This window comes from Pantherophis guttatus, chromosome 7 (genome assembly GCF_059756535.1).
Source record: "Pantherophis guttatus breed Tessera chromosome 7, ASM5975653v1, whole genome shotgun sequence".
Taxonomy (NCBI): domain Eukaryota; kingdom Metazoa; phylum Chordata; class Lepidosauria; order Squamata; family Colubridae; genus Pantherophis; species Pantherophis guttatus.
This window is the reverse complement of record NC_142069.1, coordinates 81641861-81930218: the sequence shown is the minus strand read 5'-3', so window position 1 is coordinate 81930218 and position 288358 is coordinate 81641861. Positions and strand designations below refer to the sequence as shown.

The window sequence follows — 288358 nt, the reverse complement described above, 5'->3', positions numbered from 1 at the left end:
GGCCAAGCAAGACAGTTGTTAAGTGAGTTTTGCCCGGTTTCACAACCTTTTCTTGCCACTGGTTGTTAAGTGAATCACTGCGATTGTTAAATAAATAAGTAACCCCATTGTTATGTGAATCTAGTTTCCCCGTTGACTTTGCTTGTCAAAGGGTCGCAAAAGCTGATCACACGACCTCAGGACAAATGAAGCAGTTGCCAAGCATCTGGATTTTGATCACGTGACCATGGGGATGCTGCAACGGTCATAAGTGTGAAAATGGTCATAAATCACTTTTTTCAGTGCTGTTGTAATTTTGAGTGGTCACTAAATGAATGGTTATAAGTTGAGGACTACCTATAGTTCCAGAGACCCACAAATACATGTATAGGGTTGTCTTCTCCATTCAACAGATTGGCTCACTTTCTCTAGCAGTGAAATTCTGAAGTACTTGCACCGCCATGACGGAGAGCTACCCAAAAAAGTATCTTCATCTTATCCTGTATTTCTTTGTTCCTCCTTGTGTGGCTTTTATCAATCAGATCTAAGTTCATCTAACATCAGAAAAACCTGCCTGAAGTTAACTTTCATTCCCCAAAAGATGGACATTCCTTAGTTCTGCCCCATCCTGAGCTCAAACTAAACTAAATTATATGGATTCATATAATACACTAACCTCTGCTAAGGAAACAGAATGGATGGGGCCATTGAAGAAGCTATTCCCAAGTAGTTATAAAATTGTCTTGTTCACACGATCTCATAAGTAGTGCCTGAATCCTTCTGCTCAGAAGAGGGCCATGTGCTCTTCTACACCAGGGGTCCTCAAACTACACCCCATGGGCCGGATACGGCCTTCCCAAGCCATTAATCCGGCCCACGCAGGACCACACTGCTGCCCCGCTCACATTGCCCCGCCTACCCGCCATCCACCTTCTGGAGGCCAAAAACGGGCTCATTTTTGGCCTCCCCATCCTCCAGAGACAGAGAGAGAAAGGGGGATACACACACACACACACACACACACAGAGAGAGAGAGAGAGAGAGAGAAGTCCCTCATACACACCCAAGGCAGCCACCACATCCCTTCACTAACCTGCTTTCCACCCCCAGGAGCATAACAAATTAAAGTTTAATTTGTGTGTATTGTTTGGACTGCTAAATTGGTCATGCCCGCCCAGTCACATGACCACCTAGCCATGCCCACCCAGCTGGTCCAGCCCAGGGGTGGATTGTACTTACCTTTACTACTGGTTCGCGATGGGATCACAGGCGCGAGTGTTGCTCGCGCGCGTGCCTTGCTTCTGCGCATGCGCAGATCGCCGATGATGACATCCGGGGCGGTGGGCGAGGCCTCCCGCCCGTTTTACTATCGGTCCTTGCGAACCGGTCCAAACCGGGGGCAACCCACTGCTGGTCCAGCCCCCCCAACAGTCTGAGGGACTGTGAATTGGCCCCCTGTTTAAAAAGTTTGAGGACCCCTGTTCTAGACTCATGATATGGCCTTGAGCTTCAAGAAGGCAGATTCTGAGTTGAGTGTGGTGTGGAAAACCCCAGCAGTAAGAAGCAGAAAAAGTCCATTGAAGGGGGTGTGAACCTCTTGTCATCTCTTTTGAAAAAGCTGGGCTTATTTTCCTGGTCTCACACACAGAAGCTGTACAGTCCCAGAAAATCATGGATTACAGGATGCAACATAATCAGTCACCGCCTTAACACTTGAGTTTGTTTCTTTTTATTTTTTTCCCCCACAGCTTCTATAATGAAAGGTTTCTCTCTCTTCAGCCCTTGTGTGCTGATGGGGACGGATGAGAGGATCTTGGGAATAGATGAAAGGGAACAATAGACCAGAGAAAAAAAGAGAGAGGAAAAAAGTCCTGTTTTGCAAGCCGTACCACAAGCTGTGTAGATTTTGTACTCTGCATTTAATGGCAGTGAAAATGAAATCAACTTTTAATTCCTAAAAAGGGAACTGCAGGGGCATTCTTTTTTTTTCATGTGGGTGATAGGCTATTGCCTAAAAGTTAGGGATGGTCAACATTTTCAGTTGAAAGCTGATGCGATGGGAAGGTCTGGGGGCCACATCTGTGAATTCCCCGTGTTGCTGTTCACACAGATTTATTGCCTGCCTCGATTAGGGCCACTGCAGAGCGGAGCACAAACTCTGGTGATGTATCTGGGAGGAAGTAGAGGGAAAGCTCCCCCCACCTCCCAAGCGACTTGCGGTTGCAAGTTGCTGATATTCCACCACAGAAAAGCATTTGTTCCAAGCAGGACTGCAGGATGGGAGAGGGAGAAATTGCTCGCAGCTTCCTTCCTCCTAGAGAATGTTTGCTTCCGATTGCTGGCACCTCAGTACCCTAAGCATTGAGACACCAGGCATCTGCTTCTGAAGGCCAGTCGATCAGTTGGAGAAACGGTTCAGCTGGAGCATCTGCCAGACATCTCTTTCCATTTCTAAGCTGATCAAAGTGATGAGTTCAGAAGGCTGTTCTTAAGCTGTTAATGGCAAGGGGAGTCCAGAGTCTTGAGATGGCCGGAAGGAGGAAATAGTGAGGAACCAAACTAGGTCGGTCACTGGGACCAGAGGTTTAGTTTTCCCAGCTTTTGGACTCGTGCTGGAGCCCATCCTCAGGGAACATCTCTATACTGGAATGTATGTTATGGGCTATTCTATGTGTTGTATTTATGTGGTTGGGTATGGCTTCCTATTGATTGATTGCTGTGCTGCTGGCTTTTGGCTATTGTTTCTTGGGCTTCCAGTCCTGGATTCCTAAGTACCTGATAAGCTGGTGATAAATCAGCACTCCTGTTGACTAACAAGAGGGCTTCAATCACTTCCCTGGCTACCTTTGTACCTACTCGGCCTATAATTCAATTTGCCTTCATTCCTAGGAAATGTTGAGCTCTTTCTCCCACCAGACCCACCTTGCAAAGGTTAAATGGCATCATTCCTTCCTTTACTAACATTTCCCTGCTGCTAGACTCATTGACTGATGGTGGGTGGGTCATTGGCTACCCATGATGTCACTGGGATCTAAATAACCATGACATTCCTGTATGTTTTCAACAAAGAGGCAGGTGACCACAGAAATGATTTTAATTTTAATTTGGGTTTCATCTATGCAGGAGCGATGGAGTTGCTACTGCTGGCCCGAAGGACGGATTTGAGGCGGATCTCTTTGGACACTCCGGATTTCACAGATATTGTGCTGCAGTTGGAAGACATTCGTCACGCCATTGCCATTGACTATGACCCCGTGGAAGGGTACATTTATTGGACAGATGATGAAGTGAGAGCCATCAGGCGTTCGTTCCTCGATGGCTCAGATAGCCAGTTTGTTGTACAGGCACAAATTGCACACCCTGATGGCATTGCTGTAGATTGGGTGGCCCGAAATCTTTACTGGACGGATACGGGGACAGACCGCATTGAAATCACGAGGCTTAATGGGACTATGAGGAAGATCTTGATCTCAGAAGACCTGGAAGAGCCAAGAGCTATAGTTTTGAATCCTATGATGGGGTAAGGCACATATTCTTATTGTGAAGGTTTTTTAAAAATTAAGAAATACCATATTCTCCAAGTCAAATCTATTGTTCATTTCAAGATGCTTTCCCTGATTCAGAAATATGAATCTCCCTTATTTACTGACCATGAATAATTTCTGGTGGTGGCTCTCAGTTTTAGAGTACTTAAATTAGGATTATTTGGGACCAAGAGGAACTTTCTAGCTTGTTTTAGAATAACAGAATAACAGAGTTGGAAAGGACCTTGGAGGTCTTCTAGTCTAACCCCCTGCTTTAGCAGGAAACCCTATGCCAAGATTAGCCTGGAATGTAAGGCCCCTTTAAAAGTGGCTGAATTTTTTACAAGGCTACTGACCAGGCTGCAAGAGATTCGTTGAAACCATAACAAAGTCGAGGGACTTCCGGTTGGTGATTTGCAGCGACAGGGTGTTGAGTGAGAGCTCGCTGCTCCTCAACACCTTTTAACATCGCGTTTTGGGGATCCCCTCGGGGGACGCAGGACCCGGAGAGCCCTGCGGGCAAAAGAGGAAGCCAGGCAAGCGGGAGGTGGGTGCGATCACCTCTCGCTGGACCAGGCGGCTCTGCCTAACCAACGCGGTGAGCCGGCCATTGATGGCGGGCGCGAAGCAGCAATAGCCAACAAAGACGGGAAGCTAAGAAGAAGATCGGAGGTGCGGTGACAGATTCAAGCCTATTCCCCTATACCTACGATCGTGCGGCAGAGAGGGGATCGGTGGTGTCGGGAGAGGAGTGCTCGGAGCGGCGAGAGGCAGAGACGGAGAGGGTGGAGCAGCTTGTACTCCCGGCGATCCGACAAGCCGAAGAGCAGACGAGAAAACGGGGAGAGTGGATTGCGTCTGCAAGGAGCTTTGGAGAGTGTGGTGTGGTGAGAGAGTAAAAGAAAAAGGAAAGACTATTGGTGTGGCTGGCTTTTGGTACTGGGATTGAGTGGAAGAAAGCAGAAGAAATACAGTGATTAGCTGTTTGAGGCTTTTAGCAAACAGGAAGTGCTTCCATTGAATCGGAAGAGTGGAACAGCAGCGGTTGAACAAGAAGACGCTCTGGCAGAGGCTATTACCATCGAGTTTGGTTGGAGCCCAGCAAAATGGGAAATTGAAGATTTCCTATTTGTACTCTAAAATTCCGTAAATACTATAAACACTATAAAACAATATATTTATACCCATATATTTATATGTTTATATCTTTCCTATCTTTCTCTTGAGTATATGTGATATTAATAAGTGAACTCTGTTTTCCTCTCTAACTTTATAATTTTATAATTAATATTAATTAGATCTCTTAAGCTATTTTATAGATATATACAAAAAAAAAAAAAAAAAGGTTGATTATATATGAGAATTTAGATTTCTATAATTATTACTAGTTAAGAGAAAAAAGGGTTGGATTTGCATCTTACTTATTAAATTATTATACAGGATTTTATATCTACTTATATTTATTGTAATTTATTTATACCTATTTATACTTATTTATATCTATTATATCTATTTATATCCAACCTTTATTAAGATCTGAACTTAGAATTTATTAGTTCATTAACTTATTGTGGTCAACTTATATAATTTAGAATATCTATCTGTATTTATTTATATCAATACTACCTATCAGGAACTGAAAATAGAATTTATTAACTTAAAATAATTACTTGTATTGCTAGCCTTTAACAATTTATATATATTATTTACTCTTTTCTAAGATTGAATTTAGATTTTACTAAGTGATTAATTGATTTGTATCGATATTTTGTTTATCTATTTGGAAGAGAACTATATAATTGTATAATTAGTGATTGTTAATTGCTGGAAACTTTATAGTAGCCCACTACAGTACTTTGGAAATTTAGAACCTAGTATTAATTGGAACTTACTGAGAGTGCAGAGAGGACCAATAAAGGAGCGAAATAAAGGTCTAAGAAAGCTCCTCAGAGAAAACGTGGCAAGTGCCACTGGATGAGAATTTGGAGAAAGATAGAGGAGATAATAAGAGATCAAAAATTGGTTCTGAAAGAAATGGCAAGTCTGACCTCCACAATTGCAAAAACTGCTAAAAAAGCGACATCTATACCTACCCTAGCGATGTCTTCCCCAGCCACCCAGAAATCAGTAGAAGGTCTCCAGAAACTAGACAAACCCCCTATAACTCCTACACTGCAAACGGTACAAACATCCCTCCAGTCAATCCAAGAAACAATGCTTGCGATGCAAGAAAAACTTTTGAATAGTCACTCCGAATTAAAATCAGACATCCATGCTCTTGATTTTAAAATGAATGAGATTCAAACTGCTATTGCTAGTAACGAAAATAGAATTTTAAAAGCAGAACAAAGAATTGAAAAAAACGAGAAAAAACTGGACACAGTAGACCAAACTTTGTCGGCACAAAACAAAGAAACGGAAGACGCGCTGATCCAACTTGAGATGGACAAGGCCTCGTTTTTCTTGCGTTTCCAGAACATCCTGGAAGATAAAGATGAGGATTTAGGTGACAAGATAGCGGAGTTGATTGCAGAAACTCTGCAGCGAGACAAGCAGGAAATAATCCGTGAGATTGATGAGGTGTACAGGGTCCAGACAAATTACGTAAGAAGAAACAGACTCCCCAGAGAGGTCCATGTGCGCTTTGCTAGAAAAAAAGTTAGGGATATCCTGTATAACATAGCTCGGGAGGAAAAAATTACCTATGGGGGAAAAGAAATTAATATTCTGAAACAAATTCCGAGAAGAGTGAGGGAAAGGAGGAGAAATTATAGGTTTTTGACAAATCATCTAAACAGGAGAAATATAATTTTTAGGTGGCTTTTGCCAGAAGGACTGCAAATTTCCTGGCAAGGGAGGAAAATAAGAATTGACTGTCTAAGTGATGCCCAAGACTTTTTAGAACAACTAAGGGGAGGAGAGGAGGAACAAACCAGTAAGGAGGATAACGAGATAGTAAATACGGAAGAAGAGATATCCCAAGAGCAAATTACTAGGGAAGACATAGAAGAGGAGAAGAAAAAGGAGGATACTGAGGAAAGAGGGAAAAAATCAAGACCAGTGAGAGCAGTAACTTTAAAAGGTAAATAAGAACAAGAGACTAGAAACTAATTTCAGGAATGAACGATACCAAGATCATATCGGTAAATGTGAATGGATTAAACGATTATAAAAAAAGAAGGATAATATTGTCGAAATTGGTGAAACAAAATCCCGATATTATCTGCATCCAAGAGGTCCATATAAAAAAAGATGAAGCTGAATATTTAAATTACTGTAAATTTGGTAAAGTATTTTCCTCACTAGCTGAGAAAAGGAAAAGGGGGGTTGCTATCTATGTTAAGAAAGGAATAATGGCAGAATGTAAATATAAAGATGAAAAAGGGAGAATACTCATAGTTGAAATAATGAGAGGTAACTCTAGACTGCTATTAGTAGGGGTTTATGCACCGAATAAAAAACAAGGGAAATTCTATAGGAAACTGCAGGAACAGTTGGCAAATTGGGCACATCTTGAAATATGTATGCTGGGGGACTTTAATGGAATTGTAGATCCAAAGCTTGACTATAAGTGCGATATAACCAAAAAGAATAAAAGATCTCCCTTACCAAAGTTTTTTTTTGATTTGGTGGATGAGATAAATTTAATTGACATGTGGCGTACCTTACACCCCCAGGACAGACAATATACATTTTACTCCATCCCACAGAACTCCTGGTCCAGAATCGATATGGTTTGGGTTACTAGAAAATTGGCATTAGAAATTAAGAAAGTTAACATGGACATCAATACTTGGGCAGATCATAAGCTCCTCGAAATTAGATGGTCTCATGATACGAAGAAAATACAACAGAGATGGAGCTTAAGGACAAATCTCCTAAATGAAAAAGAGTTCACACTCAAATTGAATGAAGAAATCAAACGCTTCTTCTTAGAAAATGGAAATCGAGGGACAGCCAAAGAAATTGTGTGGGACACTATGAAGGCCTATGTCAGAGGAGTAGCCATCTCATATACTGCCTTTAAAAATAAGGAAAAAAGAAAGAGTAGAGAAGAACTTACTCAAAAATTATTACAAACTGAGGCTGAATTACAGCAACGACCGGGAGATGAGGCGACGAAACAACAGTGGTTGATGATGAGACATAGACTGAATCTATTGGACCAGGAGGAGATAGCTCAAAAAATAAGAAGATCTAAGCATTATTGTTTCGAGAACGCTAACAAGTCGGGGAGATGGCTCGCATATAAATTAAAAAAAGAGAAGGAAAAAAACCAAATACTAGCTTTAGAAGACCCACAGGGCATCCTGTTGACGAAGGAAGAAGACAAATTAGAAAGCATAAGAAAATTTTATGAATGTCTTTACAAAAATGAAGGAATTGAGTTAAACAAGGTAGAACAGTATTTGTTGGAAGCCAACCTTCCTCAAATTCCGGAAGAAGAAAAGGAAATGTTAAATGAAAAGATCACCATAGGGGAGTTAAGAACCGCCTTATCCAAAATAAAGAAGAACAAAACCCCAGGCCCTGATGGTCTCCCCGGAGAATTATATCAAAAATTTGATGATGCTCTGAAATTGGAATTGTTAGAAATTTTAAATGATGTTATTGCTGGTATAACAATCCCAGACTCCTGGAGGGAAGCGTACCTGACGATCATTCTGAAAGAAGGTGCCGACCCGAAGCAGATCTCCAACTATAGACCTATCTCACTGCTTAACGCAGATTACAAATTATTTATGACTATAATAGCGGAGAGATTCAAGAAAATTTTAAACCGATGGATACATAAGGATCAAAATGGTTTTCTCCCAGGGAGACAGATTAGAGACAATCTGAGAACAGTCCTAAATACTTTTGAATATTATGAACAACACCCTGGAAAACAGATGGCTTTAATGTTTGTCGATGCCCAAAAGGCATTCGACAACCTGAATTGGACCTTCATGATAAACCAAATAGATCTAATGGGATTCGGGACTAACTTTCGGAGGATGATAGAGAATATTTACCAAAACCAGAGGGCAAATATATTAGTTAACGGAGGCAGAACCCAGACATTTCAGATCCAAAGAGGAGTTAGGCAGGGATGTCCCCTATCCCCCTTACTTTACATTCTAGCATTAGAGGTCTTACTTAGAAGGATTAGAACTAATGAAAATATCAAAGGCTTGAAGATTAGGAAGGAAATATTTAAAACACAGGCTTTTGCGGACGACGTTGCCTTCATAATAGAAGACCCATTAGATACCAGCTTAAAATTAATGCAGGAAGTTCAGAATTATGGAGAAGTCGCGGGCTTTAAACTTAATAAGAACAAAACCAAAATAATTGTGAAAAATATGACAAACCTACAAACGAAAGAATTAGAAGATTTATTAGGCCTCCAGGTAGTTAAGAAGATAAAATATCTGGGAATATGGATTACGGCGAGACTCTCTTCATTAAAAGATGATAACTATATCCCGTTATTGCAGAAAACTAATCAAGATCTTGATAGGTGGAGGAGGCTTAAATTGTCCCTGACTGGTAAAATTGCGGCGATCAAAATGAATATTTTACCGAAATTTCTATTTCTATTTCAAAATATACCGATATCACTAGATAAAAAATTTTTTTTGGATCTGAATAAACATATCAGGAATTTTCTGTGGGAGGGTAAGAAATCGAGGATTTCTCTCAAGACACTTCAAGGGAAAAGAAATCTGGGAGGGTTCGGGCTCCCTGACTGGGAATTATATCAAAAGGCGGCAAAAATAATTTGGATAAAGGAGTGGATCAAATTACAAGAAGGTAGAATCTTAACACTAGAAGGACACGATCTCCTTGAAGGATGGCACGCTTACCTCTGGGATATAAAGGATAGGAAGAAAACTCATTTCCATAAACATAAAATTAGAGAGACATTGATTCGTACGTGGCTGGAAATTAGACAGAAGATATATACTAAGGTTCCTAGCTGGTTGTCGATTATGGATGCTCTAGTGGCCCCAAATAGAAGAGAGAACTATAAAATGGGCACATATAAGGATATCTTGGATGAAGAAGGGAAGCTCAAATCCTTGGAAGTACTGAGGGACCAGGGGTTTATTCTGGATTGGTGGAAATATCTTCAGATTAAGTCTAGATTTCAAGAAGATAGAGATAAATGTGGTATTGAAATGAAATATGGATATTTTGACAAAATTATTTGGGGACCAGATAAGAAAATGCTATCGAAAATCTATAACTTTATATTAGATGAGGATAGAGCCGAGAAGATAGCTAAAAATCAGCTAAGCACTTGGGAGAAAAATTTAGGATATGGCCTTAATTTCAATGATTGGGAGATAGCTTGGAACAGAAATCTCAAAATAACGAAATCGGTAACACTCAGGGAAAATCACTACAAAATGCTGCATAGGTGGTACCTAGCCCCGGACAGGCTGGCCAAAATATTTCCAAATTCCTCTGCTTTATGTTGGAAATGTGGAAAGACGGTCGGCACCTTTTACCATCTGTGGTGGACTTGCCCTGAGACCAAAAAGTTTTGGTTAAAGATTCGACTCTGGCTCTCGGAAATAATGGGACAAGAGATAGCCCTGGCCCCGGAATCCTTCCTCTTAGGTATGATTGAAGATGGCCTCGACAACAATAAAACCCAACTGGCAATTCAAATTATTACTGCGGCTAGATTAGCCTTTGCGAAACTCTGGAAATCCAACTCTACCCCCTCTGAAGAAACATTAATAAATAAAATTCTAGAGTGCGCAGAGATGGCCAAATTGACGAGCGAGCTAAAAAATGAAGAGAATTTTAAGTACTACGAAGTATGGGGAATTTGGTATAACTGGTTAAAGAATAGGATAAAAATATGATAATAGGCTACGATTTGTTAGACACCCGAAATGGACTTAATTGTATAGAAATGTAGAGAATTGTATAGAACTGCATATTGTATAGCTATGGATAGAATTCATTTAATGTTTGATCTATGAAATGTGTAAACATTGCACCTCGGATCAAGATTGTGATTGTACATTGTCTTTTTAAAAAATTGGAAAATTCAATAAAGTATTTAAAAAAAAAAAAAAAAAAAAGAAACCATAACAAAGTCGAAAAAAAGTGCAGCCCATCTGCTTGATCCTCCGCATTGTCACCCTAGGGATCCCCACAGTGCATCATTACACATTTACTGAGTTGCCTGTTGTGAGCTATTGTGAGCCTGTTTGAACACTGATCTTTTCCCCCTTTCTTAAAATAGTGAACTGAGGCAGTTTTAAATTGCTTTCCATTTGCGTTAGTCTTTTTTTTTTTTAGCCCATGAGTAATAGGGTGTAAAACATTTTAGCTGTTACAGATCTGCAACTTGAACTTATTGTGGATTCACCTCTTTAAAACATTAACTTTTATGATGTCTTTCTAATCATCCTTACACTTTTAAGAAAAGGGGGGAAAGAATGATGGCCCTTGGGAATTTTTTTCCAGCAAATAGAGGCTGATCTAATGTTGGAGAAGATCCAACTTGGTATAGTGGTGAAGGGACCTGGCTAGGAACCAGGAGACCGTACGTTCTAGTCCCACCTTGGACACGAAACTAGCTGGCTGACCTTGGGCCAGTCAGTCTCTCTCAGTCCTTGGAAGGAGGCAATGGCAAACCACTTCTGAACAACCTTGCCAAGAAAACTGCAGAGGCTCATCCAAGCGGTTTCTGAGAATCGTTCAGGATTTGAACGAAAGAAGAAAAAAAAAAATATGTTCCATGTCCACGAAGTACTTATTTATGAAAATTATACAGCAGATTGTCACGGGAGTTCAACCAGACAATTTTGCAGATATGTTTTAAGTCAAAATAATTTCAGCTGCAGAAAGTACAGGCCATGTGCCAAAGTTAGGACAGTTTAGTCTCTAGTCAATACTACTACACGGTTTTTGCAGCCCCTGTTTTATTCCATCTTATCCTTTTCCTTTTAGCTACATGTACTGGACCGACTGGGGAGAGATTCCAAAGATTGAGCGGGCTGCTTTAGATGGTTCTGACCGAGTTGTACTGGTAAATACCTCACTTGGTTGGCCCAATGGATTGGCACTGGATTACGTTGAAAACCTGATATACTGGGGAGATGCCAAAACAGACAAAATTGAGGTTTGTTATTTCCATTTCTCTTCCTTAGTCCAAAATCCAAAGTACTTCCTTGAGATGTGCTATTTGTGTCAGTGGCTCAGCTTATGTTCCTGGTGAGAAGCGAATGGGTAGGAATCGGTTACGAGTAAACAGATTTTAGAATCAGAATCAATGATCGTTGGATTGACATATTCATATGATCTGCTGATGTTCTCCAGTCATGATCTAACTTTCCTGTTGCTGCCTGTTGAATCATCTGTGAAGGATGAGGAGTCTGAATGGTTTATGAACAATACTGAGGAAACTGCTGTATGATGCCACCAATGTTGGAAGTCCCTAGTTTTCAGCTGCTGCCACAGCTGCGCAGTTTTTTAATAGGTTAGATCAGTGATGGCTAACCTTTTCCGGACCGAGTGCCCAAAGCGCGTGTGCGAATGCACGCATGCGCCCAAACCTCCAAAATGCAATTTGTGTGTGGCCCCTGCGTACGTGCCCTGCCCCTGTACATGAGCGTGCCCCCCTGTGCATGGCCCTCTGCGTGCACCCCCGTGCATACCCACACGCCCCCTGTGTGCACCTCCCTGCGCATGCGCACACATCCCCCCACACTAGCCCCCCCATGTGCGCACAGGCCCCCCCGCGCATGCACGGCAGAGACCCGAATACCAGCTGGCCAGCAGGAGGTGTAAAGGGAGGGCGACGGCTCTTGTGCCATCAGAGAGTGGGCCTGCATGCCACCTTTGGCAGACATGCCATAGATTTGCCATCACGGGGTTAGACTTCAAGTTCCCAGCTTAGCAGCTTCGTATTTACTATTCTAATCTTCCAAAACTAGCAACCGAATCCCATTATTGACTTGCAGATCTTTTCAGCAGATTTCAGCAAGCTGCTCTGAAATACCGGTAAATTGTATTATACACACAAACACAAAAGGGGGGGGGGGTAAAAACCATTGCTCCTTTTACCATATCGATGGATAGCTCTGTTAATTCTTCTAGGGTAGGGGTCTCGAACCCATGGCTGGCTGAGGAATTTTGGGAGTTGAAGTCCACAAGTCTTAATGTTGCCAAGGTTGGAGATTCCTGCTATAGGGCAAAGGAAGAATGATGGTCTTCAAAACTGGAGTAGATCTTTCAGAATCCCTGGAGCTTTGATCTAAGTCAGCCTCTGAAGCAGAGGAATTCTGGATTTTGAGGTCCACATTACTTAAAGTTGCCAAGGTTGACTGACACTGTTCAGGAAACTTCCTCAAGATCCGGTTCTTTCTTTCAGTAATTTGGAGAGTAGCTTCATAGAGATAATCCTCAAATTGCAACCAGAATTGGGAACCAGAATTTCAGTTGTTAAGCAAGGGAATTGTTAAACGAGTTGTGTCCCAATTTTAAACCTTCTTTTCCATGGTTGTTAAGTGAATCATGTGGTCACTAACCACATCCGGCTCGCCCCATTGACTTTGCTTGTCAGCAACTGGCCGGAAAGATCTCAAATGGTGATTAGATCACCCTGGGATGTAATGTCATATTGTAGAGTAGACCATGGGGATGTAAAGTGTTTTCACACTTCATGGTTGTAAAGTGTGAAAACTGGTCACAAGTCACTTTTTTTCAGTGCTGTTGTAACTTTGGATGCCCACGAAACGAACTGTTGTAAGTCAAGGACTACTTGTGTTAAAAAAGACACAACCGTTTTGCAATGCGTAAAATGACACCAGCTCTTAAAGACTTCCAATTTAAAATGTGTGTGTGCGTATAATTTTTTGTTTTTCTTAAGCAGCATTTTTCAGGTGACAATTTTGTAGAATAAAGGAAAAGAATCAGGGCTCTTGCAAAACCTAATGTTGCATCTTAGATTCCACTCCCCCCACCCCACCCCTTGTGTCTTCCACATGCTTGTGTGGGTTTGTTTTTTTTCCAAGGTTGCTGATTCATGTTGCACTGTGGCTTTTCTCCCCAGATAATAAAGCCTCCACAGGGACTAATGGATATTGGCAGGGGTCTCAGCAGGAACCTTTGTTCCCTATTTATCTGGCAGCCTGCAGCCTGCAGCTGAGGGGGGCGGAGAAGAAGGGGGAAGTCTGCAGTTTGGGGCTTCCTTCTTTATCTCAATCAATTTTCTCCACCTATAAAACGTCTGTTGAATCGGTTGGCTGTTTATGAACAGAGACAATTCCTCACTGGCTTCCTTTCTTTGCCTGTCATGCCATGAGGTTAAAAATGCATGATCTGCTTTGCTCGGTTGGGATTACATGTTTATTTTCTGCCTGGAGATGAAATTGGAAGGGGTGGGGGGGCGGGGCGGGCATGAAATCACCAAGGCAGCCAGTCTTAAAATGAGGATTCCATTCAAAATATCCAGCACTGATGGACTCATTGGATCTGTCTAAACAGTCTGGATCCTTGCAGCTGGGTTTTAATTTTGATCTTTGTGTTTTTTATTCAATGAAGGTTTAAAAAAAACACCCCAACACCCCACTGTGTTGAGCTTTGGAGCAGCCTTATCCCTCCTCCAAAACATTATTTATTGTCTCATCAATTTTCACGGTATGGAATATAATCATCTCCTCCTACGCTAAGAGTCCAAAGCAGGAGAAGGTTCCAGATGTACTTTTTGGAAAGCGTGCTTCATTCCTTTCCTGCACAGGAATTTTGAGGGAAAAAAACAACCAACCCCATTATCCTAACCTTGGTGATTTGTTTCTTCTTTCCAAGGCAGCTTTATCGCAGCTTTATCCTGCTTTAGACTTGCTGCTCGGTTCCTCCTTCCCTTTGCACCACTTTTCTAAGAGAGAAATGAGGCTGGAGAAATTGACCAAGTGCCAGGGATTGTGCAATGAGGGAAGAATGCAGACGAAACAGATCTCACCAACTTGCTGCTTACTGTAATTCTATGCTGGTCAAGCCATTCCAACACATCCTAATGAATTTTGATACGGCGTGTGTGCCTGAGGCCCTAATTTCACAGCCCTTTCAAAAAAAACATTTTAAAGTCTGTTTCCAGGCAGAATATAATGCTAATACCCTAAATGTACATTTGCTTTACAGTCAGTCTACCAAGATTTACTAAAAGTAGTAATGCCTACGACAGTTGCTAAATATTAAAATTGTATAGGTCTTTAAAATATCTTCTTGGAACAGGGAAAGCAGATGCAAAAATAATTCCATCTGTTAAGGAGAAAAGGCAAACTTAACCTTCGCAATACAGATAGTCCTCAATTTATGACCAAATTTCTGGGGAGCTCTCCTTGAAGCTTTAAAAAAAAATGCCACAGAATGTCTAACTTAAAACAATTTCTGCTATCCATTCATGCGAAGATTTCTGAAAAAAGGATCACTTGGAGATTGTTCTGCAAATCTTCAGTAGCTTCTATCACCCCATTGACTAGCTGAAGTAGAACTGAGCAGAGTGGTAATCATAATATTGTTCGAAGTGTTCTCCTTCTCTTTGGAACAGCTATACATGCAATATGAATTTTTGCGGAACCACTTTTGTGTGGCAAATCTCAGGCATCTTGCAGAGATTCCATGTTTTTAATCCCTTCATTTTTTGAGAACTTTCTATTAAATTGGACCTCTCTGTAGTGGTGGGATTCAAATTTTTTTACTACCGGTTCTGTGGGTGTGGCTTGGTGGGCGTGGCAGGGGAAGGATACTGTAAAATCTCCATTCCCACCCCACTCCAGGGGAAGGTTACTGCACCCCATTTCTTCCCGATTAGCTGGGACTCAGGAGGCAGAGAATAGATGGGGGTAGGGCCAGTCAGAGGTGGTATTTACCGGTTCTCCGAACTACTCAAAATTTCTGCTACCAATTCTCCAGAACTGGTCAGAACCTGCTGAATACCACCTCTGCCTCTCTGGCACTTTTCCCTTTGCATACGAATAAGTGCAATGGCCCTCTGGCACTTTTGTGTGCTGAGTTCAAAAACACTGATAGAATACGGTCCCAAATACCTGTGTGTAGTTCTGATTTACACTATGGGTATCCAGAAGACACACAATTCCTGCAACTCTGCAAAAGTAGGTTACTTTGAAGCTCAGATATCAATTCCAGAGTCAAAAAATCTCTATTCTACTTTCTTTGAGTTGGTTTGCGTTGGTTTGCAACGGGATCGCGTTGCGAAGAAGTTTCTGCGCATGCGCAGATCGCCGATGATGACATCTGGGGCGGTGGGCAAGGCCTCCCGCCGGTTTTTCTACCAGTTCTTGTGAACCGGTCTGAACCGAGGGCAACCCACCACTGGGAAGTATCGATTGTTCTGCAGGGGCATCTGTAGAGGTCGAGGTGGGTTTAAAAAAATCACGATGGCCACCACACATAAAAAGTGCAGGGTTTTGGTCTTGGCTGCCATAGTGACTTCTTTGACCCCATTCTGGGTCAGGTTTGATGGTCTTTAGGATTTTTCATCAGTCCCTGTTAATCAGTGGTGGAATTCAATTTTTTTTACTACTGGTTCTGTGGGCGTGGCTTGGTGGGCGTGGCAGGGGAAGGATACTGCAAAATCCCCATTCCCACCCCACTCTGGGGCCAGCCAGAGGTGGTATTTGCCAGTTCTCCGAACTACTCAAAATTTCTGCTACCGGTTCTTCAGAACCTGTCAGAACCTGCTGAATAGCACCCCTGCTGTTAATGATGAGCAGGTTATTTTTTTTAAGAGAGATGTATCACTTCAAAAGCAATTCAACGTTTTTGTACATCCGTTGCCCTGCAAATCTGAATTGGCATATTTGCTTGCCAGTGTCTTCTGAAGCAGGACATCTGTGCGCCTGGAGCTTGGTCACTAGCGTGTGATGTGGGAAGCCACATGTGTTTTCTGTTGTTGTTTTTATCCTTGTAGTTAAGAGCCATCTAGATTGTGAAATCCATCCACGCTGTGGTTAAAATCAGCTCCAAAGGTTAAAGAGACTGGCTGAAATTTAGATGTGCTTCTTACCTACAGGCGTTCTTATTTCTCTTCTTTGAGAAGAAGCCTTGCCGTATAAAGCTATGGACAATGTAGGGTTTTTTGGCACAGATGTACTGAATTGCATTGAAATGTTCTCCTCTGCCTTGCTTTCTCTTCTTCTCAAATACTCTTGTGAGGAGCCAGGAATTTTGCTAGACAGGACCTCTATTTAAGGAATATGAAATACAGTCTCAAGAGTCAGGAAAAGAACAAGCAGCTGTTACTTGTAGCCTGCTCTCGCTTTCTGTTCGTAAATCAATATTCCCTACTTGGGAATTTATTTTGTTTAAACTGTGTTTCCCCTAAAAAGGGTGGGCTTTGTACCTGAAGGACTTATTGTGATAGGTACTTGAATGGGTGGGACGGCTTGATCATCACTTCTGGTCTTCTCCAGAATTACTTAGCTGAAGTAGCCTGCAACATATTACTTTCTTGGCAGCCATCTTGAAATTCTGGTATTTCCTTCTCATCTTTCCTTGGGACTGATGCTTGCTAGGTGAGAGACAAATCCTTTTACAGTAACTAAAGATGAAAGCTGGCCAACATAGAAGAGCTGGTTGGCCTCCAAAGAACGGGTCTGCTTGTGGTGTCGTTTCTACGGGCCATCTTCCCCTCTGCATAGTAGGATAGTAAAACTCTTTTATCTCCCGCAGGTACCCTTGTATATTTAAATAAGGAATATGGCTATAAATCCAATATATGTCAATTTTAAAAAGTGTAGTAAGTTCTTCATAGGGTGAGAGAATCCAATAGAAGAGAGTATCCTCCTGAGTCCTATGGAGATAGGCAGCATACAAATCAAAATAAATAAATAAATAAATAAATAAATCTATAGCTCAGAGTTGAACTGTGGAGTCCTTGGTGCTCTCTGAGTCTGGCTGATTGCTTACAGATGCTTCATTACCCAACTAGGTTACATCATTAGTGCGAGGAAGTTGGGGTTTGCTCCCTGTTATATACAGTTTGTAGCTTATATATAATAAATAACATATGCGTGGCTTATATGCAGTAGTTACTAGATATAAATGATATAGAAGCTACATATACATGTAATCCTCAATTTACAAACATTTGTTTAACAACGGTTTGAAATTACGACATCCTTAGAAAAAGTGGCTTCTCACCCATCCTTGAAGTTATGACTATCCCACCATTCCCGAAGTCACATGCTTGCGATTCAGCTGCTTGGCAATTGGCTTCCATTTATGATGGTTGCAGCATCTTGTGATCAGATGATTGTGACTTGAGGCAGTGTTTATTTTATTAGAGAAAATGTCCCTTGTCTTTCTGTTTACGCCAACACTCAAGCAAGTGAAAGAGTGTTTTAGCACAGGGTCCTCTGCCTGGGGGCTGTGGCCTATTTGTGAGTGGTAGGCTGGTGCTTGTGCACAATCATACAGCTCAACTTGCCTGCCCCTTGCACAAAACCATCCCCTCTTCCCTGCCGCGCCCCCCCTCCCTTCCTGGGCTGGGCCGCCAACCCGGAAAGTTTGGGGAACGCTGTTTTATCAGACAACAATAGAGAAAAGGATTTCCTGCTCCCTTTTCAGCCAGTGTCTATAAAACATACCAAGTCTGCACTTTCCTCCAAGAGGAAATCATAGATAATAAATGACTGAACAAGCCACTGAACTGGAGCAGGAACATCTGGTTGGAAGGTGCGCCATCTCTGTCACCTCGACTTCCTTGGTTAGATGGCTCCCTGAAAGGAAGGAAGCCCAGCCATGACCTTGCTCCTTTTCTCTGCAGCAGCAGCATCCCATCATATCTCCCAGGTATTAATATAATGTTTGGTTCCAATCACTGTCTCTCTCCCTGGCCCATCCCAGAAGTTCAAAAGGACGCAGCAGTTAAAAACACAAAAAGAAACCATTCTACCACTGCGTGAGTTCAAGCCTGACTTTGGGGTCACCTCCCCAGCAGCTGGAAGGGATGTGGTGGCTCAGTGGCTAAGACGCTGAGCTTGTCAATCGAAAGGTCGGCAGTTCAGCGGTTTGAATCCCTAGTGCCGCATAACCGGGTGAGCTCCCGTTCCTTGTCCCAGCTTCTGCCAACCTAGCAGTTCGAAAGCACGTTAAAAAATGCAAGTAGAAAAATAAGGACCATCTTTGGTGGGAAGGTAACTGCGTTCCGTACACCTTTGGCGTTGAGTCATGCCGGTCACATGACCACGGAGACGTCTTCGGACAGCGCTGGCTCTTAGGTTTTGAAATGGAGATGAGCACCACCCCTAGAGTCGGGAACGACTAGCCCATATATATCGGGGGAACCTTTACCTTACCTCCAGCAGCTGCTCTCCACACTTGAAGGGCAGTGGGTCTGTTACCTTGTGGAACAGGAAGATGGACTTGGATCTGCTACGTGGTTTTGAGGAATTACTCATCCCATAACAAAGAAAAAAGCTTGCTAGGTGGAGAGAATTTCATTCTTTTCCTTATAAAAATAAGTGAGTAAAATTGAGCAGGAGAGACTAAACTCCGCCTGGTTGCCATCTGGAATAAGTTGTAGGAATTCTAATGCAGGCTGAAAAAGAGCTGACCTCCATTTTGAAGTTCTGTAACTAGGACCCTTTCTCCAGTGATCCTTTTGGCCTGAGTGTTTTACAAAAAGAAGCAGTTGCTTAAGGGACAAGCCATAATAAAAGTGGCAATTCATCATTTTTATGAGTCCAGGAAAGTTTTAAATCCAGGTTAGTGATTGGTGTCATTTTAGAAAAATAAAATTGAAGTAATAGAATTTATTGTCAACAAGTTTTTCTCAATTTGTGATTGGAATATTTTTCTCTAGATATATTGGAGTCATATTTTTCCATTTATCCTCATTCTTTTCTTTTACTATACCTGTAGTTTTTAAGTAAGAATTTTTACTATTACAACAATAAAACCTAGTACAAACTAAATTTAGAGAAAGGGAATAGAAAAAGAGAGAATAAAAAGTGCAAGCAAAAAAAAGGATGAAAAAATTGCAGTATAAAGAAGTGACTTCCAACCTTTCTCACAAGTATAAACAAATTTAATCATTCTTTATGCTCTAAATATGGTTACACACAGATCCCATCCCTTATTTGTAAGCAAATTCCTAAGACGTGAACTTTTCGATCCTTGTATCGGCAAATAATCCATAAAGGGTTGCAGAACTTTTTTTTAAAAAGTCTTCTTTTAACCTCAATCAAATAAAACAACTTTATAATCCTTCTTTTTACTTCTAACAAGCTTCTAAAGATTGAATCTTTAATTCAATCAAATATTGTCATAGTATTTGGTTTTCCCCCCAGTTCTTTATTCCATTGTTCCAAGGTTTTTTTTAACCCCCCTCTTTTGTAGATCCAATAAGAAAACATTTCCAGGTCATTCTCTTGGATTGTATTTGTATTTCCCTTTTAATTTTTAAAACTTCAGACAGGTTCTTTTGTATATCCAGTAAAATGGCCTTTTCCAAATCATTCTCTTAGCCTGTAATTTATAGTTCCACTTTCAGTACTGGTTTTTTAGACATAATCTACCAAATAGAAGCAGACATCATTACTAACACTGTTGATGCTATAGCTGCTAATTTCTGGTCCCATTCTTCAAAGTTCTCTCTTAATAACAATAATAGCAGTCCCATAGTGCTTTATAGCACTGGCCGGGCAGTTTACAATGTCAGCATATTGCTGCCAACAATCTGGGTCCTCATTTTACTGACCTCAGAAGAATGGAAGGTTGAATCAACCTTGAGTCCTGTCAGGATCAAACTCTAGGCTATGGGCAGAGTTAGCCTGCGATACTATATTCTAACCACTGTGCTACCAATGGTTAACCAGTGGCTAATGTTTCTTTTGTCGTTACATTTTGTGTCATTTTATAAGTCCCAGTATTAATCAGTATTAAAAATAGGCTTGCTTTTTTCCTCTTTCTGCTTTTCCTTCACTTTAGTCCCCTCTAGTATCCAGGTACTGAAATCAGTAAAAGTAATTTATCTTTGTTATGTCTTGCAATAGCCAGCATAGCCAAAATAAATCTATTTCCCATGAGAAGCTATTTATTTTTTTGCAGTTATCTTATGCTAAAGGAAGGTCAATTTTCCAAATTTATCTAAACCCTTAATATGCTTATTTAAATAAAAATCTTTAGTTTTTTCTTTTTTGTTTCAAATTCTTTCAGTTGTTAAACTTTTCTTCTGAAGGTCTCTAATTGCTTGAAGAAGGTTAATAGGCAATTTCCAAAAGTGATTAGAAAGTGAGGTTTGTGAACTTAGTGTCCTTTAAAAGGTTCCTCTGTGATTGTGATTAAAATGACTGTCTTTGTCTCCCAGCACTTAAAACAAGTAGAAAATTGCTGGCTTACAGCTTCCTTGCGAAGAGCAGTCATCCAAAGCACATATGGGCAATTTCCTTTCCTTTCCTTTCCTTATCCAGAGAGGTTTCAAGGAATCGGTCTACTCATCAGTTCATTGTTAATTCGTTTTTGTCACGGTCATCAGCTTCACTTTCAGAGAGACACCTTTAGTTCTTCAAACCACCTCTGGAACTATGTCTCAATTCATTTTTAAGCGGGCAGATATGATATGGAAAAAAGCTTTGAATTAATTACAGGTTTTGGCTCAATTCCCAATGATGGGAAATGTGAAACCCAGATTCACACAGACAAATAACCCTGAACTTATTTTATTAGGTAATTCTGCTTCATTTCTGAAGCAACAAGGAAGATGTAGCTGTAGTGGGAAAGACAGTAAGCACCACTGCTCAGTGCAGAAAGGACTTGTGAATATATAAGTATATAAATAGGGCTTCGGTATTCCCTGGTATGAATATTTCTTGTCTTCAGTAGTGCACTTTTCTTGCCGAGTCTGTGAAGTTTCTGCTGTTAGCTAGAAATGCAACTAGTTAGCTAAACGCAGAGCTAAGATTTAATGACATATCTGATGTGAAATATAATAATTTCCAGTTAGGTGTAATGGAATTTGTAGCAGGAAATGTTATCAAAGAAGATTGTTTGGCAGATAAAGTTCATGCTGAAATGCACATGTTAATTTTTGTGAGTTACAGTTTGAGATTGATTGAACTGCATTGTCTGACAAGAATTACATTGTGCAAGAAGGCGAGTTTAAGCTTCCGAACCCATCTTGTGTGTGTGTGTGTGTTTGTACTTGTGAAGGTCATGAAAATAGATGGAACCAGCAGAAGAGTCCTTGTGGAAGACAAGCTGCCCCACATCTTTGGTTTCACTCTGCTGGGGGACTATATTTATTGGACAGACTGGCAAAGAAGGAGTATTGAGCGGGTTCATAAGCGGACAGCAGAAAGGGAGATCATAATTGACCAGTTGCCTGATCTCATGGGCCTCAAGGCTACCAACGTCCACAAGATCTTGGGTGAGTGTCTTAAAAATCTAACTCCTCTCCTGTAAACCAAAGAGATTATTTTGTAAATGAGAACATTTACATACTTTTAAGCACCTAAAAGTGACGCGGTGGCTCAGCGGCTAAGACGCTGAGCTTGTCGATCGAAAGGTCGGTAGTTCAGCGGTTCAGATCCCTAGTGCCACTTAACGGGGTGAGCTCACGTTCATTGTCCCAACTTCTGCCAACCTAGCAGTTCGAATGCACATAAAAGCAAGTAGAAAAATAGGGACCACCTTTGGTGGGAAGGTAACAGCGTTCCGTGCACCTTTGGCGTTGAGTCATGCTGGCCACATGACCACAGAGACATCTTTGGACAGCGCTGACTTTTCGGCTTTGAAATGGAGATGAGCACCGCCCCCTAGAGTCGGGAACGACTAACACATATGTGCAAGGGGAACCTTTACCTTTAAGTATCCTAACCATAAGAATAAGGAATTTCTGAGGATTTGAAAATTCTCAATACAGACCCTTTCAATACCATCTAAAATGGGGTGGAGGAGGAGAAAGACCCTCTAATGATTGCAAAAGATGATCACATGACCCTGGGACACTGCAATGGTCACAAGTATGAACTAGTTGCCAAGCATCTGAATTTTGATCACATGACCATAGGGATGCTGCAAAGGTTGTAACTGTGAGAAATTCTCATTTTTTTCAACGCCATTGTAAGTTTGAACGGTCGCTAAATGAACTGTTGTAAGTCGAGGACTACCTATATTTGTATTGGAGCAAGTGGAAAATCAGTGTTGTCACATTTTCTAACAGGCTGTATCAGCTATTATGGGGGAATGTAGTCTGAAGTTGCAGGAGCAAGTGTCTCTTTCCCAGGAAGCTACCGTATTTCCTCGAAAATAAGACATCCCCTGATAATAAGCTCTCCCCGAAAATATTTAAATGCATGCACAGCTGGTCTCCACCATTTCCTTTGGTTAGGGTTAGGGAGACAGAGCTGGAAATCCAGGTAAGATGGCAAGAGGAGCGCCATCTTGTTCCATGCGCCCCAAAATAATAACAAAATAAGGCCAAGCGTTTATTTCGGGGTTCAAAAACATATACCGTATTTTCCGGCGTATAAGACGACTTTTAAACACATGAAAATCTTCTCAAAAGTCGGGGGTCGTCTTATATGCCGGGGGTCATTCTCCTGTAACCAGGCAGACCACCCCGAAAGGCTCTGACGAGCCTTAAATGGCTCTGTTGATCCAAGCTCTGACGATCCCAGCTTTGCCTGCTAATCAGGCAACTCAGCTGGGATCGCCAGAGCCCTGTAAAAGGAAAAAAGTTTTCCCCCTCCAGCTTGCTTACCTTAGCTGCTAGTCGCAGCGCTTGCCTTGCTTCGCTTGCCTGAATCCATTCCATCAGCAAGCCACTCCCTGCCTGCAATCAAGCAGGCAGGGAGTTGTGAACTTCAACTCCCAGAATTCCTCAGCCTGCTGAGGAATTCTGGGAGTTGAAGTCTACAAGTCTTAAAGTTGCCAAGGTTGGAGACCCCTGTTCTATTGGGTAAGTTTTTCCCCCCTTTGGGAGCTTTAAAAAAAAATAGTTAATTGGGGTTTTTTTTAGTTGTTCTTTTTTAGACCTAGCCATTTAAAGTTTAGGAAGTTTTAAATTTAGTTTTCATATAAAAATAAATTAAAATAAAATAATATTTGTGCAGCTTTCTGAGATTTAGTGTGTTTTTGTAGTGTTTCACTCTAACTACACAAACACACAAAATCTCACAAAGCTGTATTTAGAATTTTGTGTGTATAAAGTGTGAAAGTTGTTTTTTTGGGCTTTTTGTGGCTGTCTGAGGTTCCTGCTTGATGCAGGGGCCATTTTGTGTCTAGCACAGCTGCTTTTACATTGTGGGTGAGCCAGTTGATGTTTTTTAATTTTTATTTGGTGTGCGTTGGAAGAGAGGTAGTCTTATACGGCGAGTATAGCCCAAATCCTATATTTTAACAGGAAAATTCGGGGGTCGTCTTATACGCCCAGTCGTCTTACACGCCGGAAAATACGGTAAGAGTCTTATTTTCGGGGAAACACGGTAAGAGACAGCAGAGCTTGGAATTTCTGGTGGGCAGGAAGAGAACAGGCATAGATCCTTCCACAGAGTGTATCTCATAGTTATTGCAGATAATTGCTTTGGTCGGGCAAGATTCTGTCTGTGGGCGAACAGCAATAAACAGTTCAGAAGTAACTCCATTCTTTGGACCTGACAGCTATGGAGAAATGATAAAGATTTCGCAACGCTAAAGGCTTCGTTTTTGCTTTCTTTAGGTACAAATCCTTGCGCAGAATCCAATGGGGGATGCAGCCACCTCTGCTTGTATAGGCCTCAAGGATTGCGCTGCGCCTGCCCCATCGGCCTGGAACTCCTGAATGACATGAAGACCTGCATTGTCCCAGAAGCCTTCCTGCTGTTTTCCCGTAGAGCGGATATCAGGCGAATCTCTCTCGAGACAAACAACAATAATGTTGCTATTCCATTAACAGGAGTCAAGGAAGCCTCTGCCCTGGATTTTGATGTGACTGACAATCGTATATATTGGACAGACATCTCGTTGAAGGTAATGTGGTCATATCTGTCAGAGTTTGTTGCAGAAATCACGTCCAGAAAGCACACACAGATAACCGATTCAGCAGGATTCATTAACTTCTTTATATACATATAACACATGAAGATAAATATACAATGCCAGTGGCAGATTCTCCAGTGCAGTGGTAGTTACAAGCAAAACACAGGCAGAGGAGAGAACAGTTTAGGTTTGATTCGGCAGACTAGTTTCAGTTCAGAAGCTGAGCACAGAGCTTAATACAAAGAGAACCTCCTCTATACAAGGCAGTTAAGCCAGGGGGTCTGAAACCTTAAAACACTCAAAGAGCCATTTGGACCCATTTCCCACAGAAAAGAAAACATCAGGAGCCACAAAACCTGGGTGGGCGTGGCCAACTCGATGTCACTCACTTTATGATGCTACAAAGTTCGTAAGTGGGAAAAGGTCATACATCACTTTTTCCAGTGCCACTGTAACTTTGAACGGTCGCTAAATGAACCGTTGTAAGTCGAGGGCTATCTATAGCTTCTCCTTTCCTTTGCTAAATGCTTGTTAGTGGTATTATTCCAAAGAAGAGAGAGAAAAATGCATCTGGCTTCCCTGCTACAATATATAATCCTGTTTCCCCAAAAATAAGACCTCCCCAGATAATAAGCCCAATCGGGCTTTTGAGTGCATGTGCTAAAATAAGCCCCCCCCCAAAAAATAAACCCTCCCCCAAATAAACCCTCTCCAAAAATATTTAATCGCATGCAGCAGTCCCCACCATTTCCTCTGGTTAAGGTTAGTTCTATTTGACAAGGAGCTTTGTTTGGATCCCTTCTCAAAGATACTGAGAGGTAGCAGGGGCACCTAAATTTTCATGCTTCCCCCTTTCTCTTCTTTGCAGACCATCAGTAGAGCTTTCATGAACGGAAGTGCCTTGGAACACGTGGTTGAGTTTGGATTGGATTATCCAGAAGGCATGGCTGTGGATTGGTTAGGGAAGAATCTCTACTGGGCAGATACGGGAACAAATCGTATCGAAGTGTCAAAATTGGATGGGCAACATCGCCAAGTTCTGGTCTGGAAGGATCTTGACAGCCCTCGGGCACTGGCTCTGGATCCTGCTGAAGGGTGAGCTGCTTGTTTAATTTTTGATACGAAGCAATTAATCTGAATTTTTAATCTGTTTGGTGTAATCTGAGAAATCAGCCCTAAAAAAATCCATATGATATTGTACAGATACCAACCAGTTTAAGAAATTGGGCAGAAATACATCTATAAATCAAAACAAGGATAAAAAACTGAGGATACAGCAATGCACTGGATTTTATAATTGGGTAATTCCATTTACTCAATTATAAAGAAGGGTACGGTGGCTCAGTGGCTAAGATGCTGAGCTTGTAGATTGAAAGGTTGGCAGTTCAGCGGTTCGAATCCCTAGTGCCGCATAACAGGCTGAACTCCAGTTACTTGTCCCAGCTTCTGCCAACCTAGCAGTTCGAAAATGCACGTAAAAAATGCATGTAGAAAAATAGGGACCACCTTTGGTGGGAAGGTAACAGCATTCCGTGGTGCTTTTGGCGTTTAGTCATGCTGGCCACATGACCACAGAGACTTCTTCAGACAGTGCTGGCTCTTCGGCTTAGAAACGGAAATGAGCACTGCCCCCTAGAGTCGGGAACAACTAACACATATGACCAAGGGGAACCTTTACCTTTACCTAATTCCATTTACGTGTGCTATTTTTCTTAGCTATTTTATTATTTACATTTGCATAAAGCTCCCCTGAATTGGCCAGCCAGTGCAATTGCGCCAAATTAGTTTAAAATTCAATTCAAATTTTACACAAATGAACAGATACAGTGATAATCTTGTACAAAAATTCCCTTCTGTAAACAAAAATTAAGTCCCTCCCATAGTAAAAAGATACAACACTACCAATTTCATAACAATGTAAATTGCTATTTAGAATTATATTAGTCTGGAATGTATTAAAACATTTATAAAATATCAATATATTTGTTTTAGACAAAATGATGGAAAAGTTTAGTTTAGTTTTAGCTTTATTGAATTTGTATACCGCCCTACTCCCAAAGGACTCAGGGCGGTGAACAGCCATAAAATAAAACAATATAAAAAACCCCTCAACCCCATCTTCGCAGCATGCCACCTCTCTGGGTTCCACGACCCATCATTGAGCTAGGCCCTCGATAACGCGGAGGGCCAGGCTTGCGAGAGGGGGGAGTCTCGCAGGGCAATAAGCTGTGACCTTAAATACATCTAAAGCTCTGAGGTAGTGATAAAGTTTGGCCAAGGGCCCCGCTATGATAGTCCAAAATGTCCTAGATGGTCAAAACGACCCCCGGAGGCCCTCACCAGCCAAAACACCCCATCTCTACCGCAGCGAGCCTAGAGCCGGGTCGCCATCTTGGAGCGTGCGCAATTTTTGAACAAGATTTTAAAACTTGTTTAGAAATCTTGCTCAGAATAATAAGTTTAAATTTTATCATTAGGATTTTTTTCTATTCCTGATTTGCTTGTGCATCTTTATGAAGTAAATATGGAATATTTGATATGTCTTCAGGTTTATGTACTGGACCGAATGGGGTGGGAAACCCAAGATTGACCGAGCAGCCATGGATGGTAGTGAACGTTGTACTTTAGTGCCAAATGTGGGGCGAGCAAATGGTCTGACAATCGATTACGTCAAAAGAAGATTGTATTGGACTGACTTGGATACCAATTTGATCGAATCTTCAAATATGCTGGGTGAGTTTTGCTTGGTCATAGATCTCAACACTATCTGACACTTGGGAAGGGGCTTCCTCCTGTATCTCCCTCTCAGTCTTCTCAAAGCCTTTTCAGGGCCTTCCATTGTTCTTTAACAATTTAATGACTTCTTGTAGTTCACATTTTATTTAGTATTAGCCACCTCAAAATCAGTAGAAAGGTGAAAAGGTGAAAAAAAATGAAATTTAGAAGTTTTAGACATTGATTTATGACAGTCAATTTATCAAGAACTTATCTTCTACAAATTCATTGATGCTTTAGTACTGTTCAGACATGGAGCAAAATGTACACATTAACACCCAAAAATAAAAGCAGATTCAAATGAACCCTTGCAAGCTCTCTTCTAGAAATGGGAAATAGGACTATATCATCAGAAAAAATGTCACATTTTGCAATTACGATTCCTGAAAGATAATGGAAATGTGGCTTAAGCTAATCTTTTTCGGACTCTGAACAGTGACAGGGTCAGGACAAAAATTACATTAAATTAAATTTAAAAACAGTTTGGGGCCACGATATCCCCAAGGAGACACTTCCCATACTCCAATGTCTGAACTCTTCAGAATGAGCGAGGCTTTACGGGCCCCCATTTAAGAAATTCCTCCTCCCGGCAGGTACACCGGTTGTCAGCTTAATCTCTTTTTGGCCCTAGCTAAATAAGACATTTTGCAGATGATGGCCCAAAGATAAGCAAGATTAGGCCTGGATAGGACTTGGATGGGAGCCCATGAGGAACTCTTTAGGGCTTGGAAGTTAGAAAAGTATCTCAGAGGAAGGCAATGCCAAACCATTTCAGTACTATTGCCAAGATGTGTCCTTCACCCCTGAATGGGTTTCCTAATGACCTCCTGATGAAAGGGAATCAGTGTTTTTCAGACACCTCCAAGACTGACAAGATGCTGCTACCTGAGCCAGACAGCCTAAATTTTAGACTTCTTTTATGAAGAAGAGAAGCAGGCTTTTATATTTATTTTTTTTATAATATTTTTTATTAACATACATAAATCATAATATATAATATATAACAATATACACAATACAAACAATCAACAAGTGCTCCCCCATCCCTCGGGATCATTCCTGCTTTTATATTTATGATTCAAAAAAATAACATTTTTCCTACATCTATATTCCAGCAATAGAATGTTATACAAATAGCAGTAGCGCTTAGACTTCCATATTGCTTCACAGTGCTTTACTCTTTAAGCAGTTTATAGAGTCAGCCTATTGCTCCCAACAATCTGGGTCCTCGTTTTACTGACCTTGGAAAGATGGAAGGCTGATCCTTGAACCAGTCAGGATTGAACTCTTGAAGTGATCAGTGACTTAGCCTGCAGTACTGCATTCTAACCACTGAGCCACCATGGCTCTTAATATTGTACACGTTGTTTGTTCCCTTTGATAAGTACAATAGTTTGGGCCATTTTGTATTTTATTGACAAGTTTCATAATGTTCCAAGCGATACAGATTCTGCTTTGTACATGAGGGATAAGCAGTGTGCGTAAGGCAGGGCATTCATGGCAATGCACAGGTAGTCCTTGACTTATGAATGTAATAGAGCCTGCCCACTTCAGTTATAAATTGTGATGCTCATAAAGCAGGTCACCCACATAACCAACCCAATTTTAAAATTGTATCAGTCAAGCAAATTTATTGTTAATTATGAGCCGTTTTCAGCAAAAAGTTATAAATTGAGTCATGTGATCATAGAACGCTGCAAACTGTCATAAACTGTGGCCAATTGCAAGTGCCCAACGTTTGATCACATGACCACGGGGAAAGGGGACAACCATTGGAATTTCAGAACCAAGTTGTAAATAATATTCCGGGGAGGGGGTTTATTGTAACTTCAAACAGTTGCTAAACAACCAGTCGTAAGTCAAAGACAAGTAGTCCTCAACTTATGATCACAATTGAGCCCCAAATTTTGTTGTTAAGTGAGGCATTTGTTAAGTGAGTTTTGCCCCATTTTGTGATCTTTCTTGCCACAGTTGTTAAGTGAATCACTGCAGTTGATAGTTAGTAACCCAGTTGTTAAGTGAATCTGGATTCCCCATTGACTTTGCTTATCAAAAGAGGATCACATGACCTTGGCACTCAGCAATGGTCATAAGTGTGAACCAGTTGCCAAGCGTCTAAATTTTGTTCACAGGATCATGGAGATACTACAAAGGTCGTAACTGTGAAAAATGGTCATACTTTTTTCATTGCCGTTGTAACTTTGAACGGTCACTAAACGAACTTGTAAGTCGAGGACTACCTGTAGATAATTTCTTAGGGTGTTAGTGATTATCTGTAGAGGTGATACATCTAGTGATCTTCTACCTTTCTTTCATTTCATTCCCTTCCCCAAATCCAGGCCTTGACCGCGAAGTTATAGCCGATGATTTACCGCATCCCTTTGGCCTGACTCAATACCAGGATTACATCTACTGGACAGACTGGAGCCGACGTAGCATCGAACGTGCCAACAAGACCAGCGGACAGAATCGGACCATCATCCAAAACCACCTGGATTACGTGATGGACATCCTAGTCTTTCATTCATCCCGGCAAGCTGGCTGGAATGAGTGCGCTTCCAGCAATGGGCACTGCTCCCACCTCTGTCTGGCAGTGCCCGTAGGTGGCTTTGTCTGTGGATGTCCTGCTCATTATTCCTTGAACCCCGACAACAGAACATGTAGTGGTAAGCCAGAAACATGGATGGCGGTGTTAACCTGCATTCCTAAAGGTTCACTTGCCATAAACTGAGGCCATAAACTTTTTATGCTCGTACTCAGATAAAGATTGTTGAATTGAACCAAGGCTATTTTTTATTCTTAATCATAAAGTTTGCATCTTTTTCTCAAATCCGGATAGGCTACAGAAGATGGAAAGTTTTTGAGAGGCATGCCTGTAGGATTATAGTTTTTTTCCCCTCATTTCTTGGATGTGCATTATTTACCCATTAATTGCTATTTTTAACAATATTGCCTGGGAACAGTTATGAAGTAGATTTGCAAACCAGATTTGGACATTTTAACCTAAAAAGTATTTTTAGTGTCTTAAAAATTATTTTCTATTTTTAAAAATGGCGTTATAATTTCTCTACCCACCCCCTAAAGAATTTCCCTTTGAATAAGGTAAAGGTAAAGGTTCCCCTTGCACATATGTGCTAGTCGTTCCTGACTCTAGGGGGCAGTGCTCATCTCTGTTTCAAAGCCAAAGAGCCAGCACTGTCCGAAGAAGTCTGTGGTTATGTGGCCGGCATGACTAAACACCAAAGGTGCACGGAATGCTGTTCCCTTCCCACGAAAGGTGGTCCCTATTTTTCTACCTGCATTTTTTACGTGCTGCTAGGTTGGCAAAAGCTGGGACAAGTAACGGGAGCCCACCCCATTACGCGGCACTAGGGATTCGAACCGCTGAATTGCCGATCTTTCGATCAACAAGCTCAGCGTCTTATCCACTGTGCCACCACGTCCCTTCCCTTTGAATAGCACCTTCCTTTTTCCAATCTATCTCTTTAGGCTCAATTCTTTCCACAAAGGAAGGCCTCTCCTTTAATTGCTGCTATCTTTTCATTCTGTGGGCACTTTGGAATATTTTCAGAGTTGTGATCTTAACATCTTCAGCCTAACTCACACTTTCCCTTCTGTGTTTGTATTTCTCCCTAAGCCCCTACAAGTTTCTTGCTCTTCAGTCAGAAGAATGCAATCAATCGTATGGTGATCGATGGGTTGAAGAGCCCAGAGATCATCCTTCCGATACACAGCCTCAGAAATGTTCGGGCAATCGACTATGATCCCCTGGAGAAGCAGCTTTACTGGATCGACTCTCGCCAAAACATTATCAGACGGTCACAAGAAGATGGCAGTCAGGTATCTAAACAAGGGCTGTTCAGTTTTCAAAGAGAGACAAGAGCAAAATAATTCTTGTCTTACCGGATTTAATGTTTGAAACACATTATAAACGCTGCTGCTTGTGCAGTAGAATTTGCTGGTTATTAAACTGACAGATGGAAATCAGCTGAAAACAGGAACATCTTAATTTTGGATAGAGGAAGCAAATTCAGTGTTGAGTTTAGGTAGAGCTTAATTTTACTGTATAAATGTTTTAAAGGTATATGAATAAAGCTCATCAAAATAAGTTTTCAAAAGATCTTTGTTTAAATATGTCCTATTTAATTCTTTAGCTTCTTGAAAAGTAGATACAGGATCAGTCCAGTTTCTGAATTTTTAAGCCATGAGCTCTGAACGGACACATTCAATTTCAATTTTTTCATGTGGCAAACCCCCCCCCAAAAAAATCAGGAAAAAACTTTGAAAAAGTAGTAAATTGATATATCACCAAAATATATCCCTTATTCATTTAATAACTGCATCAAATCACATGTATTGAATGTTAATTAGTACTGAATATTGATTATTCCTGTGCCCGATATAATCAAAATTCCCCTAAAACTCTCAGATTTAATGATTTTGGAATATAATTCAAAGCAACACTGACTTCTTTAAGTTCAAAACATTTATCCATACATTTCCTTATGTTGTAATCATGGAAAAAACACCTCAAGAGCCCAAGTTTTTGATGTTATGGTAGAAACATAAAATGAGTGCAACCCTTTAAATATCCATTGTGGCACTGGCTATAACTGAAGGAACCTTGGATCTTGTAAGTAATATAAATGGACTTTTGGGTAAATTGTCTTGGTAGCTGATTAGGCCTATATTAGTGTACCTACAGTATTAGAGGTAGTCCTTGACAATAATTTATTTAGTGACCATTTGAAATTACAGCAGCACTGAAAAAAGTGAGTTACCATGTTTCACACTTAAAACCATAGCAGCATCCCCATGGTCACATGATCAAAATCCACACAATTGGCAACTGGCATGGATTTGTGATGGTTGCAATGTCCTGGGGTCATGTGATCCCCTGTTGTGATAAGCAAAGTCAATGGGGAAGCCAGATTCACTTAACAACAGTGTTACTAATTTAATGACTCTGGCAAGAAAGGTTATGAAATGTGGCAAAACTCACTTAACAACTGTCCTGCTTAGCAGCAGAAATTTGGGGATTAGTCATGTCTACCGTAAGAATATGTGTATTGTCCTAGTAACTGCCTGAAGGGGATTTAAAAAATCCCCTCTTGGTTTGGGAAATTCAGATTGGGAGTGAAAGATTAACTCACGTAGCTTAGTTTTCTTCTCAGTATTGTCTCATATTTTGGTCTGAAATTTAAACAGGACTTTTAAAATTTACGTTCTTTTGAGTGTGTCTCTCTTTTGAGTATTTGGTGTTTTGTCAAAGTTTCAAGTTTCACAAATCCTCCCATTTGTGGAAGGTAGCCAAAAAAAACCCAACACAAACCTAAAAGAGAATCTACAGGTGGGATTAACACATCTACTGTTTCTCAACACTTGAATTGGTATTTTTATTCTTTTGCAGCCAAAAGAATTGCTCAACTTTTTTTGAGATTTATTTACGTATCATTTATAAGATTTATACATATGGCCATCAATCTTACGTTCCATAACCTTAGGTGGCTTATAAAATAGTGATAAAAACATCAAAGCAGTCTAGTGTTGTGTTCGCATTTCTAGCAATATTTTTTTCTTTTTTAATATAAAAAAGTATGTATCACATACAGTATTTTTATACTGTCAATTGTAGAGTTTATCAATATTTGCTTAACAGGGAAAGTTGGATTCCTTTTTCACCATTTATTCTGCTGTTGCTCTTACTGTTTCTTGTTCAGTGAAGAAGAACGAAGAATAACAAACTTCATTGTCCTTCACCACCACTGATCATTGTGTATCCTAGCTGGTGGGACTGTCTAAAATATTTTGGGGAGGGTAGCAGGTTGACAGAATGACAGAGTTATATAATTTGTCCCACACTAAGTTAGCTCTGTGCCAAGTTCCGGTTTGTTTCTGATGGAGTCCTTGAAGCATCTTGTACCTTCCTTCCAGAGTTCTACCATTGTGATGAGTCCCGTCCCCAACCAAAATCTAGATATCCAGCCATATGATCTGAGTATTGATATTTACAGCCGTTACATTTACTGGACTTGTGAAGCCACAAACGTCATCAATGTCACGCGGCTGGATGGACGGTTGATGGGCGTGGTGTTGAAAAACGAACAGGATCGGCCCAGAGCTATCGTTGTGAATCCAGAGAAGGGGTAAGTAGGTTGCAGGATGGGAAATGTTTAGACATTCCAGTTCCAGATCCTTTTATCACTTGACTTATCTCCTGCTCTTATTTTCTGCTGTGCCACGTCAACCATTTTATGTTTGAATGCTTTAAAGAAAATCAATATCACAATATAAATCCTGAGGCGCTAACACTCACGTTCTAAAATGTGCATTATCTAAACAAATGACATATTGTTTTATGCCTTTAATGGTTATGCACATTTTAGTTCAGGTGTGTAAAACATGCGGAAAAACAAGGAACCACTCAAGGAATTGATACCATTTTTTTGTTGCTTCCACTTTTGATTTCTAGAAACTTCAAGAAGCACCAGCATTTAGGAAGCCATGAGAGAAAGAAGGGGAAATGATGAACAAAATGTTTTTTATATCCCTTTTCAAATTTGTCAAACTTAAAATAGTGGGAGTTATTTTTTATTACCTTTCTAAGTTGCTTAAGAGTTCCATTCTTAAGTGTCGGAAAACACTTGATTTAAACTATATTACACAAAATAAAAGCCGGTCCAAGGAAACATGGAATAAAGAAGTTAAAATCAGTGGCGCTATATTTATAATAAAGAATGCATATAATTGTAATAATAAATCAGTACAGAAATGTGAAATTGTTTTTATAACATCTAAGAATTTTAAAGATGTCTTCATCTATGAAACTAAAGGATTTATGTAGCACAATTTTGTAAATAGTGTGTGTAATACAGATAAAATAAATGAGTAGGAGAATCCTCCATAAATTAAGCAGCTTCCTAATCTTTATAGAAGCAGAAGGATTAAATAAAATGTTTAGGAACTATTTAGTCTCACGTTTTTTGTAAACCACAGAATTTTTTAAAAATTAAAATATTCTTCCTGCTACAAAGCAAAGGGAGAGAAAATCCAGAACAGTTGGTGGATTTTTAAGCTCTAGTTAATGAACTGTACTTCGTTAATGAGAGCTTAAAATTATGTATGCAGTCATAATTAACAGATTAAGATATTAGCTGCTTTTTAACATGCAGCTTTTCTGTTTATTTTTTAAATACAATACAGTTCTTATTTTTTTTTTAAAAAAATGACATCAAAGATTATCTGCATTTCAAACTTTGAACCCTAAGTAACTGATACCATCAAAACATGTAGCTTTAGAAAATTGGAAGGAAACTTTCTTGTGTTTTTTAAATTAATTTTAAATAAAATAAAACGTTGAATTCCATGTAACTCCAAGTAGCTTCTTTGGCAATGGTGTGGAATTGTCTTTTTCCAGAACCTTCATTCAACCTTGAGCTTCAGATTTTCTTATAGCCTCCCACCAGAGGTGGTATTCACTTACTTTCCCTACCGGTTCGCAAATGTGCGCACATGTGCCCCGTCCACGTATGCGCCTGGCCTTCTGCACATGTGCTTTGCTGGTGTGCGTGCCTTCCACACATGCACCCAGCCTCAAAAACGTACCTAAATAGGATGGCGGGGGGCAGGCTCACCCGTGATTTCCGCTACCAGTTTGGGCGAACCAGTCCGAACCGGCTGAATACTACCTCTGCCTCCCACCCAATGTGCATCACATTTAATTATTTCAAAATCAGCTGTTTGCCAGCACCTCTTGTGTTTTGTTTTGTTTTGTTTTGTTTTGTTTTAGTTAGTGTTCTCTTCCCTGCATCCACAAGCAGTTCAACGATATCCAGCCTGCTGATTTAGTAGGGGACAGGATAGAAAGACCACGCGTGAAATAACTTGATCGTCTTTCATTTCGCAGGTACATGTATTTCACCAACTTCCAAGAAAGATCTCCCCCTAAAATTGAAAGGGCGGCATTAGACGGAACTGAACGGGAGGTCCTCTTTTCCAGCGGGCTCAGTAAACCCGTTGCCTTGGCCGTCGATAACAATTTGGGGAAGTTATTCTGGGCAGACTCCGACCTGCGGAGAATCGAGAGCAGCGATCTGTCTGGTAGGATAAAGTGTTTTGGTTTGGTTTTTTTGCTTTCAATTAATCCCCCTAATTAATACCCTTCCTTTTGAGAATCAAACCGTGTTGCAAACTGCTTGTTACAGAAGTTGTGTTCTAACAACATTCCTTTTATACTTAGGCTTGCAATGCAACGCTTTCCAGATTGAGCCATGGTTTAACTGTGCTAATCTAAGAACCCAAATGTACGATGCTAAATCTAATCATGCATACAGCCCAGCATTGTTCTCTTCCCTATTACGGTGTAATTGCAGCTTTTCCATGGATGATTCCTAGTTACCTTTGTAACGATTTGTGTATTCCTCTTGGGTTACCTTGACTCAAATTAGCGCACTGCCTATTACAGAGAAAATAGGGAAATTTGCTAATCTCCTGTACAATAACCATAAACAGACATTAAAACAGTAACCAGAATAGTTAAACTGACCAGAATAGTTAGTTGGGCTTTCTGATCAAGACGTTGCAGCCTTCCTTTTGCAACTTGGGCAAGCAATTAAAAAAAAAAAAATACTCTGTGGCTTGCAAAAGTCCTTTTCTACCTTCTTTTCATTATTACTTATTTCAGGTTTTGATTTTCCTGTACAGGTAGTTCTCAACTTATCACAATTGAGCCCAAAATTTATGTTGTTAAATAAGACATTTGTTAAGTGAATTTTGCCTCATCTTACAACCTTCCTTGCCACAGTTGCTAAGTGAATCACTGCAGTGGATAAATTGGTAACAAGGTTGTTAAGTGAATCAGGCTTCTCCATGGATTTTGCTCATCAAAAGGTTACAAAAGGTGATGACATGACCTTGGGAAACAGCAACGGTCATAAGTATGGATCAGTTGCCAAGCATCTGAATTACAATCACAGGGATTCTGCCAAGGTTGTAAGTGTGAAAAATGATCATAAGTCACTGTTTTCAGTGCCGTTGTAACTTTGAACAGCCACTAAATGAACTGTTATAAGTCAAGCACTACCTGTATTCCCACCTCTGCTTTCTTTACAAATAGTGATTTACATTAAACCACAAGAGCATTTTTACGAAGCCTCTTACTCGCTTTCTCTCTCTTTTTTTCCCCCTGTACGATAGAACACATTTACAAGTCATAATTGGGGTTTCTGGAAGACCTATTCTGTGGTTAGAAAATTACATCTTGCGGTTTGGTTGGATGAGATTTAGAGAACCTTATAGCTCTATTGGTGGGAGAGCTGGAACCATTGATTTTCCTTTTAAAAAATAAAAAAACCCCCACATTTCTCAATCCCTGTCAAGAAAGTTGGGATCTCCTTTTCAATGGGATGAGTCAGAATTACAAACCAGTACAAACGTGATCCCGGTGATTCTTCAAATGCCCCCAATTCTATTCAGAATAGAAGATACTATAGAATAAAATAATCCCTGGAGTTTGGAGGGAGAGTCTTTTGAACAGTGGAAGAACAGGTGGTGGCATTCAGCCAGTTCAGATCGGTTTGGGCGAACCAGTAGTAGCGACCTGTGGGTGGCCCACCCCCACCCTGGGGTTATGCCGTCCTATTTAGCCACGTTTTCTAAGCCGTGTGCATCGGGTGGGTTCTACTTACCTTTACTACCGGTTCGGAACGGGATCGTGCGTGCACCTTGCTTCTGCGCATGTGCAGATCGCCAATGATGACATCCGGGGCAATGGGCGGGGCCTCCTGCCAGATTTACTACCAGTTCTTGTGAACCAGTCCAAACCAGGGACAACCCACCAGTGGCATGCAAGCTGCAGCACGAGCAAAGCACATGTGCAGAAGGGGCGCAAGTGAAGCAAGCGTGTGCGTGAGTTCACATTTTTGGTGCACAGTGAACCGGTGGTAAAATTATGTGAAACCCACCTCTGGATAGTAGCAAGAATGTCTTCCTCAGATTAGCAGGTGAGATACCTGGAGAAAGCAGACTTTTCTTCCCACATATTCTCATACTGGAGTGGCTAGGACAGTCTAGCGTTTCTGCTTTTTCGCAGCATAGAGACTTCACCTGTTTCAGTTTCCTAGATTGTAATGTTCAGCTCAGTTGATAACATTGTGATTTGTAATGTTCTAAAACCATATTTCCTGGAAGTCGGGTTTGTCTCTTCCCATATGAAATTTGGCATCAGCCTTGCAACATCTGCTTTTGGCTCCATCAGAATGATAGGCATTGCTAGAAAGATTTTTTTCCCCCCAGGGATGCTATCATATCTCAAAACAGGTGTGGTTCCATTTAGATCAATTTTAGATACATGTTAAATATACTTACCTTTCACTTTCTGTTGAAATGCATGCTAATCAACTTAAATCAGGAACTTTTATTGGTTGCTGATATTGATATTGTTGTTGGACTGGATCTGGGTAGTCCACTTTTAAAGTCGTGGAAGGTCTGCATTGCGTCTTGTGACTGGATATCCCATCAATTTAATATCTTTTATGCAAACTATATTGTCTTTATGCCGAAACTTCTGGCAATCAGCTCCAGAGATGTTGCATTATTAAGGAGAAGACAAATCTTTTGTAACATTTTGTTTCCAAACATAAACTTGGAATGTTTGAAATTTGTTTACAGCTGTTGTGCATTTTATTGAGCTCATTCGGCATTATGGTTTAGGCATCTCACATTAAGACGCAGTCACAGCATATGTGAAGTCAAAAATATTTTGTTTTGGTTCAGTTTCCCCTTTCTTCCCCCCATTTCAAAGGTGCAAATCGGATAGTATTAGAAGATTCCAACATACTGCAGCCTATAGGCCTGACCGTATTTGAAAAATGGCTTTACTGGATTGATCGTCATCAACAGATGATTGAGAAAATTGACGTGACTCGCCAAGAGGGACGTACAAAGGTTCAGGCTCGAATTGCTCAGCTGAGTGACATCCATGCCGTTAAAGAACTCAACATGCAGGAATACCGTAAGTCAAGGGTGTCAAACTCAATTTCATTGAGGGCCGCATCAGGGTTTGTGTTTGACCTCAGAGGGCCAGGGGAGGGCGGTATGGCCAGCTCTATGTCACTCAGTCGGGGGCACCTGTGGTGGCCAAGTGCTAAGGCAGGACTGTCAGGGCATTTATTAATCCCATGTTTGGCTCTGGGACTAATTACCCTGGTTTAGAGGAGGAGATGAATCGAGGCTTATTCCAAGTTGCAATATTCTGAAAAGAAACGCGAGAAAAGTTTCTAATAAAACTCATTTATTTGTTATAAAGAAAATAAAACACTTCACTAACTAAGAAAAGTTAATTGTTACATTTTTAAAAATAAATCGGGCCAGTTGCTTTCCAGCAACCGGCACTCCTGGCAAGAGAACAAAGGAAAGAGTGTGTGAAGTAAGTGAAGGAATGTGGGTGGATGGACATGCGTAGTAGCTTTTGATAACAATTCTTGGCAAGGTACGGAAAGTCAGATAGTCCAGAAATAATGAGCTCAGCTGGTAAATAAAATAACGCAGTGACAAGGACTTCCCTGAGACCATCCCTCACATTATATCCTTCCTTCCTTCCTTCCTTCCTTCCTTCCTTCCTTCCTTCCTTCCTTCCTTCCTTTTCTTCTTTTTCCTTCCTTCTTCCTTCCCCTCTTTCCTTATTTTTCCTTCCTTGCTCTCTTCCTATCTTTCCTTCTTTTTCTTTGTCTTTCCTTTTTTCCTTTCCTGTCCCTTCTTGCATGCTGAAATGCAAAAGGGTAAACATTTCTCCTTTTGTTTTGTTTTCAGTTTGTTTTGATAGCCCTCTGCCAGCTAAAACGGGGCTTGGGGGGGCTGCATGCGGTCCCCCGCACCCCGTTTTTGGCTGCGACGGCCTCCTGCAGCCCTCTGCTGGTCCTGTTTTTGTTTGCGTGCGGCCCCCTGAGCTCCATTTTCACTGGCAGAGGTATCACGGGCTGGTCCTTTGCTGTTTCCAGGCTGGCCCTGCAGGCCAGATCTAAGCACCCAGCGGGCCATATGCGGCCCACGGGCCTTGAGTTTGACAACCCTGCCATAAGTATTTCACCACACCGAAGGAAGAACTTAAATGTTATCTCTCATAAAACAGCTTCCCTATAATTTATTAGTTGGAGAATTCTGAGAGTGACGTTTATTCATCTCATACTTGCCAAGTTTGAGAAATACTGGTCTGAAAGCTCTTATGCTTAGTTAGAAGATTCCCATTTATAGTAGATCCCATGCAAAATAATATTTTCATGAGATTAGCAGGTGAGATACTTTGAGAAAGCAGACCTTTCTTTACTCATGTTCTCATAATGGCCTGGCTGGGACACTACAACGTTTCTTGTTTTTTCACAGCATAGAGACTTCACATGTTTCAGTTTTTTAGATTGTAATTTTAAGCTCAGTTGATAACATTATGATTTTTAACGTTCTAAAATCATATTTCTTGGAGGTGGGATTTGTCCCTTCCCATATGAAACTTTGGCATCAGCCTTGCAACATCTGTTTTTGGCTTTATCAGAATGATAGGCATTGCTAGAAAGAAACCCCCTGGCCCCCCCAAGGAAAATGTTAGATTTGCAGCTCATTTCTTATTGTTTAACTTTCTTTGGAAGGAAAGTGCATCAGTCAGTTTAACAATATGACCATCTTAAGTCTGTTGGGATACTATGCTGACCTTAGAATCTTCCCAGAAATGTCATCATGCAGAGATAGCTTCGCATTTACATTCCAAGACATTGAAAAGATGTTTTGGTGCTAAAGTTTGCGCTTACATTTGCCCTTCTTGCTGAAATCATTTGTACTTTTTCAAAGAATTATTGATAATGGAGAGGTAGCTGATCTTCATGGAGATTTTGAGCCACTTCTAGGAGGCAGTCTGAAATCTATAGTTCTCTGATTTAAAAAAAAAGCAGGCAAACAGGTGTTTGAGATATAAAATACCATCTGTAAATGCTCTTCATCTTTCAGGACAGCACCCCTGCTCCCAAGATAACGGTGGCTGTTCTCACATCTGCATTATAAAAAACGATGGAACTACACGTTGCTCCTGTCCCATGCATCTAGTCCTTCTTGAAGATGAACTTTCCTGCGGAGGTAAGACTTTTTTTCCTTAAGGTATTCTTGATTTAGGTAGAAGGAGGTGCGGTGGCTCCGTGGCTTAATGATGCTGGAGATGGTCTCAGCATCAGTGGTTCGAGCCCAAGCACTGTATGGCAGAATGAGCTCCCGTCACTCGCCTCAGTTTCAGTCCACCTAACAGTTCAAAAACATCTTCTGTGCAAGTTGATAGATGGGTACCACTTCGGTGGGGAGATGAGCTGGTGCTCTGTGCAGGCAGGCAAATTCATGATGACTCTGAACCTTCCCGGTTGTGGTGCTCGCTTGCAAGGCAGTTCTGCGAAGGGTTGGAAGCCTTGGGTGATGCTGCAGGAAGAGCCACTTGTCTCGCCCTCCTGTGGCACACTTTGGGAAGTGTGCAAGCGTGTCATATAAAAGGGCTGGTCCCCTTGGCAAGCCCAACTACTACTCTGCAATAGCTTTGTGGTCTCCTGGCTACTGTAACAATGCTGTATTTTAATAGCAATAGCACTTAGACTTATATACCACTTCACAGTGCCTTACAGCCTTCTCTAAGTGGTTTACAGAGTCAGCATATTGCTTTGACTCCGCCTTCCATCCTTCCGACGTGATAAAACGAGGACCCAGATTGTTAGGAGGGGGCAATATGCTGACTCTTTAAACTGCTTAGAGAGGGCTGTAAAGCACTGTGAAGCGGTATATAAGTCTAAGCACTATTGTTATTGTATATTGAGGTACAACTATGGTTCCTAGAGTCATTGTGTTCTGCCCTAGCTACGGACCCAAAGAACGCAGCACACACAAAGTCTGTACAAACCTTAGTTTACTAAATAAACCAGTTTTTTACAACAACGGCTGTTAATTAACTGCATTAACAGCCGCCAAGAATTCAAAGAATAATACTGAAAGCTTACTGTGGTTGGCAGAATGCCCAGAAGCAATTTGCAGGAAGCTGATAAGATAAGCAAGACAAAGACACGAAGGTATGTGAACGAAGTTGTTCCCTGCAAATTGCTTCAGTCGGCATTCCTCCTTAAATAGGCTCAGGGAGTGGCCAATTAGCCCCAAGCCTTACTCTCGAGGAGACCTCCCCCTGAGGAGCCACTCCTGCCTTTTGGCAGCTCTGCGCGCCCGTGCATCGAGAAAAGGCTCCTCCTCTTTTTCCTCTTCACTTATGGGAACTTCTGGAGGTTCTGAAGGCCCTGGCTGAATCCCCGCCTCTGGCACCACATCTTCTCCAGCCTCCTCATTGTCCGACTCGAGTGCCAGCTGCACAGGCTGCTGGCGCAGCACCCCACCAGCCTCCTCGCTGTCTGAATCAGCTACTAGCTGCACAGGCCGCGTATGGGCCGCAACACATTGGTCCCGGGCAGAGAGAGTTCAAGCAATGCATGTTTCAATCAAATCCCCAATTTCCAGATACGTAACTCCAGCTTGTGCTGAGATACACAGTATTTAGACAGCTACTTCACTTATTGTTTTTGTTGCATCTGAAAATAGAGAGTTCCCTCTCCCCAACAGAGCCTCCAACTTGCTCCCCGCAACAGTTCACGTGTTACACAGGAGAGATTGACTGCATCCCTGTGTCCTGGCGTTGTGATGGGTTCACGGAGTGTGAAGATGCCAGTGATGAGAAGAACTGCCCCTTGTGCTCCGATTCCCAGTTCCAGTGTGAGAGCGGGCAGTGCATTGATGCCGCCCTGCAGTGCAACGGAGAACCAAATTGTCAGGATAACTCAGACGAAAAGAAATGCAAAGGTATTCCATGTTCCTGAGCAGTTCAGCGGTTCGAATCCCTAGTACAGGTCTCCTGTGTGAGCAGAGGGTTGGACTAAATGACCTCCAAGGTCCCTTCCAACTCTGTTACTGTTAAAGTAGAGATTGCTAAAGGTAGTCCTCGACTTACGACCACAATTGAGCCCCAAATTCCCACGGCTAAGCAAGACAGCCGATAAGTCAGTTTTGCCCCCGTTTTACGACTTTTCTTGCCACAGTTGTAAAGTGGATCACAGGTGTGTGTTAAATGAGTAACACAGTTGTCCGGTGAATCTGGCTTCCCCGTTGACTTTGCTTGTCAGAAGGTCGCAAAAGGGAACCGCATGACCCCGGGACGCTGCAACCGTCATAAATGTGAATCAGTTGTCAAGCATCCGAATATAAATCACAGGACCGCGAGGATGCTGGAACGGTCATAAACGTGAAAAAATGGTCATAAGTCATTTTTTTTCAGTGCTGTTGTAACTTGGAATGTGAACTGTTGTATGCTGAGGACTACCTTTTTCAATTATGGTTAAATCAAGGATTAGTTGTAGTAGGCTGTGTTGTCCACTGGGGGGAGATGTTGTGCATTTGTGGCCAGCAACTCGCATTGTTTTTGTTGTTGTTGTTGTTCCTTGGCAATGCAATTCTGGCATTGTTTGTAATGCTGGCATTAGCCTAAGCAGTGTAAGTTACTGTGAGGTCCACTTTCACCCTGAATAAGCCATCCACCCCTTTGAAATTCCTTATTAATCTAGTTTACATGTTTAGTTTTGCCAGATCATGGCTTTGAAAGTGTACCTTTCATTGTACGCTTCCCTGGGGAAATTTTACCTTTAAACAGCAAGCTGCAAAATTTGAAATCAGGTGTATACAATAATAAAGGCGATCCAAGATAAGGAAGTTATTTTTGTTCAGTCTAAAACGTTTACCGATGCGGTTACTTGTCTTATGTCTTTATCTGTTGAACGTCTAACTTGCAATTTTAAATATTTTTCTCGTCCCTTAATGATGGATTTGCTTTCCGCCCTCCAGTGCTTTGTTTAACTGACCAGTTCCGGTGTGCGAGTGGTCAGTGCATTGGGAAAAACAAGAAATGTGATCACAGCCTAGATTGTAATGACAATTCAGACGAACAGGGCTGCTGTAAGTATACCCATATGTATATGGTTATATGTTTTTAATGTTTTACTTCTTTGTTTCGCTTCATTGTCTTTTGTTTTGTTGTAAGCTGCAGGGAGTCAGAATTATTCAGCAGCATGCAAAAATAAAATTTGCTTTGCTGAATGGCAGGCTTAGCCCTTCACATGCTGACAGTGTTCTGCTCTGTGCAACGAAACATGGCATGTTAGGTTTGATTTGTACTGTTGATGTTACCTAATTTGGGTAATGACACACCTGCAAGAAAATAACCAAGGGAGAGTGAGAGCACCAAGGACCCCTCAGTTTGATTCGTTCTGTGTAATTTTGCTTTAATTTGTATCTCACGGAAGGCTACTCATGTGTGAAGATACTCAGCTTTACTAAAATTCAGTTTTTGTGTCAAGTATCAATATAGTGAAACAGGTCAGTTATTTCATGGTATGTCCCTCTTTCCGTTGATATAATTGGGCAGATTTCAGAACACATTAGAATAGAAATAGAAATAATAGGGATGGGATGGGATGGAAATAGCAATAGCACTTAGACTTATATACCGCTTCACAGTGCTTTACAGCCTTCTCCAAGTGGTTTACAGAATCAGCCTATTGCCCTCAACAATCTGGGTCCTCATTTGACTGACTTCGGAAGGATGGAAGGCTGAGTCAACCTGGAGCTGGTCAGAATCGAACTCCCGACAGTGAGCAATGAGTTAGCCTGCAATACTGCATTCTAACCACTGCACCACCACGATTAGAATAGAACAGAACAGAACAGAGAATAGGAGTAGAGTAGAGTAAAGAATAGAAATAGAATAAAGGAGAGGGATAAGCTAGAATAGAATAGAATAGAATAGAATAGAATAGAATAGAATAGAATAGAATAGAATAGAATAGGAATATAGAATAGGAATATAGAATAGGAATATAGAATAGGAATATAGCAATAGCAATATCAAATAGACTTATATACCACTTCACAGTGCTTTACAGCCCACTCTAAGCGGTTTACAGAGTCAGCCTATTGCCCCCAACAATCTGGGTCCTCATTTTACCCACCTCGGAAGGCTGGAAGGCTGAGTCAACCTTGAGCCGGTGAGATTCAATCTGCTGAACTGCAGCTAGCACTCAGCTGAAGTAGCCTGCAGTGCTGCACTCTAACCGCTGTGCCACCTCGGCTCTATAGAATAGAATACAATAGAATAAAATAGAACGTACTAATACTATCTGAATACAAAACTATACTAAACTAATACTATGTTAATGCTATACTATGCTGTGCTATTCTATACTATATTTTTTCTCTGGTGCATAAGCTCTCATACTAACGATATAATACTGATATTCTATAATGATATCTATTAGAGAAGATAGTAGAAAAGATGAGAAGGATAATAGTAAAACAGCTATACAAATGGGTAAATATGGACATAAGACATTAAGGAATAGAGAAGTTCTACCGAGCTGTAGTCTTTTTTTTAAGTTTGATTTTTCTCCTTCCTTTTAAGACACAACCGAAGAACCAGCCCCACCTGCCACCAACACAATTGGCTCCATCATCGGTGTGATCCTTACAGTTTTTGTCGTTGGTGCGATGTACTTCGTTTGTCAGAGAGTGCTGTGCCCACGCATGAAAGGAGATGGAGAAACAATGACCAATGACTACGTTGTCCATGGACCGTCTTCTGTGCCTCTGGGTTATGTGCCTCACCCAAGCTCCCTTTCTGGATCTCTTCCAGGTCAGATTTATACAGGTAGTCCTCGATTTACAACAGTTCCTTTAGTGACCGTTCAAAATTACAATGGCACTGAAAAAAAGTGACTTACGTCCATTTTTCACACTTACGACCTTTGGAGCATTGAGGGAATCCAGCAAAGCATTTTGCTAGTTTAGGACATTAAGAAAATGTCCAGCGTGGCTGGAAATCTTATAAAAAAGGCTACAGATTTGTGACTTGCATTTGGGAAGGCAAAAGTGTCACATCAATTGTATCTCTTCCTTAGTGTGTAAAATTAGAGGGGAGGGCAAACAGATTCTTCAGACACATCTTTTTGTGGTCTTAAGTTCTCTCGTTCCCCAGAATGCCTCCATCGCAGTGGTGGAATTCAATTTTTTTTACCACCAGTTCTGTGGGCGTGGCTTGGTGGGTGTGGAAGGGGAAGGATACTGCAAAATCCCCATTCCCTCCCCACTCCAGGGGAAGGATACTGCAAAATTCCCATTTCCTCCCCACTCCTGGGGGAAGGATATTGCAAAATCTCCATTCACACCCCACTCTGGGGCCAGCCATAGGTGGTATTTGCCGTTTCTCCAAACTATTCAAAGTTTCTGCTACCGGTTCTCCAGAACTGGTCAGAACCTGCTGAATTTCACCCCTGCTCCATCGGTCCTGGGAAATCCATCTTCAGAATGACCTCTGCGTCATTATGATCATAAAGTAAACAGGACTCCTCTTAAATTAGGTTGGACAAATGATCCTTAAATAAATCTCCTTAGTCTTTAACTGAATTCCCTTGGGTTTTCTTTAGGAATGTCCCGCGGTAAATCTGTGATCAGTTCACTTAGCATCATGGCAGGAAGCAGCGGCCCACCTTATGACAGAGCTCATGTCACCGGGGCGTCCTCCAGCAGCTCCTCCAGCATCAAAGGAACCTACTTCCCTCCAGTAAGAGACACCCCCCCCCCCTTTTCTTTTCTTTTTTTGGAATCTTAAATCTGAAAGATTAATTCTCAACACAAAACTGAAGCAATTCAGTAAAGTTGATGGAACCATATGGATAACATGGGAGAAAATGTGAGTTTAGGTTTGCGTGAAAATTAAGATTAATCATGTTGCCCTATCCTACTTCCCTTTATTGGCAGCATTTTATGATGAAGGGCATATTCTCATTACTTATATTCTTTCACAAACACTTTCTACTGGTATTTTAATCTCAGCTTCCTTCCTCCCTCCCTCCCTCCCTCTTTCCTTCTTCCTTCCTTCTTTCCTCCCTTCCTCCCTCTCTATTTCCTCCCTCCTATTTCGTTGCTTCCCCCTTCACTAAGTCCTCCCTCCCTCCCTATTTCTTCCCGCTTTCCTTCCCTATTTCTTTCCTCCCTCCCCCCTCCTTTCCTCCCTATTTCCTTACTCGCTCGCTCGCTTGCTAGCTCTTCCCAAACCAATAAAATACATGGACAAATTTTAAATTACAGAATTCCAAATCTGAACCAATTAACAATGGGCAAAGGGCACTAATCAAAGATCTTAGTGGAAACTTAACTACTGTTTTCCTGGCTTCCCAATTAGGACTTGCAGAAGGAAGACCTTGACCTCTTGGTCAGAAAAACCACTAAAAAGCCTTTTGGTACTTTGCATTTTGGTTTGGGTGGTTGTGCCAAGAAAGTTACCATAGATGCGAATCCTAAAGTATATCTTGTTTATGTACTCTTTCAAAAAGTGCAGATCAGAGCATTTGCTTAAAATACTGCGGGAAGGGGGGTGGAATTCTTAAGTATCCTTGTGGGAGGGAAGGATAGTGTGATAATTTAAATTTAACAGATTAATACTGATCGTTGGGGCATCTATTGATCATTGTGGAAACTCCAACGTGATTGTGGAGATCTAGTGGAGTAATTGAACGGGATCCTGGCTAATCTAAAATGTTTAATTTGTATATTGGTGGAGGATTCTTGGCTGTGTTGAAATTATCTGAACAAAATACTCTTATTGGCCAGTTTAAATTTTATTTATGAAGAATTGGTGCTTCAAGAAGAAAGGGTAGAAAATAAATATAATGAATAGAATAAAAGTAAAGATCATTTTTGGGATTTGTTTTAACGTCATTTGAGGAAAACGTACTATAAGAAAGATTTATCGTGAGACTTGAGAAGAAACGGATATAACTCTTGATTTTTTAAAAAATTATTTTCTGTGTCACTGTTTCCAACTTTAAGACATGTGGACTTTGTCAATGTGCTGGCGGGGGGATTCTGGGAGTTGAAGTCCCCAACATCTTAAAGGTTGCTAAGGTTGAGAAACACTGCACTAAGCACTGCTTTGGCTCTTAAGCAGAAAAGTGATTTATCAAGTTATTAAGTAAATACGTCCTTAAAGGATCCAATTCCAGCTGAAAGTAACAGGGACACAGAATACAAATTATTCTGAAGACTGTCAGAATCCAAATGGGAAAGATGGCTTATAGTTACACCAGGGGAGAGAAATTAGGTTTAAATGTAATAAACAAAAAGAAAATACCTCTACAAAAGCAGTGCTATAGTATATGTAATAAACTTCAGTTTGATGTTCAGTATGGCCTTCCTGGTGTGGAGAAAAACATTTCCTTTGAGCAAATACGGTAAAACTGACACTCCCTCTATTCTCCCTTTAAAGATTTTGAACCCTCCTCCATCACCAGCAACAGAGGACTCCCGCTACACAATGGAATTTGGTTATTCGTCCAACAGCCCTTCTACACACAGGTCGTACAGGTAAGTCCTCATGTCCCCAGTCTGAGTTTTGTGATACTTGTCCGATAGGTTCAGGATATTTTCTGGCAGCGATTTGCGCTGCATCTGGAGAAAAGATGGACCACGGGGCCAGGCTTTCTGTAGAAGGCATGAAATTCTTCTGGCTTGATTGCTGCTACAGCAATTCCTGGAAATAGGAAACTGTTTTTGAAAGCCTGCTTGATGGAGGACACCCACGGAGCCAGGTTGACCTTCCATCTCATTTAAGAGCCACCCACTCTGTAAGAGGAAGTCAATCCAAAAATCATGTCCTCCTTGAATGTCTACGGAGATTCTTAGTCATCCAGATCACTGTTGTCCCAAAGGTGCTTTTTCAAGAGGCAACTGGACTTTCTGGGGGGGAGTTTTGAAGACGTTTCGCTTCTCATCCAAGACGCTTCAGAGCTGAAGAAGCATCTTGGATGAGAAGCGAAATGTCTTCAAAGAAAAACCAGAAAGTCCAGTTGTCTCTTGAAAAAAAAAAAAAGCACCTTTTGGGACATGTCCTTCCTTGGTGGCAACAGATAACAACGCCACATGGCTCGAGAAGACCTTCGGCTGTTTTCTGATGTTGATGCTCACACGCCTCTTAATGTTTTCTGCACAGCTACAGGCCGTACAGCTACCGCCATTTTGCACCTCCCACAACCCCGTGCAGCACCGACGTTTGTGACAGTGACTACGCACCCAGCCGTCGGGTGATGACCGTGGGGGGCAAAGGTTATGCCAGCGACCTCAACTACGATTCTGAGCCCACGCCACCGCCACCGACCCCACGCAGCCAGTACTTGTCCGCAGAGGAGAACTATGAAAGCTGCCCGCCCTCCCCGTACACAGAGCGGAGCTACACACACCACCTCTACCCGCCGCCCCCTTCTCCTTGCACCGATTCCTCATGAGGGAAGCCCCCCACCTCAACTGCGTCCAGCTCAGCTGTGTAAATAGTGTTGCTTGGGAGCAGACTCTCCTGTGTACAGTTAGAAAGTTTGACCTGGGGGAAGTTGCCTTTTGTAGAATGGGGGAGAGGAGGGAGGGAGCAAAGAGGTTATTTATATATTTTTCCTAAAACAGAAATTGCTGCTTTGTGACATAAGAAAATTTTTTTAAAAAAAGTTTGTATACAAAGTTTTTTTTTAATTATTATTTTTCCAAATGGAACACAAGAAGATGCCTTAAATCCGTGAAGGGACTGAGCATGTAAGGAAACGGAAGGACCCGGAGATGTTACTGTTCAATGAGCCAAATATCAAAAAAAAGAAGACAAAAAAAGGAGGAAGTGGCTTTTTAAAAAAAAAAAAAAAAAAAGAGGAAGGCAAAAACAAGGAAAAGAGTAAAAGGACAGAAACCACAAAGCAGCATTTAAAAAATATCTGCAAAGAGCTGAGTAATTTAATGTTTTTTTTTACTCTGATGGGAGCAATTGAATTAAACTTGAAGAAAACTGTTGAGGCAGATCGGTACACCAAGAACTTTGTTTCCTACAAAAAATGGAGCTGTCGGCGCACTCAAAACAGTCATGCTCACCCACACTTCTGAACATGTCCTGGAATTCCCGCCACTGAAATTGTCCCAGGTGTTCTACTACATTACCAGCTCTTTGTCGCTATTTTGAAGTTCCATCATAGTGTTGCAGGTGGTTTTGTCCAAAGCTGTAGAAATGTCTTGTAGTTGAATCCAAAGTGGACAAAGATACTTGAGACCTGGAGTGGGAGGCACCTCCGCTACCTGCTAGCAATTTCTTCAAGAAGCAGCGCCTTTTCCTGGACTGAGGGAGCAGCCACTGAGTCCCAAGAAAACACAGATTTGAATTAAGGAGCCTTGGCAACAATTGACTCAGCCATGTGTTTCCCTGAGCCTGTGGGGACCCCTTACAAGCCAGTGGTGAAATCCAATTTTTTTTTTACTACCGGTTCTGTGGGCGTGACTTGGTGGACATGGTAGGGGAAGGATACTGCAAAATCTCAATTCCCACCCCACTCCAGAGGAAGGATACTGCAAAATCTCCATTCCCACCCCACTCCAGGAGAAGGATCCTGCAAAATCTCCATTCCCACTCCAGAGGAAGGATGCTGCAAAATCTCCATTCCCACCCCACTCCAGAGGAAGGATACTGCAAAATCTCAATTCCCACCCCACTCCAGAGGAAGGATGTTGCAAAATCTCCATTCCCACCCCACTCCAGGAGAAGGATCCTGCAAAATCTCCATTCCCACTCCAGAGGAAGGATGCTGCAAAATCTCCATTCCCACCCCACTCCAGAGGAAGGATGTTGCAAAATCTCCATTCCCACTCCAGAGGAAGGATGTCGCAAAATCTCCATTCCCACCCCACTCCAGAGGAAGGATGTTGCAAAATCTCCATTCCCACCCCACTCCAGGGGAAGGATCCTGCAAAATCTCCATTCCCACTCCAGAGGAAGGATGTTGCAAAATCTCCATTCCCACCCCACTCCAGGGGAAGGATCCTGCAAAATCTCCATTCCCACTCCAGAGGAAGGATGCTGCAAAATCTCCATTCCCACCCTACTCCAGGGGAAGGATACTGCAAAATCCCCATTCCCTCCAGCTGCGCTACGCCGTGCGCAACCCCGTTCCTGGCACAAGATACAACCTTTTGCAAGATTGGAAAAGTCATCCATTTCAATGAGGGGGGGAGTTAGCATCTTCCCTTCTTCCAAAAATTGAGGGATTTTGCTTCTGTTGCTAACAGGAGAGGGAACAGACATACCATTGGGGTCTCTCCTTCTTCCTTACTTGCGTAGAGTCCCAGGGTCTGAGTCCTTGGTGATCAGGCTCCTTGTGAGTGTGTGTGTGTCTCTGTGTGTGTGTGAGAGAGAGAGAGAGAGAGAGACAGAGAAATTATGGGTGTATGCAAGAAATGATTTTCATTTCTTCCTGCCAGTACAATCGGATTAGTTCTCCTACCATGTCAGTGATGTTTTCAGACCCAAGACAAGGGTTATTACCTCTGAAAAAACCTCCCAGCTTTTCAGTAGACTTCAGTGCCCCCAAAGAGGGGCCCTACTTTTTTTTTTAAAATCACACAAAGAATAAAACATAGGTGGCATATTTATGAAAGTGAACGTTGGATTCTTAGTTTAATGTAAAAGAAAAAAAAAGAACATACAGCCTTGCAATTCATTCAGTGATTCTATGTGCACTGAATCGCCACAGGCAGCTTGTATTTTAAACCATGCTAATTTTTTTTTTCTTTATCAAGAAAATTGCAAACACTTTTTTCCCCCAGTCTGGCTGCATCCTTGATTGGAAATGCTGCTTCTCACTGGGGCAACATCAATCCCGCTGTAGCCAGATTTTGCAGCATGTGACATCAACATACTGCTTCCTGCTCTCTGGCAAAACTTTCAATTCTTAAAGCCTGAAACACTGTGAATGCCCGTTTTTTAACCTTCCTCTTTGTCAAAATATTTTCTCAGCTCTTGACGTTGTTGATTTTTAAAAATCTTGGTGAGATATATATATATATATAAAACGAAGAGAGGTTGCTCAATTGTCTTCATTATATGTTACTGAAAAAAAATGTGAGAAACTCTCCAATGCTACCAGTTTTCAGCTTTTTTTTTTTTGATAAAGCAGACAGGGAGCAGCTAAAAAACTTTTATTAAGGATGCTCTGAATTGCAAACTTTGGGACTGAAGATCACGCAGAGATTTTAAAACGGTCCCTGGGAGATAAGATTGACCTCGCTTTGTGCTGATTGCTAACCGTTATCGGATTTTGGGACACAAGTTTTTAAACCCCTTCTGGATTCATAAATGCAAAGTACTCTAACTAGGTATGCTCTTTGTGAACCAGAAGTTGCCTCCGTTAGAGGCAAAGGATTCCCAAGGTTTATATCCTGTTTGGATGGCTCCATGCAAATGTCATGAAACAGTATCTTCTTTACAGGCTTGATTTGCCAGTAAATAGGCAAATAAATAGGTTTCCTCCTGTTCTCCATAATTTCATGTTTCTCACAATAACAGTTTCATCCCAGCAGGGAAATGTAAGCTGCAGAGCCATGGAACGGATCCATTCCAATACTAGAGATATTAATAGGCTCAGACCTGAATTGTTGGGTTCTTGAGGTTCTCATCAGGTGCTAGGATATATCTTCAGTGGGCAGCCAAGCTCAGAAAAATGGTAGATTCATCCTCAGACTTTTAAGAAAGGCAGGCATCGAGATGCACTGAAAAAGAGACCTACTAACCCTTTACAACAACCGTAATGAATTTGATTAGTCTGATCATGTCAAAGGCTATAAAAGTAGTATACTTTTGCAGCTACCTTTGCAGATAATGTGTTTTGATGTGGCTGAGCCTACGTCTCCTTCCATTTATTCCACCTTTCCTTGGAAATCTTCAATACGCCACAATTTTTGTTGCGCATCAGATGTGTGATAGCTGCAGGTCCATAGCAGAAGTGGTATTCACTTACTTTCCCTACCAGTTTGCAAATGTGAGCGCATGCGCGCTGTGCTTGCACATGGCTTCAAAATGTGCCTAAATAGGATGGCATAGCGCCAGGGAGGGTAGGCAGGCGCACCCACGATTTCCGTTACCGGTTTAGCTGAACTGGTCCAAACCGGCTGAATACCACTAGCCGAACCGATGCAAACCGGCTGAATACCACCTCTGGTCCATAGGCAAGGAAAGCTGTCTTATTTCAACATTTTCCACCTCCTCATATTCTCTCACATTCTAAAAAGTGATTAGTTTGCTTCGGCGAAGACATAAAGCTAGGACAACTAGTTTTAGGAAGCTTTGTGGCTGGTTTTAAAATGATCTTTCTTAAAATAAACCTCTCCCCCCAGGACACATTTTTTGCAAAAAAAAACAACAACCACCCAATATTTAATTTTTTTTAAAAAAAAAAAACCTTTTAAATAAAAGTGACCTGTAAAAATCCATGGAAGCATGCTAACAACATTGCTAGTTTTTACTTAAGGGGTTTAAATGTGTGAAATACTTTTAAAATAGGAAAGGAGTAATCAAAACAGCTTGACCACTAAAGAAATATATTCTTTATAAAGGAATTGATTTTTTTTTTTTTTTTGTAAGTGGAATGTTTCAGCACATGTTCCAAATATAGGCAGGTTAGGAAGTTCAATTCCCAGTCAAATCTATTAAGAAATACCTCATAGGGATTGTAAAGCGTGTTCTTATTCGTTCAGTTTTGCGCTGAATGAGGCTACAAAGGAGGGTTTGTATTTTACATTGATATATTCGTTAAAAGGTACTGGTTCATTTGATCCCAGGGGCCACTTTTATATTGAAAATATTTTTCAACCAAGGCTATCCACGGCAACCGCTGTAAAAAAAAAAAATCCTATTTTAACACCAAAGTTAAAACAAACTAGGAAAGGAAGATTGACAGTAGCAGAGAATGTCAAAGAAAAATAAAATAAAAGTGAAAGCTTATAATACCAGACTTCTCCCTGACCCCAACCCCAAATGAAAACGAAGTCTGGTGTTCCTGTTCAATTGTGCCATTTTTTTAAAAAAAGCCAATCTGGGGAAAACAGTGAAGAAACTCTGAGCAAAGAGACTCCTAGGAGCTGAAGCAAGACTTGTCTCTTAAATCAGGGTTGGGCAACTCTGGCCCCTAAACAACTTGTGGACTTCAACTCCCAGAATTCCAGAGCAGAGCCAGCCATGCTGGCTCAGGAATTCTGGGAGTTGAAGTCCGTCGGTCGTAAAGGGGCTGTAGTTGCCCACCCTTGTTCTATGTGAAGGATCCTGTGCTGCTTTTTAACCTTTGAATGTTCTTGCTTTGTTTTTGTAACTTTTAAACTTTGTCACTGTCTTGTTTTTTTGTTTTTTTTTAACCCAAATAATACGTTCATAAATGTCTGTATGACGGTGCTTTGCAAGGATATATAATGACGACCAACATTTGGTCAGCCCAGTTCACTCGAATTGCTAAATGTTTGTACTGTAAAATAAAGAATGTTTTACTTGCAAGCTGTACATAACTCTTGTACAAAGTTCCTCATCCTTTTTTTTTTTCATTTATTATTACTATAAATGGAGTTGTAATAAATACATAGGGTTTTTTAAAAAATAATAAATTTGGTCCAAAAATCTATTCAGTGCATTGATGGCTTAGATCCGAGCTAATAAATGGAAAAAGTAAGGTATGGCAGTTAAATTAGGTCGCTGTGTAATGCATTAAGGTAGTCCTCCAGTTATGACTGAAATTGAGTGGCAATTATGCTAATAAGTGGTGATAGCTGTAAAGCAGGTCACTATGTGACCAAACTTGATTTTACAGCTTTTACATGGTACCGTGTTTCCCTGAAAATAAGGCCCTGTCTTATATTTTTTTGAACCCCGAAATAAGCTCTTGGCCTTATTTTCGGGGAGGTCTTGTTATTTTGGGGCGCGTGGAGCAAGACGGGGCTCCTCTTGCCATCTTACCTGATTTCCAGTTCTGTCTCCCTAACCCTAACCAGAGGAAATGGCGGGGACTGGCTGCACATGCGGTTAAATATGTTCGGGGAAGGCTTATTTTCGGGGGAGGATTTATTTTCGTGAAGACACGGTAGTCATTAAGTGGACCCATTGTTAATGGGGTTGCCGATCACCCAAAACACCGTCATATGAGTGTGATGATACAGCGTTTGAACTTTGGATGTTAAGCTTTTTGTGAGTCCGCTGTAAATTTGAGGGCAGCCCTGACAGGCACAGCTCGACTGGCCCAGCCATGGCCAATGCTCCTTGCCCGCTGCTGAACTTGGCTGCAGGGGGCTGCCGGGCCTCTGCAGGCGGCGGCGGCAGCAGCAACACCTGCTGAACGTGTCCTATTTTCGGGGAAACACGGTACCTACTGCCCATAGTATAAATGGATTTTTCTTTTTGTACAAAAGGCATAATCTCTTTCACTGTTCACTTCCACAAAACAGCCCACTGCAATGTCACAATGCAAGTATAGGGGTCCCTCTTATTATTTGTCATAATAAACAGCCAAGTTATTCCAGATACCATGTAGAATTAACTGTAAGAAACATACTACACTTTAATTTTATTTTTATTTTATTTTATTTTTTGATTTATATGCCGCCCTCCTCCGGAGACTCCGGGCGGCTTATTGAAAGAAAATGGTATTAGTAGCCAAAAAGTGTACATTCAAAGATGTGGTAAGGGTGGGATTTTCAGCGGCCCACAGATCCACACCAGAAATACAGTACCTACATTTTAGCAGGCATAAATTTCCTCCATGCCAGCTGTTCATTGTGTCCATTTTTTCCTTTTGGACCCCAGAATTGAATAACCACTAGAATATAATTTCACTCGAGTGTAAAAAAATTCAAACAATCTTGAATTAAACTTTTTGGCTTCCAGGTCGGTGCAGAAGACCTTCCAGGCCCAAAACGGGGTACCGCGGGGCGTGTGGACGCAAACCCCCAAAATGCAATGTGAGCGCTACACGCACACGCGTCCCTCGCATGCGCCCCCCCCCACGCATGTATGGCAGAAACATGAAGATCAGCTGGCTGGCGGGAGGCATGCACGCACGCACAGTGGAACTGGGCTGGGGCGATGTCCGGCGTGCCAGGCAACATGGCTCTGTGTGCCACTTGGGCATTCATGCCATAGGTTTGCCATCACAGTTCTATTCATTATTTTTCTGTTCTATTGATGTTTGTAGTCTGGGTTATCTTTTAGGCTTGCAAACATTTTGCTAAGTAACCTCTGTCAGGGTGCTAATTAATCCCATTCTGCTTTTGGGTAATCGCACCTTGATTTAGAGACATGGATCGAGACTTTTCCCTTGAAGCATACTTTAAGAAAATAAACCCGAAGATATATTTTTCTAAGAAAAACTCATTTAATTTGTTATAAAGAAAATAAAACATCTCACTAATCTAAATAGTTACATTTTGGCAACGTTCCTGCCGGCCACCTCTCTGCGGCCGGACCTCTTGGCAGGAGAACAAAGAAAGTGAAGGAATGTAGGCATGCGCAGTTAGCTTAAAGATAAGAAACTTGGCAAGCTACGGAAAGTCTGAAAATCCAAAAATAAAAGCTCATCTGGTAAATACGAAAACGCAGTGACAATCTCAGTGCGGGAGACATAGAAAAATGAGGTTTGTGCGTGACAAATGCTAGACGGATCTTTCTATCATGTCAGTTATATATGATAAATGGGAAGGACCCTGGATTGCAGTTGGAAGTTGGACACGTATGACTGATCATGCGTGAATAATATCTATTATTACATTTTTATTGCATTTTGTAATATAAAATACAAATGAAAATAAAAATAAAAATAGGGAAGGGAGGAAGCGTGAGGTAAGGGGAAAAAGAAGAAAACAGGTTGGCTGGGGAATTCTGGGAGTTGAAGTCCACCCATCTTAAAGCAGCCAAGCTTGAAAAATCCTGACATAAAGGCTGGCTGATTTCTTGGAGCAGAAACTCACAAGTACTAATACCACTCTATAAAGCCTTAGTAAGACCGCACCTAGAATCCTGCATCCAGTTTTGGTCATCACACTGTAAAAAAAGATGTAGAGACTCTACAAAGAGTGCAGAGAAGAGCAACCAGGTTGATGAGGGGACTGGAGGCTAAAACATAAGATGAATGGTTGCAGGAACTGGGCATGACTAGTCTAGTGAAGAGAAGGACCAGGGGAGACATGGTAGCAGTCTTCCAATATTTGAGGGGCTGCCACAGAGAGGAGGGGGTCAAGCTATTTTCCAAAGCACCTGAAGGCCAGACAAGGAATAATGGATGGAAACTGAACAAGGAGAGATTCAACCTGGAAATAAGGAGAAATTTTCTGACAGTGAGAACAATCAATCAATGGAATAGAAGTTGCCTTCAGAAGTTGTGGGAGCTTCATCACTGGAGGCTTCCAAGAAGAGGCTGGACTGCCATCTGTCAGAAATGGTGTAGGGTCTCCTGTTTGGGCAGGGGGTTGGACTAGATGACCTACAAGGTCCCTTCCAACTCTGTTACATGTAAAAAAAACACTGACTTCCAACTTTTTTCAACACAATAGAATAAAAATAGCAAAGTACAATTTTTACAGTAGGTGGCAGCACCAAAGCCGACTTCAACCGATGGTGCGAATGTAAGCTTTGCATGCCCAGAGCCTGGGGAATCTGGAGAGGTTAGTCTGGAAAAAAAAGAAACGGAAAGCTATTTCCATCGTGATGCCAAGAACACTGCGCGGATGCGATCACCAGGGGCCGAACTCCGCTGAACAGCATTTGTCTCTTTATTCAGAAATGAATAAGCTGACTTTGGGGGTTATTTTAAGGAAGTAACCGCATGTATTAAAAGAGACAATTTGAGTCCCAAGGCTTAAAACAGGAAGCAGCACGTGCTCGGAGAATGCCAACTGTGCAGAAAAAAAGGACAGAGTCAGATATGCTGAAAGCCTTTGGCAGCCCATGGTGGGGATTTTTTTAAAAGAAAAAAGGGCAGGGTGGAAAAGGAGGAGGGGCTTCCACATTCTCTTCATCTTCAGGAGACAAGAAACACAAAAGAGGGGGGAGGGGTTTCAACCTATTTTCCAAAGCACGGGAAGACAAGACGAGAAACAATAGAGGGAAACGAATCAAGGAGAGAAGCCGATTCTGTAAACTGCTTAGAGAGGGCTGTAAAGCAGGGGTGAAATGCAGCCGGTTCTATCCGGTTCGCACAAGCCGGTAGTGACTGCGGTGGGTGGTTTGGTGAGCCGGTAGCGCTGGCGGCAGGAGGCTCCGCCCCCCCCCAAACTAGGACGTCATCACATCCCGGTTTTCACCCTCTGCGCATGTGCAGAAGCCTTCCCCCCAAACCGGGACATCATCACGATCCAGTTTTGACCCTCTGCGCATGCGCAGACAACATGGCGCATGTGATTGCAGCACGCGTGTGGCGCGCACACATTACCAAGCTGGTAGGAAAGGCAAGTGCATTTTATCCCTGTTGCAAAGCGCTATGAGCCAGCAATGTGCAGCCGCCACCAAAAAAGGCTAATACAATCCTGGGTTGTATAAAGAGGAATAGAATCAAGAGCATGTGAAGTATTAGTGCCGCTTTACAAAACCCTAGTAAGACAAATACCTGGAATACTGCAACCAATTTTGGTCACCACACTACAAAAAAAAGATGTTGAGACTTTGGAAAAAGTTCCGAGAAGAGCAACTAAGATGATCAAAGGCCTGGAGATTAAAACATATGAAGAACGGTGGCAGGAACTGGGTCTGTCTAGTCTAAAGAAAAGAAGAATTGGGGTCACATGATAGCATTATTTCAGTATTTGAGGTGCTGCCACAAAGAAGAGGGGGTCAAATTATTCTCCAAACCACCAGAGGGAAGGACAAGAAATAATGGTTGGAAAGTAATCAAAGAGAGAAGCAACCTGGAATTAAGGAGAAACTTCCTAACAGTGAGGACAATCAATCAGTGGAACGGTTTGCCTTCAGAAGTTGTGGGCGCCCCAAAAATTGTGGGATAGAAATTATAAATTGACAATGGCAACTACTTAGAAGGAAAATCTATACAAAATGTTTTATAGGTGGCATCTGCCTGCCAAATGTTGGAAATGCAATCAGGCACTGGGCACATATTATCACATGTGATGGCCATGTGCAAAGGCAAAACCTATGGAACGCATGCCAGAGGTGGCACACAGAGCCCTCTCTGTGGGCACGCGCACCATCACCAGCTGCTCCTCTGGTTTCCAGCAAGCAGATGCGCGCTGGCCAGCTAGTCTTTGGGGGGGCTGGAGCGCCAGAAAACAGCCTGAAAAATGGCTTGAAAAAAGCCCCAAAACGGCCTGAAACAGCCTGAAGAACAGCCTGAAAACAGCCCAAAAAATAGCCTGAAAATGGCCCAAAAAACAACCAAAAAGGGCAAAAAAACAGGCATGCGCGCCAGTGGTGGGTTTCAAAAATTTTTACTACCGGTTCTGTGGGTGTGGCTTGGTGGGCATGGCATGGCTTGGTGGGTATGGCTTGGTGGACATGGCAGGGGAAGGTTACTGCAAAATCCCCATTTCCTCCCGATCAGCTAGGATTTGGGAGGCAGAGAATAGATGGGGGCGGGGCCAATCAGAATTTTTACTACCGGTTCTCTGAACTACTCAAAATTTCCGCTACCGGTTCTCCAGAACTGGTCAGAACCTGCTGAAACCCACCTCTGATGTGCACGCCGGCCAGCTGGTCTTCAGGTTTCCGGTGCTCCATCACGCACACATGCATGCATGTGCACACGTGTTCCAGTTTGGGCACCAAAAAGGTTAGCCTTCACTGGTATAGGGTCTCCTGCTTGAGCAGGGGGTTGGGCTAGAAGACCTCCAAGGTCCCTTTCCACTCTGTTATTCTGTTAAGAAGTCCTTGCTGTATCCCTTCCTTCCTTCCCCAGGCGCACAAGGCATTCAGTCCCTCTAAGATGCTCTCCATAACAACAGACTCCCTCTCCATGTCTACTTTCATGTCATATAGGAATGAGCTGAAGCATGGACCATGTTCTGTCCCCCTTCCCCACACAGGCAAACACACAACCAGGCACGCCTACCAAGTTTTTATTAAGCAATCAGACTAGAAACCCTTGCAGATAAGAGTTTTGGCAGTAAACTGCGTAATGCCTGCCAAGTCAGTTTTCACTCACAGTAAGCAAGAGAGAGTTTATCCTCAGTCCGGTCCAGTAGCAAAAACTAATCCACGAAGCAAGAGTTAGCCAAGGTCCAATCCAAATATGTACAAGCCAGATTCCAGGTAACGCAATGTGACTCTCAGGTTTTTAACTTTGACCGTCACAAAGCCTGAAGAGCAATCACACCCACTTTTATTCCTTGTGGGGTGTGGCTCAGTGACTCAGCTCAATCTCTGGCCCTCCCACGCCTCTTTCGTTGCTGCGCACACTTCTCCCTCCAACGTTGCCTGGGATCAAGCCAGGATTCATCATCCTCACTTCCTATCTGTTGTTGTTCCAATATGCTTTCCTCCTGGCATATCCCAGGCTGTTCCCCTTGGCCTTCGGTTGGAATCTGAGGCATTGCCAGAGAGGAGGGTCCTGGAGAGGGAGACCTTGTCAGTTCCTCCCCATCACCTTCTGAGTCCTCTTCCTCTGTTAGGACAGGCTCAGGAGCCAGGGTCACAACAGACCAGATGTTTGAAGTGACAGTGCCGTCTCTAGAGAAAAGGCCATGTGTGTGTGTGGGGGGGAGGCAGAGAGATCAGAATGTGGATGGTTTTGGGGGGGGTTGGGGATTGAAGTTATGCCAGCCCTTGATTGTGAGTCGCACCAATCCGATGCAAGGTCAGCAAAAGGAACGCAGGGATGAGAAAAGCACAAATGCAGGATCTGTTTCCAAAACAACCTGAGAATTTTTAATTGGACGTTGAGTGAAAACAAGGCGGGAGGGAGGTGACCAGGGAAAAGGGGGATCTTAATTGCATCTTTTTCATGCCATGCCAACAGATTCTGCTTTGCTCTCATCTGTAACCGCTTTGTTCTCGGTAAAATATACTCTTGGACAGTGGTGAAATCCAATTTTTTTTTACTACCGGTTCTGTGGGCGTGGCTTGGTGGGCGTGGTGTGGTGGGCATGGCAGGGGAAGGATATTGCAAAATCCCCATTCCCTCCCCACTCCTGAGGGAAGGATATTGCAAAATCTCCATTCCAACCCCACTCTGATGCCAGCCACAGGTGGTATTTGCCAGTTCTCCGAACTACTCAAAATTTCCGCTACCGGTTCTCCAGAACCTGTCAGAACCTGCTGGATTTCACCCCGCTCTTGGAAAAAAGGAATGAACCAGCGGGGTCTGTCTTTGCTAATTAAACTAAGTTGGGGTCTCCAACCTTGGCAACTTTAAGACTCGTGAACTTCAACTCCCAGAATTCCTCAGCCTGGCTGAGGAATTCTGGGAGTTGAAGTCCACGAGTCTTAAAGTTGCCAAGGTTGGAGACCCATGAACTAAGTGGGATGGATGACATTAGGTGTTAATGAAATTACCTGGCTTTTGACTGACTCTTGCTCTTTAGCAATATTTTCCCTGAAGCTTTTTTTTTTTTTTAATGTGGTTATTGGCAAAAAATGCACGATCTCCTCTAGGATAGCCTGACTGACTAAGACACTGAGCTTGTCGATCAAAAAGGTCGGCAGTTCGGCGGGTCGAATCCCTAGTACAGGTTTCCTGCGTGAGCAGGAGGTTGGACTAGATCAGTGATGTCTAACCTTTTTGCTGTCACGTGCCAAAAGCGTGGGGTGTGTGTGGGGGGGTGTCACGTGCGCGTGTGCCCACACCCATAAATCAATGCACCCGCCCCCCCTACATGCGCGTGTGACCCAAACATGCTCCCCCTGCTTTTGGCATGCAATGGCACAGTGGGCCCAGTAGGCCCATTTTTCGCTCTCCCCAGGCTCCAGAGCCTTTCTAGGAGCCTGGGGAGGGCGAAAACGGCCTTCCCCACACCTCCGGAGGCTGGAAACGGTCCATTTCCCGACTTCCAGTGGCCCCAAAATTAGCTGGCTGGTGCGCGCATGCGTGCTGGAGCTGAGGTAGGGCAACGCTTGCATGCCCACTGATATGGCTCCGCGTGCCACCTGTGGCACGCATGCCATAGGTTCGCCATCACGGGACTAGATGATCTCCAAAGTCCCTTCCAACTCTGTTACTGTTATTGTTGTTGTTATTATTAGGATGATGATGATGATGATGAGAGCGACGGGGCGCTCCCATGTGATACCTCTCCTGCGCGAACTGCATTGGCTCCCAGTGGTCTTCCGGGTGCGCTTCAAGGTGTTGGTGACCACCTTTAAAGCGCTCCATGGCTTAGGGCCGGGGTATTTACGAGACCACCTTCTGCCACCAATAGCCTCCCACCGGCCAGTACACTCGCACAGAGAGGGCCTCCTCAGGGTACCGTCCACCAGACAGTGTCGCCTGGTGACCCCCAGGGGGAGACCCTTCTCTGTGGCGGCACCCGCCCTCTGGAACGACCTCCCCCCAGAGATACGTACAATACCAGACCTCCGGACTTTTCGTCGGGCCCTGAAAGCTTATTTATTTCACCTAGCCGGGCTGGCTTGATCCCACAGTTTTGGTTAAATTTAATTGATTTTAATTGGGTTGTTTCAAATTGCGGCCAAAAATATTTAATTATTTTTAAACTGTTTTTAAATTTTGTATGTTCTGTCTTATTCTGGCTGTTCACCGCCCTGAGTCCTGCTGGAGAAGGGCGGTATACAAATTAAAACAAATAAATAAAATAAAATAAATAAATAAATAAATGGTGATAAAGCTGAGCGAGCGATACCTAAAAGCATTATAATACTTTCGACTACCCTTCTCTTACTTTCTTAATACCACACTATGGAATTACTCTTTTTTTCCCTTGTTGACTGCACACTGAATCAGCCTTTGCAGGGCATTTCCATAATTTCATAACCGCCAGATTTACCACCTGATCTAAAAACCCCATTTTACGATCTTAAAAAAACAACAGCAATCACTTCTACCCATTCTGTGAAAATAGCTCAGTCCTCAGGCGAATTAAACTGGGACTAAGGATACGATCTCTCCAACGGCGTTGCATTTTCTGGCCTTTTATTTTATTTTATTTGGGTGGTTTGTGATAAAATGCCCGTTACGGCTGTGCGCTACCACAAGGGATTCCTTAAGTGTGTGGTTTTGTGTTTGGCATCTCTGAGTTATAAGGCTCCTTCTTCGGAGCCAACTCAGTGTAAGCTGGGCCAATTTCAACTGACTCGTCATTTTGAATGCTTGCATTTGTATTTTTTAAAAAAATCTTAAAAATCTGATTGGTTTCTCATATAAATGACACAATAATGAAGGTAACTGTGAAAGCCAGCATGATGTAGTGGTGGTGAACTAAAACTGAAGGAACCTGGGTTCTAGTTCTCCCTCAACCACAGAGTCTTGAGGGGATTGGGGCAGTGGTGGAATTCAATTTTTTTTTACTACCGGTTCTGTGGGCGTGGCTTGGTGGGCGTGGCAGGGGAAGGATACTGCAAAATCTCCATTCCCACCCCAGTCTGGGGCAGGGGTGAGTTCTACTTACCTTTACTACTAGTTCGCAACGGGATTGTGCATGCGCGCTATGCTTGCACATGTGTCTTGCTTCTGTGGATGCGCGGAAGCTTCTGCACATGCTCAGATCACCGATGACAACATCGGGGTGGTGGGCGGGGCCTCCCGCCGGTTTTACTACTGGTTCTTGCGAACCGGTCCGAACCGGGAGCAATCCACCACTGTTCTGGGCCAGCCAGAGGTCGTATATGCAGCCCACCCCTGCATTTGATTTGTGTTTATCCACGTGAATAAAAGACTGTTCCTACCAGTGATGGGTTCCTCCTGGTTTGGTCCGGTTCGGCCGAGCCGGTAGCGGTGATGATATGACGTCACCGAACTGGTTCTCTCCCCCCCCCCGCCCTCCCACGTTATTCTTACCTTTTATTTGGTCCCACCCCCAATCTATTGCTGCCTCCTGATTCCCTGCTGATGACTAGAGGGAAAAAAACTGTTTAAACTGTTGCCGCGGGGCTTCAAAGGGCCGCCCTACAGCTGATCAGTGTTAAAAGCAAACAAATGAGTTGGGTCATAAGTGCGAGGACTGGTCGTAAGTGTGAGGACCTTCCAGAAATGACTCTGACCAGGTAGCCACGCCCACCTAGTCACATGACCTCCAAGCCACACCCACAAAATAAGCCACGCCCACAGAACCGGTAGTAAAAAAATTTAGAACCCACCCCTGGTTCCTACCCTATTTGAAAAGGGGTTTGTTGGTACTCACAAGTAAGTGGCTTATCATTACTTGCTAAGGCTGGGTCAGAACCAGGGGTGGGTTCTAAATTTTTTTACTACCGGTTCTGTGGGTGTGGCTTATTTTGTGGGTGTGGCTTGATGGTCATGTGACAATTATTTAGGATTTAGCAGAGGTACTGGTCTACTAGGCTTTTAACTGCTTGCAGAGCTGTACCCATTTGTTTTTGGAGGCACCGATCTACTCATGTACTGTATTTTTGCAGGCACTGGTCTACTCATGTATTTTTGCAGGCACCGATCTACTCATGTACTGTATTTTTGCAGGCACTGGTCTACCCATGTATTCTTGCAGGCACTGATCTACTCATGTCCTGTATTTTTGCAGGCACTGGTCTACCCATTTATTTTTGCAGGCACCGATCTACTCATGTACTGTATTTTTGCAGGCACTGGGCTACTCATGTATTTTTGCAGGCACTGGTCTACCCATTTGTTTTCTTTTAACACTGATCAGCTGTAGGGCGGCCCTTTGAAGCCCCGCAGCAAGAGTTTAAACAGCTGGGACTCAGGAGGCAGCAATAGATTGGGGGTAGGGCCAAATAAAAGGTAAGAATAATGTGCGGGGTGGGGGGGGCGTGGGGGGGCAGAACCGGTTCAGTGACATCATATCGGCACCGCTACCGGCTCGGGAGAACCGGGCCGAACCAGGACGAACCCTCCAATGGTCAGAACCTCTTGTTCTGTTGGCTTTTGTTGATGGTACTAGACAAGGGGGCTAGGCGCTAAGAAAAGCCACAGTGACAATAATTAACATGTGCCTCTTCCAAAGCCTAATGACTAAGACAACGATCTTAATTCAAAACCCAAGAAAGCCACCTTTGTCTCTTAAGAAACTTTGAAGAGATGATCACCGTGATTCCAGACTCGTTCGCTAGATTTTAAGATGCCAAGGAAGGAAGGAAGAGGAAGAACAGAGCTCACTCCGCAGAGGAACTAAACAAGAAAATATAGAGAAGGAGGGAAATCACTTGTTTTATTGTTCTCTTAATTATGTACATCTAAATCAATTGTTGTGACTTAAGCTAATTTTGTGTTTTAGGATTTAATCACTTTCCGATCTAGATTCGGGTCTATCATCCCTAGTACACCTTTTCTTTGGTTAAACCCATTGTGTCATGTCCTATTTACACTTGTACCAAACCTCCCCAAGGAAAGGCCGGGGGGGTGGGTGGGTTGAGAGATCTGTTCAATTAAAAAAAGAAAGCATCCTCAAGACGGTGATACCAAAGAGCTACAGTGGTTTATGAGCAACACTGACGACGACCCCAGGGAAAAAGGGGAGGGAGCTCACAAAAAGTCAAGAAGTAGCAGCCATCTTGTCTTTTTTGGAACCCAACCCTTCAGACACCCCCAGGAAAAGGAGATGGCGGCAGCCCAATGTCCATCTTTACATTCCTGGCTCAAGGCAGACATCCTTCTTGCTTGCCCTAAAGCTCTCATCCAGACTGAAGGAGCAAGGATGGTTTGCGTCACGTGCTTAACAGGCCCAGAATCCAAATTTGCAAAATAAATAAGCTTCATTCCACCAAGAGACTTCGGGTCCCTCCGGTAATAAGGCCGCATGGCTCTTTCGTCTCTTGGTCAGGTTGAACGGAACTAAAACATAATTGCAGATCCTGTTCTTGTCCCGTGACATCTACTGGTCTTCTGAAAGATTCCATGAACCATCATCTCCCTGTATTGGAGGCAATCATGAGAGTGACTTAAGTTTTTCCTCTCACATCCCAATCACTTTTCTCCATATTGACCAACGCTCTTGAAGATGAGCTCTTTTCCTCATTCAACTTCTTCCTGGTCTGGTAATCCTAAGGCTTTCAGCTGGGGGGGAGAAAAAAAGAAAGGAGAAAGGGGGTCGATGGGATTTAGAAGTGTCTCCTGAGATTCTCAGTCATCCAGCTCATGGTTGTCCCACAGACAGGGAGACAACCCTGGGCTTCAGATCCTTTAGCAACGGGTTCTCTGCCCCGTTGCTGGGTGGGCGTGGCCTAGTTGGCTGCCTGCACCATGGCACGGGGAGGCATTTTTCGCCCTCTCCAGGCTCCGGAGGCTTTCCTCGAGCCTCCAGGAAGGCAAAAATGGCCTCCCTCTGGCTCTGGAGGCCCTCTGGAGGCCGAAAATTGGCCCGTTTTAGGACTTCCGGTACTTCCAGTAGGCCCTTTTTTCGCCCTCCCCAGACTCCAAGGCTTTCCGCGAGCCTCTGGGAGGGCAAAAACAGCCTCCCCCGGGCTCCGGAGGCTGGAAACGGAACTTCCGGTAGATCCGTTTTCACCCTCCAGAGCCTCCCTGTGGCCCCTGCACTTACCTGGCATCCAAAACAGGCTGCGTGGAGACTCCTGGGAGGGGCAAGGTGGGGTGGGCGTGGTCAGCCAGTCCTTGCAACAACCAGTTCAGTGAACCAAATTAAAATTAACATCTGGTTTGCCCAAACCAGCCTGAACCGGATGAATCCCACCCCTGGATTTTGAGGAATAGGAGGAAAGTAGGAACTGAGGACTACCAGAAGGATAGTCATTCTGAGCAGCATGGACCTCTTCTTCTAAGCTACAGAGATGAAGAGCTGCTTTGGGATTACTAGTGGTTGTCCTACTCATCATAACTAAATGCTCTTAAAATCTCCTCCTCCGTTGCTTCATGTTGCAGAGCTATCATTTATGGAATTATCTGAGAAGATTTAACTTTTCAGTTCAATGACTACATTCTTCTTGAAAGAGCTTATGAAAACATATGCAGTTACAGGAATAATGTTGATGAAAGCATTGGTTTCCTTTAAAGGTGATGCCCTTTTTACAGACTGCAGAGAACCCCAAGTATAATTATCTCTCCCAAAGTGGACAACAGATAGTAGCATCCAGCGGTGAAATCCTCTGAAGTCTGTTACCGGTTCTGTGAGTCTGTTACCGAGCTTTGCGCGCCTGTGCAGCGCTAAAAAAGGAACATTTTAAAGCCTTCCGAGTCTGCAAAGATAAGTAGAACAGCGAGGGGAGGGAATCCACTATGCCACGCAATTTAGATTAGCTAGAAAGCAGGAAATCCGACGATTCTAGCTAATATAAATAGCACATAACAGCTGATCATCGCCCAGCTGATTGTCGGAAATACCAGTTTGCCCGAACTGGTAGCATTCTTTTACTACCTGTTTGCCCGAACTGGTCCGAACTAATAGCATTTCACCTCTGGTAGCATCTAAGAACATGTGACTCAAGTTGATTAAACCATTGGTTTTTTTGACCCTGGCAACTTTAAGATGGGTGAACTTCAACTCCAAGAATTCCCCAGACAGCGTGTTGGCTGGGGAGTTCTGGGAGTTGAAGTCCATCCATCTTAAAGCTGTCATGGCTGAGAAAAACAGATTTAGACAATCTCTTACCCATCCCCCTTGGCTTTGAATCCAAGGGCTGAAGTTTTCCTGCAGGTATTTTGTTCCAAAGCCCAGCACAAGATTCATGGGATGATTGTCCACTGCAGTGAGTCTGGTCGTGGCTTCCATAATCAATGCAACTTTCATGCTCTTAACTTCATCCTCTGAATTCACTGTGGAGTCTATGGGCATCTCCTCAAGGAACTGGTCCGTCACTCTCCTGAAGAAGGCATAGGAGGTCATCATATCCCAGATACTCTGACAGAAGGTCTTATCCTTCTTCATCTGGAAGAGGAAAGAGAAGCTATTTTATTGTATTACTTTATTTTATATTTTATTATATATATATATATATATGATTCTGTGCAGTTCAGAGAACCCCCAAATCCCACTCCTGACTGGCCCCGCCCACCTCTCCCCTCCCAGGAGTTCCCATGCAGCCCATTTGGGATGCAGGTAAGAGCAGGGTGCACTTGGAGGCTCAGGGAGGGCAAAAAACGGGCCTACCAGAAGTACGGGAAGGCCAGAAATTTCTGGCCTCCAGAGGGCCTCCCGAGCCTGGGGAGGCCTTTTTCACCCTCCCGGAGGCTCGAGTAAAGCCTCTGAAGCCCGGGGAGGGCAAAAACGCCCACCATGGCCATGCCCACATAGCAACCAAGCAGAGAACCCCTTGCTAAAAATTTTTGAAGCCCACCCCTGGTGGAATGGCTTGCATCTAGAAGTTGTGGGTGATCCATCAACGGGAGTTTTTAAGAAGAGATTGGCAGCCATTTCTCCAGAATGGTATAGGATCTCCTTCCCGAGCAAGAGATTGACTCCAATGCCCCTTCCGAAGTCTGTTATTCTGTATTCTATTCTGTATTTTGATGAGCTTGTATGAGAAATTAAGGACCAAAAACAAAAAGAAGATGCCCAAGCACTCAAATGGTGCTTCTTGATAATGTTTTTGAGCCCTTGGTCTAGATGACTTTAGGCCTGAGAACAATTTGAACCTTATCATCTGTGATTCTATGATAGCATCAAATTTATATCCTATAGCAGTGATGGCTAACCTTTTTGCCGTCATGTGCCAAAAGCCAGGGGAGCGCGGGTGTGTGTGTGTGTGTCACACGCGTGCGTGCCCACACCCATAATTAATTGCGCTCCACCCCCTGTGCTCCCCACGCTTTTGGCACACGATGGCATGGTGGACCCACTAGGCCCGTTTTTCGCCTTCCCCAGGCTCCAGATGCTTTCTAGGAGCCTGGGGAGGGTGAAAACAGCCTTCCCCACCCCCAGGGAGGCTGTTTCCCAGCTTCTGGTGGGCCCAGAAGGCCTGAAAATCAGCTGGCCGGCGTATACTGGAATTGATCTAGGGCAACACTCATATGCCCACAGATATGGCTCCACGTGCCACCTGTGGCACGCGTGCCATAGGTTCGCCATCACGGTCCTATAGTATTTCTGTGGGAGCTCAAAATGGACTCTCTCCATATTTTATTTTATTTTTTGCTTTAATTTACATGCCGCTCTTCTCCGAAGACTTAGGGCGGCTTACAATGCGTTAAGCAATAGCCTTCATACTTTTGTATATTTATACAAAGTCAACTTATTGCCCCCACAATCTGGGTCCTCATTTCACCTACCTTTGAAAGGATGGAAGGCTCAGTCAACCTTGATGCCCCCCTTATAATAATGGTGGGCTTTTTTGACAGTTTATTCCAGTAAAAATCCATGGCTTTTCCAAGGACTTTAATGAATTTACTCCCAGGTAAGGGTATTTAGGATTACAGAGTCTGTGATTTTTTTGAAATCGCTTTTCTAATGTACGTCTGTGAGAATACTTCCAGGTGCTCTGATCATTGAAAATCACACAATTGATCTTTGGGGGGTGGGGGTGGGGGAAATTGTGCTCAACATAAACAGGGGAACTAATAAATAGTGACTTATTTCAGGGATGACCAAATTCTGCATTCTTGGGAGATTTTTCTCTTTGACAAACCAAGGTGGGGAATCTAATCATCTTCTTTTAACAACCCCAAAGTCCTGTCCGGGGTGCAGAGGTGGGTTTCAGCAGGTTCTGACCAGTTCTGGAGAACCATTAGCGGAAATTTTGAGTACTTCGGAGAACCGGTAAATACCACCCCTGACTGGTCCCACCCTTCCCCCCATCTATTCTCTGCCTCCCGAGTCCCAGCTGATTGGGAGGAAATGGGGATTTTGCAGTAACCTTCCCCTGGAGTGGGGTGGGAATGGAGGTTTTACAGTATCCTTCCCCTGGAGTGGGGTGGGAATGGAGATTTTACAGTATCCTTCCCCTGCCATGCCCACCAAGCCACACCCACCAAGCCATGCCACGCCCACCAAGCCACACCCACAGAACCGGTAGTAAAAAAATTTAAATCCCACCATTAGTGGGGTAGGTGGATTCTGGGTAACTGAATGGAGCTAGAAGAGGGTTTTAGTGGCCGGATGCCCTTCCTGTCACCAATGGGGAGTTTTGTTCAGCAGATCTATTCTCAGTGTGCCCAGAGAGAGAAATATCTGCCTCTACCTAGGATCGAACTCACAGCCTCCTGATTGTGAGGCGAGAGCTCCACCTCTAGGCCACCGCACCATTCCAAGGTGGGGAAATCTAATGAAGCTTCAAGTTGCTCCATGCTTTCTCTGAATTCAAGGGAAGATCTTCTTCCCAGAGAGTTTTTCAGAAGACAGCACTAAAATCCATGCGCTAAATTGTAAATGAAGAAAAATAAGGGAGTGACGTGAACGTTTCTTCAGTTAATTTGCAAATAGCTTCGGAGTCCATGCCACCTTAGGTTACCTTTTCCGCCAGCTCATCTCCGGACTTCCGTAACAAAGCAACTATTGCATCAATAACCTTTTCTTCATTGTCTGGTAAAAAGATAAAAATAACTGGCTGATTTTCTTTTCTTAAGACAGCAAGTAAAATAACAAAGCTCTTGGACTAATGGTTTTGTAAGATGCTACTAGAAATGATTGATTGCTTAGGTGCCATCAAGTTGTTTTCGAACTCCTTCTTTGACCACATAGAGATTTTCTCTATGAAAAAATGATTACTGGATAAACAGTAAATAAACAGTAAATAAACAGTAAATAACACTCAAATGCCTTAGCTTCCTATTGCTTTCAAAATCCTTACTGATATACTGTATTTTTCGGAGTATAAGACGCACCGGAGTATAAAACACACCTTAGTTTTTGGGGAGGAAAATAAGAAAAAAGCTGATTGGCAGGTGGATCGGCCTCCCGGAATACCCCCAATCAGCTGTTCCCAGAGGTGAATTTTAGCAACAGGTTTGTGGTTGTGAGCTCTGTGCCTTGCTTTTTTTTGCTTTGTTTTCTGCCTTTGAAACTTCTGAAACTCTGTTTCAGAAAAAACTTCCTTTTCTGCCTCTGAAAGCCTCCGAAACAGAGCTTCAGAAAAAAAGCCTCTGAAGCTCTGTTTGGGGGCTTCTTTTCTGAAGCTCTGTTTGGAGGCTTTTTTTTCTGAAGCTTCATTTCTGATGGTTTTTTCAGCCTCTGAAACCTCTGTTTGAGAAGCTGGGCGGGGCTACATTCAGAGTATAAGACACACCCAGATTTTCACCCTCTTTTTTGGGGGGAAAAGGTGCGTCTTATACTCCGAAAAATACGGTAGTTTAAAATGTCAAACTCAAATTTAACCAAATTGGGGTGGGTGGGGGGAAATCCCATAGGCACCATCATCTGCACCATCATCAGCAACGTCAAGCCCTATAAGCCAAAGGTCTATAGAAAGTTTGATTCAGCAGGAGGAGATAAATTCACTTCAGAAAGACATGCATTGTTTCAGTCACTACGAGAGGATATCGCCAAGAACCATAATGAAGTGAGGAACGATATGGGAGAGATGGAGATGGGAGAGATGAAGGAGAAAATGGAAAGCATGGATGAAAAAAATGGGAAATTTTCAGCAGATGTTAGCTAAAACTGAAGAAAAGATCGAAACGATTGAAGATAAATCAAAGCAAACAGAGAGTGAAGTTGTCCAGTTTGGTCTCCTTCTGCTACCAAATGAAAAATCTGAAATGAGGTCAGATCTCTCCTCCGGAGAAAGAGGAATCTGTCGGGATCATTTCATGAGCCACACTTGCTTCTCCAGGCTGGCTCAGGCAGTGATAGCTAACCTTTTTGCCATCACGTGCCAAAAGCGGGGGGAGTGCAGGGGGGTCACACACATGCCCACACCCATAATTCAATGTGCCCCGCCCCCATACATTGGCACACGCCCCCTGCGCTCCCCCTGCTTTTGGCACATGATGGCATGGTGGGCCCGGTAGGCCCATTTTTCACCCTTCCCAGGCTTCAGAACCTTTATAGGAGCCTGGGGAGGGCGAAAATGGCCTCCCCCTTCAGAGGCCCTCTAGAGGCCGGAAACGGCCCATTTCCCAACTTCCGGTGTGACCGGAAGGCCCATTTTTTGCCCTTCCTAGGCTCCAGAGCCTTTCTAGGAGCCTGGGGAGGGCGAAAACAGCCTTCCCCACTTCCCTGGAGGCCCTCCGGAGGCCGGAAACAGCCCATTTCCCAACTTCCGGTGGGCCTGAAAATCAGCTGGCCGGTGCATGCATGTGCGCTGGAACTGAGAGCTACGGCAACACTTGCGTGCCCACAGATATGGCTCCATGTGCTACCTGTGACACGCGTGCCATAGGTTCACCATCATGCCTCACACCTGCAGGGCCAACAGGAGGGATAGCTTGGGTTGGCTGCCCAGGGAACCAACTCCACTGACTGCAGCAGAAAGGCAAAATGGCTGGAAGAGGCTGTGATGTTCACAGCAGCTCTCCTTGGCCAGTATGAGGCATTGAACCAGTTAAGGTTCCTGTTTTGGGGGACAGTTCTGCCTCTTGTAACATCTGATGAACTAAGCAGTTCCAGGCTATGGTACCTCTAATCTTGTCACCATATACCAATTCTCGTCAACTTTGGCCACTTGAAGAGGTGTGGATTTCAACTCCCAGAATTCCCCAGCCAGCATTGTTGAAGTCCACACCTCTTCAAGTGATTTTCAAGTGAAAACCTGTTGGAATTCATTGTTGGGATGTATTTTTATGCAACAACTATAGTAGTATTCAACCAGTAGACGGCAGTGTTTACAAGTTTGGATCTATGGTATATACTCTATGCTCTTTTGTTCTAAGTAGAGTTTCCTGTTTCCTATAATGATTAAATAGATGAGCAGTAAAGCACATGGTGACTGTACTCTTTGTTTGCTCTGTGGTGCTATATATAAACAAAATTTCTAACAAAACCTCAGCCACTGCCTTCTTCTCTTCTTCCTCTTAAATACAGATTTCTCCTTTGTACTAGAGGAGTTGGGTGTATGTGTGTTCAGCTCCGCCCCGCTTAGCTCCCCCCAATGACAATGGGCGTACAGTCTTGCCAACCCCTCCTTTCCAAGTCCTTTATTTGAGCTGCTTTGACTAGCTAAGCAAGATGACCTCTCCGTAACAGAGCTGCTGAGTTTGGAAACAAGGATCTAGAAATCCCTCAGTGGAACTGCTACGAGGCATTCAGAAAGCAAGTTCGGGTCTCATCTAGAACTTACATTAAAATGGAAACCTTCTGCAAAGCCCATGAGGGCAAGGGACTGCGAATGTCCATGAACAGAAAATCAGTAGCAAGAAATGTCCCATGAAGAAAAAACACTTTACCTAGTCCATCAATCGCGGGAGGTGGGATTGGCTTGCTGGTCGAGCCACCATCTTCTTCTAGACTCAATGCACGTTCCATTACTGGGATGCTTTTCTTCCCACCGGGAAATCTGGAATGATCCACTATCTCAACAAGTCTCTCTGCCAAACGAGAAATGTCCGAGTCATCTAGGAAAGGAAAACAAAATAAGAGTGGAAGAATTCCATGCAACCATTTCCCTCCAGCTAATGCATTATTCAGGAACATACAATCTGCTGCATCATCCGAAGATGCATTTAGTTGTTAAGGCTGAAAAATGAATGGCAGCCATTTTGGAATCCAGTTTGGCTCCATGACCAGAGGGAAAGGAGAACAGCCCATGAACATTACAGGTAATCCTTGGCTTATGCCCACAATTGGGACCAAAGGTACCTTTCATAAGCGGTTAACCGAGTCATGCCCAATTGGATGGCCTTGTTGAGTACCAAAAACCATGAGTGCCAAACAAATTTTCCCCATAAGGAATAATGTAGCGAGTCACAAGGCAGCCGGCACTGACATATTCTAGCTTGAGTACCACGCACAATGAGGACCAGGACAAAATTTTCACATCAAAATGCGTTTGAGTACCAAATTCAATGAGTTTCAAAGCAGTTGAGTACCGAGGTACCACTGTACATAAAAAGACAGAGAAAACTTCAGGCACACATCCAGTTGCCATCTTGACTTCTTTCACCAGGACTTGTGGTCAACTGTTGTTAGAAATAAGTTGTGGGAAGGTCACCTTGAAGAAAGGCTGCTATGCTATCACAATTAATTCCCCTTACTGTATACAACCCAAGTTATAGGAAACCCATGACATGCCCACCTGGTAAACCGTCAGCTCCGGCGATCAGCTTCATGGCATGGCCATTGACGGAGTCCTGCTTAAGGGATGCTTGGTTCCTGGCATGTGTTGCTTGTGGCCTTAGGCAAGAAGGAATACAAAAGCATTTCCAGTTGGTTCTTGTCTTGGTCTTTGCTTTTTTCTTCTTCTTTGCCTTCTTCTGGTCCTTCTGCTTTGGTGGTTTATGATCTTCTGGACAAATTTCTGGGAGGGTCACTTCTTCTCCCTTGGCTAGAGTGTCAGCTTGCACAACCTCTTCCTGGACTCTGGGTTCTCTTTCTAATAATTGCCCATATTTGCTTGCAGACAGTCGACGCTGTGCGTAGACCATCAGGACTCTGAATTCTACGCTGGTTCTGTCTGTATCCTCCAAAGAGATTTCTTCCATGTTGGCCAAGCCGTTCTGGTATTCGTTGTTCATCCTGCAGGTTCTATCAGGTCCTTCCACTCTATAGGAAAAGAAGAAAAATCCACGTCACTTCTAAGTTTTTAACACTTTCCCTTCTTTTCTGCCATTTTAATTCTCAGCTGAGGAATCAGGGGTGAAATTCGACAGGTTCTGACAGGTTCTGGAGAACTGGTAGCGGAAATTTTGAGTAGTTCGGAGAACTGGCAAACACCACCTCTGGCTGGCACCAGAGTGGGGAGGGAATGGGGATTTTGCAGCATCCTTCCCCTGGAGTGGGGAGGGAATGGGGATTTTGCAGTATCCTTCCCTTGCCACGCCCACCAAGCTACCCCACACCCACCAAGCCACGCCCACAGAACCAGTAGTAAAAAAATTTGAATTCCACCACTGTGAGGAATGTAATGAACATTTTGAGATGTCAAGATGGTCACTGGATGAAACTGTTTTACACCCAACAACCAAGTCCAGGAGTAGCCAAAAACAGCTGAGATGGCATCTCCAAATGGTAGGAGATTTAAAAAAAAAAAATAGAGAGAAGGCTTTAATCACCCAATTAAAACCACCACAATCTTGATATTTTTTTACCTCTTCCCATGGATTCCGCAGAGCCAGACACATTCTCTGTAGAAGGAGAATCATCTCAGATATGGTGGCCAAGAATCAGGAGGAGTCGAGTAGTCCTTTTTCTGACTAACACATTTTATCAACGCTCACAAAAGCTTCTACTTTTAATAAAGTGTGTTAGTTTTTTTAAAAAAGGTGCTATTTGTCTTCTTCTGATTGTTAGCCAGATGTACGAGAATCTTTCTTATTAGGCATTTCCTGCATGCTCTATTTTAGTGTTTCTCCAACTTGGTGTTGTGACCCAGGCCCAAGTAATTAGTATTAAATGCAAACAGTTCGAAAACAAACAGACTTTATTAGAACAGCTGAGAATTAACTCATTCTCCGCGTCGTCCAAACTCAATTAAAGCAAATTCTTCAAAACACCATTCCTCAGTTTATCACCAACCTGGATATAATTAGGCAAACTGCCAAAGGCTTCTTTTGGCAAAAGTTCAGAAGCAGAGGACGCTTCTGACCAAGTTTATCAATGTTGTTTTCCGGCAAAGAGGCCAAGAGCCATTGCTGGTCTTTTAAGCCATATGGGAGGGGCCAATCATCTCCTGGCCCTACTCCCGAGTCATCCTCTCTGCTTTAGCTGCTCCTGCCTTCTGGCAGCTCTTCTCATACGTGCACTAGGAACAGGCTCCTCCTGTTCCTCTGCCTCTCTACTGTCAGCCTCTGGAGGCTCCGAAGTCCGCACATCACTCCCCGATGGCCCTGGCCCCATCTCTGCCTCCAACGCAGAGCCCTCATCTGGGCCTTCCCCAGCCTCCAGGACTAGCCAAAGCATCCAACCTCTCACCAGTGGTGGGATTCAACCAGTGTAAAAACCGGTTTGCTGAGTATGTGCTGAGCACGCTACGCTTGCATGTGTGCCAATCACATGCTCCGTGCACGTGCAGTGCATTTGAAAACAGCTTTAAAACTAACCTTCTACTGCAGTCGCAGTGAGTAAAACAGCTGAGGCGCAGCAATCCGATCTGCCGTGCCTATCAGCTGGGCTTCAAACAAAGGAAATATACGTCGGTATAGCACAGGGGCGGGGAGGTGGGACCAGCTGATCATCGGAGAGAACTGGTTCACTCTCAGCTGATCGTCAGAGCTACTGGTTCACCCAAACCGGCTGAATTCCACCCCTGCTTCTCACTGTTGGGAGCCACACATTTATTTCAAGAAGAAATTCAATGACTGTTTATATTTTCTTCTTTAGTCACCCGATTCTATTAGATTCAGGATGGGGAACTCTCATTTTTGTCTCTTTGAAAACAGCAACAATAAGAGCCGCCAGAAATCAAATGTGCAACTTCTCTAAAATTTAGCACAGGGTTTCCTCACTAGCAGGGATGACTAAATGCTACGGATTTCAACACTTTCTTTGCCCAGTCAATTCATGGCCGTTGAATAAAACCAAAAAGTTAACCCTTTTGTGTGTGCTTTTACACAGGAATAAGGGCAGTGGTGGGATTCAGCCAGTTCGCACCTATTCGGGAGAACCGGTTGTTGGAAGAAATCTTATTTTGTTTTTTTCCACTTTACAGGGCTAATCCTGTAAAGAAGGCAGGAAGGAAACATTCTGGTGTTGCTTCCTGCCTAATATTTATCACCCTGCTTACAGAAACTGCCTCTCCGGTTAACCCTTATTACATTGTAACAGCTAAGGCGAAGTGCCCATTGATGTGAGTGACGTTGAATTGACCACACCCACACAGTCACATGACCACCAAGCCACACCTACCCAGCTAGTCATTAGGGCAGAGAACCAGTTGTTAAATTATTTGAATCCCATCACTGAATAAGGGTCTGCTTTTCCAAATAACCCATCTTCTTTGGGCTCATCTGGCCCAATCTTATGATTCTCCAGATCCTGACAGCATTAACAAAATAACTCCATCTGGCAAATTAATTCACTGATGTAGCCAGGTCTAATATCCCCATACATTCCAAATGATGAGCTAGGCACCAAGTTTTTTTAAAAAATCTGCTTTGTTTAAGATGCTCATTGCATGGATCAAACATGTGGCACAGCTGAAAAACTTAGGAAATTCCAGGTTTCATACAAGTCCAAAGGTGCCCATTTTCTATCTCCTTGCTTCCTTCATTTTACAGAAGCTAAAAGGAAACTGCTAGCAAACTATTTCTAGAGCAGCTGATTTATTTGAGGCGTATCAGCCTTCGTAACCTTCGTAAACTCTGGTGTGATTTCTCTTCTAGAGACAGTTCAAAGTACAAAAATAAGTTTGTGCCAGTTTACAAAAGGGATGTGATTGCCCGGCTTCACTTCTTGTTTCTGAGAAATCAAAACATTTCTTCAGCATAGAATTGCCCACTACTTTTCTGGCAGGGCCCTGTTGGCTCTAAGAAGCTCTTTTCAACAAATAAGCTTATATCATTTCAATAACCATCAAGGAGGTATTTTGTGTGACTTACCCTTTCCACGCAAGCATAAATTTAGAATTATTAGAATTCTTTATTGGCCAAGTGTGATTGGACAGACAAGGAATTTGTCTTCGGTGCATAAGCAGCGGTGAAAGCCACCTGGATCTATCTGGCTCGTGCGAACCGTTAGAGCCGGAGGCGGGAGGCTCCGCCCACCCACCAGGATGTTATCACTTCCCGTTTTTGATCCTCTACGCATGCACAGAAGAGGCGCACATGCTCACATTTCAGATCCGGTAGAGAAGGTAAGTGCATTTTACCCCGTGCATAAGCTCTTAGTGTACATAGAAGATATAAGTGTACATAGATAAAATAGAATAGAATAACAGAGTTGGAAGGGACCTAGGAGGTCTTCTAATCCAACCCCCTGCCGAGGCAGGGGACCCTACATCATTTCAGGCAAATGGTTGTCCAATCTCTTCTTGAAAACCTCTGGTGATGAAGGATCCACAACTTCTGGAGGCAAGTCGTTCCACTGATTGACTGTTCTCACTGTTAGGAAGCAAGGGCCTTAATTCTAAGTTGCTTCTCTCCTTGATTAGTTTCCATCCATTGCTCCTTGTCCTGCCTTCACGTGCTTTGAAGAATAGATGCCCTCCCCTCTTTGTGGCAGCCCCTCAAATATTGGAAGACTGCTATCATGTCACCCCAGCCCCTCTCTTCATTAAACTAGAAATTGTATAGTTTCCCAAATTGTCTCCTGATTCCCAGGAGAAAGTATCTTGTTTTGGCTACAAATCCCAAATATCTCTATCCCCCCTTCCCTATCCCCCAATTCCAGTGTGGCAGTATCAAAATGGCCTCGGTCAGGTCAGCTTCAGGGTTGACAGGCGGCCCCCCTCATGAATCACAAGATACAACACTTAGAGATAGTCATAGGAAAGTAAATAAGCAACCAACAGAAATTCTACTAGGAAACTAAATAAAACAATATAAATCGTAAAGATACAAGCAGCAAGGTTAGTGTCATAGGTAGAAAAGGAGATAGGTAATAGGAAGGATGAGAAGAATAATAGTAATACAGTCTTAGTAAATAGTTTGACAGTAGTGTGGGAATTAGTTGTTTAGCAGAGTGCTGGCATGGGGGAAAAACTGTCCTTGTGTCTAGTTGTTCTGGATAAATAAATGGATAGATAAATGGAATCTGTGCTTGGTACACTGGTGAAGGCACCAGGCTAGGGACCAGGAAGCTATGAGTTCCGATCCCACCTTAGGCACAAAGCCAGCTGGGTGATCTTGGGCCAGCCACTTTCTCTCAACCCTAAGAAGGAAACAATGACATACCACTTCTGAAAAACCTTGCCAAGAAAACTGCAGGGATTTGTCGAAGGCAGCCGTTAAGAATCAGACACAATTGAATCAATTAAAAAAAAAAAAAGATTAGCGATTCAGATAGAATTCTGAACTACAGTATATTTCTTCTTCCTTGCCTGCATTCAGACTGGTTCATTATAAAGGCTTTTCCCACCAATGGGAGCGCTAAGAGTGATACGACAAAGAAATTCTTCCTAGGGGGAAAAAAAACAGCTGCTAGGAGAAGTGTATTTTTCATGAAAATAAAAATAGTTCATTGACTCGTATAGTGATACAGTGAGTACACTGTTTCTGGGGACAGCTGCAGACGAGCAGATCATTAAAAATATCCCCAAAGAAATTTGAACAGCCCATTAAATTGGGAGGGGGGCATGTAAATTAAGAAGGCAAAAAGTAGGGACATCATGCAGCATCTTATCGTCTTCTCCCAGATGTCTACAGGTAGGGTTTTCCTGAAAGGATGCTCACCTCCTTCTTAGAGATATTTTCCACCAGCCCAATAATCCAAATTCTCTGGAAAGATTCCAGGTAAAAAAATCCACCAAAAACATTAAAGGTAAAGGTTCCCTTGCACATATGTGCTAGTCATTCCCGACTCTAGGGGGCGGTGCTCATCTCCGTTTCAAAGCCGAAGAGCCAGCGCTATCCGAAGACATCTCCGTGGTCATGTGACCGGCATGACTCAATGCCAAAGGCGCACGGAACGCTGTTACCTTCCCACCAAAGGTGGTCCCTATTTTTCTACTTGCATTTTTTTTTTTTTACGTGCTTTCGAACTGCTAGGTTGGCAGAAGCTGGGACAAATAACAGGAGCTCACCCCGTTACGCGGCACTAGGGATTCGAACCGCTGAACTGCCGACCTTTCAATCGACAAGCTCAGCGTCTTAGCCACTGAGCCACCGTGTCCCACCAAAAACATTACAAGGATCCAAAGCGTGAGCAAAAATTGCCCCGGGAAAGCATATGCAACCAAAATGATAACTCGATGGAGAATCAACTCAGAAACGCAGCCTCCATTGAAGGCAAAAAGCTTCTTCAGAAACATTTTGAGAAGTCAAAGGGATGATGAAGAAGCTTGTAAGAGTGCCAGAACTTTACGAGGGACCTTGATGTCATCTCTTTCTTTGGGCTTCCCAGAGAAAACAGCAATGAGTAGATACGGTACTTCATCCCTTTCCACGGTACTTTCATCCCTTTCCACTGCCAGGAACATCAGTCCAACCCCCCAAGAAGGGGGTTGGACTAGATGACCTACAAGATCCCTTCCGTTAATCTGCTAAATCTGTTAAACCTTTCAGCCCCATTTTAACCCATTTGCCACCTCCTTTGCCCAAGGAAAAGTCAAGACAAGAACATTCAGCAAATGAATGTTTCCTGCAGTACATATTGCCAATATGTACTGCAGGAACACTCTGAATATGTACTGCAGGAACACTCTGAAACACCGTCAAGATTTTTTCCCCCCTTCCTCAGCAAAGCTAGAAGTTGCTTCGCTTGGTAACATCGATGTAACAAAACTCCCAAGAGGATATCTACCATCCAGGTTTAAACAAACCCAACATTTCAACGTAGCTCATTATTATGAATAATTTGAAGCAATACCTTTGAATTTTTAGTGTCCCAACGGTCCTGAAGAAGGAGAGTTTTCCTGATCTTCCTACAGGTTTATAGGTCTGCCTATAAAATTACTAAATGGTTGATACAATGGAATCTCCCCCCGTTTGAGCTGCGAGTCCAACAGCAAACGTGAGGAATTCAAATGAAAGAGTAAGAAGAGCTTTCACTTCCTCATTAGGCAGCCAAAGGTTAAAGGGTGGAGTTACCCAAACAAGCTCAAACAGAAATTAAACATCACCCAAGATGAAGTCACTCTGACTTAGTTTGAAATCAAAGGGCATCCTGCACGAGATGCAAAAACAACAAGATATGGGTGAGGAACATCATCTATGCAACGTCTTGAAACTGTGACAAGGAATATCTTGGAAACCTCTTGAGCAATCCTCTATCTCTCAGCACAGCTTCTATTGTTTTGGAGGCAAAGAAATTCGCTCGTGAGATATTCCTCAGGCGTAGACATCTAGACCAGGAGGACCTAAATCAAACAAACAACTGAACAAAACTAATTCCAGCAAAGCAGAACATGTTTGTTTGTTTTTTTGTTCCTCTCGCAATTCCAAAGTCTCGGTATTTTCTAGAGAAGTACTGTCCACGGTCTCTTCTCCTTTCAGCGTAGTTGCTTCTTGGTTGAACATCTGAAATCTATGCCTTCAACTGACGTTGTTAGAACATATTCCACTTCTTGATCTAGAAGAACCCATTGCCTCTCTAGTGGCTGACCACTAAGTTCTCTATCTCCACTTCCAAGGTCAACCGTCAAAAGAAGAGCTGAGTCTTTTTTTTACAACACGAGTCGTGAAAATCCCCTCGGTGGGAGGGGGAAAGGTTGCACTGAAAGACAGCTGAGACTGAATAAAATAAGCTACACTTGAAGGAGGAGTTAAGTTCTGTTCATTAAGGAGGAAAGAGCTGCTGTTTTCAGGATCAACACCATTTTCTTCAAATCGGCAGCTCCAATGGGAAACCACTGTGGTCAGAAGTAAGCAAGCTCTTTCTCAAAGGAGAGAGATTCAAATCTGCTCTTTGAGGATTTGCAGCCCAGTCTCCCTGTAGGCCGAGCGCCAAAGAATTGAGGCCTTTGAACTCTGGGCTGCTGGAGAAGACTCCTGCGAGTCCCTTGGTCTGCAAGGCGATCAAACCGGTCAGTCCTAGAGGAGATCAACCCTGACTGCTCTTTAGAAGGCCAGATCCTGAAGAGGGAACTCAAATACTTTGGCCACCTAATGAGAAGGAAGGACTCCCTGGAGAAGAGCCGAATGCTGGGAACGATGGAGGGCAAAAGAAGAAGAGGACGGCAGAGAACGAGGTGGCTGGATGGAGTCACTGAAGCAGTCGGCGGGAGCTTAAATGGACTCCGGGGGATGGTAGAGGACAGGAAGGCCTGGAGGAAGGTTGTCCATGGGGTTGCGATGGGTCAGACACAACTTCGCAACTAACAACAACAACTCCCTATATTCATTTTCAGAGTAGGGGAAATCTGTTCTTAATTGGTTCTCTGCCTTGATTATGACAGTACTTTAAGGGTGCACAGGTTTCTGAAATTAATCTGCCAAAAGAGAGAGAGAGAGAGAGAGACCTATAAACACTGTTCAGATTTCAGTTCCACTTCAGGAGGAAAATCACCCCATTGAGCTCCTGCTATTATAGCCAAAGCCCTTGTAAATGCAGACCTTAGTCAATAAACAGGCAATAAGCCAATATTTGACTTCTGTTGCTAAAATGTGTTGGTTCAGTGGCACTACCCTGACTTCTAGTGGACAAAAAAAATATTAAACATGGTTTTGCGGAAAGCACTCAGTCCAGTTTGGAAATAACCGATCAAATTTGGGCCTATCTAAGGGGACTCCAGTCTGATTAGATGCCCAGATCTGGATGAAGTTCAGAAAAACAGACTTTCTTAGCGTGAGAAATCAAAAATGCTTCTAACTTTGTTGTTCTTCATCTTCAGAATAGGTATGGTAAACCAAGAAACTAAGGGACGCGGTCGCTCAGTGGCTAAGACGCTGAGCTTGTCGATTGAAAGATTGGCAGTTCAGCGGTTCGAATCCCTAGTGCCTCATAATGGGGTGAGCTCCCATTACTTGTCCCAGCTTCTGCCAACCTAGCAGTTCGAAAGCACGTAAAAAACGCAAGTAAAAAAATAGGGACCACCTTTGGTGGGAAGGTAACAGCGTTCCGTGCGTCTTTGGCGTTGAGTCATGCCGGCCACATGACCACCGAGACGTCTTCGGACAGCGCTGGCTCTTCGGCTTTGAAACGGAGATGAGCACCGCCCCCTAGAGTCAGGAACGACTAGCACATATGTGTGAGGGGAACCTTTACCTTTTTTAAACCAAGAAATCTACCAAATGTTTACCATTCCTGTTGTACAGATTTTGAACAGCAGTGGGTTGCACATTATGTTGCTACCGGTTCACTGCGCATGCTCTCTTCGTGTGCGTCCTCGCCCGATTTGTGTGCATGCCTGCCTTCCGCACATGCGCATGGCCTCAAAAACATCCCTAAATTGAGCCGGGGCAGATGGGTGGGTGTGATTTCCACTACTGATTCAGGTGAACCTGTCCGAACCGGCTGAATACCACCTCTGATTTTGAAGCAACCTTTCTTCCCCATGTACCTCTTTTATGTCCTTTTCTCTTGCAATAGAATGTTGTGACTTTTGCAACATCAGGGCCTGGAATAAGAATACACAGAGGCTTTGATTTATGACCGGTAAGTTTAAAGCTACAGATCTCCCAAAAGCTACTTACAGCCCAGTTTTGAAGTTCTGACCGGTCAAGTGACCACATTTCGGGTTAGGCGGTTGGCTCACATTAATGCTATTTGCAACACCCCACGATCACATGATCACATTTTGCAATATTTTTGCTGGAAATCAGCGTTTACTTCTGGTTTCCAGCAAAAACCACACCATAGTGAACGATGGGTTCCCTTAATGACGACAGTGCTTGCTTAATGATTGTGGTATTCACCTAACTACCATCATGGAAAAGGTAGTAAAATTGGATCTGGTCATAGACCATCATGCCTATGTTTATTATTGCCAGGCTCAATTACATTCGTAACGTGAGGACTACCTGTAATCATATGTATTAAATTTCAGTCAATTCAATTCAAATCTTTATTGTCAGTGCACAACATATGTGCAATGTTGAGCTCCCTCACTGTACCCCACCCTCAACACAATACAACTCACAGTGAAGACAGAAAATCCCTAACCCAATAAATCATATTAACAAAACGCCTGGTCCTATTGCTCCAGTGTGAACATGTTACACATTGCGCCGGCCCTGCAGTCCATCATACTACGTAGTTATGATGTTATTTCTCATTCAGGAGTCTTGACAACCCACAGATAAAAACTGTTCTTCAGCCTGTTTGTACGGCTGGCTATACAGTCAGGCAAACCAAAGAGCTTATTATTGTCCTGTTGATGGCAGCATATACAGTAGTCTTCGACTTACGGCTATTTGTTTAGTGACCATTTGAAGTTACAATGGCACTGAAAAATGGGACTTACCACTCTTTTGTGCACGACTATTGCAGCAACCCCATGGTCATGTGATCAAAATTTGGACGCTTGGCAACTGACTCGTATTTATGACCCTTGCCGTCAGCAGTGGGTTTCATGTATTCTTACCAACGGTTTGCCGTGTGCGTTCTCGCTTTACGCACTCGCGCACCTTCCACACATCTACCCGGCCTTCCACGCATGTGCTTTGTTTGCACACGCGCCTTCCGCGCAGGCACCCAGCCTTGAAAACGTGGCTAAATAGGACGGCATTATGCTGGGTGCCGCTACCGATTTGCCCGAACCGGCTGAATACCACCTCTGCTTGCAGTGTCCCTGGGTCATGTGATCTCTTTTTGCAACCTTCTGACTAGCAAAGTCAATGGGGAAGCCGGATTCACTTAACAGCCGTGTTACTCACTTAACAACTGCTGTCATTCACTTAACAACTGTGGCAAGAACGGTTGTAAAATGGGTTGCAAAGCTCACTTAAGCGTCTTGCTTAGCAACAGAAATTTTGGGCTCAGTTGTGGTCATACGTCGACCAGTATTTAACCCCAAAGCTAAGTAGGATCATCCTTAAGTAGCCCTTGGAGGAGAAAGCACAACGAAAAGTTGAAAGTACATCCTGGCAAAAGTCAAGAGCAAACCCTTTCTACATTGTTCCCCAACCTGCATGGGATGATACACGGAGTCGTTAGGTTCAAATTTCACTGGAAGGCGTCCTTTCTGTGGACTTATAGCAAAGAGAGGACATGCTTTTAAGAAAAGATTGTCCCTTTTCTTGGCTGGCTGGAGTGAAGCTGAATGTGAAAAGTTGAGACAGAAAAGTAAGGAATGCAGTTATTATCTCTTAAGCTATTGTTAGGCCAGATGGGACAGCTGATGAGCCACGGTGGCGCAGTGCTTAGAGTGCAGTACTGCAGGCTACTTCTGCTGACCGCCAGCTGCCAGCAGTTCGATTCTCACCGGCTCAAGGTTGACTCAGCCTTCCATTCTTCTGAGGTTGGTAAAATGAGGACCCAGATTGTTGGGGGAAATATGCTGACTCTGTAAACCGCTTCAAGAGGGCTGTAAAGGACTGTGAAGCGGCATACAAATCTTAAGTGCTAGTGCTAATGGGATTCATAAAACACTGTTGCACAACCATCCAAGACAAAAAGCAAATGGTAGAATGAAAGACCTCTCCATCATCATCAGAAATGAGTGGCCGATGATAAGTTTGATCTGAGGGCAATTCTGTGGCTTGTCCCAGGGGTGAAATGCTACCGGTTCAGTCCGATTCGCCTGAACCAGTAGTAAAAAAGGCTACTGGTTTGCCGAACCGGTAATAAAAAAGGTAAAAACAAAAGTTCCGACGATCAGCTGGGCAATTTCTCCAGAACCGGTAGTTAAAAATGCTTTTCAAAGTTTTTTTAAAAGTTCTGAAGATTGTGTGTTGCTCAGCTGATCGTCGGCACTTTTATTTTTTACTTTTTAGGCATTTTTTACTACCGATTCTCCAGAACTGGTATTTAAAAATGCTTTAAAAAAGTAAAAAAAAAGAGAGGCTCCAACGATCACAGATGTGCCACGCGAGTCAGAGCCTTTTTTTTAACTTTTAAAAGCATTTTTAAACAACCTAATAGGTTGTAAAAAATGCTTTTAAAAGTAAAAAAAAAGGCTCTGAAGATCGCGCACCACAGCTGATTCCCCCCCCCCCTGTGCATTCCTTTCAACTTACCCCATGCCTCCTTTTGGTGTGCACTGCACACATGTGCGTGCACCTTGCATTTGGTGTGTTAGGAATATGGCTATTACCTAACTTATTGGGTTGGCAATATATAAACCATCAATGTAGCTTTAAGACTGCTGTATTGCATCATACTGTGTCCTGATTAGTTAGCTCTGTTGCCAATGTCCTTAAGAGGGAGCTAGAAACATGGCTTGTTCTCTTTGCTGTTCTTGCTCTCTGATATCTCTGTATGCTTCTGTTTGCAAATCCAGAAGAACTGTTTACTATGAATGACTAAGACAACTGGTAAGAAGACTGTTATTGGATTATCCCTGGAATGTCATTTTGGCTATCTCCTGCTTTATATGTGTATGACCTGGACTGTTTATTGGACTGTGCTTTTCCTTTTCCTGAAAGTAAACTATAACACAACTCAGTGTATCTGTGTGGTGACTGTGCTTATTCATAACTACTCTCAACCACTTTCATGTGCATACCCTTACTATTCAAGGGTTACTCCGCAAATTCCTTTACATGGTGCGTGGTGTGTACTGTGCATGCACAGCACACATTTGGCATGTGGTGCACATGTGCAGCCAGTGAACCAGTAGTAAACCAGTTCAGATTTCACCACTGGCTTGTCCCCATTTGCTATGTCCTACAATTTTACATAAACTGGAAGAGAGCTTCATTGGGGACTGGAAATATAACGCCGTGGGTGGAGACCTTTCTTATCCACCTGAGATCCATCGAATAAATCCCATTAGCCAATCACGTTCTGAATAGTTACGCTTTGTGGAATGTTAGTTTCCAACTCCCTGATTTTATCAGAGATGCCCTATCAAGATGTGGCCCTTTGCCTAGACTACAACGGTGGAGTCCTTAAAGTTTGGATAAGGTGTGAAAAGCAAATTATCATAATGCACACTAAGGAGAGGCCTGAATTGGAAACCAGGTGAGAAGCCTTGGATTAAAAACACGGCCATGCTTCTACTCCTAGAACTCCTGCAGGTATTCACAAGGTGCAACGCACATAAAAACAGGAAGAAGTTCACTTCCACTGTTGTGGCTGCCATCTCGGTCTTTTTTTAAACTATTCTTGAGTCCTCTGGAGGATGAAATATACCTGCTTCCTCTTGGTATTCCTTTGTAAACATAAACTAGACCAGATTATTCCTGCAGATCAAAAGAGGTAAATCTTTTCATACCGTAAGGTCCCAAAATGCACTTGAGTCACCAGAATGCCAAAGAGAGAGACCCAAGAAGAGGCTTGGAAAAAATATCAGCTTTTATTTGTACAAAGAAGAGCTGGGTAGATCATACCACTACATCAGGGGTGAAATGCTCCCGGTACGGATCGGATCACCTGATCCGGTAGCGATGGAAGCGGGTGGTTCGGAGAACCGGTAGCAAAAATCCCTGCCCCCCCTCCCATTGCCCAGCTGAGCCGCGCAATCATCAGAGGCTTTTTTTTAATTTTTAAAAGCATTTTTTCTACAACCACTTTGGCTGAAAAAATGCTTTTAAAAGTAAAAAAAAAGCCTCTGATGATCACGCGGCTCAGCTGGGATCATCAGAGGCTTTTAAAAGCATTTTTTCTACAACCGGTTCAGCCGAAGAAGTTATAGAAAAAATGTTTTTAAAAGGAAAAAAAGCCTCTGCCTATCAGGCAAGTCAGCTGGGATCGTCAGAGGCTTTAAAAAAAAAAAAGAAAGCCTCTGCCGATCAGGCAGTCAGATGGGATCATCAGAGGCTTTTAAAAGCATTTTTTTTACAACCTCTTCAGCCCAAGAGGTTGTAGAAAAAATGGTTTTAAAAGTAAAAAAAAAAAAGTTGGCCACTCCCACTCAGTCATATTACACCCCCCCATCAAGCCACGCCCACAGAACCGGTAGTAACAAATTTTACATTTCACCACTGCACTACATACAAACAAAGAGCATGCAGTGAAAGGCCATACCTTGGGGAAAGTATGGCGTCCTTTATATCTTCAGAGACATCAGCTTAGTACCCAATTCTGCCCCTCTGATCCATGCCTTCCTTTGGCAGTGCAGCAAGGAACAGGTGGGTTGAATGCTTAGCAACAGAAGGGCCGGGTGCTTAGCAACACAGTTATTTGCCCGATGTAACCTTGCCAATCCATGACATACCCCACTTCTTGAGATGTGCACCAGGCACCGAGTTATACAAAAAAAACAAGATAACAGAAGTTAGATCACTGGTAGAAGCAAATGGCAGAAGCAATTCCAATTCTTAGCAAAGCAATTCTTACAGAAGCAAAACAGCAAGTCAAACCAATTCTACTGACTCTATTATTATGTCCCACTAATTCTACCTATTCTATTATTATTGTGTCCCTTCAATACTAAAATGCAACCTTGTTCATTTAGTTACATTTTGGGTTCTGACATCCCACGGGGGAATGGAGAGGTGTCCAAAAAAATCAAGATGGCGGCCATGCAACTGTCCTCTTGGCATTTTGGATCCATTCCATGGAACCTCCCTTCCAAGTGTTAACCAGATCTGGACTCTACAGGTAGTCCTTGACTTATGACAAGAAGCATGGCTGGAACGTCTATTGCTAAATGAGGCGGTTGTTAAGTGAGTGGCACCACCACTTTTACAATCTCTGTTCTCTTTTCCCTGTGCAGAACAGGGAACCCCCACCCACAGGTCACAACTACCGGTTCTCCCGAACTGGTCCAAACCGGCTGCAGCCCACCACTGGACCTGTAGTGCAGAAACATCTGGACTCCTGTTCTTATCACCCAGAGAGATGGAAAAAATCTAAAGGAGGTTGATCCAAAGCCATCAGGGAGTTGAAGAGCTTCTTCATGAACAGTTGGAGCCTTGTCTGTAATTAATATGCTTCTAAAATTAGTCTCACTGGGCAAAGAGCTTCGGTACACACACAGAACACGGGTGCAAGATGTCGACAACTCACTGAGCAGTGATCTCCCTAAGACCTTGGTCTTTGGATGAAGAGGAAGCCAAGTCCTGATGTTCTGGGTGCCTGCTGAGAAGCTACAGTGGAGAGAGTAAACTTCTAGGAGTCATATCTCCTTCTTCCTCCATTTAGTCATTTTTTTAAAAAAATAATTTATACCCCGACTCTCAGCCCACAACTGAGATTTAAAGAAGCTTTGTACTTCTTTAAACTTTGGAGACACTTCCTGCCACCAGATGGCAATCATTTTCAACGTTTCATTTCTCTGATCCCAATTCAGGCTGTGCTTTATCAAACTTTTAAATAATAGAATAAGAGTTGGAAGGGACTTTAGAGATCTTCTTGTTCAATCCTCTCTGCTCAAGCAGCAGACCCTGTACTATTCCGAATCAATAGCTGCCCAATCTTTTCTTAAAAATCTCCAGGGATGGAGCATCCACAACCTTTGGAGGCAAGCCGTTTCGCTGATAGGACAGGACAGGACTGACAGGACATTTCTCCTTAGTTCTAGATTGCTTCTCTCTTTGAGAAGTTCACTGCTTCTTGTCCTGCCTTCAGGGGCTTTGGAGAAGAGGTTGACCCCCTTTTCTCTGTGGCAGCCCTCAGATATTGGAAGACTGCTAGGTCATATGGATATCTGCAGCACGTTTCGCTTCTCATCCAGAAGTGGGTTTCTGGAGAACTGGTAGTGGAAACTTTGAGTAGTTCGGAGAACCGGTAGTAAAAATTCTGACCGGCCCCACCCTGATCTGTTCTCTGCCTCCCAAATTCCAGCTGATCGGGAGGAAATGGAGATTTTGCAGTAACCTTCCCCTGGATTGGGGAGGGAATGGAAATTTTACAGTATCCTTTCCCTGCCCCGCCCACCAAGCCCCACCCTGCCCACCAAGCCACACCCACAGAACCGGTAGTAAAAATTTTTGAAACCCACCACTGTTCTCATCTAAGAAGCTTCTTCAGCTCTTCAGAAGCTTCTTGGATGAGAAGCGAAACGTCTTCAAAGAAAAACCAGAAAGTCCAGTTGCCTCTTGAAAAAGTACCTTTGGGACAACCATGACCTGGATGACTGAGAATCTCCATAGACATTTGGACTGTAAACTTCACGATCGCCTCCATGTTGAGAGCCCGTGGAAACCTGAGGGAACAGCAGCAGCTGTGAGTAAAAAAGCAAAATGGCGGTGTTCTTTTAGTTGCATAAGCTGCACCCTTATACATACAACTTACTCCTTTGGGGCCAAACGTACAATGCCTCAACATAGGTCAATAAACAGCATTCCAGTAGCGGAAGCAGATGGAGAAATGAGTCCACCTTGTAATTTTGTCAGCCAGCCCACAGGTCCTGCCTCAAACAGCAGCTGGGTGCTGTGTATGAAGAGGAATCGATGGGAATATAGTACCTTTTGAGTGGGAGTTGAAGTCCACATATCTTAAAAGTTGCCAGGGTTGAAAAACCACCATTCAATCCAGACCAGCTCTAGGTAGCAATATTAGGCCAGGAAGTAGGAGTTGCTTCTTTTTCATGTTTTATTTATTTTATTTATATAACATTCAATTTCCATCAAACAGTGTGTGATCTGGGTACGGTTATTTTTAAACAGTCATAATCCACGTATTTGTTATAGTATTCATCACAATAATATTGATAATATTATAATATAGTAACAATAATACTTAACATCAGAGGTGAGTTTCAGCAGGTTCTGACCAGTTCTGGAGAACCGGTAGCGGAAATTTTGAGTAGTTCAGAGAACCGGTAGTAAAAATTCTGACTGGCCCCACCCTCATCTATTCTCTGCCTCCTGAGCCCCAGCTGATTGGGAGGAAATGGAGATTTTGCAGTATCCTTCCCCTGGAGTAGGGTGAGAATGGAGATTTTACAGGATCCATCCCCTGCCATGCCCTCCAAGCCACGCCCACCAAGCCACACCCACAGAACCGGTAGTAAAAAAATTTGAAATCCACCACTGCTTACATCATTTCTTTAACAACTCTCCACATTCACATTTTCTTCTCCTCCTTTCTAACTCCTGTTTCTAAATTGTCTAGCCATCGATAAAATACATCCCATATAAAAAAAAAATATTCTTCTTTATCCTTAACAGTGAGCGTTAATCTATCCATTTCTGCGCATTCTAATATTTTCTAAATTACCTTCTCCTCTGACGGAATCTCATCATTGAGATTCATAGGAGTTGCTTCTATGGGGTGTTGAGACAACTCTTTTCCTCTACCAAGTTTTAGATGCAAAAACATGAGGCAGCTTCCAGACCTGTCCCAATCCTAGACTAATTCTGTCTTCACCTGGACTTGGATTCAAAGTGCATGAGTTGATGAAGGAGGATAAATACAATCTAGTAGGCTACCATATCCGGATTACAGACTCTCGGCTACCACTTGAGGGCAGCAAAGAGGTGCAGGATGAGCTCCTGGCTGCCACCTGGAGGCTATAAAGGATGTTTGCATTCCAGAGTGTTTTGGAGCGGAGTGGCTATAACAAATCTAATCATAAATAAATATGATAGCTCTAGTATGAAAGTGTGGGAGTTAGCAAGTGATCGTCAGATAAGTCAAAATGGCAGCCATGCAAAGATTGGCCCCTTCATTGCTGATCAGCAGTTTCTCTAGAACAGTGTTTCTCAGCTTTGGCAAGTTTAATTCCCAGGGAATTCTGGGAGTTGAAGTCCACGCATCTTAAACTTGCTGAGAAACACTGCTGTAGAGCAGGGGTGTCAAACTCGATTTCATTGAGGGCCACATCAAGATTGTGTTTGACCTTGGGGGGCGTGGCCAGGGGGCGTGACCAGTATAATGTCACTTGTGTCAGGGGTGCCTGTGGGGGCCCAAGTACTTTGCCAGTGAAAATGGGCTCCTGAGCTCCGTTTCGGCTGCAACGGCCTCCTGCAACCCTCTGCCAGTGAAAATGGAGCTCACGAGGGCCGCGCATGGCCCCCCTGAGCTTCATTTTCACTGGCAGAGGCATTGTGGGCTGGTCCTTCGCTATTTTCAGGGCAGCCCCATGGGTCAGATCTAAGCCCCCTGCGGGCTGGATCCGGCCCCTGGGCCTTGAGTTTGACACCCCTGCCTAGAGTAACATTTCTAAACTGTTATTTCCCCCAAATCTAAGTATGAACTAAGGCCTGTTACAGTGAATCATATGAGGGAATTTTTCAAATGTTGTCTGAACTTGTGGCTCCTTTCAAAGAAGCTGGATTGTTTCCTTCTCAACTATGTCCTCAGGTGTCAAAAAACTTAAGATGGCGTCCACATTCATAGAGTGAAATCCTACTCCTTTCCTACATGCCTCACGTGTTCTACACATGTAAAAAGGACCAAGGCTTTGTTCACACATCCCTGGCTACTCCTTTGACTCTTTTCACCATCCCCCTCGGCAAATATTCAATAAATATGCACCTGTCTTTGGTTAAACTTAGAAGAGAAGAAGGAGAGGAACAAAGAATTTAGCTCATTGACTTGCACATAACAACATGTTGGAAAGTCTTCCCTTAATTAGTCCTTTGAAAGACCCCTCCCACCTCTAATAATTCATTTTAGGATTTGATATATTTTGATGTTTGTCATTTTTCTATAATATTTAGTTTTTTAAAAACCCTAATTTAATTTTTAATTTCTACTGTTAATTTGTATATCTTACCATATAAAAAGTATATGTTATCTATGGTATGATAAAGTTAAAGTTAATGTTGATTTTTAATAATCACTTTGCTAGATTTAAACATATTCCCTTTCTAGCCATCGTCTCTTACCCGCTTCAAAGCTTTAATTGTTCGTTTCTTAGCTTGCCTCCTATATTCCTCTCTTGGATCTTTATTTCTATCTACTTCCACATTTTGACTACTCAAGATTTATAAAATGTTACTGATATTAAATTTGGAAGGTGAACATGGTATGATTCAGCGGGCAAGGAACTTAGGATATAATGTGACGTTTGAACAATTGGAAAATATGTGGACAAAAAGTTTAAAATTCACACCAAACTATAATTTAAAAGAAAATTTATAGAAGATGATGTATCGCTGGTATTTAGCACCGGATACGTTATCTAGAATGTATAAAGATATTTCAAATGAATGTTGAAATTGTAAAAAGCAAAGAAGGGACTTTTTAATCATTTATGGTGGTCATGTGATAAAGCAAATAAGTTTTGAAATAAGATTCATATTTTAATACGGAAAATTCTTAAAATGAAGATAAAGATGAAGCCAGAAACTTTTCTTTTGGGTTTAATGGAAAAAAACTTGGAGAAAAAAATTGGAACTTTGATCTTTTGAATTCCTCAGCCATGCTCATTCTCAACCTAGCTTCCTGTGTTGTCTGAGGAATTCTGGAAGTTGAAGTCCACAAGTCTTAAAAGTTGCCAAGTTTGGAGACCCCTGTTCTAAGGAAACGTAGTGTACCAACATGCTTCTTAGCAGCTTCTTGACTCTCAGTTCAACCAATTTCACAGTCAATGCTGTAGTTTATGATACTTAAATGATTTCTGTAAATGTTTATGGAGGAAAGCTGAATTTTTAACCAGTGGTGAAATCCAAATTTTTTTACTACTGGTTCTGTGGGTGTGGCTTGGTGGGTATGGTGTGGCTTAGTAAGCGTGGCTTGGTGGGCATGGCAGGGGAAGGATACTGCAAAATCTCCATTCCTATCCCACTCCAGGAGAAGGATACTGCAAAATCCCCATTCCCTCCAGGGGTGGGTTCTACTTACCTTTACTACCTGTTTGCATCGGGACTGCCTGCGTACTTTTGCATATGCGCAGAAGCTTCCTGATGACGTCAGCGTCAGTGGATGGAGCCTCCCCCGGTTTTACTACTGGTTCGCAAGAACCAGTCCGAACCGGGGGGTAACCCACCACAGATTCCCTCCCCACTCCTGGAGGAAGGAGATTGCAAAATCTCCATTCCCACCCCACTCCAGGGGAAGGATACTGCAAAATCTCCATTCCCACCCCACTCTGGGGCCAGCCAGAGGTGGTATTTGCCAGTTCTCCGAACTACTGAAAATTTCCGCTACCGGTTCTCTGAACTGCTCAAAATTTCCACTATTGGTCCTCTGAACTGCTCATAATTTCCGCTACGGGTTCTCCAGAACCTGTCAGAACCTGCTGGATTTCACCCCTGTTTTAAACCTGGTTTTATTCTTGGAAACTAAGTTTTCTCCACCAACATCCAGTTTTGAAAGAAGCTTGACAAACCAGTCCTGCATGGGACAGCTGCAGTTTAAAGACTCTGCCATTTGGTTTTGATATGGATTTTTACATTAATCACCAGGGAGATGAGATGCCCTCAAATAGCTGGCAAGAGGCAGATGGGGGTGGCAGCAGGAAGATTTTTTGGGGGGGGAGGTTGAGTACAGCTGCTGTGAATGTCATTTCACACCTCTGTCGTGTGGGTCGGTGAAAAGAAAGGAGGGAGGAACCCCAGAGCGGCTGTGTCCTTGGGGACAGAACATTAAGTAGCCCCCACCTCTCTTCCATCCACATTTGAAGCTCGTGGAATTGTCCACATCAACAATAATGTATTACAGGAAACTTTATTGTTCCAGCAGGTGGCAGAACATAACTAAAACTGACCTTAGCAGATCTCAAAAAAAAACCCTAAGTAAAGTTGGACCTGGTTAATGCTTGGATGGAATTCCATCATGGTTAGAAGATAGACTGTTGAAGAAATAGCTCATAAGGTTGCCCTGACAGGCCCTTTTCATAGGATGGTCATGAAATTGTGTGGATGTATCTACAGTGCCATGTAACAGGGTGAACTCCCATTACTTGTCCCAGCTTCTGCCAACCTAGCAGTTCGAAAGCAGGTAAAAAATGCAAGTAGAAAAATAGGGACCACCTTTGGTAGGAAGGTAACAGCATTCCGTGCTCCTTTGGCATTTAGCCATGCTGGTCACATGACCACGGAGACGTCTTCGGACAGCGCTGGCTCTTCGGCTTTGAAATGGAGATGAGCACCGCCCCCTGGAGTCAGGAACAACTAGCACGTATGTGCGAGGAGAACCTTTACTTTTATCTTTATCTACAGTGTAACAAGGAATTGAACTTGACTCGAGTGAAACGTTGCCTTTATTCAGATGTGGGCTTCACATAATTTAATAACCGATTCGCCCCAGCACCGAAAATGTGAGCGCGTGCAAGTGGACTCTTTGCTCACATGCACACTTGCACGCATGTGCATGGCTTTAAAAATGCCACTAAATAGGACGGCATAATGCCTGGGTGGGTGGACGGGCCCACCTGCAGGTCACAACTACCGGTTCTCCTGAACTGGTACGAACCGGCTGAATCCCATCCCTGCTTTTATTATATTTTTAAGAGAGTTCAGTGTTTACCCAGGTGGGACTTTAAAGAACCACTACCTGTACTCTTAAAACAGAACAAACGCCCACTACAACTATACATGGATTTGGTATAATTGTCTTCCTCACTTGCATTTGGAGGAAGGTGTGAGGATGTAGATGAATATGGATAGTGTGGATTGAACGCACACTTTGGAATGCATTTTTAGGGAAGGGAATAAGATTTCAGAGCTCTTCCATCCCATTAAAGCTACATTAGATGTCTTCCTGAAAGCCATTCTGTGTTTTTCTGAATGAGCCGAAATGGATTCTCAGCTCACAACGAATTACTTGCAAGCCACTTTCTGAGTGGACCAGAGGTGGGTTTCAGCAGGTTCTGACCAGTTCTGGAGAACTGGTAGCGGAAATTTTGAGTAGTTCGGAGAACCGGTAAATACCACCTCTGACTGCCCCACCCCCATCTATTCTCTGCCTCCTGAGTCCCAGCTGATTGGAAGAAAATGGGGATTTTGCAGTATCCTTCCCCTGCCACGCCCACCAAGCCATGCCCACCAAGCTATATGCTATAAGCTAGATATATGGATATACAAATTACCGATGTCGCTCCATTCACAAAGCTCAAGTTGCATGGCTTGATTTTAGTGTACAGTTTGTTTATGTATAGTTTGTTTTTATGTGTGTATGCTTGTATATGTATGTTTGTTTATTATTAATAAAAAAATTAAAAAAAAAATTCTGACTGGCCCTGCCCCCATCTGTTCTCTGCCTCCCAAGTCCCAGCTGACTCGGGAGGAAATGGGGATTTTGCAGTAACCTTCTCCTGGATTGGGGAGGGAATGAAAATTTTACAGTATCCTTTCCCTGCCCCACCTACCAAGCCCCGCCCCGCCCACCAAGCCACACCCACAGAACCGGTAGTAAAAAAATTTGAAACCCACTACTGGGTGGTTCCAAGACAAATGCCAACTTTGAAGTGCTTTGGGGCACATCAGATCAAGTGCAAGCAGGGGTGTGGAAACTTCTGTAATTACCTCCTTTTTTAGGGAGATACCAGGACAATAGGGGCCATGGCATCTTTGGGAATTCATGAAATTTTTAAATATTTTTTTTATTATGTTATTTATTTTGTCAAACATGTACAAGATAGCAGGTATAGGTATAAACATAAACGAAGGAAGGAAGTACAGATAAATGGGGACAGTAGGACAGGGACGGTAGGCACGCTGGTGCGCTTATGCACGTCCCCTTTACGGACCTCTTAGGAATGGGGTGAGGCCCACGGTAGAAAGTTTGAGGTTGAAGTTGTGAGGGTTTGAGGCTGTAACAATGGAGTTGGGTATGTTGTGGCTCCGTTACCTGAGCCTGTGTCATGGGCAGGAGAGGACTCCGAGAGTGAAGGAGAGGAGTTGGCAAGGCCTCCCTCTCCAGAACCCTCCTCTTTGGCAATGCCTTCGGTATCCACCGAAGGGCAAGAGATAGGGCCGGGGCCAAGCACGTTCACGCAGCCACAGGTGGACAGTGATGAGAGTAATGAGTCTTGGCTGGATCCATGCCAGCGTCGCAGAGATAAGCGCGCGCAACAGAAGAAAAGGCGTGCCCGAGATTAGGCTGAGTCACTGGACCACACCCCACAAGGTATAAAAGGGAGCGTGGTGGCCAGTCAAACCTTGTGACGAACAAAGCTGAAAGCTTCCACGCCATTCTGCATTGCCGGACTTTTGCTATAGACTTCGCTAGATTATCTCTGGACTTGACTGACTCTGTAATTATTGAGCTGTTTCTTTTGATGTACCAGAAGCGGGGAGAAGTTATCTCTCCTCTTCGTAAGTAATAAACTCTTGGCAGGCAGCCACTAGTTGTTGCCAAGTTCCGTTATTATAAGGAAAAGGATTTTGTCGGCTGGTTTAGTCTTTAACTCTTGAACGTCTGTTGGTGTGTGTGCGTGTGGGACGGGGACAGAACAGGGTAGGGCATTCCGGGCGTTGACCACTCTGTTGCTAAAGGTCGTATTTTCTGCAATCGAGTTTGGAGTGGTTTACCTTGAGTTTGTATCGATTGTTTGCCTGTGTATTATTGTGGTTGAAGCTGAAGAAGTCGTTGACAGGTAAGATGTAACAGACAATTTTGTGTACTACGCTTAGATTGGCCTGCAGGTGGCACAGCTCAAGATTGTCCAAGCCCAGAATTTCAAGTCTGGTGGCATAAGGGATTCTATTGTGAGTAGAGGAGTGGAGTACTTTTCTCGTGAAATACCTCTGGACCTGCTCAATAGTGTTAATGTTCGATATAAAATGTGGATTCCAGGAGGATGAGCTGTATTCAAGAATTGGTCTGGCAAAGGTTTTGAATGCCCTAGTTAGCAATACAACGTTACCAAAGAAGAAGCTTCGCAAGATTAGGTTAACAATTATTAGGTTAACAATGGAGGTGTTCATTACTTAAATGAATGTTAAATTTAATGCCAGTTTAATGCAGAAATATAACCAGATGAAAGGTTAAGGCCAGGGGTGAAATCTAAAATTTGTTACTACCGGTTCTATGGGCGTGGCTTGGTGGTGGTGGTGGGGTAATGTGACTGGGTGGGCGTGGCCAACTTTTTTTTTTTTTTACTTTTAAAAGCATTTTTTCTACAACCTTAAGAGATTGCAGAAAAAAATGCTTTTAAAACCCTCTGACGATCAGGCAACTCAGCTGGGATCGCCAGAGGCTTTTAAAGGCATTTTTTTTCCTACAACCATTTCAGCTGAAGAGGTTGTAGAAAAAATGCTTTTAAAAGTAAAAAAAACAGCCTCTGATGATCGCGTGGCTCAGCTGGGCATGGGGGGGGGGTGTACAGGGATTTTTGCTACCGGTTCTCCGAACCACCCGCTGTCATCGCTACCAGATCAGGCGATCCGGTCTGAACCGGGAGCATTTCACCCCTGGTTAAGGCCCCGTGTTGCACAATCTTTATTGTGTGGTATGGCCATCTATTGTCCTTGACCCCCTACTTCAGTCCAAACTATTTCTCATTGCTTTCTCCTGTAGTTAACTTCTCAAAAATGGGTTCCAAGGGACAGTCACATCCTTATCACAGATCTGTTCCAAAGGTCACGTCTCTATGGCGTCTCCACCTTCCATCCAGGGTGTTCTCTGTATGTTCTGACATCAGATATCATTACACGAGATAATCACACTTCTTGTTTATACTTATTGCTCATCTAGCACTGGCATGTCACTTCTAAGACAATTATGCCAAGCCTTCTTAAGATCAGAAACAGCTGAGTTGCAATCTGCAAAAGATAAATCAAATAGAAGCATTTGAGGGACGTCTACTTCATTTTCCAACTAGTTTATCTACCAGTTGGCTGAAGAATTGCATGAATGTTGAGAATGCCAGCTTTCTACCACCATCACTGCCACCTTCATTTGATTTATTCGCTGCTTTGTTTTACTCTCTTTCTAGTACAAATGTCAACAAAACATAGGTGTATCGATTCATATTTCTTTGACAAATATACTTGGCTATCACTGTTTTATTTTGATTGCTCTTTCTCAGCTGATTCTATTCATTATGTTGCATTGTGACTATTTTCACCTTTAGAATTTGCCTCATTCATTCATTCATTCATTATATTATATTATATTGGAGGTGGAGACCCTTTGAGAGCTGTATGCAACGAAATTTCATTTTAATGTATGCCAATTAGTGTACATTCAAAGGAACAATAAAGTTATTCTAAGTTGTTGTGACCGAGGCCCAAGTAGGTAGTAATCCAAAACAAACAGACTTTATTAGAACAGCTGAGAATTAACTCATTCTCAGCGTAGTCCAAATTAAATTAAAACAAACTCTTCATAACACAAATTCCTCAGTCTAATCACCAACCTTGGTATAATTAGGCAAACTGCCAAAGGCTTCTCTTGGCAAAAGTTCAAAAGCAGAAGACTTCGACAAGAGATAAGTGCAGCAAGATTATCAACGTTGTTTTCCGGCAAAGAGGCCAAGAGCCGTTGCTGGTCTTTTAAGCCTTATGGGAGGGGCCAATCATCTCCTGGCCTTACTCCTGAGTCGTCCCTTTTGCTTTAGCTGCTCTTGCCTTCTGGCACCTCTTCTCATACGTGCACTAGGAAAAGGCTCCTCCTGTTCCTCTGGCTCTCTAATGTCAGCCTCTGGAGGCTCCTGAGTCTGCACATAACTCCCCGATGGCCCTGGCCCCATCTCAGCCTCCGACGCAGAGCCCTCATCCGGGCCTTTCCCAGCCTCCAGGACTGGCCCATGTTCTTCCTCAGCTTCATCGCTGTCTGACTCCGCTGCCAGCTCCGCAGGCTGCTGGTGAACCACAACACAAGTCTAAGTCCAAGTCATTCTATATTTTCTGGCTGTGTCCTTAAAACAACTCTATTGTATGGAGAAAAATAAGAGAAAACAACTAGCTTAAAGTCAACCAATAATCAAGAGGGTCATGGAAATCATTGTACCTTCAAGTGACTCCAAGTGGAGTCTGCATTTATTGTCAAAGCAGGTCAAGATGGTTGACTTGATTTTTTAAGTGTTGTTGGAAGAAATATCCTTCTGGGTTCTGCTCCAAGTGGAGAAAAAGACACTGGAAACATGGAGTCTGCTTGGAAAGATGGTTTAATGGTGGACAGGATCACATGGCTTGAGTTCCTGAACAGAAAAAAAGAGGCAGATACAGCAAGTCTCCGGGTTTTATGCTTTCTCTGGCTTTGAACTTCCTGGGGCCCAGAAAGAGTATCCTGATTGGTTGTCAGACTTCCAGGGGGTGGGGGGGTCTTAGATAGTCCTGCTGGCTGATGAAATCTTCCCAGGTGCCATGTGGTGAGTTTTTATCCTAGATGGGTCCCATTGTCTTACAGATGAGGTCCATTGACAAAGATTGAGTTTCTGCCTCTAGCCCATTAACAAAAGGGTGGGGGCAGGAAGGTGGGAGCTGCTTTGTCTTTAAAACATGCGTCTCCATTTCTCATCCAGGGAAACATAATATTCTGCCTTTTTAATATTTCCCAAAATATTTCATTCTTCTAGGAAAGGGGTGGGTGCTAACTTCCTACAGTGTGTTGGCAAGGATTGTTATAAGAGATCCTTGGTCAGGAATTACTCTCAAAGGGATCCAGTTGTGAACATCTGATCCCTTCCAGGAGACATAGATCAACTCTATTGTGCTGCCCTTGTAGTGTTTTCACATCTTCATACATGGTTGCTATGAGATATTTTATACATTTAGGTATAGTGTCAACAGCCTGATACTTTGGCATTTGTCAGTAGGAGGCAGAGGACTGGCATTCTAATTGCACCCTACCCCAAATTTAGAAGATAGAAATATTTGAGGAGGATATTTATACTTGCTATAGGGATGCTATTTAGAGTTCACTGGTCTCCCAGTTCCACCTCCTCTTCCACTTGCCTTTGTTTGACAGTTTCAGGGATTCTGGGCTAGATCAAGATGACTAGAAAAAATGGTTCAGCACACTCAAATGAGACCTTTAACTCATGCAGCTCGTGGTCAAGATGTCATTTAGCCCTCCAGTTCCGAAAAGGAACGTAATATAAAGAATGGATCAAACTTTCACTTTGTATTGGCCACTTTCTACCAGTTAGAGTGATTGGTGAAATGTTTCCATTATTGTAAAACAAGGGTCGGCAACCTTAAACACTCAAAAAGCCACAAACGTCCTAAGCGGAAGCTTCCCATTCAATTCTGGAGCTGACCGGAAATCCGGTTCCCCCACCATAGAGTCTGCTCCTAGCGTGGCATCCTTTTTCCTCACCTGACTGGAAGTCCGGTTCCCCCACCATAGAGTCTTCTCCTAGTGCGGTGTCCTTTTTCCTCTACCTGTCCTAACCGAAAGCCCTATCAACTGTGGAGCCGACTGGCAACAGGGAGCCACAGCAGAGGGATGAATGAGCCACATGCGGCTCCAGAGCTGCGGGTTGCTGACCCCTGCTCTAGAACTTGTGTATCTTCCCATTATGGACCATAAGCATTGAAGGAAGACCCATTTGCAGGACAAGGAATTCTTCGAAGAATTTCATATTTCATTTTCATGAAATAAAAGAGTCTTTTGGAGTCACTAAAATAACATAAATAGATTCTTATTGGTTGTAAACCTCCGAAGCTGAAGATGGACTCTGAATCTTTAGACAATTCTGTGCGATTCTGAGATACTTACATGGAAACCACCATTATTGTGAGTTTTTGGGTTCTTCTACTACTGCTACCGAATGAAATATAACCTTCATGTTTATCCCATCATGGTGGAAAAAAAGGAAGCGCTAGAAAAATATAATGAGGGTAGCAGATCACAGAAGAAGATGGCCGTGACATCTGGAATTCCAGTATCCTTTTGCGGGTGAGGCTAGAGATTTCTGAATATTAAAAATCTCCTGGGAAAACTCAACTGAACTGGGATTGTAGGTGTGAGGTGCTGGTTAATGGAGAAGAATTCTTCATCTATAAAGAAGCCTATTGAGGGGGGAATTTGAGCTGATTTCCTGTTTAAGAAATCGTGGATGAGATATAGGAGAGGACCCTGCATATTATCCATCTATTTCCCATTCATACACAAATCTGCTCCTAGTCTGGTGACTTCCCATAATAGCGATCATTCTCTTCAACCTCATAAATGATGGTCAGGAGCTGCAGGATAACATTTAAATTATGTTGGCAACTAAAAGAAGGAAGGGAAGAAGTGATCTACCAGACCGTATGTTCTTCGCTTCTTATTTTATGACCTTAGGAACCAGATGTTTGTTTGGATGGCTTCCATGGATCTATCAGCCCATAGCTGATAGATTGACTTGTCCCTAGTCTAATTTCTCTCCAAACTAACAAATTGGGGTTTTTTTCCCCTCCTTAACGTCACCTTCAAACACTGCTCCAGATGATAGCGGAAAGAGAACACTATGCCTGTTAATAACCTTATCAGTCATGAACGTGGATGATTTGCAGCTTCCTGGTTAGGTACATTTAACATTGGGCCATGTGAAAAAGTAATCAGGAAGCAGAACAGAATGGTTTCCCCAGGCCTTACGGTAAAAACGAATCCTGCCCTATTAACTGGGTGCCTGTTTTGGCCTCTGCTTTCAGGAGGGTCCAGAAGAGAAGTCAAAGAGGTCAAGATGGCAGCAGGGTTGGAGTTTTTGTGTTATGTGGTTGTGAAAGTCATGCTTCGTTTCTCCCACTTAAGAGAAGGGAGATCTTAAAGGAGTTTGGCTAAATAGTTCCCATTTTCATCTGGAACAGGGGTGTCAAACTCGATTTCATTGAGGGACGCAATGAAAGGTGTTTGACCTTGGGGGGCAGGGGTGGGGTGGCCGGGGTGTATGTGGCCAGCTTGACATCACACAAGATGGCCTCTGGGCAGCGCCTGTGGTGGCCCGAGCACCCTGCCAGCAAACACGGGCTCCCGAACTCCGTTTTCGGCTGCCACGGCCTCCTGCAACCCTCTGCCAGTGAAAACAGAGTTTGGAGTGCCACCTGCGGCCCTCGTGAGCTCTGTTTTTGGCTGTGACAGCCTCCTGCAACCCTCTGCCACTGAAAAGGGAGCTCGGGAGGGCTGCATGTGGCCCTCCTGAGCTCCATTTTTGCTGGCAGAGACACCACAGGCCGGTCCTTTGCTGTTTCCAGGGAGGAGCTAAGCATCCCGTGGGCCGGATCCCACCCCCGGCAGTGGTGGGATTCAAATTTTTTTTACTACCGGTTCTGTAGGCATGGCTTGGTGGGCGTGGCAGGGGAAGGATATTGTAAAATCTCCAATCCCACCCCACTCCAGGGGAAGGTTAATGCAAAATCCCCATTTTCTCCCGATCAGCTGGGACTCAGGAGGCAGAGAATAGGTGGGGGCGGGGCCAGTCAGAAGTGGTATTTACCAGTTCTCCGAACTACTCAAAATTTCCGCTACCGGTTCTCCAGAACTGGTCAGAACCTGCTGAAACCCACCTCTGGCCCCCGGGCCTTGAGTTTGATACCCCTGGTCTGGAAACTCTTTGCATACCAAAAGTGATTCTAGAAAAAAATCCTCTTTCCTAAAGGGTCCTGGGTTTTTACTCTGTCAAAGACCTCTGAAAATATTGGATGGAGCATCACAAGAGGATTTTGTTGGCATATTCAGTTGTAGAGTTATCCATTCAGAGATGCCATGCTTGGCTGAAACACACTGCCATTACGGCAATGTTTCCTTTCCCCGTCCCACCCCTTCCTGATTCAAAAACATGGGTGTTGTAGCCCACCAGCAGAGCTGGCAGCAGATTCGGACAGTGAGGAGGTTGGGGAGGAACATGGGCCAGTCCTGGAGTCTGGGGAAGGCTCTGATGAGGGCTCTGCATCGGAAGCAGAGAGGGGGCCAGGGCCGGATGCCAGTTATCAGCTGTCTTCAGAGTCAGACATCAGTGAGGCAGACAAATAGCTGGAGCCTGTTCCCAGTGTGCGCATACCCAGAGTTGTCGGATGAAGGGAACAGCTAAAGAACAAGGGTCGACTTGGGAGTAAGGCCACAGGTAGACGACGAATGGCCCCTCCCAGAGGGAGTAAAAGAGGAGTGAAAGGGGAGTGGAGTTTGCAGGAGACAATTAGTTCGCCTAATTGGTTTGTGACTCTCCGAGACTCTTTGCCAAGTTTTGAAGATATCGGCCTGGCAGCTCTCCAAGCCGGATAAGATCTGGGCCTGTAAATTCTCCCTTGGAAGACTTTGCTGAAGGTGAATGAGAGGAATTCACTGTTTGTTTAATAAAAAGGGTTTTGTCAGGACCAGGATTCTGCTTCGTGCTTTTTGGGGAAGCCTAGATCAGAACAATGGATATTTTGGAGCAGAGACTCATACAGGTGATCTCACATGGCATTCACAACCCAAACAAACGTCTTAGTTTAAAATATAACTTCTTATATTGTGGTTAACATTGGAAGATCACAAGGAATTTATGGTGGATCACAATTCTTTTCTAAAACGATCTGGCATCCAAAGTGAAAATACTATCAAAACTCATTCTCAGTTTTTTATCCTATTTTGTTTCTAGTTTGACCTTCTCAAGCCTGCAGTGGACTGTTGTGGTGGTGCAAATTTTGAGGACCTTGTGATATGTAGATTAAAATATAATTATGGGAAGCAAGTAGTATATTTAATTCACATCCAATCATTTCCTCAATGTTGCTCGGAGCAATCCTTTATTTTATTCAGGGGCGTAGATTGCACACATTTTTATATCACTTTAAGGGTGATAGAAGTGCAAAATTGGAAAATCCGTGTTTTAGGAAATTTATTGAACAGTCACACGAAGTTGATTGTGTACGGGTTAATTCTTCCACAACAATCTTTCCACATTAATTAATTTGGGACGTCAGTTAAATCAAAGTCAGTCATTCTCTCCAAGGTAAGCAGGAACTACCGAACTGCCTTTGACCTTGCCAACAGTTGTTGGCAACCTGCCTGGAGATACTTCTGTTGGCTTTGGCAAGAGGTTGGCAGAGAAGTATGACATAGGAGAACCTTTGCTCTGACAATTGAAGCAACAGGCAAGATGGATCAACAGGCTCAGTATCCCATTAGTACTTTTCACGCCCCACCCCTTCCCTGACTAAAGGCCTATGTTTTGAATTTGGAGATACTTAATATGACTATGAGATGGTTAAGAGTTTCATAAAACACCCTGTGATACAATGTTAGAAACGAACTATTTATTTATTTATTTTATTTTATTTACTTTATTTAATTTATATACCGCCCTTCTCCCGAAGGACTCAGGGCGGTGAACAGCCATAATAAAACAATGTACAAAATAGAATTTAAAAGCAGATTAAAAATAATTAAATCATAGGCCGAATTTAAAACTCTCATTTTAAAACCAATTTTAAAACCCCATTAAAACCAAATTAAAACCATTTATCCCATTAGAGCGGCTTGCTGGAATAACAGGGTCTTCACTGCACGACGGAAGGCGCGGAGGTCGGGGATCCTTCGTATGTCCGGGGGTAATTCATTCCAGAGGGCAGGGGCCCCCACAGAGAAGGCTCTCCCCTTGGGGGTCGCCAGTCTACATTGTTTGGCTGACGGCACCCTGAGGAGGCCCTCTCTGTGGGAGCGTACCGGTCGGTGGGAGGCAATCAGTGGCAGAATGCGGTCTTGTAGATAGCCAGGTCTTAAGCCATGGAGCGCTTTAAAGGTGGTAACCAACCCCTTGAAGCGCACCCGGAAGACCACCGGGAGCCAGTGCAGCTCGCGCAAGAGGGGTGTTACACGGGAGCGACCGGTCGCCCCCATTATTACTCGTATGGCCGCATTCTGCGCCAGTTGGAGCCTCCGGGTGCTCCTCAAGGGGAGCCCCATGTAGAGAGCGTTACAATAGTCCAGACGGGAAGTGACGAGGGCGTGAGTGACCGTGCGCAAGGCGTCCCGATCCAGAAAGGGGCGCAACTGGGAAATCAGGCGAACCTGATAAAAAGCCCCCCTGGCCACGGCCATCATATGATCATCCAAAGACAGCCGTGAGGATTCAGGGAGGCCAAAGAAGGACTAGGGGAGACATGATAACAGGGTTTCAATATCTCAGGGGCTGCCACAAAGAAGAGTCAAGCCAGGGGTGAAATCCAGCAGCTTCTGACAGGTTCTGGAGAACCCGTAGCGGAAATTTTGAGCAGTTCAGAGAACCGGCAAATACCATCTCTGGCTGGCCCCAGATTGGGGTGGGAATGGGGATTTTGCAGTATCCTTCCCCCAGAAGTAGGGAGGGAATGGGGATTTTGCAGTATCCGTCCCCTGAGTGGGGTGGGAATGGGGATTTTGCAGTATCCTTCCGCTGGAGTGGGGAGGGAATGGAGATTTTGCAGTATCCTTCCCCTGCCACGCCCACCAAGCCACCCCATGCCCACCAAGCTACACCCACAGAACCAGTAGTAAAAAAAAATGGATTTCACCACTGTAATAACACTACTTTTTTTTGTAGTAGTAGTAGTACCATAAAATTATATAGCAATGGAAAGATAATTTAATCAAGAGTGTAATGCAATAACTTTTATGAAGGATTTGCTATTAGAATAGCAGGTACAGTATAAAGAAGAAAAGTGAAACACATAGAAAAAACGAGATATATAAAAATTATCATATCAGTTAATAGTTGGGTAACCTTTAGCACGAATGACGGCCTTACAACGTCTTCCCATGGAATGAACCAAGTCTTTTAGTTCTGCAGCTGTTATCATGTGAAACCAAGATTGAATGATGGCTTCTATTCACTGGGTTTTATTGCTGGGTCGCTTCTGACTAACAAGTTTCTTTAGTCCAGCGGTCACCAACTGGTGGTCTGTGAACCACTGGTGGTCTGCGAGAAAATTTTGGTGGTCCACAGAAAAATTATTTGCATTTTTAATATTGCACTAAATCAGGGGTCCTCAAACTATGGCCCCTGGGCTGGATATGTGTAATGAATGTTTGTGTTGCTGCAGAGAATCTTCCCCTTCAAGGTCTTTTTGTGTGGGTTGGAGGGGGGCAGAAATTCTGACTTGGGATCTGCTTCAGTCTCCTGGTGTGCGGCTTTGGGTGAAAGCTGAAGGGAAGTGCCACTGGTGGCGAAGAGCCGGAGGACCTTGTTCCAGTGGGACTACATCATGGCCTGGAACTGGCTGACCATCTCAGCCCACTGAGCCTCCAGGCAATGGTACCTGGCCTTGCACTCCCAGGTCTTCCCTCTACTTGGAAAGCCTATGCTACTAGTCCTCATGAGGTGCTTCTGCTGAGCCTCCTTCTCGGTCAGATCCAATTTGAACTGAGCCAGCTGTTTTGCCAATTCTTTCTCATGATGGCTGCTTAGCTCCAACAACTGCTTTCTGTTAGGGCCCTAAGGAGCTCAGGCGGGGAAGCGAGGAGTTGGCCACACCCACCCAGTCACATGACCACCTAGCCACGCCCACCCAGCCAGTCATTAGGCAGATCATATTAGTGGTCCGCAGGATTTAAAATTATGAATTTAGTGGTCCCTGAGATACGAAAGGTTGGGGACCCCTGCTTTAGTCGGCTCAGTAGATTTTCAATTGGTCTGGGCTATTCCCAGGCCATTCCAGCAGTGGAATAGGATTATCTTGAAACTCAAAAAAAAAAACCAAAGTGGTGTTATTAGCCATCAAACCTCAAAAATACACTTTTCCCAAAAGGTTTCCACAATTTTGGCCACTACTGTATTTAGGACTTGCCAGCAACATTCTGGTGCCTGTCAGTGATTGCAGACCTTTGAAAGAAGTGGAAAAATCCAAGAACATGGAAATGCATCAAGTAGTTTACAGTCATATCCAGAACAGCAAACTTTGTCACTGTACACCACGATGAAGTCTCTGAGATAGGAAAGATCACTGACTCTTCAGAGAAAACAATAGAACCAGGTTTTGTATGAGATAGACCAACTTTATCCTCCCAAATACTCAACCTGAAATTGGATTGGATTGGATTTTGTTCCAATCCTAAATGCTCCTACTCAGAAAATAAGAGAAAACTCTGAAGGAATCCCAATTGGGAAGCTGTTGAGTGTTGACCCATTTGAGAACTTGCAAGGATTTGATGGGCCACAATAGTACATTTTACTCTTCAATGAAGTTATACTTCTTTTGCACATGGGGGGGAAATGAAGGTAGTTCTGTTTACGTCAGCTGTTGGAAATCTTGGGTTTCAGCCAATTGAGCCGATGGATCAGTTTGTTGAAAAAGCAATGTCTTTCTAAAGCCTTGAACATAAGGAGAATTAATGTGGCCCTGTTCCAATCTTAATCACATTTACACTGGCCAAAACTCTGGTGTTACATGATCTCAAAAAAGGGCCCTTAGAGAAAATGAATAGATATTTATCTGTCTCCGTTTGTAGCATCTGCTATGGGCTTACTAAGGGTTTGTGGATTCATTCTACATTTGGGGATAGCTTTGCCAGCTTGTTTGATTAAGAGCTGAGCAACTGCCTCAAGATGAAATCCTCCATGATTTAATGTCATCAGAATGTAACAAAGCAATGTCTATAATAAATGTTTGTCAAAAAGAATGGAAGTTCTTTCTCCATGCTAGCAATTTTATCCAAGAAACTGGTCACTATTAGAGAATTTGTTTTTATGTCTTCCTGATGTTTAGGAAGTCCTGTTTATACTTTGAGGAAGTAGGAATTGGATGCAATTAAATGCACAGTTGATTCAAGATTATATCTCAATTCTTGAAATCATCATCACTATTATTATTATTTATATAATTGTATTAGTTTTAAAAGTAAAACAATGGACATTGCTCAACGTCTCTGGTTTCTAACATTTACGTCAAAATCAAGTTCATAAGTAATCTATTCCTTGCTCTATATACAAATTTACATCTCTCCTACTTCATTATATATCAAGTATACAGTATTTTACTTCCTAACCAACTATGCATGTATTTAATAAACATTCACATTACATTAATGGTGGCAAACAGAAAAAGAGGGACACAGTTGGATGGATGAATAGGTGGATGGATAGACAGATGACTTTAGCATCTAAAGGAAAGTTGTGTTGTGCCCATTACCTGGGTATTCCTCAAGACATCAGGCAGGACTGGATTTAGATGTGGTGTGGTCTTAAGTACAGGTAGTCCTCAACTTACAACGGTTCATTTAGTGACTATTCAAAATTACAATGTCACTGAAAAAAGTGGCTTATGACCATTTTTCACAGTTACGACCTTTGCAGCATCCCTATAGTCACCAGTTATAAGTGCGAAGACTGGTCAAAAGTGCGAGGATCTGTCAGAAATCACTTTTTTCAGCCCTCTGGGTAGTCCTTTTATGCATATGGACTACTCAGAGGGCTGAAAAAGTTATTTTTGACTGGTCCTCACATTTTTGACCAGTCCTCGAACTTATGACTGTCCTCACATTTTACGTTTTTTGCCCTATCTTGTCACCATGGTGAAGAGAAGCAGTTGTGAAATGAATGACATGGTTGTTAAGAATGCTGCATGGGCATAAATGTGAGGATGGTATTAAGTGTGAGGACCAGTCAAAAGCGTGAGGACCTGTCAGAAATGACTTTTTTCAGCTCTCTGAGCAGTGTTGCCCTATCAACCAGTCAACCGCTCCGTCAATTCCACCGAGTCATTCTTTTTTTTTACTTTTTAACAGGCGGAGTAGTTTCTAAAATGAAAATCGAGAACATCACGAGCAACAGGAGAAAACAGGCTGTGGGGCTGCCACCCCTCCTTTTCCTGCCGCTTGGTTCATTCTGCTCAGATCCGTATCTTTTCCCAAGCTGTTTTCCCAGCCCCGAGAGAAAAATACCAGGTCTGAGCATCCTTCCACTCACAGGAAGGAAGTGAGTGGCTTTGAATTTACCCTAACAACCGGAAGGAAAAGAAAGGGGCAAGGAAGTCCCCTCCCATCACTCTGTTTAGATGGATATTCAAAAACACTTTGGATAGAAAATGATGGTCCCACTGGCTGAAGCTTCAGTCTTTGATTCCATCAACATAAAAGCATATTTAAGTAAATTAACGCACGAGATAAATAATGATGAAAATTCAGATTATGATACTGTGTGGGGAAGATGGTACGAATGGATAAATGATAGAATCAAGGAAGGAGTAAAAGGTGTAGAAATTAAATAGAAATGTATAGTATAAATGACACCAGATATTTTTCATATATTTATGTACAAACACTGCGAAACCGATGTCAAACAGAATTGTTATTATATTTTATGTATGTAAAAAAAATCAATAAAGTGTAAATTAAAAAAAAAAAGCATATTTTCCTCTGTTTAAAGCAACATTTGGTAGCTTTAAGACGGGTGGACTTCAACGCTCCTTGAATCTGGCTTCCCCGTTGTCTTTGCTTGTTAGAAGCTCACAAAAGGTGATCATATGATCTCGGGGACCCTACAACCGTCATAAGTACATGCCAGTTACCAAGCCTCTGAATTTTGATGGAAATGCTGCGACGGTCGTACGTGTGAAAGAAAGCTATAAGTCACTTTTTTTTCAGCGTCGTCGTAACTTTGGTCACTAAACGAGTGGTTGTAAGTCAAGGACTACCTGTACCTTTACTTATTGCGGTGAAGGTGTTGGACTAAAAGAGGGAGGACAGGTTTTTGTGGTGGTGCTGGGAAGAAAAGGGCATCAGTTGTTTGTGTACCTGTGCAACCCATGTTACAAAAAAGTGGCTGGGCTTTAAATGTATGGATGTAGCTACCATACCGAGAGACGCAATGGCTCAGTGGCTAAGACTCTGAGCTTGTCGATCGAAAGGTCAGCAGTTCAGCGGTTTGAATCCCTAGTGCCGCGTAATGGGGTGAGTTCCCGTGACTTGTCCCAGCTTCTGCCAACCTAGCAGTTCGAAAGCACGTAAAAAATGCAAGTAGAAAAAATAGAGACCGCCTCTGGTGGGGAGGTAACAGCGTTCCGTGCGCCTTTGGCATTTAGTCATGTCAGCCACATGACCACGGAGACGTCTTCGGACAGCAATGGCTCTTCGGCTTTGAAACGGAGCACTGCCCTCTAGAGTTTGAAATGAGCACTGCCCTCTAGAGTCAGGAACAACTAGCACATATGTGAGAGGGGAATCTTTACCTTTACCTTTTTAGCCACCATACTGATTTTTTTTAAATACCCCCCACCCACCCGCATGGGTGCCCCTGGATTCAATCCTGCCCTCAGTCACAGAAAACAGGGTCATCCTAGTCCCTCTGAATCGCCCCATCCTACTTCACAGGATTGTTACTGTAGAGCTAAGAGGAAAGAAGAAGCGAAGACACGTTGTCTTAAGTTCTTGGATGAAGAGTGGGATATTCATAAAATAAACGAATTAATAACCGCCGCCGATAGCCTCCCACCAACCAGTACGCGCTCACAGAGAGGGACTCCTCAGGGTGCCGTCAGCCAGGCAATGTCGGCTGGCGACCCCCAGGGGGAGGGCCTTCTCTGTGGCAGCTCCTGCCCTCTGGAACGATTTGCCCCCCGGAGGTACGAAGGATATTCGGATCTCCGGGTCTTTCGCTGTGCCCTGAAAACTTTTCTTTTCCATCAAGCAGGGCTGGCGTGAACCCCCTTCCCCCCTTTTTAGTCTTTTTTAGTTTTTTAGCTTTTAAATTGTCATTGGGTTTTAATTGAATTGTTTAAATTGGGCCAGTTATGTAATTCTTTTAATAATTTTAAATTTTGTATTGGCATGTGTTTTAGTTCTGGCTGTTCACCGCCCTGAGTGCACTAGGAGAAGGGCGGTATACAAATTTAAATAAACAAACAAACAAACAAACAAACAAACAAACAAACAAATAAATAAATAAATAAATAAATAAATAAATATATATGAAAAGATTCTGCTCCAGATTGCAAAAAGCCTGTCTTTGATACAACTAGGCAAGATATGTTTTGGACATACTTCCAATCCAGAAGTAACTGTGAACTAAAGAGAAAATTCCAACCAGTTAGAGCAATCAACCAGTGGAACAGCTTGCCACCAGAAGTTGTGGGTGCTCCATAACTGGAGGCTTTCAAAAAAGAAACTGGACAGCCATTTGTCTGAAATGGTATTGGGTCTCCTGCTTGAGCAGTGGGTTGGACTAGAAGACCTCCAAGGTCCCCTTCCAACTCTATTAGTCTATGTTGTATATACAGTAGAACTTCTGGTCACGACCATAATTCGTTCTATAACTTTGGTCGCAATCCGATTTGGTCGTGATCTGAACCTAATTTTGGAAATTTGGCGCTTACAAAAAAAAAATGGCGTGGAAGGGGAAATCCTTCCCCATGAAAAAAAAAAAGTGAATTTTTTGGTCGGAACCTAATGAACAGGTTGAACCGTGGTCAGAACAGTGGTGGGTTCAGAGGTGTGTTTCAGCAGGTTCTGACCAGTTCTGGAGAACCGGTAGCGGATATTTTGAGTAGTTCGGAGAACCGGTAGTAAAAATTCTGACTGGCCCCGCCCCCATCTATTCTCTGCCTCTCGAATCCCAGCTGATCAGGAGGAAATGGGGATTTTGCAGTAACCTTCCCCTGGAGTGAGGAGGGAATGGAGATTTTACGGGATCCTTCCCCTGCCACGCCCTGCTCCCTGTTGTGGCCAGTCAGCGGCCTGTGCAGCTAATAGCTGATTCCAATAGCGAGGAGGCTGGTGTGGTGCTGTGCCAGCAGCCTGTGCAGCTGGCACTCAAGTCAGACAATGAGGAGGCTGGAGAAAATATGGTGCCAGAGGCAGGGATTCAGCCAGGGCCTTCAGAACCTCCAGAAGCTCCTTTAAGTGAAGAGGACGAAGAGGAGGAGCCTCTTCTCGATGCACGGGTGTGCAGAGCTGCCAAAAGGCAGGAGTGGCTCCTCAGGAGGAGGTCTCCTTGAGAGTAAGGCTTGGGGCTAATTGGCCATTCCCTTACCCTATTTAAGGAAGGACAACAACTGAGGCAATTTGCAGGGAACAACTTCATTCACTCTCCTTCGCATCCTGATCTTAGTTCTCTTATCAGCTTCCTGCAAATTGCTTCTGGGCTTTCTGCCAACCCTAGTAAGATTACGATTATTTATTCTTTGGATTCTTGTAGGCTGTTAAGAAAGTTAATTAACAGCCTTGGTTTGAAAAAGACTGATTTAATTTAGTAAACTAAGGTTTGTACAGACTTTGTGTGTGCTGCGTTCTTTGGGGTCTGTAGCTGGGGAAGAACACCCCCACCAAGCCATGCCACGCCCACCAAGCCACACCCACAGAACCAATAGTAAAAATTTTTGAAACCCATCACTGGGTGGGTTGCCCCCGGTTCAGACCGGTTCGCAAGAACCGGTAGTAAAACTGGCAGGAGGCTCCATCCACTGACCCGGACATCATCATAGGTGATCTGTGCCCACACATACTTGGGCGTGATGCAAACTGGTAGTAAAGTTAAGTAGAACCCACCCCTGGGTTAGAAGCGTTCGTGACCAGAGGTTCTACTGTACTTCCTGTAGGTATGGAGGCTACAGGTTTTGATAAGCTGCAGGTCACCTCTAGGAATCTGACCACACATTTTGAGGACAATAAATTTTATTATCAAAGAAAAGCTTTGATGAGATTCGGTTCTTTTCATCAGGGAGTTAGATCAATATAGGGTAGATACATAAGGATGAAGCAATGAAAGAAAAGGAAGGCGGTGACACTGAGGTTGTGTGGATGAAGCTTTCTGCGGAAGCAATTACAAGTCCCTTATCAGCTAATGTGTTAAAAAAACAGTTGGGTTTGTTTTGGGGAAGCCTATTTATTTGTTCATCATATTTATAGAGCTACCCACCCCACAGATTCTAGGTGGTGCATGATACAATCATAACATTAAAATATTAAAGCCAGTATAAATTAAAAACAATATTATTAATGGCAAGATACTAGAGAAGATTGATGTTAAAAGCAATGCAGCCATCTCATTAGATCATTATTTCCGTGAGATTCCCAAACTTGCTGACACAACTATGTTTTGAGGGCTTCTGAAGGACATCAAGGATAGGACAAATCTCACCTTTGGGGGATGGTCTTCTACAGGGTGGGTGCCCTCAGCAGAAAAGCTCTGCCTCGTTGGTCCCACCAGACCTCAGCATACCTCTCCTGCCAGATCTAATAAGTTGGGTGAACTCTAATATGATCGTGTGAAGGAGATCCCTCAAATAACCCAGTGCCATATCGTGAAGGACTTTAAAGATCAAAACCAGCACCATGATTCGAACTGGCAAGCAATTCAGCGCACGGAGCAGAGTGTAACATGTCCCATTCTAGGAACAAACACAACTACCCATACTCCGGCATTTTGCCCCAACTAAATTTCTGGATACTCTTCAAGGTCAGCCCCACGTAAGAGCACATTACAGTAGTCCAGCTGGAAGGTAACCAGGGCATGAGTGACCATGAGCAGAGCCAGTAGTGGGTTTCAAATAATTCCACCACTGGTTCACCTAAAATGGGAGCGCACATTCCCTGACCCAGCCAAGGTGAACGGCGAGCGGGCGGAAGCTCCGGCGCAAGGCCGGAGCTGGGGAATGGCGATGTCAGCATTTCATGCTGCACTTACTCCAATGCTGACATAAGAAGAAGAAATGGAGGCATTTGGAAAGAGACATTTGACCCTTCACCTACTTATTTTCACTGGAGAGAATATCACCTAGGAGATGGGATGGGAGGGGGGAAATTCCTTTGAGGGGAGCAGTAGATTAGGGGCAGAGTGACGGAGAAGATGGCCAATGAGTATAGAGGAGTGGGGAAAGGAAAAGGAGGGTTTGCCTGAGGAAGCCAGACTTGGCTGCAATGAGTCGGAGATAGAATGTACGTGCTTAATAAATTAGAGCTTCTTTTCAAAGACTTTGTTTGAAATGCAATTTATTCAAGACGACTTCGAAACCTGACAGGCACATCCCTAGGCTCCGACCCGAGACGAAGGGTGAGCAGGTGGCATGCTTACCTTTGATGAGCAGATCGGGCGAGTGAGGTGTGGAAATTAGCTGGGCCACGTGATGAAGGCAAGATATATAGGGCAAGGTGGGGTGGGGCGAGGCAGGGCGGGTGGGGTGGGGTGGGGCGAGTGGGCGGGCGGGCAGGTGTGGGGCCAGCCAGAGGTGCTATTTGCCAGTTCTCCAAACTACTCAAAATTTCTGCTATCGATTCACCTGAACCGGCTGAATACCACCTCCGAGCAGAGCCCCCCGGTTTGTACTAGCTGTGCATACAGCTGCATAGTGGAGAAACTCATCAAGGAGGAGAACTTTATCCTGAATAAGATCTGGACTAGAGTCTTTCAGGTTGGGATGAATATCATTGCATGGGTGTAAATGGACACTTAACGAAAAACCTGCTTTTTAAAAATTTTTAATTTTTTTTTTAAATTAGATTTATATGCCACCCTTTTCCGGAGACTCAGGGTGGCTTACAATGCGTTAAGCAATAGCCTTCATACTTTTGTATATTTATACAAACTCAACTTATTGCCCCCACAAACTGGGTCCTCATTTTACCTACCTTAGAAAGGATGGAAGGCTGAGTCATCCTTGAGCCTTGGCGAGATTCGAACTTGCAATAATTGCAGACGGCTGAATGTTAATAACAGGCTTTTTTAGTCTGTTGAGCTATCCAGGCTGCTTAAATTTCAAAACAACACTGAAGCTCTAAAACATTGCTTCTCAAACCCATTCCTTCCTTCCTTCATTCCTTCATTACCCCAAAACCACTTATCAGAAAGTCCTCATGTAGATGTCCATGTTGTGATTGGATAATGGGCTTGTGTCAGGGGTGGGCTTCTGGAGGTTCGCAGGGGTTCGGGAGAACCTCTAGCTAAGATTCTGTGCAGTTTGGAGAACCCCCAAATCCCACTCCTGGCTGGCCCCACCCACCCGACCTTGCCCCTCCCAGGACTCCCCACACGGCCCTTTTTGGATGCAGGTAAGTGCAGGGCGCGCACGGAGGCTCGGGAGGACGAAAAATGGGACTACCAGAAGTCCAGGAAGGCAGGAAAAAGGCCCCTTTCTGGCCTCCAGAGGGCCTCTGAAACCTGGGGAGGCTGTTTTCGCCCTCCTGGAGGCTCGAGAAAAGCCTCCGGAGCTCGGGGAGGGCAAAAACACGCCCCCACCATGGTGCAGGAGACCAACTAGGCCACGCCCACCCAGCAACCGGGCAGGGAACCCCTTGCTAAAATTTTTGAAGCCCACCCCTGGTTTGTGTCCCTTTGGGTAAAGGAAAAAGCAACCCAACTTTTTCCCAGTTTTGGATCATTTACCCAGGTTTGGGAAGTGCTATTCTAAAGGGCAGACCTGGGACATCCTATCCCTAAGGGAAAGTCAGGATTTCGCACAGTTCTTTCTTTGTTAGAAGGACCTGTCTGTCAACTTCTTCTTCCACCCTCCCAAGATGGAACAAGAACAATTAGGAAACTTTATGCTGTGAGCAGATTTGGCTACCGATCAATGACTTCAGGCTAACCACCGAGCCTTTTGGGCAGTCACCTTAGCACCTGTCTTCCTGTTCTTCATGGAAAGTACCTTCTTTCCAGCATTGTGAAACATAGAGACTTTCGTAAGCACTGATACTTAGATTTTTTTTCCCCCCCTGCATCATTTCCAAGTGATGGTATGGTCAGGAATAAAAGGGTTTCATTGTGCTTTATTTTACTTTGTGAAAGAAAGAATGAAGAATTGTTTCAGTCTTCTTTGTAGTGAGGAGGACAGGTATAGCTTCAGTCATTTAGCAATTGTCTGTATGCTGTGCCTAAGTTCTCCTGGACCATTTTTACAGTGATTCCAAGAGTCTGAAGAGTTTATTCTTTTCTGCAGGTATTTTGCACAAGTGATTGTAGAACAGCATTTAAGAGCAGAAGAGACCCATAAAAATGTGCAAATGGGGCTTCACCAGGAGTGAACTCCAGCAGGTTCTGACAGGTTCTGGCGAACCGGTAGCGGAAATTTTGAGTCGTTCAGGGAATCTGCAAACACCACTTCTGGCTGGCTCCAGAGTGGGATGGGAATGGAGATTTTGCAATAACCTTCCCCCAGGAGTGGGGAGAGAATGGGGATTTTGCAGTATCCTTCCCCTAGAGTGGGGTGGGAATGGAGATTTTGCAGTATCCTTCCCCTGCCACGCCCACCAAGCCACCCTACGCCCACCAAGCCACGGCCACAGAACCAAATCCAAAAATTGGATTTCACCACTGAGCTTCACTCTTCTCAAAGTTGGTCTGAGGATCCATACTACTACTCAGTGTTGTTCCTTGGCTTCTGCCATCACCAGCTGGGACTCGGGAGGCAGAGGATAGATGGGGGCGGGGCCAGTCAGAGGTGATATTTATACCGGTTCGTCAGAACCTGATGAATACCACCTCTGGTAAGGCCACACTTGGAATACTGAATCTAGTTTTGGTTGCCACGATGTAAAAAAGATGTGGAGACTCTAGAAAGAGTGCAGAGAAGAGCAACAAAGATGATTAGGGGACTGGAGGCTAAAACATATGAAGGACGGTTGCAGGAATTATGTCTAGTTTAATGAAAAGAAGGACTAGGGGAGACATGATAGCAGTGTTCCAATATCTCAGGGGCTGCCACAAAGAAGAGGGAGTCCAGCTATTCTCCAAAGCACCTGAGGGCAGGACAAGAAGCAATGGGTGGAAACTAATCAAGGAGAGAAGCAACCTAGAACTTAAGGAGAAATTTCCTGACAGTTAGAACAATTAATCAATGGAACGACTTGCCTGCAGAAGTTATAAATGCTCCAACACTGGAAGTTTTTAAGAAGATGTTGGATAACCATTTGTCTGAAGTGGTGTGGGGTTTCCTGCCTAAGCAGGGGGTTGGACTAGAAGTCCTCTAAGGTCCCTTCCAACTCTGTTATTCTATTCTATTCTAAATCTGTAAAAGAATGCAGAGCAGTGTTCCTATCCAGGAACCATCACTACAGGTAACCCTCAATAGACAACCATTCAAGTGACTTGTGACCATTTTTCACACTTACAACCATTGCATCATCCCATGGTCACGTGATCCAAATTTGGACAACTGGTAAACAGGCATGTACTGTATTTATGACGGTTGCAGCGTTCTGGGGTTATGCGATCCCCTTTTGGGAACCTTCTGACAAGCAAAGTCAATGAGAAAGCCAAATTCACTTAAAACAACCGTGTTACAAACTTGGCAAGTGCAACGCTTCACGTAACAACGGTGGCAAGAAAGGTCGTAAAATGGGGCAAAACTCATTTAACAACTACTTTGCTTAGTGGAAGTGGAAATGTTGATGTCAGCATTCTGATGCTGCCATAAAAAGAAGGAGAGGAGGCTTGACTTTTCACCTAATTATTTTCTCTGTAGATAATATCCCCTAGGAGATGGGATGGGAGGGGGGACATTCCTGTGGGTTGAGGTCAGAAGCTGGGGAGACTGACTTGGAAGATGGCCAATGAGAAGATGAGAATTGGGGAACGGAAAAGGAAAGGGTTCAGGGGTCAGAGGGTTAGTATCGGCTACGATGAAGTCGGGGCCAGATCTGTTGTACTCAATAAATGAAATATTTCAGCAAAGATTAATTGTTTGGGAGTGCAATTTATTTGAAATGACATCGAAACCTGACAGTTGGGCTCAATTGTAGTCATAAGTCAAGGACTACCCAGGGGTGGGCTTCAAATATTTTAGCAAGGGGTTCTCTGCCCGATTGCTGGCTGGGCGTGGCCATGGTGGGCGTGGCCTAGCAACATGGTGGTGGGTGGGTTTCCCTCCCCAGGCTCTGGAGGTTTTCCTTGAGCCTCCGGGAGGGCAAAAGCGACCTCCCCAGGCTCCGGAGGCCCTCTGGAGGCTGGAAACGGGTCTGTTTCTTGCCTTCCCGAACTTCTGGTAGGCCCGTTTTTCGCCTGTCCCGAGCCTCCACGCACGCCCTGCATTTACCTGCATCCAAAACGGGCCACGTGGAGACTCCTGGGAGGGGCAGGGCGAGAGGGACCAGCCAGGAGTGGGATTTAGGGGTTCTCCGAACTGCACAGAATCTTAGCTAGAAGTTCTCCCGAAACCCTCCGCACCCTACTAATACTTATAATCCAGAAACTCCTTTCGATGGTGAAATCAGATCAATGCCTGACTTTATATACAAGATGGAACCCCAAAAAGAAATGTGGCTGATTATATACCACATATATGTCTGGGAGAATTTAATTTGGTTTACTGCAATGAGCCATAAGTGGGCCCCAAGTCTCCTCCCTGCTGAAGGATGCTCATTTTGCCTTACGTATTTTAGCACTTCCAGTCATCTGAACCTGCTTCTCTTCCTCTTTGAAACGGTCGTGTTTCTGAACCCTGAGATGGCACCGGGCATTGCGATGATCTCTCAATGTTTTATTCTCCGAAAGAATTCCCAGGAGATTGGTTTTGTGAGGCTGGTGCACACTTGGGAGTTCCACAAGGTGTGTTGAAATCCACATATCTAAGTTGCCAAGGTTGAGAAACATTGCTTTACATACAAACTCCTTGCCACACCTGGTCATTTGCATCCTTTTAGGTTAAAAGGCCGCCTGGAGGTTTATCTGTGTCCTCAGGATCACCTGAGTGGTGCAAATGGGTGTGGAGCCTTCTTGGAATTGCTGAAAGGACTGTGTTGTAGATTGGAGATAGATGATGTTGTATCCTTTCCCTTGTTCAATTTTGACATATATTTATTAATTTAATTTAATTTAATTTAATTTAATTTAATTTAATTTAATTTAATTTAATTTAATTTAATTTAATTTAATTTAATTATTTTATTTTATTTTATTTTATTTTATTTTATTTTATTTTATTTTATTTTATTTTATTTTATTTTATTTTATTTATTTATTATTGCGATTTATATGCCGCCTTTCTCCCTGGGGACTCAAGGTGGCTTACAAAATGACAAATTCCAATACAAATCACAATGAAATAAAATTAAAATCAGCAACCCTATTAAAAACAGTTTAAAATTATGACAGTGTACCCCCAGACGGATCAGTTGAGTTGACGAAAAGAGCCACGTCTTCAGCTCGCGACGGAAAGAAAGAAGAGTGGGGGCTGTTCTGAGCTCGGTGGGCAATCCATTCCCGAGGGTCGGGGCTCCCACCGAGAACGCTCTCCTCCTGGGGGCTGTCAGCCGACATTGTTTGGCCGACGGCACCCTGAGGAGGCCGACTCTGTAAGAGCGCACAGGACGGTGGGAGAGCGGCTGGAGATGGTCCTACAAGTACCCTGGACCTAAGCCATGAAGGGCTTTATAGGTGAGCACCAGCACCTTGAAATGTATCCGGAGTGCCACCGGCAGCCAGTGCAGCTCACGCAGGAGAGGTGTTACACGGGAGTATCTAGACGCCCCCGTAACTACCCGCGCGGCTGTGTTCTGGACTAGCTGGAGCCTCCGGACACATCCCAAGGGCAGCCTCATGTAGAGGGTGTTACAGTAGTCCAACCTAGAGGTAACGAGGGCATGAGTGACCGTGGCGAGGGCATCCCGGTCTAGAAAAGGGCACCTGTGCGAAGGCCCCCCTGGTTACGGCCGTCAGATGGTCCTCTAAGGACATATATGGCCTCTTTGACCCCTCTTTCAATCTAGCAGTCCTCTCCGTCCAAAATGTGGACTTTGCTGTCTTCAAAAGAGTGGCCTTTGTCTCTTAAATGTAAATGGACTGCTGAATATTGGATTTTGTTCTGTGTTATGCTGTAGGAAGTTAGCACCCACCCCTCTCCTAGGTAAATGAGATATTTTAGGAAATATTAAAAGGGTAGAATATTTCCCCTAAAAGGGAGGCAGAAACACAGCTGCCCCCCACCTTTGTCAATGGGCCATTAAGGCCTGGGCCAGTCTATTCTACATAACAAAGATCTATTTATTATTTATTTATTTATTTATTTAATTTTTATTTTATTTATTTAATTTTTATTTTATTTATTTAATTTTTATTTTATTTATTTATTTATTTGTTTGTTTGTTTGTTTTGTTTTATTCAATTTGTATACCGCCCTTCTCCTAGTGGACTCAGGGCGGTGCACAGCCAAAACTAAAACACATACCAATACAAAATTTAAAATTTTTTAAAAGAATTTCATGACTTTGGCCCCAAAATTTAAAACATTCAAACTAAAACCCATTGACAATTTAAAAAACTAAAAAAGGTAAAAAAAAGGGGGGGGTTTCACGCCACCCCTGCTTGATGGAAAAGTTTTCAGGGCACGGCGAAAGACCCGGAGATCCGATATCCTTCGTATCTCCGGAGGCAAATCGTTCCAGAGGGCAGGAGGTGCCACAGAGAAGGCCCTCCCCCTGGGGGTCGCCAGCCGACATTGTCTGGCTGACGGCACCCTGAGGAGTCCCTCTCTGTGGGAGCGTACTGGCCGGTGGGTATACCGCCCTTCTCCCAGAAGGACTCAGGGCGGTGTACAGCCAGAATAAAACACACAGATATAAAATTTAAAAAACAATTTAAGAAATATTAAATAATTTGGCCCATATCTAATTAAAATAAAACTTCCCCGTTTTGGACATTTAAAAATTAAGAGTTAACGATTAAAAAATTTAAAAATTAGGCCAGCGCCGGCTTGTTGGAATAAAAGCATCTTGAGGGCCCGGCGGAAGGTGCGTAAGTCGGGAATCCTCCGCATCTCGGGGGGGCAATTCGTTCCAGAGGGCAGGAGCCCCCACAGAGAAGGCTCTCCTCCTGGGGGTCGCCAGCCGACATTGCTTGGCTGACGGCACCCGGAGGAGCTCCTCTCTGTGGCAGCGAATTGGCCGGTGGGAGGCTATTGGTAGCAGAAGGCGGTCTTGTAAATACCCAGGTCCTAAGCCATGGAGTGCTCTACCTCCTTCAGGCAGAGCCATAGTAGGAATTGCCCAAAGCCCTTTCATTACATCATCACCCAGCAAGAGTCAACCAAGCCCGGGACTCAAAAGACAACCTACAAAGTTATCCCTGCATGGCCCCATGGGACTCTGACAACCAATCAGAACACAAGCTCAAATTCAAAGAACAACAGAGGGTATAAATCTCTCTCTCTCTCTCTCACCCATGTGCCTTTTTGCCCAGGACATCAAAGCCAATGGTCCTGTCCACCATTAAACCATCTTTTCAAGCAGTCTCCATGTTTCCAGTGTCTTTCTCCCCACTTGGAACTGAACCCAGATGGACATTTCTTCCAGCAACTGCTATCAATATTTATACTACCATGTGAAGAAAAACAGAAGCTGTAATAGAAGCCATGCTATTCAATGATTTAAGGAACCTCTTTTTTGCATAGGATGGGGAGAATGATGTCTTTTCAGGGCTCCTTGACATCTGATTCAGGTCAGTGTTAATATTAAAAAATGTTAAATACCAAAATACTAAACGTTTCAGTGAGTAACCTGGCCTGGGGATTCCTAGGAAAAGTGGACTGGTTGACTTTGAGTTCCAGTAGCATCTTGCAACAGAAGACAACATAAATGCAGGTAGTCCTTGACTTACAACCATTCATTTAGTAGCCATTCAAAGTTACAACTGCACTGAAAAAGTGATGTACAACTGGTGCTGACGCTTGGATTCTTGCAACGTTCCCAAGGTCATGTGATCAAAATTTGGATGTTTGGCAACTGGCCTGTATTTAACAAGTGTAGTTGCACAATTCCAGTGTCCTGTAAATATCATTTGTAACCAGGAGTGGTATTTACTTACTTTCCCTACCGGTTCGCAAATGTGAGCACACGCGCCCCGTCCCTGCATGCACCTGGCCTTCTGCGCATGTGCTTTGCTGGCGCGCGCGCCTTTTGCGCATGCGCCCTGTCTCAAAAATGTGCCTAAATAGGATGGCATTAGAGCCGGGATGGGTGGGCGAGTGCACCTGTGATTTCTGCTACCGGTTCAGATGAACCGGTCTGAACCGGCTAAATACCACCTGTTTGTAACCTTCCCACCCAGTTTCTGGCAAAACAAAGACGAGAGTAGCTGGATCCACTTAATGAGTGCATGACTCACTTAACAACGGGGGTGATTCACTTAGCTGTTGCAGCAAAGGTGGTAAAATTGGGTGTGGCTCCATTAAGAACTGCCTTGCTTAGCAGTGGAAATTCTAGTCCCAGTTGTGATCTTAAGCCAAGGATTACCTGTACTGCAGAGTTGGAGTGTTAAGTGTTGATTTCTCTAAGCTTGGGTTGTAACGCTGGATGTTTATTTAGGCAAGATGATAGAATAACAAGAGTTGAAAGGGACTTGAGAGCAGTGGTGAAATCTAAAATTTGTTACTACCAGTTCTGTGGGCGTGGCTTGGAGGGGTTAATGTGACTGGGTGGGCGTGGCCAAGATTTTATTTTTTTTACTCTTAAAACCATTTTTTACATGTAAAACCATGTTAAAAATGCTTTCAAAAGGCTCTGACGATCCCAGCTGAGTTGCCTGATCGTCAGAGGGCTTTTAAAAACAACCCTCCGCTGATCAGGCAACTCAACTGGGATCGTCAGAGCTTGGATCATCAGAGCCATTTAAAAGAAAAAACGTTTTTTTCTTTTAAATGGCTCTGAAGATCCAAGCTGAGTTGCCTGATCAGCAGGCAACTCAGCTGGGATCGTCAGGCTTGGATTGTCAGAGCTTGGTTCGTCAGAGGCATTTAAAAGAAAAAAAGCTCTGATGATCGCGCGGTTCAGCTGGGCATGGGGGGGGCGGGGCGGGGGCAGGGATTTTTGCTACCGGTTCTCCAAACTGCCCGCCGCCATTGCTACCTACTTGCCCGAGCCGGTCCAAACCGGGAGCATTTCACCCCTGCCTTAGAGGTCTTCTAGTCCAGCCCGTCAGGTGCATGCAACCAGATTAGAATAGAATAGCATAACAGAGTTGGAAGGGACCTTGGAGGTCTTCTAGTCCAACCCCCTGCTCAGGCAGGAGACCCTATACCATTCCAGACAAATGGCTGTCTTTTCTTAAAAGCCTCCAGTGATGGAGCATTCACAACTTCTGGAGGCAAGTCATTCCACTGATTGTTCTAACTACCAGGAAATTTCTCCTTAGTTCTAAGTTGCTTCTCTCCTTGATTAGGTTCCACCCATTGCTTCTTGTCCTGCCCTCAGGGGCTTTGGAGAATAGCTTGACTCCTTCTTCTTTGTGGCAGCCCCTGAGACATCGGAAGACTGCTATCATGTCTCCCCTAGTCCTTCTTTTCATTAGGTTAGACATACCCAGTTCCTGCAACCGTTCTTCATATGTTTTAGCCTCCAGTCCTCCCCTAATCATCTTTGTTGCTCTTCTCTGCACTCTTTCTAGAGTCTCCACATCTTGTTTTGGATCACGGTGACCAAAACTGGATGCAATATTCCAGGTGTGGTCTTACCAAGGCTTTGTAGAGCAGTACTAGGACTTCATGTGATCTTGATTTGATCTCTCTGTTACTAGCAGCCTTTGGCAGTTATGAAGATCGGCAAATGGGAGGAGGTGTTCAGAGCGACCCCACCCCCTCAACCTTTTAACGCTGCTCACGCCGGTAGTTCTCCCGGGATTGTGACAGTACAAATGACAATGAACAGATGAGTCCACATTCACTACTTCTTGTTCCTTGATAGCGAATGTTGCAATTCAAAGTTTCAAATCTATCCAGAAAAGTTTAAAAAACAGAACAAAAATATTTTGTGTTTCCCAAGGTAACATGCCTAGACTGTTTCTTCTTTTGCCAAGATTATTTTAGATTAGTAAGGTAAAGGTAAAGGTTCCTCTCGAACATATGTGCTAGTCGTTCCCGATTCTAGGGGGCGGTGCTCATCTCCGTTTCAAAGCCGAAGAGCCGGCGCTGTCCGAAGACGTCTCCGTGGTCATGTGGCCGGCATGACTAAACGCCAAAGGCGCACGGAACGCTGTTACCTTCCCACCAAAGGTGGTCCCTATTTTTCTACTTGCATTTTTTACGTGCTTTCGAACTGCTAGGTTGGCAGAAGCTGGGACAAGTAACGGGAGCTCACCCCATTACGCAGCACTAGGGATTCGAACCGCTGAACTGCCGACCTTTCGATTGACAAAGTCAGTGTCTTAAAACCACCGCGTCCCTGGTTTAACCCAAACGGTGGCTTGGGTTAAAGAGGTCTGTTAGAAAGAAGACAGAGGAGGAAAATGAAGAAAAAAAAGAAAAAAAAAGAACAAAACCCAAATAAATGCTGAATTTCCACCCGAGGCGTTTCGAAAGACAAAATGCCATCTCTGCTTTTTTTTTTTATATTAAAAAAATTTATTGAGATGATGTAATTACAAGCATTTAAAAATTATTTGCAACTCACTGGCCCTGAGTAAAGGCATTCTTATTTTGCTTTGTTTACATTCATTCAGTTCACTCCCTTAAACCCCACACCTCGAAGAAAATAGGAAGCGCCATCTTCAACAGATTATAATTTACTTAAGAAAATAATAAAAAAAAGGAGTTTTCCTTTAAAAAGAAAAGAAAGCAATGTGACAAGCACGATTTCCTTTCGAGTTTGCATATGGCTGCAGCTAATAGGTTTCATTCTTAGTTCTACTCTGAGCTGCCAGCAATTCTCGGTATACATGGGGAATTTCCGAGTGAATTCTTACAAGGGGCTCTTTTCCAAAATCTTTTTTACATCGATTTAACAGATTTTCTGTTCCTTTTACCACTGGCTAAGAGAGTAGAGAAATGCCAAATGTTACAACAGGAAGATTTTTTTTTTCTCTTTTTCTTACCAAATAGTCCCACCGTTGCCCTTTCGAAGGGCAATCATGCATTAATTGTAATGTGTACTTTGGCTTCAAAGGAACAAACATTGTGATTCAGTTCCCGAATATGGAAAACACACTGTTCCAGTTTCAATTTCTCTCACTCTTTTAATATCTATCGTAAGCCAGACTCTTTTATTTTTTTCTTCCCCCACTCTCCCCAGATGCCATATTTTCATAAATTGCTTTTGGCCAGACGCCTGTAAGTTTGGATGATGGGCTGTGTGGATGAAGGACAAACGACAACACAGACACGCATTCCCACCCCCCCTCATCGTCATCATCTAACCCCAAAATACCGGACACGATCCTGTTCTCGGGATTTCTTGCCTTCTCAAAATTGTAGCTTTTCGTTCGGCAGCAATGATGGTTTCCCCCGTTGGGATTGGGTTAGACTCGACTGCTTCATATTCTTTTTGGCTAATATATACGGTGGGTTACTTAGCTGGTAAGACGGGTGGAGCTGAAGTTGCTTTGAAGCTTTGGTGGGAAAGGAGAAGAAGTAACTGTAGGAAAGGGGCAGCACCCTTTTCTCTCTTTTTTGTATGTGTTTGTGTTACGATTTTCATTTGCTGCCATTTTTAATGGAAGGTACACATTTCTGTCAGGGGCGAATTTCATTTCGCTTTGGAAAGAAATGAAAAGCAAAGGGTTTTTGCTCATCAAGGTGCCTCCATGAGCCAAGATGACACCTGTGGATGTGAGTTGAAGCCCCATCCTCTTTTTACATACAGGCTTTGACCACGCAATTAGTCCACAATTTGACCGCATTAAAAACACCCCTTCCTGGAAGTTTCTATGGTTTTTTTTTTTCTTAGAAAGGAAGTTTCTAGTTCTTTTTAAGGAACACTCCTGCAAAAACGTGGCTAAGAAGTCACCTAGCTTGCATCTTGGATTGTGCGTACTCACCACCTTCAGAACCTCCAACGTAACACTCCCTTTTCGAAAAGTAAGCTTCTAGCCCTTAACAATTCGGAAAATAGGCTTCAAAAAGCTGCGATGAAATTTCCAAAACAAGAAAACAAGGTTTCCGGTGATGGGAAGTGAAAATGAAATTCAAGACAAGTCTTTGTGCTTCTCAGCTCGGGAGAAGCAGGCAATTATTACACAAAGTAAAGAAAAAAAAAAAAACAGATGCAAATATACTTCATTTGCCCCAAAGAAACGAGGGATATAGTCCGTTACTTTTTCTGACGCTGTTTAAATTACTGTGGAATTTTTTTTAATTTTTTTTTTTTTTTTACTTCTTTCGTGTATGATTTACATGATCTTGTCCATGGCTGTTAGGAAAAAAACAACAATACCCTTATATAGCCAGCATTTTGTCATGATAAAAGAACCTCTGAACTTAATGAGGAATAACTTCATTTGTGGTATAGAAAGAGGGATGACTTCAACCTCGAAGGAGTTTAACAGAACAGTCTTCCTACCAACCAAAGGCACATACAAATCTCCTCTTAAGGCTACGAAGCTCATCGGTCGTCGCGAGAATCCAGAACACTGAAACGTAATAAAAATAGTAGTCTTCAGTATTCACATCCACCTAAGAAATGAGGAAGATGACTAGAAAACTTCGAGGGAAGGAGGGTGTGTGCGTGGATAGAGCAGAAGCGAAGGGAACGGAGACGAAGCTCAGCCCCAGAGATTCAATTTCACCTCTCTGAGCTGTGAAGGCCACTTCCTGGGAAAATTATAGCCACCATTTTGAAAATTCTACACCCTTCCTTCTCTTTGGAGGACCAACTATTTACCTCACGGACCAGAGGCGGCTGGCTTTGGGCCCCAACCCAAAGAGGGGGAGGGACACCGAAAAAACCCATCTCGCTGGCCCACACACGTTCTTCAGCCTTGCAGATGAAATACCTTTTAGTAACCATCCGGCAAAAGAAAATATCCACCTTCATCAGGTGTGGTTTCTGCATAACCCTTTCTCGAAGCTGGGCCATCCTGCATGAATCTCCTGCCTTTTATACTGATTTCTGGGATCGTTTCTCTGACACATTTCGACAGTGCTCAGGCGCCCGGATTCGGTCCGTGTGCTTTGAGGAGCCAACGCTGACCAACAACACTCCCCAAACGACGGCATCCACTTTCTATCCTCGGCCACCAGGAAGGCGTTTTTTTGGTATTTCTCATGCTCCAAAACCATGGATTGCAGTCCAACGTTCTTTGATCTATCTTTGTGCCGACGGATGCCGACTGCAAGCAGTTTTGGCCTCTGTAGTTTCTCTCCGATGCCTCTTTTGCCCGCCGACCCTCGATTTTTTTATTTTTTGTTTTTTTTCCTACAGAGGCTCTCGTGAGAATCTGCGCCGACCCACAGTTGTGCTAATTTCCATAGGAAAGCATTCAGAATACGCAGCCCCCTGACGTTCTGCTCTACAAAAAGGAATTTAAAAAAAAGCCCAAATATTACTTGGACGGGTTAATTAGAAATTAATTAGAAATATATATATATTTCTAATTAATTTCTAATTAACCCGTCCAAGTAATATTTGGGCTTTTTTTAAAATTCCTTTTTATATAGATATATATATAAAACTGACCAATCGAAAACAAAACAAAAAAATACCAAGCCCAAGGCGAGACAGGTCCTAAAAGCCACCAGGCGAAAGGGCTATGCTCTCTTCTTTCAACCACCCTTGCCAATCTGTTTCTTCGCTAAGGTGCTTGGAGGTCCTGCCAGTCCGAGATAAATGCCAAGTCCTGGAGCCCTGTTTTCCCAGCCCAATGGATCTCCAGAGACGGTTTCTCCATCAATTCACGGTGAAGGAAGTGGATCAAATCCTCAGCACTCGTCTTCCTGGTAGATCTGCTCATCCAGTTCCTGAGATTCCAGATGTTCTAAGCGGTCAGTGCGGCCGCTCATAATTTCATCTGGCGTCTTCATGAACCTGCAGAAACAAAGAGCGCGTAGTAAGGTGGGGTGGAGGGCAGCAGTGTTTAATTCTTATTCTTCTTATTATTTTACTGGCGCTGGTGTTTCTGCACTGCTTCTGAGAACTTTGGACAGCAGGATTTGTGAGCTGCAGCCAATTTTTCCGGCGACCACTACGTTGCAAATTGTTAATTATTTTAACCAATCGAAATGGAGAAACTCAGTTTTCAAACTATCAGTAGCGACCAGGCCTATAATGGTGGGAAGAATTTTGAGTTGGCTATTGGCATTGCTAATGACAAGAACATTAAGGTAAAGGTTTCCCTCGCACAGATGTGCTGGTCGTTCCTGACTCTAGGGGGCGGTGCTCATCTCTGTTTCAAAGCCGAAGAGCCAGCGCTGTCCGAAGACATCTCCGTGGTCATGTGGCCGGCATGACTAAACGCCAAAGGCTCACGGAACGCTGTTACCTTCCCACCAAAGGTGGTCCCTATTTTTCTACTTGCATTTTTACCTGCTTTCGAACTCCTAGGTTGGCAGAAGCTAGGACAAGTAACGGGAGCTCACCCCGTTACGCGGCACTAGGGATTCGAACCGCTGAACTGCCGACCTTTCGATCGACAAGCTCAGCATCTTAGTCACTGAGCCACCGCATCCCTATAGACAAGGACATTAGAATGCATATAAAAGATTTAGTAGCCAGCCATGATTTATCTTATTGAGGGAACTCTAAAAGATGTGTATCTTCTCAGTACACGGGGAGCCCTTAACTTATGACTGCTCACTTAGTGACAAGTTATGACACCCTTCCCCAAAAATGAATGACCTGATTTCAAAGTTACAACAGCCAGAAACACACACAGACCCTTGATGATCACATGACTGCATTTTGGATTGTTGGCTACTGGCTCATCTTTACAGCTATTTGCAGCATCCTGCGATCACCACGTGGCCATGTTTTCTCACGGTTTTTTTTTTTGGTTTTTTTTTTGCTGGTTTCAACATTTACTTCCAACAAAAAATGCCCACTAGGTAAAATGGATTCACTTAATGGCTGCAGCACTTGCTTAATGACTGTTAGGAAATTATTATTACCTACTGTAACTTGTTGGGTTGGCAATATATAAACCCTCAATATAGCTTTAAGATTGCTGTATTGCACCATACTGTGTCCTGATTGGTTAGCTCTGTAGCCAATCTCCTTAAGAGGGAGCTAGAAACATGGTATGTTTCCCTTTGCTGTTCTTGCTCTCTGATATCTCTGTATGCTACTGTTTGCAAATCCAGAAGAACTGTTTATTGTGAATGACTACGACGACTGGTAAGAAGACTTTGTTATTGGATTATCCCTGGACTGTCGTTTTGCTATCTCCTGCTTTATATGTGTATGACCTGGACTGTTTATTGGACTGTGCCTTATTATTTCCTGAAAGTAAACACAACTCAGTGTATCTGTGTGTTGGCTGTGTTTATTCGTAACTACTCTCAATCGCTTTCATGTGCACACCCTTGCTACTCAAGGGTTACTCTGCGAATTCCTTAACAATGACCATCAGAAAAAATGTCATAAAATAGGGTGGGATTATGTGGTGACCCGGTTAAGAAATTTAATGACTCATGACTGCAATTCCGGGATCAATTATAGTCATAAATTGAGGCTGACCTGTATATGGGTTGTCCTCAATTCACAACTACAATTGAGCTCACAATTTCTGTTTGCTAAGCAAGAATTCTGCCCCATTTTACAACTTTTCTTGCCACGTTGTTAAGTGAATCGCTGCAGTTGTTAAATTAGTAACATGGTTGTTAAGTGAATCTGTCTTCCCCATTGACTTTGCTTGACAAGAAGGTCTCAAAAGGTGATCTTGAGACACAGCAACTGTCATAAACATGAACCAATTGCCAACCACCTAAAGTTTGAGCAGGTGCCCACAGGATGCAGCAATGGTCGTAACTGTGAAAAACGGTCATGTGTCACTTTTTTTCAGTGCCGTTGTAACTTTGAACGGTCACTAAACAAACTGTTGTAAGTCAAGGACTACCTGTACAGCTGAAAAATCAGGAGTTTAAATAAAATTCGGTATTTCCAGAACTAATGTTCCCTTTGAGTCAGTGATGAAATGTAAAATTTGTTACTACCGGTTCTGTGGGCGTCGCTTGGGGCGGGGGGTAATGTGACTGGGTGGGCATGGCCAACTTTTTTGTTTTTTTTTTTTACTTTTAAAAGCATTTTTTCTACAACCTCTTCAGCCAAAGAGGTTGTAAAAAAATGCTTTTAAAAGCTTCTGACGATCAGGCAACTCAGCTGGGATCGTCAGAGGCTTTTAAAAGCATTTTTTTTCTACAACCTCTTCGGCCGAAGACAAAAAAGTGCATCTTACTGTCCGAAAAATACGATCACACAAAAATTCTGTGATCAAGAGAACCAAGATGCTTTCACAAAATTTGGAACGCACCAAAAAAAAAAAAAAAAAAAAAAAATCACCATTACCTGAACAAAAGTCTTTGTCCTGGCTCCTTTCTGATAATATTTAGCTTGTAGTAGTGGCGCAGGGCACGAGACATTTTCTCGTAGGTCATATTTGTTCGGTTCTGTTTCATTTAAGACAAAGAAAAGCAAGAATTAAAACAAGTTACCAAAACGATAAAGGAAAGAAGGGCTCGCTAAACCCCGGTTCACATTCCCTGTCCCTTGTTTTTGCTTGCCTTCTCTTATGTCCGTGATGGCGAACCTGTGGCACGCGGAGCCATATTGGTGGGCACGCAAGCGTTGCTCTAGGTCAGCTCCAGTGCGCATGCGTACACCGGCCAGCTGATTTTCAGGCCTTCTGGTCCCACCAGAAGTTGGCAAATGGGCCGTTTCTGGCCTCCGGAGGGCCTCTGAGGGGTTGGGGAAGGCCATTTTTGCCCTCCCCAGGTTCCTAGAAAGCCCCTGGAGCCTGGGGAGGACGAAAAAACAGGCCTACCGGGCTCACCGGGCCATCATGTGCCAAAAGTGGTGAACGTGGGCGGGTCGTGCACACATGCATGGGGTGGGGCATATTGAATTATGGGTATGGGCACGCGTGTGCACGACCCCCTCCACGCTCCCCGCTTTTGGCACGCGACGGCAAAAAGGTTAGACATCACTGTCTTATGTCATGCTAGATAACACTGAGCCCATGAAATTCTATAGTCTACAACTTGGGAGGAAATTAATAAATCAACATATGAGATTGAATAGGCTTGATTCTTAAGGGCTCCCACCTCTTTCATTTATCTTAAATATGTAAGCAGTTGGGACTATTGTAATGCACTCTAGATGGGGCTGCCTTTGAAGGTGATTTGGAAGCTATTGGTCCAGAATTTGGTGGCACAGGACAGAACTGGACAGCCCTTGGTATGCCCATGATGCACCACTGATCTATGCACTCACTAGATGCCAGTAAGCTTCTGGGTGCAATTCAGGATGTTGATTATCATCTACAAAGCTCTTGATGGCTTAGAACCAGGAGTCAGCTTTTCCAGGTCAATCGGGCAAGAAACACAAACCAGATAACTAATTTTACTTTATTGCAAGGCTACATTAACAGAATCTTGCAAGTCTAAAAGTACGAACTTCCCACCAACGTTTTTTAACAGTTTGGCCTATTAGACTGAGTCAGTGAGGAGATTCAGCCGGTTTGGGCTGGTTCAGGCGAACCGGTAGTTAAATTGCTGGCTGGCTCCGCCCCTCCCTGCCTCTTCCAGGAGTCGTCCCCCCCGCTGCGCTTCATTTTGGTTCCTAGGTAAGTGCAGGGAGGCCTCCTAGGCCCAAAACGGGGCACAAGGGGGTGGGGTGTGCCCTCCCACAGCCCGTTTTTGGTCCCAGACTTCAGGGAGGCCTACTAGGCCCAAAACGGGGTGTAGGGGGCAGCGCATCCCCCCTCTGGCCCGTTTTTGCTCTGGGGGGGCAGGAGGTCCCTTCTCCTCCATCCACATATTCCATTACACCAAGTTTCTGCCCATCCGGTACGCACAAGCAGAGTTGGGGTGCTTTGAGACCTTCAGACGTACAAGACATCAATTGAGACTCCAGAAGTATGCCATTTTCTTTGTCGCCCTCTGGAATGGCATCTCCCCACAGATCTGTCTAGCTCCCTTCTTCCCCCCCCCCCAACCCCGACAATGTTCTGGAACGCTTTAAAGACTGAAGAAGCTACTTGGACAAGCGGTGAAATGTTTCAAGCAAAAAAAGAAGAGAAGAGAAGCCTAACCGCCATGACTCAACTTCCAGACTTTAAGAACTTGGCTGTCCAACCAGGCCTTGGAGTGGTTGTGTGTTTGTTGAGCTTTGTTGGTTGTGTTTTCTATCTGAGGGAGTGTGTTTGTCCGGATGTACGGGATTTCATTTCTAGTGTTGTTGTTGTTTTTAATTGTTTGCTATTTTTAGTGTAAGCTGCCCAGAGACACTTTGGAGTCAGGCAACCTCTAAATTTCGTAAACAAATGAACAAACAAACAAATAAAGAAGCTGCTCTTGCGCAGAAGTTCAAAGGGCTCAGCCGGATAGGGCTGGAGGCCTGTCTAGACATGGCCATCTACCAGCGAGAGGAGGAAGGCTAAAAAAAGTCAAGATGGAGGTGGTACCTGCATGATTGAAACTCCCACCCTTTTAAACATGCATTACACATGCGATGGGAGTTGGGAGAGCAAAATCTGTCTCCAAAATTGCCTCACTTCTGGGCATCCTTCATACTACCATGTTTCCCCGAAAATAAGACCCTGTCTTATATTTTTTTGAACCCTGAAATAAGCGCTTGGCCTTATTGCCATGCGCTCAAAAGCCCGATTGGGCTTATTATCAGGGGATGTCTTATTTTGGGGGAAACAGGGTACTACCCTGCTACTACTAAGCCAATCCTTCCAACAAAAAAGCAACATAATAAAGCAACCCAATTCTCACCTGCAAACAGCATAAAATCCATAGAATTTTTTTTTAAAAAAATCAATAAATAGCAATGACAACACACGGCAAAAAAAGAAAAAGAAAGAGGGAGGGAGGGAGGAAGGAAGGAAGAAAAAAAGAAAGAGGGAGGGAGGGAGGAAGGATGGATGGAGGAAAGAAAGAAAGAAAGAAAGAAAGAAAGAAAGAAAGAAAGAAAGAAAGAAAGAAAGAAAGAGGGAGGGAGGGAGGAAGGATGGATGGAAGGAAGGAAGAAAAAGAAAGAGAAGGAAGAAAGGGAGGGAGGGAGGGAGGAAGAAAGAAAGAGGGAGGGAAGAAGGATGGAAGAAAGAAAGAAAGAAAGAAAGAAAGAAAGAAAGAAAGAAAGAAAGAAGAAAGAAAGGGAGGGAGGGAGGGAGGGAGGAAGGAAGGAAGGAAGAAAGAGGGAGGGAGGGAGGAAGGATGGAAGAAAGAAAGAAAGAAGAAAGAAAGAGGGAGGGAGGAAGGAAGGATGGAAGGAAGGAAGAAAGGAAGAAAGAGGGAGGGAGGATGGAAGAAAGAAAGAAAGAAAGAAAGAAAGAAAGAAAGAAAGAAAGAAAGAAAGAAAGAAAGAAAGAAGGAAAGAAAGAATTTGATCACATATGATCCTTCCATTGGTTTCCACCAATTTCCAGACAGCGGTGATCTCCAGGAGAGTGGGGGAAGAGACAGACTGGGAAGCTTTTCCTGTGAATTGACACAATGAAGGAGGAATTGCGCTATTAAGTCAATTGCCTACGATCAAAATTAGGAGCAGGTGCAATCTGCCCATGTCTTTTTAGCCCTCCCCATCAACATAAAGAGTGGGGAGCCGAGAAAGAACTTTGCTGTTGGAAGAGACTACATAAGCAGACGTCACTTGAAAGGAATGAAAGCATGTACTAGAATTCCTAAGTACCTACTCATCAGAGCCTTGAGCCTTGCTCCTTGCACTACACTGGGCCCCATCCTTGCTAGTGTAGACTTTCCTGCCAGAAATTTGAGAAGGAAAGTCCTCACACCAGCCATGGTCCGAAGTAGCCAATGAACCCTGCCGTCTTCCTCGGATATTTGCAATAAGCACACCCCAAATAAGGGCATGTCAGATCGTCCCCCTCCCACAAGATTCCCAGAATGCACTAGTGATGGGAAAACCATGCCCAAAATGGTTCACGTTTTTGGGAAACGAATCTTCAAGAATGAAAAATGGCTCCCAGAGTTCCTGGTGTGAATGGGATTCACAGGGAACTCTGGGACGGTGGGTTTGGCATAGCCCTAGAGAGCCACTCTGAATATTTTTTACTCGTCTTAAGTGTGGGAAATTCCCACATGTTCAGTTAGTAATGCAGAAGAAATTAAATAGGGGAGAAATACATCTTCTTCTCTAAAGCGGTATTTTTATCTTATTTTATTTTACTATCTATCTATCTATCTATCTATCTATCTATCTATCTATCTATCTATCCATCCATCCATCCATCCATCCATCCATCCATCCATCCATCATCTATCTGAACATATTTATCATATCATATTGTATCATATCATATGTCTGTCTGTCAGTCAGCAGTCAGTCATCTATTATCTGATTGTATCTCTCTCTCTCTCTCCCCCTACCTACCTACCTACCTACCTACCTACCTACCTATCTATCTGGAACATCTGGCCCCCCTTCACATTAACAGTGGGCAGATTAACAACAGATCCCACTTCCCCCCCATCCTGCTACCGCCCTCTCCATCTTTTAATCAGGCCACAGAATTTGGATCTTCCTATCCAACATAGAGTGAGGGAATGCTCTAACACAGTGTTTCTCAACCTTGGAAGCTTGAAGATGGATGGACTTCAACTCCCAGAATCCCCCAGCCAGCAGCGCTGGCTGGGGGATTCTGGGAGTTGAGGTCCACCCATCTTCAAGCTTCCAAGGTTGAGAAACACTGCTCTAACAGAAGGTATCCAGGAGATTTTAGGGACTTCCTCTGCGTAACAACGACAGCTACTGACTGGATCTCCAAACTCGACATTAAACTCTGAAATGTTATTTCTGTTTTCCTCTTACGTTTTCTTACTGCTCTTTTTCTAATTGTTTTAACCTGTAAAAATGAAGTGTTTTAATATTGTGTGTGAACAGCTATACGCTAAATAAAATAAATGTGGATCTTCATAGTATTTTATTTATGTCTTTCAGTTTATGTATTCTTTTTCTCTTTTTAAGATTGTAAGCAAGCCAGAATTACCCTTTGGTAAGATGGGCAGCCAATACATTTTTACAAACAAACAAATACCACCATGGTTTATAGAAGATTATAGAATTTCTCTCTCTTTTTTTTTTAGCAGAATCGTTTTTATTCTTTTTCCAACTCCTCCCCAATCATTTAATTCACAATCTCTGCAAGATAACCAACCCCATCGTGGGTCCTTTGTACCTTATGGTTTCCCCATAGCCGGGCCAGCCCATTGGGGTCCACTATCCGAAATATTTTGGATTCTCTGTCCTCCCATCGGATGAAATTTTCGTACCGGCTGTCGGAGAGCAACTGATAGACGTAATCCCAAAGGAGTCTGCAGTCTGGAAAGAGAACGACAGAAAAGTCATCAAAAGATTCCTGCTGGAAACGAATTGGCTAATTGGCCACCAATGACTCACCTCCAGGAAAGATGCCAGAAATTGTCATATGTTACTTTATTTCTCTGCATAAAGTATTGAGATACTATTGCTCCTTGCAAAGAATCCCAAACCCATTGACACCAATTATAAAGCGGTATTTTAGAATAAAACCGATCCGTTATAAAGACAGGTGCCAGGAGGTGTTAATAGGCAAGATGTGCCAAGAGAAAAAGAAGCTGTGGTGGCACAGTGCTTAGAATGCAGTATTGCAGGCTAACTCTGCCGACTGCCAGCAGTTCGATCCTGATTGGCTCAAGGTTGACTCAGCCTTCCATCCTTCCGAAGGTCGGTAAAACGAGAACCCACATCATGGAGGACAATATGCTGACTCTGTAAACCGCTTAGAGAGGGCTGTAAAGTGGTATATACCGTATTTTTCGGGGTATAAGACACACCTTAGTTTTTGGGGAGGAAAATAAGAAAAAAAGTGGGTGATTGGCAGGTAGATCGGCCTCCTGGAATACCCCCCAATCAGCTGTTCCCAGAGGTGAATTTTAGCAACAGGTTTGTTGGTTGTGAGCTCTCTGCCTTGCTTTTTTTTCTGCCTCTGAAACCTGTTTCAGAGCCTTTTTTTTTCCTGCTTCTGAAAGCCTCCGAAACAGAATATAAATCACCTAACTGTGCGGATGCTGCCATGGTCATAAGTGTGAAAAAATGTTCGTAAGCCACTTTTTTCAGTGCCGTTGTAACTTTGAACGGTCACTAAACGAAACGTCAGTCGAGGACTACCTGTATAGATTAGCAGAATCATGCACCATAAACCTAATACGACTTCAGCAATATTTCACTTGCCTGTATCTAACACTCAGCTTTTCCATAAAAACATTAAAAGCAGAGCAATTATTCTGGAGGTATTACAGTTACATCCCTTGACTGATGCAGTGGTGGGTTGCCCCCGGTTCACACCGGTTCTATAGAACCGGTAGTAAAACCGGCGGGAGGCCCCGCCCACCGATGTCATCAAAACGCTTCTGCGCATGCGCAGAACAGCGTGTGCAAGTGAAGCAAGCAAGTGAGCGCGCTGTTTTGTCCCCAACCCCATGCACACACACCAATAGACGTTCAGGAGTTAAAGACCAAACCAGCCGGCAAAATCCTTTTCCTTATGATAACAGAACTTGGCAACAACCTAGTGGCTGCCTGCCAAGAGTTTATTATTTACAAAGAGGAGAGATAACTTCTCCCCACTTCTGATACATCAAAGGAAAGCAGCTCAATAATTACAATCAAATCCAGAGATAATCCCATCAACTCTTAAAGCAAAAGTCCGGCAATGCAGAATGGCGTGGAAGCTTTCAGCTTTGTTCGTCACAAGGTTTGACTGGCCACCACGCTCCCTTTTATATCCTGTGGGGTGTGGTCCAGTGACTCAGCCTAATCTCGGGCACACCCTTTCTTCTGTTGCGCGCGCTTATCTCTGCGACACTGGTGTGGGTCCAGCCAAGACTCATTACCCTCATCACTGTCCATCTGTGGCTGCGTGGACGTGCTTGGCCCTGGCCCTATCTCTTGCCCTTCGGCGGACACCGAAGGCATTGCCAGAGAGGAGGGTCCTGGAGAGGGAGGCCTTGCCAACTCCTCCCCTTCACTCTCGGAGTCCTCTCCTGACGATGACACAGGCTCCAGTAACGGAGCCACAATACGCGCAGCCCCGGTGCGAACCGGTAGTAAAGGTAAGTAGAACCCACCCCTGGACTGACGGACTCAATTTTTCTTCTAATATATATTCCAAAAAGGCCAATGAATTATCGCCGGCTGCTTGCAATTTGGCAGTTCAAATCTCCCCAGGCTCAAGGTTGACTCAGCCTTCCATCCTTCCGAGATCAGTAAAATGAGAACCCAGATTGTTGGGGGCAAGATGCTGACTCTGTAAAACGCTTAGGGAGGGTTGTAAAGCACTGTGAAAGGGGATATAAATCTAAGTCAGTGGTGATATTCAGCCGGTTTTATCCGGTTCGGGCAAACCGGTAGCGGTGGCTGTGGGAAGCTCCGCCCACCCGCCCATCACCATGTCCCATTTTTGGCACTCTGCGCATGCACTTACATTTGCCAACCGGTAGTGAAAGTAAGTGAATACTACCCCTGATCTAAGTGCTATTGCTATCTAGACCAGATTAGTAGGCTGGCTGGGGAATTCTGAGAACTGAAGGCCACACAGCTGAAAAGTCGCCAAATTTGATTAACGCTGCCTTAAAATCCTATTTAGCTGCAGAAATACAGGGATTCTTCGAAGAATAACTTTCTTTTTTCTTTCCCGCTCTTTTCCTAAATCTTCTTTCCCAAGCTATTTTTATACTTTCCTTCCTTAAGAGAAATGGCAGTTTGCATGTGTGGTTAAAAAAAAATAATAATCCCAGAACAAAAAGCAGATGGAGAGGCAAGAATCGTATTTCCTTCCCTTTCCTTGTTGCCAATTCCGGTTTAGTTCCGCCCTATCCTGCTTATGGTTAGGATCAACGGAAAACAGAACTTCTCACAAATCTCTCAAGGGTGTGTGTGGTTTTTTTTTTATACAAAGGGTTGTATTACAAAGAGAATAAATGATGAGAAATAATTTGAGTTCTGTTCTCCTGATGTTCTATTAGGGCAAAAAAAAAATAAAAAAAAATCCCCTTCTCCTGTGACAATCTTCTAGTTTCCTTCTTAGCTGATAAAAGAAATCGCCTCACTTTCAAATTGGAAAAAAAAGAGTCAGAAGAAAAATGGTGAACACACAAAAAAAATGTGTGTTTTATTGGCCAGCCATTTAACAAGACGAAGAAAACAAGCAGAAAATCAGACGGTGGCTCTCGGAGGAGATTAGAGGTAGTCCTCGATTTATGACCACAACTGAGCCCAAAATTTCTGTTGCTAAGTGAGGCAGTTGTGAAATTAACAGAACCATGCGATTCAATTCAGTAAATCAGTGAAACAAGTTGCCTCCAGAACACTGGAAGTTTTTAAGAAGAGGCAGGACAACCATTTGTCTAAAATCGTATATAGGGCTTCCTGCCTAAGCAAGGGGTTGGACTAGAAGACCTCCAAGGTCCCTTCCAACTCTGGTTGGAATAAATACTATATGTCAGTTGTCAAGTGCCTGAATTCTGATCACGTGACCAAGGGTCTGCTGCAATGGTCTTAAGTGTGAAAAATGGTCATAAATCACTTTTTAAGATTGCTGTATTGCATCATACTGTGTCCTGATTGGTTAGCTCTGTAGCCAATCTCTTTAAGAGGGAGCTAGAAACATGGTTTGTCTCTCTTTGCTGTTCTTGCTCTCTGATATCTCTGTATGCTACTGTTTGCAAATCCAGAAGAACTGTTTGTTGTGAATGACTACGACGACTGGTAAGAAGACTTTGTTATTGGATTATCCCTGGACTGTCGTTTTGCTATCTTCTGCTTTATATGTGTATGACCTGGACTGTTTATTGGACTGTGCCTTACTATTTCCTGAAAGTAAACACACTTTAAATTTATGTACAGGTAGTCCTCCACGCATGACTGCAATGGAGTCCAAAATTATTTCGCTAAGCGAGACAGTTGTTAAATGAATTTTTGCCCCATTTTTACGACCTTTCTTGCCAAAGTTGTTAAGTGAATCACTGCAGTTTTTAACTTAGTCACACGGTTGTTGAGTGAATCCGGCTTTCCCATTGACTTTGCTGGTCGCAAAATGGGATCACTTGACCCCGGGACGTCAAAAATATGAGTCAGTTGCCAAGCTTCTGAATTTTGATCACGTGACCATGGGGATGCTGCAACGGTCGTTAAGTGTGAAAAACGGTCGTAAGTCCCTTTTTTCAGTGCCGTTGTAACTTTGAATGGTCACTAAATGAATTGTTGTAAGTCAAGGACTACCTGTAAAGACTTTTCCCCATCTTCGACTATCCCCTCTGTGGAACTAAAGAGCCCCTTGTTAACGAACGGTTTGCATACCGCTGTTCCAGCCAAGGACCTTAGACTTTAGGAAATTAAACAAAATGAAATTTGGGGTGACTATTCCATCCTTGAGTGTCCCCTGGCATCTCTCACACGGAACTAGCTGACTTCCCGATTTCAATTTCTGAACTCAACACACACACACACACACACAGAGCTTTATTAGCAGGAAAAGGAGAAGAGCTATTTTGAATATTAGAGAACTTTGCCAACAGTTAATTCTGCCACCTGCTTTTGCACTTACCAGCTCTAAATAAGAGAGACAATTTGTCATTCTGAACGCAAAGGTCACTCGGGATAATACAAGTCCCCCCCCTCAAGTGACCGGACTTTTGTGATTGCGTGACTGCTTCACTGTGCATGCCACAAATGCTGGAGGCTCAAGAATGCCCTAATCGTTTCGGCTAAATGAAGCTTGGAAACAACAGTTAATAGTTTGATTTTTTTTTGGGCGGGGAGCGGGGAATCAAAATGTATTCAAATGGTGCTTTTAGATTTGGTAGTTTCTGCAGTCTTTTGAGGGCGCAGCGCCACGCTGGTGGTAGAAACATGTATTTGAAGGCTCCTAGATAAGGAGTCGGCAACCTTAAACTCTCAAAGAGCCACAAAGGTCCTAACCGGAAGCCCCCCCCCCAAATTCAATTCTAGAGCCGACTGGAAGTCCGGTTCCCCCACCATAGTGTGTCCTCCTAGTGTGGCGTCCTTTTTCCTCTATCTGTCCTAACCGAAAGTCCTATCAATTGTGGAGCCGACCAGCAATAGGGAGCCGCAGCAGAGGGATGAAAGAGCCACATGCGGCTCCAGAGCCCTGCCCTAGATCATAAAAGGACCAAATAAGAAATCCTAGATGTCAGTATCCAAATCACTTTTCCCAGCCGTTCGGCTTAATTGCTGGTGATTCTCTACTGGTTTGCTATGAAAATAGAGCTGCCATATCTGGGCTGCACAAATTTGGGCGGCCGCCAGATGGCAGCAAAGAGTAGTGGCTTTCTCTATCTCCATCTAGTGGTTGCTTATTTTTTTGCAGCCTGATGCAAAAAAAACCGCCAAGGAATCTATCAACAGGTTGCCGAGAGACATTACTTCCATGCAAACGACAACAGGTGCTTCTATGAGTCGCTCCATTTTGCTCACCTGGCTCCTTTGCACCTGTGAAACCACATCTTTGAAACCATCCAACAGTTGTCAACGGTGCTACCAGCCATGGTGAGCGTGCCTGAAACTTTATTCAGTATTGGGCCTAAATCCAAAAACAATGGATAGCCAGTTTGGTCAAGGTCTGAACGCAGGAGACCACGAGTTCAAGTCCCATCTTAGGGAGGAAAGCCAGCTGGATGACTTTCAGTTAGTCCCTCTCTCTCAGCCTGACACACCTCATAGGGCTGTTGTTGTGTGAAATATAGGAAGAGGAAGGTATGTTGGATATGGTTTCTGCCTTGAGTTATTTGTAAAATTAATACAGCCACTGTATTTTTCGGAGTATAAGATGCTCCGGACTATAAGACGCACCTATCTTTTTTGGTGAGGAAAACAAGAAAAAGAAATCTGCCTCTGCCTCCCAGCAATTTTGCTTCATTGCAGCAAACAGCAAATAGCCTGCTTTACTTTTGTTTTCGTTTTCAGCATAGTTTGATTAGCACAAGAAAAAAAAAGTCTTGCCTCCCAGCAATTTACCTCCTTACAGCAAGCAGCAGAGGCCTACACAGCTGAGAGCAAAACAGCTGAGAGTCAACTTGTGCTAATTAGACCGTGCTGAAGCTGAAATGAGGTGTTTCTTCTTGCTGCTTGCTGCAAGGAGGTAAACTGCTGGGAGGTAGAGCCCAAAAGGTGGGGGCCAGTGGGTGGGCGGGGCTACATTCAATGTACAAGACGCATCTAAATTTGCACCCCCTTTTAGGGGGAAAAAAGGTGTCTCTTATACTCTGAAAAATACAGTAGTTTTCAACTTACCACAGTTCATTTAAGGATTGTTCAAAAGTTACAAATGGCACTGAAAAAAGTGACTTAAGACCGTTTTTCACACTTATGACCGTTGCAGCCTCCTCATGGTCACATAATTCAGACTCCTGGCAACTGACTTATATTTATGACAGTTGTAATGTCCTGCAGTTGTGTGTGCAACAACTGTTGTGACCTTCTGACAAGCAAAGTCAACGGGGAAGCCAGATTCACTTAACAACCGTTTTCCTGACTCAGGAACTGCAATGATTCACTTAACAACGGTGGCAAGAAAGGTTGTAAAATGGAGCAAAATTCAACTTAACAAATGTTTCGCTAAGTAACAGAAATGTTGTGGTCATAAGTTGAGGACTACCTGTATACAAATAAATCCATAAAATGTGATGAATGGAAAGCAATTCCCACATTTGCCCAGCTTCTCTCTCTCTCTCTCTCTCTCTCTCTCTCTCTCTCGTGGGTGTGGCTTGGAGGTCATGTGACTAGGTAGGTGTGGCTAGCTGGTCAGAGTCATTTCTGCAAGGTCCTCGCACTTACGACCAGTCCTTGCACTTACGACCCGACTCATTTGTTTGCTTTTAACACTGATCAGCTGTAGGACGGCCCTTTGAAGCCCCGCGGCAAGAGTTTAAACAGTTTTTTTCTCTCTAGTCATCAGCTGGGACTCAGGAGGCAGCAATAGATTGGGGGTGGGACCAAATAAAAGGTAAGAATAACGTGGGAGGGCGGGGGGAGAGAACCGGTTCGGTGACGTCATATCGTCACCGCTACCGGCTCGGCCGAACATGACCGAACCGGGAGGAACTCACCACTGAAATAAACACACATCCATAGCCTCATCTGTGTCAGATCTGTGTCTTCTGATCTTCAGCAGTGCCTTATGGATCCTGTGCAGTGGTGGGTTTCAAAATTTTTTACTACTGGTTCTGTGGGTTGGTGGCTCTGGCATGGCTTGGTGGGTGTGTCAGGGGAAGGATACTGTAAAATCTCCATTCCCACCCCACTGCAGGGGAAGGATGCTGTCAAATCTCCATTCCCTCCCCACTCCAGGGGAAGGTTACTGCAAAATCCCCATTTCCTTCCAATCAGCTGGGATTTGGGAGGCAGAGAATAGATGGGGGCGGGGCCAGTCAGAATTTTTACTTCCGGTTCTCTGAACTACTCAAAATTTCCGCTACCGGTTCTCCAGAACTGGTCAAAACCTGCTGAAACCCACCTCTGATTCTGTGTAAGGTTAAAGGGCCAATGCAGATGTGTAACTCCTGATGTGAGTTTGCAATCAAATCAAAACTTGCCTATCCTGGTACCTCCAATATATACAGTGAATTCCTGCCTATCAGGTTCGTTGGAACAGGTCTGAGTTTCCTGGTGCCCTCTGATTAATGGTGCAGGAAGTTCTCAATTGCAAGGTCTAATTTTAATCAAAGGTGATGAAAGTTTAAAGACTTGGCTTGTTTATTTTTCTAAGGCTGGTTTAATTTCATTCGTTAGGCAAACTGGGAGGTAAAAATTACATTAAAAAGGCTTCTCCTTGCAAGGAGTAGCAAGCTTTATTAAACTGAAAAATATGCCACTGATTCAGGATTTTCCAACCGTGGCAATTTTAAGACCCGTGGACTTCAACTCCCAGAATTCCCCGGTCAACATGGCTGGCTGTGGAATGGGATACCTTGGTTTAATTCAGGGGTGTCAGACTCGCGTCGTCACGGCGTCGTCACATGACGTATTGGGACTTTCCCCCCTTTACCTAAACCGGGCAGGGGCGGGGCCAGCACATGACGCATCTGGCCCGCGAGTTTAACACCCCTACTCTAATTCATTGAGATACAGAGCTTCCATCTTCCCTTGCTCTTTTTTGAACTGGCCTCATCATGTTGCTGGAACAAGATTAATTAAAAAAAAATAATAATAATTGGGAAAGATGGTGGCCACATTTCCAGGGGTGCTTCTGAAGGGGAACGGCGTCTCAAAAAAGACAAGATGGCAGCCATGCTTAAGTGACAGTTCCCCTTTCTTTAATGTGTTACTCGTGCAATATGGTTTGGACGACTGTGCAGGTGTGTCCCCGTTGCTTGACTTTTTTGACTCTCTGTGAGCCACCCCTGATCTCCGTCATCACAGATCTGAAAATGGCGTCTACAAAGGCATAAAGGGGAACGTTCAACTGTGGAAGAAGCCTTAGGTAAAGGTAAAGGTTCCCCTCGCACGTATGCGTGGGTGGGCAGGGCTACATTCGGTGTATAAGACGCACCTAAATTTTCACCCCCTTTTCGGGGGGAAAAAGGTGCATCTTATACTCCGAAAAATACGGTATGTTACTCCTACTTTGTATACAGAACTTTAAAAACTGTGCTTGTTTTTAGAAAAAAAGGAATCACCAAAGTGCTAATTGAAATGCTGCAGATAAATTAAAGGCCTTCTCTGCTTTAGCAGAACAGTGCAATTTAGAAGCTAAGTGAAACAGAATCTACATGAAATTGGATGGGAGACCTTGAATTCCCATCTTAAAACTCTTGTATACACTGAGAATGACAACTCTTAATTTTTCTAGGTTGGTCTATTTCTCCTTCTCCTTTTCCTAGCCACAATAGGAGATTTATTCCTCTTAAACCGCAGCATTTTTATCAGTCACAAAATAAATGTTTTTTCTGAGAAACGTTATGAGTGGGGAAAAAATCAAGGCGTGAAGGCGAAGGCTATTTATTCTGTCAGAAAAATCGGTTCCCAGTTTTATTAACATAAGTTTCCTAAAACTACAGCTGGCCAAAATAAATAAATGATGTTTCCTTCTTAAAAGAAGCGTAAATATATTTTTATTCTGAGAGCGATCAGAACTGGAAAAGATCTCGGGAAGACCGCGAGCTGGAGGGAGGAGTCAGCACGGGATTAACTTAAAAACTGCAGTGATATGCTAAACCAGAGTTCCCCAAACTTTTCCAGCTTTGCAGATCAGTGAAATAAAATTAAAAATGCTTTTAAAAGCCTCTGACGATCCCAGCTGAGTTGCCTGATTGTCAGAGGCTTTTAAAAGCATTTTTTAAACAACCTCTTCGGCCGAAGAGGTTGTAGAAAAAATGGTTTTAAAAGTTTTTTTTTAAAAAAAGCCCACGCCCACTCAGTCACATTACCCCACCACCACCAAGCCACGCCCACAGAACTGGTAGTAACAAATTTTACATTTCACCACTGGAGAGATTCGCTTAGCAACCACTTTGCGTAGCAATGGAAATTTGAGTCCTGATTGTGTCTGTTAGTTGAGGAGTGTGTAGTGCGTCCCTGCCTTCCCTGTTCCCTTGCATAATTCTGGTTCATTTCAGTTTGTGGCTCATTTTGCATTTTTAGGAGAAATCTGGGACACAGAAGTATCTAGCTAAGGCACAGAAGCAGAGGTGGGATTGACATAATTTACCTACTGCTTCGCCCAGCCCTGAAAATTTGAGCATGCCCACCTTCCGCATATGCGCCCAGCCTCAAAACTGTGCCTAAATAAGACTGCATAGATCTGGGGCAGGTGGGTGGCCCCATGCGTGATTTCTGCTACCGGTTCGGCCCACCCGCGATTTCCGCTACCAGTTCGCCTGAACCGATCCGAACCGGCTGAATACCACCTCTGCACAGAAGTGTGCAAATGCATGCCTGCTAGTGAAAGCTGTGGGTTTTATTCTAAAGCAGAGGTCGGGAAGTATGGCCTCTTTATGGCTTGTGGACTTCAACTCCCAGAATTCCTGGCTGGCTCAGGAATTCTGGGAGTTGAAGTCCACAAGTCATAAAAGGGCAATAGTTCCCAACTCCTGTTCTAAAGAGGCAACCATGATTGGCATGGTTATACCTGGTGGGACCCAGAAGAAGGGCCTACTCCGTGGTAGCCCCCTCTCTCTGGAACATCATCCCCCCCCCAAACAGATTAGAATGACCCCCACTCTAGCACTTTTCTGGAAGGCGTTGAAGACCTGGTTCTGCCAGCAGGCCTGGGTAACCCAGATTGGGATGGAGTCCATTAAATGGCTTGTGTGAAGTGTTACCGCAAGGGCAGAGGGTGATTTTAACATATTAATTTATTATATGATTCTTCTTTTATTAGTTTTATTGTTTTTGTATGAGGTTTTATAGTCTGTCAGCCACCTTGAGTCACCATGTGCGAATAGGCAGCTGTTGTGGCCCGCCAGCAGCTAGCAGAGCTGGCAGCATAGTCGGACAATGAGGAGTTTAGGGAGGAATGTGGACCAGTCCTGGAGTCTGGGGAAGGCTCGGACGATGGCTCTGAGTTGGAGGCAGAGAGAGGGCCAAGGCCATCTGGTAGTTCTTTGCTGCCTCCGGAGTCTCACATCAGTGAGGCAGAAAAACAGCGTCAGCCTGTTCCCAGTGTGCACATGCGCAGAGCTGCCAGGAGACAGGAACAATTAAGAAAACAGGGTCGACTTGGGAGTAAGGCTTGGAGATGATTGGCCCCTCCCATAAGACATAAAAGAGAAGCGAATGGGACGTGAGCTTTTGCAGGAAGCAATTAGATCATCTGGTCAGTAGAAGCTCTGGAAAAAAATCTGTTCGACTCTGTGCTAAGTTTGGCCTTGCCCTGCGTTTGGCAATTAGTTCTCTGGCAGCATTCCAAGGGAGATAAGGTGAGTGTTTGTAAACACTCCCCTGATAGACTGTTTGAGAAGCCTTTCGGATGGGGAATGACAATGACTCACAGCTGTATGAATAAAAGAGGTTTGCCAGGACTAAGATTATGCTGTATACTTTCTAAGGAAGCCTAGGTGAGAACAGCAACAATATAAATTCCCTAAATGAATAAAAATAAATAAATATATTGCACTGACCTGCGATTCTCCCTATTGGCATTGCGTGCTCTTCAGGGGGCGAGACGGACACCATGATGTGGTTCATGAACGCTAACTCTTCACGGTGGGACAAGTTGATGGGCTTCACCTCTCTGTGCAGCCCATCTTCAGACAACCTCGAAGCTTTGAAGTCAACGGAGTGTCGGGGATTCAGTATCAAAGGGTGCATTATCGGACTGGGCATCAACTGGATGACCCTAGTATTTTCCTGGCGAGGACTGGAAGGCTTCTGAGCCACTTCGGAAGGTGTTGGGCAATGGTTGCTCTCAGCCGGAGACACCGAGAGAGGGTAAGACTCCTGATGATTGTTCTCCTGGTGTCGCGTGCCCAAGAGCCGGTCAGCTGGCGAGAGGCGACGGATAGTGTTCTCCAGGGGGGACTTCAAGGACCGCTGCTCAGACTCTGGCGAAGGCCTGTGATTAGCGCTGAGGGGTGATCTGGAGCGGTGTAAGAGTTCAATGGTAGGTGGATTGTGATGCATTGAGTCTGTCGACTGCCTTGAAGCTCTTGAGATAAAGTTGTCTGTGAAACAAAGAGAAAAAAAAAGATAATAAAAAAAATCAGGCGCCATCAAATGGGTCAATAAAACTATATCCATCCTTACAACCAGGCAGGGTGGATAAAAATCAATGATTTTTTTTAAAAAATCAAAAAAATCAGATTTTTTTGATTTTTATCGAATTTATTTTAATAAAAAACTTTTGGGGTAAAAATCTATCGTAAGATAGTTTTCTATTTAAGATACATAAATAATTTAATTTATTCAGCATGAAATGGAGCTTAGTTATGTAGCATGAGGCTGTATATTCTGCAACATTGGGACTATCAGTGAGTCAACAGTGGGTCAAAGGAGTAGCAGAGATGACAGTTGCTCTTTAAAAATTATGATTTAAATCGAGTTGATTTAAATCAAGCCTTTTTACTAGTGACTTAAATCATGATTTAAATTGTGATTTAAATCAAGTCGATTTAAATCAAATCCACCCTGCAACCAGGATGCTATTCAGCAGGTTCTGGAGAACCGGTAGCGGAAATTTTGAATAGCTTGGAGAACCGGCCAATACCACCTCTGGCTGGCCCCAGAGTGGGGTGGGAATGGAGATTTTGCAATATCCTTCTCCCAGGAGTGGGGAGGGAATGGGGATTTTGCAGTATCCTTCCCCTGCCATGCCCACCAAGCCACGCCATGCCCACCAAGCCACGCCCACAGAACCGGTACTAAAAAAAATTGAATTCCACCACTGCTTACAACCAAGCGTGCAGCCTGTAGGTCCAAGATGAAATAACTAAATAAAATAAATTGTAACTTAAGTAATAGCTACCCTGCATTTGGTCTCTGGCGTGGGAAAACATTTGGAAAAGTCTGGGACAGAATCAAGCTTGCTGCCAAACTGCACATTAAAGTCTGAATGAAGCCTATTTAACACACACACACACACACACACAAATACCAAGAAACATTGTCAAAATTAGGCAAAAATACTTGCCTAACATATTGTGTAAAAATGATTAGGGTATAGGGTTCGTGCATCCACAAATGCCAACCAGCTCTCAGAAGATACGAATAGAATAGAATAGAATTTTTTATATTGGCCAAGTGTGATTGGACACACAAGGAATTTGTCTTGGTGCATATGCTCTCAGTGTACATAAAAGAAAAGAATATGGTGAGCACTCCTTCATCTCGCAACATATGGACAGACTTAAGCCCCAGTTTCATCTGGGAAACTATTAGCATCTTGCATCAAGCCAAATCCAAAAATGTTAGGCAATTCCCAGAAGCTGGTCTTTCAGACAAATCAGCCATCAACAAACCCCTAGAGATAAACTATATTTACATACCAGTCAAAAGAGGCAACAAAAAAACCTAGGGAGGAAATAAAAAGACTAGAACATATCCGTCTAAGCAGCCCACGCTCAGATAAGCAGGGATTAATACCAGACAAAAAAACAGGCAGAAAGTAACACTCTAAATCAAGGAACCACCAAGGAAGTCAATACACCCTCAACAAATCTGGCATGGCAAGCTACTGCATATAAGCAGGCAGGAAACCCCCAGACTCACTCAGGATGATGCTATTACCAAGTTGGGTAATGAAACATCTGCAAAGAACCAAGTTAACACCACGTTCACAATTCTACCCCGAGCTATAGATACACTCTCTTCAACTTGGAAAGTCCTGACTATAAGTCAACAAGACTCATGGGAAGTCTTGAGAACTGTTGTCTAAATACAGGTAGGGAAACAGGTTGAAGAAGGTGTAAACTATATTAGCATGAGAACTAATCACATTTTCATCCACTGCCTTCCAGAAAACCCTTTCCTAAATGCTTGTGGTCCCTACCATTCCAATGAAATAATGAGAATAAAATGCACAAAAATTGAAAGACTCTGAAATACCCACAATGGAGGAACGGTTGGTGAAGATGATAGAATTTGCAAAATTGACTTGCTTAATTAGAGAAAAGACAATAACGACATTTATTAGTGACTGGAAATCCTTTGTGGACTTTCTTTTTTTTTCTTTTTGCTGATAGTAATAAAAATATGCTCGTGATTTATGGGTTTTTGCTGATTACCAAGGGTAGATGGAAAGGAGAGAAGTCATAATGTAATCTTAGAGAGAGAGAGAGAGAGAATAAAATTGAAATGCATTTGTTGCTGCAAAGAAGATTGGAAGTAATTTCTTTATATTTTGTCTTTCTTTTCTCCTTTTCCCTTTCACTTCTTCTCACCACTTTCCTTTTCCTTTATTTCCTTTTTCCTTTAGATGATTTTACTCTGTAACGATGTCTTCAGTAAGAATCAATTGAAAAGAAATATATTCAAGTTTCTAGGTTCTATCATATCTCAAGAGTTAAAATGGATACCTAACATCAAAAATATCATCAAAAAAGCTCAACAAAAAAAATGTTCTTTCTGCGCCAACTCAGAAAGCTCAAACTGCCTAAAGAGCTGCTGATCCAGTTCTACAGAGGAATTATGGAGTCTGTCATCTGCACCTCTATAACTGTCTGGTTTGGCTCTGCAACCCAACAAGACGGACACACTTCAGAGGATAATTAGAACTGCAGAAAAAACAATTGCTACCAACCTGCCTTCCATTGAGGACCTGTATACTGCACGAGTCAAAAAGAGGGCTGTGAAAATATCTACAGATCCCTCACATCCTGGACATAAATTGTTTCAACTTCTACCCTCAAAAAGAAGCTATAGAGCACTGCACACCAGAACAACTAGACACAAAAACAGTTTTTTCCACAAATGCCATCACTCTGCTTAATAACTAATTCCCACAACACTGTCATATAATTTACTAAGACTGCATTACTATTATTATTATTCTCTTCCTTACTAGTATCTATCTCTTCCCACTTATTACTATAACCATGTTGCTTGTATCTTTCAATTACACAGTTTTTATTTGTTTCCTTGTACGTTTTGATAGCTTATTAGTAACCTTGTCTATCACTAAGTGTTGTATCTTTTTATTCTCGATGAATGTATGTTATTCTCCTTATGTACACTGAGAGCATATACACCAAAGACAAATTCCTTGTGTGTCCACTTGGCCAATAAAGAATTCTATTCTATTCTATTCTATTCTATTCTATTCTATTCTATTCTATTCTATTCTATTCTATTCTATTCTACTCTACTCTACTCTACTCTACTCTACTCTACTCTACTCTACTCTACACCATGCCATTCTATATCATCGCACTGTGTTTTATTATTATGTCAAATACCAGGCTTTGTGGATCACGTTGGCATTCTGCCTTTTCAGATTCAAGACGACCTACTCCAGCATGCCACAACATCCCCTGGTGTAAGATGTGGAAAAATGGGGAAAACTCACAATGTGTTGCTATTGTGGGGGAGAGGGAGAGAATTGCATTTTTTTAATTTTTTTTGGCAAAGCCAAAACAGGGCTTTTATACACCCATGTAAATCTTCTAATTCAGTGGAACCGTAATTAGTTCCAGCCCATTTGTGTGACTCCCTAACCCTGCCCCCTTCCGCAGGGAGCATTTCTGCTTTTCCATTTTCTCCACTGGTTGTTGCACTGGGACTGAAAGATTTACAAAGCCCCCCAAGTAACATATCAGATCCCCCCCCCACCCCTTGCTGCAAAATCCCAAGAGGTCCTTTGCTGAAGACCCCAGGGGTCACATCCGGCTCGGATTCTTCCAGTGCCTCGCATTGACCTCCGTCTGACTCCAGCCCCCTCAGACGCTCCTCATGTCCATAGACAGCACCCACCCGTTTCCTGGCTGAAGCTGGAGAGGAAACGGCCCTGGTGTGGATTTTATGATTCACACAGCCGAAGTCATAAACAAGAAAAGGTCTTTCTTTGTTTCGCTATTTAGGTCAATCTTATCCAAACGGGCACAAGGAAGTGAAAACTCGGGTGCCAAGCCATGCCCCTGTCTGCGGTGACTGAAGAATGTTTGGAAAGCGGGGGGGGGGGAGAGAGAGAGCCAATGAGAAAGGCGACATTTTAGGCCCCGTGTGTGTCTGTGTGTGTGTGTGTGTGTGTGTGTGTGTGTGATCGGGTTGAAACTGTTTGTGGGGAGCAGAGCAAAATCAAGGCTGCTGATGGCAAACCTGTGGCAAGCGTGCCAGAAGTGGCACGCTGTGCCCTCTTTGTGGGCACACGAGCTGTCGCCCCAGCTCAGCTCTGCTGCCCATGTGCGTGTGCCTCCTACCAGCCAGCGGGTCTTCGGGTCTCTGCCCCGCATGCACCCGGTGTGTGCGTATCTGGGGGGGGGACATGCGGGGGGCCCACATGTGCATGTGCGGGGGATGCATGCACCGGGGGGAGGGCACATGCACGGGGCTCTGTGCACATTGCATTTTGGGGGTTTGGGCATGCACGTGCGTATTGGTGCGCACACTTTGGGCACTCGGTCCGGAAAAGAGCCTTGGTAGTACAGTGGTCTAAGGCACCCTGTTATTAAGCTGGTTATTAAGACCAGATGCCTGCAATTACTGCAGGGTTCGAATCTCGCCAAGGCTCAAGGTTGACTCAGCCTTCCATCCTTTCTAAGGTAGGTAAATTGAGGACCCAGTTTGTGGGGGCAATAAGCTGACTTTGTATAAAATATACAAAAGTATGAAGGCTATTGCTTAACGCACTGTAAGCCGCCCTGAGTCTCCGGAGAAGGGCGGCATATAAATCAAATTAAAAAAAAAAAAATGTTAGCCATCACTGCCTTGTGCCATTTCAGACAGGTGGCTGCCCAGTCTCTTCTTAAACATCTCCATGGATGAAGCACCCACAACTTTTGAAGGCAAGCTCTTCCACTGGTTAATTGTTCTCACTGTCAGGAAGTTTCTCCTTAGTTCCAAGGTTGTTTCTTGTCTTGCCTTCTGGTGCTTTGGAAAATAACTGACTGGAAACAGAGGAGTCCAGATCAGAAATCACCCAGATGTGCAACCAGCAGCCTCTTCCGTGGCTGGGTGAGCCGCATTCTTAAATTTCACATTCCAGGGCCCTGTTTTTGGAGGACATTCGCCTTCCAGCACGGACTGTAAACCAGCAGGCAGTTTAGAAGGGCTGTTCAACTTAAAGCTGGTGGCAAGCAAGTATCGCATTTCAGAGCAATTGGTGCAGATGACCTTAAGACTTAAGGCCAAACTCTTGCATGTGCCGAGACCCCTTCTCTTGCCTGCCTGTCCATTGTGAGCTGGATGGAGCAAGCTTGGGTTAAAGGTAAAGGTTCCCCTCGCACATATGTACTAGTCGTTCCCGACTCTAGGGGGCGGTGCTCATCTCTGTTTCAAAGCCGAAGAGCCAGCATTGTCCGAAGACATCTCCGTGGTCATGTGGCCAGCATGACTAAACGCCAAAGGTAAACACTGTTACCTTCCCACCAAAGGTGGTCCCTATTTTTCTACTTGCATTTTTTACTTGCTTTCGAACTGCTAGGTTGGCAGAAGTTGGGACAAGTAACGGGAGCTCACCCCGTTACGCGGCGCTAGGGATTCGAACTGCTGAACTGCCGACCTTTCGATCGACAAGCTCAGCGTCTTAGCCACTGAGCCACCGCATCCCTAAACTTGGGTTACAAAATCCCGAATAAAAGCAAGTCCAAAGGAAAAAATTTCCCCGAAGGGGAATCACGACTATATTTAACTGCTCCAGTTCGTCCACTAAACACCAGAGATGCAAATCATAAGGATTTGGGAGAGATGGGATTATCCACCTGTGAACATTTGGTAGAAAGTATTTCTCTTTCAGTCCAATATTCGAACAAGCTTGGTCACATTTGCTCCAACTCATATTAAAGGGCATAAGCTTTTGTGAGAGGCAGCTGCCTTCATCAGAGACCCAATGCTAAAATGATGCAGGATGAAGGAAACTGCAACTGACATAATCTTTTGCCTTTTAGTAATGTGTGAGTTGGGGGGGAAAAATGCTACCAGCCACCTCCCAAATTTGGGCTACCATAGACTGACCCAGCTTTCCTTCTTACAATTCTTCTCACTGGCTAGATTAGAAGAATCTGCGGCTGCAAGGAAATCCGTAATCCCAATGAAACACCCTTCCTCAGCTTTTCATTTCTACCAGAGGCGGACCACAAAAAATGCAAACATACAGCTTTAAATTGTAGGAGCCGGAAATGAAAGAAAAAAGATCAAAGAGATTTTGGAGCGTTGGAGAAGGCGGGCGCTGATGAAGTCTGGCCAAGTATAGGGTATGATGTCTTCAGATGATACGGTGAGGGGAGGTGAAAAACAGCTCTGGTTTACAACAAAACAGTGTTTTTGGGCCACATACTTAATCAGAGTCTGCTAATCTTTCAGAGACAGTTGGCCCACAGAGCAGGGGTGAAATCCAGCAGGTTCTGACAGATTCTGGAGAACCGGTAGCAGAAATTTTGAGCAGTTTGGAGAACCGGCAAATACCACCTCTGGCTGGCTCCAGAGTGGGGTGGAAATGGAGATTTTGCAATATCCTTCCCCGAAGAGTGGGGTGGGAATGGGGATTTTGCAGTATCCTTCCCCTGCCACGCCCACCAAGCCATGCCCACAGAACTGGTAGTAAAAAAATTTGGATTTCACCACTGCCACAGAGACATCCATGGTAGGAGGCAATTAAGTCAAGATCTCGGCTACAATTGTGTTCCTGAAGTCCTCACTCCTTTCTAGCTACCTGTCCACTGCAAGGATAAACCCAGGATTAATTGGGATTAAACTCCCCATCAGCAATGTTGTCTGAAAGAGGACGACAGCGTTCAGAGCTATCTGACTCGCTGCCAATTGAGTCAAAGCCTCCATTCTGTCAGGTGCATGCAACCAGATTAGAATGGAATAGCATAACAGAGTTGGAAGGGACCTTGGAGGTCTTCTAGTCCAACCCCCTGCTTAGGCAGGAGACCCTACACCATTTCAGACAAATGGTTGTCCAGTCTCTTCTTAAAAACATCCAGTATTGGAGCATTCACAACTTCTGGAGGCAAGTTGTTCCACTGATTAATTGTTCTAACTGTCAGGAAATTTCTCCTTAGTTCTAAGTTGCTTCTCTCCTTGATTAGTTTCCACCCATTGCTTCTTGTCCTGCCCTCAGGTGCTTTGAAGAATAGCTTGACTCCCTCTTCTTTGTGGCAGCCCCTGAGATATTGGAACACTGCTATTATATCACTCCTACTCCTTCTTTCCGTCAGACTAGATATGCCCAGTTCCTGCAACCGTTCTTCATATGTTTTAGCCTCCAGTCTCCTAATCATCTTTCTTGCTCTTCTCTGCACTCTTTCTAGAGTCTCCATATCTTTTTTACATCGTGGCAACCAAAACTGAATGCAGGATTCCAAGTGTGGCCTTACCAAGGCCTTATAAAGTGGTATTAACACTTTACGTGATCTTGATTCTATTTAGATCAATTTGTGAAGAATCCAAGTCAGTGACTTTAGTATGTTCTACCTATAATGTAAGAGTCTCCCCAGGCTGTTTTCCTTCCCCTGGGAACAGACAGATAAGTATTCAAGGAATTTAGGCAGTGGCCAGTCCTATGCAGTCTCTTGTGGCTATAAAAGGACTCAAGGCTAGTTCCTCATTTGACCCCTCCTTTCTGTCTGGCTGGGAATTTCCCAACATTACCAAACTATGATTCTCTAAAAACTTCATGGGTACTTGTATTTGTGATCAAACATTACCCTAGCGGGAGGGTGACGATGCATGCTGCCTGGGGAATTCTGGGACTTGAAGTCTGCCCATCTTAAAGTTGCAAGATTTGAAAAATACGGTTTAACTTTAGGATTTATAAATCACAGTTATAGGAGCAGGGGTGGGCTGCTGGGGGCTCGCAGGGGTTCGGGAGAACCTCTAGCTAAGATTCTGTGCTGTTCGGAGAACCCCCAAAATCCACTCCTAGCTGGCCCTGCCCACCCCTCCCTGCCCCTCCCAGGAGTCCCCACGCGGCCCGTTTTGGATGCAGATAAGTGCAGGGCACGTGCGGAGACTCGGGGAGGGTGAAAAACAGGCCTACTGGCTTCCAGAGGGCCTCCGGAGCCTGGGGAGGCCATTTTTGCCCTCCTGGAGGCTTGAGGAAAGCCTTTGGAGCCTGGTGAGGGCAAAAACACCCCACTACTGTGGTACAGGAGGCCGACTAGGCCACGCCCACCCAGCAACCGGGCAGAGAATCCCTTGTTAAAATTTTTGAAGCCCACCCCTGTATAGGAGTGATCTAAATAGGATGCCACACACATTCCATGCTTCACACTGATGATGTTACCTAGCTGGGTAATGAAACCTCTGCAAGAAAACAACCCCAAACCCAGAGAGCACCAAGGATCCTTCATTTCAAGGGTGAAATCTACTTATCTTCCCTACTGGTTCGGAAGTGCACATGCCGTGCACATGCGTGGACCCTCTGCACATGCACAAACCCTTCTGTGCATGCGCAGAGGGTAAATAACAGGCTACTTTCTGGTTAAAACTAGGAAGTAACGACGACCGGGTAGGTGGGCGGAGCTACCGGTTCTCCGAACCACCTGTCGCCATCGCTACCGGTTCAGCTGAACCGGTCTGAACCGGTAGCATTTCACTCCTGTTTCATTTCAAACATAAACATTCTCCTTTATCGGTATGCTTTCCCAACCCCAAACCCATCCCTTTCTTGTCCTCTTTCTTTCCACAGCATCACCTAACCCGTTTTTGTAATTTTGGTCCTCATAAAATAAAGAAGTCCTTGCGGTTACCTTCATCGTGGTTCTGATGCAGCATGACATCTGGCGGAGCATGAACAGAATTCCCAGGGTGGAAGAAGGGAGAAAACAACATATGAGAATTTCTTTGCTTCAAGATGTGCTGAAGAAGCTCGTATAACACATCACCTGGAAGAAGACGAAGAAGAAGAAGAAAAGTGCCAACTCAGGAAAATGAATTTTTAAAGACTTCGAGGTCCCTAAAGCTAGAAAGGCAGGTTATATTTATTCACATATTTATCTGCATTCGTTCTGATAACTGCCCAGCTCCCAGGATAATAAAACACAGAAGTTCCATGGCTCTTTCCTTTCAAGGTACAAAACTCTGCTTCAGCGGCAGAAAAGTATTTACAGGTGGTCCTTGACTTATGACCACAATGGAGCCCAAAATTTATGTTGCTAAGCGAGACAGTTTTTAAGTGCGTTTTGCCCATTTTATAACCTTTTTTTTGCCATAGTCGTTAACTGAATCACTGCTGTTGTTAAGTGAGTAATACTGTTGTTAAGTGAATCTGGTTTCCCTGTTTACTTTGGTTCGTCAGAAGGTCACAAAAGGTGATTTCGGGACACTGCAGCCGTCATAAATATGAGTCAGTTGCCAAGTATCCAAATTTTGATCACATGAGCATGGGGATGCTGCACTGGTCATAAGTGTGAAAAACAGTCATAAGTCACTTTTTCCAGTTTTGTTGTAACTTTGAACGGTCGCTAAATGAGAGCTTGTAAGTCAAGGACTACCTCACATTTGAGGGAAGGTGAGATCCATCAAATCAGTTCTTTTAAGGAAAGATGGCGGGAATGGGGCCTTGAGGAAAACCAACTGATTTTTTGAAAGCCCTCATGGGCCACCAAAAGGCTATCCACACAAGAGAAGGTCATTTCAGAATAAGAAACTGAGGTCACATGAAGGTAGTGTTGTGGCCCGCCACCGGCCAGCAGAGCTGGCAGCAGATTCGGACATTGACGAGGTTGGGGAGGAACATAGGCCAGTCCTGGAGTCTGGGGAAGGCTCCGATGAGGGCTCTGCATCGGAGGCAGAGAGGGGGCCAGGGCCGAATGCCAGATATCAGCTGCCTTCAGAGTCAGATATCAGTGAGGCAGACGAACAGCTGAAGCCAGGCTCAGAGTTGCCAGATGAAGGGAACAGCTAAAGAACAAGGGTCGACTTGGGAGTAAGGCCACAGGTGGATGATGAATAGCCCCTCCCAGAGGGAATAAAAGAGGAGCGAAAGGGGAGTGGAGTTTGCAGGAGACAATTAGTTCGCCTAATTGGTTTGTGACTCTCCGAGACTCTTTGCCAAGTTTTGAAGATATCGGCCTGGCAGCTCTCCAAGCCAGATAAGGTCTGTGACTGTAAATTCTCCCTTGAAAGACTTTGCTGAAGGTGAATGAGAGGAATTCACTGTTCGTTTAATAAAAGGGGTTTTGTCGGGACCAGGATTCTGCTTCGTGCTTTTTTTGGGGAAGCCTAGGTCAGAACAGGTAGATTCTGATTTAATTTTGGAAATGTAGCAAACTAGGATCCGGATCACTTCTCTCACGTGATCCTGTTGATCTACTCTGAATTTGCTCACTATCACAGCATTTAGAAAACAGCCCTTCTCTGCTACACTGACAGACTGACTTTCAGATAACAAGCCAAAACAAGCTGGCTGGAGTTATAGTTGGGTCAGCTTTGCAATGCTGTGTTGCAGTTATTTTTAATGCTACAACTTGTCTACTATTAAATACTATACTATTTAATAGTATTAAAGATACTATTACTATCTTTAAAACATTCTTCATGTTTGCTGTATACTCTTTCCAATAACATTATTTGCTGCTCTGAGTATCTTGCATGAGGTAAGTTATGAATATTTCCAAGACATGCATTTTTCATACCATACCAGCAATTAACCTTGTAGCAATATGAAAATTGCCAGAAGTCCAAAGAAATTAGTTAAGAATTAATCCTTGAGACTAGCCTTATCTTGTTTTTTTAAAAAAAAATTGGCTAATTTTCTAATAAGATGTACAAATGCTCTAATCATAATATATCCTACCACTGACAGAATATTCTGTGACATTCCAATTTGCAATAAAGATGGACACATGGTCGGCTGCAAAATTGTACGCAAAAACTAATCTCCAGTGACTCCTTTTCAAATCTGTGGCATGCTACAATATTCATTTTTGTACCCTCTCTCTCCCACAATATTTTTTTTATTGGTGACTTGGATGAGGTAAATGTTTATCAGGTTTGCAGATGACAAAAATGAATGAGATAGCTAATACTCTGGAAAATGGAAATAAAATTTGTATGATGAGAATGTATTAAATTTCCATTTTCCCCATCCCACTTACACCCCCCCTCCCCCAAAAAAGAGTTTGGAATTGTTTTATTTTTCCCTTCACTAGGTCTTTATTTAAAATAATGATCAAAATGGGGTTAATATTAAATGGAATTTGTTTGCTGTTAGGGTTCCCCCATCTCCAATCTAAACTAAATCAGGAGGCGTAACCCATTCCTGCAGCAAGTAAAAATGTGTAACAATAATATGAATACAATAAAGTTTAATTAAAAATATTGCGGATGTTGATTCTCCTACACATCTAATCTCTGACAGATTTTACTGTATTTTTCGGAGTATAAGACGCCCTTTTTTCCCTCCTAAAAGAAGCTGAAAATTTGGGTGCGTCTTATACTCAGAATGTAACCCCGCCCACCTGCTGGCCCCCATCCTTCGGCCTCCACGCGTCCTCTTCCTGGCTGCAGAGATTGCCACCCACAATGGCTTGTGTTTTTGGGCTCCGCGCATCGCGTTTACAGCCTCCAAACACTCTGTTTGAGAGCCCTTCAAGTCTGAGGCGAGCGCCAAAGCACATCGCCGCCGATCGTCGCAACACATTTGGAGGCTGAAAATGTGACACGCGGTGCCCAAAATGGCTACCCAGAACAGCTGCTGCCTTCTCTTACCCCTTCCATGCTTTGCCTGCTTTAGTCACTGGAGCTCCCTCAGACGATCAGCTGTGCTTTTGAAGCTGTTTTTCAGCCCCAACGCAGCGCTTGCGAGCGAAGCAATCTTCCGTGCTTTGCCTGCTTTTCTAATTGCTGCTCCCTCTGACGATCAGCTGTGCTCTAGAAGCTGGTTTTTAGCCCCAACCAGCCCTAACCTCAAAACTAGCAAGAGAACTAATGTGTTAAGGACGCTAGCCAGATGAATACCTGGTAGGCAGAAATTTCACCCCCCTAATTTCCTTCCAAAAAATTAAGGTGCGTCTTATACTCTGAAAAATACGATACTTCTTAAAATTACTTACCAGAATGTGGAGATCTGTATCGGAAGTCCTCTTTGGTTAGTAGCAAGAGAGCTTTGCCATTCATCTCAAAGGTATTGCTGTCAATGGTTCTAAGGGAGAACTCCTTCTCCGCCCACTTTAGCCATTGACCCACATCGTCTCTGCTCCAGTAGATGGGTTGCAAACCTGTAGAGAAATCAACAGAAGGATGTCAACAACAAGATACTTAACAATCCCTTGGTGGAGGCCAGCAGGATGCATGATTATGGAGAAATGTGGATAATGAAATTAGCATTTCAAAAGCACAAAAATGCAGGTATGTGCATTAAGTTAGAGAAGCTAGAACTCATGGATTGGAGATATCCTGGTCTTCTGATACTGACCGCAACACAGATACTGTAGATTTAATTTAATTTAATTTAATTTAATTTAATTTAATTTAATTTAATTAATTCAATTTATATGCCGCCCCTCTCCGAAGACTCAGGGCGGCTCACAATACATTCCAAAAAATCATTATAAAAAACATTTAAAAATTAAAAACATTAAAACATTAAAAACTCATTCACGCCATTCATGGCCGGATTTCACCAGAGCACAAGAGCGAGATCAATGGCCCCAGGCCTGCCGGAAAAGCCAGGTCTTCACCGCTTTTCAGAAGGCCAATAGGATGGGGATGGTCCGGACCTCAGGAGATAACTGGTTCCAGAGAGCTGGGACTGCTACAGAGAAGGGCCTCCCCCACGGGCCCACCAGCCGGCATTGTTTAGCTGACGGGACCCGGAGGAGACCAACTCTGTGGGATCTTACCGGTCGCTGGGAGCTATGCGGCAGAAGGCGGTCTCGAAGATAACCTGGCCCTGAGCCATGTAGGGCTTTAAAGGTAATAACCAACACCTTGAATTGTGACCGGAGACCAATAGGGAGCCAGTGCAGCTCGTGGAGAATTGGTGTAATGTGGGTGTATCTAGGTGCACTCACGACAGCTCATGCTCGAGACCAACTGTAGTCTCTGAACACTTTTCAAGGGTAGCCCCATGTAGGTTGCAATAATCTAACCCTGAGGTGACAAGGGCATGAGTGACTGTGAGGAGAGCCTCCTGATCCAAGTAGGGTCGCAATTGGTGCACCAGGCGAACCTGTGCAAAAGTCCCCCTAGCCACAGCTGTCAGATGTTGCTCTAATCTTAACTGTGAGTCTAGGAGGACACCCAAATTGCGAGCCCGTTCTGAGGGGGTTCCCAGGGGTCCCCAACCCCTGGTCCGCGGTATGACAGCAACGGGGCCTTGCAAAAAAGCGAAGCCCCATCAACGGAATGCAGGCAGCACACAAAACCACGCCCCCTCCGGTCCATGGAAAAACCTTTCTCTGGGGAGTTGGTCCCTAGTGCCCAAAAGGTTGGGGGGCCCTGCTGTAGATATTCAGCTCCTCCATTTGACTATTTAACCTCAATCTCTCTTTTTTATTTTAGAGCACAACTCCGTATTTCTGCAAATACGGAGTTGTGCTGTAATCCACCTGATTAGACAAAGAGCAAGATCAGGGGTGTCAAACTCGATTTCATTGAGGGCCGCATCAGGGTTGTGTTTGACCTGGGAGGATGCTGGGGGAACATGGCCAGGGTGGGCGTGGCCAGCTCGACATCACACGTGTGATCAAATGCCACTTTTGCTAGTAGCTTGTTTTGCTAGCACTCTGCCAGCAAAAAGGGAGCTTGTGAGGGCCACATGTGGCCTTACGAGGGTCCGTTTTCGCCAGCAAAGGGCTACAGGAGGCTGTCACAGCCAAAAATGGAGCCCGGGAGGGAGGGCTACATGTGGCCCTCACGAGCTCCGTTTTCACTGATAGAGGTACCACGGGCCGGTCCTTCACTGTTTCCAGGGCGGCCCCGCCAGTCAGATCTAAGCACCCCACGGGCCGGATCCAGCCTACGGACCTTGAGTTTAACACTCCTGAGCAAGATCAAGGAAGACATCCCATACCCTCATAATCTGTCAGGAGAAAATGAACTCTGCCTATAGATCTAATCTATGCACTCTGCCCTTAGATTTAAGACTTAGTCTTGGAACCACAGGAAACCCTCAGAGGATCAAGGGGAGGAGTCCCTTGCTTTCGCCTGTGGGAAAGGAGACTGTTCTAACTTAGGCTTCCCCAGCAACATGAAGCCGAGTCCTCTTCCCAATAAACCCCTTTTATTAATTTACAGTGAATTCCTCTCCAACAAAGTCTTTCCTCTCCCACAGTCTTTCAAGATAGTTCACAATTACCGACCTTTATCAGGCTTGGAGAGTGGCCAGGCCGATATCTTTCAGACGGGGCAATACTTGGTAAGAATACAGTAATGAACTAATTGTCTCCTGCAAACTCCACTCCCCTTTTGCTCCTCTTTTATTCTGTATGGGAGGGGCCCTTCATTGTCCACCTGTGGCCTTACTCCCAAGTCGACCCTTGTTCTTTAGCTGTTCTCTTCGTCTGGCAACTCTGCGCATGCGCACACTGGGAACAGGCTCCAGCTGTTTGTCTGCCTCACTGATGTCTTACTCCAAAGACAGCTGATTCCTGTCATACGGCCCTGGCTCCCTCTCTGCCTCTGATGCAGATCCCTCGTCAGAGCCTTCCCCAGATTCCAGGACTGGCCCATGTTCCTCCACAACCTCCTCACTGTCCGAATCTGCTGCCAGCTTTGCTGGCGGGCTACAACAGAGACACAATCTGCCATTGGGAGAAAGGAGAATCTCCACCTGCCATCTTCCAGATAATAGCACTGCTATACAGAGCAACATGCCACCATGAAGTCCTTTCTAGTAAAGGAGAAGTTCAAAACATAAACTTACTGTACATAACAACAAAAAATATTACAATGTACAATGGTAAGAGCAAAGCCACTGTCTTCCTACACTTTCTGTTTCTTTCTTCAAAAGTCCCATATCTGCAAGGCTACAAAACTGAACTTTGCCATGTATGGTATGATTTTAGTGTCTTCACCTGCAAGCCAACAGATGAGTCTTCAGCTCCCTGATTCTATCATTTAAAGTGATGCAAACCTAATTGCATTTGTGTTCACAAAATATATTACATTTTGGGGATCAGGTAGAAAGAATAAATATAAACGCACAAAAAATAGAACGTGCACAGACTGCTGCATTTGGAGAACTTCTACGAATTGCTATATTCAACATGGGAGATGGGCAAAAGAAGACTATCTAATGAATCTGTAGGTAGGTTGAATTAGAATGATGGATATGTGTTTTCATAAAGTTAATTTTCTATGTACTCAATCACCTGTACACAAAATCAAAAAACAGGAGTCCACAAATACAGCCAACAGGGACATCCATAAATTTAAGTTGGATATATTGAGAAATTCTCTAATATCACTGAAAATTTATTTTTTAAAAAATCGCCAAAAGACACAAGGGCAACATTTGGCCCCCCGAAATGACATCACACACTGGAAGACGGATTGCTAAAAATACCGAAGATTGTACTTTGCTCTTTCTTGGCAAAACCTTTCTGTTACGAGACAGGTACAAAATTGCATTTCCTTTTTCCTCTTTGAGGTGAAATAAATCAAAACGTTGAACTTTGCCCGTTACAAATTGGTTTAAAATTAGTGTATGTTTCAAGATGGAGTGATGCAACCTACTGAAGAATTGCTGAGGTCCTTCAAATTAGTGCATGGCTACAACCGGATCAACATTGACTCAAATCAACCGTGCCTGTTCTTTGGAAGGTCAGATACTGAGGCTGAAGTTCAAATACTTTGGCCACCAAATGAGAAGAGAGGACTCACTGGAGAAGACCCTGATGTTGGGAAAGATGGAAGGCAGAAAAAAAGAAGGGGACAGCAAATGAGGAGATGGCTAGATAGTGTCATTGATGCAATGAAGATGAATTTAGGCAAACTCTGAGAGACAATGGAGGACGGAGGGGTCACAAAGAGTCAGACACAACTTAGCATCTGAACAAGGACAACCACATCATGAGAAGAAAACTATTTTTTTTTCCTGGCTTTCTAAGTACAAGTAAAATAATTAGATCAGGGGTGAAATTCAGCAGGTTCTGGCGAACCGGTAGCAGAAATTTTGAGTAGTTCGGAGAACCAGCAAATACCACCTCTGGCTAGCCCCAGAGTGGGTGGGAATGGAGATTTTACAATAGCCTTCCCCCAGGAGTGGGGAGGGAATGGGGATTTTGCAGTATCTTTCCCCTGCCATGCCCACCAAGCCACGCCCACAGAACCGGTAGTAGAAAAAATTGAATTTCACCACTGATCTAGATGTTACTTCTGTTAGCGTAATAGCTTGGTGCTTTCTAACCAACTGGGATCCTACGTTGGCATCTTAAGCCAATTGGAGGACTTGATCAAAGATCATGTCCTTGAAGGATGTGGTTCTGAAAGAAATGGGCCCAGAGTTCCTGAACCAGAAAAGCATCTTCATGGGTCGTTCTTTGATGGAGATGAGTGGTCCAGAAATGTTATAAACAAACAAACAAACAAACAAACAAACAAACAAACAAACAAACAAACATGTTGTGTCTTTAACAATGAGGTCATCTGCTGAGATGAGATATTACATTAATGAAGGATCTACTCCGATTATGGCGCAATCAGCTTCAGGCTGAAGCAATGGAAAACAATGGTGAAGCATTGGCCTTTAGACTTGAAGAAGCTAAATGTTCAAACAAACAAACGAAGAAGTGTTCTTCAAAAGATTTGAAGTGTTAAGGAAGACAAAAAGGTGTGAGTAGACCTAGGGAAATTGATTTTGTACCCAGGAAATGTTTCCTGTCATCTGCCCAGGAGAACAGGGCAAAGAAAGTTCTGGGATATTCTGACGAACAAAACTCCATCCCTCAAAGTAAGATCTGGTCCATGAAGTCTTATACAAAAATGACACGACAATTTTTTTCTTTCAACTGTAGCCCTGAAAGAGCATCTTAGTGTCTCAGCAGATATCAACATCCAGCTGATCTTGGAACTAAGCTGTGTCATGACCGATCAGCTGTTGAAGAGGAGACCACAAAGAAATCCCGAAGTTTAGACTAGACCAGGAAGTGGCAGAAGGCAGCAATGACAAACCACTTAGAAACAAGAAATCAATGAATGAATGTAGAAACAAGAAGTTGGAATAAACTCAAGACCATCTTTACCTTTTCTTTTCTTTTTTTTAAAGCATCTTCTAACTCAGGGGTCCCCAAACTTGGCAGCTTTAAGACTTGTGGACTTCAACTCCCAGAATTCTCCAGCCAACTATGCTGGAGCTATGCTGGCTGGAGAATTCTGGGAGTTGAAGTCCACAAGTCTTAAAGCTGCCAAGTTTGAAGACCTCTGTTCTAACAAATAGGCAAGGTAAATGGATGTGTGCGCTATGGGGGACAATTAAGATAGCTGCATATGTTACCTGCAGTTGTCTTTTTCCATGTTCTCTTATGAATTTGCTGCAAATGAATACTCTGCACCTTGATACCAAGCAACTGGTGAGCCTGAGTGACAGCCAGCATGGAGTTTTGCAAGACGCTTTTGTACTTTTTCAGACAACTATTGTGATACTTGTGCCAAAGTGGCAAATTCTTCTGTTTGGTTGCAAACCCGGTGGAAGGACTGTATAAAACACTTTGCAAGAAGGCAACAGAGGAGATTTGGAGGAGCAAATTTGGAGGGTGGGCTGTGCGCTCGGGCCACCATAGGCGCCCCGACATGAGTGACATTTAGCTGACCACGCCCCCCCCGCACACGCTCAAACACAACCCTGATGCGGCCCTCAATGAAATCGAGTTTGACATCCCTGTCCTACAGTTATTCGTCCTGGAAAGACTTCATTTTTCCAGGCCAAAGCAATTTATCATCATAATCCTTCTCCTTGAACCTTTTCATGAATTGAGTAGTTTAACAGGAGCCTCTTAAATTTTAAAGTTTGCAGCAAGCTGTCCAGGCTTCACCACCACTAATTTTAGTGTGGATGTCCCTCGGATTTTTATTTCTTCCCATCCCACTGCTATGCCTCAGGCAAAAAAGCAAAACAATTTCTCATTGAATTGACAGAGCTCAGATGTGAATAGATTGAGGATATACGCTAGTCTGAGGCTGCGCATCTTCTACCATGTTTCCCTGAAAATAAGACCCTGTCTTATATTTTTTGAACCCCGAAAAATATCGCTTGGCCTTATTTTTGGGGAAGTCTTATTATTTGGGGGGGGTGGAGAGGAAAGGAGAGGAGAGAGGGGAGAGCAAGGGAGGGGAAAAGAGAAGAGAAAAGAAGGGGAGGGGAGAGGAGAGAAGAGGAGAAAAGAGGAGAGGAGAGGAGAGGAAGGGAGGGGAGGGGAAAGGAGAGGAGAGGAGAGGAGAGGAGAGGAGAGGAGAGGAGAGGAGAGGAAGGGAGGGGAGGGGAGGGGAGAGGAGAGGAGAAAAGAAGGGGAGGAAAGAGGAGAGGAGAGCAGAGGGGAGAGGAGAGGAAAGGAAGGGAGGGGAGGGGAGAGGAGATGAGAGGAGAAGAGAGGAGAGGAGAGGAGAAAAGAAGGGGAGAGGAGAGGAGAGGAAAAAAGAAGAGGAGAGGAGAGGAAAAGAAAAGGGGAGGAAAGGAAAGGAAAGGGAGGGAGGGGAGGGGAGAGGAGAGGAGAGCAGAAAAGAAGGGGAGGGGAGAGGAAGCGAGGGGAGGGGAGGGGAGAGGAGAGGAGAAAAGAAGGGGAGAGGAGAGGAGAGGAAAAAAGAAGAGGAGAGGAGAGGAGAGGAGAGGAAAAGAAAAGGAGAGGAGAGGAAAGGAAGGGAGGGGAGGGGAGAGGAGAGGAGAGGGGAGGGAAGGAAGGGAAGGGAAGGAAAAATGAGCTGAGATGTTTCAGAACATTTCAACAAGTGGGTAGCAGAAAGGAAAGATGGGGTGGGAAAGTAAACACATGCACAAAGGTATCAAATGTGTGTGTGTGTGTGTGTGTGTGTGTGTGTGAGAGAGAGAGATAAATCCTGCACATCACAAGCAAAGTGGGGGGAGCATTTTGATGCTAATTATAACCTACAAACTCTTGTTGAGCCACACAGTCTTGGCAAAACACGGCAGCTTTTGAAATCAAGCTAGAAAGGATAGCCACGGGGGCATTTCAGAACAGAAGATTGGAATAAAGGAAAGTGGGCTATTTTGGCAGCCTGGTATTTCAAAACGATGAATCAACTCTCAACCTTTTGAAAGCCATAGACTGCTAACAGAAATAGAGATGTGGCTGTTGGTGCTTTGTTGTTTCCAAGCATTCGGATCTACAATGCCAGGCTTATATTTTATTCAACACCATGAGGGCTAGGAACTTATTTTTACAAATGCATTGCATTCCAATATTTTAGATAAGGGTGTATTTTTTTTTTTGAGGCTCAGAATTCTTTTTCTCAACTGAAGTTTAAAAAAAAAAATATAGGTAGTCCTTGACTTACAACAGTTCATTTAGTGACCATTCAAAGTTACAACGGGCCTGAAAAAAGTGACTTATTACTACCCTGTTTCCTCGAAATTAAGACCCAACCGGAAAATAAGCCCTAGCATGATTTTTCAGGATGCTCGTAATATAAGCCCTACCCCCAAAATAAGCCCCAGTTAAGATTGTCAGCCAGATGGATGTATTTAGTACCGTATTTTCCCCAAAATAAGACCTCACCAGAAAATAAGCCCTAATGAATCTTTTGGAGCAAAAATTAATATAAGACCCAGTCTTATTTTCAGGGAAACACGGTATTTTTCACACTTATGACCATTGCAGCATCCCCACGGCCACATGACAACTGATTCATATATTTATGACAGTTTCAGGGCCTTGGGCTCCTGAAATCACATCTTGAGACCTTCCAACAAGCACAGTCAACGGGGAAGCCAGATTCACTGAACAACGGTGTTACTAATTTAATAACTGCATTGGTTCACTTAACAACAATGGCAAGAAAGGTCGTAAAATGGGGCAAAATTCACTTAACAACTGTTTCACTTAACGACTGAATTTTTGGGCTCAATTGTGGTCATTAAGTCAAAGACTACCTGTACTTTAAAACCACCAGAGAGAGAGAGAACTCACACCCAACATAGGTAGGCTGTTCCACTCACTTAGCAACAGAAGTGTTAAGCTCAACTGTGGTCGTAAGTCGAGAACTGTATTGGTTAGAAACATGCCAAGAGGCCTTCATCCTGAAGTGGGTAGACAATGGCTAAAAATGATGATGATGATGATGATGATATATGTATATAATATAAATCGTGTAAGAGGAAAGGCATATAAAAAGAAACGGAATAAAGTATGATTAGTAAGGTGAAAATAAGAAAAACATGAGGTCTCCAATGTCATACCGATTTCAGTTTTTTCCACATACAAAGTCATAAGTAGTTTATTTTACATTTTGAAGAAAAAAAACCTAAAAGTCAGTATTATAGTTGAACCCACTGATCCACAAACTGATTCTGGATCTCACCCGCCTTTATTCACTTCTGACGCTGTACAATTTCCATTTCCATGTCGTATTTTCAATTTTCTGTAAAATGCACGCATCTTAAAATTGCTGCTGATGAGACAGGTATCTGCGGGTGATGTATGTCTGTCAAAAATGTCAAGATGGCACTTCTGACCCACTCCTTTTTTTATATATGCATGTATGAAAAAGGGCTTCTTCGGTGGGTCTCCAATCCAGGTTCTGGATGCCATCTTGATTTTTTTGAGCCTTCCCACAGATATTCCTCAGACTTTTTCTGCTGGACGTTTCTCTAAATTTAGACACTCTGAAATCTGAGTTATGTTCTTCCTGTAGAGATGCACAAGATGATGTCATACTAAATCTAATCAACAAGAAGCGAGCAAAGTTTTTCTCTCTGTTTCTTTTTCGGAAAGGGCCACATTTAAAAGACCTGAGAAAAACCTATTGATTTTTTTTTTTTAAAGTCTCAGAGCCCTTTTGAGATGAGCAAATAACTCTTCGTAACTTCTGGGCAGAGCTTCCTGGAAGGAGTCTTGGTTGGTCCCTTTCTGGAACTAGCCTGAGAATCCAGATCCATCAACCTCTCAGCTGCTGACTTAACCCAGGGAACCTGCCGGAAATTTTCCAATCTTCTTCCTGAAACAACGAAAATGAATTGGGTCTGTGTGGGGGGCTTTATCGCCTCCTCCATTAAACGGTTAAATGAAGGGAAACCATGCACTCTGTTCCTTGCAATAAGTAAGGATCCCTTAAACGAGTCAGGATTTCCAAAACGAGCATAATACATACAGTCCCAGGTGGAGGTGGGATTCAAATAATTTAACAACCGGTTCTCTGCCCTAATGACTGGCTGGGTGGGCATGTCCATAGTAGGCGTGGCCATAGTAGGCGTGGCCAGGGGATGTGACAGGTAGCACTCAGCCTCCTGCCCCCCCCAGGAGCAAAAACGGGTGATGGGGAGGGGGGCGCCGCCTCCCCCACGCCCCGTTTTGGGCCTAGTACAGTGATGGCTAACCTTTTTGCTGTTGCGTGCCAAAAGCAGGGGGAGCACGGGAGGTCACGCACATGCGTGCCCACACCCATAATTCAATGTACCCCGCCCCCCCACGCATGCATACGTGACCCGCCTCCCTTGCGCTGGCCCAGTGGTCCCAGTAGGCCCGTTTTTCGCCCTCCCCAGGCTCCAGAGGCTTTCTTGGAGCCTGGGGAGGACGAAAACGGCCCTCTGAAGGCCGGAAACGGCATGTTTCCTGACTTCCAGTGGGACCGAAAGGCCCGAAAATCAGGTGGCTGGTGCGCTCTTGCGCGCTGGAGCTAAGATAGGGCAACACTCACGTGCCCACAGATATGGCTCCACGTGCCACCTGTGGCACGCGTGCCATAGGTTCGCCATCACGGGCCTAGTAGGTCTCCCTGCAGCCTCCTGGGAGCAAAAATGGGCCATGGGGAGGGGGGTCGCTGTCTCCTCCTGTGCCCCATTTTGGGCCTAGGAGGCCTCCCTGCATTTACCTGGGAGTCAAAACGGGGCGCGTGGGGACTCCTGGAAGGGGAGGGGTGGGTCCAGCCAATAATTTAACAACCGGTTTGCCCAAACCGGCCAAATCCACCACTGGTCCCAGGTCTGCAGTAGAAACACTCCTGTAGTAAAATCGAATCCAAATTTTCTGTTGCAAAGCCAAACAGCTCTTGGGCTTTGCCCCCATTTTACGACCTTTCTTGCCATAGTTGTTCAGTGAATCACTGCCGTTGTTAAGTTAGTAACACGGTTGTTAAGCGAACCTGGCTTCTCCATTGACTTTGCTTGTTGAGAGGTCGCCAAAGGGGATCACCTGACCCTGGGATAGTGCAACCTACATGGCAGTTGCCAAGCGTCCGAATTTTGATCACATGACCATGGGAAGGCTGGAATGGTTGTGTGAAAAACGGTCGTAAGTCGCTTTTTTTCAGTCTCGTCATAACTTTGAATCATCACTAAATGAATGGTTGTAAGTCAAGGACTATGTATATGAAGATGGGACTGCATTAACTCTTGCATTGTTCCATTACTGGTTTGGAGGAGATGCCCAGAACTCCAGAATTGTGGAATTGTAAAGTTGCCAAAGATCATCTGGTCTACCCCTCTCTACAGGAAAAAAAAAAAACCAATTAAGAGGTAACTGTCCAGCCTTCAAAGCAGTCCTCGACTTACAACAGTTCATTTAGTGACCATTCAAAGTTACAACGGCACTGGAAAAAAAGTGACTTATGACCATTTTTCACAGTTACAACTTTTGCAGCATCCCGATCAGAGGTGGGTTGCCCCCCGTTCGGACCGGTTCGCAAGAACCGGTAGTAAAACCGATAGGAGTCTCCGCCCACTGACCCGGACGTCATCAGAAATGATCTGCGCATGTGCAGAAGAGCGTGCGCGAGCATGATGCGAACCGGTAGTAAAGGTTAAGTAGAACCCACCCCTGATCCCGATGCACAAGTGATCAAAATTCAGATGCTAGGCAACTGCTTCATACTTATGACCACTGCAGCATCCCAGGGTCATGTGATCGATCCACCTTTTGTGACTTTCTCACAAGCGAAGTCAACGGGGAAGCCAGATTCACTTAACAACTGGGTTACTAACTTATCAACTGCAGTGAGTCACTTAACGACTGTGGCAAGGAAGGTGATTAAATAGACCAAAACCCACTTAACAACTGAATTTTTGGGCTCAATTGTGGTCATTAAGTCAAGGACTTGATAGTACAGTGGTTTAGTGCACCCTGTTATTAACACAGCTGCCTGCAATTTCTGCTGGTTCGAATCTCTCCAAGGCTCAAGGTTGACTCAGCCTTCCATCCTTTCTAAGGTAGGTGAAATGAGGACCCAGTTTGTGGGGGCAATAAGCTGACTTTGTATAAAATATACAAAAGAATGAAGGCTATTGCTTAACGCATTGTAAGCCGCCCTGAGTCTCTGGAGATGGGCGGCATATAAATCAAATTAAATAATAATAAAAAAAGGACTACCTGTACTTTAAAACCACTAGAGAGAGAGAGAACTCACACCCAACATAGGTAGACTGTTCCATTCCTTATTTGGATTATAAGGAAGTGTTCTCCTTATATTTAAGGAAGAAACCAAGGTATCTGGAACTTTCATCTGTGACCCTGGAAGGGAGTCCATGGCCATCTTCCCATGGAATTCTTTTATTGCACCTGAACAGTCCTGTAATTTCTCTCTTCCATCTTATTTTCTCCAAGCTGAGCATTCCATGTCCCTTCAGCCTGTGTCAAATCCCTGCATGATTTCTATCATCTTCCCCAGGGATGGCGTTCACTTATCTTCGCTACCGGTTCGCAAATGTGAGCTCGCGCATGCGCAGAGCGTTAAAAACGGGGGTGTGATGATGTCCAGGCGGGTAGGCAGAGCCTCCCGCTATCGTCGCTATCGGTTCGCCCGAACCGGATAGAACCTGCTGAATACCACCACTGATCTTCCCCTGGCTTTCTTTCTAATTTGTCAGCATCACTCTGGTGCGGTGATATTCAGAAATATCCAGAATAGATGGGAAGGAGCCAGGGGTGAAATGCTACCGGTTCGGGCCGGTTCACCCGAACCGGTAGTAAAAAATGCTTTAAAAAAGTTAAAAAAAAGATTCCGATGATCACGCGGCACAGCTGATTGTTACAACCCTTTATTTTTTTTTTACTTTTTAAAGCATTTTTTACTATCTATTTGCCCGAACTGGTAGAAAAAAATGCTTTTAAAAAGTAAAAAAAAAAAGGTTCCGATGATCGTACGGCACAGCTGATTGTCACAGCTGATCGTTGGAACCTTTTTAAAAAAATTTTAAAGCATTTTTTTACTACTGGTTCTGGCGAATAGGTAGTAAAAAATGCTTTAAAACAGTAAAAAAAAAAGGTTCCAACGATCAGCTGTGACAATCAGCTGTGCTGCGCAATCGTCAGAACCTTTTTTAAAAAAACTTTTTTAAAGCATTTTTTTTAACTACCTATTCGCCCAAACCGGTAGTAAAAAAAATGCTTTAAAAAAGTTTTTTAAAAAAAGGTTCTGACAATCACGGGCACAGCCAGTTGTCAAAGTTGATTGTCAGAACTTTAAAAAAAATTAGTTAAAAAATGCTTTAAAAAGTAAAAAAAAAACGTTGGCCATGCCCACCTAATCACATGACTCCCCCCCCCAAGCCACGCCCACAGAACCGGTAGGGAAAATTTTTGAATTTCACCACTGGAAGGAGCATCTAATATTGGTTCTAGAGGGTAGCAATTATTACATATTGGCATGCCGAGATTGATGTAAGCAAATCCAAACTTGGTTATCCTTGAAAAGGTAAGCAAGGTCAGATGAGCCATGTATCTAGATTGGAAATGACCAGGAAATACCGGAGTTTTCATCTAAAATAGACGGAGAAGTCAAAAGACATTTTAGAGGAAGAAAAATTGCAAAACACTTCCTTAATGGTTGCTAAGAAAACTGACTGGCAAAGTCCACTAAGTTGTCATCATTCAAGTTGGAGAATTTACTTTTAAAATCAATGAGGAAGTTGGCCTTTTTGGCTTTTCTTCTTCAAGGATAAAAATATTTAAAATTCCATCTATCTGGGAAGGCTCTGGACTTGAGTTCTTTCAATAATAGTTCTTTCTCCTGGTCTCTGTCATAAAAATCAAATGAATAGGTAGGGGTAGGGGTAGGGGTAGGGGTGGAGTGGAGTGGAGTGGAGTGGAGTGGAGTGGAGTGGAGTGGAGTGGAGTGGAGTGGAGTGGAGTGGAGTGGAGTAGAGTAGAGTAGAGTAGAGTAGAGTAGAGTAGAGTAGAGTAGAGTAGAGTAGAGTAGAGTAGAGTAGAATAGAATAGAATAGAATAGAATAGAATAGAATAGAATAGAATAGAATAGAATAGAATAGCAGATGTTTTCTTAATGACCGCCACAGAAAAAGTTGTAAAATGGAAGCTTTGTTACAGTCTCACATCATAATGAAACACAGCAGCATTTGGAGGCCAGTACTTAATACTCATCAGAATTTTCTGCGGCCTATAGATATCATAGTGATCTTCACTATCAGAATTTCCATAAATTGCTTTTGCACCTGGTAACGAATGCAAAACCCAAAGGTGGGCATAAAAAAAGCAAAAAAAACCCACCAAAAACAATCCAATCCTGAATCTTAAAATAATGTTCAACTGCCTGCAAATAGTTCATTTACTATTCCTTTTTTTTTCCCAACTTCCCTTTTCCAGTCAATGAGATGGAGAAGAGGATCGGCATCGCAATTCTAAGCAAGATAGGCTAAATCTAGATCTAAAAGAGTTTGGATGAAAATGGGAGGGGAGGGTGGGGGGTAGGGGCTTGCCTTGACCTACTTTGGCTTAACTGCATTGGTAACCTTGCCCCCCCCCCCATTAAGTAGGCCAGTCCCACTAAAACTGAGAAAACAGTGGCTTCCTTGCTTTTGAAAAGATGACATTTAGACTTGGGACTTCCCGCTCTCGCCTTTAACCAGAAAAAAAAAAAGAAAAAAGAAAAAAGAAAAAAAGAAAGAAATAACAGAGTGGAATGGGGAAATGAAAACGATAGCAAAAATAAGGAAGAAGGAAATACGATAAAGGCATTCGCTGCAAGGGAGGAGAATGGAAAAAAACTTGATGCTAGCAACATCAAGGCCAAGTCAGAAGTCAGGAAGAAAGCTTCTTAGGTGGGGCCTCTCCAATACACAGCGGCAATGCAGAAATACAGCTAGTCCTTGACTTACAACAGTTTGCTTAGTGATCATACGAAGTTATAACGGCGCTGAAAAAAGTGACATATGACTTTTTAAATTCTTTTTCCAAATCCTAACAAACAGTAACAAATTATGCCTTGCAAATTGCTTTGCCGTCGTGGAACGAGGCCAAGCGTTCCAATTCATTAAATCAACGAGTCCGATCCCTACAGAAGTAGTACAGAAATGTAACCATAACTATCCCATAACTGCTCACAAGGAGCTCCCTAGCCCCAAACTTTTGGGAAGTAAGGACCAGTTCCGTGGAGAGATTTTTCTGTGGACTGGAGGGGGCATAGTTTTGCGTGTTGCCTGCATCCCACGGATGGGGCTTTTGCTTGCTTGCGTGGCCCAGTGGCTGGCATGCCACCGTCCAATGCTAGTCCACGTCCCGGGGACCCTTACCCAAGGCTACTTTCAAAGGTCTTTCAGCATCTCAACCAACTCACCGACCTGGACCACCAACATCATCACCAACCAAGGCCACCTGAGAGATCCAGAAGAAGCCCCAACGATGTTATGTGCATCACAACTTAACTGTGCAAGAAAGGCACCAATTGTATAATATGTGCCATGAGGCCAGCCATCCCATATTTTCCCCACTCCAGAGGTGGGTTTCAGCAGGTTCTGACCAGTTCTGGAGAACCGGTAGCAGAAATTTTGAGTAGTTCGGAGAACCGGTAGTAAACATTCTGACTGGCCCCGCCCCCATCTATTCTCTGCCTCCCAAGTCCCAACTGATCGGGAGGAAATGGGGATTTTGCAATAACCTTCCCCTGGAGTGGGGTGGGAATGGAGATTTTACAGTATCTTTCCCCTGCCACACCCACCAAGCCATGACACGCCCACCAAGCCACACCCACAGAACTGGTAGTAAAAATTTTTGAAACCCCCCACTGCCCCATTCCCAACCCTCTTGGATGCCCACTCTGCACACTTTTCCTACAACAGCAGCAACGAGCAAGAAGAACGTTGGTGGGACAAGGGTGGCAGTTCTCAAGGAAGGATACCTTGAAGCCTGCATCTACCCAAATCCAAGACTTCTCTAGAGGTTAGGGCAGGGGTCAGCAACCTGCGGCTCTGGAGCCGCATGTGGCTCTTTCATCCCTCTGCTGCAGCTCACTGTCGCCGGTTGGCTCCACAATTGATAGGGCTTTTGGTTAGGACAGGTAGAGGAAAAAGGATGCCATGCTAGGAGGAGACTCTATGGTGCAGGAAGCGGACTTCCGGTCGGCAGGGGAAAAAGGACGCTGCGCTAGAAGGAGACTCTATGGTGGGGGAACTGGAGTTCCAGCCGGCTCCAGAATTGAGCGGGGGGCTTCTGGTTAGGACCTTTGTGGCTCTTTGAGTGTTTAAGGTTGCTGACCCCTGGGTTAGGCCTAGGCCTTAGAGTACCAGTTCACAACCTTTGGGGTTTGAGAGCCCACCCGGGGGGGGAAGGAGGAGGGGGAGGGATGGCGGGCCGGTATGCATGTACATGCAGCTCAACTTGCACAAAGTTGGGTTTCATGAGCGCATGTGCGTCAGTCCACAACTCGCGTGGCCCGGTTCCGAATAGGCCATAGCCTGATAGTGGGCCATGGCCCAGAGGTTGGAGCCCCCTGCCTTAGAGAGTAGGGCGTTTATCCCATGCCGACTGTCACCATCTTGACTTTTTGGACTTTCCCCTGCAAATGTCCTTGATTGCTACCACATGGAAGCACGGTTCAAAAGAGAGAAGTCCGTTCTTCAGGAAGAATCATCATGCAGGCTTTTTCCACGCTCCTTCTAACAGACCCTTCAGGTTTCATGGCTGACACAGGCTATAAGGAAATTGGCCAGCCCTCTGCAGCTGCTGCAACCTGAGATTTGAACCACTGCTATTATCTGGCCTTTCCAGCATCTGGCTTTTGACAGGAAGCTTCCCCTGCCTTTTCCGTCACAGGAAATTTCCTGTGGAGGAAGCACTTATCAGGCAAACAAAGAGCTTTGGGGTATAACGAAAACAGTCCGTGGCAAGCTGAAATAGCATTTAGGTCATTCTGGTAAGGCGGCTGAATTTATTATTCAGTTCCAGGAACAGAACAAGGAAGTCGAGTTGGAGGTGATCTGTCTTGATAGAAGAGGAAGCATGCAAGTGAATTCCTGGCCCTGGACTATATCTTATTCCAATTTAACATTTGCATCCATATAATTCAGGCGCTCTGACAGCTTTTCGTTAATTTTTAATTCTCCAGAAAAAGCAGAAGAACCATTGGTCACTCTAAACATTCAGAAGAATCATTTCCAAAATAGATCAATATATCTGTATCTATCTACCTATCTACCTATCTACCTATCTACCTATCTACCTATCTACCTATCTATCTATCTATCTATCTATCTATCTATCTATCTATCTATCTGAGCACTGCCCCCTAGAGTCGGGAATGACTAGCACATATGTATGAGGAGAACCTTTACCTTTATCTATATATATATAAAAGTGAAATCCACTCACGCCGTAATCACAAAATCTCCAGAACCGTAAAGCCTACAAACTTGAAATTTGCCACGTATGTTCTCCTTGGCTTCTAGGTGCTCACTAAGAAAGGATTTTTTGAAATGACCATCAGAGCATTAGTATTTATTAGCATTAGTATTATAACACGCTCTGATGTTAATTAGTTAGATGTTCTACTCCCCTTCCCGACTTGAAAATAACTCTGGAGAGAAGGGTATAGGATAGGGGAGGCTTCCGTGGGGCAAGCCTCAGGGAGAGAAGGGACTAGAAAGCCTGAGGGAAAGAAGGGGATAGGATAGGGAAGGCTTCTGTGGGGCAAGGCTGAGGGAGAGAAGGAGATAGGATAGGGGAGGCTTCTGTGGGGCAAGGCTGAGGGAGAGGAGGGGATAGGATAGGGGAGGCTTCTGTGGAGCAAGGCTGAGGGAGAGGAGGGGATAGGATAGGGGAGGCTTCTGTGGGGCAAGGCTGAGGGAGAGGAGGGGATAGAATAGGGGAGGCTTTTGTGGGGCAAAGCTGAGGGAGAGAAGGAGATAGGATAGGGGAGGCTTCTGGGGGGCAAGCCTAAGGAAGAGAAGGGGAGAGGAGAGGCCGATCTTAACTACTCATTAATTTTCAAGCTTTAACGGTCAATTTATCAAGCCCCAACACATAATTTCATAGCGAAGCACGGATATCCAGCTAGTATATATATAAAAAAACTTCTTAACTGCTGCGACACACTTCAAGGAGTCAATCCCAAAGTAAGAATGAATTAGTTCAACTGCCTTCCTTCTATATAATGAGAAGAGAAATTCCGCTAAGCCCAGCTGCAAGAATTGAGGGATAAGGTGGTATTATGAATCTATTCCCAGCTAAAGTAAGAATAAAATATTCTAGACTTAAAAGTCAGCAAAAATTAAAGAATGTTGCACATGGACGAGGCAGCTTCTTCAGAATCTCAGATTATTATTTTTTTTAATTCAAAAAGACGTCAGCCTTATGGATCATTGGCTGATGAGTTTAAAATATTTATTAGCTCTTCTTTTTTTATGTTAAAATGCTTCCACGTTAGCTTCTAAAGAACACACCTAACATCAATGGGGGGGGAAGAAAACATAATGAAGCTAAGTACAGCAATTTATATGCTGCTAAAACTCTTTTTTGTTGTGATCTTTAACTGTGAGACAGTGCAACAACTTTTAAACCAAAGAACCTCAAATGGGTTAACTTACAGAACATGTCCAATTTCTGGGCGCTGAGGCCCATACATCTTAAAGATGCTGAGGTTGAGAAGCATAGATACCATGATTGTTTCTGCTCCAAAACCAGGCTACAACTGGGATGGGGCAGATCTGTAAATGTGCAGCTTTTAGCCTATACACTAAGGGAGGCTTCTCCATGTCTTTGACTTGAGCATCTTGGTTCAACCTTGTCTGACCCCCAAAACATAACCCCCTGGTTAGATCTGGTTCATATCTCTATTATTCAATCCCTCCATTACTTTTCTTATAAGCTCATGGTTTGGAGGTTGAAAAATAGCCATAATTATTCCAGTATCCTAGTCACAAACTTCCCTGTTACTAAAGCATTTCTCGCAAAATAAGAACGATCAATATTATGACAGGTTGAGGCTCAAATTATTACACCTTGGATGTAATAAAGTGCTATTCAGCAGGTTCTGGAGAACTGGTAGCAGAAATTTTGAGTAGTTCGGAGAACCGGGAAATACCACCTCTGGCTGGCGCCAGAGTGGGATGGGAATGGAGATTTTGCAGTATCCTTCCCCAGGAGTTGGGAGGGAATGGGGATTTTGCAGTGTCCTTCACCAGGAGTGGGGAGGAAATGAGGATTTTGCAGTATCCTTCCCCTGGAGTGGGGTGGGAATGGAGATTTTGCAGTATCCTTTCCCTGCCACGCCCACCAAGCCACATCACACCCACCAAGCCACGCCCACATAACCGGTAGTAAAAAAATTTGGATTTCACCACTGCCTTGGAACTTTCTGGAATGTCCTTCAGTTTCCTGAAGAGCTCAGTTGGACAACAATGAATAACTGCAATGGTGACACTGTGTCTTCATTTACAGTTCTTACTGTGAAAGGACAGAAGCCAAGATGGAGTCTTAGCAGCGTTTCATCATCTTTGTTCCTCTGATTTATCATCACCGCCCATTCATTGTTCTTAGCTCTTCAGGATATCAAGGATTGGCTACGGCTTGAGGATTAAGTCACGGGGCAAAGAGTGAAACAGGATTATTCCTTGAAGAAGTCAATCCCCTAGATATGTTTCTCAACCTTGGCAGCTCGAAGACGTGTGGACGTCAATTCCCACGATTCTCTAGGTCTGCTGGCTGGGGAATTCTGGGAATCAAAGTCCACATATGTTTTAAGTTGCCAAGGTTGCGAAAAACATTGCTTTGAATCTACTCACATACAGTAAAAAGCCAAACGAACAGAAGAAACATGTTCAAGAAGACCAGACAGGGATAAAACAATGGTTTTAAAAGATCTTTTTGGATCAAGATTGTCTGGAGCAACATGGCTTATGGGATTTAAGCTACAATTAGTGGGTTACTGAACTCCTCGCACGTTTGATAAGCAGTAAAAAAGAATGTATGTTTATGAATGCTGAAGAGGAAGGGATATCTGTGGGATATGGGTGTTCTTGTGTGTGTCAGAGGTGGATGTAGAGATTGAGCTGCTTTTACTGGGCTTCAAAAATCCCCCCCCCCATTTATTTGCATCCATAATATTGAAATAACTGAAAAATGTGCATACAGCAGCAAGAGTTTCTATCTGTCATATTGATTTCAACAAGCTGGGGAAACTGTCCTTTTAAGGAAAACTTCCCAGGAAATTGGTAAACTGGCTTGAAGAAGGCTGGAAAACATATTCCCTAAGAGTTAGGGGATTTTTCAAGTCTTTGCAAGGTGACCATCGGTGTCTGAAGTCTTGTTTAAAGTATCCCTCGTAAAAACAAACCCATTTAGTCATGACTTCCTTGAGCTCTGTTCTGTTGGTGAGGGACCAACAGAGACATGAAGTCCTGCAGTTTTTTTTTTTAAATTCAACCTTTATACAAAGTCAGCAATAAGCTGACTTTGTATAAAAAAGAACACCGCTTAGAGGGGCCCAAAAGCCCTACTAAGCAGGTATATACAAAAGTATGAAGGCTATTGCTTAATGCATTGTAAGCCGCCCTGAGTCTCCGGAAAGGGCGGCATATAAATCGAACCAATAAAATAAAATAAATAAATAAATAAGTCTCCTTCCATCTCCCTAGATCCAGACTGAGCCTTTCTCAACAACCTGGTCAGCTGCATGAGCCGGAATGAGTCTGAATGGCCCATAACTTCAAATATCTAAAGGTAAAGGTACCCCTCGCACATATGTGCTAGTCGTTCCCGACTCTAGGGGGCGGTGCTCATCTCTGTTTCAAAGCCGAAGAGCCAGCGCTGTCCGAAGACATCTCCGTGGTCATGTGGCCGGCATGACTCAACGCCAAAGGCACATGGAACGCTGTCACCTTCCCACCAAAGGTGGTCCCTATTTTTCTACTTGCATTTTTTATGGGCTTTTGAACTGCTAGGTTGGCAGAAGCTAGGACAAGTAACGGAAGCTCACCCCGTGACGCGGCACTAGGGATTCGAACCGCTGAACTGCCAACCTTTCGATCGACAAGCTCAGCGTCTTAGCCACTGAGCCACCACGTCCCTTGCAGCAAATATCTGGAGTGCCACAAATTTTTCTGTTGCCTTCTTCGGCTGCCAGGAAGAAGTTCCTTTCATGGGGGGAAGAATCCAGACACAGTTTTTCTGGCTTCCTGGCCATCAGCAACATGTACCGCAAATCCACAACTTTGATTGAAAGATTGTCCATGCAAAATATATATATGTTTTTTGGGGTGTGGGGGAGAGAAAGCTGCGTTTCAAACTCTATTTCTGAACTGTCCCCGGATAGACTTCTGACAATGCTCATCAGCCCTTTTTTCTGTCCCTGGCGTGCTCTAACTTCCCTTCACCCACCAAACTTGCAGCTGTGGTCAAGAGCCTCCTGCCAACAAGCCCACCGTGCCCCCTTCCCACAGGAAGTTCCAAAGATCTCTTCCTGCGCAGGAAATTTCCTGTGGTCCAACAGACATTCCTGTTTGCTTTTATCATCCCCGTGCATTTGTTTTGGCACAGGGTTGGTCTTCAGCATGAAAGGAGCCCAAGAATAAAAAGCACTCATAACTGGGAAAGGAGCGGGTGGTTTTTTGTTTTGTTTTTTTCGTTTTTTGCTGGCCTCTGTTCTCCCCACAGAGATAGATTTTGACACAAGGGTCACTCCCCTTCAGTATTTTTAGCCGGCAGGGTTGTGGATTAGGTCTGCTTGAGCAACTACTAAGAGTTTACACGTGGAAAATGGGGAGGAAGAATCAGAAATGGCTGAGGGAGATGGGCAGACATGTGGGAGAAGTGGCAATATAAGAAGGCATTGGGAGAAAATGTTTGGATTAAATAAGAAAGATAGAGATGAAGTTTATTTTATTTATTTTTATTTATTTATTCGATTTGTATACCGCCCTACTCCCGAAGGACTCAGGGCGGTGAACAGCCAAACAATAAAATAACATAGACATAAAAAATTTAAAAACCAGATAAAATCAAATTAAATTATTTTGGCCCAGACAGATTAAAACACCCCAATAATTTAAAAACAGATTAAAATTTACATATTTAAAAGGGAAGAGATTAGGCCAAGCCCGCCTGCTGGAATAAAAAGGTCTTCACAGCGCGGCGGAAGGTGCGCAGATCCGGGATCCTCCGTATCTCCAGGGGGAGCTCATTCCAGACGGTAGGTGCCCCCACAGAGAAGGCTCTCCCCCTAGGGGTCGCCAGCCGACATTGTTTGGCTGACGGCACCCGGAGGAGTCCCTCTCTATGAGAGCGTACTGGCCGATGGGAGGCTATTGGTGGTAGTAGGCGGTCCCGTAAATAACCAGGTCCTAAGCCATGGAGCGCTTTAAAGGTGGTAACCAAAACCTTGAAGCGCACCCGGAAGACCACCGGGAGCCAGTGCAGCTCGCGCAGGAGAGGTGTCACATGGGAGCGCCACGTCGCTCCCATTACCACCCGCGCAGCCGCACTCTGCGCCAGTTGGAGCCTCCGGGTGCTCCTCAAGGGGAGCCCCATGTAGAGAGCATTACAATAGTCCAGGCGGGAGGTGACGAGGGCATGAGTGACCGTGCGTAACGAGTCCCGATCCAGAAAGGGACGCAACTGGCGAATCAGGCGAACCTGATGAAAAATCCTCCCGGTCACGGCCGTCAAGTGCTCTTCTAAAGACAGCCGTGAATCCAGGAGGACGCCCAAGTTGCGAGCCCTCTCCGTGGGGGCCAATGATTCGCCCCCAATAGTCAGTGATGGCGTCAACTGCCTATATCGGGACGTCGGAAACCACAGCCACTCGGTCTTGGATGGGTTGAGCCTGAGCCTGTTCCTCCCCATCCAGATCCGTACGGCCTCCAGGCACCGGGACATCACTTCAAGGGCATCGTTGGGGTGATCCAGGGTGGAGATGTACAGCTGGGTGTCGTCAGCGTACTGATGGTACTCCACCCCGAAACCACGGATGATCTCGCCCAGCGGCTTCACATAAATGTTGAACAGGAGAGGCGAGAGGACCGACCCTTGCGGCACCCCACATATGAGGGGCCTCGGGGTCGACCTCTGTCCCCCTGTCAACACAGATTGCGACCGGTCAGAGAGAAAGGAGGAGAACCACCGCAACACAGTGCCTCCCACCCCCAACTCTTCCAACCGGTGCAGCATGATACCATGGTCGATGGTATCAAAAGCCGCTGAGAGATCTAACAGGACCAGGACAGAGGAGCACCCCCTGTCCCGAGCCCTCCAGAGATCATCAACCAACGCGACCAATGCCGTTTCCGTGCTGTACCCGGGCCTGAAGCCCGACTGGAACGGATCCAGATACGTCGTTTCATCCAGGTGCTGGGGGAGCTGTTGCGCAACCACACTCTCAACAACCTTCGCCACAAAACGAAGGTTGGAGACCGGACGATAATTTACCAACATTGCCGGGTCCAGGGAAGGCTTCTTGAGGAGAGGCCTCACCACCGCCTCTTTCAAGGCGGCAGGAAAGACACCCTCACCCAACGAAGCATTTATAATCCCCTGGAACCAGCCTCGTGTCACCTCCCGAGAAGCCAGCACTAACCAGGAGGGACACGGGTCCAATAAACAGGTGGTCGCGTTCAGTCTACCCAGAATCCTGTCCACGTCCTCAGGGGTCACAGGATCAAACTCATCCCAGATAACATTCTCAAGACCTGCCCCAGTCCCTCCCCCTGAGACTACCCAGTCGGAGTCCAGATCTTCCCGAATCTGAGTGATTTTGTCATACAGATACTGAACAAAATCCTCGGCTCTACCCTCCAAGGGGTCCTCCCGCGCTTCCTGGTGGAGCAGGGAGCGGGTCACCCTAAACAGGGCGGCCGGGCGATTATCTGATGACGCAATAAGAGCAGCAAAATAGTTACATTTCGCTGCTTTTATTGCCACTAGGTAATTCCTAATATGAGATCTTACCAGTGTCTGGTCAGATTCAGAAAGACTGGCCCTCCAACTGCTCTCTAGGCATCTTTTCCGGCGCTTCAACTCCCTCAGCTCCTCAGTGAACCAAGGAGCTAAATGAGATCGGCGCCGGGTCAGAGGCCGCAAAGTTAGAGATAAAGAGGAGGTATGTGGGAAACGAGTAAAAAAAACGGGTTAAGAATTGAAGCACTAATGAGGGCAAGAGATGACGGTTAGAAATAATTGCTTTCTAAAGATTATGGTAGCTTGATTGTAAATTGGGGAAGCAGAAATAAATTAGCTAGGGAAGTTTGTTTTCCTATAGAATAAAAGAGTAATAGATAGAAAGATTAAAGGCTTATAGATGTTAGGCTTTTTAAAAATGTATGCTTAAATAATATAAAGAGAATTATTTAAATTCGATGAATGTGAAAAAGGACACTAATATTGTGGTAAATTGGATCACTATGAATGATGCTCAGATCTAACACTGTTCACACATAGTATGGATGTATATTTTTTTAAAAAACACCATACACACTGAAAGAAATGGCTGAGGGAGGCTAATAAACTGAAACCTGACCCATCAGGGGGCACCGTGATTCTGCTGAATCAAGAACTGGTGTTGAATTGCTGAATAAGTATTTTTATTTATTTCTATTTATTATAGAAATAGCTCCGTGGCTTAGGACCTGGTTACCTACAGGACCGCCTACTACCACCAATAAGCCTCCCACTGGCCGGTACGCTCTCATAGAGTGGGGCTCCTCCGGGTGCCATCGGCCAAACAATGTCGACTGGCGGCCCCTAGGGGGAGAGCCTTCTCTGTGGGGGCACCATCTGGAATGAGCTACCCCCGGAGATACGAAGGATCCCAGATCTGCACACCTTCCGCTGTGCTCTCAAGACCTTTTTATTCCATCAGGCGGGCCTGGCCTAATCTTTTCCCTCTTTTTTAATTATGTAAATTTTAATCAGTTTTTAAATGATTGGGGTGTTTTAATCTGTCTGGGCCAAATTGTCTAATTCGATTTTATTCTGTTTTTAAATTTTGTATTTATGTATTTTTACTGTTTTGGCTGTCTACCGCCCTGAGTCCTTCAGGAGTAGGGCGGTATATAAATCAAATAAAGATAAAGAAGAAGATTATTAGATTTTTATCCTAGCTTCATTACTTTATCAGTAACTCGAGGCAGTGAACAAATCTAATATTCCTTCCTCTTATTTTTCACACAGCAATAAACCTGTGAGGTGGGGTTAAGCTGAGAGAGCTGGTCCAAGGTCACCTGGCTTTATGCCTAAAGCAGGACTAGAACTCACAGTTTCCTAGCTTCTAGGCCAGCAAATATCTCTACACCAAACCGGCTCTCTATTTTATGCTTTTTCCTTTTATGCACCAGGTTTGCAGCCCCAAACTGACTTTGGATTCTTGAGGGGGGGGCAACATGGTTGAATTCTGCCCAACGTAGATCAATGCATCAATTATGGAGTATGCTGGACAGTCTTTCCAGATCTCCTGCCACCGATAATGTCCAAGCTAAATCATTGTCAGGTACTGCTCACAGAAATCTGTTGGAAGGCCAGAACCTGAGTCAGGGCTTCCTGATCACAGCACATTTTATAATTTTCTTTTGGATCCAACTGATCTCCAAGTTCAAAACAGTTCAAGGGAGAACCTGAAGACCTGTTCTCCTCTGAAAGAGCCACATTCTGGACCACTTGCTGAGCCCACTTTCAAAGTACAGGATTCGTATCATAAAACTACCTATCAAAATAGTCAAAAACTCTCTTTATGCAAGAGCTACTCATAAGTCACAGGCGCCGAAAGAAAATTACAGAGGAAAACAAGGGCCAACTGATTGTTCAAGATCTGTTGCAAGGTCTCCTGGAGTTGAGTTCAACTAGGAGAAGTCATTGCTATGAGGTCTGCTTAAAGCAGTTCTGTTTCCACCTACCTACCTACCTTTCTTTCTTTCTTTCTCTCTCTCTCTCTCTCTTTCTTTTGTTTATATCTCACCTTTATTATCTTCATAAATACCCTGTTTCCCTGAAAATAAGACATCCCCTGATAATAAGCCCAATCGGGCTTCTGAGCGCATGCCCTAAAATAAGCCCCTCCCCGAAAATATGTAAACGTATGCGCAGTCGGTCCCCGCCATTTCCTCTGGTTTCCTCCACGCGCCCCAAAATAATAAGACCTCCCTGAAAATAAGGCCAAGAGCTTATTTTGGGGTTCAAAAAAATATAAGACAGGGTCTTATTTTCAGGGAAACACGGTAAGGGGGCAAACATGCCTAATACCCCTTTCCCCCTCCTATTTTCTCCACAACAACCCTGTGAGGTGGGATTGAGCTGAGAGAGAGAGTGATTGGTCCAAAGTCATCCAGCTGGCATTCCATGCCTAAAGCGGGACTTGAATTCAGAGTTTCCTGGCATCTAGGCCGCCTTGCCTTTCAATCCCTGAGATTTAATGTTTGCTTGCCATGTATCATCTCTTGCTAGGCCACGTTCAATCAGCCTCTCTAAATATCCCCTGGCTATTTTTTCCGGCTTCTTTATCATACTTCCTTGTTAGTTCTAAAAGCTCTTTCTCCCAAGCTCTAATTATTACCTTCCTTATTCAGTTTGAATACAGAACATCAGCAGGGTTAGAAAGCTATGCCCTAATTTATACAGAGGGAAGTTGGAGCTGGTTCTCCCTTTGCTTCTGAAATCTTTACAGCTATTTAATTTTCTGTGAGGACTTTTGTTTTGACCTCCCCACACTCTCCCCCCCCACCTCCTTTCCCATTCCTTAGGATTATTTTGTCGGCAGTTATTTCCTTGTTGTCAACACTCTCCAATCTTCCTCTTATTCTCGGTCAAGCACAATGAAATGTTTCCCGTTTCAACAACCAACAGACACACCTTTGCAGAATTGTCCGACAGACAAGGAGTCAAAGAAGTCAAGATGGCGACTGCACAAAGTCCCTTCTAGTTAACATTTTGACTTTCTTTTTGTTTTGTTTAACATTGCTTCCCGTGGAAATCTTTCACATTCTGGATAATCATTTCTGCTAAAGTATATCCTGACAGAGACAAAGGTACTAAAGGTAAAGGTTCCCCTCGCACATAGGTGCTAGTTGTTCCCGACTCTAGGGGGCGGTGCTCATCTCCGTTTCAAAGCCGAAGAGCCAGCGATGTCCAAAGACGTCTCCGTGGTCATGTGGCCGGCATGACTCAACGCCAAAGGTGCACGGAAGGCTGTTACCTTCCCACCAAAGGCGGTCCCTATTTTTCTACTTGCATTTTTTAGAACAGAATAGAATCCTTACGATTTATATTGATATTGTTTCCTGATTGCTTATTTGTAACCTATGACTATCATTAAGTGTTGTACCTTACGATTCTTGATGAACGTATCTTTTATTTTATGTACACTGAGAGCCTATGCACCAAGACAAATTCCTTGTGTGTCCAATCACACTTGGCCAATAAAAATTCTATTCTTTCGAACTGCTAGGTTGGCAGAAGCTGGGACAAGTAACGGGAGCTCACCCCATTACGCGGCACTAGGAGTTTGAACGGCTGAACTACCGACCTTTCGATTGACAAGCTCAGCATCTTAGCCACTGAGCCACCGTGTCCCTTACTACAAAGGCACTAGGAATGGGGGGAGGGGGGAAAATTCTGGCCTGTTCAATCAATGTGTTTGTATGTGTGTGTATCTCTCTATCTGTCTATGTATGGAGGTAGAGGTGAAGAGGAAGAGCAATGACAGAGTGTGATATATTTCTTTTACTTATTCTAAGAAAATATCTATGCTGCCCTTATCATTCCTCTCTGGAGGTTCACAGCAGTTAGAAACAGCAGAATAAAAGCAATACAGCTATCCGTCACAATAATAAAAAAATAGAACAAAATAATAAACAAATAAGCAACAACAACTTAGCAAGTATCTCTAGAAAGTCCAATTGCACTATGACGTCCTAGGCTGATGCATTAGCCCTGACACAGAAAATTCTAACAAGTTGCATGCAAATTGTTAATAAACACATTTACTATTTTGAACATTTCTTCTAAGGCTGTTCACTTCTAGGAGGCAGTAAGAATTACTTGTACTGTTCTTCCCTTTTCCAAGTTTTCAGCTGGTGTTGTCTGTATATCGCACAGGTAATCTTTGACTTACAACCATTTGTTTAATGGCAGTTCAAAGTTCCAGAGGCATTGAAAAAAGTGGCTTGCACTTATGACCATGGTTAGCATCCCCACAGCACATGATCAAAATCTGGATGCTTTGCCACCAGCATGCTATTTACAATGGCTGCATAATCCTGCAGTCATGTGATTGCCAGAGGAAGAGAAGGAGGACGTGGAGCGGGGCAGGGGAAGGGGAAGGGGGGGTGAAGGAGGAAGTGAAGGGGAGCAGGGGAGGAGAAAGGGGAGGCAGAGGGGAGGGGAGGAGGAGGAGGAGGAGAAGAAAGAAGAGGAAGGAAGGAAGGAAGGAAGGAAGGAAGGAAGGAAGGAAGGAAGGAAGGAAGGAAGGAAGGAAGGAAAGATAGATAGATAGATAGATAGATAGATAGATAGATAGATAGATAGATAGATAGATTAGACTGTTTTAGATCATGGGTGTGTACTTCCCCGGGAAACAAATTCATGCGAGCTACATTACTTGTTTCCCAGAACTGGTCATAAGAAACTTTTACAGGACCTCTGTCATATCAAGATTCACTCAGTTTATTGGTCCTGGTGAGATTCTTCCTTGCTTGCAGGCACTCGCCTAAAACCAGTTCAACCTCTTCCGATACAGATACCACTTCCAGTGGCCCTTAACATTCTGCCAATTTTGCTGCTGCTCAGGAATTCATTTGTAAAATATTTAATATATATATATATATATAAAATCCATTTGTAAATGGATTGAAGAGAGTATCCATTTTCTTAAAAGGTGGCAATATGGGATGTTTTTTCCCTAGGGTCTAGGAATTGATTTGTACACATTAGCCCATGAACATGAAATTTATTTAAAGATTAAATTTTCCACTGTGGAAAATAGGACTACTAGATCTGAGCTGCAAAGAACCAGATGATAATCCTATTCCACTGTATCTTTGTCTCGTCTTGTTTTATAAACTTTGCTCCTTAAGTTTTATCTGTCATTCTTCCATAAAAGTCACATAGAAAATTCTGGCATGTGTATATATGTATGTAATAATAAGCTTATCAATATATTTTCCACTCTTCCGATCTTTCCAGTTCTAGAATTTCCATTCTAATCTTCTCTTTGAATCTTCCCACACTTCACTTTGATTTGTAAATGAAAGAAAAATGGCTTTTGAAGTTTGTCTTTATATTAAAAATGTATGTATTTTAATACACTGTAAAAAAAAAACATTCTGCCAATTCTACGAAATGATATTACTTTGTTGTTTGTATGTACACTGAGAGTTTATGTACCAGAGACAAATTCCTTTAAGACTTGTGGACTTCAACTCCCAGAATTCCTCAGTAGGGGACTGGGTGCAGGGGTTGAACTGCCCAGGACAAAGCAAAGCAAAAGAAATCCAATTTGTGCAGGAACTAGCTAGAGTTCCAACTTCTATCACACTATTGATCGATGAAGCTTTTTGAACTTTTGCTCCTGCAAAGATAAATGTTACAGTCTTTGTACCGCATTGTTGCATTGTTCTTGTATTGTTGTATCGACTTACAACCGCAATTGAGCCAGTGGTGGGTTCTAACCGGCTTTACTACCGGTTCTCTTTGTGCGCGCACTTTACATGCGATCGCCTCTTCGGTCAGGCGCTATGCGCGCGATCGCCGCATGCATACTCGCTTCGATCGCATGTGCGCCAAACTTGCGCTACCGCGCAAGTGCGTTACAAATCTGCCCAGCTGAGGTGTGGCAATCCACTCTGCCGCACCTCTAAGCTGGGCAAAAAAAGACAAAATAAAAGGTAGGAATAGCGCGGGGGCGGGCAGGAGGGCCCAGCTTCCGAAGACAGAGAACCGGTTCGGTGACGCAATGGCTTGGCTGAACCGGGCCAAACCAGGAGGAACCCACCACTGAATTGAGCTCAACATTTCTTTGCTAAGCAAGACACTCGTTTGTAAGTGAATTCTGCCCCGTTTTACAACCTTTCTTGCCACAGTTGTTAAGTGAATCACTGCAGTTGTTAACTGAGTAACACGGCTGTTAAGTGAATCTGGCTTCCCCATCGAATTTGCTTGCCAGAAGGCCGCAAAAGGGGATCACATGACCCTGAGATACAGCAATCGTCATAAAGTCACTTTTTTCGTAAGGGTGAAAAGAAGATACTGCAATCGTAAGTCCCTTTTTTCTGTGCTGTTGTAACTTCGAACGGTCCCTAAACCAAAGGTTGAAAGTCGAGGCCTACCTGCATTTATGTATCCAAGGGTTTTTCACAAGATCTTTCAAAAAGGCTTATTCTCAAAGATGACTTGGAGCAAGGAAAGATGGGAACAGCGGTAGAAAGTGGCCCGTGGTTTCTTATTTGGCTATCGCTAGCCAAAAGGGGACACGATGGCTCGGTGGCTAAGACTCTGAGCTTGTCGATCAAAAGGTCGGCAGTTCAGCGGTTCAAATCCCTAGTGCCGTGTCACGGGGTGAACTCCCGTTACTTGTCCCAGCTTCTGCCAACCTAGCAGTTCAAAAGCCCGTAAAAAAATGTAAGTAGAAAAATAGGGACCACGTTTGGTGGGAAGGTGACAGCGTTCCGTGCGCCTTTGGCGTTGAGTCATGCCAGTCACATGACCACGGAGACATCTTCAGACAGCGCTGGCTCTTCGGCTTTGAAACGGAGATGAGCACCGCCCCCTAGAGTCGGGAACAACTAACACATATGAGCTAGGGGAAACCTTTACTTTTACCTTCACCTAACCATCCCTACAATATTAAATCTCAGTTTCTGTCAAGGTTTTGCAAGTTTTGGATCAAGGAAGGGAGCAAATTGAAACATGCAATGAACGATCACCACAATTGGATCAGATCAAGGCTGTGACTGTTTTCCAAACGGTTGTTCTGGATCAGGGGGTCTCCAACCTTGGCAACTTTAAGACTTGTGGACTTCAACTCCCAACTCTGGGAGTTGAAGTCCACAAGTCTTAAAGTTGCCAAGGTTGGAGACCCCTGCTCTGGATATCTAATTCTAACCTCCCAATGCAACAGGAAGCAAGTAGATCTCTAGTGGGTTACACAGACATGGGGGAAGGCAAGACAAAGCACCCACACTCTTTGCTTTCACTACTGTGGCCTGAAGATTGCACGGTCCGTAAGAGATGGCAACTTTACTCATCCAGCATGTCATGCCTTGTGAATCCATCAGAATAATTATTGTGCGGATTATGAAACCATCACAATTCCAGGATAAAAAAAAAAAGGAAACGTATCCTTTCCCTGTTTAAAACCCCAAGGAGGAAGAGAAATATCTTGCTGGAGTTTTCTCAACCCCTGCAGAAATATGCAAGCGATTCCACAAACAGCATCAGAATATTTTACCCTTCCTCCGTCGGCTCATCTACTCAACCTTGCGCAACCACCTCCGTGGAAAAATTCCCCCTTTGCACAATTTCTCTCCCTGTTGTAGTCAAGGCAGAAAACATGCATTTTCCGCTGCTTTCCTATAAGATCTTCAAAGGCCAAGTTCTCAGAGAAACTAATAAAATCAGCATTAAATGCTCTAGCCAAGTATCTTCTTCCTTGTTCATATATTTATGAACATAGTCAATTTATGCTGGTGGTCCTTGACTTACAGCCATGTGTTGAGCGCCCTTTTGAAGTTACAATGGCACTGAAAAAAGGGATTTACAACCGGTCCTCGCACTTATGACCATTGCAGCCTCCCCACAGTCATGTGATCAAACGTTGGGCACTTGGCACCCAACGTGTGTTTATGATGGTTTGCTGAGTCATGTGGCCACCATTTGTGATCTTCCCAGCTGGCTTCCAACAAGCAAAGTCAACGGGGAATCCAGATTCACTTAACAACTGCATGATTCACTTAACAACTGTGACAAGAAAGGTAATAAAATTGGGTGTGGTTCACTTTGCAACTGCCTTGCTTAACAACAGAAATTCTGATCCCAATTGTGGTCATAAATCGAGGACTACCTGTATCTGCCTGTCATCTTTGAATGCCACCTGGAGAAGTAGAATAGAATAGAATAACAGAGTTGGAAGGAACCTTGGAGGTCTTCTAGTCCAACCCCCTGCTTAGGCAGGAAACCCTACATCACTTCAAACAAATGGTTTTCCAACATCTCCTTAAAAACTTCCAGTGTTGGAGCATTCACAACTTCTGGTGGCAAGTTGTTCCACTGATTAATTGCTCTAACTGTCAGGAAATTTCTCCTTAGTTCTAAGTTGCTTCTCTCCTTGATTAGTTTTCACCCATTGCTTCTTGTCCTGCCTTCAGGTTCTTTGGAGAACAGCTTGACTCCCCTCTTCTTCAGGGCAGCCCCTGAGATATCGGAAGACTGCTATCATGTCTCCCCTAGTCCTTCTTTTCATTAAACTAGACATACCCAGTTCCTGCAACCGTTCTTCTTACGTTTTAGCCTCCAGTCCCCTAATCATCTTTGTTGCTCTTCTCTGCACCCTTTCTAGAGTCTCAACATCCTTTTTACATCATGGTGACCAAAACTGAATGTAGTATGATTTATCTCCTTTAGGAATATGGCAACCAGCCTTCTAAAATAAGCCACTTGAGACTTTTCCCCTCTAACTTCTAACTACAGATACTCCTCGAGTTATGATCACAGTGGAGCCCAAAATTTACGTTGCTAAATGAAACATTTGTGAAGCGGCTTTGCTCCCTTTTACGACTTTTCTTGCCACTGTTGTTAAGTGAATCACTGCAGCTGTTAAGTTAGTAACCAGGTTGTTAAGTGAATCTGGCTTCCTCATTGACTTTGCTTGTCAGAAGTTCGCAAAAGGGGATCGATCCCATGATCTTGGGACACAACAACAGTCACAAATATGAACCAGCTGCCAAGCGTCTGAATTTTGATCACATGATCATGGAGATGTTGGAAAGGTCATAACTGTGAAAAATGGTCATAAGTGGCTTTTTTTAGTGCCATTGTTAACTCTGAACAGTCACTAAATGAACTATTGTACGTCAAAGACTACCTGTAAATCCCGCTTACTTTTTATAAGGCATGGTCTCTGAAAAAAATGCTAAGCTATACCGTATTTTTTCGGACTATAAGACAGACCTAAATTTAGAAGAGGAAAACAACAAAAAATTGTTTTTTCGGCCCTTTTCCAGTCTTTTTTCAGCCCATTTTCAAGGCTTTTTTCAGCCTGTTTTGGGGGCTTTTTGCAGCCCGTTTTGGGGGCTTTTTGGAGCCATTTTCGAGGCTTTTTGCATCCATTTTTTTTTAAAAAAGCCTCAAAATCAGGCTGAAAAATGCCCCCAAAACGGGCTGAAAAAGCCCCCAAAATGGGCCAAAAAAAAAGCCTCGAAAACAGGCCAAAAAAAGCCTCGAAAACAGGCCAAAAAAAGCCTCGAAAATGGGCCAAAAAAGACTTGAAAAAGGCTGAAAAAAGGCCCAAAACAGGGCGTGCAGAGGCCAAAAAATGGCAGGCGGGTGGGCAGGACTTCGGCAATATTCAGTCTATAAGACCCACAGACATTTTCACCCCCTTTTAGGAGACAGAAAAGTGCATCTTACAGTCTGAAAAATACGGTATATCTGTACCATTTCTACTTTCTCAGAAAGCTGGGAGACCCAGCAGTAATCTTGGAACTAAGGACGAAGTGAAGTTTCATCGTCTGTTTTGAAGCAGGCCAATTTTCTATTTTTAAATAAAAGGGATTTTTGATGTACAAAGAATCAGAGAATGTCCTTAGGACTATGTAATTTTATTTTTTTTTTCCCTCACGAATTCGTTGGCCAATATTATGGGGGAATTCCATATATCAATTTCATACAAGATATCATTGTTTTGTATGGTATACTTGGACAGGAGCCAAAGCCCTTCCCTATACATATTGTGACTAAATCCACAATTAACCGTATAGTTCAAAGGAGACAACTAGGTTTACCAAGCAAACTACAAATGCTTAGCTAAGGGCTCTTCTCAAATTGGTAGCCATCGCTGGGGATTTTTTTGATTTCATAGCTGTTTGTAAGAAAGAGTTGATTCATAAGGCAGCTTCATTAAGTGATCTCTGTTTGCCTAAACCTAGCCGATGAATGAATTTCTTCTTTTAATCTGTTCCAAATTTAGTACAGTAGAATAGCATTTGGCCTTCCCGTACTCAAGGGACCTGAAGAAACAGAATACAGTACGTAGACAAACTTCCATCTGCTTCTCCAAACACTGCACAGCTATGATTATAAGTCATTAATTTTAATTAGTGTAGATCAGGGGTGTCAAACTGGATTTCTTCAAGGGTCAGATCAGCAATGTAGTTCTCCGCGGGCTGGAACCGGGGGGGGGTGTAGGCGGGTAGGCGGGACGGACGCCTCCTGCAGCACCCTGCCAGCCAAAACGGGGCGCAGGGGGGCGCCTGGCAGAGTGCTGCAGGAGGCTATCCAGGCCAAAAACAGGGGGCAGGGGGAGCTTGTGTGCCCCCCTGCGCCCCATTTTGGCTAGCAGGGTGCTGCATGATGCCATCCAGGCCAAAAATGGGCCAGAGGTGGGCCTCGGACAGGCCCCCCGCACCCCATTTTGGCTGCCAGAGGCACCACGGGCCGGTCCTTTGCTATTTCCAGGCCGGCCCCACAGGCCAGATTTAAACACCGTGTGGGCCAGATGCAGCCTGCGGGCCTTGAGTTTGACACCACTAGTGTAGATACAGGAAAAAGGCAAAAGTACACAAGCTAGTTTAATCTCCAAATCATAGTTAGGAGTTTGAAAACATCTGTCTCTTGAAGTCCCTTTAAGGAAGGGTGTCCAACCTTAGCAACGTGAAGACTTGTGGACTTCAACTCCCAGAATTCTCCAGCCACACATGCTAGCTCGGGAATTCTGGGAGTTGAAGTCTGCAAGTCTTCACGTTGCCAAAGTTGGACGCCTCTGCTTTAGGTTTACCAACAGGAAATTCTTTTCTCATGTTGTCTAGACCTCCTTTTTCATCCATCCCATTTGCATTGTTCCTGCTGCAGATTAAATTTCCTGTGAAGTTTTAAAGCTGGATAAGAAAATGATTTTCTTAAATCTCCCTAATAATCTGGATTCACTAGGATAAACATTTGAGGAAGTGCTAATTATAAAATGCAAATTCTTTCCAGACAGAAAATTTATTTAGATCCTGAACAGCAAGGGTCCAGATATCACCGCAGTTGCCATCTGGAGCCTCCATGGTGGCTCAGAGAAACTCATAGGAAGACAGATTTACATTTCAAAGGCACATTAGCAGGGGGCTCAGATTCCAAAGTTTCGTCTAATTCTCAGATTTGGGAGAAATAACATTTCCGATTAAACAATTAACTCTTGAATACGCTCTGGTTTACATACCTCTTTCTTCCCTGAGCTTTCACACTCCGCTATAATAATAATTTCCTTAATTATTGGGGTTTGGGTTGGGTTTCTGGAATTGAATATAACCATCATGGGTTTGTTAAAACATGCTGCATTGCACAAGCTGGGGTTCTAACCTAGGTGGCTTAATCAACAAGCTGTGATTAGAAGAAAACCATAGCTTTGCATCAGTGGTGAAATCCAAATTTTTTTACTACCGGTTCTGTGGGTGTGGCTTGGTGGGCGTGGCATGGGACGGATACTGCAAAATCCCCATTCCCTTCCCACTCCTGGGGGAAGGATATTGCAAAATCTCCATTCCCACCCCACTCTGGGGCCAGCCAGAGGTGGCATTTGCTGGTTCTCCAACTACTCAAAATTTCCGCTACCGATTCTCCAGAACTGCTCAAAATTTCCGCTACCGGTTCTCCAGAACCTGTCAGAACCTGCTGAATTTCATTCCTGTTTTGCATGATATATGAAGCCAGCCCTGGATTTCATCCAAAAATCTGTCTTCCTGTGAGTTGAATCAATACCCCAAGGTATGTCTCTTGAAAGAACATGTCACCGTTCCAAGCTTTAAAAGGGGACATCTCTAACCACCGCAGGCCAGAACAAGGAAATTATTAAATGCACGATGAGTAAAAAGCTTGTTTATTAATGGAACTTTTCATCTGGTGCTTTGAGGGCAAGAGGGATGCTTGCTTGCCCTGCCGAAGGCTGAATGTTGCTGATTCTCACAAGCAATCTATCGTAGGAGGTCTTGTGCTCTAAACTGTAGTTAGCACCAATTCCGGTACAGCGGGTTGTTTGAAACTGAGCTTGTGTTTCCGTGACTAAGTAAGGATGATTTGCCATGGCAAGTGTTTACAAGGAAAGGATACGGCAAGGTTGAGACACGTCTCTTAAGATTTTCCCCGATCGCACACATTATCTGCAAAACTGACTTTGCAAACTAACCAAAAGAGCCTGCACTCAATGACTCTCCTTATTTATTTGGAAGTTAACCGTGTTTTTCGTTTTTCCTTTGGAAGTTAGTCATGTTTCTCCTTATTTATTTGGAAGTTAATCATGCTGACCTTGATCTGATTCCCTGGTTGAAAGTACGTAATAATTGCAAAAGATTCTCAGAGCAAAGATTGCGAAAATGTCATAGCCTTTGGGATAATGACAGTCCTAAATAATCAGGATGAGCATTCAAAACTTCTGGAGGCAAATATTTTCACTGATTCATTGTTCTAACTGTCAGGAAATTTCTCCTTAGTTCTAGGTTGCTTCTCTCCTGGATTAGTTTCCATCCATTGTTGCTTCTCCTGCCTTCAGGTGCTTTGGAGAATAGCTGGACTCCCTCTTCTTTGTGGCAGCCCCTGAGATATTGGAACACTGCTTTCATTGCACCCCTAGTCCTTCTTTTCATTAAACTAGACATAGCCAATTCCAGCACCGTTGTAGCCTCCAATCAACTTTGAGGCTCTTCCCTGCACTCTAGTAGCTTGAACCCAAGGATGAATTGTCAAGATGCTACAACATGGTTAAAGGGCAGTTATCTGGAAGGTCCACCCAGCTACAATATCTCACATTTGCCGAGTAAGCTTGGATGCAATTAACACAAACAGGTTGTATTAAGACTCTATGGCAGGGGTGTGAAAAGTCAAGGCCCAGGGGTTGGATCCGGCCGGTGAGGTACTTCGATCTGGCCCACGGGGCTATCCTGTAAACAGCAAAGGACCAGCCCATGGTGGCTCTGGCAGTGAAAACAGAGCTCTGGAGAGCTGCACACGGCCCTCCCTAGCTCCATTTTCATTGGCAGGGGGTTGCAGGAAGCCGTCGCAGCCGAAAAATGGACCACGGGGAGCCCCTTTTCTCTGGCAGAGCGCTCGGGCCACCATAGGCGCCCCCGACATGAGTGACGGTGAGCTAGCCACGCCCACTCCAGCCCCTTGAGGTTAAACAGAACCCTGATGCAGCCCGCAATGAAATCGAGTTTGACCCCTCCTTACTCTATGGCCGTGATGGCGAAACTATGGCACGGGTGCCACAGGTGGCACGCGGAGCCATATTGGTGGGCACGTGAGTGTTGCCCTAGCTCAGCTCCAGCGCGCATGTGTGCACCAGCCAACTGATTTTCAGGCCTTCTGGTCCCACTGGAAGTCGGGAAACTGGCCTCCAGGAAGGCATCCGGGGGGATGGGGAAGGCTGTTTTTGCCCTCCCCAGGCTCCTAGAAAGCCTCTGGAGCCTGGGGAGGGGGAAAAACGGGCCTATTGGGCCCACCGTGCCATCACGTGCCAAAAGCAGGGGGAAGTGTGGGGGGGTCACATGCACATGTGCGGGACGCATTGAATTATGGATGTGGGCACATGCACCCGTGACCTCCCACGCTCCCCCTGCTTTTGGCACGCGACGGCAAAAAGGTTAGCCATCACTGCTCTATGGTATTTTGAAATGGATGCTGAGAATGGTATTTTGGGGGCTTTTCGCATGGGAAGCACGTAGCCTGCTATGCAGTCAACATGTCCACCACCCATTTTTGGATGGAGATGACAGTAAGGGGGCTGCCTTCCGAGAGCCAAACTCAGCATTAGTCAATAATATGTCAACAGCTGTTTTTTCCAGGAAATGTGCAACCAAGACACTCCCTCTACCCACATTCAAGTTTTCTTTCACATTTCTGCATGACTAATTTCCTCAGAAAGGAAATTTCCCTGAAGCCAAATACCCGTTGCGCCTCTAATTGTTCGTCTGCTCTTAGCAAGGCAAGAAATGTCCCCAGATCCCATTTCAAACGTGGCTTCGGCAGGAAGAGCTGTAGCAAACCTGACTTCAGTCACTGAAGCCATTTAAGCCTATAAATGTTTACAAGATGGCTTAGCAGCAGCCAAAACACATACCAATTTCTAAGCACGGAAGATTTGTAGATTCTTCACAGATCACACTTTTATAGATCACACTTTTATAGATCTCACTTTTGGGTGTTCACCCGAGATATTGTACGTCAGTATTTTTCCAACTGGGCAAGTTTAAGCTAGGTGGGCTTCAACATGGCTGACTGAGGAATTCTGGGAGTTTAAGCAAATCTGTTGGGGTGGTGTGTTTTTTGCCAGAAAGTGGAAATAAATGCTGGTTTCCGGCAAAATTGCATGACCAGAGAGTGCTTCAAATGGCTGTAAATGCAGGCTGGGGGCTGAGCACCAGTGGTGGGTTTCCAAAATTTTTGCTACTGGTTCTGTGGGTGTGGCTTGGTGGGTGTGGCGTGGCTTGGTGGGCGTGGCTTGGTAGGCGTCGCAGGGGAAGGATACTGTAAAATCTCCATTCCCTCCCCAATCCACGGGAAGGTTACTGCAAAATTTCCATTTACTCCTGATCAGCTGGGACTTGGGAGGCAGAGAATAGATGGGGGCGGGGCCAGTCAGAATTTTTACTACCGGTTCTCTGAACTACTCAAAATTTCCGCTACCAGTTCATCAGAACTGGTCAGAACCTGCTGAAACCCACCTCTGCTGAGCACCCAAAATCTGGTCACATGACCATGTCTCTCTCTCTCTCTCTCTCTCTCTCTCTCTCTCTCTCTCTCTCTCTCTCTCTGTGTGTGTGTGTGTGTGTGTGTGTGTGTGTGTGTGTGTGTTTTGTTTATGTCAGAACTTCGAATCCGTGTGTTGGATGTGTTCACCGCCCTGAGTTATCTGTAAAAATAATACAAGGTGACATACAAATAAAATGCATATATGAAACAAAGAAAATGTTTTAAAAAGTGATGGTACTTATGTAGTTGCTTACCAAGCACAAGTGAATTATATTAAAGTAACCCAAAATATCTTTACAATCCCCAAGGCACGTCACAACTTTTGAGCCCCCACTAATGTTTGGAAATGGAAAGCTGAAAAATTTGACACGCCCTAATGCGTAAGTCCCTTTTTAGAGATGTCCTAACTTTGAATGGTCATTAAGTGAGCGGTCATAAGTGGAGGACTGCCTGGACTAGACCGTCTGGGGGTTTGTTTGTTTTGTTTGTTTTTATTGGGACTATGCCTTGTAGGGAAGAACTTTTCTTAAGATCGTGATGGCGAACCTATGGCACGCGTGCCAGAAGTGGCACGTAGAGCAATCTTTCCGGGCACACCAGCCGTCGTCCTGTTGCTCTTCCGGTTTCTGCCGTGCATGTGTGCACGGCAGGCCATCTGGTCTTCTCGTGCGCGGGAGCACTGGTAACCGGAAGCTCAGCTTCCCAGCGTACGCATGCGTGCTGGGGAGCTGCTCTTCTGGTTTCCCGTGCTCCCCCGCGATGTGAGCGCTCCCATTTTGCCACTCGGTGCCAAAAACATTCGCCAACACCGTCTTAAGGGAAACTGACCCGTCTTGTGGAAGAGAATGCAAAGTCGAGAGAGACGGGCTTTTCCATCACCGCAGAGAGAGGGAGCTTCAGAAAAGACACAGCAACTTTGCACCAAACTATTTAAGGAGGAAAACAAGCCGGCAAGAGCTAAAAGGCGGGAAACCGAAGCCCAGTTGAGAAGCGAGGTCTTCTGTCCCCCCCAATGGAAGATTTTATTCTCATCCTCCAGTGAAACGGGGCCATTCAAGCTCCTCCGAGAGCTGTTTGGAAGAGCTCTGGGCTGTATGTCTTTAATTTGTCATTCCATTATGAATTCTCTTCCCATCCAAGCAGCCTTCAGCTCAGGAAGCTGAGTCTGCCCACACAGGAAATTCTTTCACAGCAGCTTCCCCAAAAAGGAAATTTCCCTCTGATGTGTGGCCTCGGAGCGGAGGCTGTTTGAAGACGACGGGTTTGTTTTTTTCTTTTCTTTCTTTCTTTCTTTCTTTTTGGCAACCGCCTCCTTCGCCTCTGCAGGCAGAATTTGGGGCTGGGAGGGGGCTGCAGGCAGGGCAAACATCTTTTCCCTCACCCCCCCTTCCTTGTCCCAGTGATATTCACAGGTTTGAAGCCGAACCTTCTGCTCCTACCATGTTTCCCCGAAAATAAGACCCTGTCTTATGCTTTTTTGAACCCCGAAATAAGCACTTGGCCTTATTTTCAGGGAGCTCTTATTATTCTGGGGTGCGTGGAGGAAACCAGAGGAAATGGCAGGGACCTGCTTCGCATGTGTTTAAATATTTTTGGGGAGGGGATTTATTTTCGGGGGGGGGGGCTTATTTTAGTGCATGCGCTCAAAAGCCCGATTGGGCTTATTATCAGGGGATAGCTTATTTTAGGGGAAACAGGGTAGAATAAAAAGTTTCTCTGCATGAATTTTGCCTAGGAAGAAGCGCAGCAAGGAGGCTGAGGGGAAATGATCTTTTTGGAAATCAAGAATAAGCCAGAATTGGATCATCCCAGCCCCTTACATCTGGGCAGATGTGTTGAGGATTAAGGGCAGCTTTTTCCATGACACCTCACTGGAACCGGATTTCATATTTTTTTTCTTCCTCATGTCTCCCGAGTGCTGCCTACTGCAGTTTTTATTTTAAATAAACTTTCACACAGATGAACCTCGTTTGTTTTTTTTCCATAAAGAGAAGGCCGTACAAGAGGAAACAGGGAAGAGGGGCAAACCTACAAAATGTACCGTACTTTTCAGAGTATAAGATGTATTTACCCCCCCAAAAGTGGGTGAAAATTGCGGTGTGTCTTACACACCGAATGTTGCCGAAGCCCCGCCCACCCGATGGCCTCCACCCTTCGGCTGTTTTCAGCCTCCGCGCACTCCGTTTTAGACCTGTTCCAGGCTGCAGGGATCGCCAAAGCACATTGCCGCCGGTCGCCGTCTCTGCGCAATGCGTTTTCAGCCTCCGCGCATTGTGTTTTTGGCGGCAATCCCAGAACTGGCCGAAAATGCGACTCACAGAGGCTAAAAACGGGGCGTGCGGAGGCCGAAATGCGACATGCGGAGGTGGCGATGGGCTGTGGTGATCCGCACAGCCTGGAACAGCTGATTGGCGGTGTTCTGGGAGGCCGATCCAACCGCCAATCAGCTGCTTGTGCTGAATCAGGTTGTGATAATGTGCTTAAGCTTATCAGGCTGTTTGCTGCAATACCGATGGATGCTGGTAGGCAGAGGCAGTTTTTTTTTCCTTTGTTTTCCTCCCCAAAAACCTAATGTGTGTCTTATACTCCAGAGCGTTTTATACTCCGAAAAATACGGTAATCCCGATTCACAGAGAGTGGCAAGAAGAGATTCAAATTCGCTCCTGGATTTGCAGCTGTGATTGGCAATCATCACATCTCAGATCACAAGTTTTGTGTGTGTTTGTGTGTCTCCGCATGCTTGCACGGGATACAAAAATAAGGAAATTATCTGTGATGCTGTACAGATGTTGTTTGTTTCCTAAATGGGCTGGCAAGTCCTGATTGCAAAGCCTCCTCCTGATTATAAAGTTAGCTCTTGGGCCGTTTGAGCCTTAAAGGAAGTCAACCTGACAGAACATGATACTTGTATAAATATAGCAGACTCTTTCTTAAAAATAAATATAGAAGCCTCTAACAATTGGACTCTCACCACCCTTTACTCCATGATTAAAGAGCTAAGAAAGTATGGAACATTCACTAGTTTGCCAACTAATTTTAGTGTTTTACACCCGACTCTATTCCTGGAGATTCCAATTTCCATGCTGTTATTCACAAATTCCTCTGTCTAATTTCACAATCTCCTTAATGCCCACTTGCTCTGGTGGAAACGTGGTTTCCCTTAACCAATACAGTCCTCGACGTACAACCACAATGGAGCCCAGAATTCATGTTGCTAAGTGAAACATTTGTTCAGTGAGTTTTGCCCTCATTTTGCGATTTTTCTTTCTGCCACATTTGTTAAGTGAATCACTGCAGTTGTTAAATTAGTAACACGGTGGGCTAAGTGAATTTGGCTTCTCCATGGACTCTGCTCGTCAAGAAGGTTGCAAAAGGTGATCACATGACCGCATGTGAGGAGACCGCAACCGTCATAAATATGAATCAGTTTCCAAGTGTCTGAATTTTGATTTCGGGACTGTGGCAACGGTCATAAGGGTGGGAAATGGCCAAAAGTCACTTTTTTCAGTGCAGTTGTAACTTCGAACGGTCACTAAACAAACTGTTGTAAGTCGAGGACTACCTGTACGTCAAATTCTACCACCCTCCTAGTTTTTTTACACAACAGTGTTTTATGGTTTTCCTTTAAAAAGAAAAAACTTATCTTATACACACATCTATGCAGGGAGATACATTCCATTTATCGTTCTCTTCTCGTCCTACCAATTAAGGAAAGGTTTACAGAGGGAGAGCCAAACTTGAAATAAGGAGGAATTTCCTGGCCAGGAGAGCTATTAAGCAGCGGTGGGGGGAATGGGTTCAAAGAAAGGCTAGATACTAGGATCCCTCCGTTAGACAGAGGGGTTAGACTACAAGATCTCCCAAGGCCCCTTCCAAGCCTATGAATCTAGGATCATCTAGGACAGTGATGGCTAACCTTTTCCAAACAAGTGCCCAAAGCGTGCATGTGCATGCCAGAATGCACGTATGCGCACTCGAACCCCCAAAATGCAATGTGTGCGCGGGCCCCCGCACATGTGCTCCGCCCCCCGCACATGCACACGCAGCCCCCTCATGCACCCCCCCCCTCAAATGCACACGCGGCCCACATGTGCCCCGCCTCCCTGCACATGTGCCCATGTCCCCCCCGCACAGTCCCAGCCCCCCCACACATGCGCAGCAGAGACCCGAAGACCAGCTGGCCAGCAAGAGGTATGCACGCATGCACAGTGGAGCTGAACTAGGGCGACGGCTCGTATATCATCAGATAGGGCGCTACGTGCCACCTCTGGCACGCGTGCCGTAGGTTCGCCGTCACGGATCTAGGAACAGTTTGGGGGTTGGGAGGAAGGATTCTTTTTCCAAACACACAAACGACACAACTGATTCTCAGCACAACCATTAATAATTGCTTGGAATCAATCTGAAAAGAGTACGGAGAAGAGCAACGAAGACAATAAGGAGCCTGGAGTCTAAAATATATGATGGGTGATGAAAGGAAGTGGGTATGTCTAGCCTGGCGAAGAGAAGGGCGGGGGTGACATGATAGCTTTCTTCCAGGTACTTGAGGGGCTGTCACAGAGAAGAGGGGATTGATTCGTCTTCCAAAGCAGCTGAGGGCAAGACAAGAAGTAATGGATGGAAGATTATTAAAGAGAGATCCAACCTACAACTAAGGAGGAATTTCCTGACAGTGAGAACAAGTAACCAACGGAAAAGATGGCCTCCCAGAGTTGTGGGTGCTCCATTGTTGGAAGTTTTCAAGAAAAGATTGGATAGCCACTTGTCTGGAATGGTATACGGCAGTGATGGCTAACCTTTTTGCCATCGTATGCCAGGAGGGGTGGGGTGGGGTCACGTGCATTCGTGCCCACACCCATAATTCTATGCGCCCCACTCCTGCGCATGCGACACCGCCCCCCGCTCCTGGCAGCGATGGCCAGGTAGGCCCATTTTTCTTTCTCATCTGGCTCCAGGGCCTCTCTAGGAGTCTGGGGAGGACAAAAAAACAGCCTTCCCCACCCCACCCCACCCCCGGAGGTCCTCCGGAGGCTGAAAACGGCCCATTTGACAACTTCCAGAAGTTGTCAAATGGGCTGTTTACGGCCTCCGGAGGACCTCCGGGGGGGTGGGGAAGGCCGTTTTCTTCCTCCCCAGACTCCTAGAGAGGCCCTGGAGCCAGGTGAGAAAGAAAAACGGGCCTCCCCCCCCCCAGGCCCTCCAGAGGCAGGAAACAGCCTGATTCCCTATTTCTGGTGGGCCCGGAAGACCCAAAAATTAGCTGGCCGGCACACGCATGCACACCGGAGCTGAACTCGCGTGCCCACTGATATGGCTACGTGTGCCACCTGTGGCACGTGTGCCATAGGTTCGCCATCATGGATATAGGTTCGTCTGCCTTGGGCAGAAGGTTGGACTAGTCCAGGAGTCTCCAACCTTGGCAATTTTAAGCCTGGAGGAGCTTTGCTGCCTGGGGAATTCTGGGAGTTGAAGTCCTCCAAGCTTAAAGTTGCCAAGGTTGGAGACCCCTGGACTAGAACAGCAGTCATCAACTGGTGGTCCATGGACCACTGATGGTCCGCGAGAAAATTTTGATGGTCCCCAGAAAAATTATCGGCATTTTTTATATTGCACTAAATCAGGGGTCCTCAAACTATGGGCCCCTAGGCCAGATACATGCAATGAACGTTTGTGTTGCTGCAGAGAGTCTCCCCCTTTGGGGTCTTTTTGTGTGGGTTGGAGGGGGGCAGAAATTCCGACTTGGGGTCTGCTTTGGCCTCCTGGTGCAGGGCTTTGGGCAAAGGCTGAAGGGAAGCGCCGCTGGTAGCGAAGAGCCGGGGGGCCTTGTTCCAGTGGGACTGCATCATAGCCTGGAACTGGCCGACCATCTCAGCCTGCTGAGCCTCCGGGCGCCGGTACCTGGCCTTGCACTCCCACAGGTCTTCCCTCTGCTTGGAAAGCCTATGCTCCTAGTCCTCAGTGAGGTGCTTCTGATGAGCCTCCTTCTCGGTCAGATCCAATTTGAACTGAGTCAGCTGTTTTGCCAACTCTTTCTTGTGGTGGCTGCTTAGCTCCAACAACTGCTTCCTGTGGGGGCCCTAAGGAGCCCAGATGGGGAGGTGAGGATTGGCTGGGAGAGGAGGGGCAAGTAGAGGCCGGCGAGGCGCCCTTCGGCATGAGTGACATCAAGTTGGCCACGCCCACCCAGCCAGTCATTAGGCAGATCATATTAGTGGCCTGCAGGATTTAAAATTATGAATTTAGTGGTCCCTGAGGTCCGAAAGTTTGGTGACCCCTGGATTAGAAGACCTCCCTTCCAACCCCATGGTTCTAACTCATTTTCCCTGAAAGATAGATAAGGGCTAGAATTTTGTTTTTCTACTTAAAGTGGTCTTCAGGTCACTGAAGTCTGCTCTCCATAGTAGAACCTTGCTTGCGTAGAACTTAAGGCCCTGAAGATGTCTTCAATGGAAGTACAATTTCCCTTCTATTGTGGTAATTGAGAAATAAAATCCGAAGCACCATTGCAGTTGCGGAGAGGCATCTGAAAAGAAGCCGGTTATTCTAAAGGGGGTGGGAGTGGGGGGTGGGAGAAAGAGGGAACAAAAAGTATTGGCATGAGGGGGGGATTTTGAAAAGATGTATCTGCTGAGTCACAAGGAAGGAAGTGAAAGCCAGAAAACCTGAATAAATAAATACATGGTGAAAGGGGTAGTCGGTTTCCAGGAAAAGAGAAGAGAGGGGGAGGGAGAAGAGGAGGGGGAGGAGGGAGGGGGAGGAAAGGAGGAAGAGAAGGAGAAGGAGAAGAAGGAGGAGAAAGAAAAAGAGAAGGAGAAGATCAGGATATCTTTATGAATCCAGAAAGGTATTTACAGTCATTGGAACAAGACACTACAATTTTGTACATTCCTTTCATACATCTCTCAATTTATATTTTCTTCTTTTTAACCCTCTAGTCTCCAATGGCCACATGAAGGAAGGGCATCCAATGAAGCTAAACTTCTCCTCAGGAGCACCCCACCCCACTGCCTTCCACAGATCCCTGGATCTTTACAAGGGAGATCAAAACACCAGCATTCTCAGGGAGACCGACATTTGCACAAGAATGGAAGAATGAGGACTTATCAACGGACTCAAAAATAATTTATAAAATTATGGAATGTGCGGAGTCCAACAGACTTACAAAACTGATCCAGGGTAAAAGAGACTCAGATTTTTATAGTAGTTGGAACATGTGGTATGATTGGATCCAGAAACGATGGGAGAGAGATAAAGGATAATGTTGGATTATAATTATAGATGATGGTATAATTATGGTAATCAATAAGTATTGGAAATGCAAATTTGTATATAAGAATATATAAATAATTTCTATTTTTACTTTCTGATTATTGGTGTATATATACATGGATATTTTGGTGATGTTACACCGAGATAGAAAAACTATTATACATTTGTATTTGTTTTTGTTTTTTTGAACTATAATAAAAATTTAAAAATTAAAAAAAATATTAAAAAAAAAACACCAGCATTCTCACAATCCTACCCTAAAGTGTGCCTTTCCCATCTTCTAATCTTCCAAATCTTGCTACTAATTTGATAGCCGTGCCCTGTGCCTCCGACGCAAGGGCAAACTGGCTGGTCATTCTGTGAAAAACTGTGAATCCATGTCTGACTCCAGAAATGGCAATATTCACAACGCATCCGTGACAGCATGCTTTTAGGTTCAGAATACTTTACAGGAACCTCAAGGTGAGCATCTTTGAACAGAAGACTTAGAAGTCCTATTTCCCTGCAGACGGAAACGTTGCTGGAACCCTTAGCGAATTCAAATTTCCTGGAGACTAAACAGATAAAGCACTGTATTCTCCCTACGTGCATTAATTAATTTGCCAGCCGAAGAATAGCTGTTTCATACCTAGCCATTACGTCATCAGCGGACAATGTCCAGAAGATTTTTCTCTGACTTCATCCTTCATTATTCCCCTTTCTGCACAACCATCTATACAAGCAGGTTTGTGTCTTTATGTGTGTGTGTGTACACAAACACAAACCCTTCTATTTTTTGAGTCTGTCATCTGCACCTCTATAACTGTCTGGTTTGGCTCTGCAACCCAACAAGACAGACGCAGACTTCAGAATTAGAACTGCAGAAAAAACAATTATACCAATCTGCCTTCCATTGAGGACCTGTATACTGCAGAGTCAAAAAGAGGGCTGTGAAAATATTTCCAGACCCCTCGCATCCTGGACATAAACTGTTTCAACTCCTACCCTCAAAACGACGCTATAGAGCACTGCACACCAGAATAACTAGACACAAGGACAGTTTTTCCCCGAACGCCATCACTCTGCTAAACAAATAATTCCCTCAACACTGTCAAACTATTCACTAAGTCTGCACTACTATTAATCTTCTCATCATTCCTATCACCCATATCCTCCCACTTATGACCGCATGACTGTAACTTAGTTGCTTGTATCGTTACGATTTATATTGATATTGATTGTTTCCTAATAGGATTCGATTTCTTATTTGTACCCTATGACTATCACTAAGTGTTGTACCTTATGATTCTTGGCGAATGTATCTTGTCTTTTTATGTACACTGAGAGCGTATGCACTGAAGACAAATTCCTTGTGTGTCCAATCACACTTGGCCAATAAAGAATCCTCTTCTCTTCTCTTCTCTTCTCTTCTCTTCTCTTCTCTTCTCTTCTCTTCACTCTACCCTACTCTACTCTACTCTACTCTACTCTACTCTACTCTACTCTACTCTACTCTACTCTACTCTACTCTACTCTACTCTACTCTTCTAAAAACCCTGACAAGAAAAGAAGTGCATTAATGCTGATGAGAAACATATATCATAATAAGGAAGCATAGCCCAGTTACATTTTTTTGCCTCGGATCAGGTCTCTGTCTAGCTATCAAAGTGTGAATCCAACAGACTAAATAACTCTTTTTATAGCAACTGACATGCATCAGAAAATAGCTTGCATAGATTCAAAGAACAAATTCATGAAACATTAGTAGCTTCAGCACTGGGAACTGAAACCAAAAGGAGTCCAAACTAATATTACTGCTTTATGTTTACGGTCATAGACTTGTTTCTGATTTTTGTCACAATGTATTATCTTGGCATTTTATCAACTTCACTGAAGGTCAACTATGAACTTTCTCTTTTTAGAACTCAAAACCTCTCCCCCCCCACCCCCCATTTTCACTAGTTATGGCAAAAACGGAGTGAGACTAGAAAACCACAGAACCACAAGATTCACACATTCTGTAGCTCAGATGCACATTTTCTCCTCGTGCGTTTTTCTGGCCAAGGTTTCCAGATGGTCATCTAGATTTCCCACGATCAAGATTTTTTTTTTGTCTCTTCTGCTCAGATGCGCTTTCCATCAAGGGCTGCGCTGAATCCTGCTCAGCGATTCTGAAGAATGTGTCTCTGCAAAGTGCATTTTGCTGCCTTTGTGTGGCAGGTGGAATATCTTGAAGGATTTTGGAATAGAATAACAGAGTTGGAAGGGAACTTGGAGATCTTCTAGTCCAACCCCTTGCTTAGGCAGGAAACCCTATACCCGTGATAGTGAACCTGTTGCATGCGTGCCACAGGTGGCACACAGAGCCATATTGGTGGGCACGTGAGCTCAACTCCGGCATGCGTGCATGCACCAACCAACTGACTTTTGAGCCTTCTGGGTCCCACCAGAAGTTGGCAAATGGGCGGTTTCTGGCTTCCGGAGAGCCTCTGGGGTGAGGGAGGCCGTTTTCGTCCTCTCCAGGCTCTTAGAGAGGCTCTGGAGCCTAGGGAGAGCAAAAAACAGGCCTACCGAGCCCACCGGGCCATTGCGTGCCAAAAGCATGGGGACCGTTGGGGGGGTTTACACGCATGCGAGGGGGGTAGGGTGCATATAATTATGGGTGTGCGCACGCGCGACCCCCCCCCCACTCCCTCCACTTTTGGCACACGATGGCAAAAAGGTTAGCCATCACTGCCCTATACCATTTCAGACAAATGGTGGTTATCCAATCTCTTCTTGAAAACTTCCAGTGTTGGAGCAATTACAACTTCTGGAGGCAAGTTGTTCCACTGATTAATTGTTCTGTCAGGAAATTTCTCCTTAGTTCTAATGATGAAGAGCATTGTAAGAGAGAAGGAAAATTCTAAGAACCTCCTTTCCCCTTTGTTTAAATACAAACTACAGCAGGAATTTGAATCTCCCATTTTTTAAAAAAAACACCCTTTTGCAAAAAACGGCAAAACAAGATCCGGATGTCTTGACCGGCAGTCTTCAGCTTAAGCGAATCACATGGTTGTTAAGCGAATTAGGCTTCCGCCATTAACTTTGCTTGTCGGAAGCCATCTTAGAAAGTCCCCAAAGGCGATTGATCATGTGACCCCGAGGATGCTGATATTGTATATGATAACAGCAGCAAGACTGTTGATAGGTAAATATTGGAAAAATGAAGCCTTGCCCACTATTTGAAGATGGCCAGTTTTGCAGAGATGGCGAAGATTTCAGCATACTTAAAAGATTGTTCACAAGAGACTTATGAATGGGAATGGAAAAAGTGGATAGAATATGTTCAGAACAAATATCAAACTAGAAAGTATCAAATAGCTTATATTTGAAAATAATGTATTAGAAATATTTTAATGTAATGAGGGTAAAAAGAAAAATTATAAAGGGGAGGGAGGGGTTCAAGTTTTTACACAAGTTTTATATTAAGGGTTTTTTTTTTTTTTTTTTTACCAGATATGAGTATAATATAGGGAAGTCTGGGGGGAGGGGAGGGTTAGGGAGGGTTAGGGAGGTTGGGAAGTTTGGGGTGGGTGGTGGGGGGGGGAAAGGGGTGAAAATGCAATTGTAAAACTTTTGCAATAAAAAAAAAAAGAAAGCCCCCAAAGGCGATTGATCATGTGACCCCGAGGATGCTGCAGCCATCTTAAATACATGCTGATTGCCAAGCATCCAAATCTTGATGGTGGGAATATGGGGGATATTGCAGCAGTTGTTAAGTGCAAGAACCGATTGCAAGTCATTTTTTTCCCAGGGCTATTGTAACTTTGAATGGTCATTAAATTAATGATTGTAAGCTGAGGACTACCTGCGTTTCCGTCTTGGAAGATTGAAGAAGGCTGGACTTTAACTGGTTTTTGTTTTTTTTTAAACTGGTCTGGAATATCTGATTATATATACAGGTAGTCCTTAACAACAGTTTGTTTAGTAACCTTTCAAAGTTACAACAGCAGTTTAAAAAGTGACTTATGACCGTTTTTCACACTTACAACCACTGTAGCTGTTGTGGCCCGTCAGCGGCCTGTGCGGATTGTAGCTGACTCTGACAGCGAGGAGGCTGGTGTGGTGCTGCGCCAGCAGTCTGTGCAGCTGGCACTCGAGTCGGACAATGAGGAGGCTGGAGAAGATGTGGTGCCAGAGGCGGGGATTCAGCCAGGGCCTTCAGAACCTCCAGAAGCTCCCTTAAGTGAAGAGAATGAAGAGGAGGAGCCTCTTCTTGATGCATGGGCGCACAGAGTGGCCAAAAGGCAGGAGTGGCTCCTCAGGAGGAGGTCTCCTCGAGAGTAAGGCTTGGGGCAAATTGGCCACTCCCTTAGCCTATTTAAGGAGGAACGCCGACTGAAGCAATTTGCAGGGAACAACTTAGTTCACTCTACTTCGCGTCTGGATTCTCTGCAAATTGCTTTTGGGCTTTCTGCCAACCTTAGTAAGATTGTGATTACTTTATCTTTGGTTTCTTGTAGGCTGTTAAGAAAGTTTATTAACAGCCTTTGTTTTGATAAAGACTGAGTTATTTTAGTAAATTAAGTTTTGTACAAACTTTGTGCTGTATTCTTTGGGGTCCATAGCTGGGGCAGAACAGTAGCATCCTCAGGGTCACGTGATCAAAATCCAGATGCTCGGCAACTTGGTTCATATTTATGACAATTACAGTGTCCCGGGTCAAACCTTTTGCAACCTTCTGACAAGCAAACATAATGGGGGAAGCTAGAGTCACTTACTAACTTAATCACTTCAGTGATTCACTTAACAACTGAGACAAGAAAGGTCATAAAACGGGGCAAAATTCCCTTAGCAAACGGTCTCACTTACTAAAATTATTTTGGGCTCCATTGTGGTTGTAAGTCAAGGACTACTTTGTATGTTACCTCACGGCTTCTGTAGAAGCCACAACGGCATCACACACACACCACGAGTTCTTTGTGTGGATGCCATAATTCATGTTGTGTGTCTGATGATGTCATGTCACCTGTCCTTCTTGCGGCTGAACACGTACAAGGTTGCCAAGGTTGTGCTGTGTCTGGGTCACAACAGATGTGACGCTCTTCATTCAGACCTGCATTTCAGAAAGTCCTTCCTGGAATGCCCATAAATTCCAATGATGCTGGCTAGTCACATGATCAGGCCAAGAAGTGCTGCAGATCAGCACAAAAGTCTGTTAATTGCTTATGAGAAATAAAGATAAATGGATATTATTTCTTACTGAACCTGGGAATTTTTCAAAAGCTCCCCATGTTTTAATTACCAGGAATTAGTATTTTGACTAAATATTAATTCTATATCTTGCATTTAAGGTAAAGGTAATGGTTCCCCACACACGTATGTGCTAGTCGTTCTCGACTCTATAGGGGGTGGTTCTCACCTCCGTTTCAAAGCCGAAGACCCAGCGCTGTCCAAAGACGTCTCCGTGGTCATGTGGCCGGCATGACTAAACGCCAAAGGTGAACGGAACCCTGTTACCTTCCCACCAAAGGTGGTCCCTATTTTTCTACTTGCATTTTTTACGTGCTTTCGAACTGCTAGGTTGGCAGAAGCTGGGACAAGTAACGGGAGTTCACCCCGTTACGCGGCACTAGGGATTCGAACTGCTGAACTACCGACCTTTCGATCAGCAAGCTCAGCGTCTTAGCCACTGAGCCACCGTGTCCCTTGCATTTAGGGCTGGAGAATTAAGGCAGCATCTTCTCTGTCTGGAGAATAGTTGAGTGACAATGAGAACTTAAAATGTTTTCCTAAGATCTCAAGTGTGTAGGAAAAAATCCCTGAAATTTCCAAGTGGCAGATCTATAGGTAGTCCTTGATTTATGGCCACAATTGAAAAAAATTCTGTTGCTAAGTGAGACAAGTGAGCTTTGCCCCGTTTTATGACCTTTCTTGCAGAGTTGTTAAATGAATCACTGCAGTTGTTAAGATAGTAACACGGTTATTAAGTGAATCTGGCTTCACCATTGACTTTTTTTTAGATTAGTTTAGATTAACAGAGTTGGAAGGGACCTTGTAAGTCATCTAGTCCAGGGGTCTGCAACCTTAAACACTCGAAGAGCCATTTGGATCTGTTTCCCACAGAAAAGAAAACACTGGGAGCCACAAAAACCTTCCCGTGCCTGACTATTTCTTCAGCGGCCACAAAACTAGCGTAGTTGAATTAAATGTACTATTTTCTTCTGAAACTTTTCTTTTCTTGGATTTATCCATGGTTGGCCTACCAAGGGTTGAAAAGCTCAATAAATCGTGTGCCGGTGGGTGTCGCACATTGGTGATTGTGATGCATATTTTGAGTGACAGGGAGCCGCAGCAGAGGGGTGACAGGGCCACATGCGGCTCCAGAGCCGCAGGTTGCTGACCCCTAATGTACTCCAACCTCCCGCTGAAGCAGGAGACCCTACACCATTTCTGACAAAGGGCAATCCAATCTCTTCTTGAAAGCCTCCAGTGATGAAGCTGCCACAACTTCCGAAGGCAACTCCTGTTCCATCGGTTGATTGTTCTCACGGTCAGAAAATTTCTCCTTATTTCTAGGTTGAATCTCTTTGCTTTGCTTGTCCGAAGGTCGCAAAAGGTGACCACATGACCTCGGTACACTTGAGCTGTCATAAATATGAGACAGTTGCCAAACATCTGGATTTTAATCATGTGACCATGGCGATGCTTCAAAGATCGTGTTTAAAAAATGGTCATAAGTCACTTTTTTCAGTGCCGCTGTAACTTGGAACGGTCACTATTGTTGTAAGTCGAGATCTACGGTTGCAGTGTCCCAAGATCATATGATCAGCTTTCGCGACCTTCTGACCAGCAAAGTCAATAGGGAAGCCAGATTCACTTAACAACGGTGGCAAGAAAGGTCGCAGAATTGGGCAAAACCCACAACAAAATGTCTCGCTTAGCAACATAAATCTGAGCTCAGTTGTGGGTGTAAGTCAAGGACTTACTAGGTAGCTCAGTGGTTAAGACACTGAGCTTGTTGATCAGAAAGGTCGGCAGTTCGAATCCCTAGTACAGATCTCCTACGTCAGCAGGGGGTTGGACTAGATGACCTCCAAGGTCCCTTCCAACTCTCTTCCTGTTACCTAACTATTTGTATAAAGCTTTCCTTTTAAGGGAGCATGTTCAAATAGGAAATTCTATTCAGCCTACTTGCTAATTGGCCTTACAATGAAAAACAGAGAAGCTGTTTCTGAAGTTTTTTTTTCCCCTCCCACTAAAATGTGTAAGATAGGTTTTTGCACAGAATGGATACAATAAAGAGATTAGGCATAGTCACTTTGAATAGTGAGACAAGGGACATATAAATTTAACAATAAATAAAGCAGGGGTGGATTCTAATTTTTTTTACTACCGGTTCTGTGGGCGTGGCTTATTTTGTGGGCATGGCTTGATGGTCATGTGACAATTCTTTAGGATTTAGCAGAGGTACTGGTCTACCAGGCTTTTAACTGCTTGCAGAGCTGTTCCGGTCTACCCATTTGTTCTTGGAGGCACCGGTCTACCCATTTGTTTTTGGAGGCACCGGTCTACTCATTCGTTTTTGGAGGCACCAATCTACCACCACACTGCCTTTTAACACTGATCAGCTGTAGGGCGGCTCTTTGAAGCCCCGCAGCAAGAGTTTAAACAGTTTTTTTCCTTCTAGCCAATCAGCTGGGACTCGGGAGGCAGCGATAGATTGGGGATGGGGCCAAATAAAAGGTAAGAATAATGGGGGGGGCGGGGCGGAGGGGATGGGAGGGCCCAGCTCCCGAATAAAGAGAACCGGTTCGGTGACGTCATATTGTCACCGCTACTGGCTCGGCCAAAGTGGGCCGAACCGGGAGGAGCCCACCACTGAAATAAAGGAGCTAAAAGCCATCCTTTCTTTAGGCATGGCTATTTATAATTGTCTTCACCAGACTAGTACTTCCTTATTGGGAAATGCGTAGCTAGGAACAAGGCTCTGCCATCCCTGAATGTTTTTTCCAAAGACCCAAAAAAAGGAACATTTTGCATCAACAAAACTGTGGCAAAAAAAGAAGAGATGGAAAAAAGCAATCATTATGAACAGAGAAATCCTTCCCCTTTTACAGAGAGTTGAAGTCCAGCCTTCTTCAATCTGCCAAGACGGAAATGCAGGTAGTCCTCAGCTTACAATCATTAATTTAATGACCATTCAAAGTTACAATAGCACTGGGAAAAAAATGACTTGCAATCGGTTCTTGCACTTAACAACTGCTGCAATATCCCCCATATTCCCACCATCAAGATTTGGATGCTTGGCAATCAGCATGTATTTAAGATGGCTGCAGCATCCTCGGGGTCACATGATCAATCGCCTTTGGGGACTTTCTAAGATGGCTTCCGACAAGCAAAGTTAATGGTGGAAGCCTAATTCGCTTAACAACCATGTGATTCGCTTAAGCTGAAGACTGCCGGTCAAGACATCCGGATCTTGTTTTGCCGTTTTTTGCAAAAGGGTGTTGTTGTTTTTTTAATGGGAGATTCAAATTCCTGCTTTAGTTTGTTTTTAAACAAATTTGAAGGGGAAAGGAGGTTCTTAGAATTTTCCTTCTCTCTTACAATGCTCTTCATCATTAGAACTAAGGAGAAATTTTCTGACAAGTTAGAACAATTAATCAGTGGAACGACTTCCCTCCAGAAGTTGTAATTGCTCCAAGACTGGAAGTTTTTAAGAAGAGACTGGACAACCATTTGTCTGAAATGGTATAGGGATTCCTGCCTGAGCAGGGGGTTGGACTAGAAGACCTCCAAGGTCCCTTCCAACTCTGTTGTTCTGTTCTGCTCTGCTCTGCTCTGCTCTATTCTCAGGGTTAGGATTCCCTACCATTGAAAAAAAAAAAAGGAGGTGAAAAAAGTCAGGTAGGAAGCTGACCAATCCTATACAATAGTGGTACAGGTAAACTGTACAACCATTCATTTATAGGGACCAAAGTTACAACCGCACTGAAAAAGTGACTTATGACCGTTTTTCACACGTGACCTTGGTCACGTGATCAAAATCTGGAGACTTGGCAACTGGCTCATACTTATGACGGATGCAGTGTTCCAGGGTCACATGATCAGCTTTTGCGACCTTCGGGTAAGCGATGTAAATGGGGAAGTATTACTAAATTTACAAGTGTAGTGATTCATTTAATAACCGTGGCAAGAAAAGATGTAAAATGGGGCAAAAAAAACCCTCGCTTAACAACTGTCGAGCAACAGAAAATTTGGGCTCGATTGCAGTCATTAAGTCGAAGACTACCTGTATATAACTTTGGGATACTGGAATCACTTGATGGACCCTGTGGAAGAGGTGCCAGAGCCTGCCCTTTTACTAAATATAGAATTGTGTTTCTGGAAAAGTAGATTTGTAGTCATAGCTGGCTTGGATTTGAAGCTCCCAGGGGGTTCTTCAAATCTCAGGATTGACCCTTGGCCCGTAAAAGTTTCTGCATTTTTCTATTGGACTCAGAGCTGTCCCATACACAACACCAAACAACTGCAGTCTAAATCGTGGCTTAACATCCTATTCTAGCATCTTCATTTCCCCCTTTCCATCACTGGAGATGTTTTGGTTCTTAAAAAAAAACAAACATCAAAATGGGTTTTAACCCAGAATGAAAACATTTGTCTAACTTAAAGAGGTTGCTTTTTTTTTGCTTGTAACTTTCTTGTGTTCCTAAATTTTTGGGGGGGAAACCGAAAACCTCTTAACGGCCTCTGACATGACTTAAACAAACACCTTCATGTTTGTGCAGATCCTGTCAACTCTGCATATCTTAGGCCCAAAGAAGGGCTCCACGTCAGAATTGAGCCGGGCAAGGAAGAAAAGAGCATCTGAAGCCACCAAACTCAGCTCTTACCCACTGAATTCCCCTGGCATTGTTCCGTCTTATGTATGAAAAGATGAATAAGGAAAGGCAGCTGCTTCAGAAAGTCAGAGACAGTGAAGATTCCAATCCAAAATTGGAGCAAGCCAATTTTCTGAAGCACCCGTGTGTGTTTAGCTATCCCTATGCATGTTGACACGGTGGCTCAGTGGCTAAGATGCTGAGCTTGTCGATCGAAAGGTCGGCAGTTCAGCAGTTCGAATCCCTAGTGCCGCGTAATGGGGTGAGCTCCCGTTACTTGTCCCAGCTTCTGCCAACCTAGCAGTTCGAAAGCACGTAAAAAATGCAAGTAGAAAAATAAGGACCACCTTTGGTGGGAAGGTAATAGCGTTCCATGCGCCTTTGGCGTTTAGTCATGCTGGCCACATGACCACGGAGACGTCTTTGGACAGCGCTGGCTCTTCGACTTTGAAACGGAGATGAGCACTAAGAGTCGGGAACAACTAGCACATATGTGCGAGGGGAACCTTTACCTTTTTACCTTTAGTCTGTCCATCAATAACGGGAGCTCACCCTGTTACGCGGCACTAGGGATTCAAATTTCTGAACTGCTGACCTTTCTATCAACAAGCTCAGTGTCTTAGCCACTGAGCCACCGTGTCCCTTACAAGAGAAGGACGAGCAACAATATTAACTATTTCCTGATTTGGGATCAAAGGACGAAACTGGATCCTTATCTATCTTCTCTTTCGTTTCCCTTTAAACACCAGCAATGGAAATCCACTCATTTGCAATTTGGTACGGTGCTCTTCTAAGGGAAGGATTTTTGTTTCGTTTTGTTTTGTTGGCAAAACCTAGTTTTTTGGGTGTTTCCAAGAAATGTACATCCGGGAAGCCCTTAATGCAGGGAAGGCTTTTTATCTTAGGCAGTGTCCTCAAGAAATTGAAACTTGGCCTTTGGGCAGATTAGGGAGAAAGGCTGGGACAGAGAGAACAAACTTCTGAATTTCATCAGACCAACTGAGCATTGATATTTTTTTTTTTAATTGAGATAATATAAAAGGGAAACAAGAGGAAGTCTAATGATCAAAAGCACTATATTAAAGAAGGTGATAAAATCTGTTGAAGGCTGACTAGTACACACCGTTCCTTGCCCTAATTTTTTTTTCCCTATGTTCCCATGAAGGCTCAATGGTTAGCCCTGCCCAAAACTCTAATTTCACACACTACTTTCGTTACTTGGAAATTGCTTCCTTTAGACCGATTCTAAACGAAGCAGAGCATGTGCTTTAACCCAGGGGTGAAATGCTCCCGGTTTGGACCGGATCGCCCGATCCGGTAGCGATGGCGGCGGGTGGTTCGGAGAACCGGTAGCAAAAATCCCTGCGCCCCCCCCACCATGCCCAGCTGAGCCGCACGATCATCAGAGGCTTTTTTTTTAAAGCATTTTTAAAAGCATTTTTCTACAACGTCTTCCGACAAAAAAATGTTTTACAAGTAAAAAAAAAACACCTCTGATGATCACGCGGCTCAGCTGGGATCGTCAGAGGCTTTTCAAAGCATTTTTAAAAAAGCCTCTCTGACGATCCCAGCTGAGTTGCCTGATCGTCAGAGGCTTTTCAAAGCATTAGAAAAAATGCTTTGAAAAGTTTTTTTAAAAAAAAGTTGGCCACGCCCATCCAGTCACATTACCCCTCCACCAGGCTACGCCCACAGAACCGGTAGTAACCAATTTTACATTTCACCCCTGCTTTTACCCATCATATTCTCCTATTACCTATTAACAGAAATATAAACAATCTTAACTGTTTTTGTAGGACACCAAAGGCCAAGCAGGGTGCTATAACCCCAATAATAACCCAAAGTACAAGTTCTCAAGACATTAAAGGAGAATTCAGTACAGGTAGTTCTCGACTAATGGCCGCAATTCAGACGAAAATTTCTATTGTTAAGTGAGACATCTGTTGAGTGCGTTTTGCCTCATTTTACGACCTTTCTTGCCTCAGTTGTTAAGTGAATCTGGCTTCCCCAGTGACTTTGCTTGTCAGAAGGTCGCAAAAGACGATCATGTGACCCTGGGAGACAGCAACGGTCATAAATATGAACCAGTTGCCAAGCGTCTGAATTTTGATCCCATAAATCATGGGGAGGCTGCAAAAGTCGTAACTGTGAAAAGCAGTCCCAAGTGATAGTGCCGTTGTAACTTTGAACGGTCACTAAATGAACCGTCATAATTCAAGGACTACCTGTAGTGCAGTTTTAGGAATACAAATAAATTATTCAGAGGGGCATCCTTAAAAACCACACAGAAAATCTAATTATGGCCCAGAAAGAACGTTTGGGCTGCATCCATACAATAGCTCTAGAAGTTTCTACTAGAACATGAAGACAAAGCATAGTGATAGTGGTAGAGAAAGACAATATTGACGGATGCCCTAATTAAATCATGAGCCTCGAGCCAAGCTTCAGAAGAAATCCAGTTATTTATTAGGAGCTTCATCTCGGCATGTTCCTAAGTGAAGCCAGCTCTGACCCTACATAATTTACACCCCAATCATGACCCTGTTTACCCCCTCCACCCCAGAGTGTGTCATCAATCACATTCGCCAATGGAGCAATTTTGCGGGTTGTTGAGATCACTCCCTTCTGGCCGCTGTGGGTAACCCTGGGATACAGCCTTGAGAGAGATAAGTCTGGAATGTGCATCTGTCTTTGGCTGCTATGCCATTTCATCGGTTTCCCATCCCCACTTGCTTATGGCAACTCGAGAGCAGGCCAGGGATGCACATCCCCATTTGGGGTCCAACCACTTCTGGATCACACAGAACAGCTCATGGAAATGGGAGTCTTCTAGGATGAACCATTTTGCACATCTTAATACATCTTCCCAACTATGCATATGTTCTGGAGATCTGCAACAGATCTCCACCACATATTTCAATGGCATTGAGCAAGGATCTGCATTTTAAAAAGTAGGACCTGGAACCACTCCTGTCCTCTTCCCCACATCTTCTCAAAAAAGCCACGTTTGAAACACTCACGCAAATGGGCTGGAAGTCTGAGGGTCTCTTCCTCCATCCTGATGGTTCGATGCAGTGGGACATGGAGAGGTGACGAGGAAGGATAATCGTCTACTGGGCTCACAGGCGGAGTATACGAAATCCTTTCCTGCTGTAAAAGGGAAAGAGAAAACAATGTGAATTTGGGGTAGCAACTCAGAGAAATGAAACAAATCCTATTTGAAAAAAGTAGAAATCTGCATCATATTTGTGGCACTTTCCAGAAAGAAATAGTGAGTCTTTGGACAGAACATGGTAGAATCAGCCTTCAAAACCTTCCCTTTCTGAGATAGGGGCCTGGGCAGAAATTTTGGGAACTAGGCAGTGGAAGAGGGTAGAGGCGGGAGAAATACCTAAATTGAACAGCCAAGAAGCAGATGCAGACAGAGATAAAGATTCAAGAGAGAAATATGAGAGGAAAGCCAAAAAAAGCATAGCAATTAAAGTATTGAAACGGGCAAGAGACGATGGATAGATGATTTCTTTATTGTTGTTGTTGTTCTGATTTGCTTTTCCTTTTCTCTTTCTTTTCTTTTTTTTTTTAGGTAGGTGACATGACTAGAAATTAGGTAGGACAGAAAGAAAACATTTTTTAATATGGGTGACATGATTAAAAGTTAGAATAAGAGATACAAATAAGAGAAGGGGAATATTAGTGTATACACCTTTATATAATAAAATAAAAGCAATAACAAGAGAAAACGTGGAATAATTGAATAATGACAAACTGCAACTTAATATAAATGTGTATCATTATTAGAAATATACAAGTTGATTGAATATAATAACTATGATTAATTCTACTAGTTTTATTTGGATTAGAATGCTTGGTACCCAGGTGCCAAACTGTTCACACATTGATGTGTTTTTTAAAAAATAAAAAACTTGTAAAAAAAAACACCCTTCCCTTTCTCTCTTTTGACTATGTCTCCTAAGTTCTAAATTTTCTTGGCTCCTAAAGGGCTCCACATCGGAAGCCACTTCTGATTTGGGGTATGCGGTAGGAAGCCAAGCATCGGTTTTCGGATAGCATTCCAATCAAGCTACATATAAGTTCTGCTCGCCATTGGTGATCAGATATGGCAATTTACAAGCCTTGCTGTTAGGTTCTGATAGAAAGATGCATGTAAAAGAGACAAGTAGAATGATTATTATCAGTTGGAAGGCAGGAAGGAAGCAAACAGAAAGGCAGGAAAACAGGAAGACAGGAAGAAAGACAGGAAAATAGGAAGGCAGGAAGGAAGGCAGGGAAACAGGAAGGCAGGGAAACAAAAGGGCAGGAAAACAGGAAGAAAGACAGGAAAGCAGGAAGGCAGGAAAATAGGAAGGCAGGAAGGAAGGCAGGCAGGAAGGAAGGGAGGGAGGGAGACTGAGTTATGTGTTTATGGAACAGAACAGAGAGCTATTCCTTCCTGAAATGACAATTTAAATTAATCCAGATTTTATAACCAACCCAAGATTAAAACTTAACTATAACTGAAACAACATAACTCATTATTTGCAGATCGTTCTCATCAGGATAAAGTATTGTTTAGTGCAGAAGTACATAGCTTGTAGCCCTTGGAGATTTCCAAAAATGCTTCTCAAAATGTACTACTTAAAGGAATAGAAGAAAAACATTAAATAAATGACTAGAGGATCGTATTATTCATGTGGGGTTTTTTTGTCCATTTTATATAAATGAGATGGAATTAAACTGGGGTTTCTTCTGATTCCACCAAATATTTCAGAGACAACCCCCTGCTACCCCCCAACAACCAAATGTGGCCCCCAAATCTAGAAAAGACCTGATTTTAGGGACTGTTTAAGTAATTTATTTTGCTGAGAAACTGCCTTTTGGAGCAAACTAGGTGCTTGTTTCTTTAACCACAACTGGCCACATTCACACATTACACTAGGATAAAACCAGGGGTGAAATCCAGCAGGTTCTGACTGGTTCTGGCGAACTGGTAGCGGAAATTTTGAGCAGTTCGGAGAACCGGTAGTGGAAATTTTGAGTAGTTCGGAGAATCGGCAAATACCACCTCTGGCTGGTCCCAAAGTGGGATGGGAATGGAGATTTTGCAATATCCTTCCCCCAGGAGTGGGGAGGAAATGGGGATTTTGCACTAACCTTCCCCTGGAGTGGGGAAGGAATGGGGATTTTGCAGTATCCTTCCCCTGGAGTGGGGTGGGAATGGAGATTTTGCAGCATCCTTCCCCTGCCATTCCCACCAAGCCACACCTCACCACGCCCACAGAACCAGTAGTGAAAAAATTTGGATTTCACCACTGGCTCAAACTATACAGAAATCATGATTGACACACAACAGGGTAACCCAGTTGCAACATCATCTAAACTTTCAAGTGGAAAAACTAGCAGCTCTAATGAAAAATACTTGGGAGAAAAATTCAATCACCCAAAAAGGAAGGTGGTGGTTAATTTAAAGAGATAATTGGAATACAATATATATTAAACAAACAGAATCATTTCTATTTGTAAAATGTTGGTATATTTTCCTGAAACTTTGTTAAGCAATTTGTGAGATTGCCGCCATTAAATAAAATCATTTCAATTAATTTGGGCATACTTTGGGCACCATCTGCATGTTGAAAATGCCCCAATCACAACAACCTGCAAAGCTAACTTCTGGGAGATCTACAGCAGTTCAATAATCTACATTTTAATCCCATTTTTTCCCCCAACACTCTTGGAACACTTGAGAACATATTGAAGATACACTTTGATAAGATACACTTATGAAAATCTGCAACGCTGCCCAAACATACTAAAATAAAATACACAATAAAGACGAAAGAAATGAGGAAATTGCCAGTTTATTGAGTTTCTAACTTGGGAGCAACTCTGGATATTAAAGCTGTTTTAAATTGTGGTTTAAGACTTTTAGCTTATATTGAAACTGATAATGGCAATATCCTAAATTTGGAGAAAATGGAAAACTCTACATATTTGACATTTAGCTGGAGGGCATCATGAAGGAATGAAAAAGGGACGAGGGTCTCTTGAACTATGAAAGTGAACTAAATTGTTGAGCTGCCGCTACCACAATCTATGTAAAAATAGAAAGTCTTTTGTTTCTGATGAAAAGGTCTCCGAGAAGAGCTTGAAGCATCTAAGAAGCTGGATGGAGCAGTTCTTAACATGTCATATTTGGACAAGCAGAGAAAAGGCTGCCACAACAGCAGCCACTAAGCTACGGTCATAAGCTTTCTATATGAACTTTTCTTAGAAGACTAGAAGTTGGTCCCTAGCTGGACATAAACAAATGTATACAGCAAGAAGTAAATCCTCCATAAAGTTTTTTTTCCTCTGTATTGGGGACCTGCTTCTTAAACACAGAATCAAAAGAGCATCCCAAAAGACATTCTGACCAGTGGTGGGTTCCTCCCGGTTCGGCCGAGCCGGTAGCGGTGACGATATGACGTCACCAAACCGGTTCTCCCCCCCCCTGCCCTCCCACCCCCCCACACGTTATTCTTACCTTTTATTTGGTCCCACCCCCAATCTATTGCTGCCTCCTGAGTCCCAGCTGATGACTAGAGGGAAAAAAACTGTTTAAACTCTTGCCGCGGAGCTTCAAAGGGCCGTCCTATAGCTGATCAGTGTTAAAAGCAAAAAAATGAGTCGGGTCGTAAGTGCGAGGACTGGTCGTAAGTGCGAGGACCTTCCAGAAATGACTCTGACCAGCTAGCCACGCCCACCTAGTCACATGACCTCCAAGCCACGCCCACAAAATAAGCCACGCCCACAGAACCGGTAGTAAAAAAATTTAGAACCCACCCGATTCTGACCCATTCAAGATAGTGCCTCTATTTTTCTCTTGCGCCACTAAGATACTGGCACCTGGAGAAGACACTCCAGAGGCGGTTTCATCAGACACAGGCATATGGGAAACAGCCAGGGGTCAGATTCAAAAATTTTAGCAACCGGTTCTCTGCCCGGTTGCTGGGTGGGCGTGGCCATAGTGGGTGTGGCCTACTTGGCCTCCTGCACCACGGGGGGGGAGTTGCCCTCCCCAAGCTCCAGAGGCTTTTCTCGAGCTCCGGGAGGGCGAACACGGCCACCCCCGGCCTCCGGAGGCCCTCCAGAGGCCGGAAACAGGTGTTTTCAGACTTCCGGAACTTCTGGGAGGCCCGTTTTTCACCCTCCTAGAGCCTCTGTGCGCTGCACTTACCTGGCATCCAAAACAGGCCGCGTGGAGACTCCTGGGAGGGGCCAGCCAATCCTTGCAACTACCGGTTCAGCAAACCAGATGTAAAATTAGGATCCGGTTCGCCAGAACCAGTCCGAACCGGCTAAATCCCACCCCTGGAAACAGCCCTTTTAGTTAAATGCGACCCTCTACCTTAACACTTTGGCCTGCCAGGCTCTTCCCAACCCCAAAGCATTGGAGAGCAAGACCACTGAAGTAAAAGATCTGCATTAAGTAAGAACAACACTAAACCTTTTCCCAAACTTCAATTTCTCTTTTGTCACTGGCATGGGTCCTTAGGAATGATCCGCAAAAGTTTTCTTGAAGATTAAGTTTGAGTACCAGTCACTTCATCTGAAACAGCTGTATCTCATTGTCGGTTAAATAAAATCAATCCATCAGAGAATAGTAGAGCTGACTCTATCATTGTATTTGGAGGAAGAAGACTGAGGTATACACAGGACCTCCCAGGTGCTGAAATACGTTTTAAATCAACCTACTCGTAGATCCTGCAAGAGGCTAGTTTGCTAAAAGGAAGTATGATACGGAAATAAAGGTTGAGCTTTTCTCCCCTGCAATTTTCCTTGATACTCTTCATGTCACAGATCTATTATAGGTCCAATAAACATATTCACAGCAAATAAAGCATTATAAACAACAAGAAGTGCTTTGGAACAGACTAGTGGTGAAATTAAATTTTTTTTACTATTGGTTCTGTGGGCGTGGCTTGGTGGGCATCGTGTGCCTTGGTGGGTGTGGCTTGGTGGGCGTAGCAGGGGAAGAATACTGCAAAATCTCCATTCCCACCCCACTCCAGGGGAAGGATATTACAAAATCTCCATTCCCACCCCACTCTGGGGCCAGCCAGAGGTGGCATTTGCTGGTTCTCTGAACTACTCAAAATTTCTGCTAACGGTTCTCCAAAGTACTCAAAATTTCCGCTACCGGTTCTCCAGAACTTGTCAGAACCTGTTGGATTTCACCCCTGGAACAGACCTATGTAAAGCAGTGTTTAGGAAAGGTTAACATCTCATTTCCTCAGGAAGCCAAGATTCTTGATTGACCTCGGTGAATTTTTGAATCTAATTTGCTCCCTTACCACTTTTCAGCCCAAATCTAAAGGTTCAACCCCTCCTGCTAATTTCTCACAGCTTGTTTTCTACTAAGAAAAAATCCTGCCAGCAAAGGATAGATCTGTGTAGACTCACCAACTCATTATAAGGAATAATTATTATACTATACCCCATCCGCTCTTCTAAAATTCTATTAAACTTCTACCAACAGATGTATTGATTTGATAGGGCTGAAACATTTGGTTCATCAATAAATGATTAATTAAACCAAAAAATAAAATTTGACAGAAAACCTGCATTTGGACCTCCACTAGTCCTTGTCTATCATTGTAACTATTATAGCATATTGGCTTCCTGTTATGTGACAGAAAGGAGAAAACAATTAATGAATGTTTTCTTGCATACATGTTTGCTTCGATTAATTAAATTTTAATTAAAACTCTTATTTGACCAGACCCTGCTTCCTTTTTGAAATGCAGATCTTGTCACACCACAAAAAACACCTAAAAGAGTTCTGCGCCCTTGGGAGACCCGGGGGGGGAGGGGAGGGCTTGAGTATCAGTAGTAGCTAAAAATGCTAAAATGTCATCAACATTTTTGCAGCATTAAACCCATCCAATCCTCAGCTGTTTATAGATTTCCACTGGAAATTTCTATAGGATTCTGTTCTCCCAGGATGATGGATCACCAGCCTGTTGAGATCTTCCATTACATTCTTCTACAATATTTAGAAAATTGGGATGCAGAACAGCAATGGGTTTTGGATTATCTTACTACCGGTTTGTTAGGAATGAGTATTACCTACCTTGTTGGGTTGGCAATATATAAACCATTAATATAGCTTTAAGACTGCTGTATTGCACCATACTGTGTCCTGATTGGTTAGCTCTGTAGCCAATCTCCTTAAGAGGGAGCTAGAAACATGGTTTGTTTTCTCTTTGCTGTTCTTGCTCTCTGATTTCTCTGTATGCTACTGTTTGCAAATCCAGAAGAACTGCTTATTGTGAATGACTACGACGACTGGTAAGAAAACTTTGTTATTGGATTATCCCTGGACTATCATTTTGCTATCTTCTGCTTTATATGTGTATGACCTGGATTGTTTATTGGACTGTGCCTTACTATTTCCTGAAAGTAAACACAACTCAGTGTATCTGTGTGTTGACTGTGTTTATTTGTATCTACTCCAATCGCTTTCATGTACACACCTTTGCTATTCAAGGGTTACTTTGCGAATTCCTTAACACGGTTCACCCCGTGCATGCATGCTCGCTTCAGGCCTTCCACACATGTGCTTTGCTCATGCTTGCACTTTCCGCACATACGCCCAGCCTCAAAAACATGCCTAAATAGGATGGCATAGAGCTGGGGTGGGGGGAGCGGGCTCACCCGCAATTTCTGCTACCAGTTCGGTTGAACCGATCCGAACCGGCTGAATACCACTTCTGCTGCACAGGAAGGAAAAAAGCTGGGTCTGAAATACTGGTAGTCCTTGACTTACAATCATTCTTTTAGTGACCACAGCACTGACCACAGTGCTGTGGTCCACAGTTACAACAGCACTGAAAAATGTGACTTATGGTGGTTTTTCCACACTTACGACTGTCGCAGCATCCCCATGTGATCAAAATTTGGACGTTTGGCAAACGACATGTATTTATATGACAGCTGCCGTGTTCCGGGGGTCATGTGATCACCTTTTGCGACCTTCTGACAAAGAAAGTCAGTGGGGAATGACTTGGTCAGCCATGGAATTTTGAGGCTCAATTGTGGTCGTAAGTTGAGGACTACTTGCCCCTGAAATGTTACTCCTGGAGAGATCATCCAACTGCTTCTTCTCTGAGGAACTAAAAAAGGGTTTTTTCTGGGCTTAGGAAGGCATCCATGTCATTGCCACATCAACAGCTATTGGTCAACCAAGTTGCTTCTTAAAACTACGTAACGCAAACATATTCTCAACACTCACAAAGTGTGCAAACATTCCCGTGCAATAGTAAGCATAAGAAGGAAAAGGCAACCACGGCTCCCATAATACTCTTACAATCTGGAAGGTATTTCATGGTACGAATCTAAATACAAATTAGATATTCATTCAAGGGTTTTTTTGGCAATGGTTGTGCAGAATTGCAACACTGGATATTTTAAATAAATTGATATTATAAAATGTATGCATTGGGGAAATTTCTACAAGCTGGGAAACTGGAATAGTAAAATGCTGGTTTAAATCAGGACGTGTAGCTTATGTTAGAAGGATTAGCATCACTTCCCGTAACGTTTTCTGCGTATCTCACCACAAGACTCCTCCATAAAGGAGTTTCAGTGAAAACATTTGTAGCCCAATCTTTAAAATGCCACCTCTTCTCTTTTAAAAGCCAGCCCATAATTTAGGGGGAAAGCACATGCCCCAAATAGCAGATTCGCACACAAAACCACACGGATTCCAGTAAAAGAATTTCCAGGAGTGGAACTGGGAAAGTTTTTGTGCCCCAGATTCTAGCAAACCGCTATCCACCTGCTTCCTCTTGGTGATTCTGTTTTGAAACAGGAAAGGCTATGCTGGAAATTTAGATCACTTGATAACCTCTTAATTGCCACTTTCTCTGAGGGCTAGAGAAAAATCTTGCTTCTTGGCTATTTCCAGGGGACCCCACATCTTATAGGATCATCTGTGCTAGAATTGGAAAAAACTCACTGGTCTTAAATCGGTGATTTCTTCATCTGTTATCACCAGGGTGGATTTGACTTAAATCAAGTTGATTTAAATCACAATTTAAATCATGATTTAAATCACTAGAAAAAAGGCTTGATTTAAATCAACTCGATTTAAATCATCATTTTTAAAGAGCAACTGTCATCTCTGCTACTCCTTTGACCCACTGCTGACTCACCGATAGTCCCAGTGTTGCAGAATATACAGCCTCATGCTACATAACTAAGCTCCATTTCATGCTGAATAAACTAAATTATTTATGTATCTTAAATAGAAAACTATATTACGGTAGATTTTTACCCCAAAAGTTTTTTATTAAAATAAATTCGATAAAAATAAAAAAAAAATCTGATTTAAATCAAAAAAATCCGATTTAAATCAAAAAAATCTGATTTTTTTTATTTTTTAAAAAAAATCATTGATTTTTATCCACCCTGGTTATCACTAATGGGATATAAAATATGGATTTGTTTTGCCAGTATTAGTTGAATACCCTAGAAGGCCACTTTAGTGAAGCTTCCACTGGAAAGCAGCAATAAAGGTGAGATAAAATGCCCACTAAGTGTTTGGTAACAGCTATGACACTGTGTAGGACAGAGGTCTTCAAACTTGGCAGGCTTTAAGACTTGTGGACTTCAACTCTATGCTATGCTGGCTGGAGAATTCTGGGAGTTGAAGTCCACAAATCTTAAAGCTGCCAAGTTTGAAGACCTCTGGTGTAGGACAACTAGTCCTGGGCTACGACTGCAAATGGCACAAAAATTACACACTATTGTGTGTTTGTCTGTGCGTGTGTAAAGCTCCCACATATTTTAATTTTGATTTTGTCTGTACTTTTTCAAAACTATTTCCTCCGTTTTATTTCTTTTTTTACTCAGTTTTGCATTACTAGTAGAGAGGGGGAAAAAGGATTTTACCCTTTCAGCTTTTTGCTGATTTCCAACCTGTAGCATTTCCTGCTTTCTGTGACCTGTTTCGTTGGGTTGTTAATTTGGGCTGGTGACAACAAAAGTCATGACATCAATGGTTGTCCAAGTATTTAACAAGGCCTAAGGCCGCGATGGCGAACCTGTGGCACGCGGAGCCATATCTGTGGGCACGCGAGCGTTGCCCTAGCTCAGCTCCAGCACGCATTCGCGCACCAGCCAGCTGATTTTCGGGCCTTCCGGGGCCACCAGAAGTCAGGAAACAGGCTGTTTCTGGCCTCCAGGAGGGTGGGGAAGGCCGTTTTCGCCCTCCCTAGGCTCCTAGAAAGCCTCTGGAGCCTGGGGAGGGTGAAAAACGGGCCTTCAAGTCCCACCGGAAGTCAGGAAATGGGCCGTTTCTGGCCTGTGGGGAAGGGAGGCTGTTTTCGCCCTCCCCAGGCTCCAAGACAGCCTCTGGAGCCTGGGGAGGGCGAAAAACGAGCCTACCGAGCCCACCGTGCCAAAAGCAAGGGGAGCGCGGGGGGGTTCATGTGTGTGTGCGTGGGGGGTGGGGTGAATTGAATTATGGGTGTGGACGCACGCGCTCGTGACCCACACACACTCCCCCTGCTTTTGGCACACGACAGCAAAAAGTTAGCCAAGTTAGTTTCTTTAAAGACATTGATCAACAGCATCGTTTCAAACTTTGCCTTTCAACTGATTTTGCTACAGAATCGGCACCCAACCTATTTTCTATACTAGGATTCCTCTATGTTCCTTCTCCCTGGAAAACTTGGAGCCAGACACTCTCCTTCAGCTCAGCCTACTGGAGAAGAGAACATTCTGTGCAACACTTTGTGTTCCTGAATGAAAAGCAGAATATAAACACAATAAGTAAGTACAACTATACTCTAATCTAGGGACCAGAATAACTGGATCTAGGCAATCTCTTGCAACATCTTGCCGTTGTATTAACCCACTGCACGAACAGCCCTAAGTAAAACAAAGTAAGCTCACACAGCATCCCAAGGCTGTGTGTGTGTATGATTAAGCATTAAAACTGCAAGGATTCAGAGGTCTTTGCCAGCTCGAATCCACTCAAGATTCACTCAACCTACGAGTCTTTGCAGCATTCGATTGGCTTGTGCAACCCCAACAGAACCTGTTGAAGTGCATTTCTCTCAATACTTAAGACTCTCATCTATTACACCAGAACAACCGAAAGCAATTAAGTTTCAGTGTTTCTTAATGCCAATAGGAAATTCCTGTCTAAAATTAAATGCGATTCAGTATCAACCAGGCAAGAAATCAATTGTTGGAGATAAACTTGGATTCCTATCTATTTGGCCTATGTATCTGCTAAACTCAATGGTGGCCAACTTCATTGTTCAAAGGAAGTTTTCAGATGGAAACAAGCAGAGACCTGCTCTCTTTTATTAACGAACCGAGAACATGGAAACCCAACATCCATTCAAAAGAAGTATTTGAAGTCCGGTGGCGTTTCTGGAGGTATTGCAAATCAAAAATCAAAACTGATTTTTTTTTTTACATTCCAAATTGAGATTTTTTTTTTCACTTCAATACATGAGTGCTTTAGACTGGTAGTCTTTCCTAAACATTCCTCCAAGAACAATTTTTTTTTTAATTTGATTTATATGCCGCCCTTCTCCGGAGACTCAGGGCGGCTTACAATGCGTTAAGCAATAGCCTTCATACTTTTGTATATTTTATACAAAGTCAGCTTATTGCCCCCACAATCTGGGTCCTCATTTTACCTACCTTAGAAAGGATGGAAGGCTGAGTCAACCTTGAGCCTTGGAGAGATTCGAACCAGCAGTAATTGCAGGTAGCTGTGTTAATAACAGGGTGCTTAGATCACTGTACTATCAAGGCTCTTAATAAATACGTCAATTATTAATGTTTTGATTTAATCATTGACAATCTCACACTTTCAAGATATCCTGGGGGGGGGGGGGAGGGAAACCCAGCCATGTATTTTGCAAGATCAGGAAATGAGAATATCACTTTAAAAAAAAAATCAGATCTGTTATTTTCAGTTTTGCAAGCTTCCAGTGATGAAGCTCCCACAAGTTCTGAAGGCAAGCTGATTATTGATGGTAGTGTTGTGTACTCAGTAGTTCTTAACAGAAAGCTTTTAATTTCAAGGACTTTCATCTTGATTCTTCTATACATTGCAAGAGAAGATGATGACATTTTAATGGTACAGTTCCATAATGTAGCACTCATAGGCATCTCCTTTATGTTAAACAAGGGTGCTGATTAGAATATGATGGAGGGGTCGTGTGCACATGCGTGTGGTGCATTCAATTATTTGTGTGGGCACGCGCGTGTGCGACCACCCACGCTGCCCCCACTTTTGGCACGCAATGGCAAAAAGGTTAGCCATCTCTGGTGTAGGGTCTCCTGCTTGGGTGGGGGGTTGGACTAGATGACCTACAAGGTCCCTTCCAACTCTGTTAAATCTATATAACTGTAATCAATGAGGAAAAAAAATTCACTGTCCAACAGAGACACCAGTAACTATCACATATTAAGTATTTGACGGAAATAAAGCACCACACCAATAGCAATTTATCAGTGCTTTGCAAATGGATGCTTAACCATGACAACACTCTTTTAAATAAGTTAAAACAAACAAAACACCTCGCTGCATCCCAGGAAGCAAGAGACCTCAATGCTGATGGAAAATCGTCTTTGACTCAATGATGATGGACACCTAACATCAAAAACATCATCAAAAAAGCACAACAATGTTCTTTCTGCGCCAACTCAGGAAGCTCAAACTGCCCAAGGAGCTGCAGATCCAGTTCTACAGAGGAATTATGGAGTCTGTCATCTGCACCTCTACAACTGTCTGGTTTGGTTCTGCAACCCAACAAGATGGACCCAGACTTCAGAGGATCATTAGAACTGCAGAAAAAACAATGGCTACCAACCTGCCTTCCATTGAGGACCTGTATACTGCACGAGTCAAAAAGAGGGCTGTGAAAATATTTACAGAATATAAATTGTTATATATAAACAATATAAATTGTTTCAACTCCTACCCTCAAAACGACGCTATAGAGCACTGCACACCAGAACAATTAGACACAAGGACAGTTTTTTCCCAAACGCCATCACTCTGCTAAACAAATAATTCCCTCAACACTGTCAGACTATTCACTAAATCTGCATTACTATTAATCTTCTCATCGTTCCTGTCTCCTCCCACTGATGACTGTATGACTGTAATCTTGTTGCTGGTATCCTTAAGATTTATATTGACTGTTTCCTAATATGATTTGATTGCTTATTTGTTCCCTATGACTATCATTAAGTGTTGTACCTTATGATTCTCGATGAATTATCTTTTCTTTTATGTACACTGAGAGCGTATGCACCAAGACAAATTCCTTGTGTGTCCAATCACACTTGGCCAATCAAGAATTCTATTCTATTCTATGATGAGTCCACTTTAATTTGCCAAGAAATATTAAGCACAAGTTGTCAGGGATCAATAACAGGAAGTCTCTAAAGGAAGGTTTGGTCACTCATGCAACTAAAAAGCAAAAATGAGGAAGGTGAGATTTGGAGAAGTCACTGCTTCCTGGCACATTGTATTTTATTTATTTATTTATTTTGTAAAAAGTTTTTTATTTTTCAATTACAAAGATAAACATTCCATCTTTCCTTATTCACTGTATCGTCTGGGTACAAACATCTCTGTGCTACATCGTCCCTCATTTGTCACATCTTTCACATTCATGTTAACATTAATATTATAATATATTAAACATTTAAATATTGTAAAACTCTCCATTTTCTTCTTAGTATCTTTTAGTAATAATACCATATTAACATCAAATATCATTATTCTCTTCATACACATACTAACAATTTTCATCTTATTTATATCTCTTAACTTAATATATTTTCTACTTATTCTTTAGTCTTCTTCATTTCCAAACTCCATTTTTATTCTCCAATCATTGATAAAATATTTCCCATCTGGCACATTGTATTTTAGAAACCATCAATACAAGTTTGGATTGTATACAGTATTTTTTTTTCCAAATCTTTTACCTCTCTTAATCTAACCTCTTCAGATTTTAGCCTCAAAGTATAACATTTTGAAAAACAATTCCCTATAATCCAAATATTTTATTTCCTTTTAACTATAAACCTTACCATTTAAATGTAATATTTCAGTAACTCAAGAGAGGTACTTTTAAACTCATGGTCTTTTAAGTTAAGAATTGGGAAGTAATATATTTCTTCGGATGTTAGTTGACCTCAATCTTCACATACAGAGGACAGAGGCTTGAAGTTAAATCTTTTGCCAAGGGCAATAGATAGGAAACTCTCACTTAAGCAGCCAATAAAACCCAAAATGCAACTGGTTAGAAATAAAAGGTTAGTTGACTTTTAATGAGTGGACACATTTCAATTTTATTTTCCCCTTATCACACAACATTTGGGCTTCAGCATTGCTTTATTTTTGCTATCTCAATGGAACAAACAGAAAATATCAATGTTTTCTATAAACATTGTAAACCACCTCTGAATCGTGGCCACTGAGAAACTAGCCATGGTTGCTTTTTCAATCCCAGTAAAACGTGCAGCTGCTTTAGGCCTATGTTAGCCCCCCCCAAATAATCAAATCAGGAGGTGTCTAATAGCACCCAACTAAAACATTTTATAGAGAAGCACCAGCCTTTGTGAGCTGCAACTCCCTTCATTAGATGCACGGAGTAACTGAAGTGATACGGGATTTAAAACAGGCTAAGGTAAAGGGCAGGAAACTAAAAAGAGGTTGGTTGTGTGGATGCAGGTTGTAGTTGCCAACTATAATGTGTTACCAATCTACTGTGTTTGTCAAGAATATCTGAGAAAGCCTAAAGCAGGGGTGTCAGTCAAGGCCCATGGGTCAGATCCAGCTCGCGGGGTGCTTAAATCTGGCCTGCGGGGCTGGCCTGGAAATAGCAAAGGACCGGCCTGCGGTGCCTCTGGCAGCCAAGACGGGCAAATTGGACGGCCTCCTGTAATACTCTGCCAGGCAAAACGGGGCATGGGGGGACATGCACACGCCCCTACGGCCTGTTTTTGGTCTGGACGGCCTCCTGCGGCACTCTGTCGGCCAAAACAGGGCACAGGGGGACCACACGCACCCCCCTGTGCCCCGTTTTGGCCGGCGGGGTGCTTCAGGAGCTGTCTGTCCCGTCTCCCACCACCACCACAGCCGGCCCGCGGAGAAGTACAATGCCGATCCAGCCCTTGAAGAAATCCAGTTAGAAATATCCATTTGTAAATGTAATGTTTAAAAACTGTAAAAATTCAGGTGAGAATGGTTTGCACTCTTTTAATTAATAAAATGAATGTGGAATTGATGAAAAAAAGAAAAAAGAAATCCAGTTTGATACCCCTGGCCTAGAGAGATTTCACAAGGAATGCATTCTGCAGGTTTTTTTGCTCTTAGTGACCGTGTTATTTTGCTACCTTGTACTTGAGTGTCTTCCGTGCATCTGATTAAGCGGGTTACAGATCACAAACCCTTGTGCCTTTTTCATCAAATGAAAAGGTGCTAGTACCAACCTCTTTCTGCAGTTTCTTTAAAGAAATCCCCCGGGGTTACCTGGGCAACAGTTTATTAGTCAAAGAGGTCATCTAAAAAACTTCAATTAGGACATTTTCCCCAGAGATTTTCTTGAATGTGTATGTAGACAACATGCTATTTTATTTGGAGATAAGCAATATTACGCAGAGTAGAAAGAGTGAGAAGCAGAGCAAGCAAAGGAAATGAAAAGGAAGAAGTAACCAAAAGGAAGAAAATCTAATTAAATATCATTTACACCAGCAATATTTTCACTGTATCTCACTATATCTGTCCATGCTTAAAAATCATCTTTGTTGCCGTTTGCCATTTCTGGAAATTTATCTCATATTTTTATAATGTCCTTTGCATTTTTAGGCTTTTTTTCTTTTTGCAAGCTGCCTCCCAGCTGCAAGCCTAGAAAATGAAAGTTATGCCTTTGTTTGCACATAGGAGAGGATATTGGCTGCTGCTAATGAAAGCTTCTTTTAATAAAATGTGTTACTCAGAAAAGGTGTTACCAGAATCCCGATTTATTTTATTTATTTTTTGCAAACATTAGACTTAACAAGGCTCTCCTCCCACTATGGTGGGTATTAATAATCTAACTTGCCTGTTTGATAAATGAAGAATTGAAGCTTCAAAAGGTTTTTAAAAAGAGAGGCTTTCAAAATCAGATGATCAAAGAATATTAAGACACCACTGATCTCAATACATTTCAAAAAGGGAAGACGGACACAGGGGTGAGTTCTACTTACCTTTACTACAGATTTGCAACGGGAGCGTGCACGCTTCTGCGCATGCACAGATCATCATTACGAGACCGCCTTCTGCTACCAATAGCCTCTCACCGACCAGTACGCTCCCATAGAGAGGGGCTTCTCAGGGTGCCGTCAGCCAAACAGTGTCAACTGGCAGCCCCTAGGGGGAGAGCCTTCTCTGTGGGGGCACCTACCATCTGGAACGAGCTCCCCCCGGAAATACAGAGGATCCCGGATCTGTGCACGTTTTGTCGTGCTCTCAAAACATGTTTATTTCAGCAGGCTGGCCTGGCCTAACTCTCCCTTTTAAATTTTTAAATCGTTTAATCTGTTTTACAAATTGGGTGTTTTAAATTTGTTTTCGGCCAAAATATTTAATAATTTTAATGGACTTTTAATGTTTGTATTATCTGTATTTTATCTTGGCTGTTCACCACCCTGAGTCCCCCAGGAGTAGGGCGGTATAGAAATTTGATAGATAAATAAATAAATAAATAAATCAGTGATGACATCGGGGCAGGTGGGCGGAGCCTCCTGCCATTACTACCGGTTCGCAAGTCCGTCCACCACTGGACGGACACATACCAACAAAATACAGTACAATCATCTTGTTTATTAGACACATATATTTTCCCTGCCTTTAAGTAAGAGCTCCTTCACAGCTGTCTGGCCCAACGCCATTATCCGAACCGCTAAAATTGAAAAGACATGTGGCATTAAATACAGGATAATGTTCCATTAATTTAAAACAGTCAACCCCACAGTTCAATTTCTCGTAGCGAAAATACTCCCTTGCCATGCTAAGTGTACATCTTAATTCTCCTGGTACCTGCCAAGTAAAGTTTGAGGGATTCACAATTCTTTTGGCCATTAGCCATGTTTCATAAATTGCGTAACGCTTCTGGGACTCCTTTAAGGCACCTGGATAATTACTGTGAATAAGGAATATGTTGCATCTGAAAAGGAACATCTGAAGCACTGAATGCAGGTAGGAGCATTCAACAGCATTGCTTTTATCCAAAGCAACGCAACCTTTTGGCAAGACTTAAAGAGTCTCTGTTGCTTTAATAACTAAAAATGTCTAATTGCTTAGGCAACACCGCTATCAGTTATAGCTATATCACCCAAGCAAGGATTATGAACATTGCAAGTGCATTTAATGGCAGGATTCCTGTAGTTTTTGTTCGTTTAACAAAATTCATTTCACAAGATCTCCTCGTTAAATGAATTAACTAGAACTTGCAGGAGATTAGGTAAAGGTAAAGATTCCCTTCGCACATATGTGGTAGTCGTTCCCGACTCTAGGGAGCAGTGCTCATCTCCGTTTCAAAGGTGAAGAGCCAGCGCTGTCCGAAGACGTCTCGGTGGTCATGTGGCCGGCATGACTAAACGTCAAAGGCGCACGGAACGCTATTACCTTCCCACCAAAGGTGGTCCCTATTTTTCTACTTGCATTTTTTACGTGCTTTTGAACGTAAAAAATGGTTGGCAGAAGCTGGGACAAGTAACAGGAACTCATCCCGTTACGCGGCACCAGGGATTTGAACCACTGAACTGCCGACCTTTCGATCGACAATCTCAGCATCTTAGCCACTGCTTTATTAACAGGAGAGTGTTAGACAATAAAACCACTATTTTGAGGTTTCTTTTTATTGCGTTGTTGAAAATATTCTTTTTTGTTTATTTAGGCTCCGTGTCCACTTAATTTCATTCCAGATTCTTCTAAGAACAATAGTAAAAGAGAATTAGCCTTCTCTTTTGCTATTTACTAACCTTCATTTTTCTTTTCTTCTCAGGACTTTCGGAAATTTCCTTCTTAAAAAAAACTAACAGGTTCCACAACCTGAAATATTTGAACATTCTGAACTAGCCATGAACTGGAAAATACAGGTAGTCAGGTAACAGTAACAGGAGTTGGAGGGACCTTTGAGGTCATCTAGTCCAACCCCCTGCTCACACAGGAGACCTGTACTAGGGATTTGAACCGCTGACTGCAACTGCCGACCTTTCTGATCGACAAGCTCAGTGTCTTAGCCACTGAGCCACCTAGTAAGTCCTTGACTTACTCAGCCCACAACTGAGCTCAAATTTATGTTGCTAAGCGAGATATTTGTTGTGGGTTTTGCCCAATTCTGCGACCTTTCTTGCCACAGTTGTTAAGTGAATCCGGCTTCCCTATTGACTTTGCTTGTTAGAAGGTTGCGAAAGTTGATCACATGATCTTGGGATACTGCAACCGTCATAAATATGAGCCAGTTGCCCAGGGTCTGAATTTTGATCAGTGGACCATGAGGAGGCTGCAACGGTCATAATTGTGAAAAATTGTCATAAGTTACTTTTTTCCATGCCGTTGTAACTTTGAATGACAACTAAACAAACTGTTGTGAGACGAGAACTCCCTATGCATCACTTTCCATACACAATTGAGTGGGATGTGGGTGTTTTTGCACCACAAGCATTTCAGATGTTTGAGTCCTGTTGGTTTGATTCCAGCTACAGATCAAAAGATGGGTATTTCCACAACAGGAAAGGAAAGGTTGAGGGTTTCTTGGATGATGATATGGGTAAAGGCTGAGTGGGAGAAGGGAAGGCACTGAAAAGGTTGACAATAACAGACCAATGGAATACGTAGTGCTGGAGCATCATTGGAATATCACTAGTGGTGGGATTCTACCGGCTCGGACCAGTTCGAGCGAACAGTTAGCTCTGACTATCAGCTGTAAGCAAACCGGTTTGCTCCGATTTTGAAGTGGGCCCGCCCACCCGTCCCTGCGTTAAACTCACCTATATTTTCGTTTCCGAAGCTCAGCTGATCGGCGTGGCAGAATGGATTGCCGCGCCTTAGCTGTTTTCCTTGCCGGCAGCAATGAGGAAGGTTGAGTTTTCTCCAAACTGTGCACGCGCAAGCAGCACACACTTAGCAAGCCAGTTGTTAAACTGGTAGGATCCCACCCCTGAACATCACTGATGAAGGTGGATGAGGAAAGGAAAATGGAGGGAAGAAAGCATGGGGAAGATACCTTAGCAAGCAGGGCAGAAGAGTAGCTATGCAAAAGACTGAGGCAGAGAGAAGATCACGCAGATCACTTTTGCACAACCAGCCAGATCCACACATGAAGAGTTCCATTAGTTATTTATATTGCACATGCCTACAACACAGGAATCTTCTTGGACTGGCGGTATATACCTGGACCAGATTAGATAAGGTTCAACAACATTGGGGAAAGGAGGGTCAGATGTTGCCCACTTGTACCTTCATAAACATTCCAGACTAACTCCCTGCTTGACTCCTCCCGCCAGTCTCTTCTCAGGCATCATCTTATAAAATCACTCCAAGATCTCCAAAGATTTAGTGGCAGGCCAAACCTGTAAAAACCAAAATGGTACTGGCTTTTTTTTTTTTTTTTTTTTTTTTTTTGCTGAAACCATCTCTAATTAAAATCTGGCAACTCCTTTTGTAGGAGTCTTTGGCTTGGGGTTCAAAGCAAAATGTAGCTTCCATTTTCTGCACGTGTTTTGTTAGATGTCCATTAATCATTCTGATTTGGAAATGCAAAGCTGTGTTTCACTTTTTTTTTTAATTAATTTATTTATTTTTATATGCCGCCCTTCTCTGGAGACTCAGGGCGGCTTACAATGCATTAAGCAATAGCCTTCATACTTTTGTATATTTATACAAAGTCAGCTTATTGCCCCCACAAACCGGGTCCTCATTTTACCCACCTTAGAAAGGATGGAAGGCTGAGTCAACCTTGAGCCTGGTGAGAATTGAACTCGCAGTAATTGCAGGCAGCTGGATGTTAAATGCTGCCTTAGTAGGAGGCATTAGCCTCCTACGCCACTCAGGCTATACTTACCGAGTATAAAATTCACCTGTTTTTTTAGGAAGATTTTCATAGACCAGAAGGCAGAATGAAATGAAATAGCCTTCAGTTCACACATCAACATCATGCTTTGAACACCAAATGGACGTTTTCACCATTCTCTACTTAGTAGGTAGGACATCACATAGCCCAAAGGCCATGATGGCGAACCTATGGCACGCGTGCCACAGATGACATGCGGAGCCATCTCTGCGGGCACGAAAGCCATTGCCCTAGGTTGCCTTCAGTACGCATGCGCACGTGCCGGCCACCTGATTTTTGGCTGGGCACGCCCACACCGCCCCTCCCTCCCAGGAATCTCCACCTGGCATGTTTTGGTTGCCAGGTAAGTACAGGGCTCACATGGAGACTCTGAGAGGGTGAAAAACGGGCCTTCCGGAAGTCCGGAAATGGGCTGTGTTCGCCCTCCCCAGGCTCCAGGAAAGCCTCCGGAGCCTGGGGTGGGTGAAAAACAGCCTATAGGGCCTACCGGAAGTCCGGAAATGGGCCGTTTCTGGCCTCCGGAGGCTTCAGGGAGGCCTGCTAGGACTAAAATAGGGCGCGGGAAGGGGGTGAGTGCATGCACAGGGGGTGGAGCATCGCAGGGTGTGGTGTGCAGATGGCATTGCATTATAGGTGTGGGCACGCACGCGACCCCCCCCTGCACTCCCCCCGCTTTTGGCACACGATCACTGGCCCAAAGGTCAGGAAAACATCTCCACTTCAAAACAGGCTGAAGTTCTAAAGTTATGGCAAACATCTGGATGCTTGTTGACTCTTATCAGAAGCATTCTGGACCCCCAATTGTGTGACCTCAAAGCATAAGGCAACACTGGAACATTTCTGGCGAGAAGAAAGCATCCATTTCTGAATCCAAAGCGTCCATTTTGAGCTTGAAATGGGGCATTTGAAGCTAAACTGAGCTTTAAAAGATTTATACCTTAGATAACGGGTTATTCATTTATTTGTTCAACTTGCAATGTTACAGATTCTAACATAAAACCAAAAACTCCGAATTACAGTCAAGGTTTCAGTCGTCAACAATGAAAAAATCTATTTAAAGCCAATTTATCTCTTAATTGCCTGGCGTCAACGAAACCAATAAAAAAAGAAAGCTTGCCAAAATCTTTAGTTCAATCGATGCTGCTGGCTCGAGATTGTTACTGGGAGAGGATATAAAGCATGTCCGTTTCAGAGGCAGAGCGGTGTTTGCATAATGCTTTTTCCTCATTTTTCTCAGAAAATTAGCACTTATGTCATCAGTATGAAAAGAGGATGGTAGTGCCAAATTCCATCAGAGAAACTTATTATTCTGAGTGCAAGCTATTGTGCTGGAGCCTGGATGAACAAAACAATGTAGAAAAAAGGAGAAAAGTTCTAATTTTTAACAACTAAAAATTAATGAAATTGGCCCAGATAGAATTTTACTCTTCAATCAATGAACACACACAAAGCTACTTCATACTTTGTCTTCATATTTTGTTCAAACATTCTCATCTAAATAATAATAATTTTTAAAGTTGATGCCACCTGGCTCTCAATGACATAGCAATTCACAGCAAAGAAACTAAATTAATAAAATACAATTAATTGCATTAAATGTATTCAATTATTAAAATCATTAAGTTAAATTAATAAAAGCAGGGTAAAATTAATTCGTAGAATAATTACATTATTTCTGCAATAATTACAACAATTAGATACAATAAGTATCAAAGCAAAGAAAACACATTAGCATTGTATGGTTATTATTATAGAATTTGCTATAAATGTAAACGTTGATTTAAGAAAACTATTGAGTGTGGAATCTGCTAAATCTCAAATTACATGATAGGTGGCCATTTCCATCATCCACACCATGATATAAGGGGATATAAATATCATGACGTGCATCATTTGTCTAATGACTTCATGATGAAAATCTTGTAAATTGTCGCAAATGGCATAAAATTAGTATAAATGTTAATTGCCCTGTCCAGAGTCCTTTGGATGCAACCGCCTTGTCTCCTATTTCAGGGGCATGTCTTGATAGGAATTGATTAATTGATTGATTGATTGATTGATTGATTGCATTTACATTGCCGCCTATTTGCCCATGGCGACTCAAGGCAGATTGCAGAATATAAAACCACATTTAAAACAATAAAAACTAACAAAAAGAATCAAATAAATTAATATAGTATACTATAACAAAATCACTCCCACCCCGCCCCGGCAATAGCAGATCACATGACCCATTTAATAGGCTCCATCCCGCTCTGGGTTCCCCAGTATTAGAGTGGGGGCCATTCTAATCTCTAGGGCAGTGATGGCTAACTTTTTTGCGGGGGAGGGTTGCGCGCGCATGTGCCCACGCGCATGCGTGCGCAACCCCCTCCCCCCTCGCCTCCTCCGCTCCTGGCACATGATGGCCTGGTAGGCCCGTTTTTCTTTCTTACCTGGTTCCAGATCCTCTCTGTGTATCTGGGAAGGGCGAAAACAGCCTTTCCCACTCCCTTGGAGGCCCTACGGAGGCTGAAAGGGCCCATTTCCCAACTCTCGGTGGGACAGGAAGTGACATTTTGTTGCTGTCCCCAGCCTCCAGAACCTCTCTAGGAGTCTCTAGGAGCCTCTCTAGGAGTCTCTAGGAGCCTCTCTAGGAGTCTCTAGGAGTCTCTAGGAGCCTCTCTAGGAGTCTCTGGAGGCTGGGGACAGGAAAAAACGTCACTTCCTGTCCCACCGGGAGTCGGGAAATGGGCCCTTTCAGCCTCAGTAGGGCCTCCAAGGGAGTGGGAAGGGCTGTTTTTGCCCTTCCCAGATACACAGAGAGGATCTGGAGCCAGGTAAGAAAGAAAAACGGGCCTTCCCCACCCCGCCCCCAGGCCCTCCAGAGGCAGGAAACAGCCTGTTTCCCTACTTCTGGTGGGCCCAGAAGGCTCGAAAATCAGCATGCGCCCCAGAGCTGAGCTGGCGTGCCCACTAATATGGCTCCACGTGCCACCTGTGGCACGCGTGCCATAGGTTCGCCATCACGGCTCTAGGGGAATGATGTTCCAGAGAGAGGGAGCCACCACAGAAAAGGCCCTTCTTCTGGGTCCCACCAGGTGTATCTCCCTCGGGGATGGGACAGTGGTGGGCTCCAACCAGTGTTACCACCAGTTCTCTTCTCTCTGGCCCACCTCCCAGTCAAAGAGAACCAGTTCGGGGACGTCACATCGTCACCACTACCGGCTCGGTTGAACCGGGCCGAACTGGGAGCAACCCACCACTGGGATGGGACCCGCAACATTCCTTGCCTTCCCGCTCTGATGGGTCGGGTAGATATGATCAGCAAGAGACGGTATTTGCGTCCCAAGACCGCTGAACTGGAGATTTGTTAATGTGAGATTTCACCAGAAGTGTATTTTAGCAAATGCTCCTGTCCCCCCCCTCCCAAATTAATTATTTTTGCTATTTGCAGACAGGCAGCTTAGTACATTCTACACCACTGTTTCTCAAGTGCTTGAAGATCTGAAAACTTCAACTCCCAGAATTCCCTATTCAGCCATTCTGAATTCCTGAATAGGGTATTCTGGGAGCTGAAGTCCACACATCTTCAAGCAGCCAAGTTGAGGAATACTTGACCTAGCAAAATTTTGCAGAACAGCTTATGGGACAAAGCAAGAAATTAGGAGTTAACATCAAGACTCACCATCCAGCTCTCTCTCTCTCTCTCTCTCTCTCTCTCTCTCTCTCTCTCTCTCTCTCTCTCTCTCTCTCTCTCTCATTTGCCACTCTTATTACCTACTTCATTAAGTTAAAAATCAGGAAGACTCTGGTTGCACCTTTTCCGACAAACAAGTTTTATTAAAAGGCAGAAGTGTTGGTGAGCTACAACTTATGAAAGTTTTTGTCTTTTAATAAAATGCATTAGTCAGAAAAGAGGCAACCAGGCTACTCCTGATTTCTGGCTCTCCTACACTAAGGCTGCTCTCCTCCTACAGTCTCATTAAGTTAATAACTGTTTTAGCATTTTTGTTTATTGGGTGGACTTTTTAATGTTTGTGGGCTATTTTAAGTGGTTGGCCTTTTGCCCTAATAAAGAATTACTTCATTCATTAGGTTAGCTTCCATTCTTGCATAATTGTAGCTGCTTCCTGCAATATTTAGCCAAAAGGCGTTCAAACTAAGTTCAAATGTAATATAATTAAATTATTATTTACATGCCTTTTGTAGGGTTCTCTCACTGCATTATGCCAAAATCAACTAAGCTAGAAAAAGTTAAATCATCCCCATGTGGGCTTCGCTATCTTCTTCCAATGGGACAGGCAGTTGGAAAGTTGACATTTTTCATTTACACTTACAATAAAACTACATGACGTCCAGACTCCAAGAACAATGAGCTATAGATAATCCTTGACTTAAAACTATTCATTACTGTATTTTTTGGAGTATAAAATGCACCTTTTCCCCCCCTAAAAGGGGGTGAAAATTTAGGTGTCTTATACACCGAATGTAGCCCCACCCACCCACTGGCCCCCACCCTTTGGCCTCTTGCCTCGCAGCAGTTACCTCCTTGCAAGCAAACAGCAAGAAAAAACAGCTCCTTTCAGCTTCAGCACAGCCTAAATTAGCACAAGTTGATTGGATCGGCCTCTCGACTCTCAGCTGATTTGCTCTCAGCTGTTTTGCGCAGGCCTCTGCTGCTTGCTGCAAAGAGGTAAATTGCTGGAGCAGATTTTTTTTCCTTGTGTTGATCAAGCTATGCTGAAAACAAAATTGAAAGTAAAGCAGGCTGTTTGCTGCAAAGAGGCAAAATTGCTCAGAGGCAGAGGGAGATTTCTTTTTCTTCTTTTCCTCACCAAAAAAGGTAGGTACGTCTTATACTCTGGTGCGTCTTATACTCTGAAAAATACAGTGAGTGATCATTCAAAGTTACAATGGCACTGAAAAAATGGATTTAGGGCCAGTAATCACATTTGCAGCATCTCCATATTCATGTGATCAAAATTCAGGCACTTGGGTGCTCGCTTCGGCAGCACATATACTAAAATTGGAACGATACAGAGAAGATTAGCATGGCCCCTGCGCAAGGATGACACGCAAATTCGTGAAGCGTTCCATATTTTTTCATGTTTGGTGGACCTGTAGGAAAGTTAAGGCTTTTTGGATAAAAATATGGTGGGTCATGCAGAATGTTTTGAAGAAAAAAATTCAATTTTCTCCACAATTGTTTTTATTGGGCATAGTTAAGGGTTTTACACGGGATGAAACAAAATTAATATTGTATATGATAACAGCAGCAAGATTGTTGATAGGTAAATATTGGAAGAATGAAGCTTTGCCTACTATCGAGGAATGGACTTCGAAGATGGCTAGCTTTGCAGAGATGGCGAAGATTTCAGCATATTTAAAAGATTGTTCACAAGAGACTTATGAATGGGAATGGAAAAGGTGGATAGAATATGTTCAGAACAAATACCAAATTAGAAAGTATCAAATAGCTTTTATTTGAAAACAATGTATTAGAAATATTTTAATATAAAGAGACAAAGAGGGAAAATTATGTAGGGGGAGGGATGGGTTCAGGTATATATATCAGTGTTATTAGTTATGAGTACATAATAGGGAAGTCTGGGGGGGGAGGGTTAGGGTGGGTTAGGGAGGACGGGAAGTTTGGGGAGGGAGGTGGGGGGGTGAAAAAAAGGGGTGAAAATGTAATTGTAAAACTTTTGCAATAAAAAAAAAAAAATAACGTGAAAAAAAAAAAAATAAAAAAAAAAAATTCAGGCACTTGGCAACTGGCTCATATTTATGACAACTGCGATGGTCTTGGGGTCAAGCGATCACCACCGGTAACCTTCCCAGCCAGCTTCTGACAAGCTCTGAGCTTGGTTGTTTTCATTAACCAACTCGGTCAAGGGTGTCAAACTCACATCGTCATGCCGTCATGTGATGTACTGCACTCTTCCCCCCCTTTGCTAACCCGGGGTGGGCGTGGCCAGCGCATGATGCATCTGGCCCGTGAATTTGACACCCCTGAACTAGGTAATATCAGTGCTATTGATGCCTGTTTATATACAGTAGCTCTGAGTTAATGCAAAATACAGAATGACAGAGTTGAAGGGACCTTGGAGGCCTTTCCAACCAGTGATGGAATTCAGATTTTTTTACTACCAGTTCTGTGGGTGTGGCTTGGTGGGCGTGGCAGGGGAAGGATACTGCAAAATCTCCATTCCCACCCCACTCTGGGGCCAGCCAGAGGTGGTATTTGCCAATTCTCTGAACTACTCAAAATTTCCGCTAACCGGTTCTCCAGAACCTGTCAGAACCTGCTGAATAGCACCCCTGTTCCCAACTCCCCGCTCAAGCAGGAGAACCTGTACCATTTCGGACAAATACCTGTCCAGTCTCTTGTTAAAAGCCTCCACTATTGGAACATTCCCAACTTCTGGAGGCAAGCGGTTCCACTGGTTAATTGATCTCACTGTCTTGTACATTTCTCCTTGGTTCTAGGTTGGTTCTCTCCTTGATCAATTTCCACCTATTGCAGGGGTGTCAAACTCGCCACGTCCATCTCCGTTTTTAGCAAAGGGGGAAAAGTCATGATACGTCATGTGACGCTGCGAGTTTGACATTCCTGATCTATTGCTTTCTATCCATCGTCATCATTGCAAACCCAGATTTACTTAATGACTGCATGATTCATTTAACAATTGCAGTGATTCACTTTACAGCAAAAAAGGTCATAAAATGAGATCCAACTTACTAAACAACTGCTTCGCTTAACAACAGAAATGTTGGTATTAATTGGGTCGTAAATTGAGGACTGGCTGTATAACTAGAATAAAATGAATCAGGATTTGGTCCCCCACTTTCCACATACAGGCTATGCAGCTTTTATAAGTCTTCCTAGATTTTTATATATATGTATATAATGCAGGGGTGAAATGCTCCCGGTTCAGACCGGATCGCCCGATCCAGTAGCGATGGCGGCGGATGGTTTGGAGAACCGGTAGCAAAAATCCCTGCCTCTCCCCCATGCCCAGCTGAGCCGCGCGATCATCAGAGGCTTTTTTTTTTTACTTTTAAAAAGCATTTTTTCTTCTGCCGAAAAAATGCTTTTAAAAGTAAAAAAAAAGCCTCTGATGATCGCACGGCTCAGCTTGGATCATCAGAGGCTTTTAAAAGCATTTTTTCTACAACCTCTTCGACCAAATGCTTTTAAAAGTCTCTGACGATCCCAGCTGAGTTGCCTGATCGTCAGAACCTTTTAAAAGCATTTTATTTACAATCTCTTTGGCCGAAGAGGTTGTAGAAAAAATGCTTTTAAAAGTTAAAAAAAAAAAGTTGGCCACGCCTACCTAGTCACATTACTGCCCCCACCAAGCCATGCCCACAGAAGCGGTAGTAACGAATTTTACCGATATCACCACTGATATAATGTTGCGAGGTGATGTGAGCCCTCTGAAGTTACTTTGGTAAAACTCCAGACCCAAAATGAGAGTAGCAGTATTTTGGAAATTTCCAAATCACTAGATATTTTCTCCAGAAGAAAACAGAAATTCTTTGAGAAAATGAAATATACCCCATGTCTGTTTGTATGGCGCCCATCGCTGATCTGAATTCCATCTGCAACTTTTAAGAAGATGAAATGCTTTAGTTTAACTAAGTCACGGGTGTCAAACTCAATTTCATTGAGGGCCGCATCAGGGTTGTGTTTGACCTCAGGGGGCCAGGGTGGGCATGGCCAACTCAACATCACTTATGTTGGGTGTGCCTGTGGTGCAGTGGCGAGTTTCAAATTTTTTTACTACCGGTTCTGTGGGCGTGGCTTGGTAGGCATGGAATGGCTTGGTGGGTGTGGTTTGGTAGGCGTGTCAGGGGAAGGATACTAAAAAATCCCCATTTCCTCCCGATCAGCTGGGACTCGGGAGGCAGAGAATAGATGAGGGCGGGGCCAGTCAGAGGTGGTATTTACCAGTTCTCCGAACTACTCAAAATTTCCGCTACCGGTTCTCCAGAACTAGTCAGAACCTTCTGAAACCCACCTCTGCTGTGGTGGCCCGAGCTCCCTACCAGAAAAAATGGAGCTCTGTTTTCGCTGGCAGAGGGTTGCAGGAGGCCGTCGCAGCCAAAAACAGAGCTCCGTTTTCGCTGACAGAGGCACTGTGGGCCGGTCCTTTGCTGTTTCCAGGCCCGTGGGCCTTGAGTTTTGACACCCCCTGATCTAAATCATCAGGTCTGGTATATGTATTCTGATGTGAAAGGGCAATTTACTTCAAAAGTAATTACATTTGCTAACTGAATTTACTTTAAAAGAGCTTTTAATTCTTACTACAGATGGAACTGTAGGCTGTAGATTCCAGGACACCAAAAACTTTCATCTTTGGTTCATTTCATAAGAGAACAAAATAAATGTGGACCAAAAGAAAAAAGAAAAAAACATTAATATAATAAAAATCAGAGTGATGGCTTATGGTTTTAAGACTCTTCCGTATGTTCACACTTTTAGAAAAGAAAAAGCAAGGAAGGCAGTAAAAAACAACAATTGCATAATTGTTGCATAAATGTTTTTCTTCCCAAGATTGTTTGTTTGGCCTCAATTTCCTAAATTATCATTACTCTCAACAATTTCTGCCTTTTCCCAAGAATGAGATTTAATCCTGGAGATTTCTTGTTTTGAAAATTAAATATTTGCTCAACTTAAGACAAACTTCTCTCTACTCTTTTACATGTTAGCCAGTGTGAAATCCAATTTTTTTTACTACCAGTTCTGTGGGTGTGGCTTGATGGGCGTGGCAGGGGAAGATACTGCAAAATCCCCATTCCCTCCCCACTCCTGGGGGAAGGAGATTGTAAAATCTCCATTCCCACCCCACTCCAGGGGAAGGATGCTGCAAAATCTCCATTCCCACCCCACTCCAGGGGAAGGATACTGCAAAATCCCCATTCCCTCCCCACTCCTGGGGGAAGGAGATTGCAAAATCTCCATTCCCATCCCACTCTGGGGCCAGCCAGAGGTGGTATTTGCCGGTTCTCCGAACTACTCAAAATTTCCGCTACCGGTTCTCCAAACTGCTCAAAATTTCTGCTACCAGTTCTCCAGAACCTGTGAGAACCTGCTGGATTTCATCCCTGTTGTTAGCCCTTGGGCACAAGAAATAACATTTTTGTATTAAAAAGCAATTGTTATTTTATATTAAAATTATTACAGTATTACACATGGGAAAAATAAAGGATACCAATTTTACAAAATTAAAATTGTTGAGGTTTTGCTCCAGGGTGGGGACACTCATATCATCCAGTAAAGAAAACATTTGGAGTATTTGGGGCATGTTAAAGAGTAAAATAGGTGCCTTCACTCAGCTGAAAAACTTACTATACAGCTTTTCTTTACAACATGCCACAGCACCTGTTTGTTCCGATAATGCCCGGGTAGCTTCCTGGAAATAAATCGTCTAAAAAGAGGAAATGTAAATGCTGAAGTTTGCACTTGTGGTACTTTAAACCTTGCAGAAGTTTAAAAGTACACATTTTATCCCTTCCATTGAATTTCTCCAAATAATGCTATTCTTCCCACCCACTTTTAGGAGATGGTTATTGAGTTGATACTTAAAAACTTACAATGGTCTTTCCAGAAAGGGAGGCTCCCCGAATTCAACAATATTGACTTTTGTAAATATATATATATATATAATAATAATTAACTGTTTTGAAAAATGGAGGTTAACCGCTGCCACTCTAACATGAGTCACTGTTTTGGGATCGCTGATTCAGCACTGGGTGCACCCAATTTAGTCACCTAAACAGAATATGGAGCATGGGTTTGATGGACATTTTCTCCACATTCAGAATATTTTATTTTATTGCACTTTATTTTATTTATATGCTGCCTTTATTATTTTTTACAAACAACTCAAAGTAGCAAATATGCCTAATACCAGGGGTGGGTTCTAAATTTTTTTACTACCAGTTCTGTGGGCGTGGGTTATTTTGTGGGTGTGGCTTGGAGGTCATGTGACTAGGTGGGCGTGGCTAGCTGGTCAGAGTCATTTCTGGAAGGTCCTCGCACTTACAACCAGTCCTCGCACTTACGACCTGACTCATTTGTTTGCTTTTAACACTGATCAGCTGTAGGACGGCCCTTTGAAGCCCCGCGGCAAGAGTTTAAACAGTTTTTTTTCCCTCTAGTCATCAGCTGGGACTCAGGAGGCAGCAATAGATTGGGAGTGGGACCAAATAAAAGGTAAGAATAATGTGGGGGGGGAGAACCGGTTCGGTGACATCATATCGTCACCGCTACCAGCTCGGCCGAACCGGACCGAACCGGGAGGAACCCACCACTGCCTAATACTTCTTCCACCTATTTTCCCCACAGCAAAAACCAACCTGTGGGGATGAGGTGAGAGAGAGTGACTAGCCCAAAGTTACCTCACGGGATTTCATAGCTAAAGCAGGACTTGAACTCACGATCTCCTGGTCTCCAGCCTGGTATCTTAACCACCAGACCAAATTGGCTCTGGAATTGTCATTTTAGTTCTAATTCAGAAATTTCTTGTAAAATGTTAAGAAGTCTAGGAAACCTGCAAAAAAAGTTTAAAAAGTGGGTCTTTCCCAAATCTTTTTTCATTGGTTCCAAATCTGAAAATCTCAAGCGATCACTACATGATGGGAAACGGATCAAGTACCTGCCTTCATGTAGAAAGGCTTCACACTACAATACAGTAGAACAGGGGTCTCCAAAATTGGCAGCTTTAAGACTTGTGGACTTCAACTCCCAGAATTCCTCAGTCAGCATGGCTTGAAAAACATCTGAATTTTGATCACATAACCACAGGTATGTTGTAATGGTCGTGTGTGAAAAATGGTCCTAAGTCATTTTTTTCAGTGCCGCTGTAACTTCGGTTACTAAATGGATTGTTGTAATCAAGGACTAAATATATCAGCAACATATTCCAGGTATTTTAAAGGTTAAAATTGTCAATTTTTCATTAATCCCTTTTACCATCTATTACATCATTTTGAAAACGACAGGTTGTTATTAAAATCCTGACAGTATATAAATATTACCATAAGATCAAATTCCATTCAAGATCTATTCGGATTTAACAATTATTTCACAACTTGAGTATCACATTCTTTTTTAAAAAAAATATTTTTATCTAAGTTTTTTTAAAAAGCATTTTTTTTTACAATTTTCTTACTTACATTTCCGCATCATTTCTTATATATCCAATTTTCTCCCTTACTTCAATTTACTATTTATACATATGATTCTAATATTGATTTATATATATATATATATATATATATTCTTTTTTCGTAGGCTTTTATGTGCATATTCTTTCTAACCAGGTTTTACCTACGTAAACTTAGTTGTTCTACAGCCCTAGGTTCTGTGAAATCTCATTCACAGAACCTAGGGCTGTAGAACAACTAAGTTTACGTAGGTAAAACCTGGCTAGAAAGAATATGCACATAAAAGCCTACGAAAAAGGAAAAAAGAAAAAAGATACATTGCACCTTTACAGGGAGGATATCTGAGAAGTGGGTGTGGCTCACCGTAGACACCTTAAGAGGCAGAAATAGCTATCTGAGTCTCCCAGAGAGCAACACAGAGTTGCAGTTTGTCAGCAGAAAAAAGGCCCAGAAACTTGTGAATGAGATTTCACAGAACCTAGGGCTGTAGAACAAATAAGTTTACGTAGGTAAAACCTGGCTAGAAAGAATATGCATATATGTATGTATGTATGTATGTATGTATGTATGTATGTATGTATGTATGTAGGTCTTTGGTTATTCGGGTCTTCTCCCACGTAAAATTGGAAGTGTCTTGGCGACGTTTCGACGAAGTCTCATTCGTCATCTTCAGGCTGGTGTTCTCGGCTTCGTGCTTCCAGGAGCAATGTGAGATCGCAGCTGTATCTTCCTTTTAACTGCTAGTTAATGTATGTATGTATATATATATAAAAATAACAATAAAATAACAGAAGAAAATTTGATCAGGAAAGTTTTGGAGTGCGCAGAGATGGACAAACTCACAAAAGAAATACAAGATAAGAAGGAAACAGAATACTACATGGTATGGGAGAAATGGTATAAATAATTAGAGGAGAGGTATAAAGGGCAAGGAAAGATTAAATGAGGAAGACACAGGAGTTGAAACAAGTGGAAATGGAATTGACACAGAATGTATGATCGAAATTTAGTATTACATTCTTATGTTAAGACAAACTGAAATTTTGGATGTGGTACTGGCTTGTACATGGAATTATAATCCAAAAATGCTTTCCAAGCCAAATTACATTCTGGGTCCAATTAAGTAAATTTTGGACTGAGAGGTACTTGTTTAACTTAATAAACTGTTCTTCTACACACAGAATTGTATATACTTTCCAGTAGAAAGCATGGGGTATCCTTTGGAAGAGTTAATGCTAGCATTGTATACTTTGTGGGAATACAGGACTTAGTAATATTTAACTTAAAAACCACATTTTGGAAAACAAATATAACTTTTAGAATTTCTTTTACTCTAGTATAAATCACTTCCCGAAAACTGTTGAGTTTTGAAACATCGCTACCAAATATGAAGAAAGAAAATATTCCAGTCCTATTCAGGAAATAGTCCTTAATTCAGAGTGTTCAACATTTGTTATTAAGTTTTAGGCGATTATCAATGCAACCCTATATTAACATTACAGTCAGAGTTCATTTTAAACTAGATTCCCTCTTCAAAAGAGGCTGCCAAAGGAACTGAAATCTAAATCCAAACTTCTTTTAGATATCCTAAGCCAGTGGTCCCCAACCCCTGGTCCGCGGACCGGTGCCGGGCCGTGGAGTACCTGGCACCGGGCCGCGCAGCGGCCGGGGGACATGAACGCTGCAGCGCAAAGGCTCCTGGGCCGTGCGCAATGGGCCGTGCGCAAAAGCTCCTGGGCCGTGCCCCCACCCCTGCGCGCGCTCAGCGGGCCGCAGCGATAAAAAGGTTGGGGACCACTGTCCTAAGCAATACCAGGAAGGGTTTCCATCAGATTACAGAGTTCAGGTTTGCTGAGATCTCCAATTAGCCATTGGCTGGGTCATTTAAGGAATGACCTATCTAGGCATTCAAGATGAACAAGAGGAAAGGAGGAAGTGAATAATCGTGCCACGAGAGCCGTCACCTCCTTATTGTGTTCACATTTTGCATGCTTTTATCTCCTCGGGGGAGCTACCATAAAAACCAACCTAGCAGATGTAAACAGGTAAAACTCCAATTTCATATACCACCTACGTTAAAACACACACCTCCATATGGCAAGCAACTTTGTGTGGTAGCATCTAACAACCAGTTGGGTTTCAAAACAGAAAACCTGTGTGCCTTAAATGAGATAGTGAAACGTGTTCTTTGATTTAGTTTAGTTTAGTTTAGTTTATTTGATTTGTATACCGCCCTACTCCCGAAGGACTCAGGGCGATGAACAGCCAACAATAAAATACATAGATACAAAAAATTTAAAAACCAGATAAAATCAAATTAAATCATTTTGGCCCAGATTAAAACACCCCAATAATTTAAAAACAGATTAAAATTTAGATATTTAAAAAAGGGATTTGATGTTACCAGCCTTGTCCAAAGATAAGTTTTCTTTCAAGTAAGAAGAGGCCTTCTTCTAAACAAACAATTGCAATTTCACTACTTTTTAAAAGGGGCAAGATTTAGATTTACACAAGCGAGCAGTCTTTTTCCTAGTCTACGGAAAAAGACAGCCCTCCTTGCAAACAAGATAAAATCTTGAGATTTTCTTGACAACTTGACATATATTTATGACGGTTGCAATGTCCCAGGGTCATGGGGATCACCTTTGGCAAAGTTCTGACCAGCAAAAGTCGATGGGGAAGCCAGATTCACTTAACAAAGGTGCTACTAATTTAACAACTGTGGCAAGAAAGGTGGTAAGATTGGGGGAAACTCAATTCACAACTGTCTTGCTTAGGAACAGAAATGTTGGGCTCAATTGTGGCCTTAAGTCGTGGACTATCCATAGCTCTGGGAAGCTGAGATGCCAGAACAAAACCCAAGAGCCTCGCACAGTGATGGCTAACCTTTTTGCCATCGCGTGTCACGAGCGGGGGTGGGTGTTGTGTACACGCCCACACCCATAACTCTATGCGCCCTGCCTCCATGCACATGTGCGCGACCCTCCCCCCCACTCCTGGCACGCAATCGCATGGTAGGCCTGTTTTTTGCTCTCCTCAGCCTCCAGAGCCTTTCTAGGAGTCTGGGGTGGGCGAAAACGGCCTTCCCCACCCTGGAGGCCACAAACGACCCGTTTACCAACTTCCGGAAGTTGGCAAATGGGCTCTTTCTGGCCTCCGGGAGGGGAGGCTGTTTTCACCCTCCCCAGACTCCTAGAAAGGCTCTGGAGGCTGGGGAGAGAGAAAAACAGACCTTCCCCCACCCCCCACCCTGAGGTCCTCCTGAGGCAGGAAACTGCCTGTTTCCCTACTTCTGATGGGCCCAGAAGGCCCGAAAATCAGCTGGCCAGCGTGCACAGAGCTGAGCTCGCATGCCCACCGATATGGCTACACGTGCCAGCTGTGGCACATTTGCCATAGGTTCACCATCATGGGCCTAGCACAATTCAGAGTATATGAGTTTCCCTTCCTGAAGAGTCAAAAGCTGATACTCCACCTTTACTCTGTCAACACAGTTAGAAGCCACCCTTCTCATTAATGGTAGTTTTTCTATCTGGATTTTTCTGTTTCTACGAGCCGTGGTGCACTCCAAGAACATGCTGAAATACAGCAGCAAATGGCCAAACTCTGAAGGCACCATTTCAGGTCATTGGAAGTGAAATGCTCTTCCTACCCCAACCTACTCAGAAAACAGCAAAAACGGACTTATTGACTGCAACAGCAGCATCAAGTTCTGGTGGTCTTTCAGAAACTCACAAGGTCTCATTTCTCCATGATTGTCCATCCTAGAACTGACCAAAGAATCAGGAAACCATTCAAGTCACAACCGGGGCTATGACCTTGATCCCAGGAAAGTCCTATGCTTGAAGGGGCCTCTGAGAAGTGCTGTGAGTCTACCAAATTATATTTCCCCAAATCTTGTTCTCTATACATCCATATTAAATATTTATTGTTGAAAAAAATGACCATGCTTATCATTGGAAATTGAAATATAATGGAAAACAAATTAATCTTGTTGGGTTTAAATGAAACTGTTAATTTGACACTATATTTAATTTAATTTAATTAATTCAATTTATATGCCACCCCTCTCTGAAGACTCAGGGTGGCTTACAATACATTCCAAAAAATCATTATAAAAAAACATTGAAAAATTAAAAACATTAAAACATTAAAAAGTCATTCACGCCATTCATGGCCGGATCTCGCCGGATCACAAGAGTGAGATCAACGGCCCCAGGCCTGCCAGAAAAGCCAGGTCTTCACCGCTTTTCGGAAGGCCAATAGGGTGGGGATGGTCCGGACCTCAGGAGGTAACTGGTTCCAGAGAGCTGGGGCAGCCACAGAGAAGGCCCTCCCCCGCGAGCCCGCCAGCCGGCATTGTTTAGCTGACTGGACCTGGAGGAGACCAACTCTGTGGGATCTTACCGGTTGCTGGGAGCTATGTGGCAGAAGGCGGTCTCGAAGATATGTTTAGATATGGGAATCTAAACTAATACAATGACCCAAACCTTGTCTGGCTCACACATTAGACAACTGATGCTATCTGCTTTCCTATCTTTTTGATTCATTAAAAGGAAGCCATCAAAAGTCTTTAATTAATTCTACTTTCTCATTCTGTACAATCCTACGCAAACTGTGGTTAGGAACTTTGATTATTGAAACAAGTAAACCATGGTGAACTAGCCTGACTTGTTGCAAGTATGAAGTCGAGGTGGCGCAGTGGTTAGAATGCAGTACTGCAGGCTACTTCAGCTGACTGCTAGCTGCAGTTCAAATCTCACCGGCTCAAGGTTGACTCAGCCTTCCATCCTTCCGAGGTGGGTAAAATGAGGACCCAGATTGTTGGGGGCCATAGGCTGACTCTGTAAAACGCTTAGAGAGGGCTGTAAAAGCACTATGAAGCGGTATATAAATCTAAGTGCTATTACTATTGTTAAGTAAATCCCAATTAGCCCTAATCGTAATTCCTAACTTGAATGCAATAGCCTGGCCATAAATCACAATATGGACAGTTTATTTCTGGCTTGACATGATGAACACAACTGCCCTGTTCACTAGTTATGGGTTTATTTGATCTGTTATGTGGATGCTTGGGTGATTTAGGGGTGGGGAATTTGTGGTGGGTGGGGGTATGTTTGGGGATTGTTATGTGTGTTGGACCTGGTCTTTGGGTGTTAAATGAATTTTGTTGTATGGGTATACTGTGTATATGCGTACAATGACAATAAAGTTGTTGTTATTATCATCATCATCATCATCTTTATTCATTAAATATGAAACTCAGTCAACTGAACATTCAAAAATGGATCACAAATACCATTGACTGGTGCTAATGGTCGATACGGGTTGCTGCCAGCGTTCTAGGTATCAACCAAGTACCTTCTTAAGATGTACGATGTTCCAAGTAGCGCAGTTTTTTGCAGTTCCAGCTGCAATTTGCTGATGTATGTTATAAAATTCTTGGACATGGTACCAAGTGCCCCGATGACAATGGGTATCACTCTTACATGTTTCATCCATAGCCGTGTAGTTGTTGTTGTTGTTGTTGCTGTTTATTATTATTATTATTATTATTATTATTATCATCATCATCATCATCATCAACATCATCATCATTATTTAGGGATTATGCAAGAACTTGGCTATGGTCAATGGAAGCAAAAGATCTGGACTATCTGAAAACCACATTGGAGCACAAGAACAAGAAGTGTTCAAGCTTAAGTTTTTCTAAACTTGGTTTCATCTACAGATTTGCTCTCAGAAGGGAAAGCACTACAAAGTAAACCATGTTCTTCATTGAACTCAAGTTTGTCACCTGCCTAGATTTTAGGAACAACCCAGAATTCAGCAGGCACTATCTTGGATTACATGCAAATTTTCCATCCAATACCTAAACATTTCCTTGGAGCTGGTCCTGTCTTTGAGTGACTTCACAGACACACCCAGGTCATTTTGATTACGGCATATATTCTCTTAAGTTCTCCAGCTAATTTTAGCCACACTTTTTAAAAGGAGTACACTCAACTCAGAGAGGATGGGGAAAACGGGCACATCCTCCAAATAATGTTTTCGAGGTTCACCAAAATGCATCTTCTCTTCTCTCTATTGGACAAAGCATATTCCAAGGACCTGTGAGCAATCGGAGACCAGATCTTTCTTAAGATTTACTTCCAACTGCAAGCTGCCAGTTTCCATCTTCCATTGTTGATCATCTTTCAAGGCATAGAGAAAAAGCCAAATTGCAGCCTGTGCCTTATCCAATGAAAAGCATTTTGTGGGTTACACATTCAAAAATCTTGGATTATCATTGTTAAATTATAGAAGAAATCAGGGGTGAAATACTCCCGGTTCGGACCGGATCGCCTGATCCGGTAGCGATAGAAGTGGGTGGTTCGGAGAACCGGTAGCAAAAATCCCTCCCCCCACCCCATGCCCAGCTGAACCGCACAATCATCAGAGGCTTTTTTTTTACTTTTAAAAGCCTTTTTTCTACAACCTCTTCGGCCAAAAAATGCTTTTAAAAGTAAAAAAAAAAAAAAGCCTCTGATGATCGTGCTGCTCAGCTGGGATCATCAAAGGCTTTTAAAAGAAAAAAATCCTTTTTTTCTTTTAAATGCCTCTAACAATCAGGCAACTCAGCTGGGATCGTCAGAGCCTTTTAAAAGCATTCGGTCGAAGAGGTTGTAGAAAAAATGGTTTTAAAAGTTAAAAAAAAAATGGCCACGCCCACCCAGTCACATCTCCCCCCACCAAGCCACGCCCACAGAACCGGTAGTAACAAATTTTAGATTTCACCACTGGAAGAAATATAATGAAGATGTCGTTATTTTTTTAAAAAAAATCAACTAGTAAACATTGTAAGTAACCTGCACCGCAAAAACAGGAGAAAATAAAACAAAGCTTCTAAGGAAAAAATTGCAGTTTAAAATCAGCAATTTACCCAGTCTGAGTTTAAACTCAGCATCTTTTGATACAATCTGCAAATTGTGGTCTTGATGAACTACAAGTGTGTCTGGGAAAATGTGGCGTCCAGGAGCCTGTACATATTTGATCTGATTAAAAAAAAACCTTGCGGAAATAAAAATATTTGAGAGAGTGTGAGGGGAAAAAAAACATCCTGTGATTGAAATGCTTGGCTATAATCCACATTTTAGTGTTACCAGAACAGCCTGATTCAACTTGTGATTTATCAACAGTTCAAGATGGGCTAGATATGGTTATTTTATTTTTTTAATTAAAAAAATATATTTTATTTTAATACAAACAATCCATCTTCCATTAAACAGTGTGTCGTCTGGGTATAAATGTCTTGTGCAATAACATTTAAAATTTACAGCCATATTCAATATTTATCTATTCTTAACTTAATACTGATATACATAGCATATCTAATACTGTGACAATCCTCTTAATTTATTTAATTCTATTGATATATTTTCTATATTTCACTAATCTACTTTTATTTCTAACTTTCATATTTATTCTCTAGCCACCGGTAGAATAGTTCCTATATAATATAATATTCAGTTTGTTTTCCTTCTCTTTGATTGCAAGTGTTAACCTATTCATTTCTGCACATTCTAATATTTTCCTAATCACATTCTCATCCATAGGAATCTCTTCACTTTTCCAATGTTGTGCAAATACATGGTTGGAAAAGATGATACAACAACATATTGATTTGAAACCCGAAATTATTTTTGTTGGGTATTTTACCAGAAACTTACAGTAAAGAGGACGTATATCTGATTATCCATGTAATAACTGCAGCTAGAATTTTATTTTCAAAAAGTCAAAATAGCTCAGATTGCAAGTCTTCCCAAGTACAGGAAAATGGTGTAAGAGAAGCTGAATCCCAAAGAGAGAAGCCGTGAAATTTTTCATAGAAAGTTATGAGTGGTTTCACCTCCATTTTAATTTGTATTTAAACAAGAAAATTAGTCCATGGAAATCCTGTTTGGAATCATTCTTATGTGAAAGTGCCAGTTGGGGTTAATCATAGTTTTGCTTACTTCTTTTTCATTTAACAATTCTGGAATGGGAGCAAGCAATTAAAGCAACTTTTCCTAATTTGCAATGTCGCCCCATATGTCAGGATTACAAGTCCCAGAATTCCCTTTTATTATGCTGGCAGAGAACTCTGAGATTTGCCATTCCAACATATATGAAGGACATCAAGTTGGAAAAAATGAAGGGATTTCTTCTCACCTCCAAGACAATCAACTTCCAATCAATATTTGGATTCACACAATATTTTTGTAGGAAGTTAGCACCCATCCCTTTCCTGGAAGAATGAAATATTTTAGGAAATATTAAAAAGGCAGAATATTATGTTTCCCTGGTTGAGAAATGGAGAAACATGTTTTAAAGACAAAGCAACTCCCATCTTCCTGCATCCCCCCCTTTGTTAATGGGCCAGAGGCAGAAACTCTATCTTTGACAATAGGACCCATCTGCAACACAATAGCAACAGAAACTAACACAATGGGACCCATCTAGGACAGAAACTCACCACATGGCACCTGGGAAGATTACATCAGCCAGCAAGGCTAGCTAAGACACCACCACCCCCCCGGGAGTCTGATAACCAATCGGGATACTCTTTCTGGGCCCCAGGAAGTTCAAAGCCAGAGAAAGCATAAAACCCGGGAACTCGCTGTATCTCGTCCCTTTTCTGTTCAGGAACTCAAGCCATGTGATCCTGTCCACCATTAAACCATCTTTCCAAGCAGTCTCCATGTTTCCAGTGTCTTTTTCCCCACTTGGAGCTGAACCCAGAGGATATTTCTTCCAACATTTTGACTCATAATATGGTTTGTCTGGTTTTAGCTTGTCAGACATTAAGAATCAGGACAACATGTTAAGTTCCAGTGAAGCTGATTTATTGTTCATGCCTATACATAAGAATCTAGTCAACTAATGGCCAGTACTAAATTGGCATTAGATAAGAGTCAACGGAATTTAAGAGGAGTTGGACTTAGACCTTTTGCAGGAACTTAACACTTCTAGGCTGATTACTTTCTTGACTCCACCTCCTGGCTCTGCGTGGCCTTCTGCTATATCACTTCAATGAATGAGCAATATATGAATTGTAATCTTTGATGTATAGCTTAATGCAATATATAAATCATCCTTTATGGACTGCTTAACCACTCATGATTAATTCTGGGGTAACCGACCCAACATGTCACCTTTAGATCTCAGAAGGATGTGAATTTGGACTATGAATTGCTTTGAATTCTTGAAAATAATGAGAACTTCAAATGTTCGCCCAACCCTCCTGCCCAAAATTAGACAAAGGAAACAACTTTAAACAATTTTCGTTTGGACTTCCTGCAATCTTAACTCTGCAGATCGGATCAATCAAGCTTCAGATAGACTGACTAGCTCAAGCCATTTTTTTTTTCCAGAGGAGCCGCAAATTCAGAGCAGTCCTGTTTCCTTTTCGAACAAGTAAACATTGGTTCCAGCATACAACCATAATAGGAAGTGGAAAAAAGAAAATATTCAACAGTTCGGGCTGCCACTCTAAATGTACAGTATATTCCTCAATTTGATTCCATCCAGATGGGTTCGATTATCATGGTGAGCATCACCAACCAGGAAAATCTGGATTTTGCAGTAGCTGTAAACCTGGGGAGGATTACACTGTCACATGGCAGGCTGCAGGACACTTGACAATTAAAAGGTAATGATTATCAACAGTCCCAACTTATATTATATATCTATTCCAACAAGCTGGTCTGGCCTAACTCTCCCTTTTTAATTGGCTTTTAAACTGGCTTTTAAATTGGGTTTTAAACCTCTTTAGATAAATTTGGATGTTTTTTAATCTTTGAGCCTAAATTACTTAATCTGTTTCTTAATAGTTTTTAACTTCTATATGTATTTGTATTTATTATGGCTGTTCACCGCCCTGAGTCCTTCGGGAGTAGGGCGGTATACAAATATGAAAAATAAATAAATAAATAAATAAATAAATAAAATATGCACAAAAGAAAAGGCAATAGTTAAGATAATTTTGGAGAGGGAAAAATGGGTCTACTTTCTAAATTTAGAAAGTGCTAGGTGACTTACGCATTTAATATTTATATTGGGCTTTAGCTAGCAATGCTAACTAAATCAGGACTCCTTACGCACAGTCACTCAGGCTCTCGTCACTTCCCGCCTGGACTACTGCAATGCTCTCTACATGGGGCTCCCCTTGAGGAGCACCCGGAGGCTCCAACTGGTGCAGAATGCGGCCACACGGGGGATTATGGGAGCGATGGGCCGCTCCCATGTGACACCCCTCCTGCGCGAGCTGCATTGGCTCCCGGTGGTCTTCTGGGTGCGCTTCAAGGGGTTGGTTACCACCTTTAAAGCGCTCCATGGCACAGGGCCTGGGTACTTACGGGACCGCCTTCTGCCACCGATAGCCTCCCACCGGCCAGTACGCTCCCACAGAGAGGGACTCCTCAGGGTGCCGTCAGCCAGGCAATGTTGGCTGGCGATCCCCAGGGGGAGGGCCTTCTCTGTGGCAGCACCTGCCCTCTGGAACGACCTGCCCCCGGAGATACGTAGGATATCAGATCTCCGTGTTTTTCGCTGTGCCCTCAAAACTTTATTTCACCAAGCTGGGCTGGCGTAACCCCCCCTAGATATTTTAATTGCAATGGATTTTAATTGGGATGTTTTAAATCTAGGCCAAAATTTGTTTAATTCTTTTAATCATTTTAAATTTTGATGTTTTTTATTCTTGGCTGTTCACCGCCCTGAGTCCAGCAGGAGAAGGGCAGTATAGAAATTTAATAAAATAAATAAATGCTAAATGTTAATTTATAGCTGGAAAATATACGATGCAAACGCTTTTTTTCAAACGGTATTTACATCCTTCCCAGCAAGATCTTTGCATAATTTCACTGAGCATTTTCACATTGTGGAATTCAGGCCACCCCCCCCCCTTCTTGAAATAAGACTTTTTTGGTCTTTAGGCCAAAACAAACAGAAGCATGATCATAACTGAGAGCAGTGACTTTCAGTTTTTATACACCAGGATTTACAGCAGTGGGAATGCTGAAAACTAACATTTGCATTTGGGATGGATGGTGGATTGAGAAACTTGGCTTTCTCCCTTGCCACTATCCCTTCTTGCTTTCAAGGTTAAGTAGGCCGCAACTGGGAACAGAATAAGCCAAGTGTGGTTTAGCATAACACCAGCCATGATCCCAATTGTAAGCAGGAGCAGAAATATATTTGCCCTGCATAGATCAGGGTTTCCTAGCCTTGGCAACTTTTTAAGACGTCTGGACTTCAATTCCCAGAATTCCCCATCCAACCAGCCATGCTTGGGATGCTAGGCAGAACGGAAGTAAATATCCCCACTGATGTCTCTCCAAATGTAAGCCACGATTTGCAGCACTGTTGCCTCCACAGGGCAAGAGTGACACCACAGGCCTCCATGCGAAGAGGAAGACTGTACAACTGAGAAGCCAAGAAACCAGCATGTGATCCAAGAATAAAAAACTTTAAAGGGTGCAGTTGCTCCTTGCTTGCTGAATTCAAAAGAAGCAGTAAGACCATCCAATCTGACCTAAACTCACCTTTGCCCAGAAAAGTTATCATCTCCCCTCCACCTAACTCACACAAACACATCATTTGAACTGACATCTTCCCACTATGCCAGGGATCAGCAACCTATGGCTCTGGAGCCGCATGTGGCTCTTTCACCCCTCTGCTGCAGCTCCGTCACTCAAAAAACGTGTCACAACCGCCAATGTGCAACAGCCGCCGGCACGCGATTTATTGAGCTTATCAACCCCTGGTAGGCCAACCATGGATAAATCCAAGAAAAGAAAAGTTTCAGAAGAAAACAGAACGTTTTTCTGCTAGTTTTGTGGCCTCTCAAGAAATAGTGAGGCACAGGTAGGGTTTTGTGGCTCCCGATGTTTTCTTTTCTGTGGGAAACGGGTCCAAATGGCTCTTTGAGTGTTTAAGGTTACAGACCCATCTTAGGTGTTTGCTTCTATGCCATCACATGACAGATGGAGTTTGAGACCAGGATGCTACTGAAAAATTAAAAAAATAAGCAAGCAAGGATTAAAATAGTCCAAACACACATTTTATCCAAGGACCAAAATAAGTTATGATGGCCCCGTAACAACATTAGAATGTTTGTTGATATAGAGGTGTCAGTAACGCTACATTATTGAGTTAATGCACAGTAGCTGCCCAATTCAACTCTTTTATTACAATCACAGACCACCTCAAACACTAAGACAATAACAAACAGATTTTAATTTTTATATTTATTTATAACTCACCTTTATTATTTTTTAATAAACAACTCAAGGTGGTGAACATATCTAATGCTCCTCCTTCCTCGTGTTTTTCCCATAACAGCAACACCGAGATAAACACAAATGCATTAAAACAAAAACAAATTTATGGCTCTTCTTCTGAAGATGGAAAAGGCTAACCCTATTGATGCTTGGCGAGGATGAAAGGGAGGGAGATGGCCACTGACCAAAATGCCAAATATCCAAGAACGCTCTGTGTCCTCCTACCAGCCAAAAGCCATGAAGAAAACAATTCAGCTGATTCAGCCTTGTTCACCTCTTGACTTCTTCCTGGGAAAGTTTTCTGGAGGAAGCAGTGAATTCCAGTAATTTCAGAGGCTCTGGAGAAATCCAGAGATTATGACTTGAAAAAAAGATTGTTTCCATACTTCCAGGACCATCACAAGGACTTGGACACCAAAATTGGTTTATATGGCCATTTTAGGGGAAGGGTCTGTAACAGGGGCAGGTTTCAAAACCTGTCGCTACTGGTTTGCTCGTGGGTGCGCGAGCGCTCGTGCGTGCATGCACGACACTTCTTCGCAGAAGCATCCGGGCAGGTGGGCAGAGCCTCCCACGGCTGCCGCTACAGATTCGCCCGAGCCAGTGCGAACCAGTAGCAACCCATCACTGATCTGTACCCTAGGTAAGTGTCCAATGTTCAGAACTCTTAAGGCTGAGCTACACCAGTGTTTCTCAAGCTTGACCATTTCAAGATGTGTGGACTTCATCTCCCAGAATTCCCCAGCCAGCCTGAGCTAGACCAAAACACAAAAAGTGTGAACTCAATCTGGATCTACCTTCTAGGGTTTTAACATGAAAAGCTTTTTCAGTGGGGAAGACGGTAGAAGGCATGAAACTAGGAATTGCGTAATAGGGTACTCCCTTATCCTACACACCAAGGATTTCCAAACTTGGCAACTTTAAGACTTGTGGACTTCAACTCCCAGAATTCCTCAACCAACCATGTCCTATACAGACTTAAAATGGATAAATGGCATTTATTACACTGAAGCAAAACATGGTCCACTAAGGAAACTGCTGCAAAAGAAAAGTTATTCTAATGCAGGATTTAAAATTTCCATTTACTAGAAATACACTGGATTTCTATTGCCACTAGATTAAATTCTTTCCCAGAAAGCTATTAAGTAAAAAAAAAATCCAATAAACCAATTCACTTCAGCCAAAGAGAAAGAGTTCATCTGTTATATGACAAAATGCAGAATATGGCTTATTCTTAGACCTTTAGACTGACTTTTTTATCAGCTTCTTGTATCTGAAGGGAACATCCTGGATTTTAAATGAAGCTTTCTAACTTTAAAACACACTTAATTAAAATTGCTACTTCACTCTTATCGTTTATTCTAATCTTTTAGCATTATCCTTAGGCCTAATTTTTCATAATTGCTTTGAGAAGAAAAATAGGATTGATTTGATTAGGCAAAAAATACAAATACACAGGTGGGGGAGGGGATGCTACTGCATGCATTGTGTGCTGTCACTACACAAATTATGTAAGCTATGATAACAGTCTCCTTCAGTGTTGACATCAAGCTGCATTGAGAGCATCAAGGTTGCTGCAACTATGAATGCAATTCATAAGATCCCAAGACTATAGATAGGTATGGATGAGTTCACACAATGTTACTGAGTAAGCTTCAACATGGTTTGGTTTTGGCTAAGCTGTTATAAGTGTAGCTCATTGTGGCTTATTCAATCAAACATGTTTAATCAGACCATGGTTTACAATAACGCGGCAGCCATCCTTACGAATCAGATCTCAATTTAGTAAATAAGAACTATGGCATATTCATTTTGATCATCACAACTCAGTAACTGGAATTAGTCAGATTAAAAAAAATCTGATTAGAGGAAAGAAAAAACAGCAGATGGGTAATTATCATAAAACTTATAATCTAGAAGCAAATGTTCATAAATAAATACCTATTGAGAAGCCATCTTTCTGGGAAGTACTTAGGAATACAGTGTTAATGGAGTCTGAATGCCAAATCCAATGTTTATTTTTATTTATTTTATTTGTATCCTGCCTTTATTGTTTTTACAAATAACCCAAGGTGGCAAACATACTTAATACTCCTTCCTCCTCCTATCTTCCCCATAACCACCACTCTGTGTGTGGGTTGGGCCAAGAGAGAGGGACTGGCACAAAGTCACCCATCCAGCTTTTCATGCCTAAGGCAGGACTAGAATTCATGGTCACCTAAGTTTCCAGCCTGCTGCCTTAACTACAATCTGAAGTCTCCTGGTTTAACTAGGTTTAAGTTTAATCAGGAAAGTATATTAGTGGAATAATGTAGTGGAAGAATATCTATTTCCATTATGCAGATGTTCCTAAACATCTAAAATGGATAAAAAAAAAAAGAACAGAACTTCCTACAATTCTCCAAATTAGCTGGTTTGGATACCTTCATTCTCGTTCTAAATTATTAGATGGAAAGTCTCCCAGCTTCTGTACGGAGCCTAGAATAAGACCGCGATGGCTATGCAAAGCCAAGGGTGCAGAAGATAAGACCTCTACAAGAGTCCACAAACTATGGTCAAAACCATCAGGATGGTGTCCGCAATGATGTGATAGAAGCTACAGATAACAGGTGCAGCTTTGATCACACATTGGGGCCAAAATCTTGATTTTTGACCGCACCCTATGGACATCCTGCTCCCTTTCCACCTAATGTTGGGGATGAAGCAGGACCAGGAGGGGTTCATATCTTCTCCAGCTGGCCAGTAGAACCTCGCTGACTTCTGCTGATCCTGAAAAGCTATTCAGGTACTTGGAAAGGAACCCAACTGTATAAAGCTAGAATTGGGAGGTTAAAGAAAAAAAAACTTTGAATTCAACTCAAAGGCAACCGTGTCTTTTTAGAGGCAGTGACAACACTCTGATGGCTCAAAAAAAGTTAAGTAGGTCAGATCAAGATATAACCCAGATGAGAAACACTAGTTAGCAGTGATGGCTAACCTTTTTGCCGCCACGTGCCAAAAGCAGGGGGAGCACAGGGGGGGCATGCGTGTGTGTGCCCAAACCCATAATACAATGCTCCCCCGTGCCCCCCCATGCATGCGTGCGTGACCCCCCATGCTTTCCCACCCCCCACACACACATGCGCCCGTTTTGGGCCTGGCAAGTCTCCCTGAAGCCTCCTGGGACCAAAAACAGGCCGCAGGGGGGCATGCCGCCCCCCCCCGTGGCCAGTTTTGGCATAGGGGATGCACTGCTCCCCCTACGCTCCCCCCACCCCCTGCACATGTGCGCGAGACCCCACACACACGCACATGCGTCTCCTGCATGTGCCCCACCCCCCCACCAGAGACCTGAAAATCAGCTAGCTGGCAGGAGGCATGTGCACATGCATGGTGGAGCTGAGCTGGGCAACTGCTCGCATGCCCACAGAGAGGGCTCTGCGTGCCACCTGTGGCACATGTGCCATAGGTTTGCCATCATAACACTAGTGCAATGTATCTCAACTTTGGCAACTTTTAAGACATGGGAACTTCGATTCCCAGAATTCTCCAGCCAGTGTACTTGGCTGAGGAATTCTGGGAATTGAAGTCCCCGTATCTTAAAGTTGCCACGGTTGAGCTAGATTGCATTCGGGTATCCCTTGGATAGACAAAACAGGAAATTTGAGACTTCATCTTTTCTCCTCCCTTTTCCCTAGAGGCAGGGAAGTGGGAATGTGGTAGCAAAAATGAAATAAAATCCTTCAACATAATCCCACTGAATTACAGGAACTGACAGATCAGATTAAGTCCGCTGGTTTAGGATAATCCAAGAGTCTGGCCCAGGCAGGCCAACTCCTATTTGCTTTTCAATAGGGTGAATCAACCAGACCTGGGACCAGAAATGTCAGGAAATTTAAAAGCATCTCACTCGCCACCCTGGCCCGCCTCCGCCCCACCTTCAGGGCTACGCTGAAGGACCCATCTTCCCTGCCCCTAGAACACGTAATTCACTTATCTTAGAAAAGACCATCCTAATATTGGGGGTGAATAGAAGCCGGGATTCCACCAGGAAATAAACTTTGTTCATTTCCTTCTTTGCTTGCTTGATAAGCTCCTTTGAGGAACGGTTGGTCCCATTCACTTCTCTTTCCCGAGTGATTTCTGTTTAATAAAAGAACCGAGTTCCTGGTAGGGAGAGCGCAGGACCAAGTACGGATCACAGACGAACCCAAAATTTCCTTTGCTAAACAAAACAGTTGTTAAGTGAGTTTTATCCCATTTGATGACCATGAGTTGTGAATCAGTGAATCACTGCAAGTTGTTAAATTAGTAACAAGGTTAAGTGAATCTGGCTTCTCCATTGATTATAGCTTGTCAGAAGGTTGCAAAAGGTGCGAACATGGCCCTGGAACCGTCGTAAAAATGAGTGTTGCCAAGTGTCTGAATTTTGGTATGTGAACACAAGGATACTGCCATGGTCCTAAGTGTGAAAAATGGTCATAAATCACTTTTTCAATGCCATTATACATTCGAATGGTCACTAAACGAAATGTAAGATGAAACTACCGTAAATATTACTGGGCTCCCCATTTTTCAGGTACCAAATTATACTTGAAATCCCATTTAAAGTTTCACCTTATTTTTTAAAAAAGCTTCCCCCACACGAGAAAAAATTGTTTTAAATACTAAAAAACCGAGCTGTGTAAGGCCCAGGAGAAATCATGAAATAAAGATGATTTATGCTTCTTTACTGCAAGAGAAGAGATTGCCAAAGCAAAGACTACCCCACCCCCCCTTTGTGGAAACTTCTGTGAACAGCGAATCAAAAAGAATCATGCAAGGAATATCGCTTGATTAAATGCTGCCAGGATATAATATGCCACTTATGTATTCACTTTTTAAAAATTTCTGAGCAAAGAAGAACACGCGGCGTGGATTTTTAAAATGGATTTATTTTTGCCTTGGAAGCCTTCCCACTAAATATGAGAGATGACGTCATTTCCAAAAGGGAGGGAGGGGGAAGGATTTTGGTACAGCTCAGAAGCATCTTATCCTGTGAAAAACAGATTGAGCAAAAAGCATGCCTGTGCTTTCACTGGAATTGGGAGTACAGAAGACACCCTATTATTCTGCAAGCTAATGAGGACATGCAGCCTTCTAACTACAGAGGAAGGCACCCTTCCAGGTAAAACTACAAAAACAACACCGCTCCAATTTGGGGACCAAAAACATTTAGAAGTCTCTACTACAGTATTCAGAAAAAGAGCCGCCAACTCTCAGACTAGAAAAATTCTTCTTTGATAAGGATTTCCTTTCCTTCAATGGGGCCCACACGTAAAAATCAACCCAAACTAAACCAAAAAAAAAATGGTTTTAAGTCACTGAAACTGAACTTAACTATTTACTTCTCACTCTTAAGTTGACTACATATGGGCAAGCCCACGGATTTATTGAAAGGAAGGGGGGGGAAATCATTCCAGATGTTGTGAAATCATAACTGTATAAAGAAGGTACTTTATGTGATAGTTCAGAATATGTAGAGCATTTCTGGTAAACTCTGTGCTGCACTGCCCAGAACCACACAGGAAAAGAAGGTAGTTGGAAACAACTTAAAAGTGGAGAGCCTTCGAACTACACTTAATATTGAAAAAAATATTGAATTAAAATTCAATTACGGAATTGAAAAATAGCCAGTTTGGTTTAGTACGGAAGGCATCAGGCTAAAAAGCAGGAAACAGTGAGTTCTAGTCCTGCCTTCGGAGTGAAAAACGAGCTGGGTGACTTTGGGCCTGTCGCTCTGTCGCAGCCCAGCCCGGCCCACCTCACAGGGTTGTTGTTTTGCAGAAAATAAGAGGAAGGGGTACTAAGTATGTTTGCTTTTTATTTATAAAAATAATAAAGGTGAAAAATAAATAAATACATTTTAGCAATCCCATTAACAGAGCTGGGGTTTTTTTCCCACGAATGACAAAATACCAAAATTTTGCTGGTAAGCACCTCTCCTTAACATCTTTTTAAGGATGGGAATCTCACAGGACATGTTAATATATATTTCAGCGAAACAAATTACGGGCATGTTGAAATCAAGTTCTTTGGGCGTGAAAGAACACAATCTATCCCTCAAGGAAAATGCAAATTAAAACATAAATCATAGGATTTTTTTAAAAAATAATGTTCACTGCTTGTAGATGGGCCTTAATGATTAGAGAAGACTAAAGGGTAAAAAACACAAGTAAAAGAAGATTTTCACATGCAGATGGTTGGTTGCCAGTTTAAAAGATCCAGAAATGCCCTTTTAGCATTTCTTGGTTTGTCTTCCACCACAGTCCTAAACCAGTTTAATTCATACACAGTTTAGATTAATTTTAGTCAAAAGGTAATTTTGAAACAACCACCATAAGCACAGTTTAGGGCAGCGACCAAATAACATTAATGTCCCTCAATCCTCTCAGCTTTGGATAGATTTTTATGATTACCTCCATAGCAACAGACTATATCACTTTAATCATTTAGAATAGAATAGAATAACAGAGTTGGAAGGGACCTTGGAGGTCTTCTAGTCCAACCCCCTTTTTTAAGATGGTAATAGTTGTATATGCGATTTAAGATTTAGAAGTGCTATGGCAAAATAGAATAGATAAAATTTTGTTAAAAGATTTTCTTAAAAATTGAACAAAGTGATGACCGGATCAAAGCTCTATTCCGAAAAGATGTAATTTGTATGTTTGGAAAAAAATAAAAAAAAAATGCAAAAAAAAAAAAAAGAATAGAATAGAATAGAATAGAATAGAATAGAATAGAATAGAATAGAATAGAATAGAATAGAATAGAATAGAATAGAATAGAATAGAATAATAGAGTTGGAAGGGACCTTGGAGGTCTTCTAGTCCAACCCCCTGCTTTAGCAGGAAACCCTATAGTATCATTTCAGACAAATGGTTGTCCAATCTCTTCTTTAAAACTTCCAGTGTTTTAGATAGATATAGATATGGATAGCTCTGCAGACAAGGCACTGTAATTTAACACCAGCTGTCTACAATTAAAGTAAGTTCGAATCTCGCCAAGGCTCAAGGTTGACTCAGCCTTCCATCCTTTCTAAGGTAGGTAAATTGAGGACCCAGATTGTGGGGGCAATAAGCTGACTTTGTATAAAATATACAAAAGTATGAAGGCTATTGCTTAACGCATTGTAAGCCGCCCTGAGTCTCCGGAGAAGGGTGGCATATAAATCAAATTTAAAACAAATAAAAATAAAAATAAAAATAAAAATAAAAATAAAAATAAAAATAAAAATAAAAATAAAAAGATAGATAGATAGATAGATAGATAGATAGATAGATAGATAGATAGATAGATAGATAGATAGATACAGACATAGATATAGATTTGCACTTTGCATATTCTTTTTTTCTCTATGCATCTTGGATTTGTCTTAATGTGGTCAGTTGATAATATTTGTTAACCACAAATATTCCAGAAAAAAACACCGGGGAAGGGGGTGGCCAAACACACCGCATTTCTCCCATACATCCGCGTCGGGAGAGCATGCAAACAACAAAGCCACCAAAAATACAAGATTTACATTCGGTTGCATTTCCTTTTTCCTTAAAACAAGCAAAAAAAGGGCCACGGAAGAGGCGGCAGCTGGGCTTCAAAGCCGGGGGGGGGGGAAGAGGGGAAAAACTCCACGCAGGTCCAGGAGAAGAACAATTGTGTGTTGGGGGAGGGGGTGGGAGAAGGAAGGGGGTCCCCCAAAAGTACCTCACACACACACACACACCCCAAACAGAACTCCCTTCCTGGTCTGAAAGGAAAGGCACCTTCTCACATATTTCCTTTAAAAGTTGGTCACGAGTTCGCGTCTGGGGGGGGGGCTCCACTTCCTGGCGGCCAACAACCTGTTTCATGTCTTTCTTTCCAACTGCCCAGAAAAGTCAGATCTACAAAGGGAGGGAGAGGGAGGGGGAACCATGGGAAGGGGGGGGGAGTGTCGGTTGATCCCTCGCTCTCCAAATCACACCCCGATCGAGTCCAAGGATCGATAGCCTCGAGGGACCAAAGTGGGGGAATAGGGGAAAGCGACCCCCGCCGCGCCCCTCGGGAGGGGCAAAAAGCAGCTTGCGCGCAATCCCCAGCCGGGCGCACGGAGAGGGGGGGGAGCCTCGCTTTTGCAAAGCGCCTCAGGCCAACTCCTCAGGCGGGGTCGCCTTTCCACCCCACCCTCGGCATGCCCACGGGTCGGGGTGGGATTTGGGGTGTGGGGTGGGCTCAGCGGAGGGATCCGGCGCGATCCCCACCGGAGCAAGTTCAGAAACTTCTCCAAAGAGGCTTTTTATTTTTTTTTTTACTTCCAGCCTGGAGGTGGCATATTTTTATTTTTATTATTATTAGTAGTAGTATCATCATCAATAATAATAATAATAATAATAATAATAATAATAATAATAATAATAATAATAATAATAATAATAATAATAATAATAATAATAATAATAATAATAATATTTTCTCCCCTCTTGGCGCTTCCCAATGTCTGGAGCACCCCTTCCCCACCAGGGCCTGCAAACTAAGCCACAGCTTGGGGAAGAGGGGAAGAGAGGAAGGGGGGGGAGAGAGAGAAAGTGGGGAAGGGTCCACCGATCCCGCGCCCGCCAAAGCCAGCCCCGGGCCCAAAGCCGCGTTTCCGCCCAATGCAATCCCACCCACCCAAACCCGTGCGCGCCCCCGCGTGCGCCCCTGGCCGACCTCTCCCGTTTGCAAGGCGAAGAACCGGAGTGGAGAGGGGGAAGGGGGGGGGGAACGATTGGAAGAAAGAGAAGCTGCTGAAAGACCCCCACCCCCGTCCCCATTACCCACCCACCCACCCGGCTGACTTCCGCCAGCCCCCACCCCGAGGCCCGATGGCAGCCGGGCGCTTGCGTTGTTTTGTTTTGTTTTGTTTTTACCTTGATGCAGACCAGATCGGGACCTTCCGACATGTCTCCACGGAGGGAAGGAGGGCGAAGTATAATACCCAAACGCAGGAAGTTGGGCGCGCAAGGCGCCTGGGGCTTCTTCTTTTCCCCCCTCTCTTTCCCGGCTGCTGGGCTGCGCCTTTCCGCCCGCTGCCTGGCTGGTTGGCTTAGCTCGGCTTCCTTTTCCACCACCAGGGCCGGCCGGGCGAAGGCGCTCTCCTCCTCCTTCTTCTTCTTCTTCTCACGGCGCGGCGCCTCCGTTGATCACCGGCGAGCCGCCCGAGCGAGCCCCAGCCAGCCCGGAGGGGGCCCTCGCATGGCTCGGAGAAGGGAAGCGAGGCGGTGCCGTCTCTCCTGGCGCGGTGGAAAGGGTTGCCTTCTCTCCGCCAGCCTTCCCAGCTCGGCCCGGGCCCGCCGCGCGTAAACGATGCCCAAGAAGGAGAAGGAGAGAGAGAGAAGCCTCACGGCGGCGCCGGCGGCGGCTTCTCCTCCGCTCATGGACCTGGAGACTTTCCTAGGCTGGAAAAGTGACGCGAGTTCCCGGCATCGGCTCTGCCCTCTTAAAGGAGCCGGGCCGGCAGGAAATGGGAAAAGCAGCGAGCTCCGGTTGCCGGAAAAGAAACCAGAGCGCAAGGGAGGAGTGGGGGGGGGGAAGAGAGAGGAAGAGAGAGGGGGGGGAATTGGGGAGGGGAAAGTGGTGGTGGGGGGGTGTACCGCGAGGCGGGGGAGGGAGGGACGGAAGGAAGGAAGGAAGCGGGAAGGGGCTTTTGCAAAAGCAAGCTGCAGCCTTTGCAAGGCGAGGTGGTGCCTCGTTGTGTTTGCAAATCCTCTGTGTGTGTGTGTGTGTGTGTGTATCCCCAACCAGGCCTCTCCGTGCAGGGAGGGAGGGGGGGGAGGGGTGGGGTGGGGTGGCAGACACGGGAAGCAGCCAGGAATATTCCGGGAGGGGATCGCTGCGCCTGAGCGCGCAACGGTGTAGGATCGCCTCCTTCCCCCGGGCTCAACCCTGGCGACTTTGCCGGGAACAGGGTTCAGGATCGGAGCGCATCTAGAAATTGTGAGTGGGGGGGGGGTTTTCAAGCGCCCAGAATGCAAATTAAAGGGGGGAGGGAGAAGAAAAGAGAATAGAATAGAATTGCATTTTTTTATTGGCCAAGTGTGATTGGGCACCCAAGGAATTTGTCTTGGAGAGACGTTTGCAGAAGCGATCCAAGCAAGGATCTCTCTCTCTCTCTCTCTTTCTTCCCTCCCCACAGCTCGGATCCGATCAAGTAGGGACCACAAGGAGCTTTTTACTCCTGCCTCTTTAAGAGCCTTTTGCAAGGAAACGAGAAGAGCTTTCTTTGGTTACACAAACGGAGCCCGGGGAGGGGAAGGGAAGGGAAGGGAAGGAGCGCGCTAACGCACTTGCAGCGGAGACAAAAGACCCGACGGGGGAAAAAAAGAGATTATTTTCATCTGCTTTTCCCAGCTTGGATCCAAAACTGGAGCAGAGTCTCTCTCTCTCCCTCTGCTCCTGGCTTTCCAAAATAAACATTCCACTCCTCTTTTTCCCATCACCCTTCCAGCCCTTCATTTGCCTCCTTTTCCACCAGCTGGGCATAGGAAATGGATTTTTTTTTTTCTGGGCTGGAAAAGATGCTTGGAGGGGCACAGGGGTCCTCCAAGAAAGCGGCTTTCCTGCAGCGACCTATTTTTATCGAAGGACAAGCCACTATGGATGGGTTTTCAGGAGAGAATCCCTTCACCTGCACAGTTCCAGAAGTCCGGTTGACGTTTCTCGTTTTGGTCCGAGGCTCATTATGTGCTTAAAATTCAACACAAACTGTAACGAGTCACTTTGTAGGGAGATGGGGTGGCATAACAATAATAATAAAAAATATAAATAAATAAATAAAACCTACCGGAGAAGACAATTACTATAGAATTACAAAGTCATTTGTTGTTGTTGTTAGTTGCGAAGTCGTGTCTGACCCATCGTGACCCCATGGACAACGTTCCTCCAGGCCTTCCTGTCCTCTACCATCCTCTGGAGTCCATTTAAGCTCAGGCCGACTGCTTCAGTGACTCCATCCAGCCACCTCGTTCTCTGCCGTCCCCTTCTTCTTTTGCCCTCAATCTTTCCCAGCATTAGGCTCTTCTCCAGGGAGTCCTTCCTTCTCATGAGGCGGCCAAAGTATTTGAGTTTTATCTTCAGGATCTGGCCTTCTAAAGAACAGTCAGGGTTGATCTCCTCTAGGACTGACCGGTTTGATTGCCTTGCAGTCCAAGGGACTCGCAGGAGTCTTCTCCAGCACCAGAGTTCAAAGACCTCAATTCTTTGGCGCTCAGCCTTTCTTATGGTCCAACTTTCACGGCCATACATTGCAACTGGGAAAACCATAGCCTTGACTATAGGCACTTTTGTTGGCAGGGTGATGTCTCTGCTTTTTAGTATGCTGTTTAGATTTGCCATAGCTTTCCTTCCCAGGAGCAAGCGTCTTTTAATTTCTTGGCTGCAGTCTCCATCTGTGGTGATCTTGGAGCCCAGGAAAATAAAATCTGTCACTACCTCCATTGCTTCCCCATCTATTTGCCAGGATACAAAGTCACAGGAGATGCTAATTACAGGTAGTCCTCAATTTATGGCAATTGGGACTGGAATTTCCATTGCTAAGTGATGCGGTCATAAAACAAGGTGTGCAAGAAAGGCTGGTCAGGAAGGGAACTCTGAAGGCCGATCATAACAAACATTCATTTGGTGTCATCATAACTTTGAACATCACTTTGCTGAATGAGTGGTTATAAGTCAAGGACTGCTTGAAACTAAATTATCAGGGTTTTTATTTGTACTGATAGATGAATCCCCAACAGTCAGGCCTGTGTGTTACCCAGGGTGAAGGCACTGTGGGGAAAAAAGCATGCCTGCAAAAAATAAATTAGCCAATCTGATCTATCTTTTTGGAATAAATGGTTATCACAATCCACTTTCTTCAGAGTTGACCCCCATCAGCAGATCACTGTTGAATCTGTAAGAGATTATCATATCCAGAAAGGCAAGAACTTGGCTTAGATGCCTTAGAAACTTGGAAAAGTTTCTCCTTTTTTTAGAGCATCTGCTAATGCAGAACCACTTGGTTGAGATTTTTGGACCAAAAACTCTGCGATTTGACTGAGTGCTCAGAACTTGGTACGTATGTGTTAGGTGGAGGGCTTGGCTCCAGAATTAATGCCATGATTTACAAGTGATCTGACCTCGGCTTCCTGAGTCATTAAAACACACGAGTAGTCCCAAAAACCTCTCTTATTGCAACAGCTGTGAATTCTGTTCATTCACAGATGAGTCCCAATTAGTTGTAAAGAGTCCTTCGGGAGAAGTCCTTCGGGATAATCGCCCACCTTTATCTCCCTTGACACACTGCCAAAGACCTAACTGGCAAAGCCACATGGAGTGCAGAATCAAACAGAGCTTCAGGCTTTAAGCTGAACAGAATGAACAAACGTTGCTTCCTGCAAAGGCCCATGTGCCTTTGCTCCTCTTTTAAGCCTTATGGGAGTGGCCAATCATCTCCCAGCCCTACTCCCGAGTCATCCCTTTTGTTTTAGTTGTTCTTGCCTTCTGGCAGCTCTGCGCATGCGTGCACTGGGAACGGGGTCCCCCTGTTCCTCTGCCTCGTTGAGATCCGACTCTGGAGGCTCTGGGGACAGCACGTACCTCCCAGATGGCCCTTTCTCTGCCTCGGACACAGAGTCCTCGTCCGAGCCTTCCCCAGACTCCAGAACTGGCCCATGTTCCTCCCCAGCCTCCTCACTGTCCGACTCTGCTGCCAGCTCCGCAGGCTGCTGGCGGACCACAACAACAAGGTCACCCAACATCTCATGAATAGGTGGGGAATACTTAGTTGGACTTCCAGGAGGAAGGTTGAGAGAAGACCACATTGAAAATATCCCAAGTCCAACAACATGTAGAACTTTAAAGGTAAGGGCAGGACTTCAAACTAGGTCCAGAAACTAGGGCCCAATTGCTTAAAACCTGATGATAGTAGGAGGTTGGGCTGGTGGTATGGGACGTCAACCTCCTGATGACATCTAAATCTGAAAGCTGCCTTGCCAGAAATTCCATGTGGTCTCTTACAACAAGGGAAGGGACTAGATCCAATCGCTGAGAAACTGAGGTTGGCAAAAGTATGCACAAACTCTTTAGCACCACCTGCTGCAGCCTGTGGTCCAGCAAGCATGAGAGATATCTCGGTTGTCTCATCTCGGCAGAGACTCAGCCTCGGCCACAGCTCCATCTGGCTGTGCAATGGAGAGTTTTGACTGCTCAAAAGCCACAGAGCCTGGAGAAGCACCTCACAACACCACCTCCATTTCCAAAACACAAGTTGTCCGCTTCTTCCTTCTTCAAATCAGTTGAAAGGGAATGTATTTGGAAAGCATGATTGCCATCACGTAGAGCTGAAATCTTAAATGTTGACCCTTCTGGGAATCTTCTCCATGAAACTCAGCACAGATTTGCACTGTTCAGCTACAACTTTGGGAATGTTTTCCCATTTTATAATTTTTCATTTCCACCCTTAGGTTACTGTATAGGAATACTGTAAGGGTGTGGGTTTTGTTTGTTTTTTCAATTAATACGGGCAGATATTCTTGCTTATATTTTTTTTAACCATTTTTCAGTTTAGAAATCGCCTCGTGGCAGATTAAGGATGATGATTCACTTAAAGTTGAAAACACACACCAGCTGCAGCTACAATGCTTTGTTCATTGCAGGGTGAAAAAAATGAGACTAAAACATAAAGAAGGCCAAAGTAATGACAGCAAGTAGAACAACCACTCTTAGAATTGCCAATGAAAATATCACTTGTGCAGAGCTTCTACCTTTTCGCATCAACCGTCAACAGTAAAGGAACAAGAAACCAAGAAATACACTGCAGACTAGTATTTTCCAAGACCTTTATGGAGTAGTTATTTATTTATTTGTTTGTTTGTTTGTTTAAATTTCTATACCGCCCTTCTCCAATATAGGACTCAGGGCGGTGAACAGCCAAAGTAAAAACAAGACATACAAAATCTAAAAACTGTTTAAAATAATTAAATATTTTGGCCGTAATTAAAACAATTCCAATTTAAAATCAGTTTAAAATTTAACTCAAGCCAGCCCAGCTAGTTGAAATAAATGGGTTTTCAGGGCCCGATGAAAAATCCGGAGGTCTGTTATTGTACGTATCTCTGGGGGGAGGTTGTTCCAGAGGGTGGGCGCCGCCACAGAGAAGGCTCTCCCCCTGGGGGTCGCCAGCCGACATTGTCTGGCGGACGGCACCCTGAGGAGGCCCACTCTGTGTGAGTGTACTGGCCGGTGGGAGGCTATTGGTGGCAGAAGGCGGTCTCGTAAATACAGGTCTTGGAAAAGATATTAAAATACAGTGGTACCTTGGTAAGGTACAGCGGTGGGTTTCCAATATTCTTACGACTGGTTCGCTGCGTGCATGCTTGCTTTGCATGTACGCCTTCTGCACATGCGCCCAGCCTTCCGCGCATGTGCTTTGCTTGCTTGTTCGCCATCCGCGCATGTGCCCAGCCTCAAAAATGTGCCTAAATAGGATGTCATAGAGCCGGGGTGAATGGGCGGGCACACCTGCGATCTCTACTACCAGTTCGCACGAACCGGTACAAACCAGAAGAATACCACCTCTGGTAAGGTAAAGGTAAAGGTTCCCCCGCACATGTGTGCTAGTCATTTCTGGCTCTAGAGGCAGTGCTCATCTCCGTTTCTAAGCCGAAGAGTCAGCGTTGTCCAACAATGTCTCCGTGGTCATGTGGCCGGCATGACTAAACGCCGAAGACGCACGGAACACTGTTACCTTCCCACCAAAGTGGTCTCTATTTTTCTACTTACATTTTTACATGCTTTCGAACTGCTAGATTAACAGAAGCTGGGACAAGTAATGGGAGCTCACTCCGTTACGCGGCGCTAGGGATTCGAACCGCTGAACTGCCGACCTTCTGATCGAGAAGCTCAACATCTTAGCCACTGAACCACCTTGGTACTCATCATTAATTGGTTCCAGGTGGCACGATCAGTATCAAAAACTATTGAGCATCAAACAAATTTTCTCCATAAGGAATAATGTAGTGAGTCACAAGGGAACCGACAACAGCAAATTCTAGCTTGCACGTTGAATATCAAACAGACGAGGAACACCGTGTTTCCCGAAAAATAAGACCCTGTCTTATATATTTTTTGGAACCCCGAAATAAATGCTTGGCCTTATTTTCAGGGAGGTCTTATTATTTTGGGGCGCATGGAGCAAGATGGGGCTCCTCTTGCTGTCTTACCTGATTTCCAATTCTGGGTTTAAATATTTTTGGAGAGGGCTTATTTTCGGGGGAAAGCTTATTTTAGCACATGCGCTCAAAAACCCAATCAGGCTTATTATCAAGGGATGTCTTAGTTTCAGGGAAACAGGGACAAAATTTTCACGTCAAAATGCATTGAAGACCAAATTCGATTAGTTTCAAAGCAGTTGAGTACCAAGGTACCACTGTACTAGAATATGTCTACACCTACAAAGATCAGAATCACGCAAGCTATGCTGTTCCCTGCGATGCTCTATAGAAGTGAAAGTTGGATTTTGAAGAAGTAGGATAGGAAGAATATGCTTTTGAATATTGGTGTTGGGGAAGACTCCTAAGAATATCATGGAGAGCCAAGAAAATAAATCAATGGACCATTGAATAAATCAACCCAGAATTTTCACTCAAGGTTCAAATGATCAGGCTTAATTTATCTCACATCGGACAATGTGAAAATCAGCTTTGGAGAAAGCTCTGTGAAAGATGGAAGGAGAGAGAAGACAACCAGCAACAAGATGGATGGACTCAGAGTAGCAGTGGAGGTAACCACGGGTTAGGGATAGATTGTCATGGAGAAAATCAACCTTATGTGATTAATAGGAGTCGAAAACAACTTGATGGCATATGATCAATCAATAAATACATTATGCGTGGCTTCTTATGTTGCTATAAGGATGAAAGAAGAAAACTTTGCTATTTAAGCACACAATGAAATTAAAACTGCTCTGTATGATCATAACAATGACCAGTTGTTGTTTTTTTTTAAAAAAAAATAGATAAAATGGTTTAGCAAGATTTAATAATGCATTTGAAACTGTGAAGTGTTCTTATTAAAATAAGTCTCGATATATTTTAGTTTCTAATGGCAAATGTGGAATCCATTTCCTCCTTAAATCAAAATACAGGAAATCCAATAAAATAACAAACGTTTAATGGAGCATTTTAGATTTAACCTCTAAAAGGCCCTTTGGAGATGAAGAGGGGACAAACAATGCTTTGTCTTCAAACTTTGGAAGCAGCCATGTTTTTTACTGGAATCACTGGAGGAAAATTTATTCTAACATGAAACCAATATAAACAATATCAAACAACACCCCCAACGTATGATTTTTCATACAACAGCCAGTTTGGTCTAATGGTTAAGGCACCTGGCTGGAAACCAGTGGGCACTGAGTTCAAGTGCTGACTGAGGTAAGAGAAAGCCACTGCGTGACTTTGGGCCAGTCACTTCCTCTCAGCCCAGCCCACCTCACAGGATTGTTGTTATGGGGAAAATAAGGAGGTGCGATGGATATGTTTGCTGCCTTGAACTATTTGCAAAATAAATAAAGACATGATATAAATAAGATAAACAAAAATATTAAAAACATGAAAAGGATTTCCTTATTTTTTTTCCTTCAAACTCAGGCCATTTTATTTATGTTGTTTCTGTCACACCCTGTATTAGGCCCTGGATAATTTGCTCATGATAAATATTTATGGGGAAATACTTTTATTATTTCTTTCATATATAATTACAAATTAAAGGTCCTGAGTTCTAATGCTAGCACTTCTTGGCATCAAATGTTAACTCTTCCCTCTTGTTCAGTTTATTCTAAACTGGGGGATCCTGGGGGATCCACCCATCTTTAAGTTAACAAGGTTGAGAAAGCCTTATTAAAGTCTCCGGCTCTTTCTTCACAAGGAAATTAATCCATAAAAGATTGCCCTTCAAACCTCTTAACACTACATAGCTACGTTGAACAGACATTGTGGCTCACAACAATGCAGATGTTTCATGTGGCATATTCCTTATTTACTGCACTGCCAAGCTATTCCTTTACTTTGGTATCTTTCCAAACCCACACTTAAGATCTTTATCATAAAGCTATCTCATTTTATACCTGCCTAGCCCATTTTTAACCAGCCTTGTCTCTCTATCTTGCAGAGCTTCATTAGGACAGTTGCTTAGTTCCTGCTTTGATACATTAACAGCATTTATTATGTTTTCATGTCAAACCCAAGGAATTTTTGCTAATAAAAGAAATCAGTTGCTGCTCCTTGCGTTGCCAAGGACTAACAATTCTGCACTGCAGAAGTCTAAGCCGTGACAGGAAGAGTTAGTATTTCTACAACTCTTTGTTGCCATCCTACAACCCCCTGGAGCAGGGGTCTCCAACCTTGACCACTTTAAGATCTGTGGACTTCAACTCCCATAATTCCTCAGCCAGCAAAGCAAAGCTGGCTGAGGAATTCTGGGAATTGAAGTCCACAAGTCTTAAAGTAGCCAAAGTTGGAGACCCCACTCATGTATGTGCTCATGTATGTGCCGTTAAAAAAAAAAACCCTGAGGTGCCTGGTTATTGCTAGAATCTTTTTTGGAGAGCTCCCGTGTCTAAGAAAGAAAATTGTTTATCTGCAATTCTTTCTTTTTTTTATTTTTTATAAAAATGTCAAATCAATGTATGAACAGTGTGGCACCTGGGCATCGTACATTCCAATACAAATGAAACTGATCAGATTAAACATAATTATTACATTCAATCAACTTATGTATTTCTAATAACAATATACATCTACTGTATGTTAGATTGCAGTCTATCATTATTCAATTATTCCACATTTTTCTCGTTATTACTTTCTTTTTATAAAGTAAATATATATATACATTAGTATTCCCCTCATTTCTGTCACTTATTCTAGCTTTTAATCATGTCACCCTTTATTAATAAACTTTTTTTCTTTCTTTCCTGTCTAGCTTCTAATCATGTCACCTGCCTAAAGAAAAAAAAGAGGAAAAAAAAGGAATAGAGAGAGAGGGGGTAGAAGCAACTCAGAACAACAACAACAACAACAAAGGAATCATCCATCCATCATCTCTTCCCCGCTTCATGCTTTAATTGCTATGCTTTAAAAGAAAGAGAGGAAAAAGGAAATCTGCAATTCTTAAAGAGCCAATTATCTTGGGTCTAGGACAGTGATGGCTAACCTTTTTGTCATCGCATGCCAAAAGTGGGGGGAGTGCAGGGGGGGTTGCTCGCACGCATGCCCACACCCATAATTCTATGCACCCGCCCCCCACATATGCGTGTGCAACCCCTCCACGCTCCCCACACTTTTGGCATGTGATGGCAAGGTAGGCCCGTTTTTCGCTCTCCCCAGGCTCCAGAGCCTTTCTAGGAGGCTGGGGAGGGCAAAAATGGCCTTCCCCACTCCCCCGGAGGCCCTCCGGAGGCTGGAAACAGATTTTTTCCTGACTCCTGGTGGGCCCAAAAGGCCCGAAAATCAGCTGGCCGGCGCGCATATGCACGCCAGAGCTGAGCTCACGTGCCCACTGATATGGCTCCGCGTGTCACCTGTGGCACGCATGCCATAGGTTCGCCATCACAGGTCTAGGACAACTTGGCATGGCCAGGTCAGCATCACCAGCTCGCCACCACCTGTGATGACTCCCCTGGACATGTCCCAAGATACCTCTCCAGATATCATCTTGGAGGATGATGAACCAGTTCCAGGCACATCAGGATGGGAATTGGTCAATGGCTCTGAGTAGCTGGCTGAGAGGAATTTGGCTGCAGCACAGCTGCAGCAGGACAGTCCTGAGGCTTTAGGTGAGGAAAGCATGCAGCTGGAGCCAGTCAAGGATGAAGAAGAGGAACTGCCTTCTGCACCTGATCCAAGAACACGGAAGGCAGAGAAAAGGCAGGAGCAGAGAAGGTCAGCCCAATTGCTTGCAAAGAGGCAGCCTCATCCCTCTGGATGGGCTGCACCAGAAGCTGGCTATTTAGCACAGGAGACAGATGGAGACGATGCTGGGAACAGCGTGTTCGTTTCCTAGCTGCGTGTTTCATTGTGATTCTTGCCTTGCTTTGGATCGTGCCTTGCGAATTCTGGATTTTTCTTTCCTCTTGAATCCTCTTCCGGATTTAATTTTGCCTGATGGACTTTGTCTTGTTTGGAAAACTTTCAAGGACCTGGTGGATTCATGGCCATTGCTCTGTGGGCCAGCATTGGTTTACTTGTGGCTGGACTTAATTGGGACGGTTCTGGTTTTTTGGTGAAGGGAATTGCTGAGGGATATTAATAAACCTATTAAACCATTATTATGTGAGTGTGCAAGTGATCAAGACAGCACACCATCAAGTCGGTTCGGGCAGTTCACCACCAATTCACCGCAGGAGAATTTCACACGGCCAACTCGCCGGGGGTGGAGAGCCGGGTGGGTAAACTGAGTGCAGAGCAGAAGCAGTGGCCAGGGGGGTCCCATTTTCATACTCACTGCTATTGCCATCCCTGGCTTCTTCAGCCCAGAGCTCAACATGGCAGCAACGGTGACAGCAGGGTTGTGTGAAAATGGGACACATCCAGTCACTGCCACTTCCCCGCTGCCTGCCCTGCCCACCACTGCCCACCATCCCCAGCCTCTTTGGTCCAAAGTTTAGCGATGGCAGTGGCAGGGGTCTGCAAATTAGAAACACCTGGCCATCGCCACTGCTCTGCACTTTGCCCACCCGCTTGCTCACCCAGCCATCCTGCTCTCCCTCTGGCCACCTGCGGTGAATTGTCCCCGTTGTTGTGACACAGGCCCAAGTAGTTAGTATTAAATGCAAACAGTTTGAAAACAAACAGACTTTATTAGAACATCTGAGAATTAACTCATTCTCAGCATAGTCCAAATTAAATGAAAGCAAATTCTTCAAAACACCATTCCTCAGTTTATCACCGACCTTGGTATAATTAGGCAAACTGCCAAAGGTTTTTCTTGGCAAAAGTTCAGAAGCAGAAGACGCCGACAAGAAATGAATACAGTGAAACTAGAAGCAATTCTCTCAACATTGTTTTCCAGCAAAGAGCCCAAGAGCTGTTGTTGTTCTTTTAAGCCTTTTGGCCCTACTCTTGGCCCTACTCCCGAGTCGTCCTCTCTGCTTTAGCTGCTCTTGCCTTCTGGCAGCTCTTCTCATATGTGCACTAGGAACAGGCTTCTCCTGTTCCTTTGCCTCTCTACTGTCAGCCTCTGGAGGCTCCGAAGTTCACACATCACTCCCCGATGGCCCTGGCCCCATCTCTGCCTTTGACGCAGAGCCCTCATCCAGGTCTTTCCTAGCTTCCAGGACTGGCCCATGTTCTTCCTCAGCCTCATGGCTGTCCGACTCCACTGCCAGCTCCGCAGGCTGCTGGTGGACCACGACATCTGTGGTGAGTTGGCTGTGTAGAATTGCCCTGCAGTGACTTGGTGGCAGTGAGTTGGCAGAGGTGACTTGACGGTGGTGAGATGGTGGCGGTAAGATGGCCGTGCAGAGTTATCCCATTCCAAATTATCTTTGCTCTACTGATAGATCCTGAGCTGAATGCTTTATGGATGGCTTCATTGACTCCTAAGAGTCCATCTGGAACTTAGCTAAAGTTAAACAGCAAATGTTGAGATGTTTGCTATACTGCAATCTGTAAACAAATCGTTCTAAAAGATATTTTTCAAGTAGGTATCCTAGATCAAGAGTTTAATGATACTTGAATCTTATGAAAACAGAATCCAAACACAATCAAAACAGATGGCAATGTGTCAGGATAAACTCACTGAAATCCAAGGCCATTTATGTATTTATGCAGGAGAACATCCAGAATTTTGAATCTTCTCTATAAGGTTGGACATTCTGGTGGTTGTTATGAAAAAAGATTTACGTGAGCTGTTTTCCTTAAAAGCTGCTTGGTCAAAATTGAATCAATTTACTGGGTTTTCTCCAGCATATGGTCACCAACTTAAAAAACCAATTTACAGTAAATTAAAGCGCAATCTTATGGGAGCCCCCAAACCATTTGACCTCCGTGCTTGGAAACATATCCAAGGCTTCAAGGCTTCTCTAAAAACTGGCAGAGTTGGGCCAATCTAATCTTGGGTTTAAGTCAGTGGTGGGATTCAGCCGGTTCGTGCCGGTTTGGGTGAACCGGTAGTTAAATTGCTGGCTGGCCCCTCCCCACCCCTCCCCTCCCTACCCCTTCCAGGAGTCCCTCCGTGCCCCATTTTGGCTCCCAGGTAAATGCAGGGAGGCCTACTAGGCCCAAAACAGGGTGCGGGGGGCCAGCATGTTCCCCCTGTAGCCCGTTTTTGCTCCCAGGGGGGTGTAGGAGGCTAAATGCTGCCTGTCACACCCCCTGGCCACGCCCACCCAGCCGGTCATTAGGGCAGAGAACCGGTTGTTAAATTATTTGAATCCCACCACTGGTTTAGGTATGATGTTCTAAATAACATTGTTAACTGAACTTAGTGGGACTGGATTTCCTCAGGCTTTCCATTATGAAATAATATACTTATCATTGTTTCATGAGACGTTGGTCATCTGAGATGAGAAAGGTTTTTTTTACAAATTTACCAAAATGAAACCTGACGGGTATGTGTAGATGTAGGCACCCAAAAAATAAAATAAAAGTGCAATTATTTCCTCACTAACTTTAGGTTCGCCGTGGAAGTTGTCAAGAATGTCCATCTTTTCTTACATTTCATTTGGTTTGCGGATTTTTCACTCATTCTATCAGACAATCTAGAGATGTTCAATTCCGACAGATGATTGGTGAATGCAAGTTGTTAAAATATGAATTATATATTACAGGCCCCATTAATAATTATCAAAGCACTTTATTGAATTTTCTGGCGCTGCTTCAGCAAATACAGCCCATTTCAATTAATTGGAACAAAACTATTATGCTGCCTATCCATAATAAGATTTCTATGGAAACTGTAAAGAATGGGACTTTTTTGTGTGAATAACAAATTTAAAAAATAAATGCTTTAAGCTATATAACAGATTAATAACTATGCCAACAGATGGTTGAGAATATCCATGAATTTTAATTATATACTTTTAGATGGATGTCTATATTAATTCCATTCAAATGCTTTAGACTAATAAAAATATTATACTTTTTATGGAATGTCAGACTTCTAGCCTTCTCAGTTATGATCCTCTTCCTGCAATGAAAATGTTCGAAACTTAGTAACATTAGTGGATGTGATTATTGTATAGCTTGACACACATGCACTTTTTAAAAACAGAAATATACTATTATGGATAACATTGGAGCATTTTTATTCACATCTTTGAAATCCTGGCAAGTATTTCATTCCAATTACAATCTGAATTTAGTTGTAATTCCAATATTAAGCACAACATTTGAGTATGGCTAGGAAAGAGATATGAATCTAATCACTTGCTGTCTCTGTGGAACAGTTCTTATTTAAAAATGATTGGAAAAGTTTTGTTTTCTTAGGGAAAAAAGAAAGGAACTGAAATGAGATTAGCACCTTAAATCAGTTTATTGCTAATTCTACCATTTAGATGTTTGGCACCTTACAAAAAGAATGCAGTTTGCTTAAAACTGCTGAAAATACATATTCCTTTCAAACATACTGTATATATTCTTATACTGTATTCTTAGTGGCCTGAACAAGGTCTATAATTCTAGAAGTTACTATATTAACCAAAGTTTTTTAGAGGCTAAACCAACTATTCTGCTACACTTGACATTTGAAGAATCTTACGAAGATAAATATAGACAATTTAGAAAAAAGAATTGGAGTATGCCAGTTCAAGCAAGTAATTTAACTCTCTGTTTTTTTAAAGTGTCTGTTTCTTACAATCCTAAAATAAATTTCTATTGGACACTCCAGAAAATTTAAAGATCTTTTTGTGTTGCAAATTCAATCAGTTCAAAAGTGTATTAACACACACAATCTGTTTACACTGAATAACACCGTTAATATTTTAAAAAGGGACATAAGATTTCAAGATGTTAAACTATATTCCTAACATTGACATTTATCAGGTTTTGGAGAACTTTGGATTTATCATGTTTAGATTATTGCAAAAATAGCGTTCTTGGGAAGAAACGTGTACACTAGATAAACTTGGTAGATCAAATACAGGTAGCCCTTGATTTATGACTGTAATGGATCCTGAAATTACAGCCATAACTTGTCTTCTGGATCCCCGATCCCCACCGCCTGGAACCGGCAAAAAATGTGACGAATGGAGGCCAAAAACGGGGCGTATGGAGGCCGAAAACATGACACATGGAGGCTGAAAACGCGACACGCGCAGGCGGCGATGTGCTCTGGCAATCCCCATAGCCTGGAACGGGTCTAAAACGGAGCGTGCAAAGGCCAAAAGCATGATGCACGGAGGCCAAAAACACAACATGCGGAGACGGCGATGGGCTCTGGCGATCCCCACAGCCTGGAACAGCTGATTGGCAGTATTCCGGGAGGCCGATCCAACCGCCAATCAGCTGTTTGTGCTAAATCAGACTGCGATAACGTGCTGAAGCTGACCAGGCTGTTTGCTGTTTGCTGCAAGGATGCTAGCCAGATGAATACCGATGGATGCTGGTAGGCAGAGGCAGATTTTTTTTTCTTGTTTTCCTCCCCAAAAACGAATGTGTGTCTTATACTCCGGAGCATCTTATACTCCAAAAAATACGGTAAACACAGCCAGACAGAAACTCCACAGCAAAAGCAGAAAGGCCAGCCTCGTCGTTGTGTGACGCCACCCTGTTCACACAGTATCGCTGTCACTCTCCGCCTTCCCCAAAAGGATTATTGGATCCTTTGCTTAACCTTCCTTTAAAGACAATGCCATCTCTTCCAGAGCAGGATTAACATAAATTAATTGCAGATTAATCCTTCTCAAACAAATAAGTTCCTCATCTCGCCAACGCTGGTATATATTATAGTCTTCAATCATTTCCTTGTTCTCCCTACAGCACCGGTTCAGAACATCAGGTGCTCCCCCTTCCTCATATTAAAAGGATCTCCAATTGAGGAAATTGAATGGAAGTTGCTCTTCGGCCTCAATGAATGCATAACAAACAACCAGACTTGCTATTTGCCCTTAAAGTTACCATCAAAACAACAAAGATCATCACAGTAAGAAAAATGAAATCAGCATAAACTGGTTCCGAATATCCAGTCCCTATTTCCAGAGAATGTCAATGGAGAAGTTACAAGGAAAGCAGTGATGAAATCCAAATTTTTTCACTACCGGTTCTGTGGGCGTGGCTTGGTGGGGGTGATGTGGCTTGGTGATGAGCAGGGGAAGGATACTGCAAAATCTCCATTCCCACCCCACTCTGGGGTCAGCCAGAGGTGATATTTGCCGGTTCTCCGAACTACTCAAAATTTCCACTACTGGTTCTCCAAACTGCTCAAAATTTCCAATACTGGTTCTCCAAACTGCTCAAAATTTCTGCTACCGGTTCTCCAGAACCTGTCAGAACCTGCTGGATTTCACCCCTAAAGGAAAGGTTTCCACAACTACAAATCAGGTGCTCTTGAGCTCTCTAAACCTGAATTGATTCATTTGTCAATTTCCTTGGTTCCATGGAGCACCCAGCCTAGTCAGGATCAGAGAAAGAAACAAGGAGAAACAGAAATATGAAGAAATTTCTCACCATTCATGCTCTCTTCGCCATTCATTACATGTTGGATGGATGTCCTCAGAGAGAAGGTTCACATGAGGTTCTTGCCCAGATCTCTTGAAGAGAAAATGAACTTTGGGCTCCTTGAAGTTCTCTGAACCATCATGGCTTGCTTAACCTTCCTTCTCCAACTGAGATTGCCCTGCCGGTCTTGAGTTGTTCTTCATTTCCATCTGAACTCGCGCCAAGAGTTTTGGGTGCCTCATCCTCTGTGCCATGGAGGCATGTGTGTCAATAAGAGAAATGGGAGGGAAACCTCGTGGATGATTAAGGTTTATCGCGGATAAAACCAAAACAAGATTTTATCAGATGTCCCACTTTTTAGCCCTGGCAATTATGAAAAAGGCCAACTTGCTCCAGGCAATCTCTGCAAAAGTTGCAGGAAAGCGCCAGCTCAGCAAAAGAGATTCTCAGGCAAACAAGATGGGATTTGCTGAGAAGATTCTGGATAATATTTCTGCGAAACGTCGAGGGTTTTTTTTGAGATGTTGTAGATGCATTGAAGGAAAGTGACAAGCGGTAAACTTGATAATCTGGACTGATGTATTGGAGCAAGGGAAAAAAAAAACACAGGAAGCCAGGGAAGAAGCACAACTGGTAGGTTAGAAATGACAAAGCTGCCAGAGGGAAGGAAGAGGAAGATGAGTATTCTTGGAGAGAATCGTCAAGTGACCTACTTAGGCTCCTGGTTACACAATCCATATTACCCCACTGAATTATTATTTTTCTTTCGTGGCCATTACTACCACCACCGTAATCATCGCCTCATGATTAATCAATCCGTTTATCTTATGAACTAATCGTGGCTCATACCTTGCGTGGTTCGAGAATGAAACCAACGGGTAGAGCTCTTCCTTATCGATGTGCTTCTAATTCTGACTGTTAAAAGCAGCATTTCCTCAGGGCTGAAGTACGCGGACGATGTCCAGAAAAATGGCTCTTTCGCATAGATTTAAAGCAGTGGTGGGTTTGAAAATTTTTTTACTACCGGTTCTGTGGGTGTGGCTTGGTGGCCATGGCATGGCTTGGTGGGCGTGGCATGGGAAGGATACTGTAAAATCTCCATTCCCTCCTCAATCCACAGGAAGGATACTGCAAATCCCCATTTCCTCCCAATCAGCTGGGACTCAGGAGGCAGAGAATAGATGGGGGCGGGGCCAGTCAGAATTTTTACTACCAGTTCTCCGAAATACCTAAAATTTCCGCTACCGGTTCTCCAGAACTGGTCAGAACCTGCTGAAACCCACCTCTGATTCAAAGCCAGTGCACGATTCTGTTTGTTGGACAAGTAGATTGGGTTTGTAAAAATTAGTTATTTTCTCACAGCTGCCCCTTTTTTTTTTTTTTTTTTGCATTTAGGGGGATTAAAGGTGCTTTGAGGGAAAAATACCAAAGTGCCAGCCCCAGATTGATTCTCTAACATGCTGGGCACTGCCTGAAGCTAACGGAACTTGTGCCCTTTGAGAACCACACAATCTACAATGTACACCCAGAGCAGACTAATAACTCCATTGCCAAACAAGCTGTGATGCTTGAAAAAAAGGACCATGAAAAAAAAAAAAGGAAATGGGGCTTTGATCGTACAGTTGTGGTTGCCATCTTGAGTCTTTTTGAGCCCCCCTCCTCTGCAGACGGCCCTGATTTGTGGGGGGGGCGGAGGTCTTCCAATTTCTGCAGAAAGTAGCACTAGAATCTCAGCACAGAAATGTTGCTACAGAATGGATCTGAGAACCAATTTTAAGGCCATAAATTCTTCTCTGAATCTTGACCAGGGATCAGAATTTAGGTGTGAATCCTAGTGTAATGGAAAAGCTAGGCTGTTGCTCACAGATTCCAGAAGGAGAGGGAGAAGGAGAAGGAGGAGAAGGAGAAGAAGGAGAAAGGCGGGAGGAGGAGAAAGGGGGGAGGAGGAGAAGGAGGGGGGAGAAAGAGAAGGGCGGAGGAGGAAGTAAGGGAGGGGAGAAGGAAGAGGGAGAGATTCCCTTTGTGGAGAAAAGATCAAGCAATGGACTATCTCACTACGAGCTCCAACTGTAGAAGATAACGTGCAAGATTCAATCCGCGTAGGTGGCATCACTCCCAGGCGGTAGCGCTTAGTGAATAGGCAGGGTGACATCAATCACGTCTTAAACAAACACGGCAGTGGAGACAATTGCTTTCTTTAGTGAGCTCCCACACCCAGGATGTGTTGAGACCAATTTCCACAATGTTCAATTCGCTAATTTATTCCAATGCCGTGGCTTCGTGTTGCAATCTCTTTTGGAAACTTTTGAGCAACTTTCAAGACTGCCACCGAGGGTTCTTGGAGAATGCTAACTCCTGGGGAGGGGGGCGCATTACGTCCTTAATAAGGTAGCATCTGGTGGACTTATTCCCTCTTAGTCCTTAGAGCAGTGTTTCTCAACCTTGGTAGCTTGAAGATGGGTGGACTTCAACTCCCAGAATCCCCCAGCCAGCGCTGCTGGCTGGGGGATTCTGGGAGTTGAAGTCCACCCATCTTCAAGCTACCAAGGTTGAGAAACACTGCCTTAGAGGGAAGACACCAGGAAGGGTTTTAGGCTACTAAAACATTCCAGGACAAATCACTTCTGTGCACATCTGTGCAAGAAACTGCATGGGTAGGATCTGTGCGGTCCTTAAAGGTACAGCTTATCACTAGGAGGGGAAGCTTTTTGTGATAACAGAAGGTGTACAGCAGGGGTGTGAAATTCAAGGCCCGGGGCCCAGATCCGGCCTGCGGGGTGCTTAGATCTGGCCCGCAGGGTCACCCTGGAAACAGTGAAAGACCGGCCTGCGGCGCCTCTGCCAGCGAAAACGGAGCTCGAGCAGGTTGTGTCTTGCCCTCCTGAGCTCTGTTTTCACTGACAGAGGGTTGCAGGAGGCCGTTGCAGCAGAAAACGGAACTCGAGAGCCCGTTTTCGCTGGCAGAGCACTCGAGCCACCACAGGTGCCCCCGACATGAGTGACATCGAACTGGCCATGCCCACCCTGGCCACGTCGCCACGCCCCTCCCAAGGTTAAACATAACCCTGATGTGGCCCTCAATGAAATTAAGTTTGACACCCCTGCTGTACAGCTAGAACTTTTGACCCACTGATGATGTCCATCAGGGTCCTGCCCTCAACATAGTTTCTTCCATGAGTGCCATAGCCACCACCAGCCCTTCCCGCGGAGTCCATCTGGCTGAGCCTGGTCATAGCAATCCTTGGAGACGTCATGCTTAGAACATGATCGCACTTACTGTGTCCTTTTCTACAGGGTGGAAGTGTTGGAAGAAATGTCCATCTGGGTTCAGTTCCAAGTGGGGAGAAAGACACTGGATTCATGGAAGTTGCTTGGAAAGAAGGTTTATTGATGAACAGGATCACACGGCTTGAGATCCTGGGCAGAAAAGGGCAGAGATGCTGAGAGTGCCTGGGTTTTATGCCCTCTGTTGGGCTTTGAATTTGAGCTTATGTTCTGATTGGTTGTCAGACTCCCATGGGGCTATGCAGGGGTAACTTTGTAGGTTGTCTTTTGAGTCCCAGGCTTGGTTGATTCTTGCTGGGTGATTATGTAATGAAGGGACTTTGGGCAATTCCTACCATGGCTCTGCCTGAAGGAGGTAGATCTTTGTTATGTAGAATAGATTGATCCAGGTCTTAATGGCCTATTGACAAAGGTGGGGGTGGTGAGTTTCTGCCTCCCTTTTAGGGGAAATATTCTGCCCTTTTAATATTTCCTAAAATACCACATTTTCCTAGGAGACGGGTGGGTGCTAACCGGGGGGTGGGTTCTAAAAATTTTTACTACCTGTTTGTGGGTGTGGTTTATTTTGTGGGCGTGGCTTGATGGTCATGTGACAATTATTTAGGATTTAGCAGAGGTACTGGTCTACCAGGTTTTTAACTACCCATTTATTTTTGCAGGCACTGATCTACTCATGTATTTTTGCAGGCACTGATCTACTCATGTATTTTTGCAGGCACTGGTCTACCCACTTATTTTTGCAGGCACTGATCTACTCATGTATTTTTGCAGGCACTGATCTACTCATGTATTTTTGCAGGCACTGGTCTACTCATGTATTTTTGCAGGCACTGATCTACTCATGTATTTTTGCAGGCACTGGTCTACTCATGTATTTTTGCAGACACCGGTCTACTCATTTGTTTTCTTTTAACACTGATCAGCTGTTGGGCGGCCCTTTGAAGCCCCGCAGCAAGAGTTTAAACAGCTTTTTCCCTCTAGCCATCAGCTGGGACTCAGGAGGCAGCAATAGATTGGGGGTGGGGTCAAATAAAAGGTAAGAATAACGCGGGGTGGGGGGTGCTGGGGTGCAGGGAGCAGAACCGGTTCGGTGACATCATATCGTCACCGCTACCGGCTCGGGAGAATCAGGAGGAACCCACCACTGGTGCTAACTTCCTACAGAAGTGTAGGACGAGAAGGGAGTATGGCTCCATAGACGACACCGTTTTTCTCATGTAGGAAGAAACCTCTCATCTCCCCGTGCACAAAGAAAAGCTCACGAGGAAGGAGTTTTTGACAAGACCCATCTCTCCGAGTATCAACCACGCCAAGAGAGGATCTACTCTGCACTGAATCC

The 288358-nt window shown here is 43.6% G+C and overlaps 3 protein-coding genes and 1 non-coding gene across 8 annotated transcripts in view; 2 read left to right on the top strand and 2 right to left on the bottom strand.

The window, feature by feature from the left end:
* Positions 1 to 49075, top strand: part of LRP6 (LDL receptor related protein 6) — an 81790-nt gene extending 32715 nt beyond the window's left edge. Inside the window, exons 6-24 of one of the 4 annotated variants that reach the window (XM_087873304.1) lie at positions 3103 to 3499; positions 11460 to 11631; positions 21687 to 21903; positions 23881 to 23934; positions 24196 to 24485; positions 25363 to 25589; positions 27043 to 27227; positions 29609 to 29935; positions 30907 to 31109; positions 33204 to 33415; positions 35176 to 35369; positions 38071 to 38280; positions 40263 to 40388; positions 41895 to 42131; positions 43167 to 43277; positions 44779 to 45009; positions 45800 to 45936; positions 47641 to 47738; positions 48364 to 49075. In XM_087873304.1, coding sequence (XP_087729430.1) covers positions 3103 to 3499; positions 11460 to 11631; positions 21687 to 21903; positions 23881 to 23934; positions 24196 to 24485; positions 25363 to 25589; positions 27043 to 27227; positions 29609 to 29935; positions 30907 to 31109; positions 33204 to 33415; positions 35176 to 35369; positions 38071 to 38280; positions 40263 to 40388; positions 41895 to 42131; positions 43167 to 43277; positions 44779 to 45009; positions 45800 to 45936; positions 47641 to 47738; positions 48364 to 48655 — 3920 coding nt within the window. In that variant the 3' untranslated portion in view covers positions 48656 to 49075. Of the gene's footprint in view, positions 1 to 3102; positions 3500 to 11459; positions 11632 to 21686; positions 21904 to 23880; positions 23935 to 24195; positions 24486 to 25362; positions 25590 to 27042; positions 27228 to 29608; positions 29936 to 30906; positions 31110 to 33203; positions 33416 to 35175; positions 35370 to 38070; positions 38281 to 40262; positions 40389 to 41894; positions 42132 to 43166; positions 43278 to 44778; positions 45025 to 45799; positions 45937 to 47640; positions 47739 to 48363 lie in introns of all 4 variants that reach the window. The other 3 variants (XM_087873303.1, XM_034440373.3, XM_034440372.3) reach the window with 3 other exon arrangements.
* A 15422-nt stretch (positions 49076 to 64497) lies between these two features.
* BCL2L14 (BCL2 like 14) lies at positions 64498 to 80630 on the bottom strand. Of its 2 annotated transcripts, none has more exons than XM_034440370.3 (6): positions 79809 to 80630; positions 73423 to 73889; positions 72575 to 72742; positions 69703 to 69773; positions 66909 to 67184; positions 64498 to 65359 (listed from the first exon to the last, which is right to left on the bottom strand). In XM_034440370.3, the coding sequence occupies exons 2-6, from the start codon at positions 73859 to 73861 to the stop codon at positions 65318 to 65320; spliced, it is 996 nt and encodes a 331-aa protein (XP_034296261.1). In that variant the 5' UTR covers positions 73862 to 73889; positions 79809 to 80630; the 3' UTR covers positions 64498 to 65317. The 2 variants fall into 2 exon arrangements, with proteins under 2 accessions (XP_034296261.1, XP_034296262.1); XM_034440371.3 differs by having other exon boundaries at positions 65034 to 65216; positions 79809 to 80556.
* A 44244-nt stretch (positions 80631 to 124874) lies between these two features.
* ETV6 (ETS variant transcription factor 6) lies at positions 124875 to 268824 on the bottom strand. The gene is made up of 8 exons (XM_034440369.3): positions 267979 to 268824; positions 216495 to 216624; positions 158156 to 158320; positions 154850 to 154984; positions 145625 to 146167; positions 134686 to 134828; positions 129831 to 129931; positions 124875 to 127355 (listed from the first exon to the last, which is right to left on the bottom strand). Exons 1-8 carry the CDS (start codon positions 268009 to 268011, stop codon positions 127250 to 127252), a joined length of 1356 nt encoding a protein of 451 aa, XP_034296260.1. The 5' UTR covers positions 268012 to 268824; the 3' UTR covers positions 124875 to 127249.
* Positions 240592 to 240698, top strand: LOC148112949 (U6 spliceosomal RNA). Its single transcript, XR_015729040.1, has one exon. It is a non-coding gene; the product is annotated as a U6 spliceosomal RNA (small nuclear RNA).
* Positions 268825 to 288358: the final 19534 nt, after the last annotated feature.

Bases quoted from the DNA above. Each gene is read 5' to 3' on its own strand.
- BCL2L14 (XM_034440370.3), bottom strand. From the start codon at position 73,861: ATGAACAACGAATACCAGAACGGCTTGGCCAACATGGAAGAAATCTCT. The intron at 72,743-73,422 runs GTGGGCATGTCA...TTCCTTTCCTAG, and splicing joins CGGAGCTGACGGTTTACCAG to ATGACTCGGACATTTCTCGT. The intron at 67,185-69,702 runs GTAACCTAAGGT...TTCCTCTTCCAG, and splicing joins GAGATGAGCTGGCGGAAAAG to ATGAAGAAGGATAAGACCTT.
- ETV6 (XM_034440369.3), bottom strand. From the start codon at position 268,011: ATGTCGGAAGGTCCCGATCTGGTCTGCATCAAG. The intron at 158,321-216,494 runs GTGAGTGTTTCA...ATTTCTCTACAG, and splicing joins CAGACTTCCAGCCCATTTGC to GTTTGCAACCCATCTACTGG. The intron at 154,985-158,155 runs GTAAGTAATTTT...GTCTTCTTCCAG, and splicing joins ATACAGATCTCCACATTCTG to GTGATGTGTTATACGAGCTT.